At 46.1% G+C, this 248,839-nt stretch overlaps 4 protein-coding genes across 8 annotated transcripts; 2 read left to right on the forward strand and 2 right to left on the reverse strand.

The window, feature by feature from the left end:
- Positions 1 to 24,739: 24,739 nt before the first annotated feature.
- Positions 24,740 to 52,368, reverse strand: PPP4R2 (protein phosphatase 4 regulatory subunit 2). The gene is made up of 9 exons (XM_038149152.1): positions 52,170 to 52,368; positions 51,389 to 51,470; positions 34,905 to 35,075; positions 30,310 to 30,403; positions 29,450 to 29,487; positions 29,060 to 29,134; positions 28,544 to 28,687; positions 28,007 to 28,275; positions 24,740 to 27,058 (listed from the first exon to the last, which is right to left on the reverse strand). Exons 1-9 carry the CDS (start codon positions 52,201 to 52,203, stop codon positions 26,748 to 26,750), a joined length of 1,218 nt encoding a protein of 405 aa, XP_038005080.1. The 5' UTR covers positions 52,204 to 52,368; the 3' UTR covers positions 24,740 to 26,747.
- A 3,732-nt stretch (positions 52,369 to 56,100) lies between these two features.
- On the reverse strand, positions 56,101 to 76,643 carry GXYLT2 (glucoside xylosyltransferase 2). The gene is made up of 7 exons (XM_038149384.1): positions 76,298 to 76,643; positions 70,083 to 70,272; positions 69,762 to 69,893; positions 63,860 to 64,111; positions 62,334 to 62,457; positions 59,893 to 60,065; positions 56,101 to 59,286 (listed from the first exon to the last, which is right to left on the reverse strand). Exons 1-7 carry the CDS (start codon positions 76,477 to 76,479, stop codon positions 59,104 to 59,106), a joined length of 1,236 nt encoding a protein of 411 aa, XP_038005312.1. The 5' UTR covers positions 76,480 to 76,643; the 3' UTR covers positions 56,101 to 59,103.
- Positions 76,644 to 79,487: 2,844 nt separating this feature from the next.
- SHQ1 (SHQ1, H/ACA ribonucleoprotein assembly factor) lies at positions 79,488 to 118,766 on the forward strand. 4 transcript variants are annotated; one of them, XM_038149430.1, is made up of 12 exons: positions 79,488 to 79,687; positions 82,073 to 82,255; positions 82,715 to 82,779; positions 83,220 to 83,342; positions 84,148 to 84,296; positions 84,970 to 85,082; positions 87,208 to 87,335; positions 91,834 to 91,988; positions 93,246 to 93,299; positions 95,116 to 95,239; positions 97,940 to 98,060; positions 117,593 to 118,766. In XM_038149430.1, exons 2-12 carry the CDS (start codon positions 82,113 to 82,115, stop codon positions 118,233 to 118,235), a joined length of 1,818 nt encoding a protein of 605 aa, XP_038005358.1. In that variant the 5' UTR covers positions 79,488 to 79,687; positions 82,073 to 82,112; the 3' UTR covers positions 118,236 to 118,766. The 4 variants fall into 4 exon arrangements, with proteins under 4 accessions (XP_038005358.1, XP_038005359.1, XP_038005355.1 ...); XM_038149431.1 differs by having other exon boundaries at positions 79,488 to 79,656; XM_038149427.1 differs by lacking the exon at positions 79,488 to 79,687 and adding an exon at positions 79,924 to 79,972.
- Positions 118,767 to 172,223: 53,457 nt separating this feature from the next.
- On the forward strand, positions 172,224 to 214,202 carry LOC119706079 (RING1 and YY1 binding protein). Of its 2 annotated transcripts, XM_038149248.1 has the most exons (5): positions 172,224 to 172,482; positions 173,310 to 173,435; positions 205,911 to 206,087; positions 206,202 to 206,300; positions 210,220 to 214,202. In XM_038149248.1, exons 1-5 carry the CDS (start codon positions 172,451 to 172,453, stop codon positions 210,470 to 210,472), a joined length of 687 nt encoding a protein of 228 aa, XP_038005176.1. In that variant the 5' UTR covers positions 172,224 to 172,450; the 3' UTR covers positions 210,473 to 214,202. The 2 variants fall into 2 exon arrangements, with proteins under 2 accessions (XP_038005176.1, XP_038005175.1); XM_038149247.1 differs by lacking the exon at positions 172,224 to 172,482 and having other exon boundaries at positions 172,752 to 173,435.
- Positions 214,203 to 248,839: the final 34,637 nt, after the last annotated feature.

Raw genomic sequence — 248,839 nt, forward strand, 5'->3', positions numbered from 1 at the left:
CCCACAGCATTTTCTATAGACTTAAGTTATTGCTCTTTAAAAGAAAATTCAATACAAGCACAGATACCTAATTACTTGTGAATCAGTCCCATATAAATATTAGACTATAAATTAGACTGCTTGAAAGTAATTCCTCTGCTTCTTGGGGCCCACTGAAAAATAAATTATAATAAAATATTGTTGTGCCACAGCATAAAAAGCCTTCATATTTTACCAGAGCTGAGATAATGAAAGATTCAGATGCTTTAAATTCTCCTCAAGATTCGAGATCTTGGGGAAATCCATATATAGACTCACAAACAAACTCCTTTATGCTCTGATAACAATCCTGCTGCCTTCAGAGCACAATTTAAGCGAGTTCAGTACTCAAAGGCTCCTAGAAGAGCACAGATTTTTCTCTCTCCAGCTACTGCTATTTTCAGGTAGGTCCCAACTGTAGAGCTTAGTCCTGGTGAGTTGTAAACTGGTTTAAATAGGTGCAGGGCTTTGTTGTTTGAGATGTGTCGCTGCTGGAGCACCGGTGACAGATGGGACAGGCTGCAGCACTGGCCCTGCCAGTCTCCAGAGGCAGATTTAGCTCCAGACAGGCACGGCAGCAGCAGGAGACTTCAAGTCCCCTTTGTTCCGCAGGATGAGCCTTCATCTTGTGATGGATCTGAGCAGAACTGGCCCTGGGCACCAAACCCTTCTGCAAAGGCTGGGTGTTCTCCTCTCACACAGCTCCCAGTAAAGAAAAGAACATCCTAAAGAACTAATTGGGGTTTTCAGGCTGGCCATCTCTGCAAAGCATTAAAGGCTGGTCCACCAGCCTGCCTTGCTGGCAGCTGCGTTTGCCCCAGTGAAGAGCTGGAGCAGAGGTTCCTGTGGAATTTGGCAAAGAACCTGCTTCAGGCTCAGCCAGCAGCCAAAATCCTGCTCTGTGCCTTCCCCCTGCCACTGCCACTGCCCCCAAAACAAAGAAACAGGTGGCACTTTTCAAAGCACACATACAAACTTTATTATTTTATTATCTTTTCAAAGCACATATACAAACTTCATTATTTTATTATCATTTTAAAGCACACATAGAAACTTTGTGTGTAATTTTTACTTCAGATACATCTCTGACAGACACCTAAACCAAATGGTGACCTGGCTCTGCTGTTGCTGAGTGTTTCCCACCCAGCCTGGGGCAGTGAGGTGAGATCTAACTAAAACTCCTTCAGGAGGAGCATCTGCAGCACTCACAACATCCAGCTGGAAGAAAAATATAGGTTAGTACTGACCACACAAATCCAGAATCCATCCTGCATTTCCCTGGAGGAACTGAGTAAGGCCAGACTTTGAATTATCAGCACCCTGAGTTTGTCACAAATCAATGTGGAGAATTTTCCCCCCCATCATCCACACAGAACCCAGCTCAAAGGCAGCTCCTTTGTCTACACAAGAAAAAAAAACCCGTTCAAACTTCAAATAAAGATTCCTATGATGTCTCCCAAGCTCTCTCCACAAAAGAATGCGAGCTGTGATCATCTTTATTTCATCCTACCTGAAACTGCATATTTAAGTTCCACTGATACTGAATTTGATCTCAGTGTCCTGGTAGAAGAAGGAAAGGTTGAGAAGGCAGTTAAACACACCCCTTTATAGCTGCTCATCAAACCACTGCCAGTTGTTTTAATCACAGTTAATGATGTCTGAGATCAGGAGATATTTTTTATAATGTGTTGTCGCCAGGATTAGAAGCACAGCAGTAATTTTATGTTCTTGTTTAGGCTACAGGGAAAAACAGCATGCGAAGAAATTGTTTAAAATGGGAGTTTGCATAATGCCCAACAGCAGAGAAAAGCCCATCACACCACAAATATCCAAGAAAACCATTAACTTTGTCCATCTCAATGAAAACCACCAGTTCTAAATTAATTTAAATGTGTTCTGTACAAACAGCCTCAATCCAATCATCTTGTTTCAGTATTATGGACATAACAGCTAAAGTCAGGCACAGCAGCATCTGTGTGCCTGCAATCTGAATAAAACCAGGGTGCTAGGGGAGAGAGAGGATTTAATGCATTTTAGTGCTTCATCTACACATTCATTTTAAAAAGTCTGATTCTTGTAGGAATTCCTTTCTATTAAAAGCTAAATACTCCTCCCCCACCCTTTTTTTATTATTTTAAGATTCTTCCACCAGGCTTCCTTCAGAAAATTTCTTTTATTTCCCTGGGTTGCCAATCAAGATTCCTGGGCAGTGATCACTTTCACTGTTACCCAGTGTCAGCCACAGTCTGTCACATCGCATTGAGAGGAAAATCCAAAGTGATTGGTGCACCTGGATATGAACGTGGAGCACAGGGTGCAGCTCCTCTGATTGTGCTGTGACAACTGAGCACATATTTACTGATAATCCACCTTTCTTAAAACATTACCATCAGTATCAGCCTGATAGCAGCAACCTTGGGGCATAGACAAGTGCTCAGCCTGCTTGGTTCATTATTGTCTTGAAATATCATGAATTTTATGAATATTTCCAGCAAAACCACTCATTATAAAGGTAAGAACATGCAGGTATTTGCAGATTCAGGACACTAGACTGAACTGATTTTTTTAATTAAGTGTATGAACAGAGCAATGAAACCTTAATTAAGATCTCTAGAGGTTACAAGCATCCAAGCAATAAAGCCACAGTGGTGTTGTCACTTGCCATGTGCAGTTGGCACATTAGATCCCAGCACACCAGTTAATTTTGATTTACAAGAACACACATGCTCGCTGTTGGGAAGGGTCCTGAGCTGCTCTCACTCAATGAATGTTGGTTTGTGCACTCCAAAGGCTGAAAATATCCAAATCAAATTCCAGGAGAATCATCACAGGCGCATTTTTATCTCTCTTCCCCCACCTCCCCCATGTCCCATTCCCCAGAAGTTCACAAAATTCTGTCTCTGGAGTTGGCCTCTACTGTTCAAACCTGAAATAGGACCAGGCACAGGTTGTGATAAATTCTAAACTTACAAAACCAACTTTTGCTAAAGTCACAGCAAAGCAATCCTCTGGTTTATGAATTTTTGAGTAAACTACTGTCAAGTATCAAAGAAATCTGAATTAAAGCTGAAAATCCAGTGCAAGGTAAGATTCAAGTGCTTTGGCACAGAGCTAAGGCAGAAACCACATTTTTGATACGGCAATTTTCACCAAATTTTAGTTGATACAAAAACCTTAAACCCCCCAAAAATGAAAATCTAGAACTGTCTCACTGAGAGCAGTGATCAAGCAAGCATCTGAGGACCTGCTTCCACAAAGCCCCATTAACCAGATTAGAGCAGAAAATAACAGACCCTCGCCGGGTAAATTGCTGCTGACAGTTGGAGCTTTTCCAATGAAAATGTCTTCTAAGCAATAGGGACATCTCCAGTGAGGAGGATATTGGAAATCCTGCTCTGAAACAGCTGCTATTTCTCATGTTATCACCCCCCTGGGAGCTGATGTCCTTGCACAAAACAGATTTTGCAGGAGGAAGCTGCGAGCTGGGGCCGGAGCTGCTCCAGGTGCCAAAATCTCATCTCAGATCTGCCCCATTTGGCTCCCCCCTAAAAAAAAAACCTGCCAGCAGGGCTTGGCCATGACCCTGCCCCTGCCCACAGCCTGGCACCAAATACTCTGTCGTGATTTATCAGGAGTCTGTAGAGGGATGAGTTCCTCTGTCCCAGCCCTGGCTGCTGCTTTTGTGGGACCTGGATGACAGCAGCAGCCAGAGCAGCCTTGGGGAAGCAGACAGGGTTTTGATTTTTTCCTTCCTCAGGAAGTGATCCCCATGAATGAATTCTTACCTCTACCATGCTGTCACCAGCCTTCAGCCTGCACTGGGAAGTTTCCTGTGGCTGCCTGCATGTTTTGTATTTCGTCCTTTTTGTCACTGAGCTAATTTCCCCCTGCTTGCCTGGGTTAGTGGCCTAGGAAACTGTGAATGTAGCTTTTCTTATGGTAGAGGCACAATAGAATAGAAGTCTCAAGCCTGTTTCCCTCTCACCCACAGCTTAAACACAATTAACTTTTCATTTGATGCATTCTTCCTGTCTGCACTCATAATGCTCCCCCAGGAAATGAGAGCCAATAAGTCCTACCCAGGAGTAGGAGAGCAGGGTACTGACCAAATATTGTGTAATTCTGCATTATAGGCCTATGGGAAAAAAGTTAATTAAAGACCACTGATATCCTTTGGGAAAATGTTTAATATATTAGCTCTTGCTGCACAACCATGCAAACAAACCCCTCCTCTTTGGAAAATGTGAATATATCACACATTTGGGAAAAAAACCAGCACAATCCTGCGGTGTTTTTATTGGTCATTGGCCACAAATAAGACTAATGAGATACACAAAGAACACACTTAAATAATATTAACTTCAGCAAACAGGATCTCTGCTGTGGCCTATACATCACCTTCCAGATTGGAAAGCACCTTTGTATAACTCAGGTCCTGCCATAATATTTTTTTTCAACAATGACACCAATTAATAAACATTTCCACATGGTTCCTTGGGTTTGGTGAGCACAAAAGAAGACTCAAAGACAAACCCAGGCTTCCAAATTCTCCCAGAATAGGAGCCTTGTAAGTCTGAAGAATTTAATCCAAAAACTAGAGTGGAGAGTGTCTCTGCCTAACTGTCCCCACAGGCAGGTACAGCACTGACATTCTGCAAGGCATTCATTGGGAAAGCCAAAAACGAAATGCGCCAATAGTCACACATTTTGTGCAGCAGAGAAGTGGAGGTTTATCGAGCAGCTCTCTCATTAGCATCCATTTCCAGAGGAGCAAACCCAGTCTCTGAGGTCACATTAAGAAAGCCTCGTGGCTACGTTTTCTTTTGCTGGTGTTATTAACCCCCCGGAGCAGGTGCCACATTCCAGCACCTGCAACAGGTTCACGCGATTGTTAGCGCTTGCATTTGAATGCAAATGGGATGTTTGCTTGAAAACAAATGCGTTTTTTCAACAACAGGCTCCAAAAAAAACCCCAACTCAGGATCTCAGCTTCCAATGACTTTGGTGAGGCACAAACACTTCCTTGGATGATGAACCAGTACCTCCAGAAAATGTCAGGATTGCTCTGGAGTGATGGATGACACAAGAGGAAGCCCCTAAGCACTCAGGCTGTGTGACTGCCAGCGTGTTGGAGAGCACAAGAAAAATTACTTCGCCAAACCACAGAACAGGGATAAACAGGATTTCTAGTGGATCTGAGACTCTGCCTGGTGGGAGGGAGTCCCTCTCCTCCTGCACAGCCCCAGAGCATCCCAGGTGGCTGCTGTTCCAGCGAGCAGACGTTTCTCTGGCACACAGGGAGAAAAGGATGCACAGCCCAAAGCTGGCAGCACATTTCCCTTCCAGGCTGGGACCTGCAGCTGCAGGCATTGCCTCCAGCCCTGGGGAGGCCACACAGCTCCTGAGCAGCTCCCAGGGCTTGCATTTCACCCCACACTTCGAAATTCCAGGCAGAAGCACTGATCTGGGGGCTGAGCTCCACAGATGTGCGTGCAGGGTGAGTGAGGAGCAAAGTCAGGTGGAGGATGGCTGCGTGCACACAGTTGAACCTTGCTGTTATTCACGCTGCCATTTTAGGTTCATTTGTGACACGCAGTTTGCTCTCGTTTGAACAGCACACTGGCACTGAGTCTTGCCATAAAAATTGGGTTATATGAACAGTTTCCCCCAGCCCGCTCACTCCCACACTGGTTTTCACCAATGGATCTCAGGACACTTCATTGCAGAGGGGGAGGAAGGATGACCTGGCCCATCAGGCATGGTATCCACACACCTTCTGAACAGAGAGAAGCAGAGAAAAGAATAATCAAAACAGTTCTTATCTCATTTACTGATCCCGTGTTTGTGCGCATGTGGAATGTGTTAAGAAAGTTGTTTACCTGAAGGAATTTTGTAATTAGATTCTGCTGAAAATTGTTCTGTTTCCTTGACCAATCAGTCAAAACTGTGTCCTGGCTGTCAGGAGACAGTCACGAGCTTTCTAAAGTATCTTTTAGTATTCTTCATGGTATAGTATCTGCCTTTAATATAGTATGGTGTAGTATAATAAAGATTTAATAAAGTGAGTGTTCAGCATTCTAAAACCTTAGAGTCAGATACCAATCATTTCCTTCACCAGGGGCTCCCCACAATTACAATAATCAGGCAGTGCCAAAATCATGTGAGAACTGTGTCCTGCAGGTGCCACTGCCAGCTCCAACAAAGATATCAGCCCCTGAGTGGGACACTCGTGGCACCACCAGCAGCAATAGCTGGATCAGCTCAAAGGAATGTCCTCCTTGCTCCTTCTGCTGGGACACTGTTAAAAAAGAAACCTACCCACGCACAAGTTCATTATAATCACACACATGTTCTTAAAAAAGCCCATCTGCAACGAGGCCACCCACAAACTGAAATAAGAGTCATTTGTCTAGCAGGGTTTCCTGGTGGAATACACAACAAGAAAGACACAGCCTCTGTGCTAAAAATAAGTGTATATATCCACCACGCCTCTAGTTTTGACTTTAGCTTTAACTAGAAGGTGCTCCCTGAATAGAGTTATTGTGGCTGTGATTTATCAGGCAACATATTGCTCTTTACTTTGGTAATTACAAACACCCTTTTCCAACACTCAAATTATTGTTTCCACAAAAATAACCTCACGTGAAAGGAGTAATAAGCACAAAATGATGTTTCATTAAGACCATCAACGATTTTTTATTAGCAGTTCCATCGGATTTAAATGGCATCTTTAGTCTGTGCATGTGCATATGTATAATCTGTGTCAGATTTGTCAGCTTTTGATGGATGTTTTCACTCTCCCTGCTATTATTACTCTTATATAGTAATAGTGGCAACAGGGACCTAGTTTATTAAACCTTATGTTGCATCTGCCACAATGCCCTGGGGCTGGAGTGCAGTCATCTATTCCGAGCACTATTCCCTGCAATTACACTTGATTGTTAACTGTATATGTTCAGGACCACTTACATTTGAGTGCTGCAGTCTTGAGGTTTCCTTCTGATGAGCCAGACTCGAGCTCCTGGACAGTTAATGGGATTATCCAGACCATTAGGACTGAAACACAAAGTGAAAACACATTAGTACAGCTAATAGTGGACTGAAATGCCAGTGGTAGCAGAGAGCAGTATGGCTTTGGGAACTTTTGGTCGTGTGTTTTCGAGGCAGCAGATTTAAAAACGGAGATGGCACCGAGGATTTGGTGTGCCAGCATCCTCCCGGCGTGGCTGTGGCAGTGGCTGAAGCACCCAGGCTGCACACACTGCACCATCCCTCCCCCAGCCAGCATCCTCCTCCATCCCACAGCCTGCCAAGCAGCACAGGAACCCCTCCTGAGGCACAGCCTGAGGTTTCCAGGGACACTTCACAACCAGGGGAGGAGGGAAAGGATCGCATCAGCCATTGCCCTCAGGTGACAAAGCACCCAGAGCATGCCACTGGAGAAGGAATGCAGCGATTCTTTGGCTGCTGCATCACTGTTTGAGCACAGACAGCATAAACCAGCCTCCTCCAGGAGAAAAATGCCTCCAACATCCTCAGGGAGCACAAAACGAGCCTGCCAAGTGCAGCATGAGAGTGAAAGCTGCACACTGAGGGATCCTAGCAGGAATGAGGTGAGTCAGGAGCTGCTCCACAGAACAGGTGACTTCAACCATGGGAATGGGCAGGACTTCCACCAACAGGGAACGGGCAGGAAAGGAGCACAGCCCAGCCGGGTGTCTGAATGGAGGGTGGGCAGACACAAGGTGCTCACACATGCCAGCAGCTCAGCCGGAGAGGTGGGAGTGAGAGGGAGCTCTGTGTGAACACCTTTTCCTGCAGGGCTGCGAGCAAGTTCCATTCATCTGCAGCAAAGATCCTGCCAGCTGAGCAGCAAAAGAGCAAAGAGTGGAGCTGCATGTCAATATTGGCTGTCATGTCACCAGAGAGCAAATACAGCCAGGTGAGCCCAGGCCTCAGGTACAGCACGGAAACAGGAGCAGGAGAGATGTGAAAACACCTCTATCACATTATTGTGTCAAGTTCTGCTTAAGGGTTGATTGATGCACTTTTGCCTTCAAACAACATTAAGCTTGGAAGCTTTGAGATCAAGCCATCATTCATCGGTTTAAAATTTCAAATCAACCACTGAGAGATTAATTAATACAAAAGTTGTCTAGATGTCTTTGTGTAATTGCTGTTCTGCAACAATTAGGAAGTTTACATTATTTGCTCAGAGACAGACAATTGCTAAGCCTGGTACTGGTAATAAATCAAATTCTCTTTTTAACAAATTGTTAAACTTGAGTGTACACACTTGCATGATGTACTTATCAACATTTTTCTGAATATATTTGTCTTAAACATGAGGTTTTGTACACTGAGCACAAAGCTTGAGTTATCATTTCATATTCAGAAAAATAAAAAGTGTACTTTGTAGCAGTATCAGAAGGATCACAGTGGCCTCCTAAAATAGAATAATTAAATAATTAAAGTCATACCAGCAGACAAGCAAAGATGGTCTAAAAAATATCAAGGGACTGGAGGCATAAATCATGGTTACAACCCATATAATCTTTGACCTACACACAAGCTACAAGGTTCAGAGGTGGCATTGCATTATGTATTTATTGCCTGCCCAAGCCATTATTCACCAGCCTTCATTTTAAGGGGTAGGTATGATGGGAGTCCATGGCAGGGGAGAATACATCATAAAACCTCCCCTGTAAAGGATGGCACAGCTAATTTATCTTGTGCTTCCTCCTCCTCAGTTCATGGTGTGGCAGCTCCCTACAAAGTGTCCCTTGGACAGCAGGAGCAGCTTGTCCAGTGCTCCCATCTGGGGGTGTCAGAGCCAACACCCCCAAACCACAGCCAGGCTTTTGGCCACCAGCTCTGCACTGCCTCCCTCCCTCTCCCCTGTGTGTTCTGGCAGCTCCCAGGGGCTCCAGCAAGGAGGAAATTTCCCATGGATTGATAGGGAATCCAAGGGCAGGGCAGTGATTTTAACAGCCCTGTGATGGTTTTGCCAAAAAATTTCATCCTAACCACTCCTTTGCCAATATTCAGGTCTTTTCAGCAATTCAGGGGAACCGTGTACCAGATATCTTAATGCAAAATGGGCACAAAGAAACTGAAAATTATTGCAGCTTATGTGAGAATGTGCATCCAGCTTGTTCTGTATTCAGCTCCAACAGAGGAAGCAATTTCTGTAAAACCCAGTTTTGCTGCCTGGTTCCTGGCACCGTTATCTAAACAAGCCCTCAGGCAGTTATTTGTAGTATTTACATTTTTTACCAACTTATCACGAGGAAATCCAATTGTTCCTAATGACAGTCACACTGTGCCTCTCCCATTCTCATATCCAGGAAAGTGTTTATTATCCATTTGTAGTAATTAAGGCACTGATGTTCTATGGATCCATAAAGCCAACGTCATTAGGCAAACAAAGGCACTTTTCCCACCTCCAACTTATTGCTGCAAAAATATTTTAAAATAAAAGCTCATTTATAACACATAGCAGCGTTTGAAGAACAAACCACCATTGGCTAATCACAAGAATTCTTAGAACTGGGGGGAAAAAAAAATAAAAGAGATCTGTAAAAATTATTTTTCCAGCATTTGCTAAAGAGTAAAGAAAGAAGTAAAATAATGAGCTAGCCAAAACAAGAGAGGTGGTGTTTGACTGTGACTGTCTTCCCTTATTTGATCTTTTCTTGTCAAATGGTTAAGCAAACTCCTTAGCAAGTTAAAGTAAGGCAGAAAAGCAGGATGGGAATTAAGTGCCTGCGTTAAATAAACTTCATTAAATCCACCACAGCCAGGGAGACCAACTGGAAGCCAGCATAGCTGTGCAGCCAGGACCTTAAACCCCCAGAGGCAGGACACACATCTCTGCCACAACCCATCTTCCAGCCCTTCAGAGGACTCCCAGGATTCATCACAGGGTCCTCAGAAAGGCCAGGTGAAACCCCAGAGTCGGTGAAGTCCACAAGAACACTCACACTAAACTCTGGATTCATTCTGCACCTCCATTCTCTGCAGCAGCCCCGCTCACCACCTCAGCACTGCACACAAAACATGAATTTCATTTCAGTACTTCTGACTCCAGCGGAGAACCACAGCCCACCAGCAACCTCCAGAAGAAACAGCTCTTCATTTCTGGAAATGCTATCTTGCTCTACATCACATCTTGCTCTGTTTCCTCTCCTGGCAGGGCTGCAGTCATCCGCTGCAGCACATGTTAAATCAGGACTGGAACACTCCACAAGTATTTTCTTCCCCCAGCCACGCAGTGAAACAAATCCTGTTCCTCTGCAAACCCCTCCTGTAAGTGCACATACACTCACACTTCCAAACACAACAGCCACAGTCATTTTTTTTTTCCTTGCAGAGCTGGAGGAAGTGGGAGTTCACATCTTCTCATGGCATACAGTTTAAATGAAGTGTTTGAAAAAAGGTGTCTCGTTGGAGCTGTACAGTTTCTGCAAAGGTGATCAAATCACAGCAAGTTTGGGTTTCAGTGTAAGATGTAAAAATTGGACTGCATTTTCTCAAGTCTGCAAATCTTCTTGGCAGATTTGAGCTTTAGCTCAAACAGATCTGGCCTGATTTATATTTTGTTTGAAATGATGCCCAAAACTATGATTAAATAAGGTTTCCACCAAGCCCCTCAATTCAGCCCGATGGAGTGGTCTCATTTTTCCTGAAGATAGGAGTTCTCTCTCCAAAAGGAGGCAGATGTGCAGAAAACTTCTCCACAGAGTGTCAAGATGCCCAAAAAAAGAGGTTCCAAAGACAATGATGCAGAACGCAGCACTCAGCTTTGCATTTCTCATGATTTATATCCCAGCTGAGGAGCAGCTCAGGCTGCATCCACTGGATTTGAGCAGAGCACAGAGGGACAAAGGGGTGCTGGGGAAGGCAGTTCCACAGCCACGTGCCTGGTTTATTTTCCCCTTTGATATCTGAGGGAGCAGTGCTTAGAAAGCCAGATGCTTTCTTTGGAAAGTCGCTGCAGCAGTGGAGGGAGCACTGGCTGAGCCAGCAGGGGCTGCTGGGCAGGGCTGTACCCCACCAGGGATGTGGGCTTGGAGCTGGCAAACACCTCCCAAGCCCTCTGTGCCACAGCTAACCCAGTTTCCACCTGAGGGCTGCAAAGTCTGGGAGCCTCCAGGCTGAGAGCTGGTGGAGGAGCAGATTGCACCTTGGCTGCTTTTTTATTGCACCTTTTGTTGTCCCCACCTGCAGCCTAGGGAATGCAGTACCACGGGGCACCCCGACACAAATAAAAATGGCATTCTGCCGTTTCATGCTAGATTCTGCTGTCATGATTTTAGCATGCAAATTGCAGGTGATCACATGTAAAAACCTTCCACATAGCCCAACAGATTTAAAGACTAACCAGAAAACTTCTGGGGTGATCATGTACGAAACTTAGCTTTTAGGACCCACTCTAATGATCATTAAAAAAAACTTTTTTAGGGTGACTAGGCCTATACATTTAGGACTCACTATTTCTTCATGGCACTGCTTTATAATGTGCTGCCAAAAGTCACAGTTCACACTGAGTTTTTTAAAAATCAGATCTGTTTAGCACTTTAATGTCATAATGCACGTTACACAGCAGAAGATGAATTGCTAATTATCAATTTATGTGAAATTTTACTTCCATGAAAAAGGCCATTTGCATATATATTAAATACAGTGTGCATTTCAAACTGCAGGGAAAGTTACATAGCAATGTTCTGTAACAAAGTTGAATTTTGTGTTATCAATGCATGGGGGAAAAAGAACTAAAACTGAGTTTCTGCAGTACCTAAAGTAACAGGTTATTCAATCCTGACTGAAAATACAATTAGTAAGCAGTATTTCAGCCTGACATTTTAAAGCATTGTGGTGCATTAAGAGTCTTGGGAATAGAGTCACTTCTACAAAAAGTTTGCGTTCATCTCACCACAATATAAAGGCTAAATCTGAAGGGGAACTAAGCTTCCAATTAAGTAATTTTGTGGATAGGAAGGTGACTCAGGACTAGGAGCACCTCTAACTGCATCTCAGCTTCAACACTAGCAGGAGTCACAACTCCAGACAAGAATTTCTGCAGTGTCACAAAGTTTGGTCCCTCAAAACCCCATCATCTCCAAGCTTTCAGTGCCAAACTGAATTCCTGTCAGAACCAGTGTTACCAAAGATGTGGGGATACAGCCACTGCAGCAATGAGTATTCACTCTTCATTGCTGGGTGCTTCCTGAAGAGCAGCCCATGGTTCATGTGGAGAAGAGTCAAAACAATCCTGATACCCCACAGGAGGTGCATCTTCTCTAGCCTCCAGCAAGCCATTCAGGGAAAAATCAGTGTAATTCCTACCTGCTGCATTCCTCAGTGGGGACATTCCCCTTTGGAGGAGCCTCAGAAGTTGACATTCATGTTCAGAAGTTCACATTCACGTTAATCTTTCTCCATCCTGGGCACTGACCTGTTTCTCACACACTGAAACAGGAGCTCCCCCCATCACATCCCTTCTCCCTTTGCCATCAGGCAGGTGAGCTCCATTTGCTTTTTAAACTAACCTTCACCCCAATATATTCATCCTGGCCAAGTCACATCCTTATAAATAGCGAAAGGAGCACTCTTACTCTTAAACCAAATTCAAAATCCCACCTGCTTTGCCTCAGATGCTCAGGGTGGCATTGCCAGGAACAGCACACAGGAGCATAACCACTCCAATTATTTGCTGTAAAGGTGCCACACTACAGCTCCCAGGAGGGCTGGAATTGCTGAATGCTACAGTCTCCACAAGGAAGGAAATGCTGCTGCGGTGCTTATGTGAAAATTCACTGAGTTCCTGCCCTCAAGGGAATAGTTTCCTCCTGTGATAATGCTAAACATAAAACACATTGGATTTTAGGGCTGGTGAAAATAAAATTGGTGTGAATAAATTATTATTTATATGAAAATGCACAGTCAGGACAACGACTACATATGTAAGGCCATAAAATTTAAGTATCTCACTTTGTTGTTTTAGCATACTGGGGAAAGCCATTGTCCATCTGTGGCCACACATTTATCCTCATTGTCTAGCAGGCTCACTGCCTGAGCAGTGCATTCCATTATTTAATGGAAAATGAGGTAAAACTACTTTAGGAGTGAGCTGTGAGTTGTTGGGTGAGCAGTGAGACCCACTCAGCCCATGGGGACACCGTTTGTTTCCCCTTTGCATTTGAACATTGTGTTTCCCAGTCATCACTTGTGCTATTACCAAGAATTTAAAATAAAGGGAACATGCTTCACCAGAAAATTGCTTTAGCTTAATTTTCTGTCATTGCTCCTCTTCTTCCTCACAGTCTCTGCTTCAGATGAAAATTCTTTGGAGGCAGAGGTCGTGACGGAGATGATAAAGATGCAGAAGGCAATGCCTTTATAAACATGCTGTTGCATCAATGTGACACAAAGGCTTAATGCTGTTTTTAATAAAGATTTCTTGTTATTTTCTAGGAAAACAGTATCAATCTAAAAGCCTGAAGTAGAAAAAATCTAGTGTGGCTTAACTCAGGGTCACAACTGAAAGATAAAAATCTTTCTTTGAATTGAGAGTCACTCCTAGGAAAACACACTTGCCACAGAAGTTTCTGGAAGGATTAGGATCACCCTGACAGTTGCATGGGAAGAGGTAAAACGCTTCTGACAAGTTTCTTTGCTGGAACTTGATTCAGCAAAGCATCTCAGCAGATGCTCCTGAGCTTTGCTGAAGCAGAGCCCAGAAGTGACACCCTGTGACAGCTTCCCTGAGACTGCCCAGAGCCACCCCCTGCCAGCCTGGTGCAGGGGACATCTGCCTGGGGGTGCCCCTGTGGTGCTGTGGGGCTCTGTCCCTGCGCAGGGCACGGGGCAGCAGCTGTGCTTGGCACCAACCCTGGGGTTCAAACACCTCACTCTGAACCCACCCAGTGCTCCTGCTGAACCAGGGTGATGGAGCTGCTGCCCAAAAGACACCAAACCCACCCAGAGCTCCTGCTGAACCAGGTGATGGAGCTGCTGAACCACCCAGAGCTCCTGCTGAACGAGGGTGATGGAGCTGCTGCCCAAAAGGCACCAAAGCCACCCAGAGCTCCTGCTGAACCGGGGTGATGGAGCTGCTGAACCACCCAGAGCTCCTGCTGAACCAGGGTGATGGAGCTGCTGCCCAAAAGGCACCAAAGCCACCCAGAGCTCCTGCTGAACCAGGTGATGGAGCTGCTGAACCACCCAGAGCTCCTGCTGAACCAGGGTGATGGAGCTGCTGCCCAAAAAGCACCAAACCACCCAATGTTCCTGCTGAACCAGGTGATGGAGCTGCTGCCCAAAAAGCACCAAACCACCCAATGTTCCTGCTGAACCAGGTGATGGAGCTGCTGCCCAAAAGGCACCAAAACAGCTGCCTTAGGACCAGGCAGATTTCACTTCTTCCTCGCTGGCATTTCAGTGTCACCATCCCTGAGGTGCTGTGCCACTGCATGCTGGCACAACTGGATGTTTTGACAAGCTTGAAGAGACACTTCAGAGCTGTGGAGTGGCTGCAAGTTCCTTGTAAGCCCCACTGTGTTGTCTGCTGCAAGGACATGCTCAGGAGAGTTCATCTGGGGGAACAGCTCGCAAGAATTCCTGGTGTGCCACACTGCTCAGATGAATCAGCCCCAGCATCCGAATTTTTCATTCCAAAAATCCCCTACTGAGACAAACACTGCCTGTGAACTCGGGGCTGCTCAAGCACGCAGAAAAATTCAAATTTCTCCCATCTCTCACGTTAGTCTAGATAGATTCAGTGTTTGTAGGTCACAGAAACTGTCAGTCTGCTTCCAAAAGAGGAAAAAACAGGGCTGTTGGAAAACCTGCTTCACACTCCTCAAAGCAAGACTTAAAAAACCTCTGTCTATTGATCAAGTAGTTAACTATCAAATAACACATTGTACAGTCCAGAGGGGTGATATATAAAGAGATATAAAGAGGAAATAATACAGTGACCTGTTGCTAAACTCTGGCAAGCCAACACCTTTAGTTCTTGTTTAAAGCCTGGCTCAGTGGGCTCCTGACCCAGCCCTTCCTGAGTGCCTGAAGTCCCGGGCACAGGCTGGAGCCTCATTCCCAAGCCCTATCCCTGAGTACCTGTCTGGATACAGCCCCTTCTTTGTGCCACCATTTTAATTGAACACTAAAAAATAATAGTTCACCGAATGCAAGATTTACTGCTGGGCATAAAAATAAAACGACAGTAAAGTCACACACATAAATTAGGCAAGGAGCCCTCTAATCTGGTCTCTAGCACTGCTGTGTTTTCTCTCCTGCCTCTGTCTCATTCCTCACCTTCTCTGAAGTACAATAAGTTACCATTATTGGTAAATATTTATATTCAGTTCTGCAGTGTCAAGACACTGACAGTTAAGATAAGTCTTCCAAAAAACCTTCCCATCTTCCCCAAGACAAATATTTGTCATATATGTCTTTTTGAAAGCTTATGCCTTTTTGGGAATGAGTTTCAGGATTCTCTTTATTCTTGTCTCAGCAACTTTTAGCTAAGGCAACTAGAACAAATTAGGACTCTGTAGCCACATACACACTAGTTAAAATCAATAGCTTTAATTTTCACATTTAAACCTACAATTTTCATCTGACAGGCTCAGCAGGTTTTAATGCACACAACAATTTACTTTTACTGTTTTAATTGTTTTTAGTCAATCACTTTTATTGCTTCTCTGCATCTGACTAAACAAATTAATAGAGCAATGCTCATAAATGATTACCTTGTGAAATGGCTTGATAGATACATTTGCCAGGCTCACCTTCTATTACTGCCAATGTTAGTAATATTTATACCAAAACATACATTTATCCAGGGTTTATAATTAAGAGAGCAACAGAAGAAGAAAAAAAAATCTATTTCCTGAGCACCACAGTATCAAATTTCATTTTTCTAAGTCTTTCCTCAGGCCAAAAGAGAACCAGCAAGCCCTGCCTGCATAGCTGGCTGGAAAAGCCCTTTCTGGATCACAAAGAATCTTGTCCTGATCTTCTGGGAGAGGAAAACACAGAGAACATCCAATGTACTGCTCAGGATGGCACTGTCACGTGCCATGGATTCATTTCTGTTTTGTCCCTTAGCCAGGGGCAGGGGGGCTCCAGCAAAGGCTCTGTGCTCCCTCCCTGTCCCCACCCAGCTCTGCTGCTTGGCCAGGCACAGGAATATCAACTCAGACACACAGCCCAGCCTGGAATGTCTACTAACTCACCAATCAAAAACAAGATATTGCCCCAATATCAAGGAATTCTGCTTTTGTGGATGCTGTAAGAGTCATTTTTTCAATGGCTGTGAGCCACAAGGGCCTTCACACAGGAGGCTTAAAAACCTTGGACTTTTAAATTCCAATTTTACTTTATCTAATGAGACAAAACACCATAAATCCAGAAGTTAAAGTCCAAGGGCCCACCAGATCCAGCCTAATTCAATGTTTGGCTCTCCAGACACACCTAGACACACTCCCCCAGCAAATAATTAGTGCTTCACCTCCAGCTAACATACCAATTCTTCTACACCCATTTTATCAGCACTCTTGGGGGATCCTGTGGATTTTGGGAGAGCCTGCCCAGTCCTCTCAATGCTTCAGAAGCACCCTGCCCTGTGGGTGAGTAAACACCCCACCAAAGCTCTCCTTGCACCTTCCCAGAGCTGATTCTCCTTCCCAAGCAGCCAGCAGAGAACCCAACCAGCTGCTGCTTTTGTGCAGGAGCTGAAAACGATCCCACGTTGGTCAAAACTGCTGACATCAAGTTAGTTTTTCAACTGATATTCCTGCATAGCATCCCTCACATTTGATTTGAGCCTCCACTGAACCCTCAGAAGCTGCCTGGGTCTGAGGCTGTAGGAAACTGATAAACTGCAGAGTGGGGTAGGAGGGCTTTTCACTGTTCTCTTGGAAACCTGCACAATATCTCATTTGAAAGAGCCCTGGTCTCTGGCTGAGGCTGCTGGGTGCTTCATGAATATAAACTGAATATATGATTGCATTGCTCCTTAGGCCTACACTCAGCTGTAACAAGAAAAATCATGAAATTCTTGTTTGATAAAATATATATATATATATATATATATATAAGCTATAAGAACAAACCTGTTTATTTCCTGAGGTTTGTGGAAAGTTATAATTAGGATTTGTTTTAGTAGTTCCACATTTCTTGAGTCAGTTGCCTAGTCTGGATACATATCGTTTTTATTTTAGGTATGAAGCAGACACTTGATCCCCCAGCAGTTTTCACTAACCCATGCCTTGCTGCCCTCCCTGCAGTGAGGTAACACAGCTGCTCCATAATCCTGTCTTTTTATCATCAGGCAGGACAGCACTCTCCAAAATGCCAAACTGAGCACAACCACCTTGCTGGGATGACATATCCCAGAGCATCTCCACTGCTCAGGACTCTTCAATAAAGAGCTAAGGCTGACAAAAGGCTAAATCAACAAATCTTCTGTCCCAGAGCACGCCACTGCTGCTGCTCAGGACAGAGAGCAGCAGGAAGAGCGGAGAAAGCCAGAGGTGGGACATTCTCTCCAGCCACAGACAAATATTTCCATTTCCATCCAAGGCAGCCCTCTCCCAGCACCGTGTTCCAGCAGGGAGAAGAGATTCACAGAGCCACAACAAAGCCTGGGCACATCTGTATTCCCAGGGAGAACAGGATCTCAGCCCTGTGCCCTGAGCGGCAGCTCAGCTCATTTCTCAGCTTGCCTTGAAATGGTAAAAAGCTCTGAAAAAAACCACTTTTGTTTGTGCAGCCCCACCCTGTGGGATGGGGGCCCAGACCCCTCTGCAGCGGTGTCCAGGGGTGACCCTGAGTTTCTTTGTGCCAGACACACACAGCGCTGCTCTGACTCGTGAGGGGGCTTCACACAGCCCAGCTACAGCAGATCTCACACTGCTGAAATGACATCATTTCCTAGACACTGCTAAGAATTAGTTAGAGAGTGTGGTTCCAAGGGCCAGATTCCAACCACAGGCAGGGTACCCCTGCTGCCCACATGGCTCGCAGCAGACACACCCTGGTAGAGCTGATCACAGCAGCTGGAAGCTCCCAGGCAGCACATTTTGCTATTTCCCTCCACACACACCAGAGCTTGTTGCTCTTTAATAACTCCTGGGCGAAGTCCTTTACAAATAAGTTCTGTTGAAATGCTGTTCAGGCTCACCTGTTCTGCCACAACACCTGAAAACCCTGATGAAACTCAGACCTCATTGCACTGACCACAGCGTGCAGCAAAAGCCTGTAGGTGCCACTCAATACAGCCCAAATAAATACAACAAGCTGCAAGTGGGCAAATAAAAAGATAAATTAATTCACCTTAGATCACTTAAAATCTGCCGCAGGACCAAGAAGGACACTGTCTTATTGTCAAGACCATAATTTCTCACTCTTAAAATTAGGGAAAAAAAGCACAAGGCATCAGCCTCCAGCATTATTATCAAGACTAATTGTGTTTTCAGGAGGAGGAGCTGCACTAGGGAGCAGCCTGGCCCATGTGGTCATGCTGGAAATAGAAATCAGCACTTAAACTTGCTCAAGTGTGGAGGAGCTCACTGCCTGGCAAGACCTTTCCTCCCATCTCGTGTGCCCCAAATGAAAAAGGACTCGATGCCATGTGCCCCGAGCACCCCGCACAGCCAGTGTGCCTGACAGGGGTGTTACAGGGGGTGTTCCCAGCACATCCATCACTGCATCGGGAGTGCATCTCCTCTGCCCCTCACTGAACTCGTGCGCAGCACACAGCTCACTTTACAGCCACCAGAAGAGATGAAAGAGCCACGTCCAGGCTGTAAATCATATCAGCCCACTGCAATTAAACACTGAAATTCTGAATCCAAAAAAAGGCAGCCTCGGTGATGATACAATTGCCAGCTACATCTCCCAAACACTCTGTTGCTGCCCTTCAGACGTGCTTCCCATTTACAAGCTCACAGGAGCAGCTTTACTGCCAGTTCCTCCACTGATGGCACATTTTATTGACAAAATACAGCTGAGCCACCTAAAGCAATTTCAGCTACAGAATAACCTTTCACACAAGAAGTTAACCAGCTCCTCCATCCATTTGCAGTAGGTTTAGATTAGCAAACCCCACACAGACACACTCAGATCCTTTGAACAGCCAGCTGATGGCTGAGGACAGGGTCATGTTAAACAGTATTTCATGCTTTGAGCTCCGGGAAGCAAAGCCTTCTGTACTCACAAGTAAAAGATCTGGATTCCCACTCTGCCACAGAATGTTTCCTCTCCCTCTACCTTTCCTCACCCACCTCCAGTTTCTCCTTTTCTCTGTTTTACCTTTCTCCCGCATCATAATTTTCTTCTTACACTTCTACAAAGATTGCCTTAGCTTAAACAATGATGATTAAAAAAATATATTAAAAAAAAAAGCTGTCCAGTCTTCCCACAAGCTTCAAACACACCAGATGTGCACAAGTCTGTCCAGAGTACAACCACTGCCTCTGGGGTGGTGCTTTTAACAACCAGCCAGTCAAAGGGAGCCTGTGCAGCCACAGCTGACAAGTTCCCCATCACATAAAGACTTTCAAAGCATCAGACTCCAACATAAAATTATGCCTCTCTTTCAAATGCATTGTATAAAACATTCCCTCTCTATGACTTATGGAAGAAATCACAAGCCTTGAAACGTGCCAAGCTTTGGAACTCCAATTAAAGAAACTTGCGAGGAAGAGAAAGTTTTAGAAGCCACTTTTATTGTCAGGCTTAATTCTGCATTGTCAGCCTTAATTCTGCATTCCTGTCGAGCCTGTCTGCAAGTGGCTTTGCCTGATCAAAGATCCCAGGGCTGACCCCACGGAGCTGGTCCGTGGATCAACCCCGAGGTTCCCCCAGCACAGCTGCTCTGAACATCTGCCCTGCCCTCCCCAGCTCAGCCTGGCCCAAATAACCCCAGGGCTGGCTGGGAAAGGGAGAGCCCCTCCAGACCCACACACAGCACAGCAGGCTGCTGGAGGGACAGGAATTTGCTGGCACCTCTGCCCCAGTGCAAGATTCTCTCCAGGCAGAGATTCCTGCGGCAGAAGTGCAGCTGAGCTGGGTTTGGGGTTGAGCTGCAGCTTTGCAGAGGAGCAGCAGACACACACAAGGGCAAATTCCTCCCCCATGGCCACAGGCAGGGCCCTGCACTGCCAGATCCATCAAGTTCCTAAATTGGAAGTTCCTGTTATTATTTTAAAATGCTGTAAGGATTTAAAACTACATAAAGGTGAAATTCCCACTGCAAACACTTCAAATGATTGGGGAGAAAATATTTGTGTTTAGAACCTGGTTATTTAGGGTAAGTTAGCTCCAAAAGGTCCCACCTCTCCATAGTCACAAACAGATACACTAGACTGCTCTCTGTGCCTCAGGCGTTCTCCCTGACTGAGGAAAACCTTGTGAGAGCTCTGCAATAGACCCCAGAGAGCTCTGCAGTAATGCCCTGATAAAGCCAAACCCCTGTGCTTGGAGAACAACCCCCTTTAGGGTCACACAGCCAAGACCTGTATTTTCTGTGGGGTGTTTTAGCAGGCAGAGAGAGATCTGAGGAGGAGGCCTTTGGTGCAGGGTTCACAGCTCCTCCACAAGTCAAAGAGAATGCAGAAAGGAATAAATAATCAAAAGACCAGGAGTAGAAAGAAGCTGGTAAGACTCTGAGATACACAGATCTGATCTGAGAGTCCAACAGCACCAGGAGTACGAGGCATTTCTTTTGCTGTTTAAAGTGAATTTTGTTCTAAATGACACAATTACAAAGAGAGAAGAGCCTAATAATAACAGAATTCTGTTTTTCCACATGACTTAAGTTTATCCCTTGTACAAGAGAAGAGTCAAAATTTGCAGTAATTACATATCTTTTAAACAGAGACATAGTTCTCCCAGGAAAATCCTGGGAAGCTATGTAGAAGCTGTGAGAAACTTAGATGAAAGAATTTAAACAATTATTATTTCTTTTTCTGTAACTATTGTTTATAGATATAGTTCTCTAGAGGATGTTATTCATAGTTTACTAATAGTATGAGATGTTTCTACTTTAATCAAGTATCACCTTAGCAAGTCACATTATAAAAGACCTGCTACTTTCATTAAACACTTCTACCTTCTAATCCACCTGAAGACTGGAGTGTTCTTTCTGTCCCTAACTCAACAGCATCCTCTTTGGCCCAGGAAAACAAAGAAAAAAGCAAGTTTGGGCATCACCCTCTAGCCCAGCCACCTTGTCAAGGAAAACATGTGCCAACCTCCTGCTCCCTAAATTATTGGGGAGTTTGCATGAATCACTCCTGGAATAAACTGAGGAGTGCAGCAGTCACCGACCAGGGGCTGATTTATGGGGACTCTCCGGCAACAAAACACCCAAAGGCAAGATGCCGGGTGTGGAAAGTGCCTGAGAGAGGCCCCTGTGGCAGGGACTGTCACTCCTTCTGAGATTCCCGGGGAGATAAGCGACGCCGAGCCCTGGCAGGAGCGTCTGTCTCCTGAACAGTCATTCAGCGGATGGAGAACAATGCACCTCCTCAACATCTTTCCAAATCAGGACAGGAGAAAAGCAAAAAAACTTTTGCACCTCCCATCTGTCAGGCTGCCGCTCCTGGAGCATCTCCATGCCCGTTTTCCCTCGGCGTGATGTTTGTCTGTTCTAAAGCTCCATCTCCTGGAGCCACGGAATTAGCACAGGAACGGCTCAGCTCCCACCGAAATCAGGGGGGAAGTTTGAAAGTTTGCGAAGTTGGGAACTTTAAAGGGGCTAGATTTAAAATTATAAATGAGTCCCTGGTTTCTGTAATGTGGAAGATTACCCGACCTTCCTGGGTTTGTTTTTGGGACAGGGATCTGTGACAGCGCTGCCGTGGCAGCTCCTGTGATGTCCCAACTCATCCCGCGTTCCCGAGGCGGCCTCTGCCGGCCGCGCGTCCCGTCCCTGGCCCTGGCCCTGTCCCCGGCCCTTCCTGCCCTTGGGACACGAAATGTTGTACCCAACAGAGCCCTGAGCTCCGGCAGCACCGGGACACGTCCATCACCAGGGAATGCCCCGCTCCATCATCCTGGAATGCCTCTCCATCACCGGGGAATGCCGCTCTCCATCACCGGGGGATGCCGCTCTCCATCACCAGGGAATGCCGCTCTCCATCACTCTGGAATGCCGCTCTCCATCACCAGGGAATGCCGCTCTCCATCACCGGGGGATGCCGCTCTCCATCACCCTGGAATGCCGCTCTCCATCACCGGGGGATGCCGCTCTCCATCACCCTGGAATGCCGCTCTCCATCACCAGGGAATGCCGCTCTCCATCACCAGGGAATGCCGCTCTCCATCACCGGGGAATGCCACTCTCCATCACCAGGGAATGCCGCTCTCCATCGCCCTGGAATGCCGCTCTCCATCACCCGGGAATGCCGCTCTCCATCACCGGGGAATATCCCGCTCCATCACCGGGGGATGCCTCTCTCCATCACCCTGGAATGCCACTCTCCATCACCGGGGGATGCCGCTCTCCATCACCAGGGAATGCCGCTCTCCATCACCAGGGAATGCCGCTCTCCATCACCCCTCTCCTGCTCCCGCAGCCTCTCGAGTTTCCCTCATGCTCTGCCCCTTGTCCGGAGCAATTCCACAGCTCGGGTTTCCCGTCCTGGGAACGAGCTTGCACAGGAGTTTTCTCACCCATCCAAGAAATCCTCGTCCTCCCGCTCGCTCCTGGACGTGCTGAGCTGTGTGACCTCCCTGCCAGGACAGGCCAGGCTGTGCTGGGCTCGCTGTCCCCACCGTGCCATCCCAGCACATCCATCGTGCTGCTGGCCCACACAGCTCTGCTTTCCCTTCAACCCTTTTTGCAGCCCGTATTTCACTTCCCACAGGATTATAGAGCTACTTCAAGAAGTCCTTGAGGTGAATGAGGATGAAAAGTTGATCAAGAGTTTACAAGTTACACAACACGGGCCTCCCTTTGGTAACGGAGGATGCCAGCAGCCGTGTGTAACTCTTGTCTCACTGAAAAACACAACCTGAGGCAGACAGAGATGCAAATACCCTTTAAACTCTTCCTAGAAGTGCACTGTATGCATAGAAAATGTCAAAGGAGTGCAGAAGGGTGTTCTGTACAGTTGCAGTCAATAGAAGGCATCCATTCTACAAAAAAAAATCCATTTATTTTTAGTAAATCACTGTGTTGCCACTTAACTATTGCAACAGAAAACTCACAGAACTAAGACTCTGTCAGGCTCGGGGTTGGTTATTTTCCCCTCACACACAATTAACAAAGAAGCTAAAAATCAAAGCTTGATTCTTTTGTACCAGACCCAGGGTAGTCATGATGCAGCTTCTCAGTGAACTGCTGGAGCGAAGGGCAGCACACACAAAACAACTGACAGGCTGAAGCAGATTATTTTAGCCCGTTTCCTGCACGCCCCAGGCCAGGCATCAGCTGAAACACAATCCCAATTTACTCTTCCAGCTACGAGTATTTCCTGCTGAAACGTTTAAAAACAATACTTGGTGCTGCAGAGGTGCCCCAGCCTTGGAAACCTCCAGAACACAATTTTTGTATTAAAAAAAAGTTCATTTTGTGGGAGTCCACAGTAGATCCAAAAGGATTTTCCAAAGAAATCCCAGTCGGTCCTGGAGCTGGTCAGCAATGCAAAGAGCAGCAATAATCCCTTCCCAAAGCTTTGTGCTGCCCCCGGCAGCTGCAGGCAAGGACAGCTCCAGGTCCATGGGCTTTGCTGTCCCCAACTCCACTGGGGACATGCGAGGATTCCCAGCAAAAGGATCCCAGGATTTCCTTGTCCTCCAGCAAACCTCTCCCACCAGGAGCAATGCCCTCCCATGGTGTCTCGGCAGAAATTGCTGCCCATAAATTAACCCTGAGATCCAGCAACTTCTGGTCCATTCACTCAACTCAAAGACTTTTTTGAACATTTTAAGTCCAAATCCAGTCTCTACAACCCCAAATCCATGCTGTATTAGCAAGCTCTCCCTAGGGCAAGCTTTCAAGTAATCCCTGAGGTTTAAAAATCAAGGCTGATAGAGAACCATAAGGAAATAACTTTTAATATTTTTTTTAAAGTATCAAGAGCAGAATGAAGTGCTGACTTCGACCTTGTACTCCAAAGATTAAGTTCCATTTCACTTTCTATTCTGGTCCCAGATAATTTTTTATAGGAAACCCACCCACAAACACTATCAAGCACATGCTGGTGGGGTTTAACCTCAGGTTTCCCCCAAGAAGTGGAACACTCCATCTCATCTGGCTGTACACAAACACAGCATCAGAGTCACTGCATGGATGAGCTGGGGAGAATCCTAAAGCCCACCCCACCCCTGCCAGGGCAGGGACACCTGGCACTGTCCCAGGCTGCTCCAGCCCCAATGTCCAGCCTGGCCCTGGGCACTGCCAGGGATCCAGGGCAGCCTCAGCACCATCACTCAGGACTTTCTTCCCCATTTCCAATCTAAACCCACTCTCAGTTTGAAGCCGTGTGCTCTGGGGGGTGTAATTAGGGAATTCAAAGCAGATTTTGTTAAATGCACGTTTAGGATTAAGATCTTCGCTGTGAGGTTGAAGAATTATTTCCATTTTTATTAGCCTTTAAAATGAGTTGCAGATACAGAAATGGATCCATACCTCAAAATCCCTCTGCAGGTCTCTGCAGGAGTGGCACTAATGCTGCTCAAACAAACATCTGGAAAGGTCACGGGTGCTTAAAGAACAAGTTTATTGACAATATTGTCACAAATAAACAATCTAAAGAAAATTTCAGAAATCTCTAAACTTAGAAATTTTAAAATTTTCTCATTGGCAAAATATTAAAAAAAAAGAAGAAGTGTAAGATGTCACTATAGTTTAAACTTTCCTAATTTCAATATATTGGTTCAGTCTTTAATTTGATAACACACATCCAACCCTTCAGCACAATGAAAATGAGTCAAAGTACAATTTTCCTTCTGCAAGGGGATCTCGATCAAGAAGATTTTTGGTTTTTTTTGCAAGCGTCTCCCTGAATCCTGTCTGCTCACAACTTGATAGGTAACATCAGCAAGAAATTACTTTATAAACAGTCCAACTGAGCCAAATTAATTCTGGTATTAACCAAAACCTAAATTTCCCCCAAACAATACAAAGCAGACCATGTAGTACAAGAAACTATCAGCATGCATTTTAGAGGTCATTTTTGTACTTCAGGTACATGAACTTAAAACCAAGGAGGGACAAGTGTGATAAAAATGTACTCAGATATTTCATAACATTAATATTTATTGCTTTATATGAATACTGTATTGAAAGCCCAAGCATTCAGTTTACACACAGAAATTATACAATTATATACCGTTTCACAATGGCAGTGAGCACTCATTACAATCTACAAAAAATCTACTTTACAGAAATTTAAAAATTCTAAATATCAAAAAGGTACAGTTGAAGAAACAGGTATAAATTTGGCAGCCAGTAATTGTGACTGGGAGGTTGCAGCTTGCATGTCTTTAAATATGGGAACTGGAAAATATTGAGTTTAAAGCAGTAGCTTGTGCTTTGAGCTGGTTTGAAAAAAATGTAACACTGGCTGTCAAAGTAGCATGTTCAAAAATATTTCGTTCACTTCCAAAATGTTATACAAATCGTGGTGATTCCTCTGCACCCCTAACCCTCGTAGCTCAGGAACATGACCAGGGTCACATCTCCATCCTTCCCATCCATGGTGTGATCAGCCCGATGCCACCTGCAAACCTTGGAGGAACTCTGAGACTTCTCTACAATATTCACAAGAAGCACTCAAAAAGGCCAATACCTGCTCATTTCTTCCAAGGTGTTTTATTTTCAAACATTTCTTCTACAAAAGTTTAAGCTAATGTTTTGATTACAACGTTCTCAACATAAAGCACATTTTCTCATAAATAAATGAACTCCTTTCACTCAGGCACCTCAGAAGTATACAAAAATGTTGTCATTGGAACAGTTCTCTTGGAATGTGTTGACTCTGGTGTTTTCAACAATGTTAGTATTTTCAGGGTTTCATATGGGCCAGATTTCATGTGTTTTGTTTTTCCAGAGGCAAAGCAAAGTGCCTTGAGAGGTGAACTCAGTCTTTTCCTATAGAAAAAGTATTTGCTGTATTTATCTCTTATAGAAACAGAAAAATATACCCTTTCCCCCTTAGAACAGCGAGGGTACACGGAGGTGTGCATGCTGTGTGGAGATGTGTGTGTGAAATGGAACACATTTGAAACACACAACAGAAGGTTTCTTGGTGTGTATTGAAATAAAAATCCGGAAACCAGCCTGAAACCCCGAATTTCACACGTCAAATGTTGAAACTGTAACCAAAATATGAAGTAACTGCTAGAGCTGTCAGAAAAAGACAAGACAAAAAGCTTTCTTGCTTACATACAACTAGGTGTGGTGATCTCCAAAAAAGTTGTCAAAATTATAATTACCTTCCAGTTTAAAAACTTTTATTCTAAATAAAAAAAACTATACACAAACCACTGATTTGACCAAACGAAAGTTCAGCGGTAAGCAGGACCTGAAGGAGCTGGTATTCACAGTTCTTATCATGTACAACTCTTTCAAGGTTCGATCCATGGAGAAGTTTATTTTACAACCTGCTTCTTTTTGTAAAACTAAAGGTCCACTTTATTACATAAAATTATTTATACAGTGTAAAACCGGAGCCTTATGGAAAATACTGCCTCTAAGTTTATTTAAATTAGTCTTGCTCCATAGGTTCATCTGCAGCTTCTGTGGCTTCATCACTGTTTTCCATCGGGGTCTCTGAGGAGCTTTCTGGAGTTTCACTAGCATAGGAGCCCAGCTCTTCTGTGTCACTGCAGCCAGCCGCACTGGTGGCAGATGCACTGGTGTCACTGTCAGAGTGTAAATCCTTCTCTGCCCGTGGCTGCTCAGACTCCTCCATGGGATTGTTCTCCTCAGAGCTCTCTTCAGCCACACTCGAGGAGTCACTGTCTTTGTTTTGATCTTTTCTGTCCGGACCAACGTTTCTGGGAGACATGAAGGACTCTAGGAACAAAAAGCACAGTGTTACCAAGGGATTAACATACCCTGCTCATGCTACTTTCCACTCCAAGCTATGCTGAGCAGAACTTCCACAGCACAGCCGAGGACAGGAAGAACAGGCAAATCCCAATTTTATTAGAAGAGGTAAAGAGTCAGAGCCAGCTTCGCCAGAATATCCAAACTATCCCAACATACAATTAAAAAAGTTATTTTATTTAACAGGTAGCTTAACTTAATTAAGTTTCACCGGATGAAGACAAAGTTTAAGAAGTAACTTTTGCTGGCTTCCCCACACCCTCAACACTTGCTTTCTACACTTGCTACAACACTTTTAGAAGCATTTTTTTGGAAATTGTGAAATCATGGCTGTTTCAGGTGTACAGCCATCATGATCTACAGGAACAGCGTACAAATACATGAGCCACAAAAAATAATTCATAGGAAACTTTGAAGAATATGTAAAAAATAGATTAGTCTCTTAACTGCAGTTATTTACTTTTTTTAACTTAGGTACAGAGCCTGCCCTACAGTGATATAATTTTTACTGTTCTAATAGGATGTGGAGATGCTGTTGCTCAGCCTCCTCATGGAAGAACATGAATTTGCATCTGTATTTAAATAAATTCCATAATTAATAAAGACAGCCAAACAGAGCTATCACCCATCCCCATTCTGGAGAAACGATGAGAACACCTGATAATAGCCTAACACAGGGATTCTTGATTCTTGGTGCACCCTGATCTAATTCATGACCTCAGAAGATTTTAAGTACCCTTGTGTAAGTTTCAAATTGAGCCAAGGAAAAAGAAATGACAGAATTGCTGAATTATGTAAAATTGAAGCACGAACAAGCAGCTCTTCTTTAAGCACAACTGGAGACCTTCAGCCATCCCACAGCAGAGAAAATCCCAACTCCTTGGAAGTAAAAGGAGACAGTGAAATCTGAAATACCTTCCTCCTCTTCCTCTGTACAGTGCTGTCTGGCACAGGAAGCATCTTTTTCTTTATCCTGAGATGTAGAGGATGCTTCTGTCTCTTCCCCCATGCCTGAAGAGACTTCACTGGAGGCAGTTTGGTTTGATGCATCTCTGGCTTCCCCTTCCTTGTCAAATTTAAGTCTTTTTACCTCATGTCCTTCTGCTTCTGCAGGATCATCCTCAGAGTGCTTATTTTTCACCGGGCTGCTCTGAGCACCTTCTGATTCAGACGCTGGTGATTCACTACAAGCAACAAAACCAGATGTAGCTTTTATTGAACACAAACATTCTGTATCTTGTCACACTTTAAGAAAAAAGTAGCAACTCCTTTGATTTAAACACATTAAGTGGTAACAATAGAATTTGCTCCACTTACTACATAACAAAACCTCAAAGTCATCACTCCTGATTCAAGTCTCTATTACGCATCCCTTAGAGGATCAGTCTTTTTACACTGTTTTTAAAACATAAATAAAAAACCTGAGCTTCAAGCACACTGCTCCTGACAAACCTGTGTTTCTTCTCCTCTGTTTGCTGCAAGCTGGGCTCTTTATGCTCTGTGCTGTCTGGCAAACCGTTGGTTGTCATGGGAGCTGACAAGGAAACCTTCGTCCGACTCACGGGTCTGGGGGTCCCAGGGCCGTTTACATTCGATCTTTAAAAATAATAATAACGGAAAGTTAACCCAGCTTTTCAGCAAAGTCATTTGTTCCTACCTGGCAGAAAGCAGTTATACCATTCCTTTAAAAGATCAACAAAAAAAATACCCAAATAGATAAAGGGCTTTGCTGTTTTATGTTGAATAGAACATTCCTCGCCTGCAACGTGCAGATTTGATAAAAAAAATTTTAAAATTCTTAACAATGAGGTTAGAGAGATGAAAATCCAGAGAACATGGCACACATGCTCATGCTTCCTCTATCCCCATTCCCCAGTATCCCATGTCACACCTCATTTTTAAGGGTGCTTATTCCCAGAATTCCACTGCTTTGGTCCAGTAGCAGTGAACCCCTGGAGCTAAACTCACCTGTCAGAGTACCCTGGTGAATTCCCGGGGAACATAACACCATTCATCCGATTTAAACTGCTGGAATTATTTTTCCTAACAAACAAAACAACAACAAAATGTTATGAATAAAGGAACTTAAAATCACTTTAAGCTTGTTTGCACAGAATTTCCCAATCCCAATCTTACAAAGCGTCCACTGTCAGTCCCAAGGGCTTTTTATTTATTCCCAAATTATTACACTTGCAGACACTGCTGCTGATTGAACTGTTGATAACAAAAGCTGAACTCTGCATGTCTGGCTTTTAGATACAACTACTGACAGCAAGAGAGAGACATCAGACACACACATGCATCCTCCCTGTTACCAACACAAGCTTGAAGTTTCATGGAAAAGAGGATTATACTCACTCTGAAGATGGATATACACAGCTGACAACCATGACATTCTGCAATATACAAACAACAAACACATCAGGAGTTCAGAAACAGAAGCTTCAGCTCTTGACAACATCCCAGAACTTCTAAGAGTTACAGGATTTTGGTCCTATCTGTTAAAATACCTCTGCTCCCTCTTATGAGCTCAGGCCATAATTACACCAAAATTCAGGATTTTATTAAGTTTGTTACTGTCCAGCACATTGAGCCTACATTAGGCCTGAGTGTAATTTCTAACTGAGGGGTCTCTGGAGAACAAAGCATTCAGAAATGCTGAAGCATCCTACTGTGGAAGCACATTCTCAAAGTCTTTTCCTGGCTGCTGAAGGATCCCACGTTCTGACTCAAGCTGTAAACTGCCAGTTAAGACACCCGTGTGCTCTTCTGAAGGCACTGCTACACCACAGGATTTAAACACTGAAACAAAACACACTGGAGGGAAGGGGCCTCCCTTCTTCTTCACCTCTGGATCTACTCTGAAACCAAATGAGGGAGGAAATTCCTGATCAAAAGATTCAGGGTATTTCATCTGATCATTTCTAACAAGGACTCCACACAAAAACTGCCACCCCCCACAAACTACAGCTGGAGTACTGCACAGTGATTGGGAAACGCAGCAGTTGCAGCCCTGAGATTAATTTCTGTCTGCAGTTATTTTAAAAGTACTTTCTGCTGCTGAAAGGTATGAAACAAACTCAGACATTTAAGAGCAGCCATTAGGTGTACTCTGGCTCTGAGCCCCAGTGAAAGCAGCAGACCTTCGGGAGCAGCTGGGAAGTTATAAAGGGGTGGCTGTGATGTGGAGCTGTGTTCTCTCTCACAGAAATACATACCTTTTCCACACCTCTTAGAAATTTGTCAGTTCCTGTGTAATTCCTCCTAGGATCTGTCAGCAACTCACAGAGTCGCTGGATAGTGAAGGGGATGCTGCAATGAAATAGATTGGTAACAATTTAATTTTATTTTAGCAAGTACAACTGTTAGGAAGCAACAACATTATCACTTTCTCCCCCTGAAAAGGTGGAATAAAACCAGGACTGAAATTTGTTACCATGAGCAATACTGGGTGGCACCTCAAGGCTTTGTTTTCCCCTATCTCATACAAAGCTGTTTCCTGTGCTCACCACCACAAAACCCAAGTAGAATCCCAAACACATCATCCCACAGCTCACAGGATTCATTTACACAATGAAAAGGAAATCGGATCATCAACAGTAAACTTTCTGATTGCACTATTCCAATACACAAAACAGAAATTGTAAGGGATTCAAAACAAATTTGAGTCATACACACTAGAGAGCTAAAAAAGTCTCAACTTGTAGTTTATTTCAGGTTTTACAAAAAACAGTTACAGAAAAAGCAGTAAATGTTGGAACTAGTAGAACCATTATACTTTAGCTGTTACAAATAATCTATTTTGCTACAACTGGACAATGTACTTATCTATCATGGAACAGATCAGTAAAAATAAGTAATAATAATAATATTAATAAGTGATGAATAAGCTATAGGAACCACATAAACACATTTTTGGTTTTGACCATTCTGTACTCAGTTTCATACCTGATGAAATGAGAAACTGACCTTTCAGACAAGCAACACTTCACAAACAATTCCCAGTTACCTGAGGTGTCACACTTTCAATCCAAGTTCCATGTCACATTTTAACAAATACTTCAGTAAAATTATGGAGAACCATGCATTTTTACAGTTAACTATTGGAAGTTGAAGCCATAAGCATTTAAAAGTTATCTAAGAATAATAATTGGTACAATCCAATATTTATGAACCATTTCATGGTTGGGAATACAACTGACACCAAATCCAGAGCAGCTTCAATCCAGACTGATGTGTGTGTGTGTTCATATCCCTAAACTGTAAATTTTTGTCCACATTCCATATTTATTATTTTCTGAGCAAGTCAGTACGTGGTATCTCCAGCCTGTGTCATGAGCTAACACAGCATGGATCTCCAGCTCTGCTCGTTAGCTAAAAAGCCTCATTAGAGATGCCCAGATCTCCACCAGCTCAGTGCAGAGGTCAGCACAGCTCCCATTCATCATCCCACATGACACTCCACTTTAACTAAAAGCCAGTAGTACTCAGAGAGTGACTAAGTATCAACAATTTAATTATGTTTTCCAGAACTGCCTGTACATTATGTGACTGAGGAAGTCCTAATCCTCAACAAACCAGAAAAACCACAGGAACAAGCGTTCCTTCTAATTCAGTTCATTACATGAAGGCTCTTAAGCTTGACAACAGTTCTGGCATTATTAATTTCCCTTCCCTTGCTCTTCGTTGGTCAACCAGCAACCTTTGACACCCAAATTCTTCATAAAATCATCAAGCTTAGAAGAGACCTTAAAGATCAAGTCCATACTCACAATATTCAGATTCCGCACAGTGCCTTCTTTTAAGTCACAAAGAATTTACTCAATCTGTTAATCTTTCCATACAGATAAAATATTAAATTGATCTTACTATTTCTTGTGATGGTCATTTTGGTTTTGGGTTGGAAATTCATAATTGAAGATATTTTGCTATTTTTTTAATAGAATAGACAGTCCATTCAAAAAAATCCATTTATTCAACAGAAACAAAACCATACAGATTTTTAAATTATTCTCCATCAGCCAGACCTGTAAGACATCCTGGGGAATCAGTACCTGGCTAATCTGGGTTTAGCTGTACTTTTAACTGGTCCCCTGGTGTGACACGAAGTGTTTTGGAACATCAATGCAGTGCTAATTCCCCAGCTAGGACAGAAAATTCAAGAAAGGTGCAGCCTGCAACTAACTCCAGAAGGAAAAGCTGTAAAGCTGTGGTTATTTTTTACTCTCAGTTATAACAAATTAAAAAGAAAAAGGCAAAAGCCAACTCATTTCCCTCCAAATTGTTCCCAGCAAAGTGAACTTCGTGCATTGAGCAGCAGATGGCACCCGGTGTCACACAATCATCCCTCTGCACAGAACTCCTTCAACATTGACAAATGCTTTTAGTTGACAAAAGCCAAAGTTAACTTCACCTCAGAAATTCTCTCTGGTGAAAAAACTCTTGTTTTAAAATAGCTCAACAAGGTGATTTTCAAACAGAAGCAATTTAAATTGGTGTAAATCTATAAAGGAACCCCAATGTAAAGTTTGTGAGCACTATGAGAACTGATTATAAATACTCAGAAATTTAATTAGTTCAGCACATGAGCTGCATGAATAGTCTTGATCTGCCAACTTAAGGTAATCATTTAAAATTCTATACCAACACACTCCAAACTGCCCTTCCAGCACTACGGTCCAGAGTGAATAACAAACCAAAAATTCATTTGGACAGGATTGAAGAGGGATCTGGGAACATATAACAGCTATAACTTTAACTTATATACAGCTATAACAGCTTCAACTTATATTAAATTGTAGCAAAAAACCAACCCATCAATGAAATTTGGATTATGATCTATTTTATTCATGCTGTGAAAACTTCTCTGTCATCAGAGATCCCCAATAACTTAGAACTTGGAACTTCCTTGTTTCACTAACAAAGGATAAAAAGATTTTTAAAATGGCAGAAGTTCCTACTCCAAAGCAATTTTAAGAGTTAAAAAGAGAATCTGGCTCTACAGACCTGTGCAGACACCATGTAAAATAAGATACAGACAGGTTAAAACAGCCAGTTAGTGCTTTCTTTAAAAGGCACGTCTGCTAGAAAGACCCCAAAACAGGGGTTATTAATGTGTTACTTCTTCGACTCAAATGAAAAGTTTTTACAAATTTGTCACTTCGAATGAACTCCTTCCCTCTCTCTTAAACACTAACAAAAATGTCCCAATAATAAAGTGACATCAAGTAGGTTCCTTGTCTGCCCTGGTACCCTGAAATGACACCCACAGCTCTAAAGAAGAGTGGATATACCAATCACACAACCCAAAACCTGCTGCTGCAATTTTTGGACAGATCTCCACATGATTCAGCTTTTACAATCACATCCTCCCTGTGGGGGGTTACAGGATTTACTAAATGAAGCACTCTGCAATCCCAGATCCTGAAACATCCCCGGGCATTATCTCCTTTGAGGTAACTAATGGATGCAGTTTGCTTCCTCAAAGCCGGGGAGTTTCACTGCAAAGTATGAGGAAGCTGAGCACCCTGAAGTGTTACAGCCAAGGCTGAAAATAGCACAGGCACGGCCTAAGCTGCAGACTCTCATCCAGAGGTTTGTTCGGTGCACTTGGGAACAACAGCAGATAACAGCAGCCCATTCATTAGCTGTCCCCGGGAGAACATTACCCATTTTGTGGGCAACGAAGCATGAACAAAAAGCTGGGGGAGGCGGGAGAGAGGCAGACTTGAGCATAAAGGATAGGTTTGTTTTTAAATTCCTGCAGTGAAGCAGCCCGGTATAAATATTGGGGAGCTGAGAACAAGCTGAATTTCACATTCTTGGAAGTGTCCTACATGAGAGCAATTGTGGGGGGAAGAGGAGATCCAACTTAAGATTCCTAAACTGGAAATAAATGAAGCAGCATGGAACAATGACAGTGTAAATGATAAATACAGCATCAAATACAGTACTAAGGACATGTCAGCAGTGCCTCTGAACCTGAAATTTCAGAGTATCAGGAAGGCGAGATGTAGAACATGCCCATTTATCAAGAAGCTGACAAAAATGCTGAAAGTCTCTTAACAAGCACTGAGCACCACAAGCAGGATGACTCAGCTTAGGGCAAGTATGTAATCCAGTTTAACAACAAAAATACCAGGCAAGCTAGTAAAAAGGACACACCAAATAAGATAAAAACATCGGGAGCTTTATTTGAAAGGAAACAAAAACTTCCAAAATCAGGAAACCAGCAAAGGGCACAGATACATTTCAATCTAGGACACTGTCATCCACAGATCAAACACCCAATGTCCCTCATCAGTATCACTTCAGCTATAAATTTGAATCTGGCATAATTTAGTAATTCCAACCCAGGCACACCTTTGCCTCCTGGTCACACCCTGCTTCTCACAGCATGATTTCTTCAAAAGCCACTGAACTGCCACAAAACAATCAGGAACTGAACACCAGAAGACCTCTTGCCATTTGGTATTTCAAAATGCACTAAAACAAATCTGACTTTACTGTCTATTTAATCCCTTAAATGCACCCAGTAATATGATACTTCTTTGAACTGCACTGTTTAAAAACTAACTACATATTGAAAAACAAAGTGAATGACAGCACAGCATGCCACGTGTCACACTTTTCATTCAGTGACACAAAAATAAAGTTCAGAAACTACTGTAATGTACTTCCAAGGTGCATATTTGCTTTTGCTCATCTATTCGAGGAAGCAAAATGAACAGTCACAGAGACAGTACAAACTAGTGTGTTAAAAACAGGGGAAATACGTTTGCTATCCTGATTTTAGAAAACAAAGGATACATACCCATTAAATCCAGTAACAATTTTCAGGATTCTTTCTTTCATCTCTTCAAAGGGAATATATTCCACGTTTGGATTGGGGGGCCCTCTTGGTTCAGGAGCCGAGGTTCTGAAATCATCCATGACTTTCTCCAGTTTGAAAATAAAATAGCCTTTAAACTGAGACCACTGAACCCTGCATAAAACACAAGCATTGAGACACAGGCAAGTTAGTCCTAAACCCAAAGAACAACAGTGCAAGTTGATGTTTGCACAACAACCTTCACCCTGGTATGGCAGCCCTGAGATAAACGAGCCCAGTAATGCAGCGCTGTTTTCCTTCCTGAATTTAAAGCACGGGAACTATTTCAACAATTACACGGGAACAATGGGACACAAATCAACTGCCACTAACAGCAGGGGAAGCCATTTCCCTAAAGAAGCAATATCCACTGACAAGGCAAACCTAAACCTGAAATATACACGTGTCTATACAATGTCAAGGGAGCCTACAGTTTTCACTGAGCTCATTAGAGGTGGAAGGGGAAACAAACAAACAAATAAACCCAACCAACAAAAAACCACAAAAACCCACACCAAAAAAAAACCACCACACCAAACCACACAGTTTTTCAAGTCTGGAATCCATAGAGCAACTATAGACAGCTCCCCTCTGTCTGTATATTCTCTGCTCCCCTCACTTAAAACCTTACCAAAGGCCTTTTGTGACTCCACACACCTTGAAAACATTTCATGGCACCTTTTTTTCTCAAAAAGGCAAGTATTTTCTGTATCACAGTTGGCACTTGCTGGCAAACAACTGAGCAAAACAACTTTGACTCCCAATAAACATTCCCACAGCAGTAAGCTATTAGGATGGTTCCACATTACCTCCTGCCTTACAGCGTCAAGTTTCCTCACTTATAAAATTGTAGATTTTGACAATTTCAAGCAAACAGGTCCCTCTCGCTGGGTACAACAGACAAGTGCTGAGGCAGCCCCTCCCCACCCATGGCAGCCACAGGACACATCCAGGGCCTCCCTGGGATGTGCATGCCCGAGCAGCACGGGGAGCCACGTGAAAGCAGCAACTGATTTAGTTCAGGATCGATTTGTTTCTATTCCTGATGGAGGAGCTTGCACAGCTCCAGCACGGAGAAAAAGAAGAAACGGGGAATAACAAACCAACAATAAAGAGAGAAAATGATCTTTGACATTTATCTGTAACACACACGATCTGGCAGGAGCAGGCTCAAAGCAAACAAGTGTAAAATGTGAGCCCCTGGACAGCCCTTCAGCTCCTGCTCAAAGCAATATTAAACTACACAGAAAACTACTTAGCCAAAGGCTCTCTCTCTCTACAGCCCTGCCTATTTCTGACCCCACACAGCAGCTGTCCTTCGGTGGGGCTGGCCCAGCTGTCTGTGCTGTGAACCACGGCTGGTGATGTTTGTTTCTCCAGCACCAGCACCACCAAATCCCAAACCATGGGCCGAGGAAGCTCTCTCAGCCTGCTTGCACCAGGAAAGCAGGGCCACGTCATCTTTGCCTTAATTTTCTCCTTTGTCTCAAAGAAATAATTATGAGATGAAAAGCGGGGAAACACAGCTCAGGTTTATCTATAGAGAACCAAACACAAAGCCCCTGTCTTTCACCGGGAATGATAAATTTTGCAAGACTAGGGGAATTCCAAAGAGGAAAGCAAACCTGTTTTCCTTCACAAGAGACCTTTAGGCACCTCACAACAGGAGGGATCATGGGACTTGGTGAATAATAAAAAAATGTAATAAATAAATAAACATCAAGGTCCCAAAAGGGAATGGCATTGATTAAAGAGCAGTACTGAGTCTAGTTGGATTGTCTCCAATCAGCATTCTACATCCAAAGCAGAATACTCCAATGTCCCAATGTGCACTATCAGGCATTGCTACTGCAAATGTTAAACTAAAAAGCTGTACAATTCTGCAGTGTTACCACCATGAAACCAAGTGCTAGTAACAAATCACAGATTTAATACATCAACAAACCACAACCACAGTAAACAGCCCCATGACAGTGTGGGATTACTCCCCACAGAGCATCCCAAGAGCATCCCATTACTTGCCTCATGAAAGGGGATTCCACTATTATTCTAAACATTCTTTGACAACCCCATTCGGGTATATTTCCACACTTTTAAACTTGAGCCATTCTTTGTTTTCATTGTTACTTATTTCTTGCTAAACAGTAACAGTTATCTTTTCACAGACTATTAACCCACCAGTGTTAGAAATAAATCAACAACATGAGGTTTAAAGTAGCAATCTACTGCATGGAAGCAGCACCCACCAGCTCCTTTACAAGGCTGCAACTACAGAGAACAAAGATTGTAACATTGTGCCCAATTGAGAAGTTGAGAAACTTTCACTTGGACTTTAAACTACACATTTTAATTAGAGTTTGTCTCATTATAAAAGGCTAAAAACTTACACCTGCAACACACTGAACTACTGACACAGAAAGCGTCTTTCAACCTGCATTCCAAACCACTTGCTAAATGGCTGCTGTCCAGGTAACACAGGACAGGTACACGCAGAGGCAGCAGGCTTTGAGGATAAACTCACCCTGCAATCACAGGGTGACCCCGGCCAGCCCAGAGAGAGCAACAGCAGCTGAAAGCAACCCAACAAGCTGCTGCTAGAGGCTGTGTAAGCACAGCAGAAGGGGCTCAGAGCCCACTGTGTCTCTCCAGCAGTTTTTCCCAGCATTGCTGGATTCCCTGCTGCTCGGGCTGCAGTAGCAGCAGCAGGACAGCTGAACTGCTCAAAGGCCTCTGTTCCACTCAGTGTAATCTCAGACAGAGCAGCAATTCAAACAATAAACACAGCTGTCCTCTGCATCTCCTGACATCAGTGCTGTTAAAATAATGAACTCATTTCTGACCAAAAGAACCAAAACGATTTCTGCAGGGACAGTAAGATTTTCTCAGTTCCCATTTACTTAGTGGAAGTGATCAAAAGTGAGTGTCACAAGGGCCAAGTCACCTTTCCTGTTTTACCAGTCTATGAAAATGACACGTACAAGTTGACATCAGCTGAACTTTACAAACTCATGTGTCTCATGCACAGAGAAAACCAGTTCCTTCAGAACAATGGCTCGAGCTGCTTGGCAGTACAAAATTAAGATTAGAAGTCACATATCCTGTTAGCTATCAAAGCAATCTTTATCTACACTCTAGAAATTTCAAGTTATCCCCATTCATGGAAAGACTGGTTGCTTAGAAATACAGACAACAGAAGAGACAAACAAGTGCCAAATATCTGTTTTCTAAGAAAAGAAAAATATTCCATGTATCATAAGCTTCCTGAGAAAGACCTCTATTTTCTCTGCTTTGTTACACAATATGAGAACCCAAAACCAAGAGAAAAGTTTGGTCAATACCTTCTGTAGTTAAATCAAGAGCCAAATAGAAGCAAAAGAAATGTTTTCTACTCTCTGCTTTATGTACAAGCTCATTAAGTTTTATACACTGGAAAATAACTGATAAACAAGATAACTTCTGTAAGAATAACAAATTGAAGAAATTCCATGGAGAAAATACTGTTCATACTTTTTTTCAGAGCAGGCTTGTTTATAAATACTTGCTCTTCCCACTCAGCGTTGCACATAATCAGCCTTTTCTTCCAAACCATTCTCTTCCTGTCTACTACACTAGCTTGGGAATTTGCATCAGCGACTTTGAGAGCTTTTAGAGCCACTCAAAGAGAAAAGTTACTGAGAGCGCTGCATGATCTGAAACAACACCTTCAAAAATAATACTTGAAAAAATTAGCTGATCCCAAAATGTTTTGGTTCGGTGTACTTTCATTTTAGAGAGCGATGGCTTTGTAGTTATATACATTTTCTGTACTTGAAGGCACCTTTCACTACAATATCTGGGTCACCCTGTGTAAATGTACCTGTACAAACATCTCTCCCGGGATAATGAGCCTGCAGTTCCACACATGCTCCAAATAATTTAGGAAAAAATGCCAGCTTATCATAAGAATCACAGAATCACAGAATTTTTAGGTCGGAAGAGACCTTTAAGATCATCGAGTCCAACCCATGTTCTAACACCTCAAATAGATCATGGCACCCAGTGCCACATCCAGGCTTTTTTTAAACACATCCAGGGATGGTGACTCCACCACCTCCCTGGGCAGATGATTCCAGTATTTGACCACTCTTTCTGTGAAAAACTTCTTCCTTAATTCCAGCCTGTATCTCCCTTGGCGCAGCTTGAGTCCTCTGCTTCCCTCCCACCAGCCCCTGCACCACCCTCCCCTTTATCAACCTAAATGATTTGTTCTGGCATACAAAAAACCAAGAGGAAGAAAGTGATTTCAAGTAAAAAGCCCCTAACAAGAAAAAAAAAAAGTCAAAGGCAAAGGAATGGCTGAAGAGGAGCAGTCAATCACAGCACTGAAGAGCTACAGCTTGTATCCACCATTTCAAATTTCCCCTGGGCAGACACAAATGTTGGTAGTTTAACTCAAAAATTCAATTGTTTTTTAAAAAGCACCTTTAAAAGTCAAGCAACAAATGAGAGCATGGAAGCTCACACAGAGTCCAACAAATTCAGTCTTTCCACCTTACTTAAACATTTTATACATGCTATTACTTATACATTTTATACATGTGCTTTTAGGTATGAGAAGATGTTTAACACCCTAATACTGCACCCCAGTGCAGTCCCTGAGCTTGCAATTTCATTGAACATTAGAAACATAAGAGAAAAATGGATGGAAAAGGTTTCAGTGCTGGAAGACACTCAGCTGTGTTTTCCAAGTCAATCAGGAAAGCAGACAGCACCTGACCAAACAGCCAATCCCACAAAGAACATCAGCAAGTTTTGAGAAGATTTACATATAATTAGAGAGAAAAGGTGACAAAAGGAAAGGGTGAGGGAAGACATGAGACATGAAATGAGCCAGTAGGGATTAAATGAAATGATAGCCTAGGCAAAAAAATCACTAATAATGTTATTTTTTCAAAAAATCCCACACATAACTAACAAAACCTCAGAATGGGATCAAAATTAGCAGGTGAAAACAAGAAACTTAAACTCTAAGAGGAAAGCCTCAAAGGAGGGATGGGGAACTCCACAGTCAGAACAGTGAAACAGTAACTAAGACATTGAGTCACTGAGAGTTGATGAAGCAGCAAAAATATCTCCCCTGCACAGGGAAGAATAATAAAAACAACAACAACAAGAGAGAGATTAATTTAGACACAATCTAATAGTGACAGAGCAGAGTCATGGGAGAACACAATCCTAAACAGCTCTGTTCTCTAATAAAAGCAATCAATCTATTTCACACCTGTACTTAAATTACATGATTTGCTCTTGGAACTAATCCATTACTACAGATCAACAGAATTTGCCAAGCAACATCAACCAAGTTTAGAAATGCACCGATTCTACGTGATGAACAGCATCCTCAGCAGGGAACAGGCCACCTCAGACAGAAAGCAGGGCAAAATCTGATGCAATGCTTTGATTTCAAAGAATTAGTAGCACAAAGTTGCTTGCAAGGAATGACTGTATCACTGCTAACATGATTTGCATAGGATTCATCCTTCCAAACATGCATATCCAAACAAAATTGCATTTTACATGGAAATAATCTAATCATATCATTCCCAGAGTGTAAAAGACATCCCCCCATGCCCTTATCTCCTGCTTATGCAAAATGCTTGTCCTGGAGAAACTGGGAAAGCTGTTTTTCTCTCCTACCACAATGGTTACTGAGGAGGAGGAGAACCAGCTCAATATCTGCACTATTGTGTGTCAGAGAATTAACTGGTGTTTTCTTCTGACCGCTGCACAAGGTTTTATACTTGATTCTTTTGCCACTTGTTACAGTCACTTTGGGAGATAAGGTGTCAATGAGTAGAGTAAAAAGCCTGAAATATTTAATGAAGTTGTTTGGGCAAGACCTGACAAAGATAAAAATCCCTACTATTTTTAAAGGAAAACTATCCATGTTGAACAAATTCTACAGTTCCCTCTCAGGTATTTAGCACTGCAAGGCTTTGCTGTAACAGTGCATCCCCACACCAGCACACGACTTGGACACGACGGGGAGGCTGGGCTGCCAGGTCTCCAGGAGTGCAGAAGACAACCCCACTGATTTACTCATGTCCCTTTTAAAAAACTGACATAAAACATCAGACATGACCCTGGGGGAGTGCATATGGCCTTAAAATTCTACAGATTTTAAAGTTCAAACTCCATTAAGACCTACTGAAGCAAAGCAGGACAAAACCTAAAATTGACCAAAGAACTGGAGGAAGAATTCAGAGTGCCTGAAACAAGGCTAACTCCTGAAATGAAAGTACTGCAATTATTCCATAAATCTTTCTGGAATTGCCTTAAAGATTAGAGGTTTAATTAAGAAAAACATTATACTGAAGAGATGTTAAGCTTCCAGAGACCCAGCTATGTACTTAAAACATGAAGAGTCCCAGGAGTCCTGGTGGGATGTCTGTCTTCAGATTTCACAGTGTTTAAGTTCATTAGAAAATTGCTTGATTTAAATTTTAAGAGGATGCCATCTGTTTTGGAGAGATGCTGAACACCACACAGAACATAAAATGAAAACAAAGTGGATCTACTATTGATTCTGTTCATTGAACAGGCCATAAAAGAAATATCAGAACTTAATAAAAGGAAATGCTTCCCTCTCCACACTTCTCCTACTATTGGCTCTCTGACAAGCAGAAATTTAAATCAATCAAACAAACAAACACCACAAAACAAAAATACCCCCACCAAATTAGTATATTTAGGATGCAAACATTTAATGTCCAGCTAAACTGATTTTAAGGCAATGTCCTCAGAACACAGAAGGAAAGAACCAGAGGACAATCACTGAGGGAGTCACATAACATGGAACAAGAGATGTCAGTCACTGGTATTACCTTTGCCCCCCCAGTTTTTGCTGACTTACATGATGCTCCCAGAGAGACCTGCTAGTAGGAAACAGGTGTTTTGAAGTGAAGTAACCTGCCAACTTTAGTAAGTGTTTCTTTTCTTTTGTGTCTTGTTCTAGAGCTCATAGGAAATGAAGATATACTCTAAGACCCAGTAATTTCCCCAGGCTGTCAAAGGCAAAATTAAACTTCCATCCACAACAAGTTAATTCCTTTGCTATTCTGGTCAATCAACGGGATCTCCAGAACTATTTGGAAAGCAAAAAGGCAGAGAAAATGAAGTGCACTCAGCAATCATATACCCAATTCAAACCCCTGGCAAGGCAGCAAACTTTCCAGCACGCTCTTCCACAGCCTGGATGCGTGGCCCGTGTCAGCCAGCAGGGAGCACAGAGCTCACGGCAGGCATGAGCAGCCCCAGCGGCTCCCCTCCCCCGGCTGCGCCGAGAGCAGCAGCGGGGAGGCAGCGCCAGGAGCTGCCCGGGGCCGTGCTGTCCCCCGGGCAGTGCTGTCCCCCGGGCAGTGCTGTCCCCTCCCTCGGAGCAGCACCCAGGGATCCTCTCCAGCAGCCCAGGGAACCCATGGAGTTCAGGCCTGCAGAGTGACACCGAGGCCACGCTCAGCTCTTCTCTCCGGTGGCTCTGTTCTACTCCCTCCACCTTTTCAGTTTTGTATCAATCCTAACCTTATCCAGCACACCCAAATTTGAGATCTCTTCAGTGGCTGTAAACAAGGATACCTGAACATACACAATTATACAGAAAGGGTGCACAAGCTAAAAATTTTAAGAAGTGCCTGTAAAACGCAATTCCCAGCATTTTCAGACCAGCAAATGAAAACCCCAAACTTGTTGCCATTTCACATGTTAGTTTTTATACAGGAATTACTATTTCATGATTTATGATATAAACAGATTGCTTCTTAAACAGGTGTGCTTTCAACTTTTTCAGAAAACACCACTGAGCATTTCTGGGATAAAAAGCTGCAGCACTGAACTCCCAGTAACAGGGAGATGAGCCATGCTGAGGCTCCCACAGGGATCCCATCCCAGGGCAGAGCAGGAGGGTGCTGGCCCACCAGACACCCAACCTCATCCTTGGTCTACACCAGAAGGGGCAAGCCTGCTCTGCTGCTCCCACACGCTCCTGTGATCCCACACACAGGGAGGTGAGGCAGATCACTGATCTAACCACAAAATTAATGCTGCAGATAAGGCTGAGTAAGATGGGTGATGTGACTAGTAGGGAGCTAAGCCATTTCTTTAAGCAGTAGCACTTATTTATCAAGTAAAAGAACATACTTCACCTAATTCCACTCTTGTGTCAAATATTCCTTGTATTTTAAACCTATTTTTCCAGGTTTAACAGTATTTTGATGCAATTCATTTCAGTGTCATGATTTTGCACGCTGCTGCTATTTTCACCATTAACACGGGGAATTCCAAACAATGACAACAGATCTACACTGCAAAATCCCCTGTACACCAATGGAGACTGGCTTCTGGCAAGCAGACAAACGCCTCAACCCAACATCAAATCAAAGCCTTAAGCAAGCGCTAGATCCTTTCTGAGTGTTTCCAAATGAGCAATCAATTTAAAAGTTGGGGTGCTCCAGGTAGGGTGAATTTCCTGGAACACCGTGCCTCGCTGCAGCGTGCTCCTGCTGGGAAAACACTGGCAAAGCACTCGTCCTGGGGGAGCGTCCTGTTCCCTTTCACCTGATAACTCATGTAAAATTAAACACTCTCACATTTTATCTTCAGCAGGGTTTTACCTCATGTTACCTTTCACTTTAATTAAAAATATATTGAAGAGTTCAAAGGAGGAAAAACTGGTATTTCCCACAAGCACAGGAGGTGTTTTTCCATTTTCACTAGCTGATTGTTGTCAGCCTAAATCCAGTCTTTGCTCTCCTTGGGAGCAGTGAGCTCATTCCAGAACCAGGGAAACTGTCAGACATTAGAACCACATCTACTCCAGTAGTGAGAGCGTTCACCTCTGCTGCTTGCAAATGACTACTGCTCTTGCCAGGAACAACAAAGATTAAGACTTAGTTATGGAAACAAGCAGCTGAAGAAGACATTAAAGCACTATCTGTAATCATCAAGGGACTAATTCTAATCTCTGCTGATAAATATTCAGCTGACTCTAACAGAATATAGCTGTCCCACAGAACAGAAACAAAATTTCAGGCCAAAATTTTCTAAGAAGTACATTTGTGAATACAGCTATCTAAAACCAAACTCAAGCACCTTTCATTTTCTTTTATTTTAAAGTCAAAAACTGACCACAGAACAAAAAAAATACAAGATTACAACATTCTTCATTCAAAAATGAACTTCCTTGTAGCAGAGTAGAAAGAAATACAGGACACCAATGTGGCTTCAGGTATCAGCAGTTTGCCCAGAATAACCAAATCCACACAAGAACTGCTGCAGCTCCTCTGGCCAGTGTGGCTGTCACTGTTAGAGGAGCTGGTCACCTCACAGGAGCTTCAGGCCACACTGACATAATATGATCAGATGTTTATTGTATCAAGCAACAAAGCTGGGAAACCAGATTAGGAAAACGCACCCTGTGCAGCTCCTCCTGGATCCCTGTTGCAGTGAGTCCCTGTGCTTGCCAGTGTCCCAAAAAAACCACAGGGCTCCCCCAGGTCTCACAGCAGTTCTACTGGGGTCAAGGAAATTGCACTTGTTACTGATTCCTTCCAAAACCAGAAACAAAAGCCACCCAATTGGCTTCTCCACAAGGCAGTGCAGCTGACACATGCCAAGCTTGGGATGACAAGGTGTCCCTACCTCACTGACCTAATCCACAGGCATTAGGTATTTGTGCATCATCACACTCCCCTGCCACTTCCAAGCCAAGCACCACCAGGTATTGCCATCGTGGAAATTTTGTCATTGTCTTCAAGTAGCTTTATTTCTAAAGCTGAGACCTGCAAGACATGTATCAGCTTTGTGGAACAGCAGCATCAGTCTGGTTTATCCATAAACTGATAATCCACTTTCCCCAAGTCAACCAGACTGCTCTGTACCCCTCCTTCTGTGTGCACTATTGCCTTGTTCCTTCCCCCCAGGTGCCATCAGGCACAAACCCTGCCAAAGGCTTCAGACAGGAAGAGGGATCGAGGCTCACCAACTACGAAGTCAAAATGGAAAAACATCCTTGCCACTGAGAAGTGTAATATAGAGTTAACAGTACCCAAATGCCTGGGAAAGTCCTGCAGATGAAATACTGACAAGCACAGCCCCCACAGAACAGAGATCTGAGGCCCACTGGAAAATATCAGAGGTCACACTGAGGCAGCCACTACAGCAACATCACTGAAAGGTGAAGGTACAAACCAAGAGAAACTCTGAGGGTGACAACAAATCCTATCAAGCAAGGCAGAGAAGTGAGCTTGAGGAGAAGGATGAGCACAGAATACAAGTAAAAGTGATCCTCAGAAACACATGCAACTTTATTAACCACCAGAGAACGCATGGTGGGGGCGTTTCTGTGCAAAGTGACGTGGACTGGCTGCCAAAAAGATCATCAGGAAATGTGCTTACAAGAACAAACTGTGTATAGCAACAGGGAAGGAAGCCACACTAACACTGCAAATCTGAAAGTGCAAAGAGCTACATTGGTGATTAAAACAGTCCAATCACCCCAAAAACCTCAGTGCTGCAATAAGAGCTTGCTTTTTGCCTTTCCGTACACGTGTGTTCCATAGAGAGACTAATGTTTATTAGGCTCAGTTGATCACACACATTTTATAATGGCAGCTGAAGTCTGACCTTTATACTGTAAACTCCACTCCCAACAGATATGAAGTGGCAGCACTTAAAATAAAACACTACAACAGTGTGTGTTTCCCAAAGCAGCAAGTGATTTCATTGATATCACCACTGACTGCTCTCAAGCACTGCGGCCTCACCATTCACACATACAGAAATTTTTGTTTATAATAGAGGTAAAAGAGCAAGGAAGCTAAATTAGTGTTAACAAAGGTACATCAGCAGGCTTTTTGACCAAAGATTCCTCTCCTTTCGAGACATCAGTGGATTATGAAACAGAAAACAGTGCCAGTGGAATGGGAATTAGTAGGGGGTAATTCCAGATGCTGAATGGAATGGAGTTAGTGAGGAGTAACAGTGGACAACAATGCAAGGAAGTGTACTCACATCTCTTGCTTTACTGAGAACATGGAAATGGAATGGGCTTACACTATCAAAGGCACACAGAAACTTCTTCCAGAAAAATACGATCGTGCTTATTACAGCAGAAACTTGAGAATTTTTTTATTTCATGCTTTAAAAAAAATCATAAGGAATTACAGTCCCCAAATAGGCATTAAGATTTCTAGAAAGAAAGTTGTCTCCAAATCCAAATCAGAAAAAAAGCTAGAACACACATGTCGAGCAAGACAACTGCTCGTTGAAAAAAAGAGGAGAACATAGTTAAGGGAAAAAAATAGATTTAAATTTCAGCATGTGAAATAAGCCAGAGAACATATGGCTAAAAAAAACCTATACATTTGTAACAAGAGAAAGGATATTATACAAGCCTTCCCAGTACATAGTTAAAACACTTAAACTGAGATGCAAACTTGTTCTTGTAGGAATTCATGGCTACTGTATCTTCATTTAGCTCTCCTACAAACTATTTCACTGCCATAATAAACTAATAGGAAAGTTAAACTGATTCAAAAAAGCTTAAAAGTGTAATAAGAAAAAAGTTCACTGCCACATAAAGTACATGAAACAGCATCAAAAGGTCAAAAGTATTTTTGCCATTATCTTCGGTGGCACTGCGGTTATGTAACTTACATTTACAGTTATGTAATTTACCAAAGGCAAATCATCCCTGATCCACCTGACTGACTGCCGAGGAGGGAGGACCAGAGAACGCTGTGGTTCAACCTGAGCAAAGCTGCAGCCCCGGCGCAGCTCGGGCTGCGCTGCAGCGCCTGCGGTGCCGCGATCCAAAGTCCAGCCACACCCAGCTCCGAACGCCGGGGCTCGGAGCCCGCAGCAGGGCACCCCCTGCGCCGTGACCGAGGCTGCGCGGCTGCCTCGAACACGGGCTCTGCTGGGGGAATCCAGCTGCTCACTGCCACCAGGGAAGGGCTAACTGCATCCAGGGAGATGGAAACAGACTCCCTCCTGAGAGGGACTGGGCCCAGGACGCTCCAAGGGAAACGCTCTTCCCAGCGCACACGGTTAAGCGGTGAAACAGGGAGCCAAAGCGAGCCTGTGGAATTGCCATGGCTGGAGATTTTCAGAAATGCTGCACAAAGCCCTAATCAATTTTATTTAACTCTGGAATTAGCTCTCCTTGAGCACAGAGTCTGCCTGGATCCACAAGTCACTTCCAACTAGTCTACGATGACAGTACTGATGTCCAGATTTGCCCTACAATCCCATGAATCAAACCTGACTCAAGAAACTCTGCAAAAGCCACTTATGCTGGCCCTCCAGGAAACATGCAAAGGAACAATTTCTGTTTTCAGGCTCAGGTGAGGTTCAAATAAACATTTCAGAGCTTCCAAAAGCATTTCACTACAGGAAGAAATAAAAGCAGAATGCATTTTAATGGCTGTTTAAGCTGCACCAAGGGGAGGAACCAGTGTAAGTGCATCACATCCTGGGCAGTGCTCTCTACTCAGGCCTAGAAGGATTTTACAATTCATCACTTCTGCCTATGAACTGTATTGCTCCAGATTTTGGTACTTCACTACTTTCTAGATTCCTTCACTGGCAGTAAGCTTCTGCATTATACTTTCCACTACAGTAAGCCATTAAAACTGCACTTTATAGGTTCCCTGCCCCAGGGCAGGAGTGGGGGAAATGCATTAAAAAACCAACATAAAATGTTTGATTGCTTTAGTTTTCTAAGTTTTATTTTCCACTTTAGAGAAATCTAGTTTTCCTTTCCAGTCCAACACATTGGATTTTCTTGGTGAAGTACTTAAATAAATGGTTTTAAAACATTTTTGCTGTTGAAGGGGCAGAGTGACTCTAAACCCAAGAGAACTTCCTAAGAGGTAAGAGAAAACATTTCAAATACAGGACACAAGATCACAATTGAGAAGTGATCTTCACAGCTATTTTTAAGAATTCTTCAGAAACAAGAAAAAAAATGTCACCGTTGCAATTTACTTCTAGTACTGCAATGCTCTGATTTTCATCCCATCTCTAAAAGCTCTTTCTACTTCAGAAAAAATAGATAAGTGGATTTCTTACAAAAAAAGGACACAAAAACTCATCTTGTTTCTAGAGGTCTTTCAGATACAGCTAAGTACTAGGACTAACAAATTTCCTCCCTCTTCACTTGCCTCAGTGTTGCGAGTCACACTGATCTGTAACAAACTAGAGACAAGGAGGTCATAACAAACTTCCCTGACTGCACTTGGTCTCACAAAGGAAATTCCACATTAGTATCTCAGTAAAAAGTCAGGTTAATTGAGGAGTATGTTACTCCACTGAAAAGACAAAAAAAAATTCCTAAGATTCAAGATAACTTTAAAAAGGTTGAACAACAAACTTTATATTATATTTCACCTAAGGCTAAGTCTTACCATGGCAACTGTTGAGAAACAAAAATATTTCACAGTAGCCAAGCAATCAGACTTTTGCTTCTGTCACCTCTAATAAAGGAAGTTTAGACTGGCTTCTGTAAATGTAGGCCATAATCTCACCAGCAATTAAGTGAATGGTTAACTCTGCACAAGAGGAAAACTTCAACTTCAAAAAGATGAAGTGAATGCACATCATTGTATGATCAGGACTTTACTGCACAGCACTGATAACACACCTAAGCTTTCAGTGATAATAGAACCAAAATTAGCAATGTTTTTGTTCCACACCTCCCTCGTAAGTGAAAAAGACCTCTAATTACAATGAAGATACTAAGAGCCTTATCAGAGCTGCAGTGGTGGCTTTACCACCTCTCACCCTTTGTTCCTCCCCTTCACCACACTGCAGTTGGAAGTACCAGGCACCAGGACATGGATCAGTGAACTGAGCCTTGTCCCGAAGAGTCAGGACTGTGAGAAGTTCCTGCCCCAGGTTCCTAAGGAGCCGCAGAAGCAGCTCAACAGCCCGAGGGGAACAGTGACCCACGGGCTGCGCCGGGCAAGGCTGCTGCCAGAGAAATCCCAGGGAGATCAGAGCCTCAGCTAAACCTGCACCTACCTGTTCCCAGCTCCCTCAGATGAATAAGCACTTTGGAACAAGTGGGGGCAGGGAGGCACCCGGCGACCTTACCTGAGCCCGTGCTTTCCATCTGTGGGGTGAGCTGTGTGTGATCAAGCTTTGAGGAGAACCTAAAACATCACTTCCATTTACTTCATTACTACCTTTTCAAACTAATTTTACTGAGTCACCAAGATCTGCTGCAACTGTGTCTGGAAACACGAGGATGAGAGCATGTACCCCAGGATGCAGACTGCAGTTTCTCCCCTAAAAAGTAGTACTCATGATGAAGTTAAAAAGCTGACAGAACCCCCATGAAGACCACGTAACTCTCCTAGAACTAACAACTGAACACAAAAATATTTCACATTTCACTTGTCCTGATTTGCCTCAGTACTTTTTGTTTGCTACATTAGGAACAGGCTGTGACTGAGTAAGATCCATTGTTGTTCAATAATCAAGTCTGCAAACCACGGGTGTAATTACCCCTGACTAAACCATCCTCGCTGCTTGGGTTTTTTTAAGCTATACTCTGAACTTTGTAAAAATCCTAACAAATGTCACAGCAAACTAGTATTTTATCTTCTCATTCCAAAGTATCTACTGGTTTAGATTCTATTACAAAAAGTTATTTTTACATAAGTGAAAATAAAGACTATCTAATGCATTTTAAATTTGCATAGATCTGCCTATTCCAGAAGACTTGTACTTGTCAAGCTGTACCAGCTTAAAAGTACATTAAGTTCTTAAAAGGCACGTTAGCAATCTTCATATGAGTGATCCCCAGGAGATTTTAACTTTTACTCATTTTTTCCCTGATATTTTCATACATAACACATACATAACACGTGTTTGATGAACAAATACAGACTTTGGTAGATAATCTGAAGCAAATTTAGTATTATAAAGCAGTATTTCCACGCCTACCTCCAGATTATATTAGGCACTTCTGATGTTCACATCCAAACCTTTTAAAAAACTAATTAATGCAACTGAAAGGTTTAAGAAGGCTGACAAGGGCTACAGATCTCAAAAAAAAACAAAAAGAAAACCCTGGAAACGTAGAAGGCAGGATCTGTATATCAGATGACAGACCCCAGTTCAGGTTTAAGTTTGTAAAAATAAAATAAAAATAATAAAAATAAACCTAGATTTCCTAAATGAAAATAAAATCAGAGAGGAAATAATTTTCCCAAGAAATTGCCACTATAGAATCACTTTTTAAAAATTACTTGGGAATATACATGATAGGGGCAGAAACAGTAAAAACAACCTGAAGAAATATCTCAGAAAAATATTTCAAACATATTTTAGTATGGGCTTATTGTGGTGTGTTTTTTCTGTATAGTAAGCACTACACCAAAACATGAAGCATTACAGCTGTGTATGTCTGCTGAGCATGAGCCTTCTATTCAAAGAGCAAAGTACATTTCAGAACTTGTTTTTCTTTCTAAACCATTAATCCAAGCAGCGCTAGCAAGCTACCAAAAAAAAAAAAAAAAAAAGAAAGAAAAAAGGAAAAAAGAAAACCACCAAAACCTCTTACAAGTTCGCGGGACTCTAGAAACTCAAACAAAGCCCCCGCGGTCCCTGGTTGATCACAAAACACTCGCAAAAGCAAATCTCCCCTGCTGGAGCCGTAGTCTGGCACTAGGCCTCAAAAACAAGGAGACAGCCTGGGCGCCAGAAAGTGAGCCCAGCTACGGCAGCGCGGCCGGGGAAGCCTTTCCCCTTCCTGCCAAATAGTGAGCCGCAAGGAAGTCACCGGCAGCGATCCCGGGAAGGAGCGCGGCTCCCTCCGCCAGCCACCGGGAAAGCAACGGGAACGCGGCACGAGGGAAGCTCCAGCGAGCTGAAACACGACGGCAGCGGCGAGCGGCTCCACACAGCCGGGCCGCAAAAGCGCCTCCGGACCGTCCCCATTCACCAGCAGCGCCGGACACAATCACAGGATGGGCACAGGGCTCGGAAAGAAACAATGTGAGCGACTGAGATCTTCCTGTGAAGAACACGATTAGATCCTGCAAACACGGTTATACAACAGCGCAGAGCGGGCGTTGCAACAGCAGCTCAACTCGCCACTCACAAAACCTGAACCTCTCTTAAAAATCCAGGGAAAGCAACAGGTTTTTTATTGTGCTGAGCAGGATCAGTAGGACCTGACAGACACCCCAGAGCAAAACCTGTGTGAGAAGTCTCCCCTCGTTGGATTAAACTACCAGCAAACTAAATTAATCCACACAAAATTAAATGGGAACTAAAGAAAGCTTATGCAGCTCGCTGAAGCAACCTACAGGCAAAAAGAATCTCATTGACGTAAAATGCAAGCATTGTTTTAAGTCACAACTGAGGACCACCAGAACACTTACATCGTCTCTCCAGTCTTAGCAACATGACAAAGAAACTGATCCAGGATTGGACACACTTCCTTCTTTCCTCTCTTCTCAAAATCTGTTGGCATGAGAACGACACAAAAAGAATGGTAAAAGAAGACGGGACAGAACAAAAATTCACAATAATTAGCGATTTGCTTGAACTATCAGTACAGCTCCCACACAAACACTGTTGTGTTCTCACAATGCTCCGGCTGTTCCCATCAACTCCACCAGCTTCCCAGCCCTGGGAAAAACACTTATTATTTTTCCTGCGGAGAAACCGCACGCACCAGAGTAGCAAAAGTTGATTTGCAACTTCTTCTGAGCAGCTACGGCACAGAAAGAGACCGATTTCCTCAAGCTGAGCCGAGAACAGAGAGGGCTGGGGAGGGAGAAGGGGACAGGTCCGGGCTGGGCCGGCATGCGGGGGAAGGGGCCGGGATGCGGGGGAAGGGGAGGAAGGAGGGAGAAGGGGCGGCCAGAGCGGGGAGTCCAGGGCGGCAGCCGGGGAGACCCGAGAGTCACCGATCCCCCTCACGCAGCCCCGAGGGTCGTTGGGTAGGGAGATGGGGGCTCTGCCCTCCACTGCCCCGCAACGATCCCCGGGCTCTCCCCACTCCGCGGGACCCCCCCAGCGAGCAGCCCCCTCCCCACAGCGCGGGGACCCGTCGCCCTCAGCGAGGGGCGCTCCCCCCATAGGGTCTGAGGGACCTCGGTCTTCCCCTCCGCGCGGCGACACCGCTCCCCCAGTCCCCGCCGCCAGCCTCGCCGCCACCTTTCAGCGCCTCCTGCAGCCTCTCGACGTCCATGATCCGCCCGGGCGATTCCCCCGCGGCTCCGCGCGGCTCCCCCGCCCCAGTCCCGCGCAGACCGGGCCGCGCTCTCAGCAAGACCCCGCGCTCAGCGACGCTCCAACATGGCGCCCGCGCCGTGCCCGTGCGCGGCCCCGCGGCCCCGCCCGCCGGGGGCGGAGTTACGGGGCGGAGCCAATGGGCGGTCCCGCGGCGGGGGCGGGGTTAACGGGGTCCCGCGGCAGGGGGCGGGGCCGGCGGCCGTGAGGGAGGGGCCGGAAAGGCGGCGGGAAAAGCGGCGGGAAAGGCTCGGCCGCAGCGAGCCTTGAGAGACCGAGAGACCGAGCGAGCGGCCTAAGCACGGCCTGAGCGCGGCTCTGGGCTCCTCCTCCGGCCGCGGGTTATCGTCCTCCTCATGCCGGCCCCGCCGTGCGGATCCTCGGGGGAGAGAACGCGCAGCCGTTTCCCCTTCACGCGCCGGCCCCTCAGAGCTGTTGTTCTTTCCTCCCCGCCCTCAGGCTGAGGGTGACCGCGCTCCCCCCTGTTTGTGCAAAGACGTGCCTGTCTTTTTGTTCTCAAGAAGATCCCCATTTGGAAGGGGCCTGCCATGCAGCCCAGCTCCTGACCGTGCACACACACACAACACCACCAACAATCCCACCCTGAGCATCCCTGACAGCGGTGTCCCAACGCTCCCGGAGCTCTGGCAGCCTCGGGGCCGGGACCATGCCCCGGGCAGCCTGGGCAGTGCCCCGCCACCCTCTGGGGGGACAAGTCTTTTCTTAATATCCCACCCCAGCCTCCCGACAGCTTCAGGCCGTTCCCTCGAGTCCTGTCACTGGTCACGGGAGTGAAGAAGAGGTCGGGACCTGCCCTCTCCGCTTCCCCTCGTGAGGATGCTGAGGAGCCCGGCGAGGTCTCCCCTCAGACTCCTCCAGCAGACTCTCCTCCCAGCCTGGCACACATTCCCTGTGCTCCCGGGAGGATCCCTCGCCCATCCTGTGCCAGCTCTTGGCTCTGAGGATGTGAAGCCCTGGCAGAGCTGTCACTCGTTCCTGGCCAAGGTCCCGAGGTGAGGTAAAGAGCACATAAGAGGCTCTAGCCCAGGCCCCTCTACTAACTGGGAAAGAACTCAGTTCACAGCAATCACCTTTTCCTTCCATTTTCAAAGCTGAAACATTTAAATGTAATCCTAGGACACAAAAAGCTTGTAGGTAGTTTCATCATCAGTTTGTTGTGTGATCTCAGGCAAAGGGGTGAGGCAATCACACCTGAGCTTCTTCATTAATGAAACATAAATTATAATTACTCTTTGTAAGGTATTTGACACACCTTGTAATAAAAATGTACACAGAGAGGATGATTTCATTTTGTGTCAGTTCCCAGCCTGCTTGTGTTCACCGAGACCCAACAATAAGAATGATCACCTAGCTGGGGAAGATGTGGTGGTTTAAACATCTAAGTATAGAACAATGAGAAACTGTTTTACAACCAGGGTTTTTTTTTTTTTTCCTTCCACTAAAGTTACACAAAGCCTCATTAAGATTACCATTTCAGATTTAAAAACTTACTTTTTGAGAGTTACAGGCTGTTCAACCCCTGGGCACGGATCAATAATTAAAATTATTTGTGGTGTAAGACCAGCAGCTACTTCTGCTCTCAGTAATGAAGCTTAGATTAGGTATCTAGAGAGCCCTGACCCAACTTGACTTAAATCAGTTTCCCTTCACTGAAGTGTGACAGCAATTTGTAAAGTATTTCCACCCAGTTTGAACCAAAATTGATTGTTGTGCTTTGAAACAATCTGTAGCAATTCAATACAGCATTCAAGCAAGGGAGATGCAGCAGAATCCAGTGAGAACAATAAGAAAATGACAACAATCTTATATTATTTTGTTTGGTTTGTTTAAATTTATAGCTGCAGAACCTGAGTATGGTACAATAACTTGACACTAAAAATCATGGATCTCTGGAAGGAAAGTTGGTTGTTTTTTTTTTCTTTAAAGTATATCACAGCCACCTTGAGACAAATTATGATTCTCCTCTGAGAAAATGACTAAAAATCTTTATTGTGCTTTTAAAAAATCTGGAAGACTTGGGAGTATCGAAAGATGGGAACAGCTCACACACAGTGCCTTAAAAAAAGAGCCTGAAAAGAGAAAAATTGTATCTGTGGGAGCTGTTTCTTTTGAAAGATTACCCACAGGAGACACAAAAAAACCAAGGAACAGTCAGATGTGACAAACATTCACCTGGCTCAGCCACTGGCCCCAGCAAGTCCCCAGGGATTGTCTCCTATTAATCCAAGAGCCCGTGGCTAACTGGCCGGCAGTTTTCTCTCCAAGAAAGAAAACCTATTTCACACCTTCCTCCCAGTACATCCCTGGGACAGGAGCTTCCTGACATCACTGCAAAACTCTGGCACCAGACGGACTAAAACCAGCCCTGCTTTCTCACCTGGACCTCAGGTGCGAGAACCATGGAGCCCCTCGGAAGTGCTGAGCAGAATGGGAAGGAGATCTTTCCCTGAAGGTGTGAACCCTGAGAAGGCACCTGCTGTGCACAGTTCTAACCCTCACAGGAGGGAATTAACATTTTCAGGAAGATTCAGGAAAAGATGCTTCTACAAGAACAGGTCTTTAAAATAAAGAGCCGTGTCATTTCTGTGTCATTATTTCAGCATTAATTACCAAAACGATACATACACACTTTTAGGCTATAGTGGAGTAACAGCAGCAATTAAGGTACGTTTACAGAAATGCGAAAGTCAAACCAAAATATTTTACCTCAAAAGAAAACATTAACAAAGTGCTTTGCTCATCTTCCATGCCGCTTCTCAATTTGGTGTTTTGTCTCCATTTTCATTTCAAAGGAAGTGTTGACAGTTTGGTTTTTATTCCGATCCAGAATGAAAGCAAATTTTCCAAACATCACTCTTTCTTTTGAAGCTGAGATAACAATTCCTTATCTCGTGCCAGCGGGAGGTGCAGGCTGATCCCAGCACACACAGGCACTTGGCCCAGGAGCAGTGGGGAATGTGATCCTGGTGACTGCCCCATCCCATCTCACTCTGGAGGGGTGCTCCCTCTCTGTTTACTACCGTCCCATTTTATTGTACCTGATGGAGAGGAGAAAAGGATTCTCTGACACTTGATAAAGTGTCAAGATTTCTTTCTTTCTTTAGCTGTACTTCATTCCCAGCTTGGGAAATCTCTCTTCTCCCCACAGCAACACGGGCTGGAGCCACATTTACAAGTGAAAAACCCTGGATCACCGAGCAGTGTGACTGAGTGTGTAACACATCCCACACCCCCAGAGCCTGCCCAGAGCCCACACAGGGCCGGGGCTTTACAGCTGGCCCACCCCTGCCCATCCACGTCAATGACAGCTTCATTCCTGAGTTCAGAGAGCTGAGGCTGAGCCCAACACACCACCCAGCTGGGAACAGTGTCAGCAGCAGCATTGGGCTGAACAGACAGCTCAGGAGCTTCTGTCACACAGAGATGTCACAAGCAAGGACAGCACAGCAGTGACCCTACAAGAATGTCAAAAAATACGTACAAGAAGGAGGGATGCTAAATGACCTCCAGAGAGTGAAACACTGTGGAGAAACAGTGAGAGTAACAGTAAAACTGCAGTTTCCTTTGAGAGAAGGCTCTGATCTATGCTCACCGTTACACAGCTGGAGCTGCAGCATGACACACGAGCACTTTGGGGGAAGTAAAATGTATTTGTCTCTTTATATCCAATATCAGACTCTTTCACTACAGTAAAACTGTACAAGAGGAACATTTATCTGTGTTCCCTGCTGTCAAGCCTGGTATACATACACTAAAACATCACAGCTACAAAACTCCATCCCAACCAGACCAGCACAAAATCTTGTGTTTAAAGGAAAACTAGCAAACTATAGAGCTTGCTCAAAATTTCATTTATTTGTATTGTAAGCCAAGGGATCATCCTCAATTCAGAAATGCACTGCTCAGCCTCCTTGGGAGCTGTAACAATCAGTGCACTTGTCAAAGAAAAATCCACAAGCAACTCAGTGACAGAGAAAAGGGACATTTTTTACACACGTGCTCGTGCTGTGCACACACACACTCTGAGCAGTTTCCAGTTTCCCCTGTAAGCAAAATGCTGGTGAGCTCTATCCATTACACCACTGGAAATAACTAAAACACAGGAGAGGAAAGGGAAATGAGGACATAAAGTCTTTGTAAGTATTTACACATCCCATTATTAAGATAAATGAAGGCTAATTAATGTGGAATTAGCCACAAGTATGAAAAACAAAATGAATTAAAACTGGTTTCTTAGTGAGATGAATATTACAATCAACTACCGTTAAAAATAAAATATAACATGGTTTTGGAAGCTGTAGTGAAATATAAATTAGTAATTCTAACAACAACAAAAAACAAAGTTACATAATTGTTTTAAAACACTTTGGAGAGCTCAAATTATTGCTTTTTTCCTCAGAAAAAGCCCAGCAGGGGGGAACCTCGCCCATTTTTCCTGCCAGCTGATATTACATTAACAAGAGTCTTCATGTTAAAGCAAGTACTTCATATATTTAATAGCTGTTGAGAACACTACTCAGTTCTTCCTAAAAAATGTAGCACCTCCTGTGAACATAAAAAGCACTGCTTTAATCTCTTATCAGTTCATATGCAATAATGCCTTTGTTTTGTAATGAATTCCACTCCTTCATTTGAATGTGCCCTTAGTTGCAGGGCTCAGCTGAATCACAGCTTACACAACCACAGCCTCCCAAACTCCAGAGCCTCAGCACCGGGGCTGCAACTGTCTGGGCAGCACGGCTGTGCTGTGCAGCTCTCTGGGCCTTGGAGACACCATGGAAATCAGGAATTCGGCCTGCCCAGCATGCAGCTCCACCAGCCTCCTTAGACCTGTGTCAGCTTTACCCTGACGCTTGAAAATGAAGACCAAAAGCAAGCTAATACTTTATACAAGCTCTCAGAATTGCTGGCCTAAAAATTTACCTGTCATACATTATTTTAGACTTTTTAAATCAGCAGCTTTACCTTCTTTTCTCTGCCTTCTGGTTCTGAAATCTTCAATGCTCATTTGGGTCACATTTCAAACTTCTCTCAGTAGGTAGAAGTGCTTAAAAATTGGCAACTTACTCTTGCTTAAAAATTAGCAACTGAAACTTCAGCTGAAATAGAAAATCCTAAGGCAAGTTGGAAAGGCATCTCTGCTCAAGTTTAAATGACTTTCTGGCTCCCAGGTTTTCAATCACAGCAGTGGAGCTGCCTCTGTCCTTCACATGTCAATTTGCACTCTGGTGGCAAACACTGTGAGATAAGGGCTGGAGTCAGAGCACATTGTTTAACCAAACTGTGATTACAATTTGCAGCAGAGGTGCAAACAAGGTTTCTGTTCCTATCACTCCCGTGAGGTCCTGCAGTTCTGCTGTCCCTTACTCCAAGCCCCTGTCCCACTGCTCCCCTGCTCAGCTGCCTGCAGCCCTGCTCTCTGCCAGGCTGTGTCACAGACACTCCCGCACTCCAGGGCTTGGGAAAAGCTTGCTGGGACTCCAGCCCGTGCACAGGCTCTTATCTGGCAGCCTGGGATGGCACCAAGGTCGTGTTTTCCCTCCTCTCAGGAAGTGCCACACAAGGAGAGAGAAATGTGAGAGACAAAAGGGACACTCCTGGTGTTTTCATATGAAACCCTGACTGGATAGGGGAGAACACCCAAAACTGCAATTCCTCAAAAATCCTATTTTAACTTTGGGAACATATCCTTTCCCTCATCCACAGTCCCCAAGCATTTCTCTCTAACAAATGTATGATACATGTACAGGATATCCCATCTGTGCCAGTTTTCCTTTCATTAGGGGAATGCTCCTAATCCTTATCTCACGCTGCTCACCCCGCTCCTACTTTGCCTGTTAGATACAAAAATGAGCAGTTCCAAGTAATGGCTGATGTTTTCTGCTCAACAGACTTGAAAAGTAACATCATTTTCTCTGCTGCTTCCTTGAAGCACTCCTACACACACCCATGGGGCTTACACCTAGAAAATGCCCTCTGGGAGTCTGCTCTTGGATCACTGCTCTTTAGGAGTGAGTCTGCTCTTGGACAGCTGCTCTGCATCTTTCAGCTACTGCAATTTAAATAAGCTCTTTGTGCTTATCACAAGATGATGATCATACCTTGGAAATTTAAGCTAAATTAAGTATTTTAAATAAACATCAAAGCCATTTTGTATCCTCTTCCATTTTGACGCTATTAATTTTTTATCCCAGCATAAAGGTCTCAACTTCCCCATCCCTGGAAGTGTCCAAGGCCAGGTTGGACAGGGCTGGAGTAACCTGGTCTAGTGGAAGGTGTCCCTGCCCATGGCAGGGTGTGGAACAAGATATCCATGATGGTCCCTTCCGACCCAAACCATTCTAGAATTCTGTGGTGCTGTGATCCCAGAAATGGAAGAGCCAGGCACAAATACATTTCCATGCAGGAGAGGGGAGTCAGGGGCAGCACTGGCCATCCCCCAAGGCAGGGATGGAAAACTGTGTGGCAGTGGAATACTGCTGTTACTGTGCAGGGAATAGCACTTAAAGAGGAGGATGGATTAACAGTACCTGGGTTTGTACTCTTCACTGACAATAGTCTTGGACCATGCCAAGGCAGAGAATACATTCTTCAACTGTAAGGGACTGGGGTGGCAGGCCACAACTGTATTCCACAGAGAAAGGATTCTCCTGCTGTTCTCAGCATAATCTCAGGAGGCTTCTAGGATTTCCTGCTTTTTGTAATTTCAAGGGTTATTAGAAAATTGGAAAAAGAAATATTTTAATTCTGAGCTTCGGTAAAAGAGCTCTTATTCTTCATTTATATCCTCCATGAAATGGAGTACAAGACTTATAACTTCTGTGTAAGAGAGCTACAGTTAGTGTCTGTGGTTGGCCCCCAAGTACACAATGACACGATTTTCATACACCTTCTTCATTGTTTTCTCAATTTGCTTCAAAAATACTTGTGGAATTCTCCCACATAAAGTGTGCACTGTATCCAGAAACCTGGACTGCAGAGGGTAGTACAAGGACTGGAAGAGATTGTCTTCAAATGGAAACTAAGGAAAAGAAACAAAAAAGAATGTTTAGTTTTCAGTAGTTGTGAAAGGGCAGTTTGTAAGTTTCTGTAAGAGAAAACCTTCCACAGGTAGGGCATGTCTTGTCCCTCACCTGCTGAATGTCACCAACCCCATCACTTCACACCCTGCCTGCCTGAAGAGTGCATTGACAGGAATTTTATTAATGTAAGGATACTGTAAGGAAGCAGGAGTTTTGGCAAGCAGAGCTGTACACACACAACATCCCAACCTGTGCCTACAGACAAGATTCTGCTCTCTGTGTGCCTGGAGGCCTGAGGTGCTCAGGGAGGACAAGCTTTCCTGGGAATTTATGGACCAGAGCTGCAGCCCCAGCATGAGAAACTCCAGTCCAGCTTTTTCTACCTTCAGTACTACAGAAAAGCAATTTATGAGCCTTCTTGATTACTATAATGCAAAGAAAAAACGTTTAAACCACCTCAAATGCATGAGAAGCCAAAGCAACCGTGTTCACTTGTGTCTGGTGGGTTTTACCCAAACACAACTACCCAGCCTGATGGCTGGCAGAGCAATGTGAGTGAAGCCACCCTGGGGCACAGGGAGTGGCTCTGCGGAGGCAGCACTTACATCCCGGATCACCTCGTAGAGGGCCTTGAAGGTGGGCTGCTTGTCGTCGTGGTAGACGCCTCTGTTGCCGTGCAGGATGGAGACGCCCTCCTCCTCCGCCCCCCTGCAGTTGCTGCCGTACATGCAGTGGTCAGGCCGGTAGTTCCACTGGCAGGGGAACACGTACAGACACTCTGCCCACGCCAGCAGGGCACGGGGAAGGAGAGGAGACACGTCAGACAAGAGTTAGAACAAATTAAACCAGCCTGGGACCGATGATCGGGGAATATTCAGTCACATCTTTTGCAAGTATCCCCAACGGAGACACCTCCTTCTCTCATGGCTGAACACTCCCCAGCTGGTCCTGAACAGACAGGACAACACAAAATCTGGGACTGAACACAACCCAGGGGAGCCCTTCAGAAAGCTGAAGTGGAAGAACCAAAGTGGAAGAACCAAAGAGAGCACACAGCAGGTGGCACTGACCAGCACCCTCTGCCATAGAAGGAGTCTCTGGAGTGGCAGGAAGCACACAGCAGTGGGGTTATGAAAAATCCAGACTCCTCCCGAAGCCAGCAAGGGAAAACTTGCAAAGTATATCCAGTGCTTGCTGCTGAAGCTGTCACAGAGGCCATGACAATTTGTTACACAGCAGAGCATAAGGGGTGGTGTATTTTATCCACAGCCCTTCAAAGAGTCGTCATCCATTAATTTCACAGGTCTAGGTTATTTAGAGATGAGCCTAATTTCTCAAAAGGGCTCATAACTCCCTTTCTCCTGGTGATTTTTTTTTAACTCCAAGCACACACTGCTTGCAATCTGCTTGTCATAAATCACTCCAGTCCCTGCAACCTTTCTGCCTTGGCCCTGGGGAACAATGAATGATGGCTGGTGCCAGCAGGGCACGGCAGAAGCACTGAAGATTGAATTCTTCCCTTGGCCTTTCCCAGCTTCCCAGGAAGCCTGCAGCTGGTCTCGTGTGGTTCTTGAAAAGCAGAAGAAAAACTTCCTGAAACTTTTCTTCCCTTAAGGCCTCTCCAGCAGAGCACCCCAGAAAGGGAGAGCAGTCTGTGGAGATGGGCAAAGGGAGCAGCTCCTCAGGCCCAGGGCACAGAGCTCTCTGTGGTTTGAACTCACATCTAGAAAAAGGCACCTGCAGCAGTCTTGGCCAGTTCCCCTCCCACCTTCCCAGCCAGTCTCAACAACCCAGAGCTGAAGACCCCAGAAAGTCCAGTTTTCTGAGCCAATGGTACACAGCTCTTTCATTCTCTTTTCTTGAGCAGTCTGATAACACACAATTCATAAAAAATTCTTTACCAGTTCTGAGGAAAGGACAGACTGTGGTGCAGCAGAGTCTCCACATGTAGCTTTGATAGAGAACACCCATCACAATATTGAAGTTTTTTTGCAGCCTTTGTTTTTTTCCTGCACACTTCAGTGAACAGCTTGTGTCTGACTTCACAACTAATCTGTCTCCATATTTTTCTTTCTCCAGGAGACCATGCTCCCATAACATTTGTTTCCTTTTGGAAACTAATTCCCACTCTATTTTCCCCTAGTACTGGGGGTAATCTACGGGACACTGATATTTGACATCTGTCTGCAGTAAACAGATGTTTGCTTTTTCCTTTGCTTCTCCTCACTCCAGCAGTTAGCCTGAATTTGAGTATATCCAATTACCTACCCCGTGACTCCTCACGAGAAAAAGAAATGGGAGCAGAATAAATAAAGATAATTCCAAACTAGGTTTATTATCTTAAAGTGGCAAGGTCACATAGGAAACCAGGAGAGGCAGTAGGGATGGACACTCAGCATCCATTTAGAAGCATGGAATGAGGTTCTCAGCTTCTCTGGGAAGTGTGTGCTATGCTCAGTGTTTAAATCCCTGCATTTCTCACCAGCAGGACATCCATGACATCATCTGGTGCCTGCTGAGGCCAGGTCACTCAGCTCAGAGGCTGGAAGCTGCTTTAGATATTCCAGTGGCTGTGTCCACTTTCTCTCTATATTAGCTTTGTTACTGATTTGCATTAAGTATCACAAGTCAGCTGAATTTCACAAAAACAGGCCTTAGCTTTGCAGAAAGTCTGGCATTTTCACATTCAGATAAGTATCTGAAACAAAAACATTTTTGCAGCTCCACCCTGGTCCAGTGACACCCTGAAGCACACACATGACATGAACTTCATCCCCTCACTTCATCATTACTTTTACACCTCATTATTTTCTCAAATCTCCAGAAAACAGATTTATATATTCAATGGAACCAAGTCCAAACCCCATCACCTGCAGCAATGTCAGAATTATTTTCCTAGGTTATAAATCCTTTGAGGATGCAGTTATACAATAACTCCATACCAGAGTATTTATGCATATTATAAACAACAAATAGCAGTTTAAAAAATCAAGCTCAAGATATTTCCCCAATGCAGATAATGAAGACTCCAAAAATCATTCCTTACCTGGGTTAAAGTAAAAAATGATATTTAGCAGATCCTGGTCTCCCCACGTGATGTAATTTTTGTACTTTTGGTACAATGGATATAACATTTCCTCCCAAGTCAATCCACCTGGTATCAAACTGTTCTGCAGGGCAGGAAAACAGAAGCAAGGGGTTAAAATCATGATCAGTGCTGTGGTATCTGACCCAGAGTGGTAACAGACAAATCTCTAAGCTCTGCAAAGCCACGATGGACACCCAGGTGAAAAATGAAAAAGAGCCAGGAAATGTTGGACCTGGACAGGGCTGAAACAGCAGAACTCACTGTGTTTATCTAAACAGGAAAACAAGGCCTCCTGGGCCCAGCTCTGATGTCAGCTCCTGCTATTCACAATCTTCCTATTCCAAGCAACAGGAGGGGAAAAAAGTGAAAAAGTGAAAAATGCAGGGGCAAGGTGAAAACCAAGGCACAAAAGCAAGGAAAATTACAGACTAAAGATCATCCTCCCTGGGAATTACAGTAGTAAGAGCAATGTTTGGGGGTTTTTTCCTCCAGCTGTTCCTGTAACAATGTGGGAAACCCCTGGCTGTGCCTGAGGAGCCCCTTGGGGCAAGCAAAGTTTTAGTGATTATAGAATATGTGCTCAACAACACAGATCTGTCATGCAAACGTTCCCTTTTCACTTACACCAGTTCACAGAGTCACTTATCTGCAGCAGGATGCAAAAGTCTATTCACAACAGATGCAGAAATCACCAATTTCTCTGGATATTCACATCAAGCTTTCCAATTTTAAAAACAATACAGCAACTGCACTGAAGATGCTTGAATTTGTTCTTTCATGTATCTTTTCAGGGAAATGTAAGAAGTTGGGAAAGCCATTTTTAACGCTGCTACCAGACTGCTTCAGCTGCAAGTTCTCACTGCTCCAGCCTTGAGGAAGTTTTATTTATTTTAATAATCATGTTCACAACAGCTTTTAGTACCCAATTATACATGTTTCATATTTCTCTGATTCTTTGTATTACGAACATCATGCAATTTTACACTGAGCTTTCCAAGATATGAAAACATATCGTATTTGCAGGGAATGCCCTGATAAAGGAGAGGAATGATGAGGAGGACTCCACTGATATCAGAAGGTTAATTAATTATTTTATTACACTATATTATTCTATATTATATTACACTGTATTACATTACATGTAAACTGAATCTGCCAGGCACTCAACTCTGCACACACTGCCCAGAATCTTGTGGCTGTCCCGACAGTCCCCACACACACACACACACAGCCCTGACAGGCCAAGGAAACAAAACACCATCACTTTGGGTGAACAATCTCCATATTGCAGTCTACTTTTGCACAAACACAGGCGCAGCAAATGAGACAAGAATTGTTTTGATCATTCTCTGAGGTTCAGAGAACGTGAATCCCAGAAACACTCTTGCGAAAGTTGCCTTGCTTTTCTCTGTGAGGAGAAATGTGGTTACAAAAAAAACCCCACACCAATCCTGAGTTTCTGCAGCAGCTGCAGCTGCTCTCACCTTGAAGCGAGCGCTGCGGATCCGGGTCAGGTTCATCAGCATCACGCCTGAGTTGAGGCCGGTGCTGCCGTAGTAGGGGTGCCGGGCGAAGCGGCTGTACCAGCCGATCTTGGGGATCTCGTGCTCGGGGGCCATGGCAGCCAGCTGGGTGGAGTTGAACTCCCTCAGGAGGTGCCAGATGTCATCGATGGGCCTCAGGAACAGCACGTCGGTGTCCACGTAGAGCAGGGAATCCACATCCTTTAGAATCACCTTTGGGGTTTGCGCAGCGGGATGAGAAACAAATCAGAGAGGCGACAAGCACAAAGATTATTGGCAAAAGGCACTTCTACTCTAAACTGGTAATTTGGAAGAGGTTATTGATTTATCAGCTAAATGTAACACAGAGGAACAACAGTTATCAGATCATTGGCTTGTTGTTTGCTGTGGGTATTTTTTGAACTGCACAATAAAGCAGCTACCAGAGCACTGAGGTTGGATTAATCTTCTTATGAAGCAGCAATTCACCGAGCTCCCAAAAATAACTGCAAGGACTACCTAATTCAGAAATTACATGTAAATAAAATGTATTTGCAGACTATTTTCAAGATCTCCACTGGCAGAAAGGGTAACCCAGGAGACCAGAATATTTAGACTTACCTTCATATATAATTAATATATACAACTGTTTCACATTAATTAAGACAACCCCATTGATCACCAACATATGTGCATCCCCCTGAAGAACAAAATATGGTTGTTAAACAGAAATGTCACATTAAAACATACCAGGTCGTATTCTGAGCTCTGTTACCAGATTCTGTATGAGGAATAACCACAGTAAAGCTGGTCAGGTCAGAAAGGTGTAAACTGCAGATTAGAGCCAGGATATTTCAGCGGTTCCTGTTGACCATGTTCCCCCTTGTGGCTGCCCAAATCCTTACACACTCCTTCATTAATATCCATGGTGGGACAAATAACCTGGTGCTTCAAGTCTTTGTAAAGTAATAAGGATCATTACCTACAGCTGACCACCAGTCCCAACTGCATTTTCATTGCTCTTCTTCATTATTTGCAAAGCTGTCCAAAATTTCCCGAAGGACTGAGATTTTCTTACTTTGGTCTAGCCAAAACCCCTATTTACTTCTCTCTCTTTCTTTGAAAAGCAAACCCAAAAGGTTTTGGATTTTCACCGTGTGGAACACAATAATCACTCTCTCATCCAACTGCAATGACATTAATGACAAACTCTCCTATTTATGCAGGTGAAAAGAAATTCTACCAAAGAAATTGGGTTTTACATAAATTCCAATGTATTGTGACTGAGGATTACACATGAAATAAGAGTGAACAACATTAGGATTGATGGGTGAGAAAGTGGGTGAAAAATATCACCTCTAAGCACGCTCAACAGGAATCCACTAAGATGCCAAATCCCCGAGTAAAGACTTAAATGAGATTTTTCACCTGACTCAACACATTGGGATTCAGACTGACATTTAGTCAACTTTAACAAATCCCTGACCTGTATTTCTGACAGGATAACTACATGTTCTTCCTACAGAACAGGGCAGGCAGGAGAAGGAACTGTCTCTGCATTTTAAACAAAAGTTAGGCTTACTACAAACTCTAAGTAAACACATTCAACACAGTCCAGATCTCGGCTGGATGGAAGATTATAGCAATACAGCATTTTCCCACAAAAACCCCACAAACCACCACGTGGAGGTATCTGTAATTAAGTGACAAAAATTGTTCAGTAATGCACTAAGAGCTCAGAGTAAATATTTGCAGATATTAAGTATCCTCAAGTCCAGTATTAAAAACCAAACCAATAAAAAAGACAGGTACTGTAAGAATAAATCAATAAAAGAAAGACAGTCTGAAAGGAAGAAAGGATTTCAGTTTAGGGATACCCTGGGTATTGTGTATTACTTATTCTGCAGCACCTAGGAGCCCTGATTCATAGGGACCTGCTATATGAAGTCACAAAATCAAAATGCATTAGAAAAAGAAAAAGCACCTCCAAATTTAGTCTGAGACAGGAGGTAACACTGGAATACAAGCAGAGCAGACTTTGCCTGTGGATCCACAGCACACTGCAGACCATGTAAGATTTTTGTCTAAGGGGGCCCTGGTAAAAAGGCAAATTGAGGCATTTTTCAGCAGGAAAAACTAACCCCAGATCAGGGGGAAGTTTAATGGGTACCTACAGACCCTCCTCATCCTTCCTGGCCACTGCTTCTTCCAGCAGAAAAACATTCTTTCAGCAGCTTTCAAGACACAAATAAATCTAAACCTGTGGAAGTCTATGGACTGTTACAATTTTCCTACAGATTCAAGCAGGTATTGCAGTTTTTTGTGCAGTGCCTACCAGCACCTTGTATTCCTCCCCTCAGGATTCACATGCTCTCCTTTCTGCTCCCTAAAAGATTCCTCCTCCTCCTGTGTCCAAGGTGTTGCCCTGCAATGACACCCAAGTGGCTAAAAAAAGAGCTGTGCTACCTCCCTTAAACCCTTCCCACTTTCACATGTTGAGTGTTAAGACTCCTTTAAAAGCTGCAGATGTCAGTTTGAATTGCTCACATCTCTCCTGCCTGTGCCTTGGGATGGGGGGATTTAATTTCACCCACTGCAGCTGTAGGAGTTCCTCACAGAGCAGGAACTCGCAGTGCAGGTTAAAAGTGACACACAGTGACCTGGAGCAGGAGCTTTGCCAGGCTGTGTCTGGAGCTCACACGAACCATGCAGACACACCTGACAGCCTGGGATTTTGGAAAGGGATGGCCAGAAACACAGCTTGCTCTGCTTGCCTTCCCCTTGTTCTGCAGGCACTTACATCTTAAAAGTGTGATTCTTTTTTTTTTTTTTTTTTTTTTTTTTTTTTTTTTTTTTTTGCAGCTATATAGAGTATTCTTAGTAAATCTGTCAAAAAGTTCTGGCTATATTTAGCCTGGCACTTCACTTAAATACTCAATTATCTGTAATTTGATTTCACAACTTCTGTCTCCATAGATTCTCCCTGTGTTAGCAAGGTTGGCAAAGAATAACACACTCCTGAGTAAACACACACTGGTGTACTGTGAAGCTGGGCTACCTAAGGGTTTGTGAGGGCTCATGTGGCAGCTTAGCACAGCTTTACCCAAAATTAGGGACAAATCACTAAGCTTAATGCTAGAGTAACAGTGCCACAAAGTTGAGTTACTAAACCTTATTGTAGGTAGAGATTAACTCAAGTTACAGCAGAGACTTTTGTCTAGATAAGGCCCTGGCATCTATTCCCACTGGGCTGGATACTTGAGCATCCCTCAAGAGGAAAGCTGTAACACAGGGATATTGCTAATCTATCTTAAAAGCTCTTAAGTAGATTAAGTGTTTTGAGAAGGGCTCTAAATGCTCATCCAAAAATCATCCAAAAATCCCTTAGGCATTTCAGGATACTTTAGCTGATTGTTTTGGTAGCTCCAAAAGAGCAGCACAGAGACAGCTGCAGCCAGCCCTGAGGGACCAACATCCCTGGGACCAGAGGATGCTCCTCACCTGCTGCCTTAACAGCCGTGGCAGGAGTACAGTCCAGTTCCCAGTGACTGCTGAGAGCACTGCCCTCCTAGTTTAATGATAAAATTTCACTCTGTGCTTACAAAAAGATTCCTCCCTGTGTCTCTACAAATGCCCTGCATGGTTTTGCTGCAGCAGAGTGCAGCAAGAGATTGACTTGTGAGATTACACAGAGGCACCATCTACATCCCCTGCATCGAAGTGCAAATGTGATCAGATGTCTCAGAACACCTCTGAAAAATGCAGGATGCTGTACAGTCCTCCTGAATATTTCAGCATCCTGGGCAGAGTCAACAAGCTGGGAATGTGCACTTCAACCTGTTGACCAGGACAGAACAGCTCAGTACTGCAAACTGCAGGGTCACATCCCACAGCTCTACTTTCACCACTGGGTAAAATCACTGAGAGATTCTTACCCCATTTTCCCTGAACACATTCCTCAGACCCTCCTGTCCACTTTCACACGCCTGCTGGTGCTGCAGAGGAGATTTCTTTGGCAGGAAAGGCACTTGTGAATCAAAGACTCGCATTCCACTCGGGTTTAGCATTATCAGGAGCAAGACAATTTGCACAACTGAGAGCTAAGCAGCTGATAACTACTGCTCTCCTGGGGTCCTCCCGAAATCCAGGCACATTTCATGCTGCTGCAGGGAAAAGTGCTCAGTACACAGAAGGATGAAAAAAACCCCAAGCTGATATTCTGCTGGTATTTATTAAAAATAAAAGTCAAACTAGCTCTCTTAACAGTGAACTAGTGAACACTCGGAACCCTCTGCTCCCACTGTGTGCTGACAGTTCAAGTGGGATATCAGAACCCAGTTATCAAACACCAAAAACCAAATTAATGGCTGGAATTACCCAGAAACAGCCTAATGTTGTGCCAGCCTGTGAACTCAAGCACCAAACGTTGAGGGTCCCCCAGGGCATATGCCACCTCAGCTATGATGACAGCTTGCTTATTATACCCACATCAACTCCGTGTCAGCTGCAACTCCTCTTGGACAGCCCCTCCTACACAAAGCCATAAACCTCAGCCTGACCACACACAGCATTTTGCAACTGCCCCTAGAGAAACAAACATCTACAGCTGCCCCCATCCTGCCAACACAACAAGCAACAGTCTAATATTCCTTAAAAGTTACTGGAGAACTTCAGCGACGTGTGAGTGACAAAAAGGAATCAGTGAAAGCACTGCCCAGCCTGAAGGAATCAGCATGAAAGCATAACCCCTTTCTGTCACCAGAACAATGAAGAGAAATAAAAGTTAAGTCATTCCTATTATTAGTCTTCCAAAATGACAGAAAGTGTCCCAGAATGACAGAAATTTCTGTTCACCTAGGACATCCTGACACTGTATGGAACGAGCTAACACTTAGGGATTATTTTCCAGGTGAGACAAATATTTACTCAGGGGAGAGAGGATCCCTGCTGCAGTTGGAGTTACTTCCAGCCCATCTGGCCTTTGTGCTGCTGATAGTCCACCCCTAAATGGCAGATCAGCAGAACTGCTGACAGCACATATTTTCTCACATATGTATTCACAGGCCACGTATCTGGACACGCAGCTGTCTCTGATTGCTTCCATCTGAGAGGGGAAAGATTTCTTTGTCCCTCCTCCACTTCTTCTAAGACAGCGATGAAGAAATCTGGATCATGTGAACAGCTTGTCACTTCACTGGAGTCACCCCAATCAACAGCAACCCACGAGATATTTTTGATAGATGTTCTCAGTTCCACAGAAATTGCTTTATGCAAACGTTCTTTCAACTTCTGATATGCAAAATGGGTATCAACACTTCCCTTCTCTCCAAGTTTACAACACCGAGTATAATACAACTTTTCAGTGAACTTGAAGAGTCCAGGATGGACCAAGCTCTTGCATGAAATCCAACTTCAAACACACTGGAATTATTAGCTTAAGGGCAATTCTGACAGTCCTGGAAAAAAGAAGTAAAACTCAAGGAAAAGGGAATGCTGGGAGCATCAGTTTAAAGGCTAACATATGGAAAGGAAGATGGTGGGTAAAGAGGGCATGTTGTAAAAAGTGTTATTTACAAAAGGCACACAGTATCTACCCCAAAAGATCTGCCCTGAGAGAGCTCTCACATTCTCTCTGGAGTCTGGAGAGCCCGAGAGGCACATGGAACTGGAGACAAATCAGAAACACACATCCTTTGTTAGCCAGGAAAAAGCCAGGCTGGATTTCTGTGTTGTTTTTTCTACAGTGTCTTAAAGCACAGACTAAAATTATCTTTAAGCAGATGTTTCACCCTGAAAATGGTTTTAATATTATACCAGCAGAGCTTCCTTTCTGTGGAATTAACCTTTTCCTGAAGCAACCTCCTCAGAAATCCAGGTGCCTTACCGGAAGAAACAGGCGCTGGGCAGCACATGGTTTGAATAACTTTTTCCATTCCTGAGCATTTCCTACTGAGAAGGTTATTGGGTAAATGTTGGACTCAAACTTCTTTGTATATGAGGAAGGCCACTCCTTTAACTGAAAGACATGGTGGGAGGAAATCAGACGCTACACGTTACAGAGCTTTTGTAAAAAAATGCATGCATAAGGAATTTATAAGCGTGTACAGTAAACAATGTGCCCAACTGCTACTTGTGGATGTTAATGTCATTTTCTCAGAGATTTAGAACTTATAACTAATTATTACCAAATGACAAAGAAACTCACCTTTGTCTCAAATTCAGGCTTAAGGGAATCCTCGGCAAAGATGTGGAAGCAAAGCCTCCTGCTGCTGAAGAGAACTGCTGATTTCAGCATGATCAGCGTCTCCTCCAGCCGGTCCCCACATGCCACCACTGCCAGATGCATGCACTGCAATGATGAGGGCTCCTTTGGATGTTTCTGCTCTCCAGGCTTCCTGAAAATTCAGGGATAGGCACATAAAACTTACTGAGGTAGACATGAAGAGAATCCCTCATTAACAGACATCAGGGTTGGTTTTTTTCTTCATCATTTTGCAAAGGATCAGGAGGGTTTTTTTGGTTAGATATTTACAGAAGAAGCAAATAGCATGGTAATTTCTGTCCATGGTACAGATCAACAGTGTTACAATTATAACATAAAGAGAATTTTCTGTTATTCCTACATTTCTGGGCTTGCAAAAATCACTGCACTATAGGCACAGATGAAGCCAATTTCACAGCACCTTAAACCAGACACCACCTTGCTCTGTCCAAATGACAGCTCCTTCCCCAGGCCAGAGGTCACAAAGCCAGAACAGAGTTACAAAACTACCCAGCCAACTTTCTAACACAATGCAGATCACACAACTGCATCCAGCAATTTCATTTCCAAGCCCATAATGGCTACACTGGAAGAAGACATCCATACTTTAAAAAAAACCCCTACTGCATCCATATGTAAATTGTTCTAACAGTTAATTAATTTTCTACTAAAGATGCATGCCTTAATCCTGGCCTGAAGGCACTGGCAGAGTTTCAAAGGACTGCTCTCCATTTCACCCCATGGAATCCATGAGGTTTTGCTAAAATAGAGATTTTTGAAAACAAATATCCCAGATGAATCAGACAAATATCACATACCCCAGATGAATCAGACTATATTCCAAGGGCCAAACTGTGGGATTTTCACTCAGCACCCACCTGTGTGGGCTTTAAATACTCTTCATCCAGATACAGGGAACACAGTAAGAGGCACAATGAAGCTTCCTGCTAGCCAGAAAAAATCAGGTTCTCCTGGGCAGCTGAAGACCTTTTGAAAGCAGTCTTTTGGTTCTGTGTTTAGTGTGGAGGTGAAAATTGCATCCTCCAGGAATGCTTGCACCATGGTGTATCCACATTCCAACACAGATGGCACTTAGCCTCCATCACACAGGATGGAGCTGACCAAGCAACTCAATCCCAGGCACAGTAATCATTCCTGGAGAGTTCAAATGGCAAATCATAGATCACTGCCCGCTCTGGACATACCTCTGAGCAGAGCACATCAACCCCAGCCCTGCTCAGAACACACAATTACACACACACAATTAATCACTGGAGTTAATGCTACAAACAGAAGTTCTATATACGGAGAAAAATGACAGTTTAAAGCTGTTATTATTTTTTTCCAGACACTGAAGTGCTGCTCTCTGCAACAGCAGCATTCTACCCTTCAGAGTAACCCACCTCTGTGTAAAGGAACACCAGGCACTGGCACTTCACTGACTGTACACGTTTCATTAAGGGTTTAAAATCTTCTCCTTTAGTCTTAATTAACCCCCAATTTCATCAGTGTATAAATAATGGAATATTACATCTATGTGAAGTGGTATTTACTTTCCAACCTATTAGTGTAAAAATTGCTGAATTATTGAAGTGAATAATTAGCTGCTCACTCAGATCACCTTTCCCCCCTCCTCTCCATCTGTGTAATGCTTCCCCTTAATTGAGTCTCTAAATCAAGCCATGCACAGGCTGGGAGCTGCTTTGATGTAGTTTCTGGCAATGGAATTCACTGGGAGAGGGACTAAACCCTGCACTTTTATTGCAACATTTCAAAACCCCACACGGCTTTCCCGGGCAGTTTCAGCCACAGTGAGCTCTGCATTATGCAGCTGTTTCGCAGTGAAAAATCCAGTATGTGCACACAACACTTCCAAAGGACAGACTCAGCAGAAGCAATCCCTGGTGAAAGCAGAATGCCTGGAAAGCCCATGGGAGTAGGGATAACAACAGACATCCAACACAGACATCCTGGAGGAGAAAGCTGAGCCTTGGAGGTGAGGAATTTCCAACACTACAGGGGTTCAGGAGCCTGGAGTGGCCTGAAGTGGAATAAACGTCCCAGAAAAAGGAGCTATTTGAACTACATCAGTCATAGTCTGGGACACTGAGGGCAATAATCAGTGAGAGAAGCAGCAAGGAGGTACAGAGGAACTTTGGGACAAAACATTTTGCATCTTATTTGTAAGTAATTAAAGAAACTTAGAGGACAGTGAAAACAAAGGTGAGCTGCAATGGGAGATAAAACAGTGCCACAGCAGGATGCATTTGACTGCAATTTTAACTTAGCCTTGAAAAAATAACAATTATCCAGAAGCCGGAGAAGGGGCAGGTGTAGAAGAGGCAAAGTCAAACTGCCTGGAGGGCAAACAAGCAGATCCAGATCCCCGCAAAGAAATCCCAGCTCCCCTTCCCTGCGCTGTTCATGCAGGCACCCCACACAGGGCAAGGAGAATGGAAAGGACAGGAGGAACAACAGCTGGACGGAAGGACATCCCTTCAAGATGTGCAGGACACAGTCAAGTTGTCCCATCTGTAAAATGGGAACAAATGTTACAACTCTAACAATTTCCCACCTCAAGAGACTCCCAGGACATTAAAAAGCCCAAAGATCCACAGAGTAATGCAATTATTATCATTAGCCAATTCTTCCTAACATTTACATTCATTCCTTTATAGCTCAACTTGTCTGTTATCAACAGTCTCTAGCTGGATTTTATAACCTAAATTAAATGTTTAAGCACTCCGAAAGCAATGCAGAGACCTGGGCTCTAAAGTTTAATATGTTTGACAAGAACAAATACACAAACTAAGATTAAGCACTCCAGAAAGCATCACTAAATACTTGCAGAACACATCCCCACGGGGTGACTGAAGACTGAACTCGCTAAGATGGAGCACAATAAAATGTTTACAGCAAAGACCTTCCAACAATACGGAGCAACTCCCCTCCAGTTGCTCACTAGTATTTTATTTACTGAATACAATTTCTTCAGAAAGGCACTGACACAGCAGGAGCAGCCTGAGTGCTCAAGCACAACAGCGTGCATTCCTAGGTCTTAAAGTTTAGATTACATGTAATTTTCTTATTAGTCACAGCCAAAGTGCCTCAAACATAATTAACCCAAAACCTGTCTAAATCAATCCAAATCCATTCTAAATAATGCATTCCCACCTCATTGCAGTGCCTGCTAATCTATTCAAGCCTTCAAATTCATTCCTGAAAGATAATGCATGCAGAAGTTTCCAAAATGCAATATAGCTGTTGATTTTTGAAACCTTCTTCTCATTATGATCTCATTTACTTTTGCAGCACAAACAAGGGTAGATTCAGGCATTGTATCAAAACTGATGATTCACTGAACAGGCTCCTTCCCCGACAGGCACCCCTGAGTCAACGTCCCAACAACAGCTCCATGATGTGAAACACATTTTCTTGCACACTTTGAAATACAGATGGTTTTGAATCGACCTTTCTCATTTTGCAGCACTTGCACAAAACCAACTGGAGCTGCTGTCAATCCAAAAATGGTTGAAGTTTCAACCTTCTCCTACCACTCAGAGAAAGGGAAAAATGCCCCTCAAAACCAGAATGGATGTTTCTCTCTCCTTTTATGAAGTGGGTTCTTTATGAAACAAGTATGAAATACTTGGGGTTTCAGCATGTTATTATCAAACTCAAGCCAAACCTGCATCTGTGTGCACACAGGCCGCACAGAAAGAAAAAGTATCCTGACAGGTTGCCATGCAAGGGATGTTTTGCACTGGAGAAGTTACTTTCAGGGAACTAAATGTGATGGTGAAGGTTCACTTCCCCTGCCTTGCCACACTGGTGTAAGAAAGAGCATGGTCACATCTGCCCTTCAAATGTAAAATGATCCTCCTTCTTTTTGATACTTTGCACACATGGGTTTGGCATGTATTTCAAATTCTTTATATAAAAAAGTCTTACTGAAGGCATAGAATTTGCTACTTCCAACAGAAATGAGCAGTAAACCACCACGAAAAATCAAGTTTTCAAAGCTAACCAGAACCTTACCTAGATTTGTTAAAATTATTTAATGGCCAAAGCAGGACACAGGAATGTCATTGCTAACATTTGTGAAGCAGCAGCCAGCTAATGACATGTGCGTACATTAAGCTTTATGTACAGCTTCTTTTGTTAAAAGAATTCTGCACTGCTTAGAACCTGATGTCTTCTGATATTATGGGACTACAGAAAGCAATATTATAAATCCTAGTCAAAATACAATTCATCTTCCCTGCACAATGCTGATTCCCATGAAGCAAACACAAATCCTAAATTACACCTTTGTTTCTGAGCTGAGCTCAAATCTCTGACAAACCACCCTGACAAAGCTGAATTTAAATGTTTTACAGTCAGTCTGTCAATCAATTCTGCTGTCTCATACAAGCATGTACACTGGGATCACCTCCCAAGATCTTACAGTCCTAATAAGATTGTTATTATCCTGAATGAATCAGTTAGATAAAGTGGGATGTCTTGCATGAAATAAAAAAATAATGTTCCTTTGCTCATAAGGAGGAACTAAAATGATAATCATGACCTGTTTCTTACAATCCAAATTCAAACCCCTCAAGTGCTTTCAGTTTAGCTTGGATCAGGCTTTTTAAGCCCAGCAGATCCCACCACCTGATGCCTTTCCAACAAGGCGAGCATCACCTCCACTTCAAACCACTTACATCACACCCTCCCCAAAGAAATTCTTTTTTTATGGATACCCTCACCTGAATAAATTTTAGTAGTAACTAATATAACACAGAACCTTTCAGCAAATGGCTGAACAGGACCTACTGAATTGTGCTTCTCAGTTATACAAACTCCTGCTGGGGCCAATGGTGCAGGATGACGAGGGAAAAAACAACCACCAAGGCCCACAAACAAAATTCTGAAGAAAATGCACACTTTGAATACTAAATTCCTCTTTTTTTTTTTTTTCTGTTGTGTTGCAGACTTTGTAAGGGAGACTCGCAAAGTCAACAAATAATCAAGAAGTTAGATAATGTCAAATTGTGAAACATGAAGATGCCACTAAAAGCGCTTTGAAGTGGAATGGTTGTTTACACTCCCTGGCAGTTCCACACTTTCCGGGCTCCCTCCTTCAGTGTTCTTCTTGATTTCCATGATAATCACAGAGATATGCCTTAAAGAAAAATGACTTCAGGAGGTACAGTTGCTAGTGGAAATAATCCTGCTTTAATACCGGCATTTAAATTCTGTCCGTGGCCCACTCTCAGTCCCAGAAAACATCTCCTGCATTCAGTGGGGTAACAATGCTGGGAGAAACCAACTGCTTTAATAAGTTAAGGAGTAAGAGCTCAAGAAACGGGAATAGTCTTCCATTCAGAACATCTCTGTGAAATCATGAATCAGAGACACAAAGACATACCAAGTTAATTAGATATATGAGGTCACACTGACCATAATATAATTGGAATGCAAGGGGGAAAACACGTCCTCCACCCACTGAAAGCTGCCCTTTCTCAACTAATTAGTTTTTAAAAAAATACCCTGCCTGTAAGGTGCTGGGAGAGGAAACACACCACACCACGATTTAAAACACCTTTAAAGTTCTGCTGAATTAATTTACATCTAAAAAACATTCCAAACAAAAAGCTCGAAAGCTTAAAATCTGCCAGTGCCTCCGCAGTTTGGAACCCAGGGGCACCACACGGCAGTGAGGAGCGGCATTCCCTTTTCCCTGGCGAACCCGGAGCGCAGCAGAGGGTGACAGCACCCCTCAGAGCAGCCAGGCAGCAGCACAGTGCCCACGCCAGCCTCCGAAACAAGGCCAGGACCGAGGGAGAGCCGCTATTTCAGAAGCTGCTCCCGCACGGGAGGGAATGCACCTGCCCGGGCACGGGGAAAACCCTTCGTGGCACCTCTGGCAACTACGCTGCCAGGGGAAACGCGCAGGAAAAGTTTGTACTCGGAAAGCTCAGCAGTTTGCACAAGGGTCTCTCATCGCCGATCGCCAGCGGGGGAAGAACAGCCGGGAGAGGGAAGTGCCCGACGCACCGAAGCGACACCGCCGAGGGGACCCGCGGGGCGGGCGGGTCACGCGTGGGGCTGGGCACGGGCACAGCGGCCGGGGATTCGCGAGGGCAGGGGCCGGGGCGCGGAGCCGCCCCCGTTACCTGGCGCTGGCGCTGCCGCCGCCCGCGGGGCTCCTCCTCGGGGGGCTCCGGCCGAGGCGCGGCGGGCGGCGGGCGGGCGCGGAGGGCGCGGGCGGCGGGGCCGCGCTGCCCGCCAGCAGATAGAGCAGCAGCAGCACGGCCAGGCACAGCAGGGCCGCCGCCACCTTGCAGGGCCGCCGCATGGCCGGGTCAGCACGGCCGCATGGCCGGGCGCGCCCCGCGGCACGGCCGGGCCAGCAGCGCCGCACGGCCGCGTCCCGCCGGCCGCATCGCCACAGCCCGGCCCGAGCGGGGACGTGGCCGCACAGCCCGGCCCGAGCGCGGCGGGGCGGGGCGGGCCGGGCCGCGCCTACCGTACTGCCTGGAGTAGCGGCCCGGCCCCGGCACCGCCCGGGCACGGCGGGACGCCGGGCGGCGCCACAGGAGGGGTGTTCCTAACGCGGCACAGCGAGCAGCGCCGGGCACAGACCGCGGGTACGCAGAGGGAGCTTTGGTTTCACGGTGGGCAGTGCTGGGAGAGCGTGAATGTGATCAGGAGAAGAAGGGGAAGCTCGTCTCGACAGCGCGTTTCCTCCGCCTGTGCTAGCGGGGAAACCGAGCCTCCCTCCGCCTTGCTGCCCCAGTTTGTCTCTTGCGGGCAGCGCGCACTCCTCGTTCCATCTGCACCGAGGGCAGGTAAACGAGAAAGTGCAGGAGGAACAAGGCGCTCAGTCACTTGTGAGTGAGTGGCTTTGTCCCCGTGTGACCCATCCTAGCCAGCCTGCTGCGGGACATCAGCAGAAATCACAACACTGAATTTCACAGAGGTAAATCCTGCTTGGGGTCATAATCTGATTTACGACCTTGAAATGTACAGAGTGACAGAAATGCAAGGACTCTGGCTGCCCCATGGAGCTGGAGTACAAGCTGTGCAAAGATTGGAGACACCAAAGGGGAGAGAAGGGAAAGTGGAGCCTCGTGTCCCTCATGGAGCCACTGAAGTGACGCTGGCATTCACTTGGCAGTGGAACTATACAGCCTGTCCATTTTACACTGCTCACACCACATGCCTTCGCCAGTGGTGTCCCAAAATGTACTTTGCCTTAGCATCAGTCCAAATGCAATGAACAACTACTGTTGCAAGAGTTTCATCCAACTCGGACTGTGGCCAGATATGAAAATGTAAATTACTTCATGCTAAGAGAAAATAGCAATACTAAATGAGAAACTACAGAAAAAACACAATGCATAAACATATGCTCTTTCCCAAGAATATATGGACTATAATAAAACCCTACCAAACTTTATACTTAATGAAAAGGAGTACCAGTGGTTGAAATCCTCGAGCTGTTCAAATGTGTGATTTTTGTATCATCAATACGATCACTTTCTTCTCTAGTTGTGTCAATTAAGCCCTCTTAGTAATTTTGTTTTGGATTGCCATTTCCAAGGTTGCCAGATTTACTCATTATTATTAGCAATGTAGAGCCAATTGTGCTTATCAACTGCAAACTTCATGTTTCCGTTTCTCAAGCAAACAGCAAGTTGTCCTAATTACTTGCCCAAAACATTGTACATAATGCATTTTAATTCTTCTGTGCTCCATTAAATAGATACCAGCCAAATTATCTTAATCAGAAAGATGCACTAATAGATGTAGTCTTTGTACATTTCTAAATAAAACTTTTTAATTTTTATTAAAATTTTAATTTTTTTTAATTTAAAATTTTTAATTTCAGTTCATTTTGTACTGAAAAAAAATCAGTATGTATTTTACAGAACAAAGCAATTCCTTAGAGATGCTACTTCATCCTTTACTTGGATGGAAAAGCAGAATGGCTGATCCACCACTTCCTTCACTAAAATCAGTATATAAATAGTTCTGTTACAAGGAAAGTATTAGCACAAAAAAAAAAAAAAAAGAAAAAAAAAGAAAAAACTGGGAGTTCTTAGACTCTAAAAAAACAATTCTGAGGCAGTCTTGGAAAGTGTCAGTGAGACAAGAATAAATTCTCAGATGAATTCTTTATCTGTCACAGGCTTGTCCTGCAAATTTGAACTTATCCAGAGAAGATGGTGCCTACTGGTTCATAATCCAGCTTTCTGCCCAATATACTTATTGCAGGTCACTTTGTAAGGTCTAAAAGTTAATTAGTGCTGAAGTTCTCTGGAAATGCATCAAAGGTTTCTGAGGACATGACTGGGGCCTTGGTCCAAAACAAATCAGCATCTGGAATTAGATATCATTAACGTCTTAACGTGAAAAAAAGCTTTTTATATGCCATACATCTTCAATTTCTGCACATGGAAAACTGGGACACAAGGAAGTTCAGGCTGAATATTAAAACCATCCATCAGTTTTAAATCAGTGGGGAGAACTATCTATTTTGAAGCAAATTATTTAATTTTTGTGCAGTACTTGAACTGCTGGTTCAGTTCAGTACATATTCAGTGGATTTCCAGTGTGCAGGATTGTTTGTCTACTTTTTTTTCTTTTATTTTGAAAGAAAACTTTATTAGGAGAGGTTACATAATTATGCTTTTTCCCTCCAGGAAAAATATTTGAATGCATTTCAGAGGGGGCAGTAAGAGAGTAGCATTTTAAAATGTAGGGATTTATCTAGAACCAGAATACCTCTCATGGTCCAAAAGCCAAAAAATAAATAAAAAAATAGATTAATTCTATATTAGGTGATATATATTTAATAAATTACAGCTTTTAAACCAACTTTTCTGCTCTTGGAGCTTCTTGTTTTCCTTCATGCTGTATTTGTTTTGATCCACCGGGATCTGTCCCCTGTTCACCCTGTCAGTGTTTGCATTAATCCAGTAGCTTAGAGGAGCTTTATGTAATTGGGAATTCCTCCTCTGACACTGCTCGTGGGGTCACTCTTCTGTTTACTCATCTTCTACCTTATCTGCAGCAAAGGAGAAGACAGACGAGTGTAAACATAACAGAAATAGCACATTTGTTCACAGGAATTAGTACTGGATTAACCAGTGGTGTCACAGAAAAGAAATAAACCATCTCCCCAACACGCCAAGTTCAACTTCCACACTTCTTTATGAAAAGCAGCTGCTGAAACAAAATATGCTCAGTCAGTGTATGATGTTTAATGCGATAGCAGGTAAGAATTCATTCTTTTCATTTGTCCAGACGATGGATTATGATTTTCACCCTGAACGACCTAGCTTTCCACTGCCCACATCCGTACTGCCTGCTAACCACTCCCTTTCCAGCAACTCCTGCAAACATCAGCAAACTCCACCGTACTAACGAGCAGCAAGAATTCACAGCACATCTTCGACTTTCTGCCCGTTTCCCGCACAGGAGCAGAGCTACAAACGTCGGGCGGCGGGGAGAGCCCGCGGGGCGGGAGGTGCTGAGGGGCGGCCATGAGGGGAGCGCCTGTACGCCACCAAATTTACGGGCGGCAAGAATTTACAGCACATCTTGGACTTTCTGCGCGTTTCCCGCACGGGAGCAGAGCGATAAACACCGGGCGGCGGGGCAGAGCCCGTGGGGCGGGGCGGGAGGCGCTGAGGGGCGGCCATGAGGGGAGCGCCCGTAACGGAGCGGGAGGCGCTGAGGGGCGGCCATGAGGGGACGGGGCGGGCTCGCCCGAGTGCGCGTGCGCGGCTCCGCCCCGGTGCGGGCGGGCGCGGGAAGCGGCGGCGGGAGCGGCGCGGTGCTCAGTGAGTGACGCGGGCGGGCACGGCCGGGGCTCTTCCCGGCGCTATTCCCGGGATTCTCCCGCTGCCGGCCGCCTTCCCCGAGGGCTCTGTGCCCTTGCAGGGCTCGCTGCTGGGTGGCTGAGGGAGGGTACGGCCGCAGGTCGGTGCGTGGCCCGGTGTGACGGCACCGGCGGGAGGCTGTGTCCAGTGCAGGCTCCTCAGTGCAGGAAAGACAAGGAGAGGGAGCAAAGGTGCTGAGGGGGCTGGAGCATCTCTCTGATGGGGGGAGACTGCGGGAGCTGGGCCTGGTTAGGCTGGGGAAGAGAAAGACGGGATTAATGTACATTAATACCGCCAAGAGGTGTCAGAGGACGGGAGCAGACTGTTCAGGGGTGCCCAGCGATAGGACGGGGAGCAGTGCCCGTAAAATGAAACACAGAAAGTTTCGCCTCAACATGAGGAATGGCTTTTCCATGGCGAGTGGCAGAGCGCTGAGCGGCCTGCTCGGGCAGTGTGGAGCCTCCCTCTCTGAGGACATTGCCAGCCCACCGGGGGTTCCTGTGTCACCTGCTCCAGGTGACCCCAGGCCCCCCAAGCCGAGCGAGTCTGTGTTTTAACGCCGAGCCTCGCATGCTCCATCCCTGGCCTGGCCCTGCTCCCTCTGCCTTTCCCTAGGGCCCAGGACAGGCTGGGGAGTGTGATTATTTGGGATACCTGCGGTCTGAGTGTTGTGTCCCAGTGGTTCCTCAGCTGTGAGATATCGGGGATTTGTGTAGCAGCCCCCCGAGAGGGGTTTGGGGTGATTAATTTGGGCCAGGGATGCTCCAAGTGCAGCAGGAGAGCAGGGCAGGGGGAGCTGGGCCTGGTTTTGGGGATGCTGTTTATTTGTGGACCTTTGACTGGGGAAAATAAAAATGCACACTGGCAGGTCATCCCTGAAGAATCCCAATGAGCTGTTGGGGTTTTGGTGCCTCTTTGCTGTGCTTGTGGTGTTGAGAGAAGAAGAAAATCCACAGGAAGGTGCAGCTGGTGTACAGGTGTAGGTGTTCTGCAAGCCAGGTGCTTCAGTTTAGGTACAATTCCATAAAACACCTGGCAGCTTCTCAGCCTGGAATGGGGGGGGAATGTTGCCCCAGGAATCATGTGATATTGTGGAATGGGAAGTTTTAATGTTTTTCATACCTGCTAAATAAGGCTAATTACCCATATGAGGAAAAGGGTGCTCTGTTAATTTAGCCTTGTTAGTGGTTAATGATTTCTGGCTGTTCATGGAACTGTCAGAATGGGGATGTGTTTAGCAGAGGTAACTGAAAGTGAGTGAAAAGTAGTTATTTCCCAAATAATAGTTCTGTTTTGGTTTTATTTGTTTAAATATTTAAAATATTTTTGGTTTAAAAAGCTTATTTTCAAAACTGTGTGACCTTTTGTAAACACACCTTCCAAAACAAACAAAAAAAATCCCCAAACAATCCATAACTGGGTACTAAATTAAACCTGAGATGAGAAGCTATTGAAAGGCAATAATTGCAATAAAGCAATTGAGTATTAGGTAAATAGCACGATATAAATTCCTTTTCTTGTGCTAAACATATACACGTGCCAGTGTGTATACATACATATGGTTCTGAGGGGTGTTACCTAAACTGCCCTTGAATCTGTTCCTCATGTTCTGGCTAATACGTGTGTGAATTACAAGACACAGCTCTATTTTTTGGAAGTATTACTTGTTTTTAGGATTTTTTTTTTTTAATAGTGATTTGTGTTCAGTTCACTAGAGAACTGCAAAGGTCTAAGATCTGCTGTGTTTGAAATTATAAATAACAGGAAAAGCTGGAAAGTTTTAGGACTGAATTTTAATGTGGTTTTCCCATGGCATGGAACAGGTGCTTTCCAATTCTCCAGCTCTGCATTCAGTTGTTTCATTGAGGTGCAGACAGGTGGTTCCTTCATGTTTCTGATAACACTTTCATGCTGTTGTCATCGGTGTTTTCTTCTTGAGCACATGGAAGATAATTAATGTGGGAATCTGAGATGTTCTTACAGGATTTTGGAGAGACACCACTTGCTCTCATAAATTGGTAGCTGCAATAATCTCATTTTTTTCTTTTCCTGTTTCTACAGGGCTGCACAAGCAGCGTTTGCTTTTCCTGCTGGATTCATCATGATAACCCCAGCTTTTGAACTGACCCAGGACCCGGATTTCCTTACAGTAAAAATCAGAGTGCCTTATGCCAGAGCTTCAGAGTTTGACATTTACTTTGAAGGGGAAGATTTCAAATTTTATGCTAAGCCATACTTTCTCAGGCAAGTAGGGGAAAAAGTTTTCAAAAGTTGATCTTCACAGTAGGAAATGAACTTAATATTGGTTCCCTTCAGAATGTTCTTCATCTGCAGCTTTTATTCTCCTGACTGCAGACAGCTCAGTTCATGCAAAGATTTGGTTTTTTTGGATCTGGCCTCTTTGTTCCAAGGCATTAAATCATATTAAAGGGAGTTGAAAGAAATACTTTTCTAAATTTACTGTACAATGGCTTTTTAATTGTAGATGGCCAGACAGCTCTCTGGGTGTAAATTTTGTAGAGAGTGTCTTTTCCTGAGAGGAATCCAGGGGGATTGAGCTGCATGGATTGCATTACTGTGAAGAGGGGTGTAGCTAAGTCCTTTGTGCTGCTTTTGGAGTGTGCCTTACATTTTTATAGGCTGAGACATGAACTAGCAGAATTAGTCAGGCTTTCAGTAAGGCATCTCATTTTTTGCCTGCAGATTGACACTTCCTGGAAGAATTGTGGAGGATGGCAGAGAAAAAGCATCTTACAATACTGATGAAGGTATTGGTATCTGTGTCAAAAATGTTGCTATTTCCAGTAATTTATGCTTTAAAACAAACAAAAAAGAGATAAAGCAATAAATTTGTTGCTTGCAGAGCCTTTATTACATGACTTAAGACAATAATCAGGTGAATGTAGCTTCTGTGGATTGTTTGGTGTAAGGATTAAAAATTAAATAAAGCTTGCTGTCTTGTGTTGGTTTGTGTTTATACAATGTAAGTCAGGAGACTTCAAGTAGTTAAATATTCTCTTTCATGTTTTACCATTAAAATCCTGAATTGTTATGAAATAAGGTTAAAAACATGCACAGGGATCAATGAAAAATAAAATGTTACCTACATGTGTCCTACTTCCTCTGAGCCTTTCTCATAGAGGAAGAATGCTCATTTGCCTGTCTCAGATATTTTAATGCAATAATTATATTCCTACTTTCTTTTAAGGTACTTTTACAATTCAGTTGCCCAAGGAGGTTCCTGGCCAATATTTTGAGGGGCTGGACATGCTGACATCTCTTTTAGCACCAAAGAAATCAAGATCAGCAAAACCTTTGGTAGAAGAGATGGGTATGACAAAATCAATCTGCTTTATACAAGATGATACGTGTGTGTAATGAAACAGTTATAGATCTGTAGAGGGATACATGTAGAAAAGTACAATATTTTTATTATTGACTATTAAAGTACAATATTTTTATTATTGATCTCCAAGGTATGAGAAGGGTGTGAATAAATCAAAGTATGGATAAGAGCAGAAATCAATACATTGCAGATCATACACATGTCAACTTTAGGGGTTTAGTTATGTTTAAATCTTTCCAAAATATGCTTAAAATGTGCTTTAAAAAATGCTAATGCTCTGTAGGGCTTTGTACCCCTCTAGTGGCTGTAGAACACATACACAGTTGAGTCTTCTGCTTTCTACAAACTACAGCTGGACTATTAGCTCAAGTGAGAAGCTGATTAAAACCACAGGTTCTAGTGCACATCTTGCTTAACATCAGTATTTAACAGACAAAAATGTTTGGCTGTCTCTGATTTTTTAATTCCTGGCTTAAATTACTGATAACACACTTCGGTTCTGTCAGGGTTCTCCCAGCATCAAATGCTGATCTTACTGAATCCAGTGGAAGATGTATTTCAGTCTGAGGGAGTGCATTTAAAATTTAGTGTCCCCCATGGTCAGTTTTGAAAGTTGGGGAGTTTGAAGCAGGACTTGTGGGTTAGAGATTTTTATGACCCGGTGTTGAGTGAGATTTCTTAATAAATGCAATAAAATAGGAAAGGCGAGCACCAGCAGCACAATAAACCTTTCAAGGAAATAACATGTATTTTTCTATGCAATATTGTTCTTTCTCTGACCATGCTGTAGATACAGCTGCCTCTGCTGAGCTGTCTGAAGAGAATGAAGAAGAATTTGACTGGGAAATGGAACAGATTCCTTATGAAGAAAGCCCTCCACCACTGCAGCACCCCTATGGGTTTGGGAATTTGCGCTCAGGGGTGTTCCAGAGGCTGCAGGTAGGTGCACTTTGTCTTCTCCTGTCCTACAAGTTCTGGGTAACTCTGGAGGCTTCCTGCCTCACAAGGCAACAACTTTGGAAAAGTGCAGCTCAGTTATGTAATTCTAACTTACTATTGTATGAATTCTGGTGTTCACAGGGCTTGGAGCAGGATTGCTGTTTATGGATAAAGTATTTACATTCTGGTTGGACGTGCATGCTGCTTTATTACCATGAAATTTGTGAAGAAATTTCCCATCAGGAAATGGGATGGCAAATAACTACCTAATGAGGTTTAAAAGGGCACTGCAATTGCCTGTTAATTAACGTGCAGCCACTTCAGAGAGTTGAGAGCATTCTCAAAAGTCACAAATGCTGTGTGATTCTTGTCTGTGTTGAGGTTGTGTGCTTTTGTTTAACATTGCAAATTTATCATAATGCAAAATAACCTCCCTGCCTTATGATAAAATGGCCTGAATAGACTTGATAATATCATGAGTTCTAAGGAGCTTCAAAAAATTGCATTTCCTTGGAATTTTGATGTTTTATTTGCATAATGGAGCCTGAATTTGGAGGTTGGAGCTTTTCTAGGAATTTCAGTGCAATGCTGATAAGCATCCTTCTTAAATTCTTCCTGAAGAAATCTTGTGTGTACCAGAGGCTTGGTCCTGTAATTGTGTTGCCGTTTGCAGGATGAGCTCAGTGATGTTATTGACATTAAGGATCCAGACCAAACTCCTGCAGAGGAACGTAGGAGGAGACGTTTGGCAGCTGAGGCTGCCAAGTTTGAGCCTGATCATTACCTGTGAGTACTGATTAACTTCACCTGGCCAAGTACCTCTGGAACACATTCCCTTCTCACGAATGATTGGATTTAGGATCACTTCTGGAAAGAACAGCTTTGCTTTTGGTCTGGTTTTGTCTCATCAGAGCAGGCCTTAGTGGGTATTTTTAGTATGACACTGACACGAAACATTGCTCACCTGTTTTGGGGTTACTCAACTGTTTAATCACTCTGTGTTGAAGGGGGGCTGCTGTCAGCTGTTGCAGAACCTTGTTTCAAACTTCATCTCTTCAGCAGCTGAGCAGCCACACCCCCCTGGCATCCTGGATTGACAAAATCAGAACTTTGTTTTCACCTTGTGAAAGAAGGATTAATAAGCCATGCTTGTCTAGGAGGGGGGAATTTGAGTTTTGAAGCGATGAAATTTTGTCTTGGCTACTTTGTTTTTTGCCTTCACCATGTGAAACTTGTTTTACAACAGAATGAAGAAAATGTCCAAACCAAAACTTTGTGTTTCTTTTATGTTTCATTGCATGTAGTGAGGTGAAAATGATTCTTTGTGCCTTTCAGGTTGAAGTATTTCAGGTCAAGTTAGGTTCAGATAAGTAAAGTAAATGAAAGCCATGAGACTTATTAATAAAGGGATTCCTGCAAGATGGATCTGGTGAGAGGAGACGGTAGTTCCCACTGGGGAGAATTAGTACTGTGGTGTGTTTTGTGGGCACAGGAAGGCTTAACCCATTTTGGATTGTTTCAGAAGATGACTTTGCAAACCTGGAATTTTTCCTCAGCTGGATCTTTCCAAGGCATCCTCATGTCTTCCTGTAACACACAAAAAACAGAAGAGCTTTACTGAACTGCATTTCACTAGAGCTGAAGTAGTTCCTAACCTCTAATGGGATGCAAATTGCAGTAATTTCAGGTTTCAATTTTAGACTCTGTGTTCTGGCCTGGTAGAGCTACACCATTTAGTTTAATGGCTGTCTTGGTTGTTTCAGAACAGATGATACCAGCCTTTCTTCAACAGAAATTGTTTTTCTGAGGAGAACAGAAGCTCTGGGAGAAATGGGGGCAAACAACTGTTCTCTTGGCCTTGAGGAAGGTGTAGCCTGGCTGATAAGTTGCTTTGACATTGAAGGGAGGCAACAAAAAAAATCTGTCACTGTGAGAGGGAAGCAGATTGCATTCTCTGTTTGGGTTTTGTGGGGGGATGAAGCAGGTATTGAGAAATTTCCTGTGTTTTTTTTTTCTTTTCCATTCTCAGTATTTATAGCATTGTTTGGCTTGAAGAAAAAGCTCAGATGGTAAGAGGAGGCTCAGAACTTGAATCCTTTAGGATAAATCCTCACAGAATTACTAGGTTGAGATTTTTACCACAGGGACTTTGTGCTGAGATGGAGGTGATCTCTCTTCCAGAATTCATGTACAACTCTTGTTTTTCCACCTTGCTGCTGCATCTCCTTGCTTAATGTCCATCCCCATCCCTGCTTCACCTTTACCCTTCAGCTGCATGACTTCCTCCCCACCAAGTCCCTGGCTCTTATGTGGGAGAGCTACCCAACAGAATGATTTGTCTGAGAAGCCTTTGGAGTGTTTTCCTTTAGCTGCATTCAGAACAAATCGGGTTGGTTCAGCTTCATGTGATGCTGCAAGCTCATTAATTCCCTGGGCTTCTGGGTGGCTCAGGAAAGGTGTAGGTAAGGAAGGAATACTGAAACAGGAGAATATTGTGGTTTTTTTTATTCCCTGGGCTTCTGGGTGGCTCAGGAAAGGTGTAGGTAAGGAAGGAATACTGAAACGGGAGAATATTGTGGGGTTTTTTTATTCCCTGGGCTTCTGGGTGGCTCAGGAAAGGTGTAGGTAAGGAAGGAATACTGAAACGGGAGAATATTGTGGGGTTTTTTTATTCCCTGGGCTTCTGGGTGGCTCAGGAAAGGTGTAGGTAAGGAAGGAATACTGAAACGGGAGAATATTGTGGTTTTTTTAGATAATTATTATTTTCTGCTTTAAAGTCAAAGAACATATTTCTAACATGGAAAATAACCTGGAGCCAAGTGAGATGTATTCTATGGATGTGTTAATATGTACCCACATATAATATGAATTGAAATAAATAGCATATGAATGTTCTTTTTATTTTCCCTAGAGCTGATTTTTTTGAAGATGAAGCTATTAAGCATCTTTTAAAGTACAAACCCTGGTGGATTGGTGCTCATAAAAAGATGACAGCCTTGCAGGGAGAAAGTCATCAGGAACATGACAGTCCTGCATTTGGTGAGAATATACATATATATATATATATATATATATATATATACACACACATCTGTTGCTTGAATGATAATTGTTGTGGTGCCATGTTATAGCTTATTGTTCTTAAAGGAAATTTATTACTCTATTACATTTAATATTTATTACTTTATTACATTACTTTGAGTCTCAGAGATCTTTTTTTTCAACGAGAACTCTTTGTGTTCATTTAGAAACTTAAAGGGATGTTTCCAGGGTGAGTAGGTGACCTTGTGGGAACACTGCTAAGAGATAAGTGAGGCTGCCTCCCTGCACACAGTGATTACAGAGAGCACTGCTTGTTACTATTGTGCATTTGCTTCTATTGTTCTTTGTTCATTTCCTATGTTGTAGGAAAATCTGATATTCCTAAAGCAGATGATGATAGTCCCTTCACCAGGGCTTCTCAGTGCACTGATAATACCTGCACTTCCCCATTTTCTCTGGGAGAAAAATAGAATTTGGATAGATGTTGTGTGTTTTACTGTGAATGTAATCTGATCTTCATTCCTGGTGTCTTTTCAGCTTATGAAATTGTTAATTATGTCCATCATAAACACTTGATTTGAAAAGCAGTGGACAAAGGTACAAGAGGCTTGAAAATATAATAATGAGGGCTTCCTTTGTTTGTTTTTATCCGTTCACTCCTTAGTAAATGAAACACTACTCCTGTTTGCTTGGCTTAAGGAATATAATTAAAATGAAGAGCTGCTGGATGATTTTATTGATAAGGAATGTTTCTCCTCCATATTGAGGTACTGAGGAAAAACCTGTCTGGTTTTGGGTTTTAGGGTCAAAAACAGAATAACTCCTCAAAAGCCTGGCAAGCCTGCTAATGGAAATTACCCAGAAAAGGGACTTTATAAAGGATCATCTTTGCTCCAAACCATTAGTAATAACAGATATCTATTCAATAAGAATGGTAAAAAAATCTCACCTTCATGGGGCTGAGTGAAGGGGCTCATGCTGTTCTGTGAGTCTTGAGGACATTTAAGTAACAAAAGAGGCAATCTGGACATTGGGTGATGTTAATGCAAACAAACCCACCCTTTTCCTTGGAGAAACCTCGGTTTTGGTAACATTTGAGCTGTTTGGATAAGTTACTGAAATCAGTGGAGGTTCCTAGCCCTGAGTGAGCTGTGGTGAAGGAAACCACCATGAGAGGGAGTGCAGGTTCTACTGGAAGGTCCCCTGTGAATGGGAATGCAGGAGGGCAGGAGCTGCCTCCAGGCTGTTCCACCTGGGATCTGACCATCAGCAGGATGTATCCCCTGGGGTTTTATATTTTATATGTATATTTACCCAGCCAAAGGAACGGTGCAGTTAATCAGCAATTCCTGTCTGTCCTGTGGGAAGGAAGGATTTGGTTTTGAATATAGACATGTTGCTCCTCAGGTTAAGTGTAAAAGTGAGTTTATGGTGGGAAAGAGACATAAAAATTAGCAGATTCTCTAAAAATTTATTTTCTTATTCAGAAACTCTGAATAAAGAGATTTTTTTTCATCCTTTTCCTGACTTACATTGATGTCTTTTCAGTTGTTGTCTTTATTGGTTTCTTGGAACCAAAATCTTGATTACTTTTTGTCTTTATAATGTCTTTGGCTGCAAGAAATAATTAGAAGTACAGATGGCCTTTTTTATTTTTTGCATGACATTGCAATTAACTGAAGATCTTTCTTTGGCTGATTACTGCTCTTATATTTATCCCTGGTTATTTTCTCTTTGTTTTTAAATCATCAAGTTCTTCTAATGTCTCATTACCAATATTTTTTTCTCTTTTTGGTTCATCTATTCTCATTAACATTTAAAGTTTTCATCTCTCTTCTCTCCTTACTTTGAATCTATTTTTATTTGACCTTTTTACTTTTTCTCCAGCTTGTGTGCATGGTTTGTGTATTTTGCCTTTTTAAAATTTTTCCTTATCCAAAGTGTCTTTTCCTTTTGTCCTTTTTGTACATCTTGCTGTGTATTCTCTTGTTCACACTTAAAATGTCTCATTCAAGTCAAGTAATACTCCATAAAGCCTTATTAATTACACAGCCTTTCCCATGAGGGGATAACATTTTTGGAAAGCTTCCTTGCTGCTGCTGCTGCTGAAGTTTACATTAGTGTCTTGCTTCTACAGATTCCAGATGAAAGGGTTTGTATTTTCTAACAGTCACATTCAGCTTGGTTAAAAGTTCATTTTTATTCCACTTCCAATTGCACTACTGTAAAAAAGCTCCTCTTTAGGCAACACAGTAATCTTCAAAGGCTTAGGCTGACATATGTATTTAATCTAACATTTATATGCTCCAAGGATATCTTATTTTGTTCAGGGTAACCTCTCATGCTTACAGTGACTGTTCTCTTTCTTATTTCTTTATAGAAAGAGAAGCAATTTCCTCTCAGAGTTCCACCTTTCAGTAAGGCTTGGCTCAAATATATACCATTACTGGTGGATTCATAAGTTTAAGATGGATTACTTTCCTTTTTTTATCAAATTTCTGTCTACCTGCTTTGCTCAGTTTTCAGGGCTTTGCATCTTGTGGTCCTTCCTGGCACTGTTCTGCTGCAGAGCAGTTTTTGTTATGTGAGGAAATTCTGCTTTTTATTCATGCAAAACTCCTAATGATTAGGCTCCACTGTGAAGTATCTCAGGTTTTAAAAGGCAAGATAAATACCAATAACTAACTTCATTCTGACTAGCCTGCTCTCTGCTGACTATCCTCCTTCATCGGATGTTGCTGATTCCTTCACTTACTGGGGTAGAGGCACACGTTCAAAAACCTTAAAATTGTTATGTCATATTTTAGTTTAGAGAGAAAAAAAAAAAGGAGGGGTTAGTTCCGCTCAGTTCTTTCCCTTTGGGAGAGCTGTGGGATTCAAGACAGGATCATGAACTGAGGCTCTGCTCTCAGCAGCAGATTATCAGAGGTGCTTCCCGAGCTGTACTTTCCTGACTGACCACTGAGTCAGCTCTCTGTGTGGGTCCAGCACATTTTATCTGAGTGCCCCTAACACATTTAGAGCTGGAAGTGTCATAGTAGTCTGGAGATACAGATCTCCCAGTGATTTAAGTGGTGTTATCACAGTGTAAAATAGCAGTAGGGCTGTAACAAAACACCCTCTGGCTGTCAGACCTCATCCTCCCCTCAGAGATTAAACTCTGCTTCACTGGTACTGCTGCTGGAGGACAATTTGAAGTATCTTCTTTTTTAACATGAGAAATGGCCAGCTTAAAACAAGTAAAAGAGGTGATTAAAATGTAAAGGTAATGTCTGCAGTCTCATCTGTCAGAAACTGCGAGATGAATGTCTGGCTCCTTTAGATGTGGGTATATTAACACACATTTATATTCTGGCATGGTTTTGCCGCTGGCAAATACACAAAACAATTTTAAATCAAAGTTACAAAAAAACTTGCCAATTTAGCTTACTTGATAAGTAGCAGCAAGTGCTGCTTTGCATCAGATTAATACTGATTGTGGTACAGATTGTTAGCTAAAACTTGGCAGTGTAAGTGTACAAAAGTGTACAGGCTTAGTACAGCAGAAATGTAATTATAGTTTTAATTGTTCTGATAATTTCACACCATGTTCTTGGAAGTACAGGGAAAACAAAGTAGGTGGTGGTTTGGACATGTTAATAATGAGTTTCAGGCTTGGATAATTAATTTTCAAAAACTTCAGACAATTGATAGAAATTTTTTTTCAGCATTGAAGTATTTTCTCAGATATTTTATTTAGAACACCTGGCACTTCACAGCAACTTAAGGAGCATTTTGTAACGTTTACCTTTGGGAATTGTCTAGTCTGCATCTTGTTTGCTGTTATGTAATAGACCTGGAATTTCTGTATTTATGGTCCAGTTGTACACATCGTGATGCTTCAGAGTTTGAATTTTAAAGGAAGAAAACTTTACTGCTATATTTCATTAATTTCATTGAGAGTTTCTTTGGTGATTAAAAGTGAAGTGTGGTTCATGTTTACACTGAAGAATCAACTTACAAAGAAATTTACTGATAGAATAGAGATACATCACCTACAGTTGTGATTCAAGGGCTGATACTGACCTGCTTAGCATGAACAGAAAAAACAGAGTTAGACCTGCCATACTCTTTCTAAATTGTCACTTGCCTCTGGATTTGTGTCCCATCCAGTGTGGGCTTAGGATCCTCATTTTACTTGCATCCTGATTGTGCATTTATCCCTGTATAAGATATCCAGGCGTCCACAGAAACTCTTGGCACCTGGAGAGGGTCAAATTCATCAGTGTGTACATGCAGTGCTGTGCTGGAGCTTGACATTGAAATGAATATACCAGAGCTTAATAAAAGTTAAAAAAGAAAGTAAGAGTGATTTAGGCTTTTTTCTCAAGTGATGGGTGACTTGTGATTAGTTCCATGCTCCTTTTTAAAGACACAGTTGAGAAAGTATTACCACCTATTAAAGTGAATGTGCCAGCTTTAAATTCATAATCAATTATCCTTTTACTTTTTATAGTTGTCTTCTCTGAGGAAGAGAGAGAGCAGATGAGAAAGTTCACAAATAAATCTTACCTTCTGGATAAAAGGAGCCGTCACCACGTGTATCTTGGATTAATTGATATTCTTCTGGCATATTGCTATGAGATCCGTGTCAATGAAGGGGACAAGAATGTAAGTTTAAAAAAGTCAAAAATATAACATATTTAGGAACTCAGTGCTGGACTCTGTACTGCCATTTAGGGAACATATCTTTTAACATGAACTTATTCCCAGGCATTAAACTTACATGATGAAGTTAAAATGAAAGGTTTTATATCTGTAGATTTGGTGCACATGGGGATTAGCAGGATTTCTAAATACCTGTGTTCTTCTGCAGCAGCATTGGAATAGAAGAGACATGGAGTAGCAGGAGATTGCAGACAATCCTGTGTGGTTCTGGTCTGTGTATCTTGGTTTAGGCAAATTTAACAAGTAATTGTTCTTTTTTGCCCTGTGTGGATACCTTGCCCTCTTGGAATTGCTTTCCAGATACAACTCTGTGCCTCACATCTCTTGTGCTGATATGAACCAAGGAGATGTGGTTTCAATGCTTTTAACCAAAATATTGGCACATGTCATCAAGGCCATTCTGGCTTAATCAGACTGGCACACAGGGCATGCATGCACTGTAGCACTGTCCAGACCTGCTGATTCACCAGAATAATCTGGGATTGTGGTTCTGTTGCATGTTAGAGCTGCACAAAACTGCAAATCTGCCAGGACCACAGTTGTGCAATTCTTTATTGGTTTTGCTGTAACTGTATGATGTGTGTGAAAAACACAATGGGGTTTTTTTCTCCTTTCTCCCCTGCCCTTTTTTTTTTATTCCTACTTAATAGGAAAACCAAGACATTCAGGCCACACAAATCTTTACTAGAGCCAGGATTATAGATCAAGGCTTTCTGGCTTTTTGCCCCAGTCATCCCACTGGACCACACTTCCACTCCAATGCTATGAATCTGTCACATATTAAGAATAATGACATTTTACATGTACTGCTGGCTTCAGGACCTTCTCTGCAAGCCAAAAGTCTTGAGCTGTTTTCATGAAACAAGGCATTCGAGCTTGGCTTTTGTTGATTCAAGTCTGTTGCTTTGTGCAGAGGGACAGAATTCCACTAAAATACCATTTCTCTGTGTATTGCTGTTATATTTTGAAGATTTTGTGCATGGGCTGGATCATCCTGCTATGGAAAGCAACTCAGTTATTCAACATCTGCATTGCAATATAATTTTTAATGCTGTCCTGTGGCCATTTCAATGCACATAATGTAATTACTGTTTCTTATTCACAAAGGTTCTTAAATTGCTGCCAGAATATTATCTTAAATAGTTTGCCAGCAGTGTTGGATTAGATAATACTTGTTTTACTGTCTTCTCTTAAAATCAGGTTGAATCATCCTGGAACATCAGGAAACTGAGTGCAACATTGTGCTGGCTGGAGGTAAGCTAAAAGTCAAGTTTTGTGTTGTGTTTTTGCTGGATTACTTGTTGGTTTTTTGGTGTTTTGTGTTGTTTCTGTGCCAAGTTTGCTCTTTCAGTATTGAAGATTAATTAATTGTACATCCTGTTTTTAATGGTACCAGAAATTGATTTCTGGGCTCTGTAAGTTATTTGGCATGCATTGCTTTACCTGCCCCCTTCTTCTCAGCCTGACTCTTGGAATAATAAAGGTTGGAAAAGACCTTTAAGATGCTCCGGTCCAACCATACCAACACAATCACCATTTTCACTGTGAAACCATGTCTAAGTGCCACTTTTCTGTTTGAGTTGCTGCTCATCCTTTGGGACCAGCAGAGATCAGAGCCTGAATTCCATCTCTCCACATTCAGGTTGTTCACTGAAAGCACCCAGGCATGTGCAAAGAAACTGGGGGTGGAAAGGGCTGGAGCTGGCCTGAAATCCATTCCTTCTTAAAATGCAGGAAGGTGGAAAGGCCTGTCCCAGCTCTGAGCTGAGTCTACTGAGCCAAGTCTCACTTTGCAGGATCGAAACTGAAACTGGACAGGTTTTTTGGGTCCAGTCCTTCAGTCTTTTCCACTAGTGTTGAATGTTGTATTCAGTTATAACTTGTCCTATGACAACAGGTTTTATTTTGAGTTCTGCAGTAGCAGGTTACAAAGGAGTGCAGTTCAAATGCTCTGTCTTAAATCACAATTATTTTTTTTTTCCATATCCACATCCTAACACAGTAAAGGAGTTATCTGCATGTGCTCACCCTTTGACAGAGCAGCTCTTGGTGCAGCCTGTGCCAACAGTGCATTTCACACCTAGAAAACTCAGTCCTGGCACCAAACTCTTAATAACTATCTCTGTTACACAAACCATTAGGGCTGGGAGTTTTCATCATTCTGTACAAAAAAAGAATGCCTCAGCTCGGGTTGGTTTGAAATGACTGCCATTTTGCTGGCCATGACATGTACACACCTTAGCCTCTAAATATTCAATCACAAACCATCAATGATTTAAATGCATGCTGGTGATCCACTAAAATGAGCAATGGGTTGAGGGAATCAGAGAATGCAAAGAAGTGCTGGCTGTCAGCAAAGTGCTTTTATTAATTTTAATAGATGGAGAGTTCAAGATGAAATAGGTATTTTTTTTAATTCATTAATAAATGGAGCATTTTGTCTTGAAAAGTGAAAGCTGGAAGGGAAATCACTTCTAGGAAAGTCTTTAAAAACTCCTTAATGCCTCTGGCCTGAGTAGATTAGAGGTGTTCCTCACTCATGAAGGAGGACAATGAACTGTTCTCCCCAGGCAGGTATATTTATCCCTGTCTTGAATATCTAGAATTTTCATGAAAAGCAGAGTCATGTATCATTTTTAAAGATCTTACATGTACACATGTATTTGGTTAATATCATATGGATTTAATTTTCCTTTATTCTTAAAAGGCTTTTTATAGCTTCTCCTTAATATATGTAATAATGTGGGACAGATGTAATTTATTGCTTTAATCTAAAGGATGGCAAAGTCTTGACTGAGATGTTTTATTCCCATGTTCTCTATGATTTTTTTTTTAATCTCAAACCACTAAAATGTACAGGACTTCTGTTATCTTGCCATGCAAACTCAGTGTGCAGTGTCTTGTTTCATTTAACACGTGCATTTCCATATCTATTCAAATACAGATTTTTAGAGGCATAATAAATCAAAATGTGGGGTTTTTTTCCCCTTCTATTCTGCTATGGCTTTTTCCCTTAAAGGAAAACAAACAAGCACACAGACTAATGCAGATTTTTCACTGATGCACACAGAGTTTCTCCAGCATCCATGATGTCCTGGTGTCTTTTGGAAGAAGAGTGCTGTGCTATCCCCTGTACAGGCATTTTGAGCTGGTGACACGTGCCTTCAGTGACACAGTCATGATTCTGCAGCTGGGTGAGTGTTTAGGGACTGGAAGTTGTACAAACCCTCTTCACACCTTGGCTCGTTAAAGTTACCTGCAGCTTCTCTGTTTAGCATGAGTTACTTCTTTGAGAAAAGCATTCGATTTCTTTTTTGGCCAGAAGGATCACTGAGGAGCAGTGCTTCAGTGGTTTGTTTTAAATGCTTGTGAGCTGCAGGATTAAAAACCCACACAAATGGCAATATTAATCTTTACTACTGCCAAAAACTGTTGCTGATTGAAAATCCCATTGACATTATAACAGTCAGGGAGTGAAGTTTTAAGGGGAAGATGGATGCTGTCCCTCCTCACTTATCTGCACTGCCTTATGTTGCTGTTCATAAGTGTGAAAAAGAAAATTCTGATAACAAAACTGCAGTGATGCAGAGCTGACAGCATTTGGGGTTTTTTCTGAGGAGATTGTAGTACATGAGAGGGAAGAAATTTGCTTTTCTTTTAATGTCACAATGGAAAATGGTGTTGCAGTGAACATTCAGTGATCCAGTGAAATATTGCCTGACTGGGTAAGTTATTACCAGGATATTTTAATTTAAAAGTCTGTGGAGTTCTTTTCTTGTGTCTCAGAATACTGTTCCATTAAAAAGAGAATAACAGTGAAGTTCAGTTTATCTTGAGATGAATGCTCCTCCTTGAAAATGTGGAAAAACACACAGAAGTCTGTGGGGGAAAAAATGTAAAATAGAGATATATGACTTAAAGTTTCCTTCCAAATACACAGGATGAAAGCTGGTAGAATTTCATGATGGTGTAAAATCAGATTATCATATCAAATGGCACATACAGAGCTGGGGTCAGATTTTATCCTCATTTTGAGATAGTCTGTGGGAAGAGGACTGGATTTCTGAGTGTAAAATTCAGGTTTCAGGCTGTTGTCTGGCAGCTCTCTCAGCAAGGAGCTCCAGAAGGATCCAGTGACCCGCAGACACCTTCTCTGACTTCCCTGTTACACACATGGGAAGCTTTTTTTATTCATGCTTTTAACCACAACTAGTAGGGATTTTTTAACAATCAGGAAGTAGCATCTGCACATAAAAAACAGTTTATTTATTGATCACTATAATGCTGAGCTGTAACTATGCAAAAACTGTTAAATATCATGGGCCCATGTTCTGGAAGCAGACATTTGATAGTTTGCCTGATGCAGGATTCCCTGTTTCAAGTCTGGCAAGATTTGCAGCCTCTCATTAGAGACCCATCAAGCTACTGTAATCCAAAACTTAGAATTTATGAAGAAAGACATTTTTAGTTGGGAATTAGTGTAACATTCACTGATGTACATTGTTACTTGGCAGATGAGTAACAGGAGTGGATGTTGGAAATGGTTTGGGCTGACAGCTTGACAGCTGGAACCTGAAAAAATCAGCAAAATTTTAATTCCACACGTCATTTCTTTGTGAAAGAGCACACTTCTTTTTAGTCAAAATAGTGATGTTTGACAAGCATTGATGGGGATACAATTTAAAAGTTATTAGTTATATTTGGGGTTTTAGGTTTTCTTTGCTGACTTGGTTTCCAAAACCAGTGGGTTTTTCCTGTTCTCTTTGCCATGACTTTTTGCTCTATCCATTCCTCCTCCTTATTGCCATCTTCCTCACCCTTAACTTTCATCCTCTGCCTGTATCTTTTTTCAGCATGGAATTACTTACAAATAAGCAAACAAATTTTGTGCTTGAACAGCAGGGGGAGTTCTGATCTTTTTTGTTTCTTTTTTTTTTTTTTTTCCCTCTCCTCTAAATCTGTAAAATGTAATTTCATCCCTGTTCAGGTTTCATAGCCTAGGAGGAGCCAGCCTCTTGGGAGAGGGTTATTAGATTCCATTTGCAGTGGTGGCTGTTTTCATTTGAATGTGGTTTTTTTTTTTTTTTCCTCACCATTAAATGGTGAAAATAAATTTTTTTAAATGTTCCACCACTTAACCCTTTAGCAACTGTCATCAGAAAACTAAGGGTGGGAGATTCCAGCTAATTGGAATGTTGTGTAGGAAGGAAAAGTCAGACTGACGAGAGAAAGTATTCTGGTTGTGGACTGAGAAGACATTTTTAATCTTTTACTGTGTTTATTGACTGTGTGTCAAATAGCTCCTTCCTGAACATGAAGTGAGCTTCTTCTTTCATTTTGCCACACTATTCTGTGACTAGCAGAAGTAGGAAAATTCTCCCTAATTCCAGGCCCTGGCCTGCTGCTAGGTATTCCTTACATTGCCTCTCACAGTTCCATGTGCTTGGCCCTGCTGTGAGCTGTGTGTTCCCAGCACTGGGATTTGTGTGGGCACAAAGGGAAAACTGCTCCTCTTAAGAGAGATGGTGGGGCATAACTTCTTGTCATTTGTGAGCTACTTTTCAGCTCAGTTTGTCTCTTTTTAAACACAGTGTCCTGCCTGTCTGTGCTGCAGTTTGGAGCTGGGGGAAGGGGCTGCTTCAGCTGTGGAGAATTACACGCCTGGCTGGGCCTGCAGGCTCGGGTCTTGCAGAGATTCCTGCTGAATCCAGGGGCTCCCCATCTCCAGGGATGTGCGTGCTGGAGGACACAGTTACAGGGCTGCTGTTCCCAGCCTGGGAATCAGCCCCAGTTTCCAAGGAGGTTGTGGATACTGTGGTTATTAAACCCTCGGGTGGGAGAGGATAAAGGTGATCTGTTATGATTTCTTGTGAATCACAAAAATCTGCTTCCAGGGAAAGCTGCAGTGTTGAAGTGTCTGCTGGACATCCACAAGATTTTTATGGAGAGTGACCCTGCCTACATCCTTAATGATCTCTTCATTACAGACTACTGCATCTGGATCCAGAAAGTCAAGTAAGTTCTTCAGCAGTTGCTGATGTGGGAGATTTTTTAGCATACTTTATCTGTGAATAAATATCAATAAAATAAATTGTCTGCTGTATGTGGGAATATGATCAGTTTTTTCATTTAGGAACTGTGTCTGTCCAGCAATTCTGGATACAGAAGCAAAGACATTTTGAATATAGGGACGCTGTTGGAGAAGGGAGAGAGGAATTGGATTCTAAATAAAAATGTGAATTTTCATTGATATATTAATAGGGATTTGGGGGGAAAAACAGCTTGTGGGAATTTCTCATTCTATTGTGATCTTTCCTATGAAGAGAAATGTTTATCTAGCACTTACATAACTTCAGGATAAAGGTTGGAAGGAGCTTCCAGTTCAAAACTGACAGCACATGCAAAGCATTCCCAGCTGCATGGAGCATTGATTTATGGGCTGTAGCAGTTGCACCAATTGATTATTAACACCAGAACAAGTGTCACAAATCCCCATGTGCTCTGTGCTCCTGCCCCTGCAGCTCTCCCTGGCACTGTGGGAATCTCTGGCTTCCACTACTTGAGAGGAAAGAGGGATTTTGCCACCTCCAGACAAAACCCCTGCACTTCTGTGTCTCACCTGTGTTCTTTTAATGGACTCAGCACAGCTTATTTCCAGAGTTTCGGGTAGTTTGCAGCCAGACTGGTTGGAATACCAGCATGTTTTAATGGTTTAAAACCAAAAGTATCAGTAGGAAAACAGTGGGAAGTGGATTAAATGATTAAAGCAAGCTGCATGTTCAAATCTTACTAAGCTTTATATTGTTCTTGTCAGATTTACTCTGTTTTTCGTGCAGCTTTTGTATTATTTTTCCTTCCTTTTTAGATCTTCACAGCCTTCTCTGAAAGCCACAAAAGGTGTGAGTTGGAACAGGCATGACTAATATACACACAAAAAATGCCATTGTCTTATTTGTTAACACAGCAATGCAGACTCCTAAACCAGTGGCTAAAATAGTCTTTGTATTTAACAGGAGACTCTGGGGGATAAAATATCTGAAGTGCACAAGACAGTGAAGGGGATATAGGGAGAATTTGGTAATAATTGTGATCAAAGGGGGAACGAGACAGAATTGAGGCAGCCTGCACAGGCTGTTGAGGTGTGACTTCAGCAGTACTTCTTGGAGAACTAAAGACCCTCAGTTCATAGCTGTTCATGATTATTTGTAGATGTTGATTCTTATTCTCTGTGTGCTTTCAGTGACTCTGTTCCCTATAACAGTATATAAAATACTTTAAAACAACTACAGGTGTTTGCAGACATTTAGATTTATCAATCCTGCTGAATTCCTGAAACAGCCAGTTCATTTTACACTGTCAAATTTGAAGAGGCCTTTTTCAACCACACCTGAATTGTGTGGGAAATTCACCAAGTATGGGGAAATTCAGGTGGAAGTTGAGTAGAAAAAGTGCAGTAAATAAAGGAGAAAGTTATTTCATGGGTCTTTCACAAAGAAATGAGTCATTAAGCAGTAATACCTCTGCTGCCCATATCAATGAATATAATGACTAGCAAGTCAGTCATGAACCCAGTTTTCTTTAAATCCAGCCCAGGAAAATGCACGGTAGCTATAAGTGACTGATAGATTAACACATTTCCTCCCAGACTCTCACATTATGTCCCAGTTAAGCAGAACTGACAGCTGCTGGAAAGAGGGCAATTAAGCTATCTTATTGTCAGAGTGACATGGCACAATGGCTGTCTGTCATTAGGAGAGCAAGAGAGAGAGAGAGAGGAGCTGCAGAACCCAGTCCTATTTTTAGGCCTGAATCAGGACAGCATTTAAGCATATGCTGCAGTTATTGCTGTGCAGTTCAGCAGTGTTTGAAGTTCAGCAAGTGCAAAGGGAATGGGAACACTTGGTTTTGTTCCTTTGTGTTGAAGGGAACAGCTCAGCTCACTTGTCACTCAGGACATACCTTGGCAGGGTGGTGATTTGTCTGGTCAAGGCGAGGGGTCCCAGCTCCCTGAGGTGGGGCACCTGGAGAGGGGGGTGGTGCATCTTCCCTTTCAGGGATGAAGGTTGTGATGTCCCTCTGGTAATTCCCTCTGAGACCCTGGCACAGGGTGCCCAGAGCAGCTGGGGCTGCCCCTGGATCCCTGGCAGGGCCCAAGGCCAGGCTGGACACTGGGGCTTGGAGCAGCCTGGGATAGTAGAAGGTGTCCCTGCCATGGCAGGGAGGTGGATTGAGATGAGATGAGCTTTGAGCTTCTTTGCCACCCTAGCCATTCTGGGGTTCTATAATTGCTGTTGTGGTTGAAGAGTTTTGGGAGGGGAAGGTGTTTATAGATGTTACTGTGGTGGACTTCCAGTGTTCAAGTTATTTCCATCTCCAGTCACTCTGGATACTTTGCCTGTTTTATTTCTTAACTATCATTTGCTCCGTACAGGCTTTATTAACTTCCTTTGTCTCCATTTCCTCCTGTCCTTTTGTGGCTGAGGATAATCTCAAAATCCATGGCGGGTTTTCCTTTTCTTCTTTCCCTGTAAGCAACAAACTCCTGGTGGAGGGGGGCTCTCTGTTTAACAGTTAAAACAGACTGTAGGTTCTTTTTTAGTGAAGCATCTGGGCACTTTAAAACCAGCTGGAAACAAGCTCTTCAGCTCACCTGTGCTGGCACAGATCTCTGGGTTTAGGAAGAAAGTTTGGCTCAGGCAAAACCATATTGGATATATCCAGTGAAAGAGAGCACTCAGTCCCATTCCAGAGGAAGAGAAACACCCCTGGTAGGTACTAGCTTTTACATATGCCATGTGGAAACAAAATCCTTAAAGCCAGCAGAGTGTCAATAGCTGATTACAAATTTGGTTTGAGATCATAGTTTGGCTGTGGGTAAATTAGATGAATAAGTGAATATGTCACTGGGCTGGCAAAAGCTGATTTATTGTAAGCACAGTGTATCTGGAATTGGAAATGATGAAGATGCTGAATAAAACACACACAGGTGGCTAATAGTCAGTTGGGGATGGGGAGTACAAGCCAGGTCTGGAATTCTAAGGAATTTTTTTAGGTTTTTTTTTTCCAGAAAAATTACTTTTTTCAGGTGCCTGTTACAAAGAGAAAAGTAGATTCCAAAATGTCTTAGACAATGGAAGATACTAGCAAGTGTAGCTAAAATGTCATCTTTCTGCTTGCAATCTTAAAGACATTTTCACCTGCTTTCTAGGTTCTTAGTATTTCCCTTCAAGCTGCTAGTGAAGTGACTATTAATAATTCCATCCATTGTGTAAGGTGGCATGTAAATCCTTCTAAGTGTTGTTAGGTTTTGAAGAAAGGGAGCATGTTGCTCAGCCAAACTTATCAGAAAAGAGGGAAAAGTAAATGTTAACCTGGGTAACAAAAGCTTGACAAAGGCCTATGAAGGCAGCTTGTGGTAAATCTCAGCAGGTGGTGTCAACATTTCTGTTGAAAAGCCAGATGCAGCCAGATGGAAAATTGCATCTTTAACCCCTGAGGTCATAATGACATGTCATCACTTCATTTGATCCCCCTGCTAAGTGAGCTTATCATCCACCCTGCTGTCACTTCTGTTATTGCTTTCATTTCCATAATAAAATTAAATTTAATTTGCCTGGTTTGCATGCTTTTGTTCTTCAGGTCCGAGCTTTTACAAGCCACTCTGATGCATATGGCAGCCTCTCCGAGGTGAAATTAGAACTGAATTTTTGTTCTTAGTCTGGGTTTTTTTCCATCTTTCACACCTTCCTTGAAGCAGAAGGGGATGGAGGAGAGGAGAAGGGTTTTTGGGGAACCACTGGTTGGTAGATGGCTGCAATATGGGCAGCTGGGACCAGGGCAATCCAGGTGTGCATTTAGTGCAGGAGAGCTTTTTCTCCCTTCTGTCAGGAGTCTGTGTCTGTGACCCCACAGGAGCTGTGTCCTTTAGAGAAGTCAGAATAGTTTACCCACTGTCTCTTGCTGTGCTGAGGTTCCTTTGTGTGGCCTGATGTCTTTCTCCAGTGTTTTGTGTTCCCCTTTGTGCCAGGCTCCATTCACATGGGGTTTTTTGGCTGCTGTTGTACATATGTGCCTGCTGGCCATGACATGGGTGGGAGGCTGAGCAGCTTCCTCCAGTCCTTGGCCAGGCAGGCAGTACAGGCAGTTCTGCACCCCTGCTCAAGGGAACAGCTCTGGCCCATGGCAATTGAAAGGATTTTTACCTAATATTGACATGCATATTTAGCTTTAAATGTGAACCACTTTAATATTTGTAAATGTGTATTATCTTTCTTCCTGAATTGGAGGTGAAGCTGTGAGTGTTCTGGCAGTTTTCCAGGGTTTGGTGCTCTCAGTATTGAGTGGTTTGGATTGGAAGGGACTGTAAAGATCATCCAGTTCCAACCCTTTGCCATGGGCAGGGAGACTTACACAAGACCAGGTTACCCATCCATCCAGCCTGCCTGTTGTACAGTGGCTTTTTTCTCACAGTTTTATAGGTATGACATGTGCAGGAGAATGTTTGATCCCATGTATGTTTTTCTGCTTTCTAACTTAGCATAAGATTATAAAGATGGTTGTTTGTGTTGTATTTTGTAGTAGTTTCAACACGTGCAGTGAGGGAGAGCTGTGAGCTGGGACAGCTGAGCTGTTAAATTGCCTTGCTGTGTTCTGTGGAACTGTATCTGCAACTTGCTTTGTTATCCCTCACAAATACGTGCTCTGCACCCTGAGACAAATGTGCTGGTGCTAATTTTGGTGCCTGTAGGTGTAGCATGCCAGCTTGAGCATGGACTCCTTGATTTCAAGTGAAAACCAGGATTCCTTGTGGCATTTATACAGATGCTGTCTTCATTGGTGCTAACTAATTTAAAATCAGATATTCTTGAGTGTGTCATATTTGCTTCTCCTGGTTTGCAGGTGAGACAGCCCCTGAAAGGTGGGTTGGCCTCGTAGGTCTGTTTTCCTTTTCATCTCTTCCTTACAATGGAAGCCTTGTCCTTGTTACACTGTAATTACCCAGTCTGAAGCCAGCAGGGAGTTGCTGCTTGATGTGTAGGATGTGAATTTCTCCTAAATAAATGTAGGATTAATTACATTCACAGCATGTCACGGAGGTGATGAGATCGACTGTGATTGTTCAGGCCCCCTTTTCTTTTCCCCAGGTTTTCTGAGTCCCTTGTTTAATCAATACAGTGTAATGGTGCCCTGATGCTGCAAAGGCATGAAGGAGTCCAGGACTTGGAGAGAAAAAAAAGATTTGGGAGATACAGGATTTTTACTGCCTGTCTCACATCAGATCCTAAAGTGCACAAGGGCGTAAAGAACTCAAATTTAAGTGTTGTAGTTTCAGTCTATTGCATTGGCTTTACCTCAGGCTTTTGCTACATTTGGGAAAATATTTTGTAACATGTAAACATCTTTGGGCTTCTGTAGTCAAATATGATCTTTCAGTGAATGTAAATAGAATTTTAACATAAATTCTGATGGCGTGTTAAAATAATTTGGGAAATGGATCATTTATCTGCAAACTGAAGAAATTTGATTTGGTTATTATTTGCTAAAATCTGGAAAACTTCGAAAAGCATTTCAAAGTGTGTAGAAAAGATCTTTATTGTGCCACTTCTGCAGCTGTTTCTTCTTGGCATTTTTGTTTTCTTTCGTGTTTTGGGGTTTTGAAAAGCTCAAAACACTTGAAAAGACACAAGCCAGGCTTTTAAAAGTCTTTTGTTATTTGCTTTTTTGCTGCTTGTAGGGTTGATATTCATAGATGAATAGAATGGTTTGGGCTGGAGGGGACCTTAAAGGTCATCCCATTCTATCCCTTGCCATGGCAGGGACACCTTCCATTATCCCAGGCTGCTCCAAGCCCTGTCCAGCCTGGCTTTGGGCACTGCCAGGGATCCAGGGGCAGCCACAGCTGCTCTGGGCACCTGTGCCAGGGCCTGCCCACCCTCATAGAGAAGAATTTCTTCCTAATATCCCATCTAAACCTGCCTACACTCATGAAGCCCTATTTCACCTTTATGGCACTTTCACCTTCCTAGGAAGGGTTCAATTGTAACCTTTGAAACTCAGGACTGTCCTACTAAATGAGGAGTGAATGGAGTTTTCCTTGTAGTGTCAGCACCTCTGCTGTGAAAATACTGAGTTCAGGTAGGAGAGTTCAGGAACCAAACTGTCCTAAAAGGCTTTCAAATGGTGCACTGCTAATGTTAGTTTATTAAAATTTTGATTTGTGATGGGGGGAAGAGGGAATGTGTTAACACATAATAAGAATGAATTGGTGCTTTAAAGCATTCTCAAATGTTAGAGGAATATGCTAATTTTCAGCTGTTAACCTCCTGGATCCAGCAGCCGTGATTCCAAAGAACAAAGGCATAAGCAGTAATATATTCTGGATGAAAATCCTGCCTCTTGGCTCTGTGGGATTAATCTGATTTGTACAGCACGTTGAAAGCACTTCATCCAGTTTAGGCATGAGGGAAAATGCCCCTCGTGGTGTTGTGTTACAGGGTCATGGGCAGCTGTTCCTGCTTTGGCTTCACCTTCATTGCTGCCCAGGCCAGCCTGGGTTTAGTGGAGGCTGCAGCAGTTTCAGGTTTGATGGAAACTCCAGTTTGCAGAGTGTGTGGGGCAGAGGAAAGCCAAATGGCTTTCATGGTGCTGCTTGGAAAGCAGCTTTGCCATTAGCATGTGTTTTTAGCTTATGTTCTGCTGTAGCCAGTTGTGTTCACTTATCAGCTAGTGTTAACACCCCCATCACAAAACCCCTTAACTTGATCTGTTTCGTAGTGAGAGGATTATATTTTTGACTGTAGCTTTTTAATGATAATGTCATTGTGGGATGCACTGAAGCCACATCACTCTCTTCCCCCACTCCCTGCAAAACAAAATCCCTCCTGTTTTGAAGATGTTGAATTTGAAGGCTATTCTTTCCTTTGCTGTTCTGCTTTGTAAGAGCCATGCGGGTACACGGACAAACCCCAAAAGCTTGGTGCTTATGGTCACACCTGGAACAGGGTGAGGCAGCTGGGGCTGCACCCTGACTGCCCTGAGAGGACTTGCTGCAGCAGCTCAGGACTACAATCCCCAATTACTGTAGCTCAGGACTACAATCCCCAATTATTGTAATTCCTTCTTAGCAGGTTTTACAAGCTGGCATTGCTGCTGCTGGCAGGCAGTTCAGCGTGCAGCACTGCTTGCTGCCTGCTTGGAGTACTCGTGCTGTGCTGGGTTTGCTTCCTATTCACTTCCTTGGTGGCCTGGAGTGCTGAATTAACTTTGAGCTGTCCCAGCTGCTTTTACCAATAATGAGTGGCTGCTTCAGATTGTCTTTGAGATTAATTTAATGCATATTTAAAAATCTGTAAGAAAAAATGTGTCCTGTTAGAAATTTTTTTTTGTGGCATTAAATGTTATTTATTTATTTAAAGGTTATAAAATGAATTGCCCAGGCTGCCCCAAACTGGCCATAAGTGCTTCTTTTGAACAATGTGCATTTTAATAATAAGTGAGCCTAAAATGACACACTCAGTAAAAGCTTGCAGAGCACAGTTATGGGTTGGAGAATAAAAGAGAGCTGAGGGCAACAGCTTCAGGAAAATAGGTTGGGTCATGCTTGAGAACAGTTTGAACCTGAGCAGGTGAGAGGGTGAGTGCACTTCAGCTGAAGAAGCAGAGTAGTATCACTTAGAGGAAGGAAGTGGCATGACCTTAAAATGCATCATTTGTAGGACTGTGTTAAAACACCAATTCTAGTGCTTGTTCAAAAAGATGTTGAAAAATGGAGAGGATTAGGGGGAAAACACTTGATGAATGTCAATGTCTGAGTGACCTGTGTTACCCCAAGACATCAAATAAACTCAGGAGTGCATTGGTAAGAAAATTAAAGGTTGATTAGGACTTGTCTACAAGTATGATGGGACAGAGATTTCAGGTTTTAGCCATTGAGTTGTATTGAAAAAAAACAAAAGTCACACAGTCTATTTGAACAGGAAAAATTCAGACAGCAATAAATTTTCACATTTTCCTAGTGAAAAGTAATTGAGTTGTCTCATTCTTGTGTTGTTGGGTAATTCTGTACAGTCTTATTTGTTTCTATCAAAATTGCACAGCTCAGATAAACACCTTTTGGTTCAAACCTGAGTTCTGGGTCTGATGCACAAAGTGTTGGAGATTCTGAGCAATTTATCATGCTACCAAAACTATCACTTTGGAAATGACCATTTCCAATGCTATCATTTTCCTTAAAACTTAGGTAGGACTTGACCAGTTCACCAGAGAGTATATTGACTATTGGTAGAACCCCCAAATTTATTTATGTTCATCCCAAGTCATCTGCTCTTACACCTTAGATCACAGTTCTTGGATTTAAGAAGAGTAGCTAATAATTTGCAGGCACATTCTGTGTGTCTCCTCTTTCAGTGTTTTGATGCATGTTTTTAATACAATTTCTGTTTGTTTGCTGCCAGTGCCTCTCCTTAGGTCCTGCATCTTGTTTAAGGCCTGAGCTGTCACTTCAGGTGTCTGCAAAGCAGGAGGTGCACACAGAGCACTTGTAAATAGCAATACCCAGCTAACACAGTGCACTGACCTGAGAGCCTCAAGGCAAAACGCTGCCCTGAGGGCTCAGAAAGGTGATAGACAGGTGTGTGTTATACCAGAATTTCCCCTTCATGTATGTTTTAGCAAGCCCTGTAAAACATGGATTTTTAACAAGGGATTTAATCTCTCCTTCCAGCTGCTAGCTGCAGTTTCCTTTGATGTTTCTGCTCTCCTGCCCTCTGTTGTTTTTTCCTATTTATTCCATCACTTTTCTATAGCTCAGCTTCCTTCAGGCTGTGTCTGAATGCACCTTGCTGTGGGCAGAGAAGGCAAAGAAGAAAGCCAATTTTTTCCCCCCTCAGGCTGCTGCTTTGATTTTCCAAAGTTGTTGGGAGGCAGTTCCTGTGTGCCTGCAGAAGGGTCAGTGATCTGTGTCTGTTCAGGCAGCACAGCTCAGCTGAGTGGGTTTCTGGTTTGATGAGGGGAAGGATGAGCTTGTGCAGTCGCTGCCTTTCTGAGCAGGTGGAACGTGCAGCTCAGGTCCAAGGGGGAAGCTGAGCTCCAGGCTGGGAACATCTTCCTGCTTTGTTTCCAACCTGCTCAGCAGCTAGCTTAATAATAATCTTTATTTCTGAGAGGCATGATCATGGAATCATGGAGCAGTTGGCGTTGGGAGGGACCTTTACAGGCACCCAGTCCAACCCTCCTGCAGTGAGCTGGGACATCTTCAGCTCAGTCAGGTTGCTCCAAGCCCTGTCCAACCTGGCCCTGAATATTTCCAGGGATGGGGCAGCCACAGCTTCTCTGGGCAGCCTTTTCCAGTGTTTTATCACGCTCACTGTTAAAAACTGTTCTTGTGTCTAACCGAAGTGGACCCTGCTGCAGTTTCAAAGCACCCCCCTTGTTTGAGCAGCTGGGAGCAGGTGCCTGAGCACACCAGGGCATGAGGAGCTGGGAGCAGGCTGTTTACTCCAGGCCCTTGCAAAAATCTGCTTTCCTGCCAGCAGTTTGCAGCATGCTCTGGTTTGGTGTCTTTCCCTGTTCAGACTGTGAGTTGAGGATGGACTGAGAGTGAGGGGGCTGCAGGTGGTGTTTTCCCTTCAGGTGTTCCGGGTGTCAGTCGCAGCGATGCAGCAGTGGAAGGGTTAAGCTCTGATCAGCCCCACTGTGTTGTTTGGTGGATAAATTCCATTGTGCAGGGGTAGGACCATGTCGGAGTAATGTTTGTAATTGTGCCTTTAAGCCTCTTCCCTGCCATTGTTGTTATTTTTTGTAATACAGGACTTTGCTAGCATTATCCTGAGACTCAAATTCACATTTTCTGCCCTGCTGTGTGAGTACCTTTCATTCCCATACTGTAACACAAATTGTCTAATCTGCAGCTTGAGAGGAGCTTTCTCCTAGATCACCAGCAGTGATGGTGAAGACCAAATTCTAGGTAATGGCAGCAAAGAAACTTGAGGGAAATGGGGCTAATACAGAACAGTTCAGTGTTCCATTTCTGTAACACAGCCAATATTACTATCATTTTGTAAAATCTCTTTCTCTGCATCTGTTTTGTGGGGAGTTATCTATTCATCTTTCATTATTTGTGTTTATCATATATGACTGTGGAAGCTGTGCCATTATTGGATGTTTGGACTGGCTGCAACTTACTGGAGCTGTTTTGGCAACAGAGCTCCATTAAACTATTCTTAAAACATATAAATACTCTTCAGTTTCTTTTTATGGTGCAATATTAATTCCAAGTCTGTTTTCTCTTACGAATATTTTCATAATATCATCTACATAAGTAAGCTGTACTTGATTTCTTTTATAATCCATGATCTGTTTGGTTTCAACTTATCAAAAAGACCAAGTAATGAAAGTAAGATGTTATATTGGAAAGCTTCATCTTTTTTTAAAATATTTATAAATGTGAAGTTCAGTTCATGCAGTATTTAGATTCATTATGAAAGAAGCACTGTGGAATTTCAGAATAAATAAGGGGGGAAAGTCACTTGAAACATTCAGACTTATTAACATAAAAGAAGTCACTTAAATTGAAATGCTGGTGCTGTTTTCTATTTGATTTATGGTTAACAAACTGTAATACTTTAAGCTATGCAGATAGCAGTTCATGTTTACAAGACTGCCAGTTGGATTGCAGTGTGAGTACATCACTCTCTTGGTTTCAGAATCCACGTAATGCCCTTTGAAAGCCAGAATTCCAAGATTAAAGCGTTTTATGTTCCCCTTAAGCCTGCTGGATTCTCCCCATCAGCCATTGTTTATGGGGCAGGGCTGTGTTCTGTCACCTGCACAGAAGGGGGGTTCCTCATGCCCACAGTAGTCTCCTGGTGCTGCATTTCAGCTTTTCTGCTCCTCTCCAGTTGAACTGGGGGCATCTTGCTCACAGGGAGATGCATTTTCCAGACTTATTTAAACCCAGCGCTGATTTTTCAGTGTGGTTTTCCTGTTTGCAGTGAAGATTTGCTGTGCAGGGAACGCTTTTCCAGTCTGCTTTGTCTGGTGCCTGTGAGGAAAGGAGGAAAAAAGACTTCATAAACTTCCCAACCCAATTCTTGGTACTCTTGTCCCTTCCCCACATCCTTTGACACCTCCACCAGGCACGAGGTTTATCCACAGCTGGAATTAGCATGGATCAGCTGGCTGGTGGGTGCCTGCCCTGGCCTCCTACAACAGCTGTGTCCTGCCAGCCTTGTCCCAGGAGGCTCATTATTCATCCCTCTGCTTATTTTCATGAAATATGTAGGAATTCAAAGATCCTTACATTCTAGTTGCTCTTAAATTTGATCAAGTTGCCTGCTGTTCCCAGGAGCTGTTGGAAAGGAAATGATCAACAGCCAGTATGGACATGGGCAGTGTAACTGTGTAAAGCTAGGTTATTTAGGCTAAAAATCAGAGTCCATCATCTTGAGAGATAGAAAGCAAGAATTCCTACCTGCAGTTGCATAAAAGATCTTGCACAGACCGAGCACTTATTTTTTTGAGTACTGACTTGAAGTTTAGAAATTAAGTAGTCTTTGATGTGCTGGGGAGGTGATTTGTTTCTTTCCTATGAAAACAGTGATTAATCCAGGACTAATTCCTCTGAACAAATGTTGTTTTTGCTGTTGTGTTTACACTCATCTGTCTTTTGTTGCAGATAAAATAGAAGATTAGTTAAAGTTTAGGTCAATTTTTACCTAAGTTCTGAAGAAAATGATCCTGTTTTTCCTTTACTAACTTTCTTCCATTATCTTCTGTACTCATTGATCAGAGCTAATGAGATTTTAATGGAGTTATTTATGGCTTCTCCCTCTTACTATAAAAGTGTGTAATAAACTGAGCACATGAAACTGTTGGATGGTGCTGTTTGTTTTTATCTCTGTTAATTGTGCAACCTCTTCTGTGATTCTTTCAGATCTCCTAAGCCAGGCAGGGTATGATGAGCTAACCAGCTAACAAAGGCTGGAAAGAAATTTAGTAGATGTTACTTACTCATCCTTCTGATTATTATAAAATATTTTCTGTGCTCTTCTGGGTGAGGGTCTTTTGCTGCCATGGAAGGGTTCAGGTGCTGTGTGTATTTTTCAGTTCATGCCTTAAACTTCACGGTAATGCTGTGCTTTAAGTTTTAGCCTGAAAGGAATAGTTGTGTTCCCAGATCTGAATGAAATAAAATCTGTGCACAGATTGCCCAAACTTGTGGGGAGTTGGGGTAAAAGTCTGTAGTAAGGTACTTCAGCAGTAAAATCTGTGTGAAGTTAGTTATTGTCATGGTCTGTAATACAGCAGTGTGCATGACAGGCCAAGTGGGTGGCACTATTCATACTTGCCAGGATTATTTTCTGCTCTGAATTTCCTTCAGAACTTCCTTTGGAGCATTTTTGTTCCCTGATCCTGAACTTGCTTTTTCAAAGCTAATTCACTATGATTGGAGGTCACTGACTAGTGTATAATTGAAGCACTCATTATAAATAACCTTGAAAGTGAAATAATAAATGGTGAAGTATGTGAGATGCTGTAAAACACACTCTAAAAGGTGTAATTGAGCCTTAGTCTCTTGTCTCTGGGCAGATTCTGAGGCTCAAGTTCTTTTGTAACCCATGACTTTTTAAAGAGTGGTTTGGGCAGATGGATGGTGCCTTTAGTGTGATGAGTTTCTTATTATTGCACCTAAATGTCCATTTGTAAGGGTTCTTTCCCTGAACTGGAGGGGTTTTGTGATCTAACCCCATTGTTGGACCACTTATGCAATTTTGTGCCTGTTGACTCGAGCTGTTTCTGCATTAATGAATTCTGCTTTAGTATTCAGTGCCATCATCATTATTGCTCCTGTGTCTTACCAGTCAGGCCTGATCAAACCTAGACTCTTTCATGTCTTGAATATTTTATTAAAATCAAATTGTCTGTCAATTCTGTATCATAAGAATTCAATCTTTTTTTCTTTTTTTTTTTTCTTTCAAGCTGCCTGAAAGTGCACATCAGGTGTGGAGGGATGTTTCTCATTGTTAGTTGCCTTGCTGAAGGAATTGTGCCACTTTTGGGCTTAAACCCCTGAAGTTTAAGTTCTGTTACAGCCATTTGAGAATGTGCCTTTCCTCTGCTTTATCCTCCACCCCTGGCTCTCAGAATATGCTGATCAGCGACCAGGGTGATCTCAGTTACCAGCCTCAAGCTTTCCCCAGAGATACCAGTTTGGTTGCTCCAGTAGCTGTTTGAGACTAGATAGAAGCTGCATCTGAATTTTAGGGCAAAGCACAATTTATTTTCTTCTTGATGGTCTAGTTGGGTGCTTTGCCAGCTGTATCATTCTTGTGTGAGCTCACTTTCTTCTGCTTTTGTGTTTGGCTGTAACTTGTTGAGCCTTCTGCTTTGAGAGAACTTGAGCTGCAGACTTACTGCCACAGGGACATGAATGTACATCAGGATCCACGGGGAGCTCATCTGGCATTATCTGGAGCCTGGATGTTGAACAATGTCTCTTCATACCCCTGCTGTCTGGGCAGATAAGGCTGGGGCTGGAAGACACTGATGGATGGAATCCAGCAAGAGCCACTATGAGCAGGGGGAAAATGAGACCATCTGAAGGGTGTGGAGAGCCTGTCCCTTTGCAGGTGCCCTTTTGTTCACTAGTGACAGACCCTGCAGAAACACCAGTGATGTCCTATTGCAGCCTGTCCTCAACCAGTCTTGGTGGCAAGGCAGAAAATTTCATTTTTCCTTACAGTTTAACTGACATTTCAGTGTCTTACAGAGAGTAAATTTGCACACTCTCTGTATCTGAACTGCTGAGGCTCTGGGATAATATCTGATGGTGATGCCTGAGATAATATTAACTCTAGAATAGTCTTAATACTTGCAGTGCCTCTGGCTAAATGAATAATTGTGGGAAATTGTAAGCAGTGCTGCCAGGTATGTAATTTGGAAAACATTTAAAGTGGGGATACTGGTCTGGTTGTATTGCTTGATATCTTATCTGTTTTATCAAAGAAAGAGGCTGGCTGTGAAACTTTCTCTGCCGAGTCTGAGTTTTGCCAGGCCTCGTGGAGAAAGGTGGTGTAAATATAGCCTGATTCTTCAAGCTTGGTAACTCCTTGTGTGTTAAAGATATAAAATTAAGGCTCTTGCGATGCAGCAGACAGGAAGCCTTTTGCTTAAAGCAGCAGCTTTACTCTGAGATGGATCCTGTGTGTCCAGAGCTCCTGCTGAGTGGAGATAAGTTAAATAACAGCCCTTTCTGTATGTGTCAGCCCTGCAGAGTGGCACAGCAGGCTGCTGGTTTGTGTTTGAATGTTTGAATGCATCTCAGGGAGCTGCAGGGCCGGACACAGCCCCGCTCGTTCTGCGGGCACGTCTGTGCTTGACACGGCTCTGCTGCCTCTGAGACCTGTTTATCTTGCCTGCAAGGCTTAAAGATAATTAATGGAAAGTGCTTCACACTCTAAAACAGGGCTTGTCAGCCCTGCCAGCATGGAGCACCGATTCCCACTGGCACACTGAGTGGGCCCTAACCACATGTGAGCAACATCACTTTCAGTTCCTTCCAATATCAGCTGGGTCCCATTCAAGCACCAGGCTGGCCAGCAGAGCTGCTGTCAGTGTTTGTGACACTCAGGGTCCTGTGCCTGGTTCCTTTCCTGCTGTGCTGGGGCAGGAGCAGCTGGATGTGCCCTGGCAGCTCTGAGCTGTCACTTGGCTGGGATGAGCCAGGGGAGACACCAGGGAGACTCAGCTGGGTTGTGCCATGTCTCACACCTTGTTTACACTGAGTACTCGAGAGGAGGGGATGTTTGTGTGCATCCCTGAATGCAAAGCCAAACTGACGAGCCAGTAGAAATAATCCTTCTATTGTTTACAAAATCAAAAGCAAGCTGGAGCTTGTGCCTGTGCAGGAGAAGTCACTTCCATTCCTCAGTGGGATGTTACTGACTGCAGCTTTGGGAGGCTGTGCTGCCAGTGGGAATCTTTTGTAGAACCATGGAATGCTTTGGGTTGGAAGGGACCTTAAAGATCAGCCAGTTTCAACCAGGGACACCTTAACGCTGTCCCAGGCTGCTCCAAGCCCTGTCCAGCCTGGCCTTGGACACTTCCAGGGATCCAGGGGCAGCCCCAGCTGCTCTGGGCAGTGACATTCACTCCCATGTTTGCAAATAATCTGCAGAGTGCTCTAGATCTGTAATTCCCCTGCCATGATTGAGTATGCAGTACCACCAGAATGAGGAGCAGACTGCTGATTTTGATATTTTAAGTTCTCTTTGAGTTGTTTGGTCTTTTTAAGATAACTGCTAAAACAAGAGCATGGCATGGTAAGGGGAGTACCAGGCAGATGGGAAGGCCTGAGCTATTAACACTCTTTCTTTAAACCTTTTTCCTTACATAGTGCTGACTGATGGACATAGTATTCATAAGCATAGTTTTTTTTCCTTCATCATTTGGGAAAAATGAGAGGATTTTGTGGCTGGATGTACCTCCCCACCCAATTCCTGCATTTGTTTTTTATTGTCAGTGACTGGGTTGATTTTTGTCTTCCAGCTTATGTGAAATCTTCCTTGGAAACAATCAAATCCCTGATGTCTGTCTGCAGTGAGAGTTCTTCCTCACAGCTCTATGTTCTGGAGATAACAGCTATCTTGACTCTTCAGATCCTGTGCTCTCTGTACTCCCTGGAACAGAAAGCAGAACTGGAGCTTGTAGGAGTTGTTCTTTACCTGGAGTTGTGTCCTGCTCTGCTCCCACCCTGCTTGTCACTCGTGTCCCAGTCCTGCAGTCAGTGCCACCACCAGCTCTTGTCTTCAGGCTGCCACAGGTGGCCTTTGCTGCAAACCTCTAATGATCTCCCTTTCCTGTCACCATAATCCTCTTTTTATTTTTCTCAGAGTTCTATCCATCTCCCTTTATTTGCTAAATCTCCTTTGATTCTTTGTTCTTTTCAGCCCAGTTTCACTCCTTTATAATCTAAGATCTGTAGAACAAGATTTTTTTTTTCTTCTTCTAGCACCTGAAGAAACTCTCCTGTGCCTAGACAAGGATTACTGTAGTTCTGTCTTGGAATTTTAATTCCAGGCTACATGGACAAGCCCCGAGATGCTTCTCTTATCTGTTCCTCAAAGCTATGCATTAAACAAAACATGCATCTGATCAGTTTAACCTGTAATTAAACATTTTCCTTAAGCAACTGACATTGTGATAACTAATAATTATCATGTGTAGCACCTTTAAAACCTATTATGCATGTTTATGTAAGAACACTATTACCATAATAATAAGATATCATTACCACAAATGTGCATACTGAATGAGCATGTCTTAAAGTAATCATGGATTCCATTAATCATACTTGAAAAATTAAAGTATTTGCTGTCTAATCTCTCAAACACTACTCGAAAGGTTTTGGAAACAGCAGGGCCTGTTTACTGCAGGTCTCATACACAAAATCTCGTTTCTGGCGTCTCATTTTTGTTTTCCTGAATTGTTGCTTGTCTTTCACCTTGGGAAGCCATCAGCTCAGAGTCCCATGGTCTCCCTTTGAAAGCATCTCTGTGCTGATTTTTAGTCCCTTTGCCTCGTTTTTTGTCCAGGGAGTGCTGCCACCTTTTCTTAAGGCTGATGTGAAATGCACTCCTGAAACTTAGTTCTCCTTCAAATTAGATAATTGCCTTACAGGAGATGAACTGATGGCTAATTGTAATTCTCTTAGTCCCTTGCACAGGGGCAGAAAAGAAATAACCGCATCCTTCAAGTGTTCTTTGTTGGTTTTTTTTTAAATACAAGATTGCAGAGTTGGGGAGCAGAGTTTTTTGGGTGTATGTATAAAATTGTTAAGGGGTGACAGTTTTGAGTTTGTCTCATATTTAAAGTTGAGCCCTGTAGATTCTAACAGAGACTGGATGAGAAGAGTGAAAGTTGGGAGGAAACATTTGACCGACTGAGAAAACTGAAATGAGACTTTTTGTAGTCAGAATATTTGGGCTTGGAAGGGACCTTTAAAAGGCATCTATCCAACCCCCTGCAGTGAGCAGGGACAGCAAATACCTGATGTGGCCAAGAGTTAAAAAACCAACTTAATTGCTTCAGAGAGGTCATTCTTTTATCTGTCAGCAGGACCACTTTGAATTTAGTAGCATAATGTGTGTCGAGTCAGACAAGTTCAGTTCATCACTGTGTGTTTTCTTCCTTAGCACTTGGCAATGGGTAACCTGGACACAGCAAAGTATTTATTAAATAAAAAAGCACCTCGTGTCATACAACTCCTTAATACTTGGAGCAGTTCTCTGATATATTTCTGTATCTTAATATATTAACTGCTTTATAAGAAAATAGTGAAGTAAGGGGATAGAATTTTAAGGAGTGAGAGTCTGGAGCAGGGGAAATAGGCATGAAAAGGTAGAAAAAATAGGAAAAAGCAAAAAAAAAATTCTAGAATTACAGAATAGAATGGAATTCTAGAATATACATCTAGAAATTGACAGATACAGTGGAAGTGTGGGGAGAAACAGGATTTTGAAAATTGCTTTTGTGTCATAATGGCAGCAGTGAGGGCTGAGACAGGCAGGGGGAACTGGGGGGAATTGCTGTGGCAGAGGGTGTGAGGTGAGCTGCTCGTGGTGCCAGTGGAATGAAAGGGAGCCACATGGAATGGGACAAAGCAGGGTTCTGTGGCAGGGCACACCCAGCCTCTGGAGCTCCTGTGGCTCTGGACAGGCAGGAACAGGAGAGGAAAAGGAATTGAACCTTGATGGTCTGAGCAGCTCTCGGGGGAAGGGACACGTGCACAGACAGTTAGCAGGAAGGAAAGAGGCTGTTGGAAAAGCAAAGCAAAATGCTTTCTGAAAGGGATATAAACTCTTGTGAGCTGGGGTGTAAATCAGCTTCTCCCCAGTGTGCTCAGGAGGCAGATCTCCCTGCAGCCACTTGTTCTGTGCCCACCTACCTGCAAGGCTCCATGAACCTCTCAGTGCATCACTTGGCTTCTTTCCCTTTCTCTTTACTGATGGAGCAGGGACAATACTTGCTTTGTTCCCAGTTAAGTTGGCAGTTTCTCAAATCCCCCATAACTTTTCAAGAAAAATGCAAGTCCTTGACAAAAAAAAATGGAAAGAAGTTGCCAGAAAGAAAACACTATTCTAATAAGTTTTTAAAATGTGGTGCCCCTTTTTTTTATTAGAGGCTGGTAGGATCATGTTCTTTAAATGTTCAAGCATTTAATTCTTAGCTTCAGACTTGAAAATTCTAGAAATATACATTGTTTTCTGTTGCTTCTGGGAAAATTACTTCACAGTTTACTGGTCAGTGGGTTGAACTAAGGAAGTCTAGTGTGTTTTATTCCAAGTTTTTAAAGCATTTAAATGTTGCCCTGTCTGTAAAACGTGTAAGAAGGTGCACTGAATTTCCCTTCCCCCACTTAAAAATGCAATTCCTTTAGGAGCAAAAAAAAAAAAAAAAGGAAGCATCTATGTTATACTGAGTAGTTATACTGAGTAATTATGCCCCCTGGGAAATAGAATATAAAGATCTTTAAAATCATTCAAGTGAGAGAACAAGCAGTTTAGCTTTTGCCTCGCAGGAGCCGTGTATCACATCCCCAGCTCCCTGCTCCCGTGTCAGTGTGTGGTGCCTTGCAGGTTCACAGCCCTGGCAGAGGAAATGAAACCCAGTCAGTTACTGCAGGATTTATAGCAGACCTGCTGCTGCAGGAAGTGGTGAGAAGCTGATTGATAGTCTGAGGTAGAACTCCACAACAAGAAACAGGATGTGTGTTTGGGTTTTCATACCCGTTTTCCCCTCTGCCCTCAGCCCCTCCGTTTCAGGGCGCTCTGTTCATTTCAGTCTGTGTTTAGAAATCCACGGTGCCCTTTGCTGGTAAAGCACGTGCAGGCTTCCAGCACTCGAGGAAACGGATGGGGCTGCACCAGAGGTTTGAAGGCAGTGTGGTGTGTCTGCTTTATTGGAGGCGTTTATCTGAATGCTCCTGGTACTCCTGAATTGTATTCCAGCTGAATCCCAAGGGAAGGGTGAAGTACACCTGCAGCCAGAGGTACTGAATGTGATCATGGGAGAGGAGGAGCCTGCATCACTCATCAGAATGTTCTCCTGGTTCATAGTATTTCACAGATTTATCTGGGAGGGTGGGAAACCAAAATGGTTTTGCTGCACATAAACTTCATCCAGCCAGCCCTGTGCTGCAGAGTGTGCTGCTAAAGGCAGCAAACATGACAAGGTTTGTTCTGAAATCTCTCCTCCCTCGCTGTGCGCTGCTGAAGCATCCAGCAGCGGGATCTTTCAGGAAGGTATCCTCAGAGCCTTTCAGTGGGATATTGTCTAACCTTGTGGGACAAGTTACCCTAAATAATTGTCATTGTGCATCCTTCTGATTGTTTTTCCTCCTGTAACATCCACTTTTACAATCAGGGTTGAAGAAGAAAGTTGTTTGCATACCAAGCAAACGGAAGAGATGTTTAAGGTTGGCGTTCTCGTTATCGAATGGGAAAGCTCTGCTTGTCAGGTTCAATAACATATCTTGTTCTTTGTTAAAGGTCAAAAAAGTTGGCTGCACTCTGTGAGTCCTTGCAGAAAACCTCGCTCAGCAAGTCCCACATGGGGCTGGAGCTGGAAGAGCTGGAAGCAGCAGCAGTGCTGGTACAGGAGGAAGAGAAGGCGTTAAAAGCTGCTGGCACAGTTTCCAAGCAACAGCTGCTTTGCTCCGAGTCGGAGACAAGTGACTCTGAAGAATCCAGCAGCACTTCATCATCTGAGACAGAAGGCTCTGATTCAGATGAGCAGGAGTCCTCGACCAGCGAAGATGGGGAAATAAATTCTTTCCAAGGCACGCTCCAGCAGGAGAGGACAGCTCCACTTATTGACTGTAATGGATTGAGGCAGGGCACAGACACTTGGGCCAGGGAGGTCGGGGATGGAAAATCAAAGGTTTCCTTGCAATCTACGACTCCTCCTGGAAAACTGGTAGAAGAATTAGAAATGCAAATCCAGTCTGCAATGAGACTTTCAGAGCAGCCTGAAGGATTGGCTACTGCAGGCTGCATTTCACAGGAACAAGAAGAAAACCCTGTACCCGAGCCTGACAGATTTTCAGAAGATGCTGCTGGGAAGGGAAATTTCTTGGAGGTGTCTCCCAAGCCCAACCCATTGCTTTTCCTCTGCAGCACAAATGAAGACTAAAGGACTGTGCAGGAGCACAGTGTGACCCGTGAGCTCACAGCTTGTTCTAGAGTGAGCTGTCCCAAGGCTGTCCTGTGCTGCACAAAAATGTTTTTCTTTTTTTTTGTTGGAGGCCAAGACTGCTTTGAAAAGAATTGATAGGACTGTGTGATACTCTCGCAGTTAATTTTTATTTGTCTCCAATTCAGCAGTCTCATATTTGATTTGAGAATGTATAATTTCAATAAACTTCTAGAAACTGTTTTCATTAAGCTTATTCAGTGATAGAATGATGTCCTAATCAAATACAACTGAAATGACTCATTTTAATTTTCTCTAGCTGTTGGGATTTACTTGAAAAATATCCTCATTATGTGTGGATAAACTTGTTTATGACATTGTACTGTTATTTTAAAATGCTTCCTAGCAAATTACTTCAAATAATGGTTATAAGTTTAAAAGTTTAAATATTGATGGCAAGTTATTTTGAAATATATAAAATCTGTATTTTTTATACAAAATAAAGGAAATTTCTATGCCATCAATACAAGACCCAGTGGTTGTGTCTTTTATGTCAGAGAGAGAGAAGTTTATATTTCTGCAGTTCTTCCTAAGTTCTTTCAGCAGTTTTGTCATGTGTTCATTCTTTTGTGCTGTTTTTGAGCAGTTTCTACGTGTGGACACTTCTGTTGCTGTTTAAAGAACAGAAATCCCAATTATTTAATGTTTTTCTGCAGATGCTCTCAGTTCCACCACAGCAGTGTTAACCAGAGAGAAGGAACAGCACCTTTGTGGATCTTGGAACAGGACTGAGAGCAAACCTGGCCTGGGCACTCCTGCCTTTGTTAGTCCGGCCCACAGCTTTGGCCAACTTATTTATCCTTTTTTGCCTTTAAAATGTTCAAATAATCCAGTCAGGTTGATAGAGTTTGTTAGCTAATCTGTGTTAGTGAAATCAGGTGGCTGCTCCCCATCATCTGCTTTTTTGTCAGCCAATTTCTGCAGAAGGCTTTGGGAAGGTGCAGCGTGGGCCACCAGGTGTGGCTCAGCAGGAGCGCAGACCAAACAGGAGCATCCGATTCACCCCTCTGGAGAAGCAAGTTTTGATTACTTTTCAACCTTTATTTCTATTAAAGTGTACAGAAATCCTAAGCTGAGGGACTTGCTCTTCACCAGTGCTGTTCCCTGCTGGCAATCAGCAGGTGAGCTCTGTTCCTGCACCAGCTCCTGCTCAGTGAGAGCTGCAGCCCTCACCTGCCAATATTTTTTATGTTCTTAAATACCTGCTGCTCACTTAATCAGTCACTGTGTTCTGTTCCCTGGGGGAGAAACCTTTCCCATCCTGTGTGGCAGGGAGTGCTTATTCTTCTAAATGCCAGCAATAAAATCCACCCTGGAGCTGCCAAAGTCTGAGAGAAGGGGGGAAAAGCTCTTGAGAAGAAAAGAGCAATGGTCCTGCTCTCCCCAAATCCCAGGGGTGAACTCAGGACCTTCTGCAGCTGCCCAGGGGCTGCAGAAAGCTGTGTAAAACTCTGTTTTCTGGCTGTGGAGCTGATAAGGGCTGTCGATTGTTGTGGATTGAGTGATGGCAATTCGATGTGACCTCGGCAGGGGTGGGGTGTGAGGTTTCTGCCTGTGGGGTGGTCAGAATTCCACCTGAGGCTGAGCTGCCCAGCACACCTGGAGGGTCAGGAGGAGCAGTGTCCGTGACAGGGAAGCCTTGGCTTCTCCAGAAAGAATGCACAGAGACACTTCTAGAAGAAAAGTGGAGCTTTAATACTGTTTAGCCAAAATTGAGGCTTACTGAGCCTGTGAAGTATCAACACTTGGGAAAATAAAACAAAACAAAAAAACCAACCAAGACAAACAAATAAAAAGCAAACAGCAAGAACAACAACAAACAAAAAACCCAAACAAACACACACGCAAAAAAAAGGAACTCCTAAGAAGTCACATTTATTTAGGAGGGAGGCCTTTGCATCCAGAATTTGGCTAGAAAAGGATGGGGATGTCTTAGGGACACGCTTGTTCATGTAGTACTTTACGGTGTTAAAAGCAACAAGTGAAATGCTGGAAAGCATCAGAAGGAGCTAAACAGAAGTGGGTTTTGATTTTTATTCCTTTTTCTCATGGGAACAGTGCCACATTTTCCTCTTTCCCCAAATCAAAAATTAGAGCTGAATCGATTAAATATCTTTTTTCCTCTTGGCTTTTCTTAATTCCAGACAGATTTGTGAAAAGCTTGTAAGGGCTTTGCTGCACATCAAAAGGAGAAAGCATCGATTAGACTTGATTTACTGCAAGAAATGATAAATATGGCCAAGGCATTGCTTCAGAGCCCTGAGTGAAGGGCCCGGGTGACCCTCCAGCAGTGCCACAGCTGAGCGTTGTCACAGCCCAGCCCATGGCTCAAGGCTGCAGAAAACAAACAGGGAAACACATGTCAGGCAGATAAATGGCTCTGCTGTTTAGAGCTCTCCGTGGAGGCCATTTGTCTCCAAGATAAGGAAGAATGCACTCCAAAGCCGGGGGGAGATAAGCTGGGAGAAGAAAATGGATGTGGAGCCGCTGTGGTGGCACTCGGGGGGTGGCACAGGGAGCAGAGAGGGTCCCCAAGCCCGGGGTGTCTGCAGGGAGCAGGGTCGGCAGCAGGGAAGTGTCCCGTGGGAGCCTGCAGACCCTTCCTGAGCGTTTCAGCAGTGGATGACATTTATACCTTCTCAGCAAACAAACAAATGCTGTCTCTGGCAGTTGTCTGAGTCACCCAAGTGTTCCCTGAGCCTGTCGTGGCTCTGTTCCTCCCCTTTTTCATGGCACGTGGGCACATGTGAGGCATGATTTTGCACTGACACAACAGCTCTGGGTTTGTAGTATTGTGGTACCCATAAATCAGGCTATTTTTACATCCTTAGGCTGTGGAGAAGTAACAGTCCCACTTTCACAAATGCTGAATTTGGTGACCTGACTGAGATCAGATCCAAAATACTCTTGGTAATGTTGGTTTGCATTTCTTTAAATGTTTTCTCACATCATAAGGCACCACACAGCAGCAACCGAGCACAGTTGGCGGCACTGTGAGGATGCTTGGAGACAAAAACAAGATCTGTGTCCCTTAGGTGAGGACTGAGGTGTTGGCAGAGCTCCATGAAGGACAGCTCTGACCCAAGAGCAGCTCATTTCTGTGGGAGAAGTGATAAGCATGGAAAGGACAAAAAGTTCAGGTCTAGAAAGCAGCGAGGTCTGATAATGTAACTCCCAGTGACCCCAGGAGCTCTGTGCTCAGTCCCTCTCTTTATTGCTGATGTGCCGAGTGACTTAAATGAAAAAATCTTCCCCAGTTTCACAGAGGTACCAGGCCTAACTCAGGAAGGTCCAAACTCTGGAAGGGGGGCACAGAAATGGAGTAAAAAGGAGTAAAACTCAAGTCTGACCGTGGAGATTTCTCTGTCTGCTACTGACTTGTGCAGAGCAAGGGTGAGAAGCTAAAATCTGCAGCCTCTGAGGTATTCTTAAATACCTTTCTGTGTATCCAAGGGCCTCAAGGCCATCAGTGCCTGCGGGTGCTCACCCACACCAGCTGCAGTCACTGCTCCTCCAAACCCCTGGAAATTTTACAAAGCTGATCAAAATTAGATCCCAGAAACTTCTTTAAAAATGTAATGTGTCTGAAGGCTTGGCCTCTGTTCCACTGTGTGCCAGCACCTCCACAAAACCCCTCTGAGCCCTCTGTCCAGGGCACCTGTGAGGCCACAGCAGCACCTGAACAAGACTTTGGTGGCTCTCTGGAACAGGTCCTTTTCTCAGGCAGGGGCACAGCTGACTTTATCCATAACCCAGGATAAAACCTGGGGGTGTGTGCAAGACCTGGGAACAGATTTCCTCCTGGCAGGAGGATCACCTTCTTTGAAGAGCCCAGAAATGTAAAAGCCTCTCTCACTCATCACTGATTTGTACCCCTCATCACCTTGTACCCCTCTTCTCCACGGAGAGCCCCAGTTCCTGAGTGTCACCCTGCTCCACGAGCTCCCATCTCTGCTCACAGGTCACTCCCACCTCACTCATCTGCAGCACACCCACTCTTTAACTCCGTGCATTTCATTTAATATTATTTTTCATTTTCTCATTCCACCACGGGGATGCGGTGAGAGCTCACCACGTCCTGCATCCCACGGGCTGGGAGCTGCGAGGGCTGAAGAAGCTGAGCAGAGAAGCTGCTGAGCGTGGAGCAGGGAGCCAGCACTGACCTAAAACAAAGCTGTGCCTGGGGAGCCACAGGAGGAGAAGGTTCAGCAGCCAGGAGCCAGCAGCTGGGTGTGCTCGGCTTCCCAGGGAGGGCAGGCACTGCTGCTGCTTGCATTCTGCAGCCTTCAGCTGAGCTTTTGCTCTGGAGTCAGTGGTGGGGTTGCAAACATCCCCCTCTCTAATTATGGATGTGAGAGAGATTTGGGAGTGTAACTCATCAAGGGTAATGAGATGTTCAAAGCATAAATCAACAGAATATCAAGATGAGGCCGAGTTCCCCTCAGCTGTGCCCCAGCCAAGGCAGGTAAGTGACCTGCTGGCTGCACCCCACCTGCCAGGGCCGTGATTACATTTCATCTCCTGCCCGCGATTTTTGGCAATTACACAGAAATGTCCCATTTCCTGCGGTAAATAAATAGGGACCCGTGTTTTGCCTTGATGTAGCTCCACCTCCTCTAATATGCTGCATTGTCCATTGATTTGCCTAATTATGTGTATTACAACTGCACGAGGCGCTGGGTAGCAGCAGGGGTCCGTGCTGGGGAGAGGAGGAGGGTGATTGCTCCATCTGTTCCTGCGAGCTGCCGGGAGAAGCTCGGGAGTGGAGTGGGAAATGGAGGGAAGGAATTACCATTTAGTGCAGGTGCCTCTGGAAGGGGAATCCCACTGCCAGGTGCTGGCAGGCGGCTCTCCTGAGCTCCCCACGTGCTTAATTACCCTGCAGCGAGTCTTCCCATCTCGAATTAGAGCAGGCAATTGCTGCTGAAGCCTTGAGACAAAGCGGGGAGTGTAGCAGGGCTTCATCCATCTCACTGCGGAGCCCTGCGTTTCCCACCCAGCAAGATTCATGCCCCGTTCGGCCGAATTTCAGAGCACTTACCTGGAATTAGATGATTAATTTTAAAATCTGAATGCAGGCGTGCAGCAGGCAAGGTCAAAGCATCCGAGCTGTGAATCTGGGCTCCGGTGATGGCATTACCAAAACAGCAAGCGTGCTTCTCTGCGCTGTGGGTTTAGGGAGAAGCTGCTCAGGACTGTGGGAGTGTGTGCAGGGAGAGCCAGGGGAGTGTGGGATGAGCTGTCAGCAGCTGCTGTCCTGAGCAAGGGGCTTTATTCCTCCACAGCTGCTTCTCCCTGCCCCGCTCCCCCATGGCTGGTGGACCAGGGGTGGCAGCAGGGCCGTGTGCTGCTCGTTCTCCTGCTGGTCCCTGCTGCTGCCAGCAGGTAACTCGGCAAAATCAGCCTCTTAGGCCCACTGGAAAATATCTGAGGGGTAAAAAACTGCCCAGAAGCTGCTGTGTGCCATGTCACAAGCAACACACAGGGGCTGTGACATCCTAGGAATAACACACCTGAAAGGAGGAACGCTATCAAAGTCAAAGTTTAAACATCCTGCGGTGTTTTAAATTGCCTCAGCACTTTTTTTGTGGGTTTCTGCATGGCGGGGCAGGGCTGTGAGGAGTCACACACAATCTGTGCAGGCTTGGCAGTGTCCAGGTGATCCTGCAGCACCCTGAGGGAGGATCCCAGCTGCATCCACTCGGGCCGCATCAAAGAGCTGCGGGTGTCACGTTCAGGAGCTGTGAAACTGAGCCGAGGTGCCTGGCAGTGCTCCAGCCCTTTATCCACGGTGTGAAGGATTAGACAAGGATTTGGCAGGGGGCACCGTGGAAAGTTGCCTTTTACCTTCAGATGTCCTACAGCAAAGCCCATTGGGCTCGGTGGTGGAGGGAGGGGAGGCTCTCAGAGAGTAGGGGGAATAGCCCTGCCTAAAAATTGGGATAAAAGTCTCTATTCCAAGAAGACCCTGGTGCTAACATGATTGTGCTCTGAAATCCTGAAGGTCTGAGCTATGAATAATTGCAGTGATACGCCTTCCCTGAATGTATTTATCACACAGCAGGTTTGGACAATGCTCTCAGGCACAGGCTGGGACTCTTGGGGTGTCCCGTGCAGGGACAGGAGCTGGATTTGGATGATCTGTATGGGTCCCTTCCAACTCAGCATATTCCATGATTCTGATAGCTGAAACAGCCTTAATACCCTGCTCTTCATGACCCTAATGGAAAGTCCTACATCACACTTTGATTATCACCTGCAGAGCTGTTGGGTGTCGGTGCAAAGCCAGCACGGCCGTGTGTGCTCCCGCACGAGCGCGTGTGTGTTGATCAATCTGCTTTTCAAAGTGGCTAAAAACAGAAGCCCGAGGAGTTCCCCCTGCGAGGTGCTTTCCCTGGATGCTGCTCCTTGCGCTAATGGTCTCCTCTCAGCAGAGAAAACATCCCACTCCAGAGCTGAAGTGGTTGGCAGGAGCTGTAATTAAGGTGTGAAGAGACTTTCCACACAAGGACCTGCCTTCCCGAGTTGGGCTCCTCGCTTGAGAGCAGAGACACTTTGGCAATTGCCTTTTACACGTGGGCTGGAAAGCCTGTTTGTATTCCTGCTATTCTGTTTGGATTGCTAATCCTCCAATTTGCACCTTAACCCCCTTAAAATGAAACAAGGGCAGAAATGTTATCACACTGATTTGTAGTAATAAGCGTAAAAGAACAAAATATTTATAATATAAATATTTATAATACAAGTGTTTCTGGACCAAACTTTATCAAAACCTCATTCTCAAGCTGCTATTAATATATATTTTTTAATACTGCTAGTTGCTAGAACAGTATTTCTGAGGCTTAGAAATATGGTTTAGATATTTTTTTCTTAAGGAATTGCTGGCTTTATTAATTAAGTAGAGATTTATATGGGGAAAAGAGAAATTAAAGAAAATAGTGATGTATTAGCTTGGAAGGAGAAGTGATTCCATGTGAGGAAAGTCACAGACCAGTCCATTAAGAGAATCTGTTGGATTTTGGTGAGTCACGGGAAGATATTTTCATTGATAATGTGAAGCAGACCCTGGTGCACGTGTCTGTGGGAACGCAGGAGGCTTTGTGCTGGGAATGCCCAGCCCTGAGCGTGTGGCTGCTCAGGGATCCACATCCTCCCTCCTCATGGGCTCTGACCCAACCAGGCCCTGCAGAAAGGGCTGGAGCTGCAGTATCAGCTTTTCCTGGCTGCTAAGGTTGCTTTAAAACAGCCCCAAGTTCCTTGAAACTGGCTGGGTATTTCCACTGGATCCCACCCCAGGCACAGCGAGGGCTGAGGATGGGTAATTTTGACTCATTACTCTGTTTTCTTGAGTGACCATGGGCACCTCCCTTACACTCCTGGCACCCACATCCCTTAAGATTCCAGCAGTAAAGCTCCCTTGCCGAGCAGTGGTGCAGGGAAGAGATGGAATCTGTGCTCATATTCCCTTTTTTCTCTTCCATTTACATTTTGCTGGTGGGTTGCTGAGATTACAAGGTGATCAGTGGTGCAGAGAAGCTGGGTGATCTGGTGTATCTGGGCCCGAAGGCTGGAGCAAAGCAGTGGCAGTTCAAAGCTGGGATATCAGCACGAGATGGATGTTTTATAGATCAGGGAGAGCGGGGCCGGATGAGTGGCAGCGGTGGGGAAAGTGCAAATACCCGGAGACATCCAACGCTGGGAATGTGGTTTGAGCGCTGAACTGCCCCTCGCATTACACACACAATTACAAGCTGTGTGGTGAGCAGATGGGAGCTCCAGGGAGGCTTTAAGCTGGCGGAACACGCGCGAGGGAAGGCAGGAGAAGATATCCAAACCTCCCCTGGAGAGCGAGAGCCGCGCACGCCGCGGTCCCGGCTGGATCCGCTCCACGGGCGCGCTGGGCTAGCTCCACTCTGGGGAGCTGGATGCTGCTGCTGGGTTGAATCCATCCTAAAGATGCCACAAGAAGTGGCTGGGGAGGCTGGCTCTGTGCTCAGCCACAGGAGATGCCCTGAGCTGTGCTGGCTTTTCCTCAGCATTCCCTGAGCTCCAGGATTTCCAGGCTATGATGAGACCTCTGTGTGCTGTCCTGTGCTGGAGGAAAGCCCCCTGCAAGGACAAGGGCATGGTGACTGGAGAGTCCTTTGCTTTTCAGACTCAGTTGTGGCTGCTGCTGCTCTGTCCCGAGCTTGACTTTGTGTCCTTCCAGCAGCCTGGCACAGGAGTCCATGGAGAAAGAGGCTGGGAGCTCGGCCAGAGGTGAGACCACGGCTTTCCCGGCCTCTTCCCTCCCTGGTAAATTTGCATCTTGCTTTGGGGAATATAGACAGGAGAAATTGGACACATCTGGTTTGAGAATAAGCTGCTGAATTGCGATTTCCATCAGCTCCAAGAGGCTCGGAGGTGCCCAGCAGTGGCCTCTGCCCGCTGCGGGTGGGGTGGGAAATCAAAACCTGGAGATTTCACAGGCGACAGAAGAGCTCCATGCAAAACTCACTGCACAACTCGAGGAAAAACGTCTGCAAGTCGCCAGCCTGAATTTTCACTCCACCCTAGTCCAAAACCAGCCCCTGGCAATTCTGTGCCGGCTGAGATTAATCCGTGGGCGTCTTTAATCTCAAATGCTCAATGGGAGCAGAGTTTCAGTCAGTGCAAGCCCGCCTGCCCGGGACTTCTGATTCTCTTTTTCCGTTACTTTTTCCCTATTGCTACAACAATTAATTAAGAATGGTTCTGCTGAACCCTGTTGATTCATTTGGCACTTGGAAGCTTAATGAGGTGTGAACCTGCAGACTGCGGCATCGGTGTAGCTGACACGGTAATTTATATCAATTGCCGTGATTAGTCCAGCTCCTCAATCACCGCGTTGTTTCTCCCAGCAATCTGTCACAGCCTGGACGGGGGGACCTCGGTGCTGGGTTTCTCTTGCACTGCCAGCAACGTTCTTGAGGTGCTGCTAACAAGGAAAATACAACTCATGGGATGCTTTGAGAATAGGCACAGATTGCTTTGGTTGTGACTTGTGCTTTTTTTCTGCCGAGGTGACAGAGATGCAGCCCTGGTTTGCAGTTAGAGCAGCTGCGGGGCTGGCCTGCAGGTACCTGCCCCAGCAGCGTTTTGGGAGGGTGTTCTTTCGAGGTCAAAAGGTCTTGTTGCTTCAGCCTGTCAGGAGCTGGCTGTGAAAATCACTCTGTGGCTTGCCGTGTTCGCTGTGCTGTGACGAGATTATTCATCAGTCACTTGAACTTCTGCAAATGCAGCCCAGGGCCGTTGGAGCCTCCCCGGATCTCCTTGCCCATGACATGGGGCTGAGAAGGGCACAGCAAGGGCTGTGTGACCTCTCTGCAGTCACACCCCCCAGTCGTGTCCTTGGGGATGGCACTGCATCCTATTAACTTCCATATTCGAACAAAAATCATGGAATCACAGAATGGGTTGGAAAGGATCCTAAACACAATGCTGTTCTATCTCTGCTGCCATGGCAGAGACACCTTCCACTGTCCCAGGCTGCTCCAAGCCCCATCCAACCCGACCTTGGGCACTGCCAGGGATCCAGGAACAGCCACAGCTGCTCTGGGCACCCTGTGCCAGGGCCTCCCCAACCTCACAGGGAAAAATTTCTTCTTAGTGTAAAATCTAAACCCGTCCTCCTCCAGGTTGTCACTACAATCCTTGTGAAAAGTCCCTCTCCAGCCTTCCGAGCCCCTACAATCACAGAAATGCAACTATTTTGAGTTTTGGGAACAGCTCGGTGTTGAGGCATAACAAGAAAGGGAAGGACAAGCTCCCTTTTGGCAGCCTGGGTTCAACAGAGCCACCACAACTTAAATCACCATCTCTGCTCTTCAAAAAGACCTGCTCTGTGGGTTGGAGCTCCGCTGCCTGCTGCTGCATCAGCTCCAGGTGCCCCTGCACACACTGCCTCGTTTGTTGTGAGAGGATGGCACCCTGTGGGCCACCAGGGAGCCCACTGGCACACCCTGGCTGGTGACAAGGGCCGGGATGGGCAGCAGTCCCTGGGTGGCAGCTGCTGGAGGCAGAGGAGCGTGGAGCGCAGCGGGACGCGGGGCCGTGCGGCGCCGGGCAGGGGCCGTAAATCAGCCCTGCTGATGGGGAGTGCTCTAAATCAGCCTAATTGAGCTGTGGGGCTGGTGCTACTTTTGTTTATTTTACGCCTGGTTAATGGGAAAATAAACAAACCATCCCCCTGCACTGAAACCAGAAATGGGAGAAACGGAGCTACACCAAAATAAACCCGCTTTGAATTATTCCCTTCAGCTGGATGTCTAAACAGGAGAAATGGATGCATGAATAAATCTAAAAAGCTGAACAATAAAGGTAAAGATCTTTTTAATGTTCACAGAACCAGCAGGAAATCGTTAAGTTGATGTTTCTGGAAAAGAAAATTCAGCATATGCAATGTTAACGCTTTCAAACTGATCAGTGAGGCACGGGCACATCATTTCTGTACCACTGCAGATGTGTAAACTAATTTTAACATCCTTTCTATTTTCAGCACAGAGTCCTTAGAGTAAGTGAGCGTTTGACCTGTAACTGCTGAGAGTAGTGTTCACTTTGGGGCCTATGTGTAGAGAAATATAATTTATTTTAATGATATTTAAGCTAATGAGCTTGGCTAATAGATATTTTTTAAGCCCTTTATAGGGGTTCAGTCATGGGACAACACGCCACTGGGCACAAATGCTCATTTACTCTGCAAAATGTCAGAGAATGGCCCAGCTATTAGTAAAGTGCATTCTGTTTGATTTTTAAGAATATATTTCCATAAATTACTGGCCCTAGAAATGAAATAAATCAGCCAGCTATTCAGTGAAATCTTGAATGTTAATTGAGAGTCATGGGAGTGGCTGGAGCCAAAGGAGAGAAGGACGTGGGGGATCTCCCTGGGTGCTGGCTCAGAGGCTGCCTCACCCCATGGCTTGACCAACAGCCCTTGGATGTGCTCAGCCCAGGTGTGGATTCACTTCTGCTGCTGGAGATGCTGGCAAGAGACCTCTGGCATCCTGGGTGCCACCGCTGAGCAGGTTGGGGCCAGCTGGGAGGGCTGGGGCTGCTCTCCTGAGCAACTTGGGCAGCCTGGAAGTGAAAAGTGAGCCCTGGGGGAGGAGGAGGAGCATTGAGAAACTGTCTGGGGACCAGAAGGGTGATGGTCAAATGAGTCACCTGGTGTGGGTGCAGGCGCTTGAATTACACCATGTGTCAGCTGGTGCAGGCTCAGCTTCTTCCTGACAGACCTGGCTGAATTTGGGCTATCAGGATGGTTCCTTGCATGTTCCTTTTTTATTTATTTGTTCAATGCCAGCTAACCAGTGTTTCCCTTTGAGGGAAGATGTTTCTTCCCCTGGCACCAGCTGGAGCTGGTCACATTTTCAGCAACCCTAGAACTGGGCAGGGAAAAATGTATCCGTGATGTCATTGCATCAGGGAACACCAGAAGGCAACAGACCTTGCAAGGTCTATTTTCCTGCCCTCAGGCAGGCAGATCTGTGTCAAAATCAATCCCTGAAGCTGTTTGTTTATTTAACCCCTTCCTGAACTTGGCCAGCACTGGAGGTCCCACAGTGTGTCCCTGCCAGCCCTGTCAGAGTTTTGGTTGCAGCCTGTGGTGTGGATGTGTTTTACACAAGTGCTCCATAACAAGGACAGCAGGTTTCTCCTCTCTCCTTATTAGCAGCAGTGATGTGAAGCTCCTTCTTACCCCAGCAGCAGCAGAGGGAGGGGGCGATGGCAGCAGTTAAATCTGTGTCAGTGCTCCCTGTGGGTGAACCCTGAGGCTGCTCAGGACTCTGTATCTGAACACCCCTATCTCCTTTCCTCCTCCTTCTGTCAGGTGAGATGGTCTGGGTTTGTGCTGCGCATCCTCCTCCCAGTCTTGCTCCAGGGGCTCCTCTCCTCTGGGCACGCTGATCCACAGGTAAAGCTGTGGCACCTCCACGTGCCAGCAGCCCAGGCCTGCGCTGAGCAGATGAAAGATTATAGTGATCAATTTGGTGAGAAGGGAGATTTTTCTCCATCTGTCCACCCTCAAGGCTCTATTTCCTCATAAACCATTCCCCGAGACATCAGGAAAATTGCGGCTGTTCAGAAATGGAAGAGATAGTTAACCCAAAATGGATGGATATCCGACACGCCGGCTGGCTCTCTGGAGCAGGAGGGGAGCAGCCAGCCAGGCTCTCCTGCACCATGCTGGCTTTTGCAAAGTGCCCCAGATCCTGATGTTTTCACCCAGCATCACTCCTCTCTGAGCTGCTCTGCTCAGCCAAGCACACCCAAACCCTCCTCCCTCTGCTCAAAGATGCCTCTGCCCCAGCCAGCAGGAGGAGGGCTGGATGAACCCCAAACTGAGCTGGCCATGGGGGGATTGCTCATCAGCAGAGCCTGGGGCTGACAGGCTGGTCCTGGCCAGCCACAGTGATTTCCTCCCTGGAATACAAGCTTGTGGTTGGATTGGTTTGTATTTTAAGGGAGCAGCAGAAGATGAAGACACTTCACAGGATCTGTGTTTGTGCAGCTTTCCTGTCCCATGATTCCAATCCTCCTGGCTTCATTGGCACTCAGTGTGAAACCTTTTGGAAGCAGCAAGGTCAGCTCTGGAGGATTGGGGCAGGTTTCCTGGTGGGACTTCCGGACACAGCAGGGCACCTGCCTCAGTTTCCCTCTTGGGGCCGGATGAACTGAAGTGATAAAAGCCTTGCCCTTGTCCAGGTGTGCCTCCCTTCCCACCCTGGTTCTTGCAAGGAATTTAACTCTCTTCCTGCTCCATCACTTCTATTTTTCCTTTTCCTTTCTGCTACAACGGAGAACATTTGTTACATCCCCACGAAGGCTTCTTGCCATCCAGAGATCTTCAGGGGGATTCCCAGACAGAGCAGAGGAAAGGGGTGAGCCTCTGGGTTTGGAAACATCCTGCATGGAAAATGCTGTGGCTGGATTTGCAGATGAGCCTGCTGGAGGAGAAATCCCAGGGCTTTCTGTAGGTGCATGGGGTGGTTTTCCTGAGGGCCAGGGATCAGGAGTGGGAAGTTGCCCCTTGGAGAAGCTGGGAGCTGCAGAGCAGACCTCAGCCTTGCTGTTAACCCTGTTCAGCCTACGGATGCTCCAAAGCCCTGAGGAAACAATGGCACTACGAGATTTTATTTCTGCCTAAAGCCAACTTTCTGCCAGGAAAATTTCTCCCACGGATGCTGAACCGAGCCTGCGTGGGCAGCCCCCAGCAGCTGGTGCTGTCTCCCACCAAAGCCCAGGGGCAGTGAGTGCAGCAGGGAGGCCAGAGCTGCACCCCAAAATAATTGGGGTCCTCACGAGATGGAGAGCAGTGAGCTCAGCCTGGAGGAATGAAAACCACTTCTCCTAAAAGATACCCCTGGAGCCCTGGGTGATGCTGGGGGATGATGGCCCCGGGGAGAACCTTGTGGCAGCACCTCAGCCCACTGATGCTGTAGGAAAGAGCTCAGCTCTTCCCACAGCCACCATCCTCCTGCCATCCCTGTCCCCATCTTCCTGCCACCCCTGTGTCCCTGCCACCCCTGTGCCCATCTTCCTGCCACCCCTGTGTACCTGCCATCCCTTTGCCCCTGCCATCCCTGTCCCCATCTTCCTGCCATCCCTTTGCCCCTGCCATCCCTGTCCCCATCTTCCTGCCACCCCTGTGTCCCTGCCACCCCTGTGTCCCTGCCACCCCTGTGCCCATCTTCCTGCCACCCCTGTGCCCATCTTCCTGCCATCCCTGTGTCCCTGCCATTCCTGTCCCCATCTTCCTGCCACCCCTGTGTCCCTGCCACCCCTGTGCCCCTGCCATCCCTGACCCCATCGTCCTGCCACCCCTGTGTCCCTGCCACCCCTGTGTCCCTGCCACCCCTGTGTCCCTGCCAGTCCCTCTGGGCTTTCAGATGCTTCTACAATGCCAGCCAGGGTTGGGAGCAGCATGCTATTGTAAGCATGAATGCAGAATCAGTCCCTTTCCTACCAGCTGTCAAAAAGTATTATTTAATCTCAAATAGCTCTCAGTAGCTTTTTTTTGTTGTTGTTTCCTCCAGTTTGTTTTAAGAAGGTTGTTGAGTGTGAGAAAGCAGGAAGCAGTGTCAATAACACAGTGGGTTTTTTTCTTTTCACAGACACCCTTTGAACTCCCTTTACTCTGTCTCCCCTCTAGTTACATTTACACACCCTATAAATAACCTTCCAGGGCTTTGAAATGCTTTTATTAAAGCTGAGAGTGGAGATTTTTTTCCCAAATCCAGTGTTATTTGCTGCATTATCTGTAGACAACCTTCAGCATAATTACTATAAATGGCTTTAGGTTTTAACCCATCCCTGTGTGTGCTGAATGAGAAGGAAAACCAGGCAGAAAAGTGGCAGAAGCTTGGGAAGGAGATGACGGATGTGCTGGGACCCCGTGGCCCCAGGTCTCTGGGGTCTGTGGGGTGAGGGGAGCTGAGTCCGAGCCTGACCCAATTCACTGCCCATGGTCACCCTTGGGGACAGCTGCCCTGGACACTTGCAAGGTCCTGCACGAGCACTGGATGTCTGCTGGGAGGCACTGGGACCAGTGGCTGGGCATGAAGGCTGTGAGTCCATGAGCCAGGTCTCCCCAAGTCCAAAACCCCTGCACAGGTGCAGGTGTCACCTCTGCACCCAGGGAGGAACCTGGGCCACCATTCTCATGTTTGGGGTCAGTTCAGCACAATCTGGTTCTCTGGGATGGATATTTCTGTTGCTTTGTTGGTGCTTTAGCCTTTACCTGGGTAACTCCCAATTTTCACTGATTTTAGCCAAAAAATGATGTTTTTTCATCATAATTCTCTGCTGCCTGCAGCTCTCTGTTCCTTGGCTTCCTATGCCAGCAGCATTGCAGATCTGGCAGTAAGGCTTTGGGATTTCTCTGCTCTGGGTTTCCTTCCTTCCCACCGTCCTTTGTGGTGCAGCAAATTGAGGGGAACCACCTGCACAGCTTTCACTGCCCCACATTTTACTCTTCTCCTTTTCATTTTTTTTTTTCTATTAGTCATCACTAAGGCTGTGGCTTAGAGAGTGCTCGGATGCAGTTTTGCTGTCTTCTGGAGCCAGCTCCCTGGAAAGCCACCACGTCCCCTTGTGTAGCCCTCAGTGACAGCAGATGGGGCTTGCTGGAAACTTAACGAGGTGGAAGACCCCTTCCCCCAGCCCTGCAGCCCCCAGGAGTGTTTATCTGTGCCTCTTACCTCACTAAATGATGAAAATCTCCTTCATCATCATCAGTCTTCAATTTTCTGTGCCACCAGGCTGATGCAGGGAACTCCTGCAGCTCACCTGGGCTGGGGGTGGCTCTGCTCTGATGAACGTCCCTTGCAGCCACCTGCCACAAGAGTTGGATCTGGATGGGCTTTTAGGTACCCACTAACCCAAACTATTCTCTAATTCTATGATTCTGTGCATTTGAAAGGCAGGAAATGACAAACCCCATGATATTTTGAATTAATTGAAGTATTTCTGTTTGTGAACACTTTTTTCTTGTTTTGTTAATAACTGCAGAGGTACAGTTAAAAAATAGCTCCTTAATTATATTATCTAGGAAGTTAAGCCTTTATCATAATATTAAATAGAATAAAATTTTGTGACTGGATGAAACAGTCTTTAATGCATTTATTCATTCACAATTGATGTCACTGTTTGGATGTTTCTGGTAAGGGGATGAGAACCAGAAAAAAAAAAAAAAGTCTTTTAGGAAAATATTATAACTGCCCAAAAACAAACCCACTAGTCCTGAAATATTTATAAATACATTGTTAGTATTATTGGGATGATGCATTTTGCAGGAGCTGAAGGAAGGGGGAATTTTCCTGACCAGTGTGCTGGGAGCCTGGCAGGTAATTTTCTATTCTAGATGTAGCTTTTGCAGGCGAGTGCGAGCGATGAAGGGCATTAGCTAAATAAGAGATGATTTAGTGGTGATGGCACTGCTGGTCCACAGATCCCACAGCTGCTAAATTTCAATATAAACTCCGTAACTCTGGAGGCAGAAAGAACTGAACACGCACAAGAGACTGTTTCTGAATATATTTTTTCCCCTCTCTCCAATAAAAGGCACAAATAATAGCATATTTTTCAAAGTGCAAAGCACTTTACATTGCAAATAGTTACATTAAATTTACATTTCATGGGTGAGTGGCCATAGCTGCTGCTTGCCACATCCTTGCTGGTGACACTCCAGCGGTTGTACATGATCTAGTGCCCGCTGGGCTGCGTGTGCCTGGATTGTCCAGGAGCAGAGAGGGCTGGGCAGAGCTCTCTGGAGCTCCACGAGCACCTCCCTCAACCTCGTCTCCAAAGCCAGAAGGGAGAGGAGTGGGAGCTCAGGGGAGCATGTGCCAGGAGAAGGCTTGTGCAGCGAGGTACTGAATTCTGGGCAAAGCCAAGGGGAAATCCATTCTTCCAGTCCTGGAGGGACATGATTCCTGTGCCCTTGAGGCCGGGGGGAGCGAGACAAATCCTTTTTGCAGGGTAACAGCCAAGCCGTGCGCTCCCGCTCGGCAGCGGCCGGCCCGCGGGTGCGCGCGGTGCTTCCCTGGAAAGGTCAGCACACTCGCCCTCCCTGCTTTCTCCAGAGGTGATCGATGAGCTGCAAACACTGTGCTGACAGTTGTTGTGGCCACGGAAAACTCATTTTCTGCTGCTCCTCACTGGGAGGTGCAGCGTGGCCGCGGTGCCCCCGATAACGGCTGTGCCCCTCCTGCCGTGCGCCACCTTTCTGGTTCGTGTTGGCAGAGACAATTCTGATGGAATCACAGAATCATTTAGGTTGGAAAAGACCTCCAAGACCATCAAGTCCAACTGCTAACCCAGCGCTGCCAGTGCCAGTCTCCAAGTGCCACATCCACATGTCTTAAATCCCATGTCTCCAAGTGCCACATCCATGTCTTTTAAATCCCTCCAGGGATGATGACTCCAGCACTGCCCTGAGCAGCCTGTTCCAGGGCTCGACAACCCTTCAAGTGAAGAACATTTTCCTAATAGCCAATCTCAGATAATTTCCTGTATAATATCCAATCTAAGATTGATTTTCACGCCCTCCTTTGAGGAGCTCCCTGTCGGAGCCACCCTGGCAGTTACAGGCTCCCTGATTAACCTGCCTAATCAGAAAAGGTTGCCCTCCCCTCCCTGGCCCTGCAGACAATTGCTGCTGTACTCGAGGCCACTGACCAAAACCTAGGTGCTCCCTGGGGCTGGCTGGGTTGTAGGGATGGGTGTGCAACCCCCTGGCTGTGGTCATGTCCCTCTGCCACCAGCACGTGGTGTCAGACAGGAGCCCAGCTCTCCTTCACTCCCATAAGAAAGGGCAGGGAATTTTTTTCTCCTTTCTTTGTTTATCTACAACATCCTTGATGACTTTTCTGGTCAGTCCATACTGCGACCTTCTCACTCAGTGCATTGTTTCATTTCTAGTCTCAAGGTTTACTGTTTGTCATTTTTCTGTGTTGGCTTTGGCACCTGCGAGCCCGGGGTCTGCCCCTGAGTCACTCCTCACCTGCAGGGATGATTCCTCATTAGTTTCTGTGCTGGCATTTACCATCCTGGCAGCCTCTAGAGCCTGCCTGGTGTGCGAGGCCAGGCTGAGTCACAGCTGGGTCTGCATCCATGGAAAATTAATGGAGACCTGAGAAGGCACAGTGGGATCTGATCCCATCTGCAGAGAGCACAGCAGGGCAGGGGTGCTGGCACAGGGAGCCCTGCTGGGAGCCTGTCCATTCCAGGCCTGGAACAAGCATTTATTTCCTGTGGGATTCATCCTACTGTGGGTTTTGCCCACCAGTGCACACACTCACAGATTAAAAACCCACGAGGCTTTGCCAGCCTGTGCTGCAGCCATGACTTTGCTGGTGTGTAACTGTGGCTGCCTGTTGGGATTTGCTCTTCTGGATTTGTTTGCAGGTTCCTGGGAGAGATCTCCCGTTTGATCAATCTTTTTGCTGCACACTGTGCTCCTGTTCCCTGGGAGCAGCAGCACTGCAGCGCTGTGTCACTGAGCCTCACACAGTGTCACAGCCTGTGCCACATCGCGGGGCCAGCTCCTGCTCGCAGCATCATCATTTCCAGAACAGTCCCTCCATGAAAAAATCTCAAGCAGTTCCTTAATAAACTAGTTCAGCGTATAAAGTATTTAACTGTTGTGTAATTTCCTGGCAAGCCAGCGGGTCCCCTCATAAATGCAGGAGCGTCGTGCTGGCTCCTGGCCAGCGCTCAGGCGTCCCTGGCCACTTGCCCTGTGCCAGCTCGTAAAATCCTCCCATGCTGGCTCCCCTTCCCAGCCCACTCCCCACGCCAGAGCCTGTGGTGGCACTGCCAGGTATGGGGGTTTCTGTGAGCCCCCCAAGTCGTACTTAAGGCTGATTGCCCTGTTCTGTGCAGGGAGGAGGCTGCACAGTGTCACCCAGGCACCACGGCCCCAGCACCTGTGTGACAGAACCAGTTTTTCTCCTCCCGTTTGCACACGCGGAGCCCTTTCCCCGGGGGTCAGATGGTTTCTGGCGCCTGCAGCAAAGCCGCAGGAAATATCACCGACTTCAGGGGTTTCTCTGGGTTTTAGCAGTTTCTCACCTTTCCAGGCAGGAGGAAAAGCGTGGAGAAGTGATTCATCCCACCCCTGAAAACCAAGCCAGAGCCCACCAGGGAAGCAGCCGAGCCTCGGGCAGCGAGTCAAACCTCCCCTGCTCTAACCCAGGGTCACGGCTGTGGGGCCTGACTCACACACTCACCCTTTAGGGTCTGATCCCAGGGGCCTCGTGCCTCACCACAGTGGCCCATCCCTTCTTTCTGTTTATTAATTCCCTGCAATAACCCCCGGCCTCTGCCTTCCCCGCAGCCTTCTCCCTCGAGGCACAGCTCCTGGCTCGTGCTGCCGAGTGCCCGCGGGTCTCTTGGGGTGCTGCTGCATCTGCTGGGCTGTTGGTGGGTCTGCTGGAGGGCTGGTGGGTTTTTTGGGGTGCTGGAGGGTCTGTTGTGGTGCTGGTGGTCTGCCAGAGTGCTGCAGCTGCCCGTCCATGTGCTGTCCTGATGTGCTGGCCAGCTGAGGGAGGCGTGCGGGCCGCGTTTGAACCAGGAGGGAGGTGGGACCGGGATGCAGCTTCAAAGGCTCTGAACCGGTTGCCAAGAAGTTCAAAGTGGCAGATTTGGGGTTTGTTTCAAGTCCTGATACCTTATTTTCTGAGCTGCTGGGGTGCTGTGCTGGGGTTTGGGAGGCTCTGGTGGCCTGGCTGGGTGTGTGGCTGGGAACAGGGCCCGGGTTTGCTCAGACCCGTCCGGGCAGGGGATGATGCCTGACCCGGAGCTGCAGCCCCCAGCAAGCCTGGAGGAGAAAGGAGGAGAGACCAGATGCCTTTATGTGTGAAGTGAGTCCGTCTGGCCACAGACAGACAGACAGACAGACACCCCACACTGGGCTGTGTGGGGCTGGGTGGGTGGCAGGGGCTCTCTGAGGAGAAGGATGGGGAGAGGAGGACATGGAGCTGGGCTGCCTGGGAACACCTGGGCTGTAATGAGAGAAGATTATTATTCACCTGGCTGTGAGACTGGGCACACTGGGCACACTGGGTGTCCTCTGACACCACCACAGAGGACAATACCTGACCTGGGCTGTCTGCATGGCAAGGTCTGCTGAAAGTCCTTCCTCTGCCTGGAATCAGTCAGGATTGTCCCACATGATCTCGAGGGTCCCTTCTAATGATTCTTTGATACTACATTTTGCATTTTTATGCAAAAAATAAGATCCTTCTTTCATTCTTCAGATCCTCCACAGGAGGATCCTTCAGATCCTTCTTTTATTCCTCAGATCCTCCACATCTCTGCAGAAACATCCATTTGGGTGGGAGCAAAGGTTAAGTTCCCACAGCCGTGCGTGGGCCTCCCGTGTTCAACCCCATGAAAACAAAGAGTGAAGGAGATCTGCTGGCACCAAGCCCTGTTCAAAGCTCACTGAGGCTGATGAGTTTTCCTGATAACTTGGAGGACTTTGGACTCTGCCCTTTGGCACTTGTGGCTGAGTGCCCTCAGAAGGGATTGATGCCCTGTGGGTAAGAGAGGGAGTTCCTGGGAAGCCCCTTCCATTTTCTCATCCACAGAGTTTTTTTATTAACAGATTTGTTATGGGTAGGGCAGATAAAACTCATACAACATCATTATCTGTATTTCTGAAGGAGAATCACCTACAGGCTCTCTCACAGTGTTTGGAAGGATGTGCTGGCCTGAATCTGCTTGAGGATGCAGTTGTGCTGGGGATGGTTTGGATCTGTTTGGGTCATTTGTGCCCAGCCAGAGAAGCAGCAAAATCATCATGCTCTAAAGGCTCATTGGAAGGATTTTGTTCTCACGAGACTTATGTTAATTGTCTTAGTAAGGGGTGGCATGTTTGAATTTGGCAATTCCTACACTAAATGCACAAAAGGGCAAAATTTACTGGCAGGTTTTCCCCTAGAAATGCTCCCAAACACCCACCTTGAACCATTCCTCATCAGTCCAGGTGATTATGGTCACATTTTAGTCCTGTACATGTAAATTAGTGGGACTGACATGTACATTCTCCCTACAGGAAGATTTGAGCACCTCTCAGTACTCTGCAGGGTCACAGCTTCAGAGCACAGCTTATAGACATGATACAAATTAGGGTTTTATTCACTGTTTTATACCAGCACTATCTGTACCTTGCTGCCTAATGGGCGTTTTTCTCTCTTTCCAGGCCAATTTCAGACCAGTTGCTTTGCTTGGTTGTCCTGCATCTGTTTCCTCCAGCCAGCTTCTGCCATGGAAGGTTTCGTTTGGAAGCACCATCCCAGGAGGAAATAAATTGTGTTTTTGTTTGAAATTGCACACTTCTTCATATTTCCTTATCTTTAGCTAAGTGGCCGTCACCTCCTAATTATAATTTCCTCTTTTTTTAACTACTGTGCTCAATTTACAGCCTAATTACTCTTACCTTGTTTGTTTAATGAAGCTTATATAATGATTCCTGTGATCTCCATGAAACGTTACGCTGGGATTTTACTTTTCACTTTATAAACTGCGATTTTATATTAATGTTTTTAACCTCAGGTTTCTAATCATAAAGTCATAAGGAGTTTAATTGATTTGAAACTAGCCATGCCCTGAAGTGTGTACATGTCAGATTGATTCAAATTGATCCAACGTGTTTAAATAAAACTCGTGCCAAAAGCCCGTTGCACCTTATGCTACCAGATATTTGCCCAAAGCCCTCTGGTTACTTAATTATGCTGCCATCTCAGTGTAATAAATTATTGATTAGGATGTGTTTTTATGTGTGTTTGTTGTAGTTTGGGGAGCCAGAGAAGTCCCCCAGTCCCGCAAGTCAGCACAGGCGCATCGTGTTGGAGGGAATGGTGCAAATCCACGTGGTGCTGGTACTGGAGGCCCTGACTGCTGCTCACTGCAGCAATTTGCAGTGTCTGGTCACATCCTTATGTCTTCTCACAGTTTGGACCACTCTAGGAGCTCTGAGAGGCTACTCCTGCAGTTTAAAGAAAGGAACAGGAGGCCAGAAGGAGAATACAAGGTGTGGACCCAAGCTGACACAGCAGCAACATGTGATTCCAAACCCAGTGGTCTGCCTGGGAATCCTCGGTGTCTGATCTGCTGGGTCTGCTTTGCACATGGACCTGCACGATTTGTGGAGATCTGACAGAGCCGAATGTTGCCAGCTCGCAAACACTCAGCTCTCTCGTGACAGACACAGAGGCTGCAGCCCCGAGGCAGCCCTGCAAACTGTGACCAGCTGCCTCCCACAAGATGCTAAATTTGGTATCTCTGGCTGAGGGATGCAGCAGCCATTCCTGCCTTTGAAAATACCCAAAAAATACCAAAAGTCACTGTTTCACGGTGAGCACCCCGAAGCCACGGAAATGCTTTTTGGAAAGTATGATTTGATTCGAGCAACCCAAGACATAATCAGCAAAATCAAATGCTGCATTTTTACCTGAACCTTCCCAAGCAGTGCTCAGGTCATGTCACCATCATCAGGGTGTCTTTCCAGGGCCCTCATCCCTCCGCTGGAATTGTCTACACAGCTAGAAAAGCCTGATGAACTGATTGACAGGAGAACAAATCTGTGAAGTAAAATGAAGACAGTTCAATCTAGGAAGATGGCAACCAATTTTTGTCTTTAATTAGACCTCAGTATTACTATTGGATTTTTTTTATTTATTCTGTAGTTGGATTAGATTTTAATAAAATAGCTACATGTGTCAGTACACAGAGAGTGTACATGTGTCAGAGCAGAGACAAAACTGCTGAGTGGCCTAAAACATGGCAAAGCTGATTACAGTGACTGGTACAGTCAAAAGTAATGAAGTCAGTTTTGGTTTTAACCATCTTGGATTATTTTATTAAAATTTATGCCAAGAAGCATTGGCTGAGTTATGATATATATTAATGCAAAGGTGGATAAATAAATTTAAAAAAACCCCAACAGGTGAATGTTGACCCCCAGTAAATATTTCCTGGCACAGCCCTCTGTAAAAACCATGTCTCCTTCCCAGTCCCAGAGGTGAGAGGTTGTGCCTGGGGTGAAGAGTTTGAGCTGGGTGAGGAGAATCCCAGAGAAAAATTTCCCTGGAGTCTTGGCCTTTGCGGATCTGCCGGGGGAGCAGAGCAGAGGCAGACAGCAGGGGTGTAGTAAAATACAAAAATGCTATTATCAGTCAAGCACCTGATTTCCAAGTTTCAGGGTAGTTTTACTGTGAGTTTCAAGTTTGTGCTCCAGAGTCTGAGCTTCAGAGTGCTCTTTTCTATGTAGATGACATTAATTAAGTAAATGAGCTCTGTTCATCACAGACAGGACTTGTGGACTCAAAGAAACCAGAAACTCAGAGCTCAGAATAATCATGTTTGTTTACTTTTATTTAACTGTTCCTGCCCTTGAGACCACGGGTAAGAAAAGGCATTGTGCACACAGAAAGTGCACTGGAGGTGTGACTGCATTGCCTGTGCTCCGTGTGCCACCTTGGCCCACAACAGACACCCACAAAAATCCTGGTTTAGGTTGTCAATTCTCCACAGGCCAAACAGAGGCGTTGTGCCTTGATTACAGGGGAGAATTCCCCAAGGAGCACTCGTGCTTGTGTTGCCCATGCCGGGGTAGCCCTCTGCACACGGTGTGTAAATCACACATCTCTACCTTGCCTCGCTAGTAAAATACTGGAGCTCTAGAAATAATGTGCATTGCTCTCATGAGAATATTTTTTATCAATTGGCCCATAAAATCCACCGAGGAATTATGTGAGTACCAATATATCTCTACCATCCTCCCACTGATGAGAGCGTTTATTTGGTATAGGCGAAATTGAATTTTAATTTGTTCTCCTTCACGTGGGCAGCTTTCTTCTCTGGGCGTAAATACGGTGCTTAAACAAACCAATGAGTCTTCTGGGACATGGGCCATGTGCATCACTACTTCCCATGCCTCGGTGGCTGATGGCAAACACCCAGCGTGTCTGTGGCCAGCCAGCTCTGTCTGAGCCTCTCTCCTGAGCAGCACAATCCTCGTGACCACTGCTGGACACCTTGGAAGGGACAGATTCCTCTGGGTGGCCGTGGCACCCTCAGCGCTGTCTGTGCCCACACTGCGGAGTTACACGCGCTGCAGGCAGTGGCTGTCTCTCCCCGTGTGCACATCCTGGCATTGCAGCAGGTTCTGGCACCTGAGGGCATCTCTGTGCTGCCTTCATGGCTCTGACAGTCCCCAAGTGCTGGTGGCGACATCGCCCACGTGGGGCCTGGGCTGCTCTGACAGCAGACAGGTCACAATTGTCCCCCAGCCCAGACAGTCACCACTGACCCCCAGCCCAGGTGGTCACCGCTGTCCCCCAGCCCATGTGGTCACCATTGTCCCCCCTCCACACCAACCACAGTGCCAACACTGCCTGCAGTGCTTAGGGCTGGAACAAACCCTCTTTGCCGCAGCAGTGGGGGAGGATCATGGAATCACAGCGTTGTTTAGGTTGGAGAAGCCCTCTGAGATCATTGAGTCCACAAGTGCCACATGCACACATCTTTTGAACACTTCCAGAGGTCACCACTTCTCTGGACAGCCTGTGCTAGTGCCTGACCATTCCCAAATACCCAGCCTAAAGCTCTCCATACAATCATTTGGCCCATGTGGTTTTCTGCATCTCACAGAGGGTCTGGGGCTGCCAGAGGTCCAAGGGGAAATGTGCGTGGTGGAGACAAATGTTTCCACGGTGTCCAGTGGTACAGCAGAGCAGCAGGTGCTGGGGGGTGCTGATGGAATGGGATCCATGGGATCCTGATGGGCAGCCAGGTTGAAGGCAGAAAGGGACAGTGACGCCCGTGAGGAGCTGGTGATGGTGGCCTGCAGAAAAATGGGTATTGTCCAGCCAGCCCCTGGTCCCCAGCTGCCCCTCAGACTCCAGCCTGGGGATCCAGCCTGAAAACCAGCTGATCCAAACACTGGTTTTCCTGGTGCACACATTGAAGCTGCAGTCCCGATGGCTCTGTAGAGCAGGACGTTCACAGCTGTGCTGTAACTGAGCACTCCCTGCTTTCCCTCCCTGCAGGGACAGCTCCGGGGTGATGGCAACAGCCCCAGCCACGCTCCGTGGCCCTGGCTGTGGCAGCTCAGTGCTGTGAGGGCTGAAGGGGCCAGGCAGAGGTTAGGCCTAATGGCAGAGCGAGGACAGGATGATTTATCCCGAGTCACTGCTGGCCAGGGGGATGTCTTTATCTCTGCCGAGCCCCACAGCTGGCTGATAGAGCACAGCTCGCTCTCCTTGATAAGCATGTGGGCAGCATATATAATTCTTGCAGAGCTTTCCTGCTAACCTAAACAGAGATTCTGCAAACTTTATGTGCTCGGAAGATAAAAGGTAATGAGACTCCATACATTTCCTGGCTGAGCCCCTTTACCAACCTTTCAATTGCTTCCAAAATGCCCTGTCGTAACCTCTCCATTAGAAATAGATTGGCGGTCTTAATTCTCCTCTTATCACCGACAGCTCCAGGGGAAAGAGTCATGTCCTTCCCCTGCTGCTCTCCGGGAGAGATCTGCCTCCCGATGCAGCTGTAACCCCGAGCAGGTCCTGTGCTGTGGCTGTGCCACACAGATGGGGAGGCGGCAGGGATTTGTGGCACTTCATATATCTGCACTGATGGAGAAGAATTAAAGGAACAGGGGAGCATTGAAAACAGACAATTGTATTCCTGAGGTCGGGCTATTACATTTTATTTATCATTTAAAAGTACTGTGTCTGCTGCCCTTTGGAACCTGCTGAAATCCAGCCCTGCTGGTGCTGTCCTGGATTTGCAGAAAAGAGCAATTTCTGTTCCTCATTAAACAAAGATGCCATCCGCTCCATCAGCTTTTGGGTTTGGTTCCAAGCAGCTCAAAGCTATTTTATGCTTCCTGATTTTTTTAAACCGTGGCTGATACCCATTTTTCTTTGCTCCTGGCTCCCTGGTCAAGCCAGCAAGCAGAATCACATTGCTTTAGCCTGGCCCCGTGCTGGCTCAGGAATCCAGGGACACTTCCCAGCCCTGAAGCAGTGATCCTGTTTCTAGCACTGAATTCTGTAATTCCTGTTCTGTTTCTGGAGGTAAATCAGCCAAGGTGAGGTAAATAAGCTGGTACCTGTGCTTTGTGCCCCGTAGTCTTTCTGGCTCAGCCTGTGGCTGATCCATGAGCTGGTCCTGGTCCTGGGATGTTCCCTGCCTGCTCTCCTGCCACAGAGGCTCCAGGTACCCAAGCTCCACACTGGGGCCACCTGTTGCTGGTCTAGGCTGGGACGTGTCCCATATAAATCTGACATTTAAACCTCTCCAGGATGAGCGAGGCTGATGCAAGGCGTGCTCACTGTTTTCCAGGACGGGTGTGCTGGGAGCAGTGGGATGTGCTCTGCTGGGATGGGGAGGACACGGAGAGCCCAGGGAATGTTTCCAGGCTGCCCCCTGCCATCTGATGGGCTGGGGCAGCCGCTTGGACAGGCACAAAATGAGACTCCTGCAGGCTGGGATGGATTTATCAGGCTGTGCTGCTCAAATGGCCCCAGAGTATCTGCCCAAGGCCAGTCTGACTCTTGCTGGTTTCTGCCTGCTCGGGAGGCTGGCGAGTGGGAGCTGCTCCTCCCAGGGCATTGCAATGCAGCCAGCCAAGTGCCAGAGCATCACCAAATGACTATTGATTTTCTAGCAGGGTTTCTGAGCTGTAAGCAAGAGAACTGCTCTTTAGCCTGGCTGCGTGTGGTGAAGAAGAGAAAATCAGCAAAGTGTCGCTTACAGATCCAGCGTGCCTTGCTGACCCCACACAGCCTGGGTGCCAAAGAGAGTGTTACTCCCAGGGGCGGCAGCAGGCTTTGGAGATGTTCTGTATCATGTGGATTGAACACTCTGAGACCTGTGCAGGCAAAGGAGGCACATGGTGTTTTGCTTTTTTGGAGGGCTGTCCCCACAGGTGACAGTGTGGAAGTGGCTGGGGAACTCTGAAGGCTCCTGAGGCAGGTGTGTTGCAGGAAGGATGCCACAGAATCACAGAATTGTTTGGGTTGGAAGAGATCACCTCATTCCACCCCCCTGCCACAAGTAGGGACACCTTCCACCGGATCAAGCTGCTCCCAGCCCTGTCCAACCTGGCCTTGGCCCTTCCAGGGATGCCCAAGCCCTTGCCCGTGGGGTTTTGGTGGCTGTTGCTGCTCAGGGGTTTGTTGCACTCTCTGAGGAGCAGCTGGGAGTTGTGTAACTGCTGCCATCAGGACGGTGCCTGTTGCTATAACTACAGAGCTCAGGATCCTGCCTGGCCAGCAGCACTCCCAGTGTGGAGGGAGCAGGAGGGCTGGTTTGATTCCACATTTATGGTATCAGTTATGGTGGAACTGCATCCTGAAATCAAATTCTAACAGATTGTATCTGTGCTTCAGAGACCCAAGGAAGAGATTGTATCTCCAGTGTTTGGGTGCTGGCTGGCACAGCTGTGCCCCACAGCCACTGCGTCACAGGGTTGGCAGCTCTGGCCCTGGTCCAGTGCCTCTCTGAGCTGCTGGGCTGGCCTCCAGCAACAGGCAGGTTCATCCACCTGGGAGTTGTCTGTCTGGGTCAGGACACTGGAGCAATGCTCCTCCAGCACCTTGGGAGCTGTTTGTATTGCAGAGAGTGCTGCCTCAGTTTCCCTCTTTCTCTCCAGTAATCTCTCACCTACCCACGGTACAAACACAGCTCCTCTCCCCATCTGTTAGGAAAATGTGGTAAGGGCCACTCTGACCTGTGTGGACAGTCCTGTCCTTGCTCCTCCATCCCCACTGCCCCCAGCCATCCTGGAGAGCCCTGCCTGTCCCTGCTGTGGCTGCTCCTGCTCAGGAGTACCTGCAGTGGGTCAGCGTTCCACTCCCCTCGGGCTGGAGGGGTTTCCCTGAAAGCCACGCTCCCAGCACGGTCTGATCACAATGCTCTGGCCCCAACTGGTGCCTTTAGCATATCCTGCTCTGATCCCTCAATCCCAGGCATTGTCCAAGGGATCTTACCAGCAGAAAGAGCCCTGTGGCAGAAGGAAAAAGTCAGTTCTGCCTTGGCAAGTGCCCCATCAGGAGTGATGGCCAAAATCCACCAACATTCCTCCCACTCACTCTTGAAGCTGCAGCATCTGGGGCATGATGGAGGCAGCAGGCAAAGCCCCCCCAGGGCTGCTGCACCCCAAAGTGCACCCCTTGCTTTATTCCCATCTGCCCCAGAGCGGTCAGTTGGCTGTGAGGGAGGTCAGAGGGCATTAAACCCTCTGCAGAACGTGGCCAGGCTGGCTCAGGGTGGTTTGGAGCAAGGTTTATCTGCTCCCTCCTGTGCTGCAGCAGGACGAGGTGGTGGCTCTGCAGGGCCAGTGGTTTGCAGCTGTGCTTCATTTGGGGCACTGGGGGTTTCTGGGATATAAAAAGCCTCCTAGCAGACCATCTCAAAGAGATGTGTGTGCATCCTCTGCTGCCTTGCAGTGAAGATCTCAGGCGGGTAATGACTTTGCTTGGCTAATTTAGCTCCTGCCCAACTCTGACTAATTACAAGCCCTTTTAGCTTTATTCTTGCGTAACCCTTTAAGTGTTTCCTTTGGAAAAAGGCGTTGCTTGTGCTAAATGCAGAGCCTGTGAGCTTCTCAGAGCCTTTTTTCCAGGATAGCATCAAATGCAGGCTGCCAAGAAACCAGGCTGCAACACGTGTGGAAGTGCTGCTGAGCCAGCTCGGGAGTGCCTGGGGCAGGGATGGGGCCAACAGCAGCCAGCAACTTAATTTTCCTCCTCTCCTTTATACAGAGGGAGGGAGGAGGAAATACGTTGGACATCTTCTGACTGCACTTTGAACTGAGTAATAAAACTGTGCAGAGGGATTGATTTTTGGTGCCTTGAGGCACCTCTTGCAGGAGAGGTGTGGGATGTAAATTTTTCTGTTGGGTCAGGCTTTGCAGCCAGGCGAGGAGGGAGCGTGGGGCTGCTGCCCTGGTCCCTGCTCCCACATCTGAGGGGTGATCCTGTGCCCAGAGCAGTTGTTTGTCACAGACTGGGCAGGGGAGCCACCAGCAGCCTGAGAGGCTTCTTCTCCCCCAGCTGTGCTCATGTAGGGCTGCTCCATGTGCAGAGGTGGGTGCTGCAGATGTGCACCCTGCATTTGGCACCTTTTGATGAGCTGGAAGTCCTTTAGATTCATTTCATAAATGAGATGATGAGCTGGAGGTCCTTTAGATTAATTTTATAAATGAGATGGAGCAGGAAAGGGTCTCCCTGGGAGATACTCCCTGGAGGGAGAAGATCTCAGCTGTGGCTCCCTAAAATCAGCAGCAGAGCCTGCTGCTGCCTCTTGCCCAGCACCCTGGCACGGGTTGGGGCAGCTCGTGCCCACATGTGTCCTGACTTGGCAGCCTGGGGAGGCAAAGGCTGGGCAGGGAGGGGAGCTGACAGGGCCCTCCTGCTGGGCACCTGCAGGCTGTGATCCATGCACAGCCTGGGAAGCACACGGGCAGTGATGGTGTTAAAATAAAAACAAATTGTGTGGCATGGGCAAAGGTGATTTATGGCAAAAAGCAGCTACCAGAGCTGTGAGATGGGGCTGACAAAGGCTTGGTGTAATAAGCTGGGAGGGGAAGACGCAGGGGGGGAAACGTGGCAGAGCTATGCAGGGATCAGCAACCCCTTCAAAATTCATTAACAGCAAAGATTCTGTCTTGATGTTTTAATTATCTGCTAGACACAATGCCCTGGACAACCAGTGGCTTATTTTCTCTCCTGGGCTCTAAAACAGGAGTGACTCCCTCTCTCCCAGCTTCACAAGGGATGGAGCAGTGTTGGAAAAAGGCAGCATGCAGGCTGGAGAGATGGGGAAGGACCCGGGTGTGTTCCCAGCATCACAATGTGACTTCTCCTGCAGCCCCACGGAGTATGTGGCACCCACCACCCTTAGAGGACGGGGAGGTGTGTGTGGCATGGCCGTGACACAGAGATGTGTTTGTGAATGTGAAAGAGTTATTTAGCAAACCGGCAGAACTGGAGGCTAAGTGATGGTAAATGGAGCAGCTGTTGGCTTCTATTTTCCTCCAGCAGCTTATCAGAGATCATCTCTTCAATCAAAGGCACTTAAAAAATCTTTGACAATCAATTCATATTCTCCTCTGTGCCGGGGAGAGAAGAAATACTAATAAAAGACCTCCCATGATTGCCTCTGTAATTTCCTTTGTACAAGATAAGTTTAGGTCCCAGTTCATAAAGTACAACACGTAGGACATTAAGTTGTTGTTTTATTCAGAAAAATGCTGCCAGCCCCTAAAGAATTCAATTTTGTGATTCATAAAACCTTTATTCCACATCTCTATGTCACGCTCTTTGAATACATAATCTCAGACAGACTTGATTGGTAAAAAGATAGTCCTATTTTTAGCTTGGAAAAACATCTATACAACAGCAAGGAAAACTTTCATAGCAGAGGAAGGAAAAATATAAGATCCCGAAACATTAGGTAACAGCAAAACACTCATTAAAACTGATGGCTTTATGGAAGCTACCTGGAGCCAGGGAAAAGCCCGTTCATAAATACTTGAATGGCTCTTTGTTGTGTCGTTATCCCTTGTTATCCATGTCCTTGAAGTGTCTCCTGCAGGAAACAAGGTGCATGTTGGGATCCCGTGGAGATGTGTGAGGCTCCCAGTGCCAGGGGAGGATCTGCCTGGGGCGCGGGAGGGGAGGAGCTGCTCTGCTGCTGGCCCGGGACGGCCAGGCAGTGCTTCTGCCCCAGGAGTACAGGGGCACCACCCGAGGGGCTTCAAGGTTAAGATGGGCTGTGCTGCTGCGGCTCGTTTGAACCTTTGCACCCCAGTGAAACAGGTTTGCAGACCTTGTGCTGCTCGGGGATCTGAGCTTTCCTCTTGGAGAATGAGCTGGGGTCTGTAGTTTTATTGCCTTTTCCTTTTGGTTGAGATCTGCACAAGAGGCTGGCTGCCCCAGAGCGCTGGAATTGGGATGCTTGGGATGCTTCAGAAAGCAGCTCCACTCCACTGGAGAAACAAGCCTAATAGGAAAATGCAAATTCACCAGAGAGCAGGTATCAAGCGGAGATATTCTCCCTGTCCAGGTGTTTGTGCTTAGAATACAGGCATTTGGATGTGCCAGCTTGGATTTTGCTCTTTCTCCTAAATGTAAGTAATGGGAAAGCAGATGTTTAGGGCCGTACTCAACAAGGCGCTGAGGTATCTAATGGCCACTGAAGGGTTTGGGAGCCCCAAACACACATATTCAACTCCCTTCCTCCAAAACCTCAAATCCCAAAATGCTGGGGTTTTTTTTCACATGGTGCTCTTTCATCAATTTGAGATCAAACTGTATGAGCAGATGGCAAAGCTGCACCTGCAACACCTCTGCCAAAGCCTCCCCTGGACCCAGCTCCTCCTGACAGATTTGGGGCTTTACTTTGTGGTTTGAATTTTTCGATGGGGCAGCTTTGGGCAGGCAGGTACAAAGGTGCCCAGCACTCCCACCCCGACCAGGACCCCCCGTAAATCCCAGGATCCCACTCCTTCCTCACTCTCTGCCAGTCCTGCTGGGAACAGAGCTGTTTGTGTCCCCTGATTGATGGCAGGCATAAAACGCTGCCGCTGAGACGAGCGTGGTTTATTGCTCTGTAATTCATCCCCGGGGGGAGGTGGCTGCCCTGCGCCCCGGCCGTGATACCCGGCTGCGCTGATGGATGGCTCCAAGGCCACCGCGTGCCCCGCGGTCCCCAGCTGTGCCCCGCGGTGGGACAGGGCTGGCAGAGGGGGGGACAAACCCCTGGCACTGCAGGGAGGGTTTGGTTCAGGCTGCTCGGGCTGGAGCTCTGCCGTGCACGCTGCCAGGGGGTGGATATATGCATTTTTATATATTTATGTGTACATATCCATCTAAAGAGCCTCTCCTCAGGTTGGGGGGGTCCCAATTAGCTGGAAATTAGCCCCCGGGCCATGCGGGGAGCAGCAGACTGTGGGCATCCGCAGCTGCCTCAGGGCAACAGGTAGCAGAGGCAGCGGTGGAGGAGCATCCCATCGGCTCACGCCTGACCTTTATCTGCCCGAGGAAGGAGAGTGATAACTCACCGGCAGCACTGCCACCTCCGGCTTAATTGGTCTCATCTCCCGAGTGAAGATAAAGGTCGCCTCAGAGCTGAGTTCAGCCAATATGTTCTCCATATGGACAAGAAATGCTGCTTTTGTGTTAGCCGTGTGCTGAAGTAAGGCTTTTTTTTTTTCAGGGGGTTTGGGGGTTTAAAACTTCGATGTAGCTAAGCACCAGTCCTTAAAAGTAGCTCCAGCTATGACAAGAACTTATGGTATTTATAGGCAGTTAAAAGAAGTCGCTGCTTCCCATTTCATGCTGCAGTTCAGTAAATCTCTTAAGTGCGCGTTCAGATTGCAGCGTGTGATGAATCCTCCCCACGCTGGGCATGTGTGCACCTTCCCGTGCTCTCCGAGGGACTTAAGTGTGCTCTTAAGAAGGGAAAAGTGATATTTATGGGCTTTACTCAGAGCTGGGCTGAATCGAGGCCGTTTTATTCGGAGAAAATGTAGCGATATTACATCAAAGCTGGTGTTATTTATAAAGAGAGACAGTCCTCTCCTGATGACAAGACAGTTGTGGGGAGTGATCAAAGAAGGTTTGAAAGCTACGGCGAAGGCATTGTTTGTGGCACACGGGAGAGGACTCCTCACCTCCTGCTTATCTGCTGCTGCTGCTCCCAAGCCAATATTGACACGGGCTGCCGAGCGCCGGCTGAAGGGCACCGCGTGTTTGAGTAGTGCTGTTTAACATAACAAACCCGCTAATCATTGGATCAACACTCCTGCCTGGGGAGATCTTGCATATCTGAGGAGGGCTGCAGCCCCCTGGAGCTGCCTTTGTCACAGTGGAGCGGGTGGCAGGGGCAGGGCGAGCATCCTCTCCTGAGCCGGGTGGGGAGCGGAGGTGCCCTCCTCTGCCAGCTTCTCCGGCAAGCCCTGGGTGAGCAGGGAGGGGAACATGGATTTTGGATTCCTGCCGCTGAGCACCGTGTCCCCGCTCTCCGAGGGGCATCGCTCCTCCGAGCTGGTGCCAGCAGGAGGGAGCTGGAGGCTCCTGGGATGCTCATGCTCCGTGCAAGCAGCTGCGGGACATCTCCCACACCCTGCTGCCGCTGGGCACAGCTGAAACCTGGGCTGGAAAGCTGAAGTCCCGATTCTAAAGGCAGTCCTGGAGCAAGGAGGCAGGACAGCAAGGAAGCATGAGTTGAGTTGGAAACGTGGGGTCCCTGACCTGGGCTGAAAAGCTGAAGTCTGAATTGACATGGAAACGTGGGGTCCCTGGAGCCCAGCCTGGCAGGGACATTGCCTGGGGAGCCCCTGCTGGGACAGCGGGTGGGAAGGGGTGGGAGAAGGCAGGGAGGGAAGCCAGCCACCCCGTGCTGAGGAGATCCCCTTCCACATCCCAGGGTGTAGGTCTAGGGATGGCAAAGCTTTTCTGAGGGCTGTGTTGTGAGCCTGCCTGCTCTGACTTTCTCAATCTTTTGCACAAAATAAAGGGGAACATTTGCTTTTTTGGATTTCCCCCTGCCTTTTTAAGGATTTTTTCCCTTTTCTTGGAGTGCTGGCTTTCTTCAGAATATAAATGCCTGAATAATCTCAGCTGATCTTTCTTCACTCTCCTCTTGGGACTGAGGTGTGGAAGATAAAATTCCTTCCGCTCCTTCCTGGAGCCACAGTTTATCCAAAGAAATGCTGCTGTTCTCTGAAGAAATTCTGTCCAGGGGAGCTCAGCAGTGGTGCCCAGAGCAGGTGCCAGCCCTGGCCAGCCCGGGGAGGTGGGAGCAGGGCAGCATCCTGCAGGGGTGGCCCCAGGGTTGAGGTGAATTTCGATTGCTTCCTTTGCAGATGGCAGAAAGGCTGTGACCCAAGGGCTCGGGAACATCTCCGGTTCCTGAATTTGCTTCCCTTCGAATTCTCAATGCCAAAAAAAAAAAAAAAAAAACAAAAAAAAAAAAAAGAAAGATGTAGCAAGATCCCAAGATGTTTTGGTCTCACAGCACTGTGAGCTCAGAACCATTTGTGTGGGAGATGGTGAGGGCAGCACCACAGGGCTGGTGGGGCAGACCTGCCTGGGAGGAGAAGCCTGCCTCCAGGACCACTCCTCCTTCAGATATCTGTGAAGGCTTTGAGCCCTTGAAATCCATTATTAAAAACTCTCTTTGACTTCAGCGGGAGCCGGATTTCATCTTTAGTCCGAGTTTTGAGCAGAGAAGGGATTTCAGCTTGGGGAAGCTGGGCTGGATTAATCTTTTGTGTATGGGCTTCAAACATCTTTCACATTCACTTTAGCTTTACCTGTGTTGAACCAGGAAATAAATAATGGATATGGGAAGTAGGGTAATGCATTGTGGCACTGAAACCCTGGAGATGGCTGAATAATAAATAAAAGCCTTTTATCAGTGGCTTATGTCCTCGCTGGCTGAGTATCAAGCTGGGCAGCGAGAAGAGCAGTGCAAGGGTGAAGGGAGAGGAGAGGAAAAGGCAGCAGGAGCACAGCAGCTCTGGGGGAAGCCCCTGGGACAAACCAAGAGAGCAGCAGGCTGACAGTGCTCTGGTGAGGATGGGGTTCTGTGCCACAAAGCCCCTCTCAGTGGGCTGTGACTGTTCACAGGCAGGATTTGAGGAGTTTTGCTCATTGCCTGGCTGGGGGGTCCCACTGAGCTCTGCCAGGGGAACATCAGAACCTCCCAAATGTAGAGGAGAATCCAGTTCAGAGGGACTAGTTTAGAGGAGAGTGTTAACTCCTGACCTCCATCAAGCCTGGAGTCATGAATTGCAGGAAATGCTGGGAGGAACCATGGGCAAAGGGAGGGCTGAGGGGGGAGCCTGAGCCTGAGCTGAACCCCAGGAGGAGAACGTGGTGTAAAGACCCCAAACCAGGACCCTTTTCCAGGGAAGCAGAGCCCAGCCTGTGGTCCCAGCCCGTGCTGCTGGGAGCTGTGTGTGTATCCCAAGGGCCATCAGCTGCTTCACACAGAGATGCCTTGGAGCTGAAACGGGGCGGTGGCAGCCCCAGGCGTGGATCGCTTCTCTCTCTGCACATCTGTCTCCAAACCCTGGAACTGCATTGTTGCTATTTGCAGCAAAAAACCGCTGTTTTCTACTTAATGTTTGTCTCTGAGGAGTGATCCCAGGGGGGCTGGCAGGTTTCTGGGGCTTCTTTACCCTGTGTGTGCTCCTGGAGAGTTTGGACATCTGAGAGAGGGAGCAGATGGGGGAGGAGGCACAGGGGGATGAAACCACTTCCCTACAGAGAGAAACACGTGGAGGAGTTTGTCTCTGTGAGACCTGCTGAATCCCAGATAATTCCTGCAAGTCTCCATGGCCGCTGGAGTTAATCGATGCCATTTGTTTGCCTCTGGGGCAGAGGGTATCGATCCCTTTGTCTCCCTCCCTCCTTGCGTGATGCCAGGTGTCTGAACCACGTCCAAGTTGTGCCGGTGCCAGGCCGAGTGGCAGCTGAATTATCACCTGGGTCACTCGGTTGCTGTTGGAAATGCACAATAAGCTCCCAGCCATGAAAGAGAAAGAAGAAAAAGCCAAACAAAACCCCCAGCAGCTGCAAGCCCTCTGTGCTGGCTGGGGAAAAGCGTGGCCAGAACAATGCCCTGACCCGTGTGCTGGGCCTGCTGGAGAGGGTGTCCCCATTCCTTTGGGGCAGGGACCCCCTCCCCGAGGGCTGTTGGCAGGGCCTGGCTCCGTGTGGGTGCCGCAGCCCTGGGAGGTGGCTGTGGCTCCCCAGCTGCCCCTTGGCATGGCTTTCCCCGCTCGGCAAGCGCGGGTGGCTGCGGCACAGCTCTCCCCCTCCTCCCCCTCCTTCTCCTCCTCCTTGTCCTCCTCCTCCTCCTCCCTGCAGCTCTGCTCTCATCCATAAACAGCCTAATGCAATTCCCTCCAGCCTGGCTCTGCAACAGGTACCAGCTCTAATGAGGATAACTCGAGGGGCTGCGTGCTGGCTCGTGAGCCGACTGAGCCTCCTCATTGCTGGGCCACTGGAGGGTGTCCCCGCCGTGGCACAGGGTTGGAATTGGAGGGTTTTAAAGGTCCCTTCCAATCCAAACCATTCTGTGAGCCGGTGGTTCTGCTGGCTCGCAGCATGGCAGCTTCCCTGGCAAGGTTTGTGCGGGATAAGGGGTCCACGGGCCACCCTGCTGCCAGTGGAATTCCACCCTGTCCAGCCAGAAAGGGGAGCAGGATGAGGCCATTGCTGGCCCCCTTAATGCGAGTGCTGTCTGTGATGTGTGTGGCCAGCTGTGTACATCAGTACATATCTATAGATGTGCTCCATACTGTGCATGTGCTGAGGGCACCGAGCAGCAGCAGCCTCCCCTCTCGGGCTGTTTGATCAGCATGGTGAATTTTCATCTGACAGCCAGGACTTTGCCAACTGCTTAAAACTATATAGTGGGTGCTAGAAATGATCTAAGATTGGCATTCCAAAGAAATAATTATTGCTGCTTCATTCTTTTTGCTTTTTGGGGCAATTTGGAGAAGCAGAAGAGAACTGTACACAGGACAGTGACAGTCACAAAACTGCCGGAGATGGAGGCTTGGTGCAAGGTGATTAGCATTAATTTCTCAATTAGCTAACAAGAGACAATGCTGCCAGTGCCTTTTCAATGCTAGCAGAGCTGGTAAGAGGCAGGGCTGGTGGCTCCTCTGCTGCCAGCCAAGCCTGAGTGACCAGAAAATCTCAGCCCACATTAACTGCAGCTGGAGTCTCCCTCCTGCTTGAGCACAGGGATGATCTGGCAGCATCCCAAAGCACCCAGCCTTTGGGTTCTGGCACCTCTCAGACTGGCTAAGGCACCCACAGGAGTGCTCAGAGACCCATCCCTTGAGCAGCCCTGATTCAGTGGGAGTTGCCTGTGCAGCTCCAGGAGCACAAACGAAGTAGCAAAGCGTGTTATTCCAGCAGAGCAGAAACCATCAGGAGTGCCCCTGCTAGGGCTGCAGAGGCAGCTTTAATGCCTCTTTTGATACACAGCAGAAGCATTAATGGGAAGCAAGGAGCATTTATCAAACACCTGAAGTGTTTGCCTCTGTGTGGCTGATGGGAGCCAGCTGCAAATGTTTGTATGTGTGCCCTTGCTGGGAGCAGAGAGGGGTTTCTTCTACTGCAAGGAAGTGGTGTCAAAACTGTGAGTGAGTGTGTTTGGGCTGGGGCTGCTGGGCCCACGGATCTGTGATCTGTGACCCTTGGGCTGGGCAGTGTGATGGGACATTACAGTGATTCAGTGCTGAATAAATGGCCAAAGAAAGCTCAGCACAGGCTGGTTCTGGAGCTCTCCTCAGGTGTTACACCAGGCTGACTCCATCACCCCAGGCAGCAAGGGGAAATCCCAACCCAGGGATGAATTTTCACCGCAGCAGCTGGAATGCTTGCACTCACATTCCTCGATCGCTCCTTTTCATTTTCCTGTGGGAAATTGTAGAAAATGCCTTCCCCCTGTGCCATGTGCCACTGGGGAGCTACCAGTTTCCCTGTGCATCTGGGAACATCTCTCAGCAGTGCCAGGCATCTCACCCCCACAGCGTGGCCCTTGGGTAGCCGTGCTGTGGGAGACAGGAGCTGCAGGGCCCTCGGGAGCTGCAGGGCTCTTGCAAGAAGCATCTTGCAGATGTCATGTCACCAGCCTGATCTGCACTGCCAGCTGCCGTGTCCCCAGGCACCTTCCCTGTAAGAGGACGTGGGGGGATGAGTCCCACAGGAGCAGCAGCACCCACGAGTGCTGGGGGTGGTCACCACGTTTGTGCTCCTGCTGCTCAGCCAAGCTTCAAGTTCCACAGCTGCTCTCTAGACAGGGTTTAAAATCCTGTGCACACGTTATTGCTATTCACCAAAAGGTATTTTGACAGGGCTCTGTGATACACTAATTAGAAACAGTCACTTAAAATCCACATCTGAAATGCATTGTGGAATTGAGGTTCAAGGAGTGCAGGTTTGCTACAGACAGCAGATTCCTAAAGAACAATTTCCCACACCTAAATAATGATGTTTTCCATCATGTTACATCCATTAGCTATAACCTGGCAGTTGCATCCATCATAATATGGTATTTCAGAGAAATAAATGAGTGTATTTTTCTCTGTGAGAACCAAGGCAAAAATATCTCGCTGCTGAAATATCAAGCAGGTTTATACAGTGAGACCAAGTGCAGATCCCTGCTCTAATACATTGATTCAGCCATTAACATACAGCATAGACTAGTCTGCTTTCTCCCAATCCTGTAACTTCAAAACTAACATTTTTTGTAGTTACTTCTTATTAAGGTTGCTTTAAAACCATGCAATCAGCTTTCCAGCAATGTTATTAAACAATATCATGACTCTGCCAGCAGCAGCCTGTATTTGTGGCTGCTCCCAGTAGCTGAAGCGCTTTTTAGTCTCCTTGTCTTGGGAGGGTGTTGGCTTTCCCTTCGCTTTTTAAAAGCATTTCAATTGACTTTTCCAAGTTCTTTCCCACCATACGTATGTGCCAGCAGGTCCCTGGTTTTCTGTTTCCAGAATGGGGACTGGGGTGGTGCATTTCAGCAAGAAGAGTGACACAGTTGCACACACATATGCTCTCCCTGTTTTCCCCGCGCTGTTGATGGGAAGCGCATTGACATTCCCGTCGTACTCCGTCAGCGTCACTTCTGCTTTGCGTTGGAGCGGGATGTGCTGCTCCGGTGGGATGAGCCAAGGAGGAGGAGCACAGGAGAGCTTTGCTGTGCCCCAGCAGCACCCCTCACGTGTGCTGCCCGCCTGTCCCTGGGCGCCTGTCCTCTCGCATTTTTCCAGCTGGAAGGCGGCAATGAGGGCAGTCCTTGGCGGGAGGGATGAACAAGCAGCTGACAGCTCAGGGAGCGCCAGGTGAAAGCTGCACCTTGCCAGGCTGAGGGTCTTCCCCAACACCTCCAAGGTTGGTGGGATTTGAAGGTATTTACCAGCCCTTGGAAGGAGGAGAGGACTCATCCGGGCTCGATTTAAAACTGGCCCAGGGTGTAGTTTAACATCATCCATGAGACTGCTGATGTGAAACTGCTCCTCCTTTGGGAGGAGGAAGAGAAGGAAGAAGCAGCTGCCAGATGTGCACTGCCTGTCCCCTACAACCCCCTGGCCCTTCGAGGGATGGTGCATCACCTGCTGGGATGCAACTGAGTTGTGGGTGAGGTGAACAGCGCTGAATGAGAATGAGCAATCAAATGTAGCATTCGTTCCATGCTCCAGCCCCAGAATTTGCCAGCTGGGAGGGAATCCTTTCCCTGAACAACAGTGAGGAAAAAATGCCTTGGGCATTGGGGATTGTAGTGGGGTGCCACTCTATCTTGCTCTGGGACTGACACTCAGGAAATGTTGTATGGAAACAAGTGTGTTGAGTGACGGACAACCCTGGGATGATTGATAAACAGACCGCACACAAACAGCACAGACTTTGGAAAATGTGCCAGTTAAAGATTTCCAGTGATATAATCACAGGATATTTAAAAAGCTTGATTCTCAGCAAGCCTAATGAAAGGGCAGTTCCTGAACCTCAGCTACAAAGCGAGACCACATGCTGGAACAACATGAGCACTAATCTCAGGCTTTAATAGACTACAAGAGCTAAAAAATGCTCCTGGGACGACGGCAGCAGATACCTCATGGAGCGAGTGAGCAGCAGAGAGAAACAGGCTCTGGAATCAGCACCTTCCTCTCTTCCACCGGGTGCTGATACAGGAGATGGGGAAACACCAGTGGGATCTTCTGCTTCCAACAGTGCAGCCCCCATTGATTGCTAAAGCAATAAAATCGGCCTTTAGTCAAGCACTGCAAAGTTGCATAAAGCATATTTGATGGATTACACCTATCAAAACTTTTAGCGAGAGGAACAGTTACAATTAACAGGCTGCGAACAGGATCTTCTCCGCAATTTTTTCCTTGACATCATCAGTAATTACCTGCACTAAACGTGCTGCTGCTGCTTGGCGGGGGCTTGTCAATCAAGAGGCAGCTCAGACTCAGAAGATCATAAATTTGCTGTCGTAAACTTCGCTGCCAGACTGAGGGAGAAGCACTGACAGAAGGGGATGAAGCATCTGCAGGGCTTCACATCCCTCCCCGTGCCCTTGTGGTTGAGGATGAGGAGGGAAATTACTCCAGGGCTGTGCCACACACACAGGCTGAAAATGCCAGTACTTCCAGCTCTCCAGAAGAGCCATCCCACAATTACCTTCTGTGAGCCTGGCAGTTCCCTCCGCTGGAGAGATACAAGGTTATTAAGCAAATATGATTAATGAATAAAAGAACCTCTGGCATGCTGGAACGAGGCCTGTTGGGCTCCAGGAGGATTCATCGGCTTGTGCTTTGGGAACTGCGTCAGATTTCTGCAGTAATATGATTAACACGCTGTGTAATGGGCTAAATCCATCCCAAGCGTCCCTCCAGTTAAGCCTCTGTGTGGACACCTGGGATGAATTTGGCCCTTTTACAGTGGATGCACTTGACAGAGCTGGAAGAGAGAAGGGTACCAAGCTCCTACTACAGCTGGGAAGGGGGATGGCAAAAAGGACGGAGAGGAGGGATGGCTCTGGAAGGGATCCAGACCAGCCCCTGCCCTCAGCACCCTCCTGAAGCACAGGAGGGCTGTGGGCTGGAGCAGATGTGTGCGGAGCCCTGCTCTGCCATGCCTGCCACCCCCATGGACAGCTGCCACTCCGCGGCACCCTCCAGCCGGAGCCGTGGGGCTTGGCCCCGCTGTCGCCTGCCACGTGGCGCTGCCGTCCCCAGCTCCGGCAAACGCGGAGCTGCCCGAGCTCACGGGCTGCAGGAGCGGGAAGGATGGGGAGCGCTGCCTTCCTTATCTGCGGGGCCAGATTGCGAGCAGCTGCGGGCAGATAAAGAGCGATGGAGATCGGCTGGAGGGAGGCGTTTGCTTCCCCGGCAGAGCAAACCCGCTCTCCCTTTTCCCAGCGCACTGTGGCAGCAGCCAGGCTGCCTTCTGGGCAGGGAACCTTCTCTGCCGCAGGGGTAAAAGCAGGAGGGTGCTTGATGTCAGAGCCGGAGTGACCCGTCTCGGTTTATTCGCAGAGTGCTGCTTTATCTCGCCCTGTCGGCGTTGCTGCTGCTCCCTATCTGCCCCAGCCCAGGATGGGTGTCCCCCAGCACACTTGCCAGGCTTGGCCGCAGGTTTTGCTCCAGTACTGGAATGCTCTTTCCTAGGTAGGCTCTGTCTCGCTCTCGTGTCCTGCGCTGCGTTAATTGCAATATGATATTTCTTACTTGTTCCAATGTACCTTCCATTTTGGGTGAGTTCCATGTTTTTGTGCTGTTTTAATAATTCCCAGCGAGTACCTTTGTTTTCCATCCTTGGATGGTTTCATCTGTGTGTTCACTGTGGTCTCTTACAGTTCACTCCAGTCTTGTAATTCCTGAGCAAGGAAAGGAGCCTTGAGAGGAACTGCCTAGAAAGGGATTAATCGCAGCCAGACCTCGTTAAAATCCCGTTGCCACACCAATTCCCCACACTTACAGAACCTGACCGCAGTGTGAAAATTGATATTTATGCTGAGGAGTGTCAATGCACTGCCTGTGCACTGTTCCCTGATTTACTGTCCTCTGGGGGTGTGAGCTCTGGGGGTGCTGGTGAGATGTGCTGGTCCATTTCCAAGCCCCCAAAAATTAAATAACTGCCCACCTGGGCCCTTCAGCACCAAATGTGATCAGCACATTAATGCTGTTGGATTCTCTGGATGATCAGCCTCCAGCTTTATTGCCTAATTTCTTGCAGCCTGGTTCCTGCAACTTGTTGAACTACTGTTGCAGCAGAGCAGCCAGATTTTGCGATAGAGTCTGAAAATCTGCTTTAAATTAATTTCTCTCAGCCTGTGGTCTCCCTCTGTCCTGCTAGATAATGGGGCACATTGGTGGCAGATTTCCAAGGAGACCCAAACCACTGAGGAAAGCTTTTCCAGAGGGGCCATGACCCTCCAGGATTCCTGAGGACCTGTCTTTTCCCTGGGCACCACATCCCGTGGCTGGCTGAAGAGTGCTCCTTCCCCGAGGTCTGCAATGGGTTTCAGAGTTTGTTGAAACTGATAAAAATCTCTCTTAGCGACCAGGATTATGACACAACAAAATAGAAATTTTTGTGATTTTTCTCTGCAGTGGAAAAACTCTGCAAAATAAGTGTCTGTTGGCTTTGAAAGTCCCTAGCTCCAATACTCTTACCAGATGGCTGGCGGCTCTCAGGGATGTGGCTGCTCTGTGTTTGCAACCCTTTAGCTCCCGTGGAGACATGGCTGTTTCGTCAGGAAACAGCAAGTTCTGCCTGAGATCAGGGCTGTGGCCTCTGTGGCTTTTCAGGGTGCAGGAGGAAAGCATGGGATCCCCACACACCGCACCTGGCAGGGCACAGCCTGCCCAGCCCCAGGAGATACCCAGGGCACTGCTGTGGCAGCGACACCCTGCAGCTGTCCCCGGGGATGCTGCTGTGGTCTGGAAGAGCATCTTGCCCAAAAGGATGCCAAGGCACTGGAGCAGGGGCAATGGGTGCTGAGAGTTCTCATGGTCCTGGTGTGACCAATAATGGATCTGTTAACAGTGTCTGTAATGAGGAAAGACAGGCTTATTTCTGTGCCTCCCAGGAGACAGGCTGAAGCTATTATAAAGTTATTAAGCTATTATTATACACAGGTATTAAGGCTGAATGAAGAAGTCAAGTGATAGGAGGGCATACAAAAGAGAAACCTCAGAGGTGTGCAGCAGAGTCAGGGAGAGAGATGGGGAGGCATTTGTTGTGGGAAGGGGCTGGTGTATCTGTAGGATCAACCAGAGCCAGAGGAGATAAACCATAAGTCACCTCTGAGCTCTTGACAAGGTGTGTAAACCATTTTCTTCTGCCATATGGCTGATTTGTGAGGATTCCTGCAGGGAGCTGAGCCAAAGGGCCCTTGTGCTGAGGACATCCTAGTCACCAGATCACTAAATGCTGTTGTGCTCTGCAGCATGAGCAGGGACCAGCCAAGCTCCAAAACCCAGGGGAAAGCCCACCTGGGATTGCATTTGTTATGGGCCTCTGCAAGGATCATGTCATGGTGTGCAAAGCTTGTGGTTTTGGTGTGAGCGAGTGTACAAAGCCTGTAAGGCCTGAATTCAGGCAGCCAGCTGGAGGAGGGAAGCTCAGTGAGAAAGGAGGATGCCTCAAAACCCAGTGTGGGTAGTGTCCTGGATCCACTCAGAGCTTAGAAGCTCTAAACACAGTGGGATACAGCAGCTGGATCTTCTTCCAGCAATCTGAGCATCCACCACAGGGAGCAGAGCCAGGGCTGTGACAAACAAGTGCAAAATGTTAGTCAGAAAGGACAAATGGAATGTGAAAAACCACCAGAAACTCCCAAAGTGGGTCAAATTCCTTGATGCATCTAACAATAGATGTAGGGCGGGAAGGACAGGGTGGATTCAGTTGCGTGCCCTCCTGTGCCTCCTAAAATTTGGGCTGCACTGTGGGCCTGAGCCTGTGGTGGTGAAATTCAAAGCAGGTGGCTGAAATTGTGGAAGCCAGAGGCTCCGGCTCTGCCTCCTCCACCCGGGCCTGCCTGGCATAATATTATCTTCACGCCTGAGCGGGGAGGACTTGGCTTATTAAACTTGCAAACCTGCCTTGTGCTCACCCTTGGGTATCCAGGACTGCCGGGTCTCTGGGGCAGGATGTTCTAATGCTCCTTTTCCGCCACGTCTACCGCAACGAGGCCTCCTTAATTGGCTTGTGGTTCCCACCAGCACTGCCAGCGCGGAGCCAGCCATGCGGGAAAAGCTGCCAGCCACAGCTCCCGCTCGGTGTTGGTGCATCATTAGCTCACATGTTGTCTCTCTCCCCAAAGACAAACACGCTGTGTAGCCAAAAAGGTCTGTGGGGAGGATGCACGGCCAGATCCAAGCACAAGAAGTAGGGGGAGCACAGGTAGTTCTCTTTCTCCTGCCCCATTTGGTTTCTCCGCTCTGCCAAATCCCAGATTTTCAGTAGTATGGGGGAAATTTGCAGTGAAACATCCTTTTTTTTTTCCCTCTCTTTTTTTATAAGGACATCCTCCCCCTTCCTTGCTTTAATCACTTTAAAACAACCCTAGAGGAGCAAGACTTGGGTAAATAAATGTGGGAACCAGGGGAGTTCTTGAACTGTTAAAGAAATCAATATAAATCAGAGTAACCTTGCCCTGATGTCTTCCTTATCACCTCTGAAGCTCTACCTGCCTTTGTCTAACAACAATCTCAGTTAATTAGATAATTAATCTAATTATCTAATTAGGTGGAATCACTAATAGCTATTCCACCTAATTAGGCCAGTGGCTGTATCTCAGCAGTGGTGGTTCTCTCTTTCTGGCTAACTCTCCACCTTCTGCCATGCCTTGAAACCAGGCTCTGACACAATTCACAGCTCTTTGTTTGCTTTAACCAAAACCACCTGGAAGCAGTTTTACATTTTTTACTCAGGCTTTCCTTGAATGAAAGCAAGGTGGCCAGTTGCAAAGTAGAAAAGGAAGCTCTCAGAAGGTTAATTTTTTTAGCAATGAATGCAGGAAGCTCTTCATTGTTTTAATTCATTCTCCTGATGCAAGATTAATTTTAGCTCTGAACACAACAACCTGTTATGAATTGATCCTAGGGAAGTATATTGCTCTGAGGCTGGGGAAACAACATAAGTAGCTTTTTCCCCCCTTTATTTGGACAAGTTCAGCTAACTCATGGCTGCAGTCCTAGCTACAGTCTCTTCCCTGCGGGAATGTGGATTGTGCTCCCGCTGCAGCTTTCCCAATCCGTCCTCTGTGTGACAGCTCCAGGGAGCTGGCAAGAATTAAAAGCAGCCTAAAGCCATTGGTCCCCTGGCAGCAGAGTCCCACTGCTCCTCTCTGCAGGGATGCTCTGGCTGGCAGCACCACGATGCTTGGTTTGGATCACCTCTGTTCCTTCACGAGCTGTAGGTGCCTTCAGGGCTGCAAAGCTGCCATAAGGCACTCGTGGGGTATTTTCCCTTTAATGCCTAAATTGGATTTAAAGGTGTTTTGGTGCATTCCAAAACAAATCAATGTCTGTCTGCAAAACAGCCAGACTTGGCCCTGAGAAGAGACGGATGTGCTCACTCCTCGCACCCAGAGCTCTGCTTCCCTGGGATCCCACCTTGTGCACCAGGAAAAGCCATTCAACCTCTGAGTGGTCAGGAACTGAGACTCTTCCAGCCCCAGGAATGTTAAATGGCTCACTCCATCCCTGCCTGTCACTGGAGAGCGCTGCTGGATCCCCTCTGACACCTACAGCCTTAGTGGATGCAACTTGGGGCACCACCCTGGTTGGGGTCAGAGTCACAGAGACTGGCTCCTGGCTGGAGTCTGGATGAGCTAAAAGGGCCAAGTACGTTCTGCAAGAGCATTTCTGCACTGAACCCCTTCTCTCACCTGGAAATGCTTCCTTCCTGTAGTGCTCTCAAGTTAATCTGCTGCAATAGCATCCAGATCTGTGATCTGGTTCTGGGGAGTGACCTGTTCCTGCCTGACTGGAATGATGGGCAACTCACAAATCCACGGCTTTTTATTTTGTTTGGTTTGTGGTTTTTGTTTTTTTTTTTTCTTTTTTTTTCCTATATGTATATGTAACTGAAACACCATAAAATGTCCCCTTGGGGTAGTTGGATTTTTCTTTTAAAAAAACATGTTATGTATTTATTTATATATTTATATATATGTATATATATATATTTGAGCTGCTTGGAGCAAAGTTGTCTCAGCATTCTCATTTTGAAACCCCCATATTGAGGTGTTTATTACAGAGTCGTGAAAATCCACATTTAGTTGAAACTTGGCGAATGTTTTTTGGCTTGAAGCAAGTTTTCTTTTGAAGGAGTTTACTATTAAGTGTTTAAGGGTTTTTTTTCCCCTTTCTCTCTATTTTTCTTTTGAAAAAGCAACACCTTCCAGAACTGGGTTCAGGAGCAGAAGGCCAGCTCTGCAGCAAGTGTGAAATCTGTGAGCTGAGCACAGAGCTGCAGCCATTCATGCTTTTTTCTGACATCTGTTAAGAGAATGGGAGGAAGGGAAATCAGCTGTACTCTATGAGAAAAGAGGCTTTTTTGTTGTTGCTGTTTTGGTGAGTCCTGTGTAGCTGCACTCCCCCAGATGCTGCTGATCCCAGTGCCAGCTGCACAGAGCACAGCATCTCTGGCTGCCTGGAGCTGGTGCCTTCACACGCCCCAGAGCGAGCCAGATCTGCTGTACCTGGGAGAAAATTGAGTGTGCAGCAGGCTCGCTGCTGTTGTGTGACTTAGATGTGTATTGAACAATGACATTCCTGACAGGGGCTGGGATCGTGTTGTTACAGTTCCACTGGAGTAACCCAGCTACTGCTGCTCTGGTTTGTGCTGTGGCTCAATATCCAGGGCAGTCCATACTTGGCTTTATACTCCCAAGTTTCTCTGCTTTTTCAGGTGTGCAGACCCATTGTTTCCAAAGGGAGGCTGTGCAGGTGGATAACCAGGTTTATGCAACCCCTGGTAGCAAACTGCACATCCCACAGAGCCAGGAGCAGGAGTCACTGGTGGGAAATGGCTGTTGCTGTCTGGGGGACCCCAGCCCAACTCCTCTGCCCCTTTTCAGCCTGCAAGCTGGGAATGAGTGAGCATGAGGATGGCCAGAGCAGACAGCCAGATCTCAGGCTGCACATCAGCAGGACCAGCCTTAGCGACCTTGTGTTTGCTTATGGAGGTGGACAAACATCTCCATAGAGAGCCAGGACCTCCCTGCTGCCTGAGCTGGTTCCTGAACTTGAACCCAAACAGGATGGCTTCTGAGATTCTGAAATATTGTAGACAGAGCTGATTGTTTGTTTTTTTTTTTTTCCCCACTTTTTCCCCACTTCCAGTTTCTGGCAGCAGCTAGAAGCACGAGTACCAAAGTCTCTGGCGTGAGCCTGCTTTCTCTGGCTCTACCTTGCCGAGTCAGGAAGTTTGAGGTCTGATAATCACCCTTACCTTGCATATTTATAGGCTTAGTCTCCACCCGAGGGCGTTCCCGGTGCCCTACCTGAGCTGGCTCTCTCACACCACCGAGCTGGCTGGCTGCCACTGCAGTGCTCACTGTGGTAGGAGCACACAGCATCGGTACTTTTGGTTCTGTCCTCCCGGCCTCTTCCCATTTTTGCTCTCCTGTTAAAGATGCTTCAACAAAATGGTGTTTGTGCTGTGGAGATAGCAATGGACTGCCACCACTTTGTATCACAGATAGGACAATTTCAGTGCAGTACTTAAGGTGCCTGGCTGGAATACTTGTGGTTGGAAAAATGTGAATTTGACTTTACCTGTACTGGGGCTTTTCAGCCCCTTCCACAACGCACGATTCACCTAGGTATTGAATTGCAATGTTGACTTCCCTCGCTCATGTCATCCCAATATTTTTTAATACATTTTATCAGGAGTTATTTTTTGACACTGTGCTCCCACATATGATTGCTGTGCAGATGTTACACAGATCTTATGACAATATTCCATTTGTTGGGTTTCACCAGTCTGTCCAGCAACTTTGTGTGTTTCCTCATCACAGGCGTCAGTGTTCTACAAACAGCATGGACCTAGGAGATCAAGACGCTTTTTCCTGGTTGCCAGCATCTAGCCCAAAGGGGGAGGCAGATTTGGAGATGTTGCTTGTTTCTATGGATAATAATCAATAAGACTCATTAGGGAGACAAGAACATACATCACTAAACTTTGACCTCTGCTCTCCAGATCAGTCCCAAGATGCCTATTCATATGCTGGTGACATCCAGATTGCGCTGTTGCAAAAGCCTCTTTACTTGGGAAGGGATTACAGATTTAAATTGCACAGCCTTTGCTATCTGTAGAGTACAGCATGCAGGATGCTTAGCTAGAGCCTCTAGTTTTTGTTGGCTTTCTTTACTATTCAGCCGAGTTTCATATTTAACGCTGTTGCATGCAGAGTGTTTTATGCCTCTCTACCTTTCAGGCTGTTTTTCACTCCAGTCTATCTGGCATTTTAAGGGTTTACAGACCCTGGAGATTCCTGGCACTGGCTGCTGCTTGCATATTGCTCCTCATCTTTCAGATCCTTTTTCTCCTACGTTGCTCTTCAGCAGGCTGTTTCTGATAGAAAGTTTTTGGCTTGCTGTTTGAAGTTCCTGATAGTCGGCATTTGATCACTTGCTAATTCAGTTCTACAACTTTTTTCCAAAGAAACCATGAAAGACTATCTAAAAATAGATTTTTAAAAAAAAAGAAAGAAAGAAAATTTTAAAAATACCCTTATTTTGCCGAATACAGGAAGTTTTAAGTTTTCTGGGAGGAAAAAAACCACATACCAAATTTAGAAGCAAATCAGAGATCCCAGGATGTTTGACAAATCCATTTCCAGGCACAAAAGCTGGATGAAGAGTTTTCCTCTCCCTGTACATTTTCCCTTCCCTTGAGAGAACTTAAAGGAACTCTCCTGAAATCAGTTGGCTGGGAACAAGCCAGATGAGATTCTTTGGGTGGGTGAGAAGGGAAAGACGGGACTCTGGTGACAGCATTGGGGTCTGACCTCAGTGGGATCACAGGGACTGTGAGCTGCTCCACCGGGTGATTCCTTCTGTGAGTGATCAAGGTCCGTCTTTACATTGAGTGCCTCTGCTCCTCCCACTGCAAAGCTGTTTCTGTTCTGTGTTCCTCTGAAGGTTAGAAACAGATGTCTAGTTTCCATCCCACACGTCCAGCATGGATCAGTTGCACTCTTCATTCTTGTCTAAGAGCTCTTTCATTGCTGCAATGTGTTGCTTCCTTCCCCAGTGTATTTTACAGTGGTCATATCTCCTCCTTTGTTTCCTCAGGCTCAGAAAGTTCAGTTTGTAGAGACTCCTTTCATAAAATAGGTTTTCCATTCCCCTGACCATCCTAGAAACTCTTCTCCATGCTTGTCCCTGTTTGAATGTATTTTTGTCTTCAGCTGGAGAATTCCAACAAGATGTTGCCTGTGCACTGTTCAGTAGTGTTAAATGCTTCCCTGTCTCTATTCATTGGTACTTCTGACACCCCTGCTTGGCATTGGCTTTTCCAGGCTAAGTCACACCAGTGGCACTCAAACAGCTCAGGCAGCTCTTCTCCCTCCTTCGTGCCACACCAATGAGCTTCTGCTCCAGGTGAGAAAGGCTGATTACAAGCAGCCAGCTGCCAAAGTCAGTAACAGCATACTTCACCCCATTTCCATTTTGCTCTCTCAAAGTTGCTCTCTTTTTCCAGTGTGACATTCTCATCTGCAGGTTACAAGCACAATCCCTCCTTTTCCTAATGGAGTCACTAAAGGAAATATCAAGTAGTGTTCATCCATAGGCAGTTTTATGAGGACCTCCACCAATTATCTCTCCAGCTCCTTTGTGCTTCATCCCTTGCCCACTTTGCTATGCTTGTGTTCCCAGCCCAACTAAAAATATCCCATGTGACCTTGCATCCAACTCACTCCTGAAGTCTGGAAAATGGAACGCTGTGTGGTAACTTCTGCCTGTCATTTCCCCACCTCCCCTCCAATTATCAGTAAAGACTCTGTGTCCCTGTATTAAGCCAAAACTGGTTGTTAATTCAGTAAGTTTTGCTGGAGCGTGCATACATCTCTGTGTTGCACCAGGGCCATCCATCAGCCAGCTCTGTGTTTACACAATCCCTAGCACAACGCTTTCCCCAGAAAGCTTATGAACTCAGTCTGGGCCATATATTCAAAGATGTTGTCAAGTGCTACGTGAGATTTCCAAGAGTAGTTTCCTCCTGACTTCTCTCTGGCATCAGCACCCAAACCCAATGGCAGTTAACGCTGTGCTTTGAAAGCAAGAGAGGGTGCAGTATGTTGGCTACCAGTGCCTCTGTGTAGTTATGATATTTTATGAAAATCTTTTTGTTAAGATTTTCTGTTCCTGAGAAGCTGAGAGGGCCTCAGGAACAAATGTAAACAAATTGTTATTTGCTAGTGTGGAATGCAGCAGGTGCTTCCTTGATTGGTCAATGTGAGATGTTTCTACTTATTGACCAATCAAGGAGGCAGCAGCTCTCGGACTCTCTGGAAGTCACAGAACTTTGTTATTCCTTCTTTTCTATTCTTGTTTAACTTTGTTATTCCTTCTTTTCTATTCTTGTTTCACCTTCTGATGAATCTTTCTCTCTGTTCTTTTTAAGATAGTTTAAGTGTAGTCTTTTTAATATATTATATATCATAATATAATAAACCAGCCTTCTGAAACATGAAGTCAAGATTTCTCTGTCTCTTCGCCCTCGTCCTGCCTACCCTGAAAACCACATCACCTCTGGGCAATGCTTGTTTTCTGGTTTGGTATTTTATTTTGTGGTGAAGACTTCCAGGCTTCTGAGCACAGGCTCTTGCCTGCCTTGCCAAGGATGCTCTTATGTATGGCAAACCTTATGCTGTTTTGTGTGAAGTCTGCTGGCCTTCACACAGCTTCTTTTTCTTCCACTCCTGGACAGTTTCTCCTCGTGCTGGAAACCTGTGGAGTCTAAACACATTAAACCATCTTCAGGAGGACACAGCAAAATGAATGCTGGTTGTTAAGGCGCTCTTATATAGCTGGTTCACCAGTTCTACCCTCAATTGCTAATTTCCCTTTCTACCCACTTCTACTAAAAGGTGCTAATTGTGTGGTGATACGCAACTTCCCTGCCCCGGAGAGCGGCAGCATCACTTCTAATCCTTCTAGGTCTGGCTAAACTAATAGAGAGATCTGTGTCCTGAGCCCGATTCCAACTCCTGTATAACAAATTCCTTATTAAATCCACAGAAAAGTCATTTACTAGTGGTTAGACTTTGGGCTGTTCAGGGCAGCAGTCACTTCTGAGAAGTTACGCATGTCTGATGCAAAATTAAAAAAATGTGTATTTACCACAGTGACCAAGGGGGCTGAGAAGCTTAAGTTAATATTTATATTTGGCATTGAACCCTACGCAAAAATAGTGACTTTGGCTGGGTGCAGCATCCCTGTTTATTTTTAAATCCTTTTATACTGATGGTCCAGGTGCAGGGAATTACCCCTGCACTCTTGGCACCCCGGGTTTTGGAGGTCTCACTGTGCTGAAGAAGTTGCTAACAGGGTGTTTATCTCAGGAGCCCATCTCGGAGCATCTCTGGCCAGTTGCTCTGGGGAGGGGTATGGACTGCCACACTGTGGGTTTGGACTGTTGCCTGTTTTCAGGGCTGAAGCAGGAGTAGCTGCGATGCCGTTGGGGTGATGGGATGCTGAGCTGCAGAGGGGGAATGAAGCTCCATCGGTTTCATCCCAACATCTCCGCACAGATATAAAGTATGTACTGAAGTAGTTTGCTCTGGACCTCCCAGCACAGGCTGCGGCTGACAGGCTGGCCCAAGAGGTTTGTGGCCTGTGCTGTGAACCTGCCCTCTCCACTGCCATGTCTCTTGTGCCCTGGAAACACCTGCAGCCAGTGTCTCTTTACAAGGATTTTATCATTAGAAATCCACGTGGTGAGGGAAGGTAGGGAAGAAGTGGATTAACAGGACCCTCTCACAGATGAGAGTACTCTCAAACAACACACATTTGGCATCAATGAGAAAGTGGCATCTTCTGGAGGCAAGGGTGGGAATTCCTTCAGGTGGATTTAGGACCTGCTGAACATCACTGTAAAGTTCAAACCATTTACTGGAATGAGTTTGAAAACTTGTGCCATGTAGGAGCCTAGAAAATTCCTTCCTTACGGTTTTGAAATCCAGACTACTGGAGTTAAGGAGAAGTGTTAAATAACTTGCCCGAGGCCGCCTTGCGAGGACATGAGAGCCCAAACTCCATTAAAAATCCTTAAATGCTCAGAGGGGCGCACTACCTGTGCCACCTCGGTGAATTTTGAGGCTGGCAGGATAATTCACTGTGCTAATACCAGAATGTGAAACAAATTCCCCCACCAAGGCAATTGCCCTTTAGTTTGACTGTACTTTCAGCCCTGACTTCTGCCAGTGGTTGCTGTCTTGGTGTGTTGGTGTCTGGAGGTTTCAGCAGGGAAGTGCTGCTTGCAGGACACAGCACCCCAAAAGCTCTGGCTGGACCAGCCCACCAGTGGCCACGGCACTCCTCTGGAACCCTCCATGAAGGAAGAGACCCCAAACTGTGGCTTGAAGGGTATTTAACAAACTGGGAATGATGACCTCCTGATGGATGTATGGGACTGAATGAAGTCATGCTGTGCTTGGCTTGCCAAGTTTTGAACACGTGACGTGTAAAGCATTATTTGTTAAGGAAGGAAGGTTTCCAGGGGAATTGATAACGAAGGATGTAGCAGGTTTTTGGAAAGAAAACAACTTTTGCTATGAAAATGGCAACCCTGAAACTTTTTTGAGGAGATAAAACTGCTTTCTAAAAATGGGCCACAGCTCCCTGCTGTTTCCACAAAAACTTACTTTATGCCTGTGGTGGCTGTCACTCTGCTTAACACAACACTGGAGCTAAGGGAAACATCTGTGGCAGAAAATGGGAGTTGGACCATGCCTAAGTCAAAATTTCAGTGCTTTCTGCTTTTCTGTGCTTCTCGCGTTCTCCACTGACCTTATCCCCAAGAATGGTGCTGTTCTTGTCCCCACAATTGTCACAAAGGTCTGGTAGTGATTGCACACCAGGTCTCTGCTTAGCAGACCCCACAAGCACTGCTGAGTTCCTGTTCCCACACAGATTCCCAAAGCAAACGTTACAGCTATAATCTAAAAGAGCAAAAATGTTTGGAAAACAGCAGATGCAATGGGAAAATGACACTTCCTACATGTGATAATTGTGCAACCTTAACTCTGCCCTTGGAGTATGTCTGCATCTTGCTGTATTGTTCAGGAACTTGTGTGATGAAGAGAAAAGTCAGTGGAAGTCTGTCTGGAAATTAAAGAGGTTGGTGGAGATGACAGCAAGGGTTAAATTACCTGGGTGGGCATGGGGGGGGCTGGGTAGGGTAAATGGATTACACAAAGCTCTTAAATACAGGAGGTGACTCTGTCAGCATGATTGACTGTTAAAATGGGCATGAGCAGAGGGAAAAACCCTCTGTGGCTTGTGAGTCCAGACTCCTAAAGCTCTAATGCACAGGACATGGTTATGTTGCCTCCTGCCATGTAGGTGCCCATCCTGCTTTAAGCCACTTACATTGGTTTGCTTTTAAGCAATATTTTTTTTCCCCCCTTGTACTCAGCCATAGATTAACTCTGCTCAGACTGTCACCACGCTCTCCCTGCAGCCCCACTCACCACTCTCTCAGGTACAGCCCTCTGCAGCCCACGTCCCTCCTGTCTGCCCTGCGCCTTGCCTGGGGATGAAGTTTGCTGTTCAAGGATGGGAGATGTTTGCCTGGTTTAGTCACCACTGAGAAAGTGGGAAAGCACAGTGGAAGAGCACAGTGAAAGAGCACAGTGAAAGCATGCCTGCACTGCAAGCCGTGTGTGGCTGTACCGACTTTTTAGCCTTCACTCATCGCCCCTTGCGCCATCCATCCTTCCTCAGCTGCTCACGGCCCCCATCCCCTCTGGCTGCTGCAGAGGAAGCAGCCCCATGTGGAAGGGGCTCAGAAAAGCCACTGACAGCTCATGCTCGGCATGTCACCATCGCACCCGCCCTGCCAGCGCTTCCACAGGCCCCGGGGGGCCGTGGGGAATCTCAGGGCGGGACTGCTGCTTTTCGGGAAACGCCGCTTTTTGAGAATGCCACTTTTTAGGAAAGCCACGTTTTGCCGCCTCAGGAGTTTTGCAGAAGCACAGCTCGTGCTTGGTGGGGTCGATGGATCACCGAGGGACTGATGGGAACATTTCTGGAAGCAGCACTACAGCAGCGCTGTCGAAACACCTTGGCCTCTGGGCGGGCCGCTGCCCTGACCCCGAGCCTGAAGCCAGCTCACAGAGGTGGCAGCCGAGGCATCCGTGAGGGCACCGGGAACCCGTCCCCGAGGTCAGGGCACGCAGCAGGAGCTGTCTCCCTCTGCCCAGCCGCTCCGGTACTCCCAGCGCAGCCACCGCGCGGGCGAGCCGGCTCTGGCCGCCCTTCCCCTCACGGAGCGGGCCTGCCGTCCCTCGTGTGCCGCCGTCCCGCCCGCGGCAGCCCCGCTCCCCGGGGGACAGGCGGGCGACGAACCCTCCGAGGGGGCAGGGACGGGAAGGGAAGGGGCCACCCGCGGGCAGCGCGGAGCCCGAGCCCTCCCGGCGCGGAGGGGCCGCGGCGCGGGAGGGGCGGCCCGCGGGGGCTCCGTGCGGGCGGGGGTGGGACCGGCGGGGCGGCGCAGGGGGCGCTCCCGGGGCGCTCCCGGCTCCCCCCCGCTCCCTCCCCGGCAGGGCCGGCGGCGGGGCCGCCCCCATTGGCCGCGGCGCGGCAGCAGCTCCGCCCGCCGGAGCGGCGCGGCGCGGGGAGGGAGAGAGAGGGAGGAGGAGGAGGAGGAGGAGGAGGGAGGGCGCCGGGCTGCGCTGCGCTGCTAGTCCGGAGCGGAGCCTGGCAGCGGCAGGATCGGCGGCGCGGGGTGCGCAGCAGCCGGAGCCTGCTGGACGGAGGCAGCCCCGTCCCCCCGCCCTCCCTCCCCTCGCCTCTTTCTTTGTGCGCAGGGCAGGGGCGGCCCCGATCCATGGTCATGGGCGACAAGAAGAGCCCGACCAGGTGAGCGGGGGCGCGGGGGCGGGCGGGGAGAGGCGGTAAGATGGAGGGAGCGCGGCGCGGCCGCCTCTGCCCCGGCCCCGGCCGAGGGGATGGCGGCGGGTAGGCCCTGGCTGGCAGCCGCCGGCGTGTGCTCGGCCCCGGCGGGGGGAGGCGGCGAGGGGCGCCTAAGATGGAGGGAGCGAACGGGGAGGGGGCGGCGAGCCCGCGCCGCCCCGCCAGGTACGCGGGGGGGCCGGGGTGGAGGGGGGGCCGCGGGCGGGGAGAGAGTGAGGGAGGCTCCTAAGATGGAGGGAGCGTGGAAGGGCAGCAGGAGGAGGAGTGCCGGTGTCTCCCAGCCTGCCGCCGGTGCCAGGGCTGGTGCGGTGCGAGCGCAGCCATGGCGGCTCCGCTCGCTCGCACTCCCCGCTCCGCGCACTCGCCGCTCCCAGACAAAGGGAGGTTTAACAAGGTGGAGGAGGGAACGCGCCTCCCAGCCCGCAAACTCGCCCACCCACCCTCCCACCCTCCCGCCGCGGGCGGGGGGACGCGGGCGGCCCGGCCCGGCGGGTTCGGCCCGGCGGGGCCGGGGCGGAGCTCGGCGCCCCCCGCACCTCTCCGGGCCCGGCCCCGGTTGGGGTTTGTCGGCTGCTCCCGGCCCCGCGGGAGAGCGGCGGTGCGAGCAGGCGCTGGGTTTCGGGGCTCTGTAACATGGTTTCTCATGTGTGTGTTTTCTTTCTCTCCTCCTCCTCCTCCTCTCTCTCTCCTCCTCCTGCCGCCTCTCTCCTCCTCCCCAAACACACACGTACACACACACGCTTCCCCTCTCCCTCTCCCTCCCCCTCCTCAAGGCCGAAAAGGCAAGCCAAACCTGCAGCCGACGAAGGCTTTTGGGATTGTAGCGTGTGCACCTTCAGGAACAGCGCCGAAGCCTTCAAATGCAGCATCTGCGATGTCAGGAAAGGCACCTCCACAAGGTACGTCCGCACCTTTGGACGCGGCTCGGGCTCCGCGCTGGGCTGCGCCGACTTGTTGATTTTTTTCACTGTTGCCTGGATATCGGCTGGTTGCATCCCCTCTCTCCCCCGATGCGGTCCCTTCTGTCCCTGTTCAAAAGCTTGCGGATTTTAAAAATTCTCTTTCAAGCGTTTAATTGGAGCTGGAAGACATGTTTCGTGGATGTGGCAGCAACCTGAATCTTTTTGTTCTGTGCTCTTTTTTTTTTTGTTGCTGGTTTACAGAGAACCTTTTGGAGATGCACAGCCAGCCAGAAATACTCTGACTCGGTTTGGGTCAGATGGTTTTTTGTGGTTTGGGTGGAGGTTTACCTGCGTTCTCTTTAAGAGTAGAAATGGTTTAGGATTAGGGAGCGAGAAAGGAAACGGCTGAAACTAAAGATGCCGTGAGAATAACTCTCTCCCTGAGATGTTGATCTCTCGGTGACTGTTGCCATCAGAAAGGAATCGGCTTTGTGCTCAGTGTGGGAATGGTGCGGGTTTTTGAAAGCTTCAGCTGTCAGGTCTCTCTGATTGCCTTGCTCTGAGAAACTGTGGAGGTCTTTGTGAGGTGGTGAGTCTGACACGCAGTAGTTAATTTAATCTCAAAAAAGCCCCCAAACTTGCTATTTCTCAGTTAGAGGGTTCGGAAAGTTTGTCCTGGCCGCATCAGTTGTCACCAAAGCAGGCATGTGGTGCTGTGCTTTTTCTTTCTTTCTGTGATTTGTTCTACCATGTTGATTTCTGGTTTTGTTCATATTGTACCTTCCAAATTTGAGTTCCCATTGCAGTGCTCTGCCAAAGAAATAGTCTGTGAGGTTTCCATTGTGAGAGGCGTCGTTTTCCTTGAGTGCAGCTGTGAATTGAGGTGCTCTCATCAGCAGGCTGTTTGCATGACTTGGCTGTCTTGGCTTGATTGACAAAGGAGGTGAAAGCGTGTTGGATTGTTATTGTTCGCACTGTGCTTTAGACAATGTGAAGTGCCTACATTTTTAATGGGGAGCATGTTTTCGGGCCATTGAAACTCTGAGTTACAGTAACAGAGCGCTGAAGTGCTTCACTCCGCGTTTTGTGATGCACATCAGCTACAAGTATCTGTGCTTTTTACAAAATGTACGGAGGTGTTGAACTTAAACCAGTAAATAGCGTGGTTAGAGCATCGAGTCAGGTGGAGCTTTGGGACGGCAGTGTTCAGTGAGCCGATTCTTGACTCGTTCAGTCTTACTCAGTCGTGCAGCTGAACCTTCCCAGCTCGTTTGATTCCTGTGGGTTTCTGCCTCCTTGGCGTCCCGGTAGGCTCAGGTGTTGCTCCTGGGGTCACCTGGTCCTGAGCTGCTCCTCCGGAGCGTGGCCACGCGGTCCCCACACTCTCCCGGTGTCAGCGGGAGCAGATTCCTGATGAAATGTAGGAGCCCAGATGGGATCTGTCCTGTATCAGACGCTATTATTTTCGTTGGCCACCATGCTGCTGTTCATTTGGAGAGCAGCAGCCTGCTCTCACAAGGCCTTACATTTTTATTTTTTTTGAAAGATAATTTTCGAACTGTTTGTTGCAGTAGTAGGATGGTTTGTCTCTTAAAGGGCCATTAAGAGCAATAGCAGTCGATGATTTCAGGTTAAGAGCTGTAGCCTTACTTGCAGATGTGATCCTCGGGTCTAGAACATTGTAATTCTGTTTAGCTTTTAATGGACCCTTATGAATGGCTTCTAATTTTAATTCATTTAATTCATCAGCTTTCTATTCATTTTTGCTGCTTTTAAAATGGCTTTTGTTTGTAGAATTTGAGAAAGTATTTAAAATATTCAATGGCCCATCATGTCTTCTTGCATATTTGTATAATTTATGAATAAATATAACAGAAAGCAGGAGTGATTGAGTGTTTTGAGAGAGCATTGTGTACTGGGAAGTTCTGAGAGGTCAGCTATTTGTGGTGTTACTTTGAATTTTATAGTATGTGACGTATGAGTCAGTGCTTGGAAATTATTCAGAATTTTTAAAATAAATGACTGATGTAAAGATACTTAATGAGTTATGATTGATAATTTATTACTTGAAATATAAGGTGTCTGATGAGCTTGACTTTTAGGTTGCAATTTGACAAGTTGATGACACTTTTCCACAGTTAAACTGCCTTGCTTCATTGTGACTTACTTCAGTAACACTTATGGAAATTTATCAAACTCACTTTAAAAAAAAAACCACTCAACCAAGTAGTGAAAGACATGGTGAGGCAACTGTTTTTCATCAAATTATTGTGTGCAATCACAGCATGCCCAGGGATTTTTTTAAGATCTGGTATGACCTACTTCCCCCCTCCCTCTGCTGTGAAGCCAGTTATTTGTTGTGGAATTTACTTTGGCTGATAAATATTCTCTTATTTAAGAACTGGTGAGGCCCTGAGCTAATTCTCACCGTGTGTATATTTTTTCAGACTCAATATAATCTGTTGGCGTGTGGGAGGGGTGGCTGGCAGCAGTTAGAAGTTTTATCTTCTCAGATCCAGCTATCTCCTTTCCCTAGGATCTCGTAAAAGGAGCTTCAAACAACAGTGAGTTTTAGAGCTGACCTGCCAAGTCAAAATCGTTGTAGAGGCTAAACAGTTAAATTGCACTCGACTGTTTTTTCAAGAAGCTGTTTATAAATATTTCAGGTGCACTTTTAAATAAAAATTAGGTCAAATTCATCTCTGAAGAATTGTTGTGCAAAGATTATACTAAACCTGTAGCAATTGCATAGTGGATTTGTTACAGTATGTCACTAACTTCCTTTTCTCACCTGGATTCTTGCTATTTTATGGTTAAACTTTTATTACTTTCTATTTAGGCAAGTATGATGAGATTTTTTTACTGTTTCCCTTCTGTGAGGATGATGGCAAAGACACCAGCTCAGTTCAGCACAGAGCTCAGCTGGGTGAGATGATGGTTTAGCTGGCTGCAGAGTGAGCAGTGGGGAGCTGTTTGCTGGGCTTACAGTGTGTTATTCCTTCCCTGGAGATTTTTATTGGTGTCACAGCACAGGGAACTGGTGCTGGTCACCACTTTCACTTGTGTCCTGTGGCTCTTCTGGTGGTTTGCTCTGGTGTAGCAACACCAGCTCCTGCACTCAGGAGAGGACTGGAACTGCCAGGAAGTTTGCTCCACAGATGCAGGTTCCTTTCCAATATCCACTACTTCTTCAAACACGGAAGGAAAGTTTACTTTGGATTTCCTAAGAATGTGAGGGCAGGATTTGGCCTCATATTTCCTGTGAGTTCCTATTTGGGGGTAGGTGATGGCTCTCTGTTTCTATTTGTTTTTCTTAGTGGCATTCTTGCTCCTCTTCTCTTTTGGTTCTCTGATAGTTTACGTATATTGTGTTCCTGTACACCTCTTGTAACTTCCTCTCTCCTCCCAGGCAGGGCTGTGAGGGTTTCTACATGGGATTGTTTTCAGACTTCATTGTGAAGGTGAATATTTGCTCCCCTCCTTCTGATTTCAGGGAAACTGGTTTTTGAAACTTTCTTTTTGGATGAAAAGGCAAGTGGTGTGATGAGGTGGAGCTTCTCTGATGTTAATTTTTCCCTAAATTTGGGATGAATGCTTTTCTTTTCCAAACTCCACATCCTCTTATCATGAATGTGCCTTGAGTACAGAGAAATGCACTTAAAGTGAGTGGAAAATGTGAAAGCAACAAATGGATGTCTGATATGCAAATTAACAAAACAATGGGAGCTTTTATTACAAAATTGAGTTGAAATGTGTGTGTCCTCTGCAAGTATAAATTGAGCAAGCATTTCTGTTTTATTTATTGCTAATACCTGTATGCTTGAAGTGCAAGGTTTGGAGTTTGCATCAAGTGATGTGAATGTACATTTCATTGTGGAGTGCCGAAGGACTGGTGACAGTAGTGCTTCACCTTCTTGCCATCCTTATTTTTGAGGGGAGACTGAGCTAAAACTGTTTATATTTATAAATGGAATTCTCCTGTATGAAGCAGATGTCTCAGATACCAGCCTTTGTTTCCCTTTAGTTCTGCAGAAAATTTTCATGTTTGCAGGCACCTTGAAGGATGCAAACTACTGTCCATGCCACCATGGAAAGGTATTCTCTTCTGCATCCAAGCTGGGCTGGCCAGAATAGGCACCAGATAGTCCTGCTATTCCTGGAATGAGGAATCAGGCTTATGATCCTGACCTTCATACAAGTAATATGTGCCCTTCTTATTTGCCATGTGTTTGCAGGACTGTTCTGAAAACTCTTGCAGTGATGTGTGGCTGTGGTGTAGGTTAGAAACCAAGTGGTTTAATTTGGTTCTCTCATGTTAGTTAGCTTTCACTTGCATAAAGGTGGGTTTTATTTAGCATCATAGCTGGCCTTAAGATGGCCTAATTTCTATAAAAATGGAATATGTGGCTTGTCTAAAAAAGGGTGTTGTGGCAGCAATGTTGGTGCTTTTACTCTGGAATATTTGTTTTACTATTTGGCTGTTTAAATCTGTTGTTAAATCATCCCTGTTTTTCCTGTTGCTTGCTGAATTTAAATGGCTGTTGGATTAGCAGGAGTGAGGCTTTGGCTGTACCAGCCTGGATTTGTGGCAGTGTTCCACTGGAGCATCCACATCCTGAGGTTGTGTCCCCTCAGGAGCTGCTGTTGGGGTAGGGGAGGGTGCAGTGTAACTCTGCCTGGGTGCTGCAATGCACAATACCCATTTGCAAAATGTTTGCCCATGTGCCAGGAGTTCTGGAGGTCCTTTTTGTCTCATCCCTTATTCACCAGCACTGCCTAAAAGTAAGTGGCTGTTACTTTGTGGATTCGGGGAGTGCTGCTGCTAGGTCTGGCAAACCCACCAGGGCAGAGGAGCCAAGGGCAGGAGCAAACACCATCTGACAAGCAGACAATGCTGATGGTTCACAGCAAACCCTGAGTTCTGGGGCTGTGGTTTGACAGCACACCAAGTTTGAATCTGTGACTTGTATTGCAGAACCACATGTGTCTCAGCCACATGGCTTGGAGTATTGATCCATTATGGACTGACTTCTGGTACAGATTCATGCTACACTTATTTTTTAAACTAGCTTGGAGTTAGTCTGTGAGTCTTCAACTGAGCAGATGAAGCTGTTCAGCTTCAGATCAGCTATTATCTGTCAGCCTGGTGCAAGCATAACCCTGGCATAGGATCTGTGTCTTGTACTTTGGCTGTTTGAAAGAAGTGAGAGTTGTGTCCTGATTTGCTCTTTGCGGTGTTTGGCTCTGATTAATGATCTCATTACCATCACCCCAGGATTTCTCTTAGATCTCAGCACCTCTGGGAAATCATTCTCAGCAGGGAGAATCCTCAGTGTTGAAGTGCAGCACCAAGGCAATACCCCTTCGCTATGGTTGTCAGATTTGGGTACCTGAGAAGCTGTGGGTGGCAAATTCAGTAGGGAGTATGGTGGTTCCCGTGACTCACTTTGCTTCCACCACTTTTTTTCTGCATGTCCTGCTAAGTAACAATAGCTATACCTGGTTATTTTCCTGCTTTTATTTGGATAAAAAGATCTTTTGGTTAAAATAAATAATAAAATCTTCAGCATGAAAAAGGGGTGTTGATAATATTTATGCAGAGTACGTTTAGGTTAATTGTGGGTGGTAGGGTTTAATCTCTGATTTCTCGTGGAGACTCTCTGAAGATCTAATGGATAAACTGCGACACTGAGTGTGTTAATACATCACTGATAATATGCAGTGTGGATATTATTCATTTTTCCCTTCCTCCATAGGCTGCTTTTCTGGGAGATGGGAATCTAAATCAAAGTGTGTATGTGTGTGTAGGAGGAGAGGGCATGCAGCTCTCTTTTATTGCTGTGAACAGACGTGGTGTCCACTGGGATGCTGACCCCTGGCTCCCAACAGGTCCTTGTGGGGAACTGGGAGGCAGAGGAATGCAGAACAACTTTCTCTGCATGCCTTTCTTAATTGCCCTGATTGTTTCATGTTCCCATCAGCTGCTGCTGCCTTTGCGGCACTGGTGGGTGTGTTTGCACCCTGATGGAGGGTTTGTCTGGTAAGAGGAATTGTTGAACTGGAAATAAGACAGTGTGCAGTGTTGCCCAGAGTGATAGTTGAGAGGAGGGCAGTGGTGGATGCAAAGCGTGGGTCCCTGTGGCCATCCTCTGCTCCTGTGGCATCCTGCTGAGTGTCCTGTGCTCAGCGTTGGTGTTCCCCAGCAGCATGCAGCACTCTGGGACTCTGTTTTGGCTGAATTTTTAGGTCCTTGAAGAAAATGCATGAGACTCGAAGATCCTCATGAGGGGTGGGAAGAGCCAAGAAGTGTGCTGTGGGCTGGATGGATTGTTTTGGCTGGCTACAGCTGGCTTTTGTGCTGTAACTTGGGCACCTCTGCCATGACTCCAGGCGAGTTCACTGCCGATCTTGAATCGGGTGCCACTCGTACCCTGGCTGCTTTGCATTATTGGTAGGCTTACTGTTCCTTGCTGTGGCACTGCTCCTTTTCTTTCTGCTCCACTGTTCTTGAACAGACAGGTCCTTCCAGGGTCCCTCGGTGAGGAACACAGAAGTTCACAGCCCTTCTGGGGAGTCCTGCTGTCTGCAGGAATATGGCAGCAGAGTGAGACACACGGCCCCTGCGTCAGGCAAAGCATGTGCTCTGCTTGTCCTTTATTTCGTGTGTATCTCTCCTTGTCTGGGGAATTCTTCTTAGGAGGAAACCCACTGACCTATTTTGTGGGATTTCAGGTGGTTCTGTAGGTTAGTGGGTTCCAGTCCTGCAATGTAGGTCACTCGCAAGGTGTGCTGGAGTTTTGTAATGCGTAGCTCTGACCTGAAACAGGATTCATACAAACTCTGCAGCTGTACTCTGTCTCTTTGCACTGGGCTGTTTCTTCACAAGGTAAAAGGAGAAATTTGGCCATTTCCAGAGGGAAGGGGTCTTACAGGAGGGTTTATGAATATTTATTTGAAGTTGTTTCAGACAGGTAAGGGCAAATTTCCCTTATTGCCACTTTATGTTAAGGGCACAGCAAAACAAGGCAAGGAACACTGAGTAGCCCATGCATGCTACCCTAAGCAGATGTCCAGGATTACAGGATACAACAGAAATAATGTGGAAATGCCTCCATTACGTTTATGTAAGTTCCTTTTACAGCTGACATATGCTAAATACATTGATTGTCTCTGTGTGCAGACAGATTTCCTTTACATCAAGCAGAGCTCTTTTTGCACTTTTTTGTGCATCTGGAGGTACAACCAGATCCTTAACATTGCTCTTCCCATAAACCAGCTATTAATTAGGAGCATGTTCTTTGTAGCAGAGTGCTAATTGGTACACCAGCAAAATCACTGCCTGTTAAACATGGGGAAGATAGTAATTCTGACTGGCTCAAATATAAGTGAGAGAGAACAGCATCCCTTCTCTTTGCTGGCCCACTGGGTTTTGTTTGACTGTTCAGTAACTCATTGTATTCCAAATCATGTGAATCTCAAGTTCTCCCAAAATTAATTGCTTAAAACTGGGTGTTGCTTGGATAATATTTTATTCCCGAAGTTCTCTCTGTGTTTCTGAAAGTTCAAAGTACACCCACAGCCCATCTTCTGTTAAATAATACTGGAAATTCACAAGGAAAAAAGCTTGAAGTGATCTAAAATACGGATCATGAAACCAGGAGACCTGATTTGGACTGTATGTGGTCTTTTATAAGACACTGGCCTGGGATCGTGGAGCACACCCTTATGCCACAAGGATCAAGGTACTGAAAATTTGGAGAGGGAATTTTTGCAAAGGGTGTGAAGGGACAGGACAAGGGGAATGGCTTCAAACTGGACAGAGGGGCAGGGTTAGATTAGGTATTAGGAAGAAATTCTTCGTAGTGAGGGTAGTGAGGCCCTGGCACAGGGTGCCCAGAGAAGCTGGGGCTACCCCATCCCTGCAACTGTTCCAGACCAGGTTGGACAGGGCTTGGAGCACCCTGGGATAGTGGAAGGTGTCCCTGCCCATGGCAGAGTGGTTGGAACAAGGTGATCTTTAGAATCCCTTCAAACCCAGGCTCTTCTATAATTCTCTGTTCAGAAGTTCCAAAAACTTTCGTTTTAGGATCTTACCAGATTGGTTGTCTTTAAATAAAATGGAAGCAAAACAAGTCAGTTTTGGATTTTGTTTAGGGCTAAACAAGGAATAAATGTTTAGACATGTTTTCTCGAGCAGATTGTTTATGGGGATTTCAGAGTTATAATGAATTGTCTGTAACATGCAGAGGTGCTAAGTGAGACAAAATATCTTGCCTGAGATAAAGCTGTCTTCTTCAGATTTATATTTTTGAGTAGACGGAAGTGAGACTGATCATAATCTAAAATATTTTATCTGAACTAAATTATTTTTGTGCATGTGGAACTGTGTCTGGGTAATTCATATGCAGCTTCACGTGGTCGATTTGGGGACAGAGGATGCAGAGGATGCAGAACTGCTGGGATTTGGTGGCTTCAGTGGTGTAAAGTTGATCAGAAAACTGCCCCCAGTGAGTGGAGAGTGTGGGTTACTCCCTGCACCCCAGTCTCATATGTGCAGTGTGGGTATTTATTAATGGAATAGAATTGCTGTCTTTTTTTTTTTTTTTCTTTTCCTTTTCTTTTTTTTGTTATCTATGTAGTAAATAAATACATGGAAGGATTTATATTTCTTTTTTCACTTCTGTTTGCAGGTGACAGTGGGGCTTGTATGATGTTAATGCGATTTCAGCCTGTGTAAGATGCTGGAATTCACCCTTTAGCAAGTCAGCTAGCTAAATATCCTTGGGATGCCATTTTTAATCTGTATGATTATATTCACTGCCTGTGTTATAATTTGGTCAAGAAATTTATGTCTGTGGTACATGTTTCATTCCTTTGTTTAATTAAAAAGAAAAAAAGATCTAGTTTAGCAGAAGGACGTAAATCTTACTTGTCCTGGGTGGACAAAGCATGCTGATCTGTTGAGTTTGCTGGAAATGTGTGTCTCTGCTGAAATATTTGGCTCTCATTATATATCTTGGAGCTCTTATTCTGAAAGTGCTTTCACTGTTTTTTTCGGAAGTGGCACAGAGCACTTTCTCTTCCCGAGATGAGATTTCAATAAGAGAGGCAATACATTGATGGATGATGGCCCTGTGATGGAGTCAATCAGCCAGTGCAGTCATTTGTCTCCTGGGGATACAGGCTAGAGCACATCATTAGCAGCAGAAGGGGAGGCTTTCCTCTGTAATGCTAATAGGGCCAGGGAGCTGGTTGGTGCCTGTTTGCTGCCATTGCTCCGTTATTACAGGTGCCTTGAGGAGAAATAAAACCATTTTCATTTGTTATCTATGGGTGTGGATCAATTTAACAGAAATATTTAATAAGTTTTAGGAAATGTTTGTGATTCAGCATAGTCTTAGCAATTTGTAAACTTGCATCACGTAAAAAGGTGAATTATTCTGGGGGAACTGCGTGTGTCTTACTGCTTTTACACACAAGGAGCTTGACTGGTGGAGAGACAGACAGCTGGCTGATTTGAAGGGTCTTAATTAGAGGAGAGGTGTTGAAAGGGAAGCCCCTGGGTAGCAGAAGTTACTGCAGCAGTCTGGTGGCACTGGGTTTCTGTCAGAGCAAAAGGCAGAGCAAGAGGCAGTGAGGGAGGGTGGCTTGTCCAGGGACAGCTGGGGCTGTGCTGGTGTGTGGCAGCAGCACTGAGCTGGAGTCAAGGTCGCTTAGTGTGCTGGGCATCATCCAGCTTTGCCCAGGGAGGGTGAGTTAACCTGCAAACTGCTTTCCCCCATGGCTGATTGGCTCCCTTCTGGGTTCTTGGGAGCCACAGCAGTGATCCCATCAGGAGCAAGGATGGGCTTCCCTCAAGGTGGGCAGGAGTGCTCCTGTTATGGGATACAAGGCTGCAAACCTTGTGTGAGCAGAGTCAGTGTCCAGAGATGGTCAGTTCCAACAGAGCACACACACAAGCTGCAAATGTTGGGACGACAGGGTTGTTCTGAGTGGCTGGTGGGTGTTTCTGTACCCTCCAGCACTGTGAGCAGGGGCCTGGCAGCTTGGACATGACTTTTTTTTTGAGGAAAAAAGCTTTAACTTGCTGTGAATCTGGACATTTAGGTAACTCAGCTGCATACATCTACTTATCTGTAAAGTAAATGTACTATGGAGTCCACATACAGATTTTTAGGAGGTAAAGTTCATTTTTGGGAAGCACTTTAGGTTCTGAAATGTCTTCTCAAAAACTGCATGCGAAGTCAGACTTAACAGACAGTGTTTATCTTCCTTTCTCTGAACTGTATAGATAATGGTTAAAAAAATGAACAAGGGCAGCCAGAAAGCAGGTGATGTTGAGCTGCTGGAATGGTGTGGTGGGCACTTTTTGTACACTTCTTTTCTCTGGTGTACAGTGATGTCTCTGCTCCTGAAGAGGAATGGCTCAGCTGTGTGGTACTAAAGGCATGGGATTGTCAGAGTTGTGCAATTTTACATAGGGGTTAGCAGAGCATGCTTTGTCATGGGTGTGGGAATACAGGGCTCTGGCAGCAATTAAGAGTCATTAATTAGGAGTACTTATTGCCGGATGTGAGTCAAGTTAGTTGTAAGTTGCTTAACTTCTGAGGTCAAGAAGATCTGATGCATCCGAGACACGCTTTGTTAGCATCCATGGGACTGTCCACAGGGTCAGGCTGGATTAGCAGAGCTCAAACTGAAATTTTTTGGAGCTTCATTAGATGACTTATTGGCAGTGACAGTTTGGCAGCACCTCTGCCAGCTGGGACCACACATTTGCATTCAGAACTGTGGACCTCTGAAAGGTTCCTTGAGGATCCTGGCTTCCATCAGCTGGGAACGTACAAGTGCATGCCAGGAGTTTACACTGCTGGGCTGAGACACCTGAAGCAGCATTCAGAAAAGCAACGGTGAAACTTTCTGGTGAGGAAAAGCTGTTCTGTCTCTCTATGAAGGGGATGAATTTTTTTCCAATTACAAGTTAACAAATTGATAGAAAAATCAATGAGAAGCAGAACATGGGTAGAATATCATGCCTGTGTGCTGCATACCTGCCCTGTGAGTGCATGGGAGAGCACACCTTCATGTTCAGCCTGTGCACTTGCAAAGATGTAAAACACGAGGACAGTCTCACTTCTTGTGCCTGAAAGAGGCAGGCTGCCAGTGGCCCAGCATGTCAAGCAAGTAATGGAAAGAGATCCATAATAATGTACCTGTTATAGTTCTCAGGGTTTTCCCTAATGTGCAGGGACAGTGAAGGATAGCACTGAGCAGTAGTTTAGTTTTATTTCCATCTCTCTAGTTTTTCCTGTCCTGCCATTTTTTTTGAGTTTTAAGCCAGACTAACTTTCCCACTGGCACTCTGAATTCAAAACTCTGAAGCTGTACAGCTGTGTACTGCACTTACTTGTTTATAAAAGCTGTCACAAGCATGAGTGGTTTATTTTTTTTTTGTTCCCCACAAAGGTGTAGTGTGAGGAGCAGGTTTATTTAGTCACGGGTGTGGGAATACAGACATTGTGCTTAGAATGAGTTTAATAACAGCCGGTCGCTTTATTTCCGAGTGTGCTGGCATCTGCAAGCCTGCCTTGGTTCAACAGGTAGTTGATGCTTGGGGAGAATGTGACCTTTTGCTCCTTGCATTGATTTTTTTGAGTCGTGTCCAGAGGCTGCAGAAGCACAGCACTTTGCTGTCAGCTGCAGGGGCTGGATCAGGCCTCTGGGATTGATGCGCTGAGAAGAAAGGGAATAAGTTGACATGAAACTTACCATGGTTGTGTTTTGTGATCTTGCTGTTTTCCCAAGACTGTTTGTTCAAGTAGATGTTTTTAATAGATAAAAAAGAGTTGAGAAATGTGTTGAATAAAGCCCTAAACAAAGACTTCAGGAAATAGTGTTTTTAAGCAGAGGTCTCCTCAGACTGCTCTTTGCTCTTGGTCTTCCTGGAGCCTCTAAAGTCTGAACAGGGCCTGAGACTGCTACAATTCTGGATCTGGTTCTTTTCTGTTTGTTTTTGGGGTTGCTTTTTTTAAAGAAAACACCTCAGCGACCAACATTTTCTTGTTTTCAAGCAGAATGTAACAAAATACCCAGAAAAACCCATGAGATTCACCAAATTTTGCAGAGCTACAGTTTTCAATGAGCCTCATCTACGTGCTCGCTTGTATCAAAAAGATTACATTCCCTCTCCCTGGAGTTGTATCCATGTCTTTGCTTGTACAGCCAGCAGATTAGTAGCAGGTAAGACAGGTCGATTATCGTGACTTGCTGCTTTCCCTGCTTGTGCCAGTTCAGGGTACTATTGTCAAGAGCTTTTAAAGGAAAGTTCCTCCTGGAAGGATTGCTGGCTCCAGGCAGAAAAAGTTTTTCAACCAGTTCTGAACTACTGGGACTGTTGAATTTTTGGAAATGCTGTTCACTGCTGCGAGTACACCTTGAATCGTGCATAGCCTGAAGAGCATCCTGGGGGTAGGGAGACATAAATAATTGTTTAATTGCTCTGCTGTGTAGCTTACATCATGTTGAGTATATAGAAAAAACTGATTCTAAACAGTGTTTTACAGCAGCAGTTCTCTGAGTCTGAAGAGGAGCATTTATCCCAGTGAAGTTTAATGTGGTGGTAGGCAAGACATGCAAATGTGTCTTGACTTGAGTTTAAATTTGTTAATAAAAATATTGCCAATCTCTCAGCTTTCAGATGTTTGGTAATTATGCTAACTGAAGTCTTGAGGAGTTTTAAAAGGAAAACATCATTCTATTAGAAGGGAAAACTTTGTCATTAACGTTTACAAATTGTTAATAACTATTTTCAAATTTCATTGGATTAATGAATAAACATGTCTTCTGTGGTTGTTAGCAGATACAGCAGAAATCAAACAATACACTAACATTGTTTTAATTAAGAATACATTGATAATTCTAAAAATTCTCTTTTGACATCCAGCTCTTAGGCTTGAAATGAATCAAACTTGGGCTTTTTTATACTCCAGGAAAATATGCTCTTTTCTCAAAACATGCAGCAAAAGCAAGCTCACGAAAATCAGTATAACAGAGTACAGCCACTGCAAAATATCATTATAATAGTTAAGTAATTATCCCACTGCATGACTTAGCAGGAGGGATAAATAATGCATGTAGAATTGTGTTGGAGCTTGCAGGGAAGGTCCTGGCTGGCAGAGCGGCTGGGAATGGCACAGCCCTTGTCCAAGGAGGGGGTCTGCTGGGTCCAGGAGCTGATGGCTGAAACCTTTCAGTACCTCTGAGGAAATGCAAACCTTTCTCTTCTCCCTATAAATTTAAAGGTGGCCATTGGGAAGAAATCTTCCTTTGCTGTGTTAGCAGAGCTCGGCTCCTGCTGCTGCCCAGAGCTGTCCCGTGGACAGCGTGTCCCAGCCCCTGACGGAGCTGTGGGTCTGGGCAGCAGGAATATCAGCTCTTTTTGCAGCAGACAGATGAGGGGTTTGATTTGTCTTCCTTTCAGCTAGAACTGAATATTCTGAATCTGTCAGTTGCTGTCAAGAGGATTGTACTTTGGATTAGTGAGCTTCTGGAAGCAGTTTGAATCATTGCAGTTAAAAGCACGCCGAACAGCGGTGTAATTAATAGTTATATAATGCACCCAACAAGCTTAGGAAGCCAGGATGTAACTTGGAAAGAAACACAGCCCCTGCATTGCCTGAGGACCACTGTGCATTTAAAGGCTGGTGCTTTTTGTCCCAGGACCATTTTGATCAGGGCAGGTTTGTTGCTGATGTGTCAGTTCCCTCACGAGACTTATGGAGGCATCTTTCTGCACCTTTCCCCTTCCCTTCCTTTTCTCTGATGTCCTTCTCCTCAGGCCCTGGTCAGCCCAAGAACATTGCTCATGTTAGGCTTGTTGGAACTATTCTTTGCTTCTGTGTTTGCAGAAATCTTTGACTGCTGTGTAATTATGGATGCCACATGAAAAACTCCTCAGCTGCTGAGAATAATGCGCATTTCTGTTGTGGAGTTTTTGAATAGACATTTCAGGGCAATTATGCAATACCCTTCTGCTATGCAGTACCTGTCAGCCCTTAACCACTTGTGTTTTTAGGAGAGCTGAAATGGCTATTGAGCCTTCCAGAGTAATTTCTGCTTTGTGACAAGCTCAAACCTGTCAGGCAAAGCTGTGTATTTCAGCAAGGCAGCAGGTGAGTCTGTGCACCTCAGACCTCCTGTCTTGTAGGGATTGAATTGGAGGTGTAATGCTTTCAAGATTTTATATTAAAGTCTATGAATAGCTTATGCACAGAGATGATTATCAAAATTCTGAGGTGTTGCTCTAATTCTGGGTGAATTTGATAAAAAATTAATGTAATTTTCTTCCTTTAGCTGACTGCTGAACACTTCAGGTGTCTTTAAACCTTTGCACTCCAACGTCTAAAAATGTTTTTTTCTCTTAGCTGATGTGTAGGTGTGGTGTGGAGTCCTGGGTTAGAGGAGGACCTGGCACTGCAGGGTTGGACTCTGTCTTAAAGGTCTATTCCAACCTTTGTGATCGTGTGAAAAAGGGAGAATTTTTCTGGTACAGAACTTAGTATTTCTGTTTCTAAAAAGGTACCTTACCAAATGTGATTGGTGATTGGTTGGTTGGTGATTGATTGGTGATTAATTAGAAGTAACTCTCATCTCTAAAAAGAGCTACTTTATTTTAAAATGGGCTACTACTGCTAATGAAATGTAAGGTTGCCTGCCCTCCTGGTTTCTATCTACATTGCTTCCCCAAGTCAGTTTGCTCAATATTCACTGCCACTGACCTTGGATAATTAAGAAAAAAGTCTGCTGTTCTGAGATGATAAATGCAGCTTCTGTTTGGAATAAGGCTGATTAGCTCAGTTGTGAAAGTGTCATTTAATGTCTGTAGTTTCTGTGGGATGGATGCTGCCCCTGCCAGGGTTGATGTTGCTCTTCTGCTCCCTGATACCCAGCTGAAGCTGCTGCTGAAAACCCCCTGGGCCTCCAAGATCTGAAACTCACAGTGGACCCCTGCAATTTTCAGTGAAAATGAATTTCAGGCTTCTTTTCCTTTCTGATCACTGACACTTCCAGCATATTCCCAGTGCAGCTCCAAGGCTGCAGTTGTGCCCTGGCTGGGGTCTGAGATTCCTGCTTGGGGCAGGGCTTGGTGCACGAGGCGGCTCCTGTTCCACAGCACTGCCAGCCCTGTGCACTGGGGGCTGAGTGGAGACCAGAGAAGCACCACTGGAGAGACAAGGCCAAGTCACAAAAACAACAAAGAAAAGTTAAGGAGAAGAAAAATTCTGTTCAGACCTGTGAAAATATTTGTCAAAATTTCTGTTGGCCAAGTCCTTTGCTCTGTTATTTTCCTCTGTGCTGCTGCTTGGGCTTCATTCTTTACTTCTGTTTTTGCTCTCTGAGTTACTTGGATTGTTTGTGACTTAAAATACCTGCTTGTTTACAGTGTGAAGGCTGTTTGTTTTCTAAACATCTTCATGTTGATCATTCAGTTGCATGGTCTTTTAGTGGGCTTTTTTCTTAGTCTAGGCTTTCCACATGAGACGCTCACTACTGTATTTGTTCTGGCAAAGTACTCCAGGCTGAAGATGGTTCATAAAGTTAAAGTTGTGTTTTATTGATCTTTTTTGGTTTTGTTTTTCTTTAGCTGCTGTCAGCCTCTTCTTGAGAGACTATACCCTGGTGGTAAATTGTGTATTTTGTCAGGCTGTCTTTTGTTATTGCACAGTGGGTGACTGTTTCTGATGGGATCTTTGGGTGCTGATGTGGTGGCAATAATTATCAGTAAGGTTTTGAACGGCATGTGGACTCTTAGCTTTTGAAGCCAAATCTGCAGCCTTGAAAGTCTTCAAGTCATCATAATCTTCCCCCCCTACAAAGGTAGAAATTTATTTGGGAAATTGCATAAGACTTGTTATGCAAGCAGTCTCTTTCTAGCCTCTGTGTAAAGTATATTACAGAAAAAGGTGTTGTTTTGCTTTTTTTTCAAATTCAGGCAGCAAGTGGCACAAAAATCTCACAAGTGAGATGTTTTAATGAATAGAGGTTTTAGTGAAGGTTGTGATGTGTTTGGAGCAGAGGTAGTGCAGAACTGCATACAGCTCCAGCAAATGCTCACACCTGTTCCCACAAAGAGATTCAATTCCCACCATGCATCCAGTTCCAAGGAGCACTGATTGAGTGGACAGACTGTAGATAAAATCTACCATAGGTCTGTTAATTAAAATACATTTTTCTTGGAATGTTGCTAGTAAACAACTACTTAAATGAAATCTATCCATACCTTGCTTTACATCTCATTTAAGGATTTGCTGCTTACCCTAAGTTCTAGGTCATTTTTCACATGTCTGTGCATATCCTGAAGCAACTCATTTTGTAGACATCTCTCCCTTTCCTCTGCAGGCTGGTGCATGGCTTTGTTTTTGATTCTCCCTGAGAACCTGGTTTAAAATAGAATGAATTGATACAGTGAAGTATTGCTGGGGTTGCAGGAGGCCGCTGGACCCCTGGTCCACTTTACACCTTTAACTCCACAGCATTAAATCACAGTGTGGCTGCTTCCCTACATCAAGGGCCTTATGGGTTTTACATCCAGGTTGTAGCTGTGTGCCTTGAATAAATCTGTTTAGTTGAGGAAGGGTTTTTTCATGTAATATGTCTGAATGGAAGAGTTACTTGAACAAAAGAGACTTAAAATGAAGCTGTTAATTGTCACAGCCGGTGACTTTTTTCTGTGCATTGCTGCCAGCTGAGAGCACTTTAAACTCCCATCTGAGGTATGAGAAGGCCCATGCCTCTTATCTGCACCTCCCTGAGTAAGGAAAGCAGTTGTTCAATTATTCTCTATAATTAGTGTGCTTCAGTGGGTAGGCAGGTATTAGTTATTCACAGCCTCTTTCACTCCTGCTTTTCCAGGAGTGTTTGCCTTCCAGTCTTCTCCCTTCTGTCCTGAGGCATCTGGATGAACCTTACCTGACAAGACCTGGGTAGTAGGTGGGCTGTTCCTAACAGTTGTGAAAAGGGGGAAGTTCAGATCAGTACAAAAATCAGTCCAGCTGATATAAGAATGTCCTACCTAGGTTGAAAGAATTTGAGAGATGCTGCGATTGCAATCATGAATGAAATATTTAGAATTTTCCAGGTTTCTGTGGTTCCCATGAAAGGAGGCTTGCAAGTCTGAGGGCCTGTTTTTCAACTTCATGGGATTCATTTAGACTAAGCTTATATCTTCCTGCAGATATTCTTGAACTTAAACCAGCAGATCATCACAACCTTAGTACTACTGTTGCTGCTGCTTTCTTTAAAATGCTTGTTATAAAGTATTGCAGGATCCAAAAGGTTTCTGACCACTTGTAACCCACGCAGGTTTGTTGTGCACCTCTGTGTGGTGTGGAGGGTATGTGCATACAGGATTAGTACAGCATTTATCTGCATGGAAAAGTAAAATTCTGACAGAAAACTTAGACCCTGTGTTATAGGAATGATACTCTCCTGTGAGTGGAGCAAAGGGGAATATATGATGTTCTTGCTGATATGAAAAAAGAAATACAGAAGAAGATTTTGTTGCTAGAGCCTGTGTTATAAAAGAAGCTGAGTATGAAGCTGTTGTGGTGTTTTTTTTGTTTTTAAGTAGTGAAGAAATAGCTTGTCAGAGGCTTTGTGTCCTGGTTTTGCAGTGGGCATTGTAGATGCTGCCCATTAACAGGCAGCTTCTTTAGACTTTATCATTCAAGGGTCGTTTATAAGCATGTCAGGTGTTTTACATCATGGGATATGTGACATAAAGATGCCATTGAGATGGCAGCCTTTGAGACATCTGTTTAGATTTAAAATCCACTTTCCTGAGAAAAACCTTTTATTGGAGATTTCTTTTACCGGGTACTTTGATGGGAGTCTGTCTGCTTTGGTGAAACTTGTGTTTCAGCTCCTACTGTAAGGAAAAGGGGCAGAACAGTGATGGAAAAGCACATTGCATTTTTGCAGGCTGGGTGTACCTGAGATGGGAATGAGGGTCCCAGATTTATACCTTAATGCAAGCACACCATTCCCAATGGAAGTAGAGCAAAGAAGAGCACTGCTGCAGATGTCAAAATGAGCAAAAGATGTTTAGTATCTAGGTTTTCTGCCAAAAATGTATATTTAAAAGGTTCATGTTGCTCTTCCTTCAGCCCTGATCCCTCAGTCAGTCCACTGCCTGTGTAAGGCAAAGAAGTTTTGCTTGAACTTGGTGGAATTGGTGTCACTGAGGTTAAACTTCATTGTAGGATGTATTGTGTGAGACACCACCAAAGTGCATTTGTCTGTGAGCAGAGAAGCCAGATGCTTCCCAAGCGTTTGGTATCTGTACCAGCATCTCTGGGAAATGCCTGCAGCCTCCAGGGAAGAAGCAAAGGATTCTCTTCCAACTCACACAGGTAGTTTTTTTAACCACCATGTGAGTGGCATTTAAGCTACATCAAGCTTTGCCTGTGTAACTTGTTGGCTTTTCCCTCTTCACCTCCACCACCTTCTTTGAGCTTAATGTGACACTTGGGGTCAAACACAGGAATTCTTTTCAAGGAAGCTCTCAGGTGATTTGCCTCCTTTTCCTTTAGAGGAGACTCGAAGCTTTTTCCAGGTTCGCAAGCACACTGGCTATCTGTGTTTCAGAGGCAGCGTGGAGTGGCTGTCAGGATCAAGGGCTGCTTGTTGCTCTTGGATGGAGCTTCCTGCCCGTGCTGCCCTGGCTGCCACCGGGAGAGGGAAGAAGCTGAATAAACAGGGAAACTGTGAAATAAACAGAAACAAAACCAAACCAAGCCCCTGCCTCGGGGCGTGGGCTCAAGTCAGTCAAGCGGACTTTCTTTTGTTTAAAGGAGGCACATAAAAGCTTTTCTGCTTTTGTTTTTGTGCCATAATGATAATTTCCATGTGTTTTTCTGTGGTGTTTGATTGCTTTCAATTTCTTCTGAGGAAACTTAGTGGAAAAGCAAAAATTTGCGTTGCTGCAGATGAAGGGGTTGATTGAACCTTTCCTGCCGCACATACCCCAGTGTTTTTAGTAGAAGTGATCAATTTCAAGCAGCCAGCTTAAGCCTGCATGTTTTTCCAAGTTGCTTCTCAGCTTTTAAAGATGTTATTAGACGTTTTAGATTCCAGGTCAGGCTCTCAATACTCATTCTGGGGCTTCAGTACTCAGAACCATCCTCAGTGTTTACGGTGAATGACAAAGCTGCCACTGCACTGGTGCCAACCCCTGTGGCTTTGTGGGTTCATCAGGGGGGAATAGGTGGGTTTGGGAAGCAGGAATGGCAGGAACAGGCAGGGCTGTCTCATGTAGGCAGTGCAGACAGATGGGGGAGGTTTGTTTGGTTTGAATCCTGGCACTTGTTGCTGCTCTAAGTGACTCCAGGCATTATGAAAGGAGATGGTGATGAAAAATATTTTCTTGTTTTTCCTCTAGATGGTTCATATGTGTGTAATTGCTCACAAAGTTATGCTAACCCCAAAGCTTGTGCTCTTTTACTCCCCAGTTTTGGTGCAGAGTGCAGGCAGGAGCTCCTTAGGAAGTGGTTGCTCAACTCTGTTTTCCGCAATGCGTTCGAGTAAAAACAAGGTTCTGTTTTTAGCTTGCTTTAACTTGGAAATTCTAGTGATAAGCATTTAGCTGCACAAATCCAGTAAGAAATTAGAGGAAGAAGCAGCATAACATAGTAGAATCCCACTGAGTCATTTTTGTAAATCTCCAGAAGCGAGTAATTTCTCTAATCTGGTAGACGTGTATCACCAGTGGGGTGTAGTCTCGGAGCTCAAAAAACCTTCCCCTGGAGTTAAATGGAAATAAACCCTAACCAAGGGCTGTCTTAATAAGTACACCTGAGATTGAGGTGCCTGGGCATTGTGATGCTGGGAGCTGGATGATTCAATTGAACCAGAACCCAACCCAATGTAGCTTAGCAGTCTCAATTATTTTAGATTAGCAAACACAGTAACAAAGTTGTTTTGTTAACAAAACAAGTTTTTTGTTACCGTGTTTGCTAGTCTAAAACAACCGGTATGTGTTTATTAGCACCAAAAAAAAAATAAATTGTAATATGTTGTTTAAAAATCCCTGTATTTAGTTGCATAGTTGGTAGTTTTATCTTTCCCTGCTCATATAATTCACAAAATCTCTGTAACATGACATCAGATGTAAAGTAGAAAGTGTTGGTGTGTCAGGGCTGTGTGTGTTGTCTGAGGAGATGGTAGAGGATGTGCCATGTGCTATTCTTGAGCTTTCTGTTCTCTTTTGCTGTACAGAGGAAGTGAAACTTCAGCTGTATTCTGAGTATTCTTTTCTTCAATTTCCAAGTAAGATCTCTGACGGCTTCTGTATTTCATTCATCTACAAACCAGTTTCACTTTTCGTTACACTTCTTAGTTACACATGATGGTAAATTTGCATTTATTTGCTGTTTGCACGTTGCACGGTATTTCCTGTTGTATATTCATCCTGTCAGAATTTACAGTGGGATTTACTGGGCTGATGCATTGTCTCACACCTAAAAATGCCTCAGTATATTTTTTATACAGAAAAATGCCCAAGCCTCATTTCTTTCTGTCCTGACTAATTGGCAGGCATAGGGACAGTTTAACAACAAGACCTTAAACTTAATTAGTGGCAACTGACTTGGTCACAAATAATTTTTGAGTCTGTGGCTTTGAATTTTCAGTGTCATGATTTAGTTTAACAGAAGGTGGGTTATATAAAAAGAAATTACTCAGATCTATATTCTTGATGTGCAGATTTTGAGTCATTGCAAGACAACAGTCGAGCTGGGACGGATGTTTTGTACGAGAAAGCCTCGTGTTGACTCTCCAGCCTTTGGGTAAAGGATTGTGCTGGATGCTGCTGTTCTTACCTCACGTATTTGCCTCTCGGGAATCAGACGGTGGCAAACACCCAGACACTCACTTCCGTACCTCCTTTTCCACCAGGGCTGGGAGGTGAAGTAGCTGGAAGTGCTGGGAGCCGTGGGGCCTGCTTCACCCCGGGCCTGTGCAGATGACAGAGTGCATTAGGCTGACAAACCCACACGTGTTGCGGGTCAGGCAGGCTGCCAAGAGCTCCGTGCTCGGCCAGCGGGGAGAGAAGCATTAGGAATCCCAATAATCCACACATCAGTCTCTGTGTGCTGCCTGGTCAGTGGAGACCGAGCGAGTGAGCTGCGGAGAGATTGTGGGTATTAAGTGGGATGGGTAATGAAAGGCTGTGCTGGCGCTGATGTGAGAGTCTTTAAATGGAAAATGACTTTAAATGATGGTGCCAGGGCAGTTGGAGTGATTTGCCGCTGGCGCAGGATCACAGTGTAACCGGTAGTTTTCAGTGAGACCAACCACTTCTCCAGGGTGGAACACCAGAGCTGATTGAAGAATTAAGAAGAGGGGGGGAAAAGAGCTCTTCACTGAATTCGCCTGCTTTCCCTCCTTGGGACTTGTACCACCCTGATGGCAATTCAGGATTTTGCTGGGGTGCGTTCATGTACGTACGGATAAACACAAGCCATGTGAGTATATGCAAAGCTGCAAAGTAGGAGTCATCAGGATGAAAACAGTGGTAGGACAACAAAATCAGCATTTAGGCTCAAGATTGTCTTATCTGAGAACTTTCTTGAAAATGGTGGTTTGTCTGGACAAGTAGTTATCATTGTTATCCGCAGATCAGAAGTTGGCTCGCGGAGAGCTCGGAAATGTTTCTGTTGTTGTAATTAGTTATTCCTGGCTTTTTGTTGTGTAGGAGAGCACTCTGCTAGTTTTATTTACAAAGGTAGCTGTACCTGCATCGTGCTAGGCACATACAGGTAACTCACGCTGGTACTCCAAGTGGGAACCAAAGTTTACTAAGTAGCTTCTTCTAAGGCTTTCTAGCCTAGTGGGAGGAAGAGCTTTTCAAACTGAGTATTGTAATATTGTTTCCTGGCAAATTTTGAAACCATCTGGGTCAGTTCCTCACGCCCAGTAGTAATAATTCTGAAAGCAAAAGTTTCAGTGCTCTGGGGCTGTGTTGTTCCCACGGTGCCTGCACAGCAGCTATCGACGGCAGCCTGATTTTCCCTGCGGCTTTCCCGGGCAGCGGCAGCGTGTGCAGGATTGCTGGAGCTGGACACCCCCAAATGTCACTGGTACAGCTGTGTTCACTTATCACATTGTGTTCAGAGAACACAATGGAGAAAAAGAGCTCCTCTGAGCACATGGTGGCCTTTTGAAAACGCATGTCTGCCTGCCCTGTCCTTCAGAGCAGCTTTTATTTCTTGGCATGTTTAGAAAAGCAAGCTGGGTTATTGAGCAGTGGGGTTTTCTCTAAACCACTGTTTCACTGCTGATGAAACTGGGACAGAGGTGTGCAGGGGTAGGAGGGCTGCCACTCACTGGTACCAGTGGGACCAGCTCCCTCCACCTTGGAGCAGTCCTGATGTCTCTCTCAAAGCGCACGGCTGCTGCAGGCTGGGGCTTTGTCATGAAGCTGCATTCCTGGCTGTTCAAGGGCTCTTGAAACACTGCTTTCATATGAAAGGAAATCCTCTCATTGATGTTCTTTTAATAAAAAGGAGGTTTGGCTTGCTGGAAAAGCTCAAGTTTTGCTCATTTAGGTAAAGCCTGCAGTGTCTGATGTAGCTGAATTAAAATTACTGCCTTGCTCAATTGGTGCGCTTTTTATTTTTTTATGGCATCCCTAGAGATTTAGGGTCTATTAAGTTTATTCAGAATCTGTGGTAGTAATGGTAGTTTGTCATTTTGCTTCTATCTGGACTTATTCTGGTTGGTAAATGATAGAGAAGTCTTCATTTTTAAGTGTACAGTATTCCAGTATCATGCAAGTGTAGCAGAATTTGGCTCTGATAAACCAGCCCACATATTTTGAGGGCACTTTGCAAGAGTTGCTCAGTAGAAAATCTTTCATTGTTTATAAGAAAAGCCTCTCTATCCGCTGGTTGGGTATTCAAGTGATTTGCATTTTTCACACAGTAAATATTATGTGCATTTAAGCACTATTCTCCAAATTCTGGACTGGTGATAGGGGATCAGTTTGAGAATTTAACTGGCATATCTTTATTTTTGGTAGGGAGCATATTTTCTCTGCATCTCTCCTTTTTGTTCCTTGTTTTCCAAGTTTGGTCTGTCTCCTGGTGTGATATGGAAGTGTGAGACTCGAGTATCCCAAAACCTGGAGGCAGATGCTCACAGATGGGACATGTCAAGCTGGATTATATGTGACAATTTCCATTATTGGTCAGGATTTCAGTGTCTGAAACAGAAAAACATATATTGGCTCCAGTGATAAGGTACTTTTGTAACACCAAGCCTAGTATTCCTAGTTTCTAGCTTTAGTGCTAAAAACTATTATTTTCCTCATATTTTTGTTATTTGAATTTATTATGCAATAACCATGAGCAGTTGCTTTGAGGATTCTACATGTTAAATTTTTATCAGTTTCATTTATCCTCTCATGCTGCCCAAGTGCACTTTGTTAATCACCAGGAAGTTTCGAGCCAGTGTGCTTTTCTCAGGATTACATGTAACTTAATAAACAGTTAAATAAGAAGTATTTTAAGTAATCATTTTTGTTGTAAATCCATGTATTTTATAATACACGTCTTGGTTGCTGCCAGCTTTATGGAGTGTTTTTGAATTTTTGCTAGTGAGAGCAGCTTATTTTTGTCAAGCAAGTAAAATGGCCTTAGTTTTATCATCATTCTGGTGCTTGTAGGCAAGTAAATTTTGTGCTGAGATCAGTGATTTTCCATAACAACTTTGTAAGTCCCTGTAAATCATGGAACAGTTGGTATTTTGCAGTAAGGTATAGCCATAGATGAAAACACCAGAAGCAGCTGCATGATAAATTCTCCTCTTCAGGAGTGCAGAGTAGCGATTGGAATTTTCAGTGATGGATTAAACTGAAGCTCCAAGTGGATCTGGGACGGGTCAATAGCATGAGCAGGGCAGTTGCAATAAGTTTCCAGAAATTAAGCTTGTGCAGCACTTGCAACATAGAACTAAAATTATTGGTGACCAAGGAAATTGGCATAGCTAAGTGGAATGATTTTGGAATCTCAAGGCCATCTTTTCAAGATCTTTACATTTCCAGTTGCATCTCATTTCAGTTGTGGGTTTTGTGTATAGTCACACAGTTTCTCTGTTGTTGTAGAACTTCTACCTTGTGAATGCAATAAATGGTTAGGAAGCAATGCTCTTTCTGGAGTGCATTGGCCTGGACCAAACCACTGCTGGTGGTAGAGGGCAAGAAGGGGAGCTGTAAAGTTCTTTTTATTCAGCTGGAATTTAGGGTGGTGTTGCAATTGGGAATTGATGCCATTTTAATCTATTACATATTGCAAGTTTTGTTTTAAGCAGAAGAGATGTATTGTGCTGTATTTTCTTAATTTATGATTTTTTTTTTATATGGACCATTAAAAAGTCTTAATAGAAACCTTTTTTTTTTCCCTTAAGTAAAATAATGGAGCAAGGAATCATCTGAAGAACTGTATTTGTGGCTATGTAATTTGGTCTTACAGAGTCAGAGAATCCTGGAATGGTTGGAGTGGGAAGATATCTTAAAGGTCATCTTGTTCCACCCCCCTGCCATGGGCAGGGACACCTTTCACTAGGCCGGGTTGCTTAAAGCCTCATCCAACTGGGCCTTGAACACTCCCAGGGAGGGAATATTTTGTATATAGTCATGAATCAGAAGTAGTAATTTTATAGTATTTGTAAGCATAATGAAGTTGTGATCACTTGGACAGTTCTGCTTCCCCATCAAACGAGACAAAAATGGTCTTAAAACATGGTAAATTTGGTGCTTTGCCAATTCTTTCCTAATTTTAAACTCATTTAATTAAAGGTGTTGAACCCCTTATTTAAGGAAATGTTTCTTTTTAAATGAAAGCAGAAAAAGCTGTTTCACACATTTCCCCACTCCAGTCCTTAAAAGACGTTCCTGTTGGAAGTTAATTCCAGCAGATGAGCACAGAACAATCCTTAGTTGGAGTACACAGCTCTTCAGCACTGTCCGGGGTGTGCTGTGTGAATATATTTATTTATACACACCCAGAGCTCCTGCACTGCCCCACTGACAGGGAGCTGTGGGGGCTGCAGCTCCAGGGATGAGCTGGGACTGGCTGGGGGCATCCAAGGAAGTGTTTTCCAGGGATTTGGACTAGTCAGAGCCAGCAGCTGTGGGATGAGCCTCTGCTGGGCAGCCTCGGGGCTTTCGCTGGCACTCATTAGTGCAGATTAGATATGAAATGATCTGCTTAGATGGGTGCTACAGGTGAGCAGGCAGGTGAGGCTGCCAGCACTGACTGTGCTTCCAGGCAGGCTTTTCCTCTGAAAGGAGGAGCAGCAGCCTTTCTTCCAGAACTTCAGCGTGACTTTTGTTTTGCCTCCTGCAGACACAGTAAGTTGAATTTCACGGTATTAGCGCTTAAGTAAACGTCAGGCTCTGTTCCAATAACTGATACTCAGCGTTGTTACTCATCATCACTGCTATTTTCAGTCCTCACTCTGGTAGCAAAGAAGCCTGAAGAACTTCTGTTTAACTCTAGCTTTTGGCTCTCTGTTCTCCAGAGTGTACAGAAGCCGCTGTCCTGAAACTGCTTGGTGTCAGGAACCCTCCCCAGAGGATTTACACAGGGTTAACCCTCCACAGGATAAACCTGTGGTCCAAAGCACATGCACCATGCAGTGTTAGATATCTCTTTTTGAATGATTTTGTGTGATAGGCATGGACAAGGAGCAGATCCTGTGGGATTTAGTAGAACAGCCTCAGGTTTGGGGTCACTCAGGTTTCAGCCCTTTTTAACCAGAAAACCCACTCTGTGATTTATCAATTCCCCAATGGGAAAAAAACCCCAAAACAAACCAAAAGAGAGGCCAAATGCTTGCAAAAATGCTAACAGTGGTGCTTCTCTGCTGAAAATTTTCCAACAAAATCCCAAATAGCCCCATTTTCTGGCTCAGGGCTCCTTTCTTGCTGGCCGCCCACCAGGTCCTAAGTCCAGCTGTGCAAGAAGCACCATATGAGATGTTTCTTAATTTGATAGGAGGTGAATGGTCCAGATTTACTTTCATGTTTGCATTTCGTTTGCAGTTTCTAGTTCTGTACTGAATTAGAATGGGTGTTTTGAGGAGTTCTGTGACTACTTCATTTTGGGGTGGCAAAACTCTGGTCAAACTGCTTCCAGAAACATCTTATGGCCCTGACTTCAGATTTTTGTAATGGGATTATATGGAACAATGTATATTAAAAAAAAACTGCAAAAGTACTGAAAAACCTATTACACTGTGCTGTTGAGCAGTCATAGTGGAATAGTTTATAGAGCAGTGCTGGGACTCTCTTAGAACTGTTTTTGCATGTTTTCACTAAAAAAAAGAAAATCAGAAACACGAGCTGCAGAATATGTGCAGTGACAACTCTGGGAATAAACCTCTTTTATTTATACACTTTGATTTGTAAACATGCCCAAATATTTTTTAAAAAGTAGTGCTGAGGCTCCTGTAACAAACAAGAATGGAGTATTTTTTTTTACAGGCATCATCCAGAATCTCAACTCTCCTCTGGAGGCACTGACCAGACACTTCCCAGCAGCCAGGAATACCTGTCCTCTTCTGTATATACCAGTGACAGCTTTCATTTATTTCATTTAATAACATTCTCATTTGATTCAAAAGAAAATTGGGAAAACCAGAAGAAAAGCGGGTTTTCATCCAAAAAGGCTAAGAACTGGCAGCTTTGTGTGAGCCCAGTAAATATTAACTACTGCAAATAATTTTGAACTTTTTAAAGTTTCCAAACATAAGTATGGGATGGTGTGGGGGCAGGGGAAGATTGTTCACTCTGTGAGAAGCGACCTGAAATCTAAAAACTTCTGGTAGAGAAACAAAAAGTGTAAAACACTCTTCTGAAATGTGAACGGCTCAAGGTTTGTAGTCATGGCCAGGAATAGTTATCAGCAAAGCTGAGGCTTCTTTATCTCTGTTTGCCTGTTCTTGACTCTTCCAAGGAGGTGGAACACAGGGGCTGGGTGGTCAAGGAAGACTGAACAGTTGAACAGTTTTTGGAGGTGGCTGTACACTTTTAAATGTACTTAGTTTGTTTTATGACAAATAGTTGCTTTCTTTGTGTGTGGCTGTTGTTTTCTTTTTGTTTTTTCTAAAATATTAAAAAACTTACACTCGGAGTCTTTCAAACTTGTTGCTGTGCCCAACACCTGGGGCCCACAAGTGGGTGTTCCTTAGATGGACTTCTGTAATTTTAAATGTCTGTCTTCTAAATAAAAACACAGTGCTGGCACATCAGTGTTAAAGGAAAAATCTGTTCTTCCACCAAAATATTGGTCAATCACATATTTCTTGCAGTTTGTCCTTCTGGTCTTCTTTTACTGTTGCTTTTGTTGCTTTATTTCCTGGATCACGTGGAGAGCTGGAGATAAATGTATACAGCTTCCACTCTGCTTTGCAGTTCTGCTCTAAGGACAATGTGTCCGTTCATCCTTGTTCTTGCTGCTGAAAAGGACCCTGTGGTCATCACAAATGAGCTGGAAAATATTCATGTAGGAATGGGGGCTCACCCCATCATGTTTACAGCTTAATTTCTCCAAAGCTTTGGTTCTTCTGGATGTAAAATTCTTTGAGGAGATGTTAATTTAGTTTTTGCTCATGGGTTAGTTTTTAATCCTGCTTCATGCTCAGAAGGATGCTTGTTGTGTAAGTGTTTTGGCACTAACTGTTTTATAAGCACTGTAAATACTTTTAGCTTGTTTTCTTGTTTTTCTTTGAGCAAAGATATACTCATGTGTGACTGGGGTTATTAAAATAATCATGTACTTCACACTGCACAGTGCACGGAGCACATTTTCTCAGAGCGCCGCGGAGCCGCGCAGAGGTCGGCTGGTATCACCGCGTGCATCAAAGCCAGAACAGCATGAAATGATCCAAATCCTCCCTACTTCACGTTACGTGAGGCTTTTGACTCTGAAATCCCACTCGATGCCACTTTCATTCCTCTGATAAGATAGTTGTAGGGAAGTCAGAGCAGTTGTAATTAGATCCATGTTCCCCGGGATTGCCGGGGTCCCTCCAGGTCTGTGGTGCTGCAGGGATGAAGCCCAGTCGCTTCCCTGTTCCCTGGTGTCTCCAGGAGACAGCTGCCTTCCCTTTTCTCAAGGCAGCAGGGCCAGGGAAGTCCCAGACAGATACAGAAATTAGTCACATGAAAAATGAGGTGCAGCTTATCCTCCAATATCCCTCCTGAAATGCAGGTCAGAGGAGCTCCCGTGTTGCATGTGTGGGGATTTGTGCTGCTGCACTCCTGAGCCTGCTTGCAGGGGTTGTGAGTGGAGCAGCAGAATTCCTTGGTGCCCATGCTCTTGGCTTTGCTTCTGAGGCATGCTTTAAAGGGAAGCTTTGAGATACAGAAGGAAATGCCATAGTGAAACACTACTTGCCAGAACCTTAAAGTTACACTTTGCTTTTTAATTTATTAAAAGAGCACAGCGGTGTAGGTAGTGAGCCCTTCAGAAAAGTGCATTTATTCCACTTCCTATGAGTGAAACATCCCAGTGTCACTTCACATGGCAATCTGAGGGTACAATATTTGCATATAGTGTATATATATATGTGTGTGTGTGTGTGTATGTTTGCATATAGTTTATATTTGCAGACACAGTGTTTCTGTGAAGTCTGTTACTAAAAGGTAGTAAAGATTATTTGTGTGCATCGTTTACGGGAGTTGATGGTGAAGAGACCCAAGTGCCACAGCAATTCTTAGAGCAGACAAATACATTTCAGCTTTTTCATGCAGCAGTGTGTCCTTGCTGCAGAGGTCGTGAGTTGTTGTGCAGATGTCTGCTCCTGGGATGTAAACTACAGTTCAGCTAATGTGAAACAATTTATTTGTCTGTACATAACTTTGAAAGCACAGTTTAATTTCATTTAATTGCTCTTAGTTTTAGAGGGGGAGAAGGCAATCCTCTTCATGTTGTAAAAAGAAAAATGATGTGCATTTGTTTGTCACATCAGTATTGGATCTTTACTCAGGCTGTCACCTAAAATTACTCACGCAAAGCATAACTTCACTATCATAAAGAAGTTCAGGTAGGAGAGAGCACACCTATTTCAGATACTTGCATTGAAAATTCAAGAACTAAGTCTAACACTAAGTATTGCATCTCTTCAGGTAATTTTTGGGAAGTTGAGGCTTTTTAGCTGTGAGTTGTGAGGGGTGTTGGTACTTCCAACCTTCTAGTAGGTTACAACATAGTTGTTCCTTAAGCCTAAGTTGTTCCTGGTTAGAAGGCCTGAAGAGGCTGAGCTAGGGCTTGATTTTTGTCACTTAGGTGTTATTCTCTATGTACCTGAACACTTGAATGTTGCAGAAAGTAAACCGATGAGAAGGTTTTGGGATAAAAAATGGTTAATACTTGGTTCTGTAGCTGTTTATTCTTAAAATAAAGTTTAGAAGTAGTTGCAACTTCCTGTTCAGATTGTTCTGCTTAAGTGATAACTACTTTAATATAATAGTGGTGTATCTTGGTTGAAGCATTCGCTTTGGAGGTGGCCAAATAAATCATTTTTGGTAGGCAGGGAAACTTGGAGTAAGTTTTGGATGTTGCAGCTGCTTTACTCAATTGTGGTTCCTATGGTTATAGTTTGCTGTGGTTAAAAATGTGCTGCTTGACTTGCTTTGCTTGGCTTTTTAGTAAAGGGCCTTTAACCAGTGTGTCCTGGCTGTAGTGGCAGTGTGGGCCTTACTTGAAGGATTTTATTACTCCTATTATTATTACTATTACTATGCCAGTTACTTAAAATACCTGGTTTTTACCCTTTTCCTAAGCTTGCTGCTGGCATGGGTGAAACAGTCAGATTAGGAACTGGAAAGTTGTTGGGTTATTTGCATTATTAAAAAAAAAAAATCTGTTCTAGTAGTGCAGCAGACCTTGAAAGATGCTCAGTGTTGACCAAAGTCTCAGCAGCTTTGTGCTCCCTCCCTCATGGCAGGAGCAAGCCCATGGGCAGGGCTGGTTCTCCTTCCCACAGCTCCCTGGCTGCTTCCTGCTCTCTTCCCTTCCAGCTTTGGCTTTGCCCTCACCAGCAAACCATCCTGGTGGGTAAGAGGGAATATGTAAATATGGATTTTGGAGAAGCTCTGCTGGTTCAGTCAGTGAGTGGCCAGAAAATGATCAAACTTAATACATGCAGTGTGCTGTCACAGGTAGAGATTAGGAGCAGAAGAGCACGGGGCAGTGTCTCCACAGGAGTGCTTTAAGGCTGGTCCTTTGCCATTCCAGCCTTCTCTAGGGAAATACAGTGCAGGTTTGGGTGTTATTTTGGTTTGCATTTTAACATTTGTATCTCTGTTCAGGCAGTGCAGCACTCCTGCAACAGGAAGGGCAGCTGCACAGCTTGGGCACAAGGCTTGGAAATCACATCATAAGGATCACGTCAGAATTGTGTAAAGTGGGAAAACCTCTCAGAGTCATGAATTGGGATTTCCTGTGAATGGCCCAGGTTTCTGACTTAGCTGGTTGTGTAAACAGCAAATAACTGTAAGTCTGGGCAGAAGTGGAAGCTTCAAGCAGTGACTTAATCATGTATAATCATGCAGGGAGATGGTATCTGCCCTCTCTTTGAAGATTTCTTGACATTTTATCTTTTTTTTAGTAGGCGATGAGCAGGTTGCTTGACACAAGTTACTGTTGTCAGCTTTTAGTGTGGTTGCATCAATCTGAAAATCTTTTCCATGTAACCAAACCACTTCTTTTTACATGTTTCTTCTCAGTCATACAGACAGAAATTGCTGTATACTGGATTTCAAGGATGTTAAATATCTTCACTGTTCTGTGGAACAGGTAACTGCTTGATCTGATCTGCAAAACTTCTCAGTATCACAGTTATTTGAGGCTGAAGACCAGATCTTTGTTCACTCAGATGTGTATGCAGATTGTAGCATCAACTGAGTTACAGTTTCTATGTTGGGTGAAAAGTCTGATTGCCAGAGGTATTGAGATGGGTCAGGGGCCTGATTTCAACTTGTTGCATGGACTTTGTAATAATCTGTGGTAGAGAAATTAAATACTTGGGTATATCTGGCTTTAGTAAAAACATCATGGTACCATTATACAGGAAACCAGTACCAAGAGAGGCTTAGCAGATACTTGGATTTTCCCATGACAGGGAGTAGAAATTCTCTGGGTGTTCCCTTGTGTGTCTAATCTCTCAATGCAAATGTTATGTGTGAGCAATTAATGTTTTAGACTTTCTTTCAACACATCACACCACTAAGTAGGTGCTTGAAACCTCTTAAAAGCTGGGTGCAGGTACAGAGCTCTGCAGCACAAACCCCTGGGGTTCATCAGCTGTACAGTGGTACTTGGGTGCAGCTTTCACTGGCAGTCTGTTGTAGTCTGATCTATGTGCAAATTTGATTTGTATTTATGAACAATTTAACAGCTCTGGACAAGCCTGGGCAACTGTTGCAATTAGCATTTGGTTTATTATGGACGACTAAGGGAGTTGATTACCTGTGTTTGTTCCTCTCCCGTGAGCTGTGTGGTCACAGGGAGCACAGGTCTTTCTGGAGTGTTGAAGGAATCTAACTGATCATGAATAGCTGAAGTATTCAGAGTATAAATTGCTTTGTGATATGCCAGGGGGGAAAGTTTTTGAGTTGTCGAAAGAGAACATGAGAGTTTGGATGAGGAGGTACCAATTCCTGTGGGATATGAGAGGATCAATAACCAAGATATTGGTTACAAAGCTCCTCTCTGTGTAAGCCATAATTTGCAGTGGAAGCAGCCTTTGAAAGGCAGCTTGCTTGTGTTTTTTGTCTGAGCACACTGGGCGCTGGGACAATGGTGTGAGGACGGTGTGTCGGAGGCTGGCACGGCTGTTCCCAGTGCCAGTGTGAATGCCCACTTGTCTCCTGTGCTCCTGCCAGCCCAGCCCCTGGGACAAAGTCATCTCAGTTACCTTCTCTTGTTCTTTGTTACTTGTGCAAGATTTGCTGCTGCTGAACCAGAAGCTTATTTGAGAAATTAAACTGAAGGATATGAAGGAGGCTGATGTTTATCAGGAAACTTTTTTTTGTCACATTCTGTTCCTTTTCTTAAAGTGTAGCCACAGTGTATGGCTGGCAGCTTCTTGAAAGCTGATTTTTCACTACTGTCCCCCCCCAAAACTGGCTGTGATTTCATGACATAGATGAAGAAAGGGAGCATTATACTTAATAATGTTAGATACTAAAAGCTGATGAAACAGCATTTCAGAGTATTTCTTTCTTTTAACGTTTCTGTCTTGTTTGGTAACAGCAGTAGTACTTCACATCAAATAAGGACATCCATTTGGTTCTTTAAGTGGAGTGTTCTTCCCTGGTCGCTGAAATAAATCTTCATACTGCTCTCAGTGTAGTTATTTTTACTGTGTAAGACTGACTATAGATCTCTCTTTTTGTTGTCATTATAGAAAACCTAGAATAAACTCTCAGCTGGTGGCACAACAAGTAGCCCAGCAATATGCAACCCCACCACCACCTAAGAAGGAGAAGAAGGAGAAAGTGGAAAAACAAGACAAAGAAAAACCTGACAAAGAGAAGGAGATCAGTCCAAGTGTTACGAAGAAGAACACTAACAAGAAGACTAAGTAAGTTTGAAGGATGAAGTATTAGATGTGATGTGATTTCAGTAGCACTGTGCATTGGTTAATTGTGTAGTTAAACCAACACTGTAATCTCCCTCTTGCCTCCAATTCTCACAGACCAAAGTCGGATATTGTGAAAGATCCTCCTAGTGAAGCAAACAGCATACAGTCTGGGAATACTACAACAAAGACCAGCGACTCAAATCACACTTCAAGGTAACTCTAGACTAAAGTTGAGCCTGTGGTATCTGAGAACTGTGTTAAGAAGCAAGCACTTCTTTTTTTGATGTACGAGCACTTGAACACTCTGCTAGTGAGGACAGATTCGGGCTTTGGAAATATTAATTCTGTTGTCCATTCTGTTTTCATTTCTCTGCTAAAATAATTGTATTGTCATTTAGGTAGTAATGCTTTTGACTGTAGATACAGTCGGGGAAAAACATTAACCAGCAATCGTATCAAATTCTTATCATCACTTGATAGCAGTAACAAAGGTTACTTTTCTACTTCCTTATCTGTAATTCAGTCACTGTAATTGTCAAGATAATTTTCCAAGTGTACAGGAACTAAGTATACATGAACAGATTTGCTGGGATCTTGCTATCAACAAAAAGCACAAATGGCTGGTTTGATATTTGTCTAAGTTTGAAATGAGCGTATGGAGAGAGGTTTATTCCTAGTCTTGCCTATACTGTTCTTCCATTTTTTTTAATCAAAAATTCAGCATCACAGAACAGTTTTTGTATTATTGAACTTGAGAGCTACAAGAGGCAGAACTGAACTGGGTGCTTTGCCTGTGTGGGCTGTGTAAGAATTGCATCTCTCTTTAAAATGTGCTGTATTAGTTTTTGTAGTGAAGCCACATGAACTGAGGCAGTGTTAGCTGCAAACGCTGGTAAAGCACATGGGAAATATGGTTGGCACTGCTGTTGGCATTCAAGTTGGCAAGGTGTGACTACAGAAAATATTGTCTTGGAAGTTTTTAAATAATAGCATGAAAATCTTTAAAAAGAGGGAATATCCTTTGCACAGCAACCCACTGGAATGTAGTGAGGGCAGTGTGAAATCTGCTGTGCTACAAGGCTGAGCTGTTTGCAGGGACTGCTGTTAACTCTTCCTCAGCCCCCAAAGAGAGAAGTGTCCATTCCTGATTTGATTACAGAGAGGCAGCTTTATTGCAATGACTCTTTTCTTGTCCTGTTCTTCTTTAAATGGTACTTGTTTTGAGACTTAGGATGCAGGAGACTTGATGTACTTGACTAATGACATAATATTAAATTGAGAGATTACATCAAATAATTGTTTTTACTCATTAAAGGAGTCACTCTGTCTACTGCAAAGTCTTTTAGTCCGTGTTTTGTGGCAAGCTTTTGCTAGGCCTAATTAAGCCTTAATAGTACCAGCTCTAGCTGGGTATTTTTAAAGGATACCTCATCTCCTTTACTTCTTAAACTGTCTTTTGAAGTGTTTTATTTAGTGGAACTTTTCTTGCAATTCACTGTTCTCGGCAGTGCTGTCAAGAGTCTTTTTCTGATTTTTACAGAATGATAAGTTTTCTTCATGCCCAGATTGCTTAGCAGTTTTTCTGGGGTTTTTTTGTAAATTGTCTTTTAGGACTCTCTGAATTTTTAAGAAATCCTGTTTAAATTTCTTGGATACCATGCCTGTTTCTGACAAGATGTCTTGGTTTATACCATGCCTTCCTGTGTACTTTCAGATTGAATGTTTTGAAACACTTCACTTATTTGGCCATAAAACCCTTTTGCTATAAACCTGAAGCATCAGGGTGTTTAATTTTGCAAAATAACGTGAGTGGGCCAATCCCTTTCTTCTCTAAGAAGCAAAAATTGTATGCATGTGCTGAAGAGATTGGTGGTTTCCATCTGTGCTTAATCAACTCTTTGTACAGGGGAAACCCTGAAAACCTCCCCGAGCAATGGTTGGGAGGCTCAGTTGTAAAAGTGATAATGTGGATGTTTGTGAGTGGGACTGTGGGGAAATCCTGTACCTCAGCCCCACTTCCCACAGCCCTTCCATGTTACTTCGTCCTGGCATTTAAAGCTGCATGGGCAGCTCCATTTTTTCTTGTTTTTTAAGCTAATTACACCTCTCAGAGCTACCTTTTGACGAGCAATAGCCAGAGTTCACGTCCAGCCCTGTAGGAAGGCGGAGGCAGCGGGCTCTGTTCCGGTATCTGGGCCAGCATTTGGGCTGTTTCTGAGTACAAGAGGAAACAAATGACCGAGGCAAATTACAGGAAGGACTGGGTTTCCTAGAGGAACTCGGGGCTCGGGGAGGAAAATACGTCCTCGTGCTGCGCTTCCGGGAACACCGGCGGCCGCGCGGGGGATCTGCCGGGACGGTACCGCAGCGCGGCGGAAACCTCAGAACCTGCTGAGCCAGCCGGCCTTTCTTGTAAGCCACAAACGAGGTGGCATCATTTCATCTCCCTGTGGTTGCCTGTGCAGCTTGGCAGCTCCTGTGAGTGTGTCTGTGCAGTGCGGGTGCATCTCCCTGCCCCGGGAATCCAGAGCTCCAGGCTTGGAAAGGCCGGTCCCGAAGCAAAGTGGCTGCTGCAAGTAGGAGTTTGCTGAGTGTTAGCCCAGTGCAGCAGTGTTTTGGGGTTTTGTTTGTATTTTCCGTCTATTAAAAATGCTCTTCCTGTGGTACTTGTTAAAAATTGCAGCAGCCTCCTAGGTTAGATAAGAAAATACTATTTTTGGTGCGGTAACTTTATTTTTGGTGAGGAAGTTTGCAGAAATACAATTGTTCTATTTTGGAAGATGTACATCTGTCCTCAATGCATTTTTCTGTTCTGATTCTGGAATACCACTTGGATAACTGCTGCTTAAGGACTTTCTCCTTGTTAACTTACCACTGCAAGCCATTGAGTATTCATGGCGGGTAGAAAATGAGCTTAATTCCCTCTTTTTCTGTTTTACTGCACTAGCCTTGTGTGCTGCAAGTGAGGAGGAGAAAAGGCAGAGTGGTTTAAAAGCTGAAGCTTGATCCCAAAGTAAATTAACCTTCCCTCCATCCCTCTCAATAAGGCAGCTCTCAGCAAGCTACTTTTCACTGATGTATAAAGACTCTCCTTTTTAATTTCCCTATTGGGAATATTCTGCTGCTTAAGTCTGACCCTTAATTAGGAGCAAAAGCTGTAAATTACAGCAGTCTCTGCAGCTGACTTGGAATTTGCTGTTAGCTGGAGGAATGTCCAAGGCTTGTTGAAGCAGAGCTTTGGACCAGCCCATGAAATGTGCTTGAATGTCAGCTTCCTAGAGCTTCGACCCTTATTAGCTACATTACTAATTGAATGATAGCACAGCATGCAAATTACCAAGATAATCCTGAGCAATAAATACCAGTGGGTTCTTTTCGGGCGGTTTGTGTTTTTTTTTCTTTCCCCTTTTCTTTTTCCCCTAACCAAAAGCTCTGGCTGCAAAAAATACCGTTGTACATTTTGGATTTTATTTACAATAGCCTCGATTCCAGAGGGAACATTATGAGCTTTTTTATCCATAGGCTGATTGGGCATCTGATTTGTATAAGCTCAAAGCAGCTGAAAGAGAAGCCAAGTTGTCCCATTGCCTGTGTTGTTTGCAGCTGCAGAGTTCCAACATGAGGAATGAAAGAGCCGTGGCCGAATGCTTTCATGTGGTTTTGTATTGCAGAGTCACAGCCTTGTCTCATAACATCAGGGCACATGATGAGATGGTGAATTTAGATAAGAGAAGTCTTTCATCTGCCCCTTGGGGAGGAGATCCTTTGCTCTGTCTGGCTCCTGTCCGCTTGGCTCTGCTGTGGTGTCCTCCTTTCTGGCAGGGTTGGATAGGGAGAAGCCTGCAAGAGACTCCCTGTGCAGAGCTCTGTAAGACAGGTTGTTCTCTGGGACTGAGTGTGCCCCGCAGCCCTCAGAGGCACAGGGAGCCTGGCTGGCACGGGGAGCAGGGCACACCTTCATCCTGTGCTCTGCAGCACTCTGCCTGCCTGGGCTCTCCTCCCAGCCACTGCCAACTGTGCAGGCGAGGGAGCACAAGTCACACCGAGTTTGTTTTCAGATGCTTTTCCTAATAAACTTTCCCTTTCTCCTTTATTTTTATCTTTCTAATAAATGTCTTCTCATTTGTTTTAGACCCAGACTGAAAAATGTGGACAGAAGTACCGCACAGCAGCTGGCAGTCACAGTGGGAAATGTCACAGTAATTATCACAGACTTTAAAGAAAAGACTCGCTCTTCATCCACGTCGTCTTCTACAGTGACCTCCAGTGCAGGATCAGAACAACAGAATCAGAGCAGCTCGGGCTCTGAGAGCACAGACAAGGGCTCGTCCCGCTCCTCCACGCCCAAGGGGGACATGTCGGCAGTCAACGACGAATCTTTCTGAAAAATTGCACATGGAGTTGTGGAAACTATGAATCGGGGTATGAAATTCAAACACTCCACCTGCCCACGCTGTTCAAATCCTGGAGAGCCTCTTCTGTGCTTGAACACACTTTCTCGGACATCGACCTCTCACTGATGCAACCAGGATAATTTCTGCTTGCCGTGGGCATCTGGCCACCAAGGAATTTCTCACCCTAGCGATTACTCTTGACACTTTTATGTATTCCATTGTTTTATATGATTTTCCTAACAATCATTTATAATTGGATGTGCTCCTGAATCTACTTTTTTATAATATCTGCTGTGCACAATTTTCCATGAACATGACAACTTTTTGTTTTGGGGTAGGGAGTGGGTGGGGTGGGAAGGGGGCTTTATTTATTGCATTCACAAACTCCATCCTCTTTCAACATATCCTTTTTAAGTTCAGTTCTTCTTCCAGTTATACTGTGTACTATCAGTTTTGATATAAATTATATATAAATATATATATAAATAAATATATATAAAGGGTTATTTGAAACCAATACATGGAAACGCTGGTGCTTGAAACACTGTGAAGTGATAAAACAAAATAATTGAACCGTTCAAGATCTGGGACAGTCCCCTTCTGTGAAAGTACTGAAACTGAAATGGAACTGGTCTTAGGTGAAAAGTGTTCCTGAAGGTTTGAACCTGGATGGAACCTGTTCTCTCTATTGTTCCTTCCCCGTTTCTTCCCTAAGCAATGGCTAAAGTGTTCTGGACACGGTTTTAATTGTTACAGCTTGGGATCTGAGCTGAGAGAGGATTGCTCCAGGTAGCTGGTGTTTCCCCTAGGGTCACTCAGGTTGGTGATGTGCAGGTCCATGCCCAGCTTCAGCAGAAGCATTCCCAACCAGCCTGCTGGTGTTGCACCCCAGATCCGTGTGTTTGGTAACATCAGCGTGGCTGTGTCATGCACAGCCAGTCCCACACGTGTTGGTGTTGTTAATGAATTCCAGCCAGCAGCCTCAGTGCCTGAGGTAACCAGAACTGGAGTGGTTGCTGTGGGTTGGAAGCAGCAGGGAGCCTGGGAGCAATCCCGAGCTCAGGAACGGAGCTGGTGCTCGCTCCAGCCGCGTGTGGGTCGGTGCTTGTCAGCCCTGTCCCATCTGTCCCGTCCATGCTGTTGGGGTGGCTCTTATCCTGAAATCCATCTGTGTCCCAAGAGTGGTTTCTGAGCAGCATCTTGTCCAGTGATGGGCTTGTCAGCGTTCGGACACTTCGAGTCTCCTGCTGTGGGAGCAAAAGTAGGGAAAGTTTTCGTGCTGGCAAGTGAGCGCTGTGTGGCTCCTGCTCGTGACCAGCATCTCCTTCATTCTTACTCTAAAGCTATCCAGACTATGATTTCTTTTCCTGGCCTGTTAGTGTTGCTTTACAGTTTACCTTCCATGCATTATCCTGCTAAAACACTCGGCTGAAGAGGTAAAACAAACTTTTGTTAAAAACAAGACAAACCCCAAACCTCTTTGGCTTTTCATCTTTATTTAGTGGCCCCAGGGTGCTTTGCAGTAATTTCAGGCGCAGAGGCTGTGGCTTCATCTGACATCAAATGCATAACTTTTGGGCGTGATGAAAGAGGGCCACATTTTGACAACTTTGTGCCTGCTTGTTATATTGTGAATTATTTGCTCGGCAAGAGAAATTTCTCTTTGTGGAGGCAACTGATTTAAGATTTCTTTTAAAATCTGTGTGGTTTTGAGTAGCAGATGTAGGTTCCTTTCACACTGGTGACAGAAATGTGTGAGTAAGGGATCTGGTAGGGCCCCTTTTTGAAGGCATGTGCAGTGGCAGTGCCTTGGCAGCAGTGGTTTTATTCTGAACGTTAGCATGGGCACCCCAACTTAATTCTGCTTATATTCACAGTATAGGCTGTCTTTTGTAAGCATTTTTAAAAGTATTAAAGAACCAAAGGAAAACAGATGCTTCCTATGAGCATCAAGACAATTTATTATACATAGTTTTAAATACTATGAATATCTCAATCCACATTTTAACATTAGTGGGATATTGCAAAGACATTCCTTTTCCAGTTTTTACTATTCCTTTAAGGGTCTCAGGGAGGGTAAACTGGTCAGCCATATTTATTTATTTTACTGAAATGTATTGGAATAATTTTTTAAGAGAGATTTTTTGAAGATGCCCCTGAACTTGTATATTTTGCACTGCTTTATAAATGATCCATTATCAATTAGGCTTGCGTGCATCTCGGCCGTGATCCAGCCAAGAGCGTGAGCGAGTGGCAGGTCCCGCTGGCCTCAGCAGGGCTCGTTCTGGTGCTTCAAGTCAAACCACGTGCTCACCTTCTTTGCTGGATCTGGGAATTTGTGCAAAAAAAATAAAAAAAATAAAAAAAATAGCATTGTGTGTACCAGGAAATCGCTTCTTTTTCAAGTGAAACTAGACCTGTAGATCAGTTGAAAAGCTTTAACGCCGTACCCAGCTACTCGTGGTAAAGTCGGTAACATCTGTCCCTTTGGCGTGCCTCCTCGATGAAGTAGCTTGCTATAAACAGATGGGAAAATTTCTTTGGGACGAGTGACCTGTAATTCTGCAATCAGGAAGTGCTAGCTAAGCATTGAACCCCCAGCCTCATCCGTAGCTGTTGTGTTGTGGCTTTTGAAGGACAGCGTTTGCTTTCCCGCTTTCGGAAGTTGGCGTTCCCGCGGCACCGTGGCCGTGGGCCGGCCCGCCCGTGGTGGGGAAGGTGTTCCAGAAGCAAACCGAGCAGACACTAGTGTAGGGAAGGACCAGATTCACGGTGTTCAGTGGCACAGAACGCAGGTAAGTGAAGCACAGTGTTACGATGGCAAAGTTTCGACTCTTACACAGACACACACACACACACAGACACCGACACAGCTTGCCTGACTCGCTCAGTTGACGTAGTTCTGCAAAGGAAAGGTGACAGCGTTTTACACCACCAGGCTATTTATTTCAATTGGAACTTTGCTTCAAATTGGACAGACCCAAAATTTGGCAGCAGCTTCTGTGAGTTTATTTCCACTGAGATGTTTTCACCTGCCTTACCAAGATCATTCTCAGTCTACTTTTTTAAGCTCTACCATAAACTTAAATTATTGAAAATTTATTAATTGCTGACTATATAATAACCTTTGCTTGTATGTAACCGAATGGTTTTAAGAGCCAACATTTAGAGTATGACAATGGAGCTGAACAGTTTTTAATGCGCAAGCAGTTCTGTTCTTGTGTATGACTTGTAACCTTAATTTACTGTGTAAAGATGGTTACATTATTTCCTTAGCTTTGTTTGTTGGAGACAAATATAGATTGCTTGTTTAAGTATGTCAAAACATAATCTTATCTTGTGGATTTTTATGTTAATGTATTATACGAGCTCTATTTTTCATTTGCCCAGAAAGACAGCTTGTATAACGCTTCTGAAAGTTTTTCCGCTCTGTAAAGTCTTTAGAGCTGACAGTCCTGTTAGGTTTGTTTTAATCTTCATGCTAAAGTGTCAATGGTGGTTTTGTGAACTGGTCAGAAATTCACAGGTCTTAAATGTTTTTGGGAAATTTATATTGGACACTGCTCTTTGTCTAGCAAATAAAAGATGTTAATATATTCCTGTTACTGGCATGTGCACGACTGTTATTAGAAGCCACTTTATCATTTTCCTGCTTTAAATAGAAATGTCTATTTATGAATTCTGCTTGTAGTTTTTTCACAAATAAAATAGTAAAATTTAATTAAATCTGCAAGCTCTCTTTTTTGGGAGATGCCAGTATTCAGAAAAGGTGGAGAGTCCTCTCGTTGGAGCAGCTCCTCAGTGTGGCTGGCTCGTTCCTGAGCCACCGCTCAAGCACCCGCTTCTGCAAACACAGGTTGTGCCCATGGAAAACCTCAGTCAAGTGAGTAAATCCAGTTTGTTCCCTGGGACTCACGACTTGGGGAAGACTTTGTGGCAGATGTGTCTGCAGAATTTGGGTTTCTGGTCCCTGGAAATAATGTTTTTTCCTCTTTCTGTAGCTGCAGGAGAGGCAAGGCTTAGTGCGGAGGATTTAGTGAGAGCCCTTGGGAGATCCTTTGCCTGTCTTGCACTAACAAAGTCCCAGGAGTAAATTTAATAAAATGTAATTGAGAGTCTAATTGTATTTTTGTAGCATAAAAATACTGGTATTTTGCAAGCGGTGTTTTGGTCTCTGCCTAGGAAACAAGGTGATGTGAATTACTGTGCTCTTTCTAGTTCATGTTTTCCCTCCACCATTGAGATGGGAGATGTGTGATGTAACTGTTCAAATATGAAGCTGAAATCTGAAAACAAAGCAACGGATAAAATGCCAAGGGGACAGAATCTTTTTCCTGGGAATAGGAAGGCAGTTCCTAAAGGAAAAGGCACTTGGATACTTTTAGGTAAGCTGAGGGAAGCGTGTGTTACAAAGAGAGGTCGCTTTAGAAAGCCCCATGTGCAAACAGACGCTTGAATGCTTTTAACCTCAGTTGGAAGCGATTCAGGTGCCTTTGTGCCAAGAATGAGAAGAAACAGGAAAGGTAGTGGTTGTTCTACAGCCCTGAAAAGCACTTGTTTGGCATGCTGAGGACTGAGGAGGGGAACAGTCCTTGCCTTGAAGAGTGTACAGTCGCTGTCCTCGACCTGTCACCAGCCAAAGCTGCCAGAGCCACCATGGGGGCAAAGCATGAGAGCTGCAGGGACAGGAGGAGGCGGCTGCATCTTCATCACCTTGATGCTTGAATATGAAGGTAAAAGCTTGAATGGAGCCAGCAAAAGACTTCCATGGCAGTGTCATCTCCCTCAGAGCCTTCCCAGTCACCTCTTTGCTGGCATTTCAGGTGACTGGTCTGGAAATTCCTTGCCTTGGAGCCGTGTGAGCCAAGGGCCACCTCCAGTGCCAGAGCTGCAGTTGTCCCTGCTGTCACTGCATGAAGAAGATGCAGTGCCACACTCATGGATTTGTGGATTCCTCCAGGATGCACATGTTCAGATTCAGGCTGGTGGCTTGCCTGGCAGCAGGCTGGATGGATTCCTCCTGCCCCACTTGGTTATTTAAAGGTAAGCCTGAGTCTGTAATGCTTTAAACTGAGTAGAGCTGTGAAACTTCACTTGTGATTCACAAACTGATCAGATTAAAAGAAAACCAGAACAAACTGATCTGGAGAACCAGCAGGATCTGGAAGGAAGAGAGAGACTGGCTGCATTTTGTAACACCTGGATGCCCTCGTGCCTTTTGTAGTTGTAACAAGGAGAGGGAAATGTCAGGTCTTTCTGCCTTTCCCTCGGCTGTTGCTTGAATATTTACGTGCCCAAGTCTTGCTTGCCTTTGCTCCTGCTGTCAGCAGACACAGCAAGGCTTGTTCACTGTTTTCCCTTACAATGATGGATTGCTTGATATTTGTGTGGAGCCTTTTTCCAGACAGGGTTGGGGCTGATGCTGATTCCAGCTGAACACATCTAATAGGAAGACACTGGAAACTTCAGCTGTGTTTTCTCATTGTTTATTCTCAGCAGAGAAAAACCTGCATGCAGAGATCACCAACGACATCAAAGGCTGTTTCAGAATTTCCTAATCAAAGCACTTCACACCACTGCAATTATCCCACTTGCAAAACTTCTCCGTGGCAGAGCAGGGAAGCCTGTGACAGCGAAGAGCACTGTGTGCCTAGCTCTGGTCTGCAGTTAGTATTGATGGTAGAGATAAAAATGCTGCCTTCCTGCAGCCAGTGCTGCGCATCTCAGCGCTAGCCTGCAGTCCCCTGGTGCTCCTCAGACAGGGATCACTCCTCGCTCAGCAGGAACTGATCTGGCAGCCCTGGCTGAGCAGGAAGCACGGAAGGCACGAGCCGGTTGTGCTTCCTAGATGAGGAATCAAGAAACAAATACTCCCTTGTTCTCCTCTGTCTCCATATAAAAAAAAAAAGAAAAAGAAAAGAGAGAGAGATTGCTCTCTATCATGACTATTTATTGTTCCCAGGATACTGGAATTTCATTATTTTCTAACATTATTAATTTTTTCTAACCTCTTTTCCTTCATTGTTAAGAGTTGACAAAAGTGTTCTGACATCCTTTGGAGACTGTTCCGCTTCCCCCTTTCTCCAAAACCATCCTGAGAAGGACTGAAAATGGCACAGTGGCAACTAGAGAGTCCCAGGGTGAGAATCCCTGCTGCTCCACATCCCTGCCTTGGCAATCCTCCCTTCCTCCTGCCAGCAGGTGAGGCAGAGGCATCCAAAGCTGATATTCCCTTAAATACTGTGAAATTCCCAGTGTATACACACTTGATAACAGCACATCAAAAGCTTTTTAGGAAGCTTTTAAATTAGCCACAGCTACTGGAGCTGGACAGAGTTTGAGGGGGGAAATCTGAAGTGTTGGAAAAAAACAAGTTTGGGAGCTGAATTTGGGTACAGAATATGCCTGTGAGCAGGAGGAGGCTGGAATGCTGCAGGAACAGCACACAGTGGCCCAGGTGAGTAGCATGGGAATGGATAAAGCTGATTTTTGTTCCTCCCCATGCTGTGCTGTCTGATTCATGTTGCCCAGGAGGTTTGGTGTGGACTTGGCAGGAGGAGTTTTCCATGTTTGTGTGTGTATTTTAGGAGGGATTAAAGCTCACAGCAGAGAAGCAGAACCACTGAAATTTTAATTCTGCCTTCACCCTGGAATTGATACCTATCTAATACATACAAGCTATATTCTTAAATATAGATGGTGTATTAATATAGATGGTGTATTTTTACATAGGCTGTAGAGATATTCTACAGGATAGGCTAAAGGTGCAGTGAAGTTTAAAAGCACAACTTGTCAAAAGTTGTCTCTGACAGGGATTTACTCTTTTTCTGAGTCTCTAGAGGAATCACCAGCATAAGCCAAGAGTAAGTAGGGCCAACAATCCCTCCCACCCCTTTTGGGTGGTTATTACTGTCTTGCTCTGCAAATTGGCTTCCACACCAAGCAGGCTGTCTCTGTTCATATGCTTTACTTCCCTGTGGGGTTTATAAAAATGAGATGAAGAAAGGGCAGGAAAAAAGTAGCTTTCCATTAAATTAATTTCTTTCTGATCCGAGAAAGACAAAATCATGGAGCAGCAGAAGGAACTGGTTAGGGCTCAAGGCTGATGCTACTCTCTGGGTAGGTTCATTTGTTTATACACCCAGATTTTTGTTCAAAGGTTTGAAGAGACATCCATCAGCCTTGAGCCTCTCAATGGCTTTGGAAGAGGCTTCACAGAGCGTGGATGGAGGAGCTGCCCTCAGCCAGGGGAAGCCCTCTGGGTGCCCCTGCCCAGGAGCAAACACCTCGTGCTTTCAACCTTTCTTACACGCACAGTGCCTTCTCTTCATTCCCAGCACTGAGAAGCCTCTGAAATCTCAAAATCTCTCTGCTCGGCCTTTGTGAGAGGCTGAGGCTTTGGCTGAGGGTTCGGGCTGCACCCAGGCTTTGACAGCATTGACAGCAGAGCCCGGGAAAGCCTGGCAGCATCCCTGCGTGCCCGGGACTCGCGCTCGCTACCAGGAGACAGCGGGTGGAAATGAATGTAGCCGCTCCTATTGTTCTCCTCATTCAACGCAAGTTTTGTTGGTGTGAAGTTAAGGAAGGGAAATGTGGGCTGGAGTTACGGGAGCGCTCCCTGGAGAAGGAATCCGGTGATTCCCGGGGCCGGGATTGTTGCGGCAGCGCGGGATGCGATGGCTGCGTGACAGCCTGGCAGGGATCGGCCTGCGAGTCGCTGTGCCACAATGGCACGGGGAAAATGAGTGACGGGAACCTCCCCTGACTGCAGAGCTCCCGAATTGTGATGACACTCACAGCGGGAGAAAGCCTGGCGGGGGGCGGGAGAGGCTGACGGGGGTGCCAGGTTTTGGGAATTGCTGCAGGCTGCTGTCTCTGACTCAGCCCTGGCTGCTGTCTGTGTCGGCTGCCTCCACCTTCCCACTCATCCCAGGAGGGTCTGCCATCCCCCTGCCATCCCCCTGGCCCTGGCAGGGTCTGCCATCCCCCTGCCATCCCCCCTGCCATCCCCCCTGGTATCCCCCTGCCATCCCCCCTGGCACCTCCGGGCCCTGGCAGGGTCCGCCATCCCCCTGGCATCCCCCCTGGCATCCCCCTGCCATCCCCCCTGCCATCCCCCAGCCTTTGCAGGGTCTGCCATCCCCCTGGCATGCCCCCAGCCTTTGCAGGGTCCGCCATCCCCCTGCCATCCCCCTGCCATCCCCCTGGCATGCCCCTGGCCTAGGAAGGGTCTGCCATCCCCCTGGCATGCCCCTGCCATCCCCCTGGCACCCCCCTGCCATCCCCCAGCCTTTGCAGGGTCCACCATCCCCCTGCCATCCCCCTGGCCTTTGCAGGGTCTGCCATCCCCCTGGCATGCCCCTGGCCTAGGAAGGGTCTGCCATCCCCCTGGCATGCTCCTGGCCTTTGCAGTGTCTGCCATCCCCCTGCCATCCCCCAGCATTTGCAGGGTCTGCCATCCCCCTGCCATCCCCCTGGCACCCCCCTGCCATCCCCCTGGCCTTTGCAGGGTCTGCCATCCCCCTGGCATCCCCCTGCCATGCCCCTGGCATGCCCCTGGCCCTGGCAGGAGGAGCCAGGCTGCAGCAGCAGCAGGAGAGCAGCCTGTGTTCTGTTTCTCCGTGCTGCTGTGCTGCTGCAGCAATCCTGGAGCAGGCTTGGGGAGATGGCCCCGCTGGACGCTCCTCAGCCACAGCTCTGTCAAGCCTTCTGCTCATTTCCTGCCTCAGTTTATCTTACCATGCAGGCCCAGCTCTGCTTTTGGGTGCTCATGAACCCGTGTATCCTCTGCAAGTCCCATTAGAGATGCCAATCATCATTTTCCTTCTGTGCCAAGTTATAAATCTCACAGATTTATATACCCAAAGTCCTCATCAATCAAGAGATGAGGTCAAAGGCAATGAGTTAAAACAAGGGGGAGGTGACTCCACTGAGAGCAGTGTGGAGCTCCCTCCTGTAGGGCTGGTGATTCCCCTGGGCTTGGTGCTGTGGGCTCACTCTGCCCTCTCTGCCAGCCAGACAGCTTAACCCATGGAGAAAAAGGTAAAATCTAAAGGATTTCACCCCTTTCCTCCCCACATCCACATGCTGTCTGAGGAGCAGGAGCTGGATGGAGCAGGATGTGAAGCTCTCAGAGCCCTGGTCTCCTGGCTGAAACCAGAAGGCAGACCACCATCCTTCCTTGTCTTGGGGAGGAGCCTGCGCTGGGCCACTGGAGTTACTCCTGCTGATGTGCTGAGTGCTGTACTTCACACATGCCTGGGAGTCACTCTCCATGCAGGAAGGGAGTCTGTGCCTTGTCCTGCTGGACAATGGGAGATGTTTTTTCCAACGGCAGATCAGAAATTTATTTGTAGTGGGTTAGTGACTCTCCTGGTGCTCAACAGGTTCTCCTTCATGTTGGGCTTGCCAGAAGGGGGTTGGCATTCCCAAAAGCTGGGATGGTGGAGTGGATCTCAAACAGCACTTAAATCCAATGTTGTTTTTCTCTTTTCTCACCTTTATCTACCATTAACAATACTCTTGACATCTGGACTAGGGTAAATAGAGATTTTTTAACTGTATCTCTGCATCTGGGTTACTCCATGTTGCTGGCAAAGCTGGAGGTGATCTGTTCCTGCTGGGACAGGGACCTGGGCTCTGGTCACAGACCTGGTGACACACAGAAGCAGAGGGTGAGCAGGGAAAGCTGCCTCTCTGCTCCAGTCATCCCTGGCTTGTCCTGTGCCTTTGGACCTTGAGATGCTCCTGCTGAGGCTTTCACAAGCTCTCTCTTGGGATTTTGGCCAGTGCAAGTAATTCTACTCGGGAGTTTTAAAACTGCTGCCCGGGGAGGCAGAGCTCAGCCCGCAGCTCTGAGTGCATATATCCTTGCTGTTCCATGGATTAAAAAAAATAATAAAATAAACAGTGGTGCTCTTACCTCAGGCTATCCATTAGGAGTGTGATTTAGTGCAGGGAGGGCTATAAAGGCAGTTGATAAATCTTCTGTGCAGCACAAATAAAATCTCTTGCGGGAGGAGGAAGGCCCTGGATAACGGAGCGGGGAGGGAACAGCCCTTTCTCCCTTGTCTAATTAGGCTGTCCAGGAGGAGTTAATATAAAATAATAGATCTGGAAAGCCCAAATCTTCACAGCCTCAGGAAGGACTTCATCCCCTTAAATTACGAGGCTAAGACCTCATTCAGCAGTGCTTTGAAGGAGATCAGCTGGCAGCGCTATTCACGGCGGCTCCGGGCGCGGGCGCGGGCGCTGCGTGATTGCAGCATCTTCTGAAGAGAAGAGCTCGCTCCTGTTCCCATTCAATGCTACTATTTTTATCCTCCTTAATTTCTAGAAGGTATTTCCAAGTGGGAAGCAGAGCAGAGAATAGCAGATCTTAACTCTGCCCCGTGTAACAATTGCTGTAAAAAGGAGGGAGAGATGTTTGAAATAGCTGGCGTCTATTTTTGGTACCACCGATGTGGTGGCAAAGCTCCTGGAGGTGTTTGCAGCCCTCGGCACCCTGAAGGTGATGGGAAATGGGGTGAAGGGGTCACTGCTGGCCCTGCCTCCCATGGGGTGCACAGGCTCCTGACTGTGCCTGGAGCCAGATGTTCCTGGGGGTGTCTCGGAGGGGCCACGGGGAAGGGCGATGCTGGCTGGCAAAATGGGGTGTCTCTGCTGGCCTGTATCCCCCTCCCAGCCCAGGAGACCACTCCTGTCTCACCCCTCCTGGGCCCCCCTTGCCTTTGGAGAGCTTTGATCCTTTTCCATATGGGAGGCAGAAGAGCAGAGGGACTCAATTAGGTGCAGTTACCTCACCCACCGCAGAGCAGCCAGGCCTGCTGGCATGAGGTCAAGGAGGAAATCCTGGGCCCACCAGGGCCAAAATGGAGGAGTTTCAGGGGCTGCCTTGGACCTTGTGCTCTCTCCTGCTGAGCTGTAAAAGGCTCAAAGTCTTCCAGCATCATGGAAAGGCTGGAGAGCTCAGGAATGACCATCACTGACCCCTGGATGGCTGTTGGAGCTGTGGGGTGAGGGAAGTGCTTTGGGAAGAGGATAAAACAGGATGGATCCTGGCTGCAAAACACAGCCTGGGACTGAGCATTGTGCAAGGGGGCAAATAGGGACAGTGATTCGTGGGTCCCCATTTCAGTTTGTGACCCTGGCCACGCAGTTTTGGATGTGTAACAGGGCTTTTATCTCGTGATTATCCCTTCAGCAGCCACAGCTTTTGCTTCTCTACATGCCCAGGATCTCTGAAGCTGCTGAGCACAATGTTGGCACACAGCTCTTGTGCTGGACAGAAGCGTCCTGCTTCACTTGAACATGAAATATAAATCAGAGATCAAGTGAATTATTGTGCCATGCTGCTGCTCAGGCAATAGGGAGTCTTTAAATCAATCAGGCCCCAAATAAATAAATAAACGTGCAGCAGACATGCTGGAGTGCATGTCTGATTCCTATCAGAGGCAGTAATTCAAGGCAGATGCTTGCAGTTCTCTGCTTCCCTCTCTGTTACCTGGGCTGCTGGAGGCACAGGAGACAGAAAGCAGATTTTTTTTTTTTTCCTAAGCTTTCATTATTGTTGCCAAAGAAACCATTTCATTTGCTTGCCACGTGTGCAGCAAATCTGGTTCAATCCATCTGGATGCCAAGGGATGAAGGAGGAGGGCTTGGGGGAGGAAGGTCTGCAGAGTGCAGCCACCTCAATGCCCGTGGTGCGCCGTGACCCTGGCGCGGGCTGGGAGCTGCAGGAGGCAGTGCTGCTGCTGCCTGGGGAGGCTGCAAGGGCCCCACTTCAAGGGTTTGACCCGCACGAGCATCTCCACAGCAGCTTGGACAGCTGGGTGAGCTGGGGCTGGAGGGCTCATCCCTCAGAGACCCTCCAGACACCGGCCCAGGGAGCAGCACCGCCCTGTGAGTGCCTGCCTGGGAGATCCTTCCACCCCCAGGCACTAACACTTCCCTGGTTTTCCTTTCAGCTCACACTGGCACTCGGGAGAGAAACGTTTGAAGTGTTTGATCTTTCTGGGCTGCTCTTTCCCTCCTGCAGGTGCCGGGCTCAGGAGCAGAGATCCCTGGAGCACTGAGTCTGCCTGGCACCATCCTGCTCCCCCCATGGCTGGCATCACCCTACTCCCTCCTGCCTGGCACCATCCTCCATCCTGCTCCCCCCATGACCAGCACCATCCTGCTCCCCCCATGACCAGAATCATCCTGCTCCCTCCATGACCAGCACCATCCTGCTCCCTCCATGACCAGCATCACCCTACTCCCTCTTTCCTGGCATCATCCTGCTCCCCCCGTGACCAGCACCATCCTGCTCCCTCTTGGCTGGCAGCCTGGGCAGGAGCATGGAGGGTGCTCTGGGTGACTCTCCCCATCGCTGCCCAGCCCTGGGGATGGTTCCAACACCAGCAGTGAATGTGGGCAGCCAAGCCTGGGCTGGAGGGGCCTGGGATGACACAAGCTGTGCTAGCCAGGCAGAGCAGAGGCTGTGAGGTGAGTGTGCTGCCCCGGGAAGGTGGCAGTGGGGGCTTAGTCCCTTTTCCAGGGCAGTTTTTGTCACTTGCAAATGGTCCTGGGCCCCTCTCACCAGCCCCCGAGGCTGGAGGTGTGTATTTGGATTTCTCTGGAGCTTTGCTTGCAGCTGCAGTCTCTGCCCTTGTGTGCCCAGTGCTTTATAAAGGCAAACGAGCCCTGACGCTGATGGGAGGCTGCTGGCACAGCAGGGAGTTCCCTCACGCCCTTTCATCTGTCCTGAGCAAACCTGGCAACATCAGCCCAAGGTGATGAGATTTCACTAAGTCAGGGCCTCTTCTCCCTTGAGTTCCCCCAGGAGAATGTTGAAAGTGAACCTTGGACCAGTGGGGCTGACACTCTGTGATAAAAGATAAAATGATTGCAACACCGGGGATTCAGCCTGGATTTCTGAAGCTTTATCCCCAGGGGAGAGCTGAACTGATGCATGGGTAAGTTTTTTCCTCCTAGAACTCCACTTGTAAACCCAAAAGAATAAAGGTCAATCAGTTGAACCCACTCAGCACATAATCCTGTGCCCTTCTGAGTTAGCACAATCTGTGTAACACAAGGCAGGCTGATGCACAGTTGTGCTGCATTTACCCCACAGCAGGTTCACCCCTCAGCTCTGAGTGCCATTTCTGGTGCGTTCCTCTCCAGCAGCTCATCCCAGCCCTGGACAGCAGTGTAAATCCTTCTTTGCAAATCATTGACCCAATAGGTCATAAAAGTTCCTTTATGGCCTGTCAAGACAAGCGAGGTTCTTTACGTGCACCCTAAGTCAGCACAGTAAAACTTTTATGGTGTTTTCAATAACAAGAGCTACTGCACATGAACAGCAACTAATTTTTAAAGCCTTGGTATTTCAGCTGAGATGAGGTTTTTTCCTCTCTTCTGTTGGAAAAACACTGAGATTAGTGAGCTCAGCAGTCAGTGCCTGGAGCTGACCTCTCTGCCTGATGTGGTGCTCCAACCTCACAATTACTGAGCACCCCTGGAGAGGAGCTTCTGCAAACCAGGCTGCCCTTCTGGTAACATCTGTGCAAGTGGAGAAGCTGAGCTTCAGGTTCCCAGGTGCCTTTGGGAAGCAGCAATCCCCAATCCCACTGCTGCACCCAAGGGCTGAGTGTGGAAATACCCAAAGGAAGGGGGCAAGGGGCACACACCATCCTGGCACACCTTCAACAGGGTTTATTCAGAGTCCTCTGCTTGTTACAATCACAATTTTAGTCCTCTGAAGTTGCTGCTGTGGCCATGAGTGCCTGCTCCTCCCCAGGGTCCAGTCTGGGCAGAGATGATGGGGTTTGCTGACCTGCACAAAGGAGTTGTTTTTTGTGCTGTTGTGTTTTGTTTGTTTTTTTGTTTGGTTTTTTTTTTTTTTTTTTTTAATAAGAGAATGACATTCTTTTCTGAGCTCTGCCAGGCCTGAGCTGTCCTGACTCTGCCTCTGAGATGTCCTCAGACAAGGTGTGATGGATGTTGTCCCCGTGCCCTTTAATTACCTGGTGGGAATGACTGTGCCCTAAATCCACACTGCAGCAGCCAGGGGCTGTAACTTCTCTCCTCACTGCAGCCTCAGCCACTTCCCTGCTTTTCTCCACTCCTTTGCCCAGTTACAGCCTTTGCCTCTTTGCACTCAGGCTTGAAGCTGTGCTGCCCCATGACCCCAGAGTGGGGATCCCCACGTGCCCCTGGCCCCAGTGGGTTACAGGATTGGGGTCTGGGGTCCCGTGCCAGCAGTGGGGTCCCTGCTGGCTGGAGCCTCAGCCCTCAGTGCTGCTCATGCAGGGGTTCATGCTCGGGGCACCGGGGTGGGAATCAATGCTGGGACAGTCAGCACTGATTTCCCAACCCTGACAGAAGCAGGGAGCAGAGGACGAGAGAGGTCCTGCTGTTGGGGTTTGCTTTGGGTTGATTTTACCACATTTTCACAGATGAACTCTCTGGGTTTGCTTTCTTTTTTTTTTTTTTTTTTTTTTTTTTTCTTTTAAAAAAATCCTTCTTCTAAGAAACATGCAAACATGTGGAAACTCTTCCTCTCTCAGGTCTGTCCCTGGACAAAGGACGTGGCACAGTTTGGGCGCTGTGGGTGCTACATCACAGCCCAGAGCAGGATCTGTGGTCTGGGGTGGAGGGGATGCTCCTGGTGCTGGTGCCAGCTATGGATGTGCTTCTGGTGTCTCAGCTGGGCCTCCAGCTGGGCTGGAGCCAGGGGAGCCCCTCCCTCTGTGTGCAGAATTTGCTTTTTTCTCCATGTCAGGAACGACAGCGATGCTGGAGCAGCAGCACAGCAAAGGCTGGGAATGCTCAGGGGAGCTCCAGGGAGGAACTGTTGCTGTCGATCTGTTAATTAAGATTAATGTGCTAGCTGATAAGGATGACTCTGAGCCAATTGCCGTTCCCAGCCAGGATCCTGCAAGGCAGCGAGCAGCACATTCCTGCCTCCTCAGCAGCTGCAGCCTCTGCCTTGCAGCCTGAGCTCTGGGGCAGAAAGTGGGACCTGCACAGTTCCCTGACTCCTGAGGGCCCCTGGGATCATTTGCTGGTGGGGTTCTCGAGGACTTGGTCTTGTGCTCTCTTGGCAAAGGAACAGTTTCAGCTTTCCAGAGGGTGTGAAGGCAGAGCTCTGCATCCTCTCCTCCTAGGATTGGTGTTGAAATTTCTCCACCCAAAAGTGCATGAAATGAGGGGCATCATTGAACAATATATGTGGGTTTTTGGGTTTTTTTCCCTCTCAGGTGGGATCTCTGAGGAAGCTGGATGTGCCTGGTACAGTGGATGGGATGAATTAGGGCTTGGTTTGCCTTTGCCACAGCTGTCAGTGCAGGATTTTGGAGCAGGGGCTTCTTGCTGAGCACCACAGCACCCTGTCCCACCTTGGCAAGAGCCTGCTGAATCAACATCTCCACAGTCCCAGAGGGAACCCAAAATGCCAGCAGAGCCACTGAAACTGGGACAGCTGCAGGTGAACGTGTGCTCAAGGCTTCAGAGCATCACAGATTGTTGAGGAGATCATTTTAATGTTCTTTACCCACTTCTTTGCTTTAACAGCCTCCTCATTCCCTTGGTTTCTGTGTCTGGTTCCAGCTGCATTTAAAGGCAGAATTTGTGTAACCAGCCTCATTAAAGCAAACAGATTTTGAGGCCAAAGCCTCAAAGTTCACCGTTTGGGATAGCATCATTTTATTGGTCAAAGGTAGCAGAGGAAGGAGTGCTCCCTGTGTCCCAGATGAATTTCCCCCTGCTCAGTCCCCTCCTGCCTTCTCCCCTCCCCACCCTGACTTGCTCCTGCAGCTGCTTTCATTTCCCTGCTGTTGCCCACAAAGGCCTCTGGCCCCGGCCCTAATGAGTAAGTGTAATTAACCTGTGACACACGCCAGCAGCGCTGGGGACAGGGACAGCGGCCATCCTGCCCTGCTGCCGTGAGATGCAGCCAGGCAGGGACCAGCCTGAGCTGCCTGGGGCATCACCTCGGGCCGTGGGCAGTATCTGCTGTCATGCAGAACAAAGATTTTGCTGGAATAACACTGCCCTGGGGGAGGAAATGCCATTTTCCCTGCCATAAAAGCAACTCACCTTACATCAAAGGGGGAAGCAAATTTATTTATTTTTTTAACTTCGGAGTGGGATATGATTTTGAAGCCTCTGCCGTCCCACAATTTGTTTTCCTTACAGGCACTGCTTACTGGCCTCACCAGCATCCCCTTCCCACCCTGCTCCTGAGCTCCATCAGTTTCGAAGTTGAGCCAAAGTCTTCTTGCCCTGAGGGTCTGGAGTCCACACAAAGATGCCCAAATCACATGTGCAGAAGAGACAACCTTATCCCAGCACCCTGCACCCATCAGTACCTCCTGTGACTGTCAGCTCCCTGCAGACAGAGCAATCTCCTAGCAACCTTGCACTGGCTCTTTGGATGCAGCCTAATTCGGTTTCTGGCCATCCAGAACAAAACCTCATGAAGGCATCTGGCAACCAGAGTGACAGACGGGCTGTGGTGGAGTGCTGGAGCATCTGGCATGGTGATTATTTCAGCAAAATCCCTGCTTGGGGCTGATTTTGAGGGTTTTTATAGTGAGCCTGAGTGTAACATTCAGGTGAGGGCTCTGGAGCATCCTGCTGAGTGCTGGGTCCCACCTACCTGAGCTGGGTGCTCAAAGGAATGATCGTGGTGCTGGGGAGGGTACTCCTGCTTCTTCCTTTCATCCTTGTTTCCTGGCAAAAAGGAGTGAGAGAATGTGCTGATGGTTGTGATGGCAGCAAAAAAAAAAAAAAAAAGAGGAAAGAGAGGAGGAGTGAGGAAAAGAGTGGCATTTCTCTAGCCTAGGGGAACAACATATCCAGCTCAAAAAATTTGAAAAATTTGGCAGTCTTCCACTGCCAGTAGATTTGTTTGTGATTTGCAGCAGTGGAAGGATTTTAGCCACATCTGCTCTCATGTCTGCAGGTGACTCACTGTGATGCCCAGTAACATGCTGGGCACTGGGAGCTGCTTTAGTGGAAAGTTTGAGCACTGCTGTCCTATAGTGCCAAGTTCTGACTTGGACCCCAAATTTCCAGCATTTACTGGCTGGTGAGCATTTGGCTCTGGGATCTGAGCACTGGTCTTTACCCGTGCCTCCCGTGCAGGATCCATACAGGCAAAGCAGTAAGTCTTTCTGAAATAAATTAAATGCTGATGCTCATTTAGAAAGGATTTATAGGAGGCAGCGTGTGGCTCCAGCTGGCAGTGCAGGAATGGAAAGTGGAGCATGAGGCAGGGATGGGGGCAGGACTGGGGGCTTGGAGTCACCCCATACCCCACAGGGCAGCTGCTGTGGCTGGAGGGTGGCTCTGTACCCTGTGGGGACATGGCACAGGTCACCACGCTCCTGTTAACAGTGCCCAGCATCGCCCAGGTCCCTGGGAACTGCCTGGAGTTGTGTCAGCGAGTGCTCAGTCTGGGGATGTTAAAATTTAAGTGTGAGCCGTTTCCTGTGGAGGGGTGAGAGCCCTTTACTGCTGTCACTGAGCTCAGTCACTCTCACCAGGGATGGCTCGTGCCATTCCTGATCTGGAATCTCTCCAGAGGTGTCCAAATCCCAGCCCTCTGACCCAGCACCAGCTGAAGATTTTAATTTAAATCCACACACAACATTGGGGTGCAGGGAACGACGGGTTTCCCTTGGGCACATCCCAAACTGAAACCTTCAACTAGGGTTTCACCAGCTGGTGCTGGATGCCTGGAGAGTTTTGTGCCCCTCTGCCCCAGCTCTCCCATCCCTCCATGAAGTGGCCCCGGGTCCAACCCTGCACGCACAGAAAGCTCTGGCACCGGGTGATTCTCCAGAGCTCTGCAGGGGAGGGTTCTCCTCACACAGGGCTGTGCTCTGGGGCAGTTTATTCTCTGGTTTTACCCTGCCCTGGCTGCTCACAGAGGGTTTCAGAGAACAAGGGGCCGGTTTCAGATCCTGCTATTACAACCTCACATTCAAGAATTACTACTACTATTATTTCCAAGGAAACAGGGACTCACACTCGTATCTTTTATGTGATTTCTCACATCCGGAGGTTCTCACGTGACTTTGCTGCCTATTTTTAGCTCCTCAAACATCTCTGCCAGGATGAAAGCTTTAAAGAAAACCCACCCTTGAAAGGGATGAAACAGGCATTTGCTTTAATGGTAAATTTGTGACTGTGACCCCCAGAATCCCTGCATTTCAGCAGCCTGGGGAGAGCAGGCAGGAACACCAGGATGCAGTTAACTGTTTCTGTGTTTGCTGTTACACCCTCCCTCTTCAAACAGCAAAGACTTGTTGTAAAACAGAGCTGTTTCTAGAACCAGATCCACCTACAAGTCATTTAAAAGCCTCCTACCTCAATTTTGCAGGTAAAATGTTAGTCTAGCAGGAATTGAGAGGAGGCATTTTCCCCTCCATCTGCTTCTTGGCTGGTTTGGGGGAGGGAAAAAGCCACCCTGGCTGTTTTCACTTGCAGCACCCACCTTAGGGTGGGATGGGTGAGGATGGGACCCCTCTGTCCTCGTGGGCTTGGGGTGGCTGTGGGAACCTGCCCACTGCAGCACATTGGATGCAAAGCTTGGCATTTCCTTTGGATGCCTCACAGGAAACATCCTATTTAAAAAAACCCAGCCATAAATAACACACAGTTGTACCCAGCTATTAGAGCCAGAGGAAAATTGTTTGCATTGTCACAAACTTTCATTTCCATTTCTGTCTCAATTTCAGCTTCATTAACACACGCTGACCTGCCTTATCAATTACAGCTATTTCTAGTGTGGGCATTTTGGTAATTGGCATCAAAATGTCAGGACAGCCAGTTGGAGCTCTCTGGGTAGAGAAACCTCAGCAGTGCCTCTCGCTGATTACAAGCTCCAGTAATTAGTGATCAGCAGAGTCCCACCCTCGCTGCCACAGCTGCACAGTCCCCGCGGTGCCACACTGGAAGCAAAGCCCCAGTGCTCCCTCCCGGGACACCAGGGGTCACTGAGCACAGATCAGGGTGGGATCAGCCCCTCCCTGGCACCCCAGAGCCACACAGAGCTGGGCACGAGCTCCCCTGGAGGTGGCAAATTTATCCTGGATGAGTCAGGGCTGAATCCGCTCTCCTTCCCCAGCGTGCAGCCCATGGCTCTGCTCTGCCTGTTCCTGTCCCTTTTCTGCTCTGCCTGTTCCAGTCCCTTTTCTGCTCTGCCTGTTCCTGTCCCTTTTCTTCTCTGCCCGTTCCTGTCCCTTTTCTGCTCTGCCTGCTCCTGTCCCTTTTCTGCTCTGGATTCAGGGCTCTGGAGCTGTCTGAGCTGTTGGGGTATGGTAGAGCCTGTTCCTGGGGGAGGAGGAGGAGGAGGCAGGAGGGGTTCAGCACCCCAAGGGACTGGCAGCTTGGGGGTGCTGGGCTGTAGGAGGGATGAGCCGGGAGCTGGAACAAGCTCCTGCCAGACAACTAATTGAGGCTGCTCCAGCAGTGGGAGGTGGAGATTTTATAGGGCCTCTTGGTGTTTGGTTTCCTTTTAACTACTGGTCTTCAGGGCAGAGGCTCTGCTGCCTGCAGGAAGCACAGCAGAGCGAGAGGAGCAAGGTTTGGACCCGCCTGTCTGCAGCAGGGCTGTGGTTCGGGGCTGGCAGTAGATGTGGTCCAGGCAGGTCACTGCTGAGCGTTGCCTCTGCCAAATTTTCTTTTCCCTTGGGAAGCTGGGATGAGGAGAGGCCTCTGCCTCCATCTGAGGGGTTCAGTGCTCTATGTCCCTGCTCTGGAGCCAGTCTCTTGCAGGGAAGGGGCAGCTCTGAGCTCTGCTGGGCACTGCAGATGTATTTACCTTTCCATGCTGAAACTACAAGGCTGTGGAGACCTGGTGACCCCGTGTCACACGCTGCCCTGCCAGAGGGACAGGGCTAATTGAGACGTGACAGCCTGTGAAAACAAACTTCTCCTCAGAGGTCAAGAAGGCAGAGCTGATGAACAGATGCAAAGCCTGACACTTGGAGAAGCTCCTGGAAGAGCATCACAAACAAGGGAAGGTGCATCCCAGCCGTGGCTTCACTGGGCTGGGTGCTTCTCTGCGCAGACAGGGAATTTGGGCAAATGCCTGGCAAAGCCTTGGGGTTTTTGGGTTGGCTGGTTCCTGGGAGAAGCCTCCAAGGGCACAGAAAGGCTGCAGGGGCACTGGCTGAAGCAGGCAGGTAACACAGATCATCAGGTGATTTGGGAGGGGAGGATGAGTGGGTGATGGGAGAGCAATCCTGAGCACCCAGAGCAACCCTGAACTGCTCGTGTCTGAATTAAAATGGAATGAGAGGAACTGTCTGGCCGAGGTGGATTAAGTGTGTGCGCCTGTATTTCCCTTCAGGAGCAAAAAAAGCACAAACAAACTCGAGCTAACAAAAAGCTGCCAACATTTTGAAATGAGGCAAGGCTATAATTCTCAAAAACAGCCTGACCCATGGGGTGCAGGGGGACCTGTGCCAGCTGCCCTCTCCCAGCAGCAGCAGCAGCCTGAGCACAGCCGGTACCCAGCAGCCTGTTATCAGGGTGACATCCCAGAGATAAATGACTCCCATTACTGCCTTCATTCCCGGGCAGTCCCCTGAGGCACAGCCCCGACAGGGTGACCGAGGTGCTCAGGGCTCTTCCCAGCAAATCCTCCCGGCTCTGCCTGTTCCTGCAGGTGGGGCTTGCAAGGGCTCTGAAAATCTGAGCCACGCTCTGGGAGAGAGCTGAGGCTGCTGCAGTGTTTCACCAAGAGCAAACCTGCTGCCAGGATCCCCTGGACGGGGAGAGAACATTTGTGCCTGGCCCTTCTGGAGGGGTTTTTGTGGCACCTCGCTCTGCTCAGGTTTCACAGCTGGGCAGGGGCAGTGAGATGCCATGGCACGCTGTGGTGCTGTGCTCTGCAGCCATCAGAAACACGCCGGCTGCTCTGTTTTAATCTTTTCCCGTTATTTGCCTCCATTCCTCACCTTGTCTTCCTGTTTGCTGTGCCCCACAATGACCTTTCTCACCCGCTGGGGCAGGAGAGCAGGTAAAACTGGCCCCTCTGCAAAAGGCACAGTGGAGTTTGGGCTTGGTACCATCAGCACAGGTGGGAAATGGCTTTGGGGTGAAATCATCCTCACAACGACCGGGTTTCACAAATATCCCATTGTGCCTGGAACTGGTGTGAATTTGTGCAAAGTCCTTTATGGAGGTAGGTGCTCTAATTCTAGGAATAGAGATGCTTCCTGCACAAACGTGGGTGCAGAGAGCCTGACTTTCTGATCCCTCCTCTGCCTCAAGACACCCCACGAGAGGCTGTACATGAGCAAGCTGGGCTCAGAACCAGCACCCAGTTCTGCTGCCAGCCAGGGGTGCAGGCTTGGCTCCCCACCCCAGGGGTTGGCCCCACATCTGGGGGATGCGGAGAGTTCAGAGATGTGATCTGAGTGGTTTCATTCTATTGCTCATGAGCTCTGAATAGCTGCTTTAGACACCCTTGACCTTCTGCTGCAGAACAGATCAAAGCCAATCTGTCTGTAGTGATATACTTTATCTGATTCAAAGGGGAAGCATCCAATGAAGCTCTTGTTTTGAAAACATTATTTTACGTCGTGCCCCATTAAATTGTTGACATGTTGCCCTCTGGCTATTTGGCATTAGTTATACTCAAACACTATCTACAGCCTTAATCTAATTTCTCCTTTCCTCATCTTTATTCCTTGATCTTCATATTACACTGCTTAACAAATCTGTTCAAGGGCAAAATTGTTTCAAGACGGGGTTTGATAAGCTGGGAAAGGGCTGCAGAGCCGGGCAGGAATTGTGTCTCAGTCCCAGGCACTGGAATTCTGAGCAGCCAGAAGGGGCCTGGTTTATCTAAACTTTGCTCCTTCCCTGCACGAGCTCAGATTTGTGCTGGTCACGAGCTGTGCCAGGAGGGGTTTGTGGTTTGTGCCATTGATGGATATCTGACTTTGGGGTGGTTTTTGTGCCCTTCCCTTTGAGGAGCTGCAGAGCTGTGTGGGTGCTGTGGGACAGGCTCTGTGCCATGTCCCCGTGGGTGGCACTGCTCCAGGGAAGGTTGGCTTGTTCTTCTTCACAGCTTGTGCTACAGCTCTTCAGGCTGGATCACCCACACGTTTCAGCAAATCCCCCGCTGGCTCAGGGGTGTTGGTGGGGCTCTGTGCCCCTCCTGAGCCCTGCCAGTCCTGTCCTTTGGTGACATATTGCTGGGCTGCTGCTGAAGGAATCATTTCCTCAGCAGGGCTGGACCCCAGTTGCCATCATTTTTGGTGTAAATCCACTAAGAAATCAGCAGGGAGAAAGAGGATACAGTGCCTTCCAGCCACTGAACCACCAGTGAGGAGGAAGGGCCTTTTGCTACCACCCCTCCAAGCTGCTCCATGCCTTGGAGGGTTTATGCTGGGTATTGAGTCATATTTATTCTGTGCTCCTTTGTGATAAGCCAGAGGATTTGGTGGGGAATTTGGGAAAAGTGAGCCCTGCTGTGCTGGAAGTGTGCTGGATGCTCTCACTCTTTGCCTTGCAAGTCTAGATTGGAACCAGGTGAAAAAACGTGCTCACAAAGCAGCCAGTGGGAAAAAAAAATAGCTTGATTTTAAAAGTGTTTCATTTTGAAAAAGGGAAGAAAAGCTAAACAATCAGTGCTGGTAAAATTTTCCATCACTATCCTTTTCATGCAATAGGACTTTTCCCGTGCTCCAAAGCTCCAGCCCCTGGGAAACAGCTTTCATTAGAGGAGCATGGAAAAGGTCCTCAGAAGTGGACCAAGGGTTTATAAATTTGAAACAAGAGTTTTCATTAAATCCTTTCCCACCTTTGTAGTCCTTTCTATGGGGGTTAGAGTGGATCCTCCCTGTGCTGGCCAAGTCATCACCCCCAAAAATCTACAACAGCAGGCATCTGTGTGGAATTCTCCAAATAACAACCTGTCAGAGCCTTTAGAGCTTCAGACAGGGATCCTAGCGATTTTTCTAGGAGTAAAATATAAATTTATACTTTCTGTTTCTAGTAAACTGTCATGGGAACAAAAAAATAATAGCCCCTGACAAGATAAGAAGACCCAAGATGTTGAAAAATCCTTCAGCAATACAAAGAGCTGAATGAAACCCCAACAAACTGGACATGTTTAGCACCAGCTCATCTCTTTCTGACATCCAAGCAGTTGGAAATATAGCTATAATTAAAAGGATTTGCAAAGCCAGCATAACACTAAGAAGACTATTTGACATTATTTTTATAATGAACTTTAGTATTTACACTATTGCAGCAGCAATCCAAATAAATGTTCGTGGTTTATCTCTTTTCTGCCTCCAGTACATTGACTGTGGTTAAACAGCTATATTTATCAGTGCAATGCTGGCTATAAAAATGAAAGAAACAAACTATAAAATGTCCAGTGAAGCTGTGTTTTTCTTTAGGTGGGTGGGTACATGGGCAGTTCATAATTCTGGGGGTGGTAGCCACCTTTATTGCACGTGGACAATGCCATCTACAGTGATGGCCCAGATTTACAGGGGTTTTTAAGACTCAGAAGCAACAGATATGTGTTTACCAGGATCATAAAATGGCTGGGGCTGGAAGGGCCCTTAAAGATCATGTGGTTGCAAGCCCCTGCCGTGGTCAGGGATGTCACTCACTGCACCACAGCTGCTTGGGAAGCCCTGTCCTCCCTGTGTGGAGAGGCAAACATAGGCAGGTACATCTGGGTACCTGCTGGGTGACCCTGCCTTCCTGATGGGAATGGAGAACATGAGGCTGACTGTAACTCTGCTTTTTTAAAGACTGAATCCTTCACCTGATGTAAAGGGGAAACGCTGCTGCAGAGACAAGAATGAAGATCAGCTCCAAAACCAAAAAAAGAGCAAAAAAGGCCCCAGAAGAAGAGTAAGGAGCCAGATCCCAAAAGAACACAATGGTTTAGATGGCTTCTGACTCCACAGGTTCTCTGTGCAACAAAATGCCAGAAAAGTAAAGATAAAGATCATTCTGCACTCCTTACACTCTGCCTAATTCTGTAATGGTCTGTGGTGAATGGTCCATGGCTCTGCTCTTGAAGTGATGGTTCTGGTTGGGGTTGAACATCCTTTGCTTTCATCCAGGAATTTCTCTTGAGCTGTGGCCCTGGAGGGTCCCTGTTATGGCTTTGCAGGAGCCTGTCCCCACACGAGGAGCAGAGAGAGTCCAGGCTCTCACAGGGCTGGGCAAGCACACAAATACGTGGGGGTGTTTGGAAAGGAAAAAAAAAAAAAAAGTAAAAAAAAATAATTGTTGTAGAGTGCCTGGTTGAGTTACAGTAAATCTTAGGAAGCAAGAGCAGAGGGCAGCTCCTTACATCTGGGTTAAAACTAATTGATCACTTTCCCCCAGCACACAGACCTGTCTTTATACTGAGCCTGTAAAGAAAAGTTCCCTGAAAGTCACCGGAGACAAATAATCCTTCAGGAGTCAGTGCTGACACAGAATTACATTTTCAGTCATTTTTCAGTTGTATGCGTCTCCATCCTGTCACATTAGTTTGCTAACACTTCCAATGCAACAATGAGACAAACAGAGCATTGTGCTGGTCCAAGCCAAACATTCATCTCTGCTTGGCACGGGTTCAACAGGCCTGTCAAAACTGCTGGCGAGCTGGCCAAAGCTCATTAAGTGGTTGGATGCATATTTAGCATGGAAAAGAGCTTTACCCAGGGCTCTGAGTAATGTGTGGAGTGAGCGGGCAGGAAAGAGGAGGGATGGTGGGAAGGAGAGAGCAGGATGTATTCCTCGTGGATTGTACCTGAGCTGGAATAAAAGAATAATGTAAATATCTATTGAGGGAACATATTTCAAGGCAGAACAGAAGTGAATTGCAAAATCCCCGGGCCCAAGGCCAACCTTAAATGTGTCTCAGAAGAGACATCGACGTTACCGCTCCTCGATGTGCGTGAAGTTCAGGGATGGTTTCCTTGGGATGGGAGCTGATCTGCTGGCCTGAGCTTTCCTTCCCAGCTTGGTGGGTTTGGAGAGGTCTGACCAGAGGATTCCCTTGCACTCTGACTTCACCAAAGTCCACAGAAGAATCTGGATTTTGGGAATGCAGCATGAGCCAGTGTAGAGCATCCCGAGGTGCTGGCAGGAGCCTGGCTCAGCCCCCCGCGCTCTGGCACAGCTGTTAGCAGCTGGTGAAGCATTTCCTCAGGAGGAGACAAATTAGGAGAGAGATTTAATTGCAGAGCCTGAATGTTTGTGTTGCCTTCTGGTGTTGAGCTGATGTCAAGGAAAGAATGATCAGGGTACAAGTGGCACTTCCCAACTTGCCCAATATCCCTTGCCTTTGCTTTCTGGACTGCTCAGTTTCTGTACATCTCTGCAGCAGACTTTTCAACCTGCAGGAATGCTGCTGATTTTCACAGGCAAATGGTCAAATATTACAGAAATTTACCTCCAAACGTGTATACACACGACAGAAAAATTCCTTTCCTTCTTCATGTATCTATGTTCATATATCAGTGTCCGCATAAATCTGGGTTTCCTAAATTCATGCCTAAAACTCCCAGCAGTGTTCCATTGAGTGCTCCCTCTTGGACAAGGAACAATGAAAAGCAAAAAAACCTACATGTTGCGGAGGGGGGGGAAGAGAGAGAAAATCTTACTACTTAAGAAATAAATTTTTCTGTGTGCACTGAGATGATCCAGTATGAAGGCAAATAATTAAGATGCTGGAATTGAGAAATCCTTTATTACAGATGAAGAAAGAAGCCATTCATGGACTAATTAACAGAATGCTTCAAGCAAATGTTAATGATTAACCGATTGAGTATTTAAAGGTGTGGTTTGTTTTAAACCTAGCACCTCTGATTGCTTGCTTGCTTGCACACTTGCAAACAATTGCTCTTTCATTCAGCTTGTCTTCTTCCCCCACCTTTTTCCTCTAGCTATAAGTTCTTGCAGGGCCTTGGAAGGGATCCTTTAGTTTACAGTGATGCCTATCCTGATCTGTGTAAGAAATTCAGGATCATCCAGGACCGAGGTCTCTGCCAGGATCTATCCTTACCCAGGTGAGCATCTCCTGGGATCCCTTTGGAAGGTGCTCAGGGGTTATTGCTGCTGGATTTTGTTGTAGCTGTCAATCAACTATGAATTGTTGAGCTTCAGTGTCTGTGATTTTAAAATGGAAGTTAATTATGCTTAAAAGTGTGCAAAACTACCAGAACTGATTGAAAGTCTGTGAAAGGGGAAGGAGTCCAATCTTCCTTACCTAAGTAAAGAGCTTAATGAGCATATCTAGGAGCAAGGTAATTTCCTGGGTATCTGTGATGACTTCTGGTGCATAGGAGGTGGAGCTGGGTCTGGCTGGAAGAGAAGATGAGGAGGTCACATTACCCTGGTTGGTACCAATCCCTCCTGTGCCTGAGACTACCCAGGGTGGGTATTCTGAACTCATGGCTTCCAGTCTGGCTGGGAATGGCTTTGTGGTACAGGTGAGCATGGTCAGGTGAAGACAGGATTTTTTTCTCTTCATGGAATCACACCAGGATGGAGGGTGGCAGAGATGTGCTGGAGTTTGATTAGTTCAGCCACTCCTCAAGGCAGAACTTCAACCTCACAGAGGTATTCCTGTAATCTGCCTCTTGTAAAGCCCCTTTTTGGCTGAGGGCTAGGATCCCATCCTCTCCAGGCTCTGGGGAGTTAACAGGCTGCAATGCTTCACTTCCACAAACCGGAGACATGAGCGCTGAGAAGACATCCCGAGCAGGATTTGCTTTATCTCTCTGGCCTTTGGGTGACTTTTTCTCTCACTATGGTGAGCATTGTTCCCTCTGCATGCAGTTACCTGACACACTTACCTGACACTTAATCACTGCTGCCTGGGGTTGCTGTTCTGCGGGGTGTGCTCAGCAAAAGAGTGCCTCGCAGGCTGAAATCTTTGGCAAGGGTAAAAACCCCCTCGGAGCTTGGGTTTGGGGAATTCTTTTTTGCCCCCACTTCTCAAGGGCTTATTATTGAAGGACTCCAGGCTCAATTAGACCATGAAAGCTGCCTGACATTGTGATTTATGAGATCTTAAAAGTGAGTGCTGCTTATCAGAGTGTAGCGAGGGCCCCGTGTCTCAGAGCTGTTCCTGCAGGATGGAGCACGGCTCTGCACTGAGGCAGCCCTGGGAATTCTGCTGGGGGAAGGTCCACAGCCCACCTGAAGGGCTGGACCACACTGAACGAGAGGGAATGAGCGAGGGTGCAGCCACTGATGGATGGCACAGGCACTGCTGCTGCCCGGGCACGCACAAGGAAGGACACCAGGGATGCCCAGCTCCAGAGCTAAGGATGTGCTTCTCAGCAGGGCTCTTCCTTTTGCAGCATTTGGGAGTTTCTTAATTTCTAAAGGCTCTGCATTGTCTGGAGTGACTGGGAAAGCACAGCTCCATCAGAAAAATACTATTCTGATCTGTTTTAGCTTTTCTCCAGCTGACAGAATGGCTGAAACGTGTCCCTTCTCACAGCTGGCCAGAGACCTACTCAATTAAATTATTGTGGGGTTTTTTAATCAACATCTCTAAACCAATTGCTTTTTTTGAAATCTCTGGTGCTCCTCTGCAGCACTTGCAGGAGCTGCAGGCAGAGCTCAGTCACAGCTGGCACACTGGGATCCAGGAGCAGCAGCCTGTGAGAGCCGTCCCTGCCATTCCTGCCCGTCCCTGCCATTCCTGCCCGTCCCTGCCATTCCTGCCCGTCCCTGCCATTCCTGCCCGTCCCTGCCATTCCTGCCCGTCCCTGCCATTCCTGCCCGTCCCTGCCATTCCTGCCCGTCCCTGCCATTCCTGCCCGTCCCTGCTCTGGCTCCTCCAAACATCCCTCTCTCTGGCTGTGTGGCCAGAGGGAGGTGACGCTGTTGCTGTGACTCACAGCATTCCCATTCTGCCTTCCCCAGCCAGGTCTGGGTTTCTCAGCCCTCAGGGAGGCAGGAAGGTGTTTGACAGCCCTCTAGTCAGATGTCTTTGTGACAAGCCCAGTCCTAGCAGCTCCAGGTCTAAGGTTGCTTTTAAATGCATTATAAATTAAATTATTTATTTTTTTTGCCCAGGGTTCAAGCATCTTAATGTGCTATGAAAGAAATACCTCATGACTAAATACTGCTCTTCCACGATAGATGCCATAGCATGGAGCTGCTTGCTCCAGCACAACATCTGTTAAGAATCTGCACATTATAGCTGACGGGATTTTTCACCTTAAATGAGGTTTCTGTGATCTGCACAGTTCTGTTCGTGGTCCTCAGATGGTGAGGGAAAATGTAGCTGCATGACTTTGATCTCCAGCGTGCTCTTATCCCAAACCACTGTTGAGAGGCTTAATTGTACGAGATGCAAAATAAAACCTCTGTTAAAGCAGCACTTAAATGTTTTGAGTAGACTTAGAGCTGCAGTTACAATAACAAGAACTACAAAGGATGCCAGAAGATAAGGTTCCAACAGTGTTGGCTGGATTGTGTTGTATACCCTGTGTGTTTTTCTGACACGAACCCCTGCACACACATCTTACCCAGAGCCCCTGGGTTTAATTTTGGCTTGCTTGTGAAAATTGATTCCACAATAGGAGCACCCCTGGCTGGTGGGGGAGCACAGGGCTGAGCATCCCTGGTCCTGCGTGGCCAGGTAGACCTGACCCTCGTCCACACCTGGTGCAGAACAGGGCTCTGGCAGCCTCTGGAGCAGCCTCTGAACTGGGATGCTGGATCTCCTTCCGCCTTCCTCTGTGGGTAGATTCTCTCTGGCTTCCACCCTGCCTTTTCACCGCTCTCCCTGCCTCCAAAATTGCATCAGAGTTGGCTTGGTTTGGTGTTCCAACCTCTTGCCTTCACCTCCTCACAGCGCTAGAGTACTAAACCATGTCATGGAACACCAAGTTATGGGACATAAAGTCATTTCCCCAAAGAATTTTAAATGTCTCCGAACTAGAGCGTTCAATCTGATGGTTCATGGCCAAAGTACAGAGTTATTTTTCTACATGTGTATGCTTCAGGTTGGGGGATTTTTTTGGATGGAAAATAGAGTAAAGGGAAGCCCAGGTGGTGACTGAAGCTGGAGTATCCTGGAGGAGCAGAAAGATGTGGCCCCAGGCAGAGGCAAGGGGAGGAGAATGCTGGCAGGTGACAAGGGGAGATGAAGTAGGTGATGCTGGGCTGGAGTGGACAGCTACAGGATAAAACTATGAGATATAAAGCAGCACAAGAGTAAAACTTTGTGTCTGGTAATAAGATTTGTATTGGGGAAAGGGAAGAGCAGTAAAGACTTTTAAGAGTTACTATGAAACTTCAGGGTTTTTAAAAATATATTGCTTTGTCCTTCAAAGACACTGACTTTATTTTTTTTAATAATGCAATAATCAATAATAGATTAAATCTCCATTCCATTACAAATCCTTTTGCACAGTAACAACAGAGCCAAAATCTCTGGTGGTACATTAGAAAATGTAATTTGAACCCAAATCTGGCTGGGGTGTGCTTTATTCCAGGCCTAGCAAGACTGTCTGCCCAGACCTTTCCCTTTTACAGGCTGTGCATTTGATGAAGGCCTGGCTGGAAAGCCATACCCTGTGAGTCCTACCCAGCACCCTCATTAGATTTAGCCCTGCAAAAGAGGCTCAGAGACTTCAGTGCCTGTAAATTAATTTTCAGAGTCTCTCCAGCCTCTGGGATGGGCTTTGCTGCCTGCAGGAAGAGCTTGGTATGTTCCTGGAGTGCCAAGGGTGGCCTGCACCATGGCCAGAAAAACAATGGACTGCTGCAGGGTCCAGCCTGAGGGGTGCTGGAAGTCCTGTGTGTCTTTCAAACCTAACAGATTTCTTCTCCATTGGCTTCTTGCCTCTCCCTACTCTCCTCCCCGCCCTCAAGAAAATTCCATGCACTGACGCTGCCCTGGGTATCCTGCAAGAGATGAACTCGAGGTTTCTGGATGCAGGATGGTTCAGAGAGTGGGAATGCTGAAGGAGAGTTGCCTCCTTCCTCATTACAGGCGTGGTGGGACAGTGAGGGGAGAAAAGTGCTCCCTGCTCTGCCCAAAAGTCCAGGAGGGTTTTGTGGCAATCCTCCCGTGAGCAGGCCTGCTGCCGGGGAACGTGCTAGCTCCTCTGGAAGCAGAAAATTCCCCTTTCCCATGCTGGCTGCATCTCCCCAGAGTATCAACATGAGCTCATAAAGAAGTGTTTGTGAAGGAGAGCTGAAGCCCAAAACCGCTTACTTGGCAAAAAGCAGGACAGGCACGGGGGAAGGAGGAAGCCCATTGGTGGACCTTGAGCTTCTGACACACGCTGATGCTGCAGCACATGTGGGAGATGTTTCTTCCAGTGACATCCTAAAAATGCCTACTAAGCACGGGCCAGGATGCAGATAAGCATGGGCTGATGAGTGCTTGCCTGGGGGGAGTAGCTGGACACCATATGGCCAAGAAAAAAGGCAGGCAGAGAGCGGGTCCAGCAGGTATTTCTCCAGCAAAGGCTCTGTAAATCTGGGATTTTGCTGCTTGGTCCTTGGGGTGGGGATGGCTCCCAGGGCTGAGTGACAGGCAGTGTCCAGCTGTGCCTGCCTGGGCTGAGCTGTCTGCCCTGGAAGCAGGCTGCCTCTGGTACCCACAGCAGATCCTTCCCCTGGTTTAGCTTCACAGCAGCATCTCAGGTGTCTCAGTCTCTCTTAGCAATGATGTCAAACAAGGGGGACTCTCCCTCGGCAGCGTGTGCACAGGGCTTGCACAAAGTCCTGAGCAGCAGCTGTGTGACTGAGGATGCTGCTGCTCTTTTCTGGGAGGTGTGTCTCTCCTGGACAGAAAAGTTGATAAATGCCATCAAATACCAAATGTTTTATTCATCACCAGGTAAACCAACACATAAAACCTGCGGAGCTTGCTGTCAGGAAGGAGAGTCACTGCTGCCCAAGCCTGGGGTAATGTTTGCTGCTTTCCTTTCCCAAACTGTATTTTGCTGCAGCTCTGCAGGACATCAACCCCCTTGGGAAAGGGCGTGTGTGTTTGTGTGTGTGCCGACTCCCAGCCTGCATTCTCTGAAGCACCTTGTCCAGCGGGTGCCCGTGGTGTGTGTGCTGAAGGAAAAGCTGAATTTAACATCTGTCTGGCTGTGACACAAGGTTTCCATGTGAAGGCATCCAGCGAAGCAGGGAGCAGCATGGAATTCCTGCCCTCATTGAAGTCAATGGGAATTTTGCCACTGACCTTGATGGATCCAGGCTTTCACCCCTGCCTATACAGTAGCTGATCCAGCCCTTTTGTCCATCAATCTCCTGGCAGCAAGTGCCTCTATAAATCGCTCCTTGAAAGAGAAGAAAAGACGTGACTTCAAAGTGTCCCCTCCCGGCGTTGTCCTGCAGGGGCTCTTTTGAGGGACATGTGGCTTCTGACACATCCAAAGCACTCGGTGTGGACTCAGGGATTTTCAGCCACCAGCAAGAAAAGGGGAGGCTGGGGGGCAGATTTACTGCCCGTTTCCCTGGCTGGGAAAGCGAGGCACTGCTCCCAAAAGTGACACCATTTATTTTTAACAGGTGTGTCAGAGCAATGGCTGTGTGCTCTGTCATGCAGAGGATGCAGCAGGGTACAGACTGAGCTTCAGAGCATCCTGCTGCTTTGCACTGAGCAAGGAGCAACTGGTGGGGTTTTTCAAGAAGCATCTGCTTGTTGGCTTAGTCCAAGTCTTTTTTCTAATTTGGATGTGACATTCAGACAAGAGATTGTCTCTGCTATGTGTTTGGTATCCTCTGGTCCAAAGGGAACTCTGTGGAGGGCAGCTACGAGTGCAGCTGCCCTGAAATCCTTTCGGAGCAGAAAGGGATGCAGAAGCTGCAGGACACGGGCTACAGGGAGCTGCCCACCCCACCAGGCAATGCCTGCTTTTACAAAATACCATCCAGATAGTGATTTGCAGGGCTGGGAAAACAAAGAAAGGACCGCAGCAGCAGGGCAGGCTGTTCCCACTTTGCAAAGCACTTTCTCCACTTCACAATATCCTCAGGGCTGCCGGAGTTTTTCCCCCATCATGAGCCCCCACTGACTTGTGGGCCTCTCGCTGGCAATTTGGGCAGAATCTGCTTTGTTAGATGGCCTCCTGCTGCTCTTTTCTTTCCTTCTCTCCCCACCCCTTTCTCTTTTCTTTAAAAGCTTTATTGCAAAGCAATAAGTCGTTTCCCACCTCCCTGCCTCTCCCTCCCCAGACTCCTTTCCTAAGTCACTGGGAATTTTTTCACCTCTATATGTAAGTTGACTCAAACGACATTCACCCCGCTCTCAGTTCTCAGTTAATAAAATAAACAGATTGTTATGAAAGTCAGAAGTTTAAAAAGTTGTGGGTTTGGCCTCCTTTACTGTCCATTTTTTCCAAGGGCTCTTGTGCTGCTGCGTGTGATGATTGAGAGAGAAAATGCATACTCAGGACCCAGACAGTGCTTGGACAGAGCTAATTAAAATAATAATCCAACTTTTCACAGCAGCTGAAACGTTTGTGGGCTCACCATACCCCTCCAGAGGCTCAGGCACTTCCCTTGGGTGAAGCCAGGAGCATTCATCACCTCCCCAAGCACGGGCAATGGGTGTTCTGGTGCTGGTCATGCCCCTAAATGCCTTTGTTTTAGAAGCTGCTAATGGATTAAATGAGACATTTTGGTCAGCCTGGGGGCTGCAGAGGCCCTGGCTGGTGCTGGGCACCTGGACTGCAGGATGGAGCAGGACCAGGAGCTGTCTGGTGCCAGGGAATCAGGCAGAATTACAGCAGGGCTGTGGGATGACAAGAAGGCAAAACCCCCTGGGATGGGGGCAGTGGTGCCTGCTCTCAAGGGCCATTTGTGACCATCCAGAGCTGTCTGAGACCCTCCCACATGCCTCCTGCTCTCCAAGGTGACCCCCTGGTGTCCACTGCTGTCATAAGGCTTTGTGCTAATTTGTGTGGAATAAATGAGCCACTGGAGTAAAAAAATGTCTCTCTGCTGCTCAAACAGAGCAAAAAAGTGACATGAGGTCTAGGGCAAAAGTCCTAAGAGCTTCACTTGCCTCTTCCCAGAGTAACAACTGCCATTATAAATAATTTTCTCCTTTCATTAAAGCTCCAGTAAAAAGAAAATTGCCTTCAAAATTTCAGATGTAAAGTACTAAATTGGAGGAGAGGTTAGCTGCAGAAAGAGCTTTTCCAAAGGAGCCTTTTTGGGCAGCCCTTCAGCTGGCATTAACTGTCATCTTTGGGGAAGAACTCACCTAGGGCCTGTTTGATCAAAGCCCCGTATTGTGTCATTTAGGACAAAACACTAAAAAGCTCCAGAACTGGGAGGAAAGAATTAAAACAGGCAATGCAGTTTTCACCTCTGCCTCTTTCCCAGAAAGGCTGTTAGCTGACTGGAGCCTGTTATTATTCCATCTGCAGTGAGGTCCCATTCCACTCACAGAACAGTGCTCCAGTCTCCCTCTTCTCTGCAGGGACCAGCTTCAGGTGCCCTGTACAGATACTGATCTTTTTCTTGGGCTAATTCTGCCTGTTTGCCATTTTTTATCCCTTTGTAGCTGTTTTCTGGCTCAGTCCAAGGGGCATTCCTACTGCCAGGGACAGCACAGAGAACCTGCCCAGCAGGACACAAGCCCCTCCTGGGAAATCTCTGCTGGCTTCCTATAGTCCTTAATGTATCTGTTTGTTTTTGTTTTTTTTTAACAAAACAAATTGTAAACAACCTAATACCCCCTCAGGCCTCACAAGTGCTCCTAATTATTAGCACCAGAAGGAAGCTAAGTTAGATTCCTTTTCCACACAGCTGAGGGGATTATTGCCACTTCCAGGCCTCTCCCTAATTTTTTTAACAGCAGCATGTTTGGGTCTGTTCTGGTAACCAACTATAAATTCTAGGTCTTTGCTGGATGCTCTTAATTTATTTGGTCTGTGGGCACCACAGACTTATTTTGATGCCTTGTGGAACTTTGTCTTGAGCTAGGGTTTTGTGATTTGCCACTTTCAGCTGGGGGAATACAAAGGATGCAAAGAAAGTACACGGAGAAACTCGGAGGTTTTTTGTGTCCTCCTGTTTCTCTTGTTCATTCCTCACAGGTAAAGAGTTCTCTTTCTTCCCAGCCTCTTTTTATCTCAGAAGCTGTAATATTCATAACTGAAAAAAAAAAGGAAAAAAGTAAATGTAAAGAGGTAAATCTCCAAAGCCTGGAGACCACAGAGCTGCTGAATAAGACAGAGCTGCATGAAGGTAATTGCAGGGGGATAAAGGATGTCTGTGCTGTAGGATGTCCTTGTTGTAGGATGTGGTTGTCAGATACACTCCTCCTATATTTTATGACATTTCAAGATATTCAGAGTGAGTTTTGTCAGTCAGCTGGAGCTGCAGGGCCTGTATAAACCAGTTGTGTGTATTTAAGGAATTCAGTTATCTGGACTTGCAGATCTGATTTTTTTCCCCAAAATGAAATGCAAAAGGTGCACTTCCCTTTGTACCCACAGCCAGGTCTTTTCTTTGCTCTTGTGTCCCCAAAGCTGCCATGCACTTTTAAAATCAGCATTGAATTTGCATTCCAGATGGAATTCCAGAGTTTCAAATGTGACTGTGGCAAACCAGAGGGTCCTGAGGAACACTATGGCTCAGGTAAGGACAGTCTTATCCTGGTCTGTGCAAAATACCCATTCCTCACCCAGTGTTTGCACAGACTTCACCCTTTCTCCATTGTGTCCTTCTCAGCTGCCCAGGAGAGTTCCTGCTCCTTTATTCCCTTTTTCTCACTCGTGCCTCCCCTCCTTCCCTTGGATCCCCTTAGGATTTCTTCCAAGATAACAATTTTTGGAGGGGGGTTGCTTTCCCAGCGGGTCTCACATCAGCACATGGTGCTTTGATCCGGAGCTGATCTCCTCAGCCACCCCCGGTGCTGTTTGGCAGCACTCAGAAGAGCTGTCTGCAGGTCCCAGCCCCTGTGCTGCTGCTGCTGCTGGCAGTGCCCCCAGCCACTGTCCCTGTGCCAGCCTTGGCTCTGCCCGCTCCCCAGCAGCAATCCGGGCCACCAGCTGCAGCACGGGGTGCATTCCAAGTGCTGCTGGCAAAAACATCCCCGGGTTTTGGGGGTCTGAGGCTCCAGTGCTCAGGGGGTGAAGGGAGCAGCCCTGGCAGGGAGGATGAGCATCACCGTGGGGAAGGGACCACCAGAGCTATACATTGGTACTGGGCAGTGAGTTTGCTCCTGATCTATGGAATATCTCTCCTGTGCCTCCCTGGTGTCCTGCTCAGGGGCTCAGAGGCAGATTTGGAAGCTGGTTAGACATATTTTTTTTTCTACAAAATTGGGCTGCCTGGGCAGTGTTTGCCTTCTTCACCGGAGTTTGCTGTGGTCTGGGCTGTTTCTTGGCACCAGCACAGAGGGTCAGGGCACTGCCAGCTGTCTCCATCTCTTGTCTTTTTAGTGGCATTTCAGTATTTAATTACTTTCTTTATGGTCCTTCTTAGAGCAGCTGTTTGCTGGAGGTTGTCAGAGCTACTGGAGGTGCCTCTTGTTTCTGTAAACACCTCAATCCAAGCACCCTCATGCTTAGATTGAGGCCAGCTTGCTGCTGACTCCTGCCTCTGCCAGAAGGGCTCAGACTGGCGAATATGAACATTTCACAGATGGGATTAAGCCCAAGTCACTCCTGTGCCCATTCTTACCAGTCCCTTCAGGAGATGTGTTTGTCTGGAGCTGCTGGAAATCAAGCATTCCCCAGTATGTAACTTATTTCAGTGCTGTTCCAAAGGCTGCTGGAATGCAAGAGACTTCCAGAGTATTTTAATAAATATAAAAATTTAAAACAAGTGCAGACGTGCTGGTTCCTGCCAATTCTCCTTCCTTTCCCATTCCGGGTGTGTGTTGCATTACTTTTTTCTTAAAGCACCAGCTGAGGAAAGAGTGAGGCAGGCTGTAACCGTGTGGGAGAAAAAACATCCCTGCCCTGCTCCCCTTTTCCCTCCAACCTCTCTGAATAGCTCATCCCGTGCCTCTCTGTCCCCCCTTCAAGCGACCAACCACCTTTTCCCTGAGGGAGCATCTTTGGGATTAGAAAGCCCAGATTTCCATACGGAGCGTGTTTGCTCCTGTGGCCGGGCAGGACCGCAATGGCCGGGTCCATCACCTGCCAGCGAGGGCTCCTTGCAGCGGGCTGTGCCCAGCGGGGAGCGTGGCACGGGCAGCTCTCTCCCTGTGCCCCCATTCCCCTCCCGACCGCGCTGGGCGTCGATCCTGGGGGCTGCCGAGGGTCCCCGGCCGGGGATGCGGGGTGCGGGATGAAGGATGCTGGATGCAGGGTGCGGGATGCAGGATGTGGGATGCGGGATGCAGGATGCTCAGCCGCGCTGTCGCCGCTGTCGCCGCGTCCCTGTGGCCGCTCCAAGGACTCGTGTGGCCCGGAGTGCTCAGGAACAGCCCGTCCCACACCTTTCCTGCTGCGCATCTGCTGCTCCTCATTCCCTCCGCGCTTCCCGACCCGCCGCGGGGCTCAGCGCTCTGCCGAGCTCCTGAAATTGCTGTGAAATGAGGGCAACGCTAATTAGTGCAATTAGTCCTTTGCTCTTTCCCTGATGGAAAATGAAGGCAGCGGTGGCCCGGCGAAGCCAGGCGCAGCTTTGCCCGGGGCTGCGAGGGTCCGCGCAGCGGGGACGCGCTGGCACCTCCCTGAGCCTGCCGAGCTGACCTGGGGTTAATTGAGAGCAGGTCTCTCAACCCATTTCGCAAAGACAAATTTGTTGCCCGCGTCCCTCCCGGCTGCGGGATTATGGCTTTCTCGCCTTGCTGGTGTCCCGCCAGCTCCAGGGCAGGCTGTGGGCTCTCTCGCCTGGAAACGGGATGAGGCAGCGGGAACATCCCCAAGCCAGGAATTAATCCGGCTCCACGCGACCAGAAACTTATGCTCTGTAGCTGCAGAGATGAGCTTCCCGCACCATTCCAGAGCTAATCCTGCCCAGAGCTGGTTTAGCACAGTCTCGCCTCCCCGGTATCTACAGGCACGGAAACTCAGCCATTTTGACATTTCTGGCTGCGAATCCTGCCCTTAGCAAACACACTTGATGCTGATACAAGGTCTCTTGGCTGCCTGCGCTCGTACCCATCTGTCGCGGTGGCACCGTGCCCGCGAGCAAGATGCTCTGCTCTATCTGCTGCAGCATAGGTGCCAAGCAGACCAGATGTTTCCAGCAGGAAAGCGAAATGGGGAGGCAGGGTCCTTTTTTAAGAACTCCTGGCTCTCTTGGCAGCTCTGTGGGGTGCAAGTGTGCGACGGCCCTTTGCCTGTCCCTGCCAGCCACGCACCGCGGCTCTTTGGGGGTGTTGGCTGAGCCAGCCCCACGGCTGCTGCCTGCGGAGGGACGGTCACAAGCTGCCTTCGGCTGCCCGAGGTGCCTGGAGGCAGAAGGTGGCATTTCTGGCCCACGGGGGCAGCCGGAGGGATGGTGTGGGCAGCGGTGCCAGGGCAGGTGCAGGTACCCGTGCCGGGCTCTGCCGGGGAGAGCTCCCAGCTCGCAGCCGGGATTTGCATTTCGGCACCTCTCCTCAGCCTGTGAGTCAGCACTTGCTCAGCCCTCAGACGAGTCCCAGGAGAGACGGTAAATAAGATGTTATTTTCCTCTCCGGCTGAGCAGTAATTTTCTGCCAGCCCACACGAGCAGGGAATTGCAGCTCCTAATCGCAGCCCCTTATCCCCTTGGCAGCGCTGCTCAGCCCCGGGAGAACACGGCAGCAGGGCAGGAGCGGAGAGGGGGTACAGACACCGAGCAGGGAGAGGAGGATGCTCTGTCTGCATCTGGAGTCTCCTCCAGCAGATGGGCTGCACCCAGCTGTGCCTTTTGGGGCAAAACGCAACGCAGGCTTGTGCCCCATAGCCTCCAGCGCTGGCAGCAGCCTTCCCAAGGCTGGGGGAGAAAGGAGGGGGAGCGTCTGGCTGCTGGTTGCTCTGAGGAACTCCAAGTTTTTCAAGCAAGGTTGAAAAAAAAAAAGCATCAGTAGCGGTTGCGAGTGTTTCAGGAAACAACTCGTTGGTATCTGTTCTCACCAGTGAGGGAAAAATCAACCCGATAGGATTACAGCCTGCTTAAATCCGGGAATAAAGGATGTTTGAAGTTCGTCTCTATTAACAAAACCCCTGGAGTTTTTTTCTTGATATTGTTGTCAGGGAAATGTTGAGGTTGGAGATATCCGCCCCGTGCGTATTCTGGCTCGCCTGTCAGATGGGAGAGCTGGAAGAAATGTGTGTGGGAGCCTTTTCCTGGTGCTGAGAGCATTGAATGAGGCGAATTCCAGGTAAGCTGAAGAGTGGCCACCTATGGCGATGCCCCTTGGCCAAAGAAGGAATGTGATTCTTCAGGGTTACCTACTGACAAAACAGAAAAATT

Source organism: Motacilla alba, chromosome 12 (assembly GCF_015832195.1).
Source record: "Motacilla alba alba isolate MOTALB_02 chromosome 12, Motacilla_alba_V1.0_pri, whole genome shotgun sequence".
Classification (NCBI taxonomy): domain Eukaryota; kingdom Metazoa; phylum Chordata; class Aves; order Passeriformes; family Motacillidae; genus Motacilla; species Motacilla alba.

Coding starts and splice junctions, on each gene's coding strand:
- LOC119706079 (XM_038149247.1), top strand. CDS start 173,170: ATGGTTTCTCATGTGTGTGTTTTCTTTCTCTCCTCCTCCTCCTCCTCT. Junction 206,088..206,201: donor AACACTAACAAGAAGACTAA/GTAAGTTTGAAG, acceptor CAATTCTCACAG/ACCAAAGTCGGATATTGTGA. Junction 206,301..210,219: donor GACTCAAATCACACTTCAAG/GTAACTCTAGAC, acceptor CATTTGTTTTAG/ACCCAGACTGAAAAATGTGG.
- GXYLT2 (XM_038149384.1), bottom strand. CDS start 76,479: ATGCGGCGGCCCTGCAAGGTGGCGGCGGCCCTGCTGTGCCTGGCCGTG. Junction 70,273..76,297: donor GGCGGCAGCGCCAGCGCCAG/GTAACGGGGGCG, acceptor CTGAATTTTCAG/GAAGCCTGGAGAGCAGAAAC. Junction 59,287..59,892: donor TCTACGAGGTGATCCGGGAT/GTAAGTGCTGCC, acceptor TCTTTTCCTTAG/TTTCCATTTGAAGACAATCT.
- PPP4R2 (XM_038149152.1), bottom strand. CDS start 52,203: ATGGACGTCGAGAGGCTGCAGGAGGCGCTGAAAG. Junction 28,276..28,543: donor ACAGAGGAGAAGAAACACAG/GTTTGTCAGGAG, acceptor TGTTGCTTGTAG/TGAATCACCAGCGTCTGAAT. Junction 27,059..28,006: donor TACAGAGGAAGAGGAGGAAG/GTATTTCAGATT, acceptor TTTTGTTCCTAG/AGTCCTTCATGTCTCCCAGA.
- SHQ1 (XM_038149430.1), top strand. CDS start 82,113: ATGATAACCCCAGCTTTTGAACTGACCCAGGACCCGGATTTCCTTACA. Junction 82,780..83,219: donor ATCTTACAATACTGATGAAG/GTATTGGTATCT, acceptor CTTTCTTTTAAG/GTACTTTTACAATTCAGTTG. Junction 93,300..95,115: donor CAACATTGTGCTGGCTGGAG/GTAAGCTAAAAG, acceptor TGATGCACACAG/AGTTTCTCCAGCATCCATGA.